Raw genomic sequence first — 286,907 nt, 5'->3', positions numbered from 1 at the left:
AACTGACACACTTTTTCCATTGAACTAATGGAAAAAGCAGAGCCCAATGTCCACTTTCTTTGTGGACATGGGGCTTTGCTTCTAGACAGACCACAATCCCACTGAAAAAATAATTACAGAAATAGTTACAATCTCTGCATTTTTTAATAAACGATCCTTAAGTAGGACAAAAGCAGCCCCCTTTAACCTTAATGACAATGATGGCAAGAATTCCCAAAAAAAGTGATCTTCAAACCACTTGAATTATTGTGCAATAGCATTTACTGGAGTTAGAGAGAGGGATGACACCAAAACTATGAAAAGACCATATATGCTCGAACCAAACAGACACATCTCTTCCACATTAGAGAACTGGGAGGTACAAGGGTTCAAACATTTCTTTTCTCCTTCAGCCTTTCTAATTTGCCCATCCTGAAGCTACAACTAACAGTATCTGTTTCCAAGGAAGGTATATCACAAGGCAGCATGCATGCAGACCTGCCCTATCCTTCCACAGATAACTTTGCAGGGAACTCTGCAAAGTTATGAAGTGCCAGAATATCTCTCAAATGGCGAGCTTTACTGCAGTTCATTGTTGTGGGTGCTTGCCCAGCTTGCAGATCCTGCCACTTCATGACACAGTTGCTCTCCCTAGACTGCACAGAGTGGCTCCAGGAGTTCTCTCCATCAGCAAATTGTGGTTTTGGGGCTACACAGAAGGAAACACAGAGAAGCAATGGAGGACATCGGAGTGGAACCTAAATGACATCCATAATGATACATGGCCATATTAAAGTTCAACCTATACCTCAGAAGAGCCTGAGAACTATGAGAAATGACCACACTATTCAAAGACCCACTGGCCTGGATACTAGCCACAACAGTCACCATAAGCACATGCACAAAAAAGAAAAAGAGGAGGACAAATATAAATAGTATTTCCCCAATTACACTCTCACTCAAATACTACATTCTGCTCAGGGAAATTCACAAGTTAGTTACGGTTTGTCTCCTTAGTAATCCACAGTGGAGCCCTCTTTCAAGAGTTGCACCCTCTTCCTGGGAATTTATGGAAACCTCTTATATGCCCAGAATCCTTTGTCAAGAAACTTCACAAGTCTCCTACCTACTGGATGTCCTTTGTGCCATGATTTTTATATCTGAACTTGGTTCATAGTGTTTGAGTGATTGACCCCAGCCCCTAGTTGTATAGAACAGGTTGTGAATAGAGTGAAGTGTTTCCAGGTGCCTAGTCGGGTCTTAAGCAAATGTTATTCCATACTTTCTATAATGTGCCATAAATACTGCTGGACTCTTTATCAAAGCCAAAATTGTTAATGTGACCATTTTGTATGTTATGCCCAGCTGTAGAAGTTAACTTTAATCCTGTTCAACATAGCATGCAAGAGCCATTGGTATTCCTATTGCTTAACTTCCTTGATGTTAATCTATAGGCATAAAACAACAATAGTCAAGATATTAGTCTCTGCCAAACGAGACAATGCCAAAACAATAATTTATTCTACTTGCCTTTTGAACTCTAATGTCATGCATCCTTTAAATGTCATAAACCAGGACTCTTGCCACATGAACTGCCTGACCCATGCAGCACCTTTGGACTTTTTAAGCACATATCTCAAACACTCCCTCTTTCACATCAACAGAGGCATGTCATCAACTGGACTGGAGAACTGATGCTGTTAAAATTCTGCCTCTTTTTGGATAAGTATGCCATGATTCTTATGTAGTTGTCCCAGCCTATGGGCCAGCCCACAGGGGTGGTATGGGATACTGCAAGTTGATGCACATTGTGAAAAAAAAAACCTACGGCCTTTCAAATATTTTTCTTTCCCCCCATCCTTCTACCAGATGGTAGTTGCAATATTTCACTATCATGATGACTAGAAAAATTACAATTGTTCGTATCTTACTTAGATCACTGATAAATTAATATATGTACATAACATGGATATGCTGACATACCAGCTAAATAGTCAGGGCAAATGCTCAAAATGGAATTCATGGTCAGAAGTTAATAAATGCATGATTCTGTTAAAATTTTCACAATTAGATAGAAATGTGGCCAAAATGCTGTATTTCATACTTGCAGCTTACAGAGCAATTCAGACTAGCAGATATCATAAACTTCCAAAGGCTGCAGAATAAAAATGGGGAGATAAACAGATACAGTACAAACCTTAGACTCATTCCATTTTAGAACATGATATTGTGATTCAATAAATCCTATTTTCCTAAAAGTTATGACTTTTAACTATTTATTACAAATATCAATTTTCAAGGATGAGTAAGAGATAGGTCCTAAAAATAGAAAGTTGGTGAAGCAACTACAAAGAGAAAAACTATTTAGAATAGGAGAGTTTTCAGATTTAGGAATTTTGTCCTTAAGCCCTCCTTTACTTTACAATGTTCATATTGTTCATATAATTTTTACTTTAGTCAGCCCTGCCATGAATGAATGTCACATGTTTATCTGTTCAACTAAACTAAAATCTTGGCACAGAGACCTTCTATGAAGCTCTCAGAATTAATTTCTATTTTGTTTTTTGCAAATATCATTTGGAATCTAAAGATTCTCTGATTAGACAGATCCCAGTATTAGCAAGTGCTTAATTGGTGTGCACAGGATTTCATTGTTGCCATTAAAAGGATGCTGATTCTTGGCATTCATTCACAACTGAGAATGGCATTACTGCTTGGGCACATGCAAAGTTCAAGGAACCATCAACAATTCTCAGAGTTCATCAATCGCTACAGCTGTCCCAGGACTTATCTACACTGTGATAATTACATAACATCAACACAACTGAGTTAATCAAAACCAACATGTGCAGAATGCACTGGCGAAATCACAGCTCACATTCTATTGGCTGTTCACTTCAGCAGTAAAGTACTACCTGCCTTTTATTGACTATGGCTGAGATTAAAGCAAGTTTACAGTTTTAACTTGGTGTAGATTTCATGAGACTCTTCTGAGGAAGACTTCTTCTTTTCACACAACTCCTCCTCAGCCCATCCCTACTCCACATATTCTTTCCTTCACACTTTCTCCTCTGCAGATTTGCTGTGAATTTACTTAAATGTTGCACAGATCTTGTGTGCTCTGGCAAGAAGATAAAGGGATCTTAAGAAGGAAAAAAAAAACATATCACAAAGTCATCAGTCATAAATCACTGCTGTTCCCCTTGATTTGTGAATTCCTTTTCCATAGGCATCCCCTGCAGCTGAGCTAGAAGGAGTCAAAAATCCTGAGTTCTGAGAACTGTGATGTGAGGAGTAGTAAGTGGGGTAGCAGAACAGTACTCAAAAGTATGTATACTTTTAGCAAACTGAGAAACATTAAAGGGCTGGTGGAAGTATATGCGTGAGGTACTGCTCTTTGAAGGTGACCAAGTGTGTGGTTCAATGTCACTCTCTTTGTGCTCTTTATCTCAGACTCAAAAAGCAATTATTCCCAGCGTTCACCAAATTTTGTGGTTTGTGATTGGCATTTTTCCACACCTGTGGTCTAGCTCTTCAAAATGGGTACAAATCCTATGGGGTTTCTCAGAGGTCTACTGCTACTCTGAAATCTAGCTGGTGGTGGTCTTCCTTGGTGCCCCACCTCATGCTTCTACTGCTGAGGTCCTGGACTTTCATTTGATTTGGAAAACTGTTGTCTGTGTGGTGGGGAAGTAAGAATGCAGGGGACTTGAACAAACTTCTCTCCCAAAAGGTAAAAACATGATGATCTCAGCAAGTTTCCTTCTTGTTGCCTGACTCATGATTGCTCAGTAATGTTGAGCATGACCTAAGGATCTGAAGTCTTCCTAGGCAGAATCAGGTTAGACAGGGTCTAGATAGCATTTTAGTAGCTTTTTTTTTTTCTGAACAGAGGTACACCACTGTGAAACCACTGAAGGTGACTCACAAAGTAGAACACTATATCAAATCTTACTGTATTCAGATTCCAAACAAAAGTAAGACCACTGAGGTCAGTGCAATAAAGGACTGGGATTTTATTCTGCTAGAAACATTGTAGAATCACTAACAGCTGCGCTGGAGGCATTAGTTCTGTGCTCAAGGCATCACTTGATTCCCCTGTCAGGATGAACTAGACATACCTACATCATTCCTGTTTGTCTAAACTTTAAAAGTGACAGTGATGGAGGTCCTACAGATTCTCTGGAAAATAAGTGCTCAATAAAACTGGTGCTGATTGTTAAAACATTTTTCTCAATATCTAGCTTTGCCAGCACTTCAACCTATTCAGTGAACATGGAAAACATGCCACAGCCTTGAACATACTTTAAGTATGTCATCAGGCCTCTCCACAATCTTCTTTAGACTAAAAAAGTCTTTAGAATACAAACATTCTTCAGGTTGTTCCAGTTGTTTATGTATTCTCTGGACTTCGTCGGTTTTCTTTCGGGAAGATTTGGATGGAGTAAAGAATATCCAACAAATAATACATTGGTGCTCAATGGAGCAGTAAACAAATTACATAGAAGTATGTTACAGACAATAACCTTCGTTGATGCAAGACAACACTGTGGGCACACAGTATGCTTGTGATTCACTATGTAATGATTCAGATTACCAGAAGAGGAATTGTTATTTTATACACTCCGCGCTATATTCCTTCCAGTGTAGAGGTACAAACTACACATGTATTGTAATAAACCCATACTGAAAACAAATTTCAAATCCCTTCAAGACAATTTTACAAACTCAGTCTAAACTAGTGGCTGTGCTGATGAGTTGTGAGCAATCTGCGCATCCCTTTCTCTGCATTCTATCCATGCAGACAGAGTTCTTCCCCAGTTTTCAGCAGCAGCAGAATAAGAAGTCAGTACTAGCTAAATAGTGGTATTTCAAATATATCTATACATGTAAGTAGAGGTGCAAGTACAAGATCATCTGTGTTTTCATGAGCACACTCCATCGAGAGCACCATAGAAAGACTGAATATGACGTCATAACTAAATCCATTTCAAAATGCATACACACAGGAATTCTGAATTAAGATTGAACAAAAGCCCAAACTGGAGCATCTCCTAGCTTTCAATTTCTTGATTTTAATACATTAACATGCTTTTTTCATGTAGCTGCAGGCACACTTGAAGACAGATGTACCACAGGTTAAACAACTGGCAACACAAGTACAGAAGCACTGCTTAATGTTCTACTTAGACCAAACTGTTTTGTTAAATTCACAAGTCCTCTATCACTGCAAGGTCATGGTGAACAGGAGTCACTCCTGTATTTCTATGCCAGCATGAAGCCTGGTTTGGGCCATCTATGTTTCTACTACTCAGGCATTGGGAATACGTAACATTTTAACCTAGACCTTTAACCACATTTCTTTATCATGTCTCCAGCCCCACCCCTGGATCTTGCTTTTCAGAAAAGTGAAAATACACAAAGAGTTAAAAGCCAAACACAGAAACAAACACAGGACACTGCTGGCAGAAGGTCAGGAAAATTAGGATGATACCCAATAACCATTAAGAGACCACCTAAAACAACCAATAATACCTACATGTTTTGCCAGCACAGTGACCCCAAAACGCCATAAATTACTGTGCCACTCACACTGGCACCTCACGGAGTAACAACTTAATAACACATCAGCACAATAGGCTTATAAAAAATGTATTTTCCATGGCCAGAATTTTAAAAATCTGCAAGAATCTTGGGATAGATGGGTAAGGGAGGGAATGGAACAGATTTCCTAAATACAGAGTGAAATGAAGTGGATCCTTGCTACCAGAGAAACAGAAAAAAACCCAGCTGCTGCCCATAGTCTCTCTTGTTTCCTCACCTGTTGGGGTCCCTCCCCCGCTGTGCAGCCCTGGGAGAGGGGCCCTGAGGGCACAGACACGGGGCTTCCTGCCCCTGCTCAGCCTCGTTCCCATTGGTTGGTTTGTGTTCCCTGCGCGGGCAGAAGGACCCTTGGTCCCGTGACTGGAACAGTTCCTGGGCAGAGCTCCGGCCATGCGGCTGGAGAAATAAACATCTCTGAAACAGCTATCAAGAATCTGTCTGTCCATATATATATTTCCTTTCCACGGGACTCCTGGTTTGATATATGCGTGTTGCAGGATCCCCACTGCAACAAATGGTGGAGATTTGTGAGCAGAACGATCCCCGATCCCTAAGCGACTGATTTGTGTGAGTAAACCCTGGAAACTTTGGATTCCTCTTCTTGGTTTTGCTTTGCTATTCCATATCTGAACTATGGAGGAACCGTGGGAAGACTCTTGGCTCTCAGAGCCGCATATGGACATTTATCTTAAACTTAAAATGATTCTTGAACAACGATTTGTAAATTTTAGCTTGATTCAAGCTCAAAAAGAACTGAAACACTTCCTGGCATGGTTGTTTAAGAACTTTTTCTATGTTTCTTGGGATTTAATTCTTACCAAGGGCTTTTGGAAAACCGTTTGGACACAGTTAATATTGGAGTCAAAATATATGCCGATGGAAGAATATTTTCGTGAATATTATTTAGTTACTGAGACTGTTGAGCAATGTCAGCTGTGTCCTGGCGAAGGGAAGCGTGGCGCAGGGACCGTGCGGCCCAGGCCACGTGCACCGAGCGCTCTGAGAGCAGCAGCGAGGCAGTTCCCGCGTGCGGGCGGAGCCACGCGAGCCGCAGTGTCGGTGGCGGAGCGGAGAGCGGCGGGACCCGGCGGTGCCCGAATGGTCCCGTGCAGCGCGTGGTGGAGCGAGCCCCGTGAACGCCCGGCCGAGAGGGGCGGCGCGCGGGCGGCGGCTGGCGGCGATGGCGGTGGAGCGGAGCCACGCCCAGCCGAGACGCGCGCTGGAGCAGGGCGCGGGGGAGTCATCGCTCGGGGGCCCGGCCGAGACGTGGGTGCAGCGCCCGGCAGCGGCAGCGAAGCTGCGACCAGAGGAGGCGACGCACGGAGAACTGAGTGGCACGGCCCGACCCGGCCCGCGCGGCCCCGAACGCGACCCCGGGAAGAGCGCGCAGGCACGAGCAGCTCCGACAATTCCAACACGGGAGCGACCGAAGGAGAGAGCAAAGACGCAGCGAGACAGAAAACAGCAGCCACTCGGAAAAAGGAAAAGATCATAGCAACTAAGACCTTAGGGATAGTAAAATGGTATAATGTTAAGCAAAATTATGGTTTTATAACAAGGTGTGACAACCAGCAAGACATATTCGTGCATAGAACTGCTATTAAAAAGAATAACCCTGAAAAATGCATCCCAAGCTTGGGAGATGGAGAGGTGGTGGAATTTAATATTGTACTAGGGAGAAAAGGGTTACAAGCATCGCAGGTCACTGGGCCTGATGGTGTTCCTGTAAAAGGCAGTATATATGCAAAAAATCGTAGTCATGTTAGACAGTATCTCCATTGTAAGCCCCCCCTACAGTCTCTCTTTCCTAATCCCACCTTTCCCTTTTACCCTATGTCCTATTACCCCCAGTGTATTCCCAATCCGTTTTTTCATCCATGGTTTCCCTCACAAAACCATGCTTTTGCCAATTGTTTCCCCAAAAACCCCTTTCCAATGCCAAGTGGGGGATGAAAAGGGGGAGGGAAGAAGTTAAACCCTCTCCTGCCTCAGTTTCCCCACAAAGCATGCTCAGAGAATTCTGTCTCCCTTCTGTCAGCCCTAAGATGTTCCAGAGAATCTGTTTGGACATTTAAAGGCTCAGGAGGGTGGCTTGTTTTGTTTTGAAACTGTTCTTGTTATGTTTATCCAGTTGTTTTCATTCTCCTTTTATTAAAATAAAACGGGTGAGGTGTTGGGGTCCCTCCCCCGCCGTGTAGCCCTGGGAGAGGGGCCCTGAGGGCACAGACACGGGGCTTCCTGCCCCTGCTCAGCCTCGTTCCCATTGGTTGGTTTGTGTTCCCTGCGCGGGCAGAAGGACCCTTGGTCCCGTGACTGGAACAGTTCCTGGGCAGAGCTCCGGCCATGCGGCTGGAGAAATAAACATCTCTGAAACAGCTATCAAGAATCTGTCTGTCCATATATATATTTCCTTTCCACGGGACTCCTGGTTTGATATATGCGTGTTGCAGGATCCCCACTGCAACACTCACCTCCTTGCTGGACACACATAGAGCAAGGACCTTAGTGACAACCCTTAGGCAGTACCTGACAAGTCTGCCAGCAAGGCCAACCGACTGAGCAGGGAATAGAGAGACCTGTTTGAAGGCTCAGGAAAATAAGCAAGAGAGACCACTTAAGATGGCACAGAGGATTTTACAAACAAGATACAGAAGGAGGAACTATAAAGGGCTTCATCACATTGAAATGAGTCATCGAAAATGCTTATTATATCCAGTCCTGATCTTGCACTACTAAAGCAGAGCCTTGCTGTAACTTAGTACCCTGCTACTCCCCTAGTTTCCAAGAAGAAAGGTGGCTAGCCTGAGGGCAGGCAAAAGCACTGAGAGATAATGCATCAGCTCTTCTGAATCAAAAATTAAATTAGTTTTTAAATTAAATTCTTCACATTGTTTCATTTGACCCAAACTTCACCCTCCTTCCCAGAATACTTGCACTAGCAGCATTCTTTGAAGCATATTTTAAGTGTTGTGCCATCCCTGCAAGACATATTCATTTTTAAAGTTAGGGTATTTTTCTTTCTTCTCCTTTCCAAAACCAAGTTCTTCTTTCTCCTTTAAAAAAAACCCCCATATATTTGTGTCAGACATATGGCACAACCAACCATCCCTTGCCTTCTCTCCCAACAGACATGCCATATAATTAAAATAAGCTGCATACTAGAAACATATTTGCCATCTGAATTCAGAAACTCCCATGGAGAAAAAAAGTACACAAAACAAACTCTACATAATAAAAATGTTCCCACCCATTTATTCTAGCACAAACTTCACAAGTACTGACAAGTGCCTTGCAATGAATCCACATTCATTTCTTAATTAGTAAAGGGGTAACAAGTATCTTTGACAGTCACACATCTTCATGATTACATGACACCACCATGCTCTTAAAATGACTCAAGACCCAAGGAGTATATGCCAGAAGGTCCCCTTTGGAGCCCCTGCGCTAAACTGCATTAAAACCACACTCACCAGCTACTCAAAGTGCAAGGGAGGGTACACTTCCAGTGATGGCCTTTGTCCCAAGGTGCACGAGACTCTCATGACAACACGCTCCAAACAAACATTGATAAAACAGGGAATTATGAGCTGTTGTTTACTTACCTGTCATCAGTTTTGGGTATGCTTTGATAAGCCATGATGTGCAAGGTCAAAGCTCCCTTCAAGCTACTGTATTAAAGACAATTCTTCCCTACTCATTATAAGATAACATAGGAGTGTATATATATATATATTTTATATATATGCATATGTATGTATTACATATATATGTACACTGACATATATATACATATTTGTAATGGAAAAAAAAAATGTATAGCAGAAAACCCAAGAAATTATCAATTTGTAATTGAGAATCAAGGTTTCATAAGCCTCTACAGTCACGTACTTACTCTTCCTGTGGGAGTTATATTTATCTCAATTATTATCCAATGAAAAACAAGTGTGAACAAGAACACAGTTGCTTTGTGTTCATGTAAAAATTGCTAATTTTCTTTCCAAACTGTTTGACAAATGACAAGCTCAAACTGCAAATAAGTTTGACAAATCAGATGTCTTCAATAAAAGCATCTAAAATCAGCAAGTTTTGATGCTGCACTTCTGAGAAGTCCTAGTGATTTGAACAGGGGTAAGACCATTTCTAGCTTCTATTAAACATATCTTAAGTCATAAGGAAGAACTAATTTATAGATTAGAAGCGGGGAATCTTCCTAACAAATACTATCCCTTCTGAAAGTGTAAACTAGGAACTCCAATATCGCAATAAATTAAATAGAACAAAATCAGAACAAAAGCCTGTCTGGCACAGATGAAGCACCAGGAACTGCTTTCAAGTGCCAAAGACCATTGGTTTGCTATACAATCATAGAGTAATTTGTGTTGGAAGAGACCTTTAATAATCATCTAGTACAATTCCATTCCATGGGCAGGGACACCTTTTATAAGACCAGGTTGCTCAAAGCCCCATTCAACCTGGCCTTGAACTCTTCCAGAAATGTCCCATCCACATCCGTCTCTTGGAAACCTATTCTGCCATCCCACCACTTTCACAGTAAAGAATCTCTTTCCTTATCTCTTATCTAAATCTACCTTCTTTTTATCTAAAAACATTAGCCCTTGTCCTATCACTACAGGTAAAATGTTTCTCCCCACATTTCTCAAAAGCCCCCTCTACATAAGGGAGCAATAACGTCTCTCTTATAAGATAGGTTGATAGAGTTCTCTGATGTTAAAATCACCTGGCATTCCCTCTTACAAGCTCCATTTTTAATTGGAAATCTAATGATTTTATATTAATGTAAGATTTTTAAGGGAGATTATCTTCACATCACTTACATGTTTCTGACACTTCTATGAGAAACTAGACAAATTACAAATCTATGTTGGCATAGTTTCCTTACACTCACCTGGAGCAAAGTCCAGAGCTGCATTTCCAGAAGAGGCACTTGCAGTGACACGTGCCTCTATACACCAGCACAGATTCTCCAGTTGCAGCTCTGGTCTGTCATGGGACAGCCTGGAGCTGATTTTGCTTAGCAACAGTAATGAATACTTTTCCCATGTGTTCTCAACCCCTTCCACTGTTGCTGGATCCAGGCAAAAGAAAGAAGGAGTTGTCTGCTTTGAATGTAAAGGGGACAAAAAGATGGACTGGATGGAATAAATCAAGAGAGAACCAAGAAGGAAAACTATGACTGGGCACTGGCAGGAGAGCACCGGCTACAGCAGAATTGGATGAGAGAAAGACTGACAACTCCTTAATAATAGAGATCTGAGAGGAAAAACTCTGGAGACTAGCGAAGGGAGGTTAAATAAAAAGCCAAATGAAAAGACTACAGATCACTGGACAAAGTGATTAAAAGCAGGATATTAAATACCTATGAAGCAGTTTATAATGGTAAAGTAAATAAAACAGCACTGAAAGTGAGACAGAGAGGGAGGGAGTCTGGAGGGATGGGCTATGACTTTCCTAGTGTTTAGCAAGAAGGCTGCGACTTAGATGACAAATCTGTAAACTGACTTGTGTGGATGACAAACAGGAACTGTGCTTTAAGTATGCAGTAACTATAAAAAAGACGCAAAAACAGGAGGCCCTTGATGTCAACTCAGATGCCCAAAACTTCCTAGTGCATTTATCATCTCTCTGTACTCCCAGACATCTACTCCTATCTGTATTTCATGACCATCACAGAAAGCCCTCAAAAAAAAAAAAAAAAAAAGGCAATTTTTATCTTTCAGAAAAATGTAAAACAGTATATTCATATCATGCTCATTCAAAAAAAGGAAAAGAAAAAAAGCAATTCTATCACTATTTGAACACTGAGCTTTTTGCAGACTAAGGCAGAGAGAGCATTACTGTCTGGAGGTGTGAACCAAGGTTGAAAACGTGGTTTTTATTTTGGAATCTGGTAAGCAGTGTGCTTGATTTGATGATACTGAAATCCTTCTACATTTGTATTTGTGTGCATAAATAGAAAACACTTATAACATTGTGTTCTGCTTAATTTTTTTCTTGAAATCCCTACTTGCAAAACCAAAGGGAAGTTGGTGTAGTCTAAGCTTAAGTGAGGCTGCCAAGTGAAAACATCCCTTACTGACCCTTTCTTACTTGGTCATGCCAGTACAGTACCATAAATGTGTCTGGGTTAAGCAGCAATTACACATTTTCCTGCCCATCTGTCATATGAGAAATGTAACCTATATATGACCTATCTGGGCCCAGTGCTGTTTGACTTGCTCATCCATGACTTGGATGAAGGGCCAGATGCCTCCTCAGAGAGTTTGCTGACAACATAAAGCTGGGAAGTGTGGCCGATTGTGCAGCCCTTCAGGACCTTGACAGACTGGACCCCATCAATGTCTTTAAGTATCTGAAGGGAGGATGTCAAGAAGAGGGACCAGGCTCCTCTCAGTCGCACCAAGCAATAGGGTAACAGGGAGAAACTGATGCACAGGAAGTTCCACCTGAACATGAGCAAGAACTTCTCTTCTGTGAGGGTGACAGAGCACTGAACAGATTGACCAGAGAAGATGTGGAATCTTCTTCTCCAGAGGTATTCAAAAGCACGAGACAGGACAAAAATCCTGACTAATGCACTCCAGAGGACCCTGCTTGGGCAGGCAGATTGGACCAGATGACCTTCTGTGGCCTCTCCCGACCTGACCTGTTCTAATATTCCACGATTCTGACACAGAAGAGTTAGAAACCTGGAACGCACAACGCAGTATGTTACAAGGCAGCTGATGTAACAGACCCCCACTAAACGCTCCTGGGCCCTGCCGGTGTGATCCAGAACAATTTTGCTGAGCTGCAGCAGCAGCTCGGGACGGACCGTGGCTACTGCAGCGGTGGCCGCTCCAGCCGCGCAGCTCGGCTGTACTGGGCAGCCCGGGGCCGTTAACAGCGCAGCAGCCGCGGGCAGGGCTCGGGGACGGGCGGCCGTGGGCGCAGCGTGAGCGGGGTAAGAGCCGGGACCCCCGGGAGCCGCTCCGCCCCTCACCGGCCGAGCGGTCGCCAGGCGCGGCCTGAGGCCGACCAGCAGCCCGCGGGGTCTGCGGCTGACCTGCCATTTTGCGCCGAGCAGAACGGACCCCGTGCCGCCCAACCCCAGCCATTCCGGGGACACCGCCACCGCCCTGTTCCGTGAGGGAGGGGCGCGGCCTGGGCCCGCCCGCCACGGGGCTGGTGCTGGGCCCGGCCGCGCCCTTCGCCCCGCCCCGCTCAGGTATCAGGTGAAACTTGTCGAGAGTGCGGGCGGAGTGGTGGCGGCTGGAGCGCGGTGAGAGGATGGCTGTGCGTCGTGGGTTGTGCCTGCTGCTGCTGTTCTGTGCGCTGCTGGGAGCTGCCGCCGCTGGAGGTGAGCGGAGCGGCGTGAGCGGGCAGCTCGGCTGGGGTCAGCGGGGCGGCCAGCGCGGCACCCCCGGCGGGCTCGTCCGCTCCTCAGCCGCGGGCAGGGGCACGACGGGGCCCTCGGCGGGGCAGGTGTCTGGCCTGGCTGCGATGCGGGGAGCCCGGAGCGGACGGGGCGGGGTTCCGCGGATTCGAACGGGTCGGATAACTCGTGCGGGTGGCAGAGTGGCTGCCGGGATCCGCTGGCAGGGATCCCCGGCGGGGAGGGAAAGCGCTCCACGGGCGAGCAGCCGGGCGGGGCGAGCAGCTCCCTCAGGGCTTGTGAGGCGCGCGGGGCTTTTTGGCTTCACCCGCCTTGTAGAGAACCGTGGAATGGTGTGGCTTGGAAGGGACCGTGAAGCCCATCTAGTTCCAACACCCTCTGCCACGGGCAGGGACAACTTCCACTAGACCAGGTTGCTCAGAGACCCGTCTAGCCTGGCCTTGAGCACTGCCAGGGATGGGGCATGCACAGCTTCTCTGGGCAACCTTTTCCAGTGCCTTACCACTCTCACATGAAGAGTTTCTTCCTACTCTCTAATCTAAATCTGCTCTCTTTTCATTCAAAACCATTCTCTCTAGTCCTGTCACTTAGTGGCCTTGTAAAAAGCCCTTCTCCAACCTTCTTGTAGTCCCCTCCCCGCCCCCTTATGACAAACATGAAAAAACTTTAAAGACCATGTTCTTGGTTTTTTTTCTGTGCTCTAAAAAGCTAGGATTCTTTTAAAATTGTTATTCTATATTATTGCTTGTTGAACTAAAGTGCTGTTTGAGGAAAAAGAATCTAAGCAGTCATTCATATTAATATTTCACTGCATGATGTTAATTTTTGGCCGCATTTTATAATAAACCCCACTGCCATATCTGCGTACCTTTGCGCTGTGTCCTTCTATATTTTATCCTGGGCTTATTTACCTAATAAAATCATATGCGTAAAGATTGTGTAAATATTGAAGCCAAGCATAGGATATACGTTTTGAAGCCAAGTATACGTCATATTTTCTCAAGGGATAGATATAGGTACCTGCAAATTGTGTTATTCAGAGCAGAGTTCCTGAAATTATACTGCCACTTAATAGCCTAACTGTCTGACCTGGACGAAGTGAGGAATTTGGAATTCTCGGGGACGAGGGAGAGAGGGAAAAGTAATGTGCACAAAAGTTTTAGCGGGGTGCTTGATATCCTGGAGTAGGGAGCTGAACTGAGCTGAAAATGTGATCCCATCCCAACCACAGGAGATTCACTAAGCCGGAGGTTTATTGTGACAGATTTCAGACAGGCTGATGCCATTATGGCGTTGTGTCGAATCTGGGTTGCAGATCCAAAAACCAGGATAATCTTAAATTTAGCCCTGTGGGGGTATTACTACCATGAGTAAACTAGTTAATTTTTGGATACTCCGTGGTGCTGTCGCTTTTGTGCCTGCAGGGTAGGCATAATCCTGTGTTTGTTATGTAGTGGGTTATATCTTCTGGACAAATGGCAAAGGTATTGAAACAGTCCTTTGTGGGCGGAGAATACGCTTTTCCCGTGGGCAGATTAGCAAGTCAACCGCATTCTCTGTATGTGAGTCAAGCAGAGTGAAACTCGTCTTGGAAAAGAGCTCGATTGTTATGGAAAACGGGAAGTGGTGGAAGAGTAAGAAAAGGATGTAGAAAATGCACATACCTAACAAAGGATTGGTTACTCGGTGAGGGAGTGTTAACTGCAGGGAAACAGGACACTGTCTCCCTATATTTATAGGGTGCTAGTTGGACTGAAAAAAGCTGCCCAGTATCTGTAGTCAGAACTTTTGAGGCTCGAATTAAAGTTACATAAAAACAAGACTTGGACTCTGCAATCACTGTGTGTTACAAAGTAGAATACAACAAACCTTTGTCTCTGTTCTGCCACTCTTGCAATACGAAGTCTTGTCTGTGATTCAGGTACTGTCCATTCACTTTAGTGTACCTCTTGCTGTAATGTCACACACTAACAGTTTAGGACTTTTTGGTGAGGTTTTTGTTTTTTCTGCCTACCCTCTGAACTTCAATTACAAAGCATTGTTTTATATGTGATCACAAAACATTAGTAAGAACAAAGTGGTAGTATTTCCTCTTCTAGTTCTCTATATTTTAAGTCTTTGGAATGGAATAAAAATAGTATGACTGCAATTTGATAATATCAACTACTTTCTGATGGACAGGTGCTTAACATAGCACTGTACGGTGCATTTTCTTACTGTATCCTTAGGACTCCTACCAACTTAGAATATAGGGTCTGCTTCCAAGTATCTCCAGAAACTTTCTCAGCTAAGCTGTAGCCTGAGAAAATCAGCATTGCTTACCTAATTATCGCTTCAGTATCTGGTATCTATAAGCTATGTCCTTCAGGCTGGTTTTATGGCTTCTCCTATTCACAGCTCAGGTTAGGGAACCAGGATTGCTGCATTATAATTAAACTTTGCAGTCCTTAACAGTATTGCTGATGTAATCATGGGGCTTGAATGTCTGAAAGGAGAATTTGTATAATTCTGCCTTGTTGTAATTACACCACATATAGACCAAAATGACTATTTGGCATTTGAATTAATTTTCTTTAGAATGGTTGTTTTGTTAGGATAATTTAAGCTTCTGTCTTCAGTCTACTGTTTGCAGTCTACTCCAAAGATTTGTCCATATTGTTGTACCAGCAAAAAGTTTTCTTACACCTCAGTTTTCCAGTGAAGGGGGCCTGGGCCTGGAGATTTTTAAGTGCTGAAGTGGATCTAGGATAACTTAATTCAAAACTCTAAAAAGCATTAATATATATGTATTTCTGTATACCTCTTCAGAAGGTTGCAGAGTCTAGACAGGAGTCCAATGTTGTACATCAGACTTTTGCAGTTATAATTTGAAAGGAACAGCTATCTGAAGTGGGCTACTTTGGGGAATCTATACTGGGAAAACACTCATACTTGTGTCTTTACATATTTCTTACGTAAGAATTCTTTAAAATGTAAGGTGTATGCATTTTTTCATTCTGGAACTGTATCAATTATTTATTAACAAACAGGTCATGCTTCAACACTGTTCATGGCTATTCACTGTTCAGGTACTCAAAAAGATTCATTTTATATTCCAGCTGGGGGGGGGGGGGGGGTGGCTAAACAAGTCCACAAATATTGATAGAAACTGAGTTTAGAAATAATTCTCCCAAAACCAGTCAACTTACATGTCCGTACAGTTCAGCTGTATGGACTTGGATGTCTGTAGGTGACTGACTTTTTGGAATGGTGTACATTCAAGGACATTGTCTGCCTGTGCAGTTTAGCCTGTCAGCAGAGGAGGACTGTGTTGTGCATGCAGGGGTTCCGAACTGGGCTGAAGTCTGTCCTACAGGACTCAGCAGTCAGGAGTGCCTGGCTCTCCCATTTGGTTTGTAAGCTCCCATAGCATTTGAAGAGGCAGAGCAAAGCTTGTTGTGGCAGCTGATTGTGTATGAGGCAGCCTTAGCTGTCAGCTCTACCAACCAACACTTTGCGTAGAAACCACAGAGAGCGTCTCTCCTGAAGGAGATTCCAGACAATGGACCCTATTGCATCTTTGTGCACAGAGCTAGTATCTTCAAGTTTCTGTTCAGATACACTGTAATGTGTCATGCCCTAGGGATCACTTCTGCATGGCCTTGGACATGGCATTCTGACTTTCAGTTTTAGCTAGTCTGAAGGTAATATCTGCTCTTTATACTGCATCCCTGATTCTGAGCCATCTAAACTGGCAAAGCTTCTACTGCAGTTACATTAGCCTGCTGTGAAGTTCTGTAAGTCCCAGCACTCAGGTAATCTGGCACTGCTGTGTGAAAAGCTAATGGTGCCCTGGGGTACTTCAAGCAGTTTCTACTGTAACTGTTCAGGTGGTAGGAGAGCCTGTCAGCCCATTTTAACAAGGCATTTTTATTATCACTGATGACATGGAAAAGTGTTTTGGTTGCTGGTAGAATCCTTGAATAGGGATAAAGATTGTCTTTTGGATAATAGATTTAAAACAAATAAAAGAGAAATTGTCAAGTGTTTGAACATCAGTCTTAATTTTTCTGTTGATAAGGCTGTTCGCAAATGTTCAGAGTAAATTGATGTATCTAATTTATTTTTTAAAAGGGCAAAAAGTCTGTACTTCAACAACAACAACAACTTTTTTTTGTTTTTTTGGTTTTTTAATTTTAGCGAATAATAGATCCCGCAAACAAGGAGGAAGAAGTTTCATTGGCCAGAAAGTTCCAAATACAAATAATTCTGAAGAGTTATACAAGGTGGATGAATTTGCAGCAGAAGTCCTCACAGGAAAGCTGACTACGGTTTTCCTTCCCATTGTTTATATCTTTGTGTTTATAATTGGTTTGCCAAGTAATGCCATGGCCCTCTGGGTCTTTTTTTTCCGAACAAAGAAGAAACATCCAGCTGTGATTTATATGGTTAACTTGGCATTGGCAGATCTTCTTTTTGTTGTCTGGTTCCCACTGAAGATTTCATACCATCTAAATGGTAATAACTGGCTATTTGGTGAAGGTGTCTGCAAAGTACTTGTTGGATTTTTCTATGGAAATATGTACTGTTCCATCCTCTTTATGACATGTCTCAGTGTACAACGGTATTGGGTTGTAGTGAACCCCATAGTGCATTCCAAAAAGAAATCAGAAATTGCTTTGGGCATCTCCATTGCTATCTGGATACTGATTTTGTTGGGCACCATTCCATTGTATCTTGTTAATCAGACAACATATATTTCAAATCTTAACATCACAACCTGCCATGATGTGTTGCCTGAAAATGTTTTGGCTCATGATATGTTCAATTATTTCCTCTCACTTGCAATTGGACTCTTTTTAATCCCAGCTATCATCACTGCTGTCGCATACATACTAATGATTAAGACCCTGAGTGCTTCCATCGTAGATGTAAGCACTGGGAAGAAAAGAAAAAGAGCAATCAAACTCATTGTTGTTGTCCTGTCCATGTATCTCATCTGTTTTACACCTAGCAATGTGCTGATTATTGTGCACTATTTGCTCCTCAAAGCCTACAGCCAGAGTCATCTGTATGTGTGGTACATAACAGCGCTCTGTCTTTCCACTTTGAATAGTTGTATTGATCCATTCATCTATTATTATATTTCAAAAGACTTCAGAGACAACCTGAAATATGCTCTTCTTTGCCGAAGTGTGCGAACTACACGGAGGATGCAAGTGTCTCTCTCATCAAGCAGATACCCCAAGAAATCAAATTCTTATTCTTCAAACTCAAGTAGGACCACTAAATCAACCTACTGAGAAAAGTGAACTTTTATTATTATTGATGAAAGGATGTGAGTGACAATAGACTTACTTTGTACAAGAGAGTCTGAAGAAACATCTCTGCATTTTAATTACATTAAAGCCTGGAATTTGGAACTGACAGCTGCTTATTTTGTGTAGAAATCATAAGCAGATAAATATTCCTACTAGACTGGGGGGAAAATAAAGACATTTCAGATGCTGTGCAAAAATGTTGCTGACCTAAAAGTGAGTTGTGGCTGAAGACATTCTTGTTGAATGTAAAAGTTGCTAAAAAGCAACTCTCTGGAATATTGTCTCTGGAATATTGTCTGGTGTTGTTAGTATATTTAATTAACAGATAAATCTGTTCTATTTAACTGTAACTGTAATGTATTAAGCATCTGAACAGATTGTGTGTAGGACCTTGCTCTGTGTACCTGCTTACACTGAACATCATTTGAAGCTATAGAGAGAAGAAGAGAATCCATTTCACCGTCTTGGATTAGACTGCTTACTATCTTTGGTATAGTATGATTTATGTATTGTTTTCCAAGGTACTGTGCTGTAAATACTAACATGACAAAAGCATATAATGTTATCCTATTTGAGTTGACAAGCTGATCTTGTATCAGCTAGCACTGGGATAAAATGTTAGTTGAGATTATCCACTGTTACCTAACACTTGCCAGTACATGATCTTATATGGGGATATACAACAAAGTTTCGATGGATAGCTATTTGATTTTATATAATATGCCTTGTATTTTTTAAGACATCTAAATAAGATTTTTTTTTTTAATAACACATTTGAGTTGGGTGCTTTCTTTTATTCTTTTACATGCACTTCAAAAGTAATTCAACTTGACTAGTTCAGCTTGCCTGGCTTCATGTACAAAAGATATTATTCCTAACTGTTAATTATAAGCGTGACAACTGTAGCTGTAATGTCTAAATGGATAAAGTAAAATTTACCTAATGACATGTTTCTTTAGAGAGCAATGAAAGTAGGATGTTTTGTGATAGTATTTCAGAGGACCAAGCTAAATTAGCAATGTTTATTAACATATGTCTCATTAAGGAGCAGAGTTTACAGCTGTAGATGGCATGGAATACAAATGCTTCTTGGACATAAAGTTCTCTCTTCCTGTTTCCTGAAAAATGCAGGGAAATAATTGCATATTTATTACTGAACTGAAAGTGTTAGCATGCTTACTGGAAAACAGCTGTACATAAGATGCCATGGTTCACTGGAACTATTTGGGATGAGGAGAGTTACACTATCTTCACAAAAGGCTGTCTGAACTCCTCCCTTAGTCTGTGTGTCCTTTATCTTGCTAAGCAGCCCAGTATGCTTCTTGGTCCATACACAGTAGTGAGTAATATGAAGAGAGGGCATCCAGTTCATGTACTTACAGACCTACCTGGGCTCTTTCAGGAGTCCAAGGGTTACAGGTTGTGTGTGGTAAAGATGATAAATTGCCTGTGTGTCTGTATAATACCACAAAGATATTGCTCATGATTCACAGATGACTGTTAAATGTCTAAAACATGACATGCTTAATATAGCTGGTCTTTTGGGGGTCATTATTTAATAAGAAGTGCACCAAGCACAGTTTGTATATCTATACTCTCTTTGTTGTTTCTTTCCTGTCATTCCTGTCAAACAATCAGACAACTCTGTTGCAGCTCATGTGAAGGAAAATGCTGATCCTCTTGACCATTTCTCCCCTCTAGCTTTCATCTGCAGGCAAAGCAGGCTGCAGTGAAGGATCTTTCTTACCTGCAGCAACAGTGGAGGTCTGCCAATGACATGAGTAAGAATTAGATGGTACCGCAGTATGTGGAAAGGTTTTTGAGAAAGAAATTTTAATAAATAGAATGATTTCTTTTAAAATTAGGCTGTATGATGTGTGACAGATTTTGGAGAATAACATTCAAGGAGCCCACAGTCATTTAAATGAAGGTTTCTGCCTGTGAAGCTGCATTGCAAATCCTTATCCTGAATTTAGCATGAATTAGTTTGCTCCAATTCACAGAGCAGGCAGACTAGGCTAGTTGTTCAGTCAATTTGAATCAGTTCCTTGAACTGACAATTGCTTGCCTGTGCAGCCATGTAGTAATGGGGTAAGAATATGTAGCCTAGTAGTGTGGAGCCGGTTACTTAAACCCTTTTTTTGGGAGGTGGAGAGGAGGAGGCTGGGTCGGCTGGTGTAAAGCTGATTGTCTTCAGTTTATAATAAATATATTCCTGGTCAGTGCCAGCTCTGCAATTCAAGCACTAAGGGAAACAAAAAACTCTCCCTACCTATTGCTGATTAAAAGTTTAGATGTGAAAAAAATAATCAGTGCAACATTCAGGAAAGCATCGAGCAGTTGAAAATCAGTGTATTTTATGTGCAAGATGTCAAGCTTTCACAAGCAGCTCAAGCTTATGCTGCAGCTGAGAAGTAGATTAGTCTTTCCCCTAACCCAGTTGCGTGATCATGCTGTTTCCTCATACTGTCACAAGCAAGTGTGACCTTGGGGTGGATTGGATCAGTTCTGGGTTAAAGTTAAACCAGGAGGATGGGGGAAAGTTTACTTTTGACTTGGAACAGCATTTGCTTGTTTTGCTGGATGAGCTCTTGGTTCAGCACAAGGGAGAGGCTCAGATTGTCTCACCACCAACAGGCATCTGCTGTGCAACTGCAAAGCAAGTTGAAGCACAGTAGCTGCAAAGCTTCTGCCTAACCTCCCAAGCAGCAGGGAGCAAGCCTCCACCCATGACCATAGGAATGGCTCTGCTCACTCAGGCTCAGGGTTGATCCAGCTCTGCCAGAGTAATCTCACCTGTGCCTCTGGAGGTCAACAAGACAGCAGGGCATCAAGAGACATGTCAAGAAAACAGCAGGACTGCTGCACAAGGCACCTGGCTGTCATACCAGATGCACTGAAGATGTGGCCAGCACCACTTGAGTGCTGCACTATGGAGCATAGTTGAAACGTGCTCTGAAGCTCAGAAAACAAAAGAGACAAAGGCTGGGGGAGCTAAGCTCCTTGCCAGCTGTGAGGAAAGCTGCTGCCAAGAAGGACTATCTGTGACTAAGAACATGTGTAACAGCAACAGAAAGGAGTTAGAGGCAGATACCCAGGTAGGAGTAAAACCAGCACAGCCAAGTATCACATCCCCCATCTTACTGTCTCAACATCCTGCTACTTTCAGCATGAGAATTTCCTTAAGTCTAATTTGGCTGGCCTAATTTGAGTGTCATGTTGTCAACCTCACTTTATTCACCTTGAATCATGACCCACAGTCTTCATTGGGTGGCCCCTCGTTCCTAAAGGAGAAGAAAATATGAATGAGTCCCTAACTGTCTTGTCCATCCACTTGAAGTTTTGTAGGCCAGTATCATATTCTCTTTTAGGTACTTTACATATTGAGGTGGTGTAGCCAATTCCTTCCAGGTCAGCCACTCTCAGCAATAGCTTGTTTCCTTTCTCTGAGACCTTCCCATTTCCATGCACAGTCTCCAAACAATACATAGTATTGGAGCTGTGGATGGTACAGTGATGACTTCTGTTTTGCTCTGTGTTGCTTCCCCAATAGCCCCTAATATTCAGTGTTTGCTTTATTTTTTTCTCCTGCTCCTTAGCACTGAGCCAATGTTTTCATGCAAGCTGCCTGTAACTACAGCTCTCTCCTGATTGGTTACAGTCATTTTACAAGCCATAGTTCTGTATGCCAAGTTAGAATGTTACCAGCGAACTTTTGTTCCTCAGTGTTCTATCTTCTTCAGACCGTTTATAAATGTGCAGAACAGTACGGGTCTGGCACCACACTGGTGAGTTACTGGCTTAGTGAAGACAGACTGTTACTCTGCTACCATGTGTTTCTTTCCTTGTAATCAGTTATTCTTAAACAACCCTCCCTCTTATTCCACAGCTGCCTAGTTTATTTGAAAGTCTTTGACCAGAAATTTTGCCAAAAATCTTTTGGAAATCCATGTAGACTGGATCACCTTTATCTCCATTTGTGTTTGGCCTCTTCCAAGAACTCCACAAAGTTTTTGAGTCCAAAATTCTCATTACAAAAACACTGGTGACTTTTATCAGAAAGGTCAAGAAGTTCCACAGTGTCCCTTCTTAGACTCTTCACTAACTGCTCAGTACACATTTTGAGCTTATGGAACGATGTTTCCCTCGACATGTCAGAACCTTTTATTGATTACAGCATTAGCTCCCAGTATTCAGGTATAATTTTGGCAAGAGATGACACACTTCTGTTAATAATTCACCTATTTTGTCTTAGTTTTTTCATAACTCCTCAATGAATATCAGCTGGGCCTGTTGGGGAAGATGAAACAGGAAAGCCTTATAAATATGATTGCCTGACAAAAGATTTTAGGAATATGAAAACTATAAGCGACATCGAAATGAAAGCCACCTTTGAATTACCAAGTCTTAGTTACTGAACAACTGGAAAACAATGGTATGGCCGACTGAAGGTAATCCCCTCTTGATTGAACAATACCCTCTGCTTGCAGGCAGGTCCAAGGGTCAGAGCAGACCCTACTAGCTCAGCAGAAGGGGTCCAAAGAGTAGTTTTTAGAAGTTAAGATGTAACACTCTATGGTAATATAAGAACTCTTATAGGCTGTATGTAAATGCTATAGGATTTGTATCTTGTATTAGATTGGTTAGTGACAATTAGAATATTCAGTGCAGAAGATGATTTATTGTATTGTAACCAGGACTTCAGACACTCTTACTACACTCTCTCTCACTACTACTTCTTCATTCTCATTCCTCTCTCGTTCTCTCTCTCTCTTTACTTACCCGCTTACTCTCTTGCTCTCCTGGGCCTGCTCCGAGCTGAGTCTGGCAGCTCTAAGCAGTGCCCCTGCACCCACGCCCTTTGCAATAAACCGCATGTTCCAAGATCTGACTTCAGAGATCCCTCGTCTCCGTCCGTCCCGACCGTCCGACCCACCCCAAAGCTCCCACCAGTCTGGCGCCCAACGTGATTGCCGAACCACACCAAAGCACCTGCAGTCTGGCGCCCAACGCGATTCAAGGCTCGGTTCAGCTTTTTCCATCTGTGGGAGACTTCTCCATGGACGGTAACTAAAAGACCAGTTATAGCCACCTAGAACGTGTCGTGAGCACGGCATACCGTTGCTGCGCATCGTAAAAGCCGGAGCTCTATAATTCTGCCGAGGCAGCCCTCGAGCACGGGGATTACCTGGAGCTCTTGGAGGGAATTGCCTGGCAGTCCTCGAGCACAGGCGGCCACTGCTGCGCAGCGGCTACCTGGAGCTCTTTGAGGAAGTTTGCCGTGGCACCCCTCGAGCACGGACACGCTGCTAAGCAGTGCCGACCGGAGCTCTACGGAGGGACCCTGCCGTGCGCCCCGAGCACGGGCGAGTAGTGCTCAGCACCGCCCGCATTGGAGCTCAGTGTGGACCCACCTGTGAGGTCCTGAGCACAGAAAGCTGTTGCCAAGCGACGCCTAAAACCAGAGCTCTGAGAAAGGACCCAAAAGCAGCGTCCTGAGTGCCAAGTGGAGTGCCTGGCCAGCCCCCCACGACGGACCTCTGACTAAGGACACCGCTCCTGCGACATCATCTAAGTGAGTATCATACTGGTCTAATAATGGGACAAACTCACTCTGCCCATGACAGAGATCTCTATAAGCAACTTAAGCATTTACTAAGCTCTGGTTCAAGACAATTACCTAAACAGGAGCTAAAAAACCTCTTAGAATGGACTCTGATTAATTTCCCAAATGCTGACCGTTCAGCAGTCTACACCAGAGACTTTTGGGACTCAGTGGGAATCAAATTATTTAATGCCATATCACGCTGGGACAAGAGTACCGCAGAACTCATCCCGGCTTGTGCAGCGTTAATGGAACTATTCACCGCGCCCCCCCCACCGCTGCGCAGCTCCGCCCCGCCCCCTCGCCCGCCGCTGCCTCAATCGGCCGTGCCTGCGTCACGAAGCGAGTCCCCCGCGGCCCCACCGCCTCCTCGCCCACCGCCGCCTCAATCGGCTGTGCTGGAGTCACGGAGCCAGTCCCCCGCGGCCCCACCGCCTCCTCGCCTGCTACCACCGAGATCGGCTGCGCCACTCCCGAGCTCTGCCGTGCCATCACCGCCCCCGCCGGGCCCCATCCCCGCGCCGCAGCCGCCCCCGCCGGGGTCCCCCGACACCGACACCCTCCACCACCCCGCCGTATCCCTCCGTGCAGCGCAGCCTCGCCTCACAAGCCGCGAGCAGGGAGGGAACGGGGAGCAATGATGCAGCTCCAGTGGCAGGGGAGACGGAGAGCCCCTCTGCCGGCGCTGATGCTTTAAATCTAACACAAGTAAACCCTGAAAAGCAGCCAGATTTGTTTGCAATGAGCCCCAGAGTCCCGCCAGCGAGCGATGGGGATCTTGCAGCCCAGAAAGAGAAAACGAGTTCCAAGAGTTTGTCAGCGCTACCTTCTGAATCAAAAAATCCTCCAAAGTGCTCAGATTATTCTCAATTAACAGATTGGCATGAAATAAGACTCCAAATCTATAAAGATGAAAGTCTTAGTCTATTAGCTAAGCCTGTGATAGCTAGCCAACAGCCTGACAGTCCTAAAACGTGGGCTCCCATCCCCACTCTCGAAATTAAAGAACTAAAAAGGGCTGTAAGATACAGTGGCATTTGCTCACCGTATCTTAAACAACTGCTAAAAAGTACCCTAAAAGGAACACATCAAACTTTAAAACGCATTTTAAGTCAACAGAAAGGGGGAAAAGCCCAGGCTACACCTCAAAGAAGGTTGAATAAAGCCTTGTATGTTTATAATTTCTTGAACAGCTCTGCAGAAGAGCCTGATCCCCTCATTTTCAGACATTTCTTAAACAACAAAAAAGCAAAACTGAAAGAGCACCCCCCAGTTTTAATTAAGAATCTAGAATCAGGAAAAATAGAAAGACCATATGATCTTATAATGTGGGGAAAGGGATTTGCATGTCTCTCCACAGGTGAAGGAACCAAGTGGATTCCAGCAAAGAACGTGAAGCTGTACCACACATCAAAGCCCGCTGTCGGTTCCACTCCAGCCAGTGACCCCGCGAGTGGAAGCTGAGAAGCCGTCACCCAAACGTGAACTAGGCAGAACCACTGAGAGAAGATTGTCTGCCAGAAATGGCTCAAGAAAAGAATGGAGTTTTAGTATTATTTGTGTAGATGCATGTTGCTTTTATTCTTATGTTTTAGTTTTTGTAGTGAAGCTTTACCTGTAAATCAACCAAAGACAAATGTCTGAGTTGCTTTTAGCCAAGTCTGCAGGCTCTGACACCATCTGTTTATCCAACAAAAGCCCTGACAAACCTTTCTCAACTTATTGAGTGCCTTTCCCAGAAGGTTTTGGTAATGTTACTTTTAATAAATATTGGCCATATGATAATCATCACATTTCTCCAACTCCCAGCCATAGACACCAAACTTACATTGATTATCTTTTATTAGCACATGGGCATGGCTGTGAAGATTTTGAAGGATTATGCTGTATGAACTTATCCGATCATTCTGTTTCTATTCACAAACAGTTACAAAACCTAAGGGACCTAGCTAACCAAATTACAACAGATGACCCGTCTTGGCTAGACAGTTTGATAGTTGGAGCTTTGCACCCTGGCTAAGGGAACTCTGTAAAATAGGCTTGATTATTCTAGTAGTAATAATTATAGTTTTAGTAGCAGTACCTTGTATACTTCAGTGTGCAAAAAATAACGAGTAGGACTGTGTCTAATATCTTAGTTGTTCATCAGAACGGGGGAAACTGTTGGGGAAGATGAAACAGGAAAGCCTTATAAATATGATTGCCTGACAAAAGATTTTAGGAATATGAAAACTATAAGCGACATCGAAATGAAAGCCACCTTTGAATTACCAAGTCTTAGTTACTGAACAACTGGAAAACAATGGTATGGCCGACTGAAGGTAATCCCCTCTTGATTGAACAATACCCTCTGCTTGCAGGCAGGTCCAAGGGTCAGAGCAGACCCTACTAGCTCAGCAGAAGGGGTCCAAAGAGTAGTTTTTAGAAGTTAAGATGTAACACTCTATGGTAATATAAGAACTCTTATAGGCTGTATGTAAATGCTATAGGATTTGTATCTTGTATTAGATTGGTTAGTGACAATTAGAATATTCAGTGCAGAAGATGATTTATTGTATTGTAACCAGGACTTCAGACACTCTTACTACACTCTCTCTCACTACTACTTCTTCATTCTCATTCCTCTCTCGTTCTCTCTCTCTCTTTACTTACCCGCTTACTCTCTTGCTCTCCTGGGCCTGCTCCGAGCTGAGTCTGGCAGCTCTAAGCAGTGCCCCTGTACCCACGCCCTTTGCAATAAACCGCATGTTCCAAGATCTGACTTCAGAGATCTCTCGTCTACGCCCGGTCCAGACTGAACCCCAGAGCCCCCGCATGGGCCCATCAAGTTTAACATTTTATCTGACTGTGGTATGATGACTGAAGATATTTGGCACATTTTGTTGATGTGTAGCTGCCCTGGGAATGAAGCATCATAATGCCTACCTACAATAACTGCCATTTGGGACCCAAGTTTTGTTACAGATGCATTTGATCTGACATAGGCTCTTGGAACAGGGTTAATAAATAGCATCACTCTTAAATACAGCATAAACACAGTAGTCATAGTCATTTTGATTCAACAACAGCCAGGAGAGTATGTATTACCTGCATGTTTTGTCTCAGGAGTGATAACCTTCTTTAGGTTTGCAGGTAAACATTCTCCAGGCACTGTTTGCTAGCAGGACCAGTACAACAGGCTGACTACATAGTCAGCTCTCTGTCATCCAGGACAAAGGAGGTGGAGATGCTTCAGATAATGAAAAAAGACTAGTGATTGTAAGGGATGCATGGAATGCTGTGCAGAGATACTGCACAGATGTGACAACTCCCATGAATCCATAAAGACTCACCAATCCAGTGCTAGCTTTTGTGACTTAGACTTTTCAGTCATTGAAGGGTGTCCGCAACCAGCTCCCTGGTGGTCTGGCCAGCTCTTTGGAGGCCAGGAAAAGAGAGAAATGCCTATTTGCATGAACATGGAGATAGGTAGGTTCATAGCTGCACTGGAGTTTATAAACTACCTGGGACTGACAGAGTTAGCGCAGTGGTACCAAGGTCTACCTGGTGTTATCTGTGACTAAATACTGTCAGAGCCAAGCTCCAGTGTTTATGCCTCAATATAGATGCAGCATTCCAAATGAAGAGATAGCTTGTGTGTCCACTCCCATCTCTCTGGGTACCCTGCTTTCCTGTCATATAGCTGTTGAATGCTACATGCAACTTGCGTCAGTGTGGTGCTCACCTACTATGTAGTACTCACGTAGTGCTAAAACCAGAGCTTAAGAGTGTCCACAGGAGAGAACCAGTGCAATCTCTGATCGCTAGAGCCCTAATGTAACTGTAACCTGAGACTGCACCTTTGCTTGTAGTACTTGCTACACATGGTATCCATGGGATTATTATGCGTGTTGTAAAGCAGAGTCCTGCTGCTAAGATTAGGTCTGCATTTGGAGGTCTGCTTGTCAACAACATGGTCTGCAGTTAGCACACATGGAATAAGCCTCAATCCTTTGTTTCAAAAATGTTAATAATGTGCAGTAAAGAGCATTAATGAGCACTTGTATAATGAAGCAAGGCAACGAAATGTGGGAGGAGAAGAAAAGCCTAAATTTGACCAGTCTACGTATGGAACTTGAGAGAAATGCCCTGGTAACAACTCTCAGCTCTATCAGTAGGTCACCTCCAGGTATTACAGCTCCCATGACTTGACAGTTAGTGCAGAGAGCTCTGTGGAAAAAATGGGCAGGAAGGATGTCTGTATTTTATGGCAGTTCTAAAAGTCAATGTATAGTAATTCTTAAGGCTGGCGTGATTTTAATTGCCAAGCATGCATCAAGTGGCAAGTGCTCTATCTGAGAACAAGCATGAGTGGCATGAGTGGATATCTCCATTGCAGTTATCACCTACGTTTCATTCAGCAACTGCACTCCAGCTTTGTGCCTCACCTTCAGGAAGCAAACTGCTGGGAGCTGAGAGTTCAGTATGTTTGAGACTGAAGTGCTGTTTATTGATAATACCCTTTTCCCTCCCTCCCCCAGTTTATAGCACTTACCAGCTCTCAGCTGCTGGGAGGAAGTAATGTGTAACAGTGTAGCAGTGCAGAACACCATCAGTATTCATGCTTTCTCCAGAGAGTCTGAGTTCAGGATGGTATGTACTCATGGTGTTATGATTTAGCAGCTGCGTCCATGCTTCCCCAGCTGAATGACTGCAATAGGGACTGCTCTATCACATAATCCTGTGGACTGCAGCAAGTGGAGAGGTAGAGCTCATTTGCATGGAGCCTGTGTCTGTATATCTAAGCACTTGGGAAAGAGGAGTAATTTAAGTTGGTAAAACAAAGGATACACTGCTTCTTTGGAGAGGCTAACCCATTGAATAAGAGGAAGTGAATGAAATAATTAACTTGAAGAACATGAATTAAAAGATAAGGTATGATGGGTAGAAGGAGTTTCCTTAATGTCCTGAATAGTGTCCTGTGTCATGCATTTACAAAAGCAAGGGGGATATAAAGAAAACACAAGAAGCAGTCCATCAGTTGACTGTGTCAGCTCGGGAGGAACACCACATTGTGGTGTTCCCTGGATTTAGGTGGAAGTGACTCAGGACTAGCACATACTTTCAGATTGACGCAACATGACCCCTTGACATTTCATCTTCAAATCCCAGTCTGGCAAACCTGTCTGGCTTTCTGTGAGTGGATGAACTGAACAACATGGTTCAGAGTGTAACAGTATCTAGGACAACCCCTTAGCACTAATTCTAAGTGCTAAGGACATGTTGGAGGCAAGGGGTGCCGTATCCCATTCAAATGAAGTTGCCTGCTTTTGTTTGAAGTCACTAATGTGTCTCCATTAATTTCAGGAGCACAGCTGGAAATGCTGGGGGTGGCTTGTATTGTGGTGATATTTGGGAGCTGAGGTAAAGTGTGCTATTGCTGTGAAGAGTGATTTGATGGTGAAATGAAATGCTGAAAGGAAGTTATGGAGCTGCTCTGTTACAATTTATGAAGACTGTGTTGTGTGTATTAGGCTGGTTGCCTGGAAGCTCCCTGTGTCACTATGGTTAAATAGGCAGAGTCATGAATACTACAACAATAGCCAGTAAGATGATACTCAGTAAATGTCTGAGTGGCTACCAGACCCTAGGTGAGCAGACAAGACTGAGGACCCTTGCTACACTCCCAGCAAGCATGGCATTTTCGTTAGCAGGGTCAGCAATGGAGATGACAAAGGAACTCTCTAAAGGTGATGGCTAGTGCACTGCTTGTCCAGGGTCTGTATGGTCTGATGTCTCTGAAGAATGCAGGTGGCTTAGTCCGGGTTTGCTCCTGAAGGATATAGAGTTTGCTCCAGCATCAGCAAAAGTCAGCCCACAGTGAACTGTGTGTAATCAAATTCTGCAGCAGGAACCAAGAAGGTGCTGAGGAAGAGATGGCAAGAGAGAGGGGAGAGAGAGAGTCCACCCCAGCTACCTTCACTTTGGTAACTCTGCTATAGCAGGGCATGGGCAGGTGGATAGAGAAGGTTCTGTCTCTAGGATACGGGGTAGCACAGAGTGGAGATAACTCTTCCAGGCATGGGGAAATGGCAGTGCCTGACTTTGCTGCTAAGGTCGTGGCTTCCACTGCTTACACCTCAAATCAAGATAGCAGGTCTTTAGAAAGGAGAGATGTCAGCAGCCCTGTTGTTTCAAGAGCCTTTTATCTTTCATGTGTGGTTTAAGTTTAAACAATAGTATGAACACCAACCCTAGAGTCACTGCTGGTTGTAGCACCCAAAGACACTGAACCAAACCTGTCAGATGTGATGGGGAAGAGCCGGGCTCTGCAGGGCATTGTGGCTTGAGGACCATCTGCGTTCTTGTTCAGGTAACGGTGTCACTCTAGTGTGCATGTGGCACACATCCTATGCCAGCTGATGCACAGTTTCTCTCAGCATGAGCTCATGGTACCTTTTTGCTGGGACATTCATTTCTTCTTCAAAGTGAGAGCTCCTCACAGTTTGTAATTGAGAGTGGACTCAAGACACACAACTCTGTTTCGCTATCTAAGCATCCTACATGAGTATGCAGACACATGCAGAAGGTAGTTCATCATGCCTAGCAGCCTTCTTCCTTCCTCCCAGAGCACCCACTTCACCATGAGGAGCTGAAGCTGCTGCACTTGAAGTCAGAGATGCAAGCTCCTTGGTTCTCGGTGTTTCCGTGGAGTAGAGGGCCCACCTTGAAATCACGCCCACACCATTGCATATCAGCCTCCTAGCTTCAGGAGACTTGCAGGGTTGGGAAACGGTGCCCGGACAAGGCACACGGCATGGTGCAGGACCATGGCTTCTCAGCGAAGGGGGAGAGGTACATGTCACAAGCCAACCAAGCTGTCAACCCAAGCCCAGGGAGGTCGGTGGTATTCAAGAACTAGATGAGAGCTCTGATCATCAGCTGGGGAAAGAATTTTACATACAGCATCATCTGAATCATTCTGAATATCTGCAAAAAGAGCTGATTCTGCGATTAAAGGCTCCCTCTTCTGCTTCTAACTGCTACTGCACATTCTCTTTAACAAACACTCAAGCGTGAAAGAATCCTGTTTCTTTGTGTTGCACTTTATTTTGTAATTCCCCATTTCAAAACACACATACATATCTGTTGTAAGAGAAGAAGAAGGACTTAACAGGTGATATTAAATATCCTTGCTAGGTTTGGGATGAGGGGAGAAGATTTCTGGGGAGATATGGGGCTCCTGGAGTGTAACTTTTGAAGCAGAATATTCTCACAATACCTTTCAGTCTCCTTTGGTCTTTTCTTGGATTTAAACCACTGGTGAAAGCAAATCTTCAAAGCATAAGCATATCTGAGCAAGAAGAGGTTGTGCTGTCTAGGTCTTGTAATCCCTAGATTTCTGGAATTTTATGACATGCAGAAATTTGTCAGTGATAGCTGATTTTTGTCTTTATTTGCAGAGCATCTGAGCCCATGTGAAGCTTTCTATTGTGGAAATGTTGCTTCACCTGCAACTTCTACCTGTAACTTAATGCATATTTACCATGGCCACTGTAGTTACAAATAACTTTGTGCTGCTGAGGGTGGTGGCTGAGGCTGCTTCACAAAAGTGAACTCCAGAAAAAAATGTACTTCTTTAGTAAGGAGTCAATCTTTGAGCAAAAGCAGAGCCATATATGTACTGGTTTTTACCAGCCTTTCATCTTCCTCAGTGAGGAATTGTAATACTCTTGCAAGATGCTGCAAGTCCTCTTCTCTCTGATACCATAGGCAGAACTTAGGCTGGGATGCATTTCTTGAGCTGCAACCCATGATGTCAGGTGAGTCAGGAACAACTGAGAGTGTTGGACCTGTCCCATTAGTGGGATTGCATCATTAGATGAAATGAGAGCATCTGTCTTTCATTTTACTTCAGACTTCTCTTGACCATGACCTGATGCATGAAGAGTGGGGAATGCCTGGACTCAGTTACCTGAAAAAAAAAAATCTACATACTTCTTTATATCATTTAGGAACTTTCCACAGATCAGCAACATCTGTAATTTTGGTTGTTGGAAAATTCTGTGAGTGGCATAATTTTACATAGATAACCCGTAGAATAAAAGACTGTTACTCTTTCTTCAATGACCACTGGAAGATATAATGTGTGTAATTAATAAAGGTACCATAATTAGAGGGCTGTACAGTTAAGGCAGAAGTCAGTACTGATATACTACTAGTTTCTGCCTCACTTCTGCCAGAGTATGACTCCAAGGAGTCTTAACAGCCTCAAGTATTTGAGATTGCTTCTTTCTTTCTGAAAATAAGGATACTTTCACTTTTGTTCCAAAATGAACGTATTTAAATATCCAACTCAACACAATGGAAAGAAGATAGTAGCATGAACTTGCTCCTGCAAACTCACCAGCCTCTTATATCTGCCAATTACCCCAAGAAACCAGACTATTCTAGAAAAAGAGAACAAGTAGGGATGGTGATATCATCAAGCTTTTTAATTCAGGGATGGTAGTGCTTTGTATCATCAAAAGTATATCTAAAACCTCATTTAACACCAGTCTCTGCGTATGTGTCAGAGCATTGTCTTGCTTCCACTGGAAATAACAGAGTGACAATGAACTTCAAAACAACCTTTAAACTATGGCAAAAGAGTTAGTTTGGAAAAGGCTTTCCATACAGGTAAAATCTAACATCACTCTAAAATCACTGCAAAAAAGGCAAAAAAAAATACTTGCAAGGGAAGTAAAAGCAAAAATTAAAAATGTTGCACATTATATCAGTCACAGACATTCTCCTTTTCACAGATCAGGGACTTTGGTATTTTCAAATATCTGAAAAACTAACAGAAATTCATATGATTCTGGTTATGAAGGAATTTCTTTTCACAGTGATGTATGCCTCTTAGAAGGTACAATATAATGTTATTAAACTCTCAGGGATAACAGATGTGGAGAGCTTACTGCAATCACAGAGTTTGAATGCAACCTGTACGATGTCCTGTGGTTAAGAAAGAGTTTAAACACTGTTACGTCACTCTTTGAAGTAAAGAGAAGACACATTGATAAAAGGTGCAATACTTTTCAGCATGGCAGGAAGGAGATGAGGAGGAGGCTGTGAATGTAACTCGAGGTTTTTCAAGGCTTTGTTATAGAGGTACTTGGGAAGTGGAGCAAGACCAATAAAACATCCTTTCAGATGGCAACAGAGCAGTGGATTTGTGGATGATTGTTCTGTTTTCTACAGCAGACATGATGGCTATTTATAGTGGGACATAGTGTACATTTCAGTGTAATTGCTTTTAGGCTTTCTATCCTTCAAAACTTTTACTCACCCATTTTAACTCACTTTGGTGATTTTATTTCAGTTTATTTCCAAATTTTGATGACATATTTTAACCATGATGTGTATTGGTTGAGTAATAGTTCTGCAATCACCTGTGTTTGTTTCGTCTCTTCCAACATCTGTGTCTTTGGTTTTATGCACTGAAGGTGTTTGCTGAAACCAGTTCCGTTTACACTAATTTTGTGTATTTAATGTAGTAGATTTGAAAATGTGCTAACTAATCACCCACAAAAAACAGGCTTCCTGTAGCAGGATGATGGGAAACGATACACAACCTTGTAAGGGAAACTCATGCTGCAGAGTGAGATGTGATGAGGGCTGCTAGACCCGGGGGAGAACCGTTACAAATGCAGGGGCTGAAAGGCTTCAAGTGTTATTCATGGGAGATGCAGAAGCAAGGATAAAAGCAGCAAGGAGAAGTGAAACACAGGGATCAGAACAGCAGTACCCAGCAAGTGCTGGCAAAGGCTGGAGAATGTGTTTGTGCTATTTGCAGGGACACACAACTGCAAGTGCATTCTCTGTCACCATGCTGGGCTTCTACCAACCTCTCAGCACCAGACGTGCCAGCTGACACAGGACTGTGGTATGAGATTTGCAGTGTGTGACCAGGGTGTGAGCCAAGAGACCAACAGGAAGCCCAGGGGCCATCACATTGTTTGACATGAAGGAACTCCCTGACTGGCCAGGTATGGCTTGCATGAGGTACGGCTTGCATGAGGTACCTGCCAGGGCTTTGTGAGCCGGAGCTCCTGCTACTGCCCTGCAAAGGGAGGGATGGAGGCACAACAGAACGGGTGGTGCATCTTGCTGATACACTTGAGTATATCTACACAGAACAGTGCATTATCAATTTTTCCTCCAAATGGAGAGAAAACATGCAGCCCTACATTCTAAGGAGCAAAGAGGAAATGATGCCTGTTGACTTTCTCTGTTACTTCCACCATCTCAGCTGTTCTTGATTTGCACATGCATGCACTGTATTTCTGGGCCATTTATGGTGTTCATTAAACCAGGAACAACCAACAAATTTCCTTTTCTTTTAAAGACAATTACATCAATTGGACCTTAACAACATCTGTCTCTGACTCTTAATTCACATCAGCCTCTAACGCTGAAGCTGGTTCCCGCTGAGACGTGCATTGCTCCTGTAGGGTCGGCCCAGTTTCTTTCCTAGTACCATCAGAAATTCACTTTTCTAAAGCAGATCCCTCAGAGCAACTGCAGTTTTAATAGCTGTAAGAACATACAGGGAGTACTGTAAGCACCAAGAATAATTACTTCTTACCTTCTCTGTGCCACTGTTGAGTATACATAATTCTTCAACATTCCTGGTTACATACTTCTGCAGGCTGAAATGTCTTGAGTATTTAGCTGTTTCTAGCAAAGAAGTTGTTTCTTTGCTGCTCTTTTAATTCTGCTGTGCTGAGTGTAAGATGAAGGCAGGAAGACCACCAGGTCTTCCTACAGGGGGAAGGAAGGGTTGAATAAATGGGCTTCCCTTTAACTTAGTGGCATAAAAACAACCCTGGTTTGTTGTTTTCCATTTCTTTCCTAGTCCTATTTGTTCTCAGATTCCTACTGGACCACCAATTTCACTTGCAGTAGCTCCAAGATCTCTCTCATGAATTCTCATAGAAAACTCAGAGCTTATAATGTGCCCATGACACTTTGTGTTTATTCTATGTTGAATTTATCTGACACAGTATCTCTTAATTTCATGAGGTCCTTCTGCATCCTTCACTGCGGAACTTTAACTTCTGTCTCTGTATAACTTGCATCAACAACAAAAAAAGTATCCATCTATTCCCCTTTCCTTTCCAAAATCACCAATGACTATGATGAGTAGCACTGGCTCGAACATATGCCTGTGAGACCCCACTGAATGTTCTGTTCACTTGTAAAACCCAATAATTTATTCTTTATTACCTTCCTTTCAGTTAGACGTTTTCTTTTCATTGTATCCCATGGCAGCCTAATTTCCTTAAGAGTGAGGAGTGCCTTCTGGGAACAAGGTAGGCAGTAACCAGGGAGGTCACTCATCATGTACTCCTTCAGGGAGTGCCAGCAGATTAGCATTATGACTCTTCTTTACTTTTCCTCAGTGTACTGTGTTTAGTCATGTTCCCATCCTTCTGGTTTTCAGGTGGGTCTCTACCTCTTTATCCAACATGGCAGCAGACCTAATGTTCATCAGCTCTCTAGATAGCACTTAGCATTGTACCAGCCAGTTTTCTTTGCTGTGGTCCTGAGCCAGAGGCTCTGATTTTTCATCCACTTCAAGTTGCCCTAGAGCTCACAGATGGATTCCATCCCATCCTGGCTTGTTACATATTGTTTTGAGGATCTGTCCTACAACATCTTCTACCTTCACTTCAGACTGAGACAGAGCCTTCAACATATCTCTTTTTCCATCCTCTGGGAACCTCTCCAAGCTCCACCATAGTGAAAACACATGCAAAATACTTAGGCTTCCTGCTATGGCCTTACCCTTTTTTTAAGCCTTCCTGCTACACCTTCACCATCTACTGGCTCTCGATGCCCTCTTGAGGTTTCTTAATCCCATTGCACTTGGACAAGAATTCGTGGTTATTCGCAGAATGCTCCCGTAACAGTTCTGGAGAACATTACATTACTCTAGTCTTTTCTTACATTTACTCTCCAAACAGCAGCATTGACCTTAAGTGCTTCTGAACTTTCTTTTTCCCCTCTGTGAGTGATAAGTTTGGGATGAGTTGTTAAGGGCCATTAGTGGAATATAAAGCCTGACTTCAGCAAATCATGTGCCTAAACCCCATTATTTTAACTCTGACCTGTATTAAGTACTTAAATTCTCTGCAGTTTTTACCTCTAGCTAACAAGGCTGTGTGCAATGGTTATTTCTTTCCTTTGTAATTTTTAATGATAATGGTTCTTGTTTGGTGTGCTGTTGACAATGCTGGCCACTGCACAGAGCTTAATGTAGTAATGCAGTAGTGAAACATCCACGTGTGCCTTGGAGCAGACAGGTGGGAATTTATCTCCCTTGGTTCCCGCAGCTTTGGCAGTTGTTGCTAGCTTGAGATCTGGAAGCAGCAGTTCCTCAGCAGGACACTAAGGGGCAGCCCCAGACCAAAAGACTATTCCTCCTTTCTTATGTACACACAGACTAAGAGAACACTATATTTGCTTCATTTTTCTATATTGATTTAACATCAGTAGTGCCCAGAAATACTGAATCAAGTTCATCTGTAATGTTTTTTTAAATTTTGTTGCATCTTTTAATATTTATTTTGGCACTGGTGATGAAGAAGGTGTGAGTTTATTTGCCAGTCATCTGCAAAGGAGCCCACCTGGAGGTGGGTCATCTGCAAATGATCTCACAGGAAGGGTAGAGAAGATGGAAACGATGTGGTGAGCTCTGCATCTGGAGCTGTGGTGGGCACCCCACACACCATGGCATAGCCAAGCACAGGTACCAATGCCAGGGGCCCTCACTGCTCAGAGATGCTCCTTGGCAGCAGAGTCACACAAGGCCCTGGAGTCCCATTCCCAAAGTAACAGCTGCTGTATGAGTAGTTGGAAACCAGGAAAGAGGAACTGAGGCAGGAATAACTCAACAACCCACCTAGGGTCATGGAAAATCTGTGTACAATTTTCTAACCACTACAACTTGGTAGGTGACTTGCTCACCATCCTGGGACACACGACCACCCCCTGCAAAGAGAGGTCCAGTAATTATGAAACGTAAGCTGAACCTAGCTGCAAAAACCTTGTGGAAGGAACTGGTCATCAGAGAGAATTAGGATGACGGCTGCTGCATGTTGATATGAGTTGGAATTAGAAAAAACATGAGCCAGTCAGAACCAGCGTATGCCCAAGGTGTGGGTTTTCCCTACTGATCAGTGGATCTGATGCAAGGGGAATGAGTGTCCTGGCTTTCTTCAGATGGTGATGTATTGCCAAGTACCAGCAGTAATGTGAGCTGCCACTGCCAGCTGGGGCTGGGTGCATGGTCTCTTGTTACCAGGCTGCTCTGTAACGGGACCCTCTGCCACTACCTGGGCCACAGCTGGCTCAGACTCTCCATCTACTCTGGGATATATTACACAGTATTGGCCTCCTTCCTGGGCATAGATAGACAACATTCAAGTCATACATATCTGGGCTGATACACAGATGGATAGATGCGTCTACTTCAGAGCTATAAGAGGAAGAAAGAACTGTAGTCAGAAATACTCCTAAACTCCAGTTTAGAGTTAATGAAAGTTTTCTACACTATTTTACAGATAACAGTACATTCATATACAACTTGATGTTGCCTTCACAGGCTAGTAGTGAATGGTTACTCACTGAGGTAGGAAATGGTGAGCAATTTTCTATGAGGAGGAGAAGAAAGCAATAGGTGGTAACTGAAGTCAGTACCTCAATTACAGACAATGCTCCAATTTGTGTCCTAAGTGTATATCACAAGAGAAATGACCACTATCTGAACAAGCAGGGTTCAATGATCTGGACACTTCAGTGAAAAAGTCATTTATGTATTTGGAAAAGAGGTGTGTGTCTTGTTCAAAACAGGACTCAACAGAGAATATAAGCACACACTTCAGTTGAGCAGCCCTTGAAGTGTAACCCACTAAAAAAGATACCTAGAGAGTAAACCACGAAAAATTGCTGCTAAAAGCACCTAGCAAGACATTTATTTAACTGTTCTTTGCTATTCTGCTGCCCCTGGGATCACAGCAGTTAAAACAGTTTTGAAGGTGTGATCTGGAGCCTGTAGGGGAGGAAGACATTCCTGATGTAAATAAATATATCAATCAGCCACCCAGATATGGAAACAAACCACCTATGAAAATGCTAACAATCCTAAAGTGAGAAAATGCTCATTACAATTTAACAAGAACTTCTGATTCAAATGTAAGTCTCATAAATTCCTTGATCTATTTAATACACTCTCCAGTATAATCCAGGCTCTAATCCAATATAGGATTTTTATAGTGTAGTATAAATGTCCATATGAGCCTTGCAGTGTTGCTTCCCATCTCACCTTTTCCCACTTTGGGGTTACAACACTAATTCAAAATATGTGCATACCAAGAGCTGTAAGAGTTTGGGAAAAATAAATAATGACAAGATGTGGGTGGGAGGCTGACTTGCTTTCCCAGCACAATAATTACTTTTGAGAAAATGTTCCCCACATGCATTCTGGCAAATGTTGAAAGCCAGATGCCCAAAGTACAAGATTCTCACACTTAAGCTGAGTAGTATTTTACTGTGGCTTAGAATGGCACTTTATAAAATGCTCTGGCTTAAAGGCAGCTTGTGTCATGTTGTCTCAAGAAGAGATCAAGGAAAAATCCTGGTGAATAAGTCGAAGCTCCTTCCTAGCTGTGGAAGAAGACTGCTGACCTACGTCAAAGACTGACTGCTTTCAAACAAGTCTGAGTTCAAGACCTCTGCTCATTTGTTTGAGGAGCCGAGACTTGTGATAAGGTTTTCTGCCTATGGTCTGACTGCCCCATGTCCAAGTAGGAGGGGAGGAGCAGTGCCATAGAGCCTCCCAGCTGGCTGCATGTTTACACTACCCTAACTAAAATAAAAGGAAACAGTGCTGCTTGTTGGGTCCGTTCTCAGATTTACAGGGCAAGGAACAACCTCCACTTCTCTCAACAACCTCCAGTGAAATCACAGAATCACAGACCAGTTTGGTTTGGAAGGGGTCTTAAAGATCACCTAGTTCCAACTCATCTGCTATGGCCAGGAACACCTTTCACTGGACCGTGTTGCCCAGAGCTCCATCCAACCTGGCCTTGAACACTGCCAGGGATGGGGCATTCACACCTTCTCTGGGCAACCTGTGCCAGTGCCTCATCACCCTCTCAGAAAAGAATTCCTTCCTTATATTGACTGTAAACCAACCCTCTGTCAGTTTGCAGCCATTACTGTCCTGTCACTACATTCTCTTGTACAAGTCCATCTCCAGCCTTCTTATCAGCTGTGGAAGGCCACAATTAAATCACCTTGGAGTTTCTCTTCTCCAGGCTGAGCAACCCCAAGTCTCTCAGCTTGTCCTCACAGGAGAGGTGCTCCAGCCCTCTGATCATCTTCTGAGAGAGGTGCTCCAGCCCTCTGACCATCTTCTGGAAGTCACGGTGACTGAGTCATTGCATAAGCCTAGCTAGCCTATAACTTGCTTGAGAAAAGATGGCAGAATTCAGCCTTAGAGAGATTTTGTGCCGGGCCCCGTGAAAACTCTGCCCTTCCCCTTCTGACAGCCATTGCTTCCACAGTGCACATTTTAATGTTGAAATACTCATCGGAAAGGTGTAGTTGGGACAGTGTATAAGGGTCAAGGACATAACATGAAGGGGACAGTAAAACGTAGAAATGGATTGGATGAGTCAAGGGTTATAGTGCTTTCAGGTTTAGTTTTGAGTTTGAGTGAGGAGTCAAGACTATTTGAAGGAAATTTGTAAAGTCAAAGTATTTGTGGTAGTGGTAGGTGGTGCAAAAAGGGCCAATGCTCTCAACTGTATCTTGGGATGCTCAGATTGAATATTAGGGCAGCCACCTTCCCCAGAGAGGTAGTGCAACACCTGAGCAGATTACCCAAGAACTTGTGAAATCTCTGTCCTTGGAGGTAGTTAGTATTTACCTAAACAAAACTGTGTCTGTCTAGTCTGATGCTGGAGATTATGCAGCTTTGAGCACGCAGTGGGACTAGGCATCTCCAGAGGTTCTTTCCCACCAACACTGCTGTGATTTGGCAGGCTGTGATGGACAAAGTTTGGTAACGAACGAGGAAGGCACCATCCTTCACCATGTCTATAGGCATGCTGCAGTCCTGCATCCTCTGTCAACCACGTCTGGTGCTGCTCCTGTGCTTAACCTACTGGAAACCAGAGTGCAGGGTGAGGATCAATGGGAGAATGGTGGTTGCTAACACAGAGTCGGGTCTTGGCCTGATACTGAACTGCTTTGCATTCTGTGCTGATTTTAGTTACCTTCAGTGCCAACTAGATATTATACTAAATCAGATTGTGCTGGAGTGTTGGATGAGGAAGCATGTAACAGTTGATTGATAATCATTAATTTTGAGTAGACACTCCTGGCACCTGCCTTCACAGAAGTTATGAGACAGCTGCTGTCACTGGAGCCACTGGCAGGATTTCGCTAGCCAGGGGGGAAAGAACTGGACACAGCAAATTGCATGGACCCCTTGACAAACAAGCTCAGTGCAGCTGCTCCCTGTGTACGTCACACACTAGTGTAGAAAAGAAGGTTTCTTACACAATTAGCTGGCCTGAAAGTAGCTATAGAGAGAGTCTGCACATATTATATCGCTGTATAAGTTATTGAGCTGATGTTCTGGAGATAATAGAGGAAACCCTGCTTTATTCTGTCCTGAGGATGGCAGCTCTGAAAGTTTACACCTGCTTCCTGGAAGTTGTACCTCCTGTAGACTCTGCTTAGATAATTATTTTGCAATATTCATTAGCCAGAAGATCAGTGTAATAATATATAGACAAACAGAAGGATTTCATGCTTACGTTACGACTCAGCTGTGGGTTTTTTCTGGTTGTGGGTGAAGCTGCTGTTGAATAAATGGCAAAAACCCACATAAACCCAACAACGAAAAACAACCAAGTATTTTGATGTTTATCTGGATAATATTTCTGAGCAATAGTTACAATTATTAGTGAATCACAGGCAAGACAGAACCCTGTGGCTGTAGCTACGTAAGGGGCTCCATGCTTTCTCTTCTCCTCTGCAGACACACAGGATTCCCAGAACTGAGTGGGAGAGACGTGCTATGCCTGATTTCACTCATGTTCTTCTCTCATATGCTCTATATGATCCAGCTAGATCCCAGTGCTTACAGGAGCACAGGGACAACTCCTGTACAAAATCAGGCACCCATGAGCTTTCCGAAACACAGAAGAGGTACAGAGGGCAGCTCTCCTCCCCAGCTCTCCTCTGACTCCAGGTGAGATTATGCTCCTCTTGTTCCTCTGGTTTCCACCTTAACTTTTTATAAAAAGTCCCTGAGCACTGGCTTGCCCCTTCCCTGGTGAGGACTCCTGGCCACAGGGATGGCTATTGGAGGTGATGTCCTGCACACAGCACTATGCATGCCCCTAGGGACCTCTAGCCAGAACAGCCTGCCTATTTTGGAAATGACACTTTACACATGGTCACTTCTCTTACCACTGGGATCCAGTATTTTTAGTGTTCCACCCCCTCCTTCCCTCCTTTTTGTCCCAGAGGCCCACACAAGACCCTTCAGGTTGTGCAGACTTGTCACAACAGCACATGCAGAAGAAACATGTCTGAAGGCACAGGAGGCAGGGAGGGGTGTGGGCCGAGATATATGTTGGTACTCAAAATTAGGAGTGCTTGGAGAATTTCAGAGCTAAAAACAATGCCCACCTCATTCTCTTTCCCTCTGGCTGAATGAAACAAGAAGCTGCAGCTCTGTCCCCTGTTCATCTGCACAGTTGTGCTCACTGGACATGTGTGTGCAGCTTTATTGAGGGAAAGCAAACCCTCAAGCAAACTCACAAGCAGTTTTTCATTTCATGTGTCTGTCATTTGTTATTTTGGTTGGTAAGTAGGCCCTACCACAATGAAGCTGCTGTTTCCTGCATCCCTCAGCAATCACTTCCAGCATCAGCGAGTTGCTGGGGTTGGGGCAGAGGTCATTTATTGCCTTTCTGGGGCAAGGTCATTTATTCAGAGAGAGATGCTGGGCTACAGTTGTTGTGCAGGGCTATAAAAATGAAGCCAAGTCTGTTGTTCAGTGTACACTGTAATTCCAGGCACACCTTCCACTGAAACTTGTTCCCTGATTTCCTCGTGAGGACACAAGTACTACAGTAAGAATTTCATTTGGCAAGAGACAGTGTTTTAGGTGTATGGAGATACCTGACAATTCAAGTAGATGTCCCAAGGGATATGTGGCAAACTCACCTACATGCCTACCCCCAGGTACCCAGGTACCTTTGAACTCTGGCTGCCAGCACTGAGGCACTTAGATTCTAGAAATGCTGAAAGACAGATTAGAAAGTGTTCTTTTGAAAAAGGTGGAAAGTTGTTTCATATCGATTTGGTGATTGCTAGCATTTTCTAATTTTGACCTTCAAGACCCTGAATGGGCATATTTGTAAAAGGTCAAATGATAAAAAGTATCCCACGTGTTCCAAATGCAGCCCTTTACTCTGCCTGGTGAATATTTTAGTGACCCAGTTACAGCAAGAGGCTTTTATTGAACAGAGTAGGCAAATGCAGAGGGAAACAGAAGACCTGTCATCTCTGTGACGGTTATACGTCTGTCTCTATGTGTGTAATCCACCCTCTCAACCTGATAAACAAGAGCCTGTGCAGGGGTTTGAAAGGAGGGTGACCATCACCTTCTGTGATCTGGGTATTTTCTTGTGTGCACCTCCGCTAGCCTGTAAAACAGGTAAGTCTTAACCTTTGCATGATGATATTGCTAAGGACTCCAGTCCTACCCTCAAGCGCATTCTGGCTTTTTAATCTTTCTCCACAGCTTATTCATCATAATTTTTCACTTACACCTGATTTCTCCTTTAAGTTACTTTTTGGGTCCACTACTTTGCATATAATTGTATTTCCATCCGTTTTCTTGGTGTTGCTTCCCTGTGTACCTTCTTATTGTACGCTCAAGTGAGGCAAACCTTGGGGGTGTCCAGCTCACATCCATTTACTGCAGACAATTTATAGGAAAAAGGCTCAGCCCAAGCAAACAAGAGCAAATAAATTGAAAGATGATACTTGTCCTTATTACTGGTGATCCTCCTCTGATCATCTTTAAACCGGTGTGGATCTTTCTGTATAAAAGCACATTCTCTTTTGCAGATGGAATTTGTCAAACTCATTTTCTTGGGAAAATTTTTAAATTAGCAGGTAAGAATGGCTTCATTTTTCCTGTATTTTCTGCTATGAGTATAAAAGATTTCCTTTTGAAGTAGCTTTATAAAATGGATACACAGTAGATCATTTTCTTAAATAAAAATCCTTCCTTTCCATTTACCTTTTTGAAGCAATTGCGTGTGAGTTCAGGACAATGGGTTTTTTATATAGTGCATCCTTGCTCACACACAGCCAACAGGATGGATCAGCTGAAAGTCCAACTTTTCAGTACTGGTAACAATTTCTGTCTCCATCTGGCCCTCCTTTCCTTCCCAGAGACTGGCTTTTGGTTTGACTCCTGTGCAATGTCAGTGACGGTATCTTTGCCCCACAGCACTACTATGACCACACAACTGGAGGATGCAATGGACACCTTGATCAAGATTTTCCATCACTACTCTGGCAAAGAAGGAGACAGATATAAGCTCAGTAAAGGAGAACTCAAGGAGCTTCTCACCAGTGAGCTCACTGACTTCCTTTCAGTAAGATGCAGCTTCTGAACCTCCTGAGTGACTGTTTCATGGGTGGGTTAAGCAGCTATCCAAGTGCTTGGATAGGAATAGCATCTCCTTGTGCAAGGCCCGTCCTGTCACAGTCTCTCAGCTGACAGTTCTTCGTGGAGCTGTACAGAAGAACGTGATGTCAAATGTCCCATTTCAGAAATGTGTTTTCAGAGGGTGGTTGAGCCTCAGTGCCCTCCCATGTACTACTGGCAGCTGAGATGGGTACTGGAGCTCTGTATACTCCATGGTGCTTTTGAGCAGGAGGGCTAGGCCAGCCTAGAAGCAGTAGCAAAATCAATACCAAATACAGTCCAGTTAGTTTTTTGTTTGTGTGTTTTTCATAATAGGGCATAGATAAGCCCATCAAAGAATTAAATGCAGCAACCAGTTCTCATGAGACAGGAAAGTAGCTTGTGCACACGGGCCACACAGTACTGCTGCTTGTGTGCCCTGCAGAGAGGTGCTAAGAAAATCCTTTCAATGATAAGCTGCTCATCTGAATATCTCTTTGCATGTTTGTTATGTTCTGCATTGCACAGAATGGATGCTTTTATGGAATCATAAGCATTAATAATAATGTTTTTATGTATCCTCTTAGTCGTAAAAATTATTGTGGACCCTATGACCACCGGATTTTTTTGACATTGTATCCATTTCCTTGAATTGGATTTTCTTTTAATCTTGGCTATTGATTTATTATTATGAGATTCAATACTCTTGCAGCCACTGAATAGGATGTGTTGTTTGCCAACCAGAGATCTTTGAATGTGATGAATGGATATATAATATGATCATTTATGAGTAGCCTGTTGGAAATCTAAGTATTTTTTGTTGAGGGATGATACAGAGAAATGCACTTCACAGATCCATCTTGTCAAAAGGGATCTGTGCTCAGCATCTCCTAAAATCTGTTTGATTTATTTCAGTGCCTATTTAGTACCTGTATTCCTTCTAAGGGTTGCACTGCCTTTAGTTTCTGATGCTGTAGTGACTAGAGATATAATTATTGTTCAGGTGCATATTTGATGCAGCCTTTTATTTATTAACACCAGTCTCATAACATAGCAGTGGTGCCAGGTGTGTCAGAATTGTACATTCAAGATCTGTACAGCTAAGTCACTTTTCTTTCTCTCTAGGGCCAAAAGGACCCCCTCCTGGTTGAAAAAATTATGAATGACCAGGATTCCAATAAGGACAATGAAGTGGATTTTAATGAATTTGTAATTCTGGTTGCTACTTTGACTGTGGCATGTAATAGTTTCTTTGAAGAACAGCTAAAGAAAGAGGGATTTTAAAAATCCTCGATGTAATCAATCTCCTGGCCACAAACGCAAGCAAAGCATGCCTAGTTAGGTAGCCCTCACTGGTGTTTAGTGAATGCAAACCATCATTCCTCCAGCTGTTACTGCTGTAAGACATTTATGGAGCTGATCAGCAGCTGATGTAAGCTGGACCACAGCCAGCTTACATTACATGAGGTCTGGCTTTTGATATTTCCAGTCTTTGCACTCCCTGCATCTGTAACATGCCTTTATCAGTTGCCCAGGTCAAGGGCTTGGGGTGACAGATCATTTGGCAGGAGTTGAGACTTCTATTTCTTAAATGTCAGTGGAAAGCAAAAGGCATGGGAATGTTACTTATATACTTCCTGAATGGAAAAAATTTGGAATGAGACGTAAAACTTGCAATTTATTTTTCAGTCATTTTATAGTGATCTCATTTTGCAGCTCAAAACCAGCCGATTCTTTTTAGCTCAGCTCTGCTTATTCTAAAACATTTTTTAGATGCTGCTCCCCACACTCATATTTCAGATGTGGTCACAGCTGTCTCTTGCTGCCTGAGCATACAATACCGCTTGCCATTGTTACAGGTTCATTTCCTCCATGTCTCCAGCTTCAATTTTGTTTTGTTGGCATTACTGCATCCCAGTAGTCAATTTCTTCACTCGGCATAAATTAATTTATTCATATGATAAATTATTCAAATACATAGAAGATTTAGTCAGCAAATTGCTCAGAGGGCTGATGGAAGGACTGGGTCTTTGGGGGGAATGTGGAAATGCCTTCTGCTTTCACTCCTCTGGCATGGTTAAAAGGAGGTCTTTTAGAGGACCACTTGTGGAGGATTTAATTAGATGGAATTCCAGGGTACAACTTTGTAATGTGAGTCATCTCATGGAAAAATGAGATTTCATCTTACACTGATCCACCCCATGGAAGCAGGGGTTCCCTGGACCCCATGGCTAGGCAAAGAGAGAGTAGGACAACCCCTTCCAGTGTTAGCTTGCTCTTGGGTTGAATTAAGAGTACTTACACACTCCTGTTTGATTTAAGTGTACTTCTGAAGCCCTGAAAATCCGTAGTGGCAGGATATTGTGGTTTTTTCTTGCATGGAGAGCTCTCTTATTTCCTTGTTATTTTGTTTGTAACTCAAACTATAATAAAGGGCATCTGAATTAAAAGAAGACTTTCTGTTTGTGTAAGAGGTTATTAAAAAACCACTCCCCAATGAAGATGTGCCCTGCTAGGCAACATTTGAGGAATGTGGTTCACTTATCTCTCCTTCTCAGACCTCCAAATATCATTCAGTAAAGTGTACAATTGTATGAAATTATTTATGATTAAGAATATGTAATCAATTATAAGCAGGGGATTCTACAGGGTGTAATAAATATAACAAGGGGCAGACATCCTCCTAAGAAAGGAGCCACCACCAAATGGTGTTATTCCAGAAAAAAAAGAAAACTTTGCAATGGTGACAGAGCCACAGCATGCTTTAACCCTTCAGTGGCAAAATTATACAGGATTCGCAAAATATCTTCTAGACCAACACGGCAGAAATTATGAAAGTAAAACTGGTAACAACCGGACAACTTTTTGTCCCCTTTAATGTCATGCACCTCAATATCATTGCAAGAGTTGGACTGGGATGGCAAAAGTATCAGCCAGAAAAAATGTCACTGTTTTTATGGTTTCTCATGGGTCCCAGACTGTTGCTAGCCTCTAAGCCTTTCACTGTCCTCCAAGGGGAAGTGAAAGAGCAGTCTAAAGCTTCAACTCCAAGCTAAAGGAATAAGATTATGCCAGTAAAAACCAGTTTCTTTTTTACAACATTTGAGCAAGAAGCTTTTTGGAAAAAAGCTCCAGAAAGTTCATTAACCCTCTGCCCATCCCTGATGAACGCTTGGACATGTAGCAGCCCATGTGCATAGCAGATTATGCTAGGTCACAGCTGGCAGCAACAATGTGCCCTGGAATCAGGCAGCAGGAGTCACTGCTGTGACAGAGAGGGCTAGTGGAGCCATCTCATCTGAATTTACTAGGGATTGTATACATCCTAATTCCTCTGTGAAAGGGGCTTACTTGCACATGAGCTGTGGGTGAATCAGAGGAGAATGACTCAAATAATCTCTTTTCCAACGAAGTTTTATAAAACCCTGTAAATCACTGGTTTGGGCTTGTCTTATTAGGTGTTGTTTGTTTCTGTTTTAACTGCAAGGACAAATGTTAAACTCTGTCAGTTTTAAAGAAGAATCCTTTTTGTACAAAGACTGGAAACCGAGCAGAAATGTAAGAAAATGCACAAAACACATTCAAAAGCTGAAACCCACAAAGCCTTTGCACAATGTGGGGCCCTGGGGTAAGACTCGCCGTCCTATTCTTGGGCTAACTGTGGGCTGACCCGCTGGACCAGCGGCCCTCTCTGACTCCTCTCCTGCAGAAGCCAACTAAAGTTCCAGTAGTAGACATCACTGCTAAGAAAGATACATGAAGATCACCCGAAAATTTTGAATTGCTTCTGAACCAGAAAAAACTGTGAGCAATCCTCTGTTCCATAAGCACTCCTCAGGAAGGAAAACAGCACTGAAGCCACTTATACTGGCTGTGCATGATGGTTCATGCAAGGCCAGCCTCACTATGAACATTATGTCCTGAAGATGTGAACATTTTGGGTTTTCCTTCTCTCAGAAGGGAAAAATGTCTCCTTCAAATCTGAAGGCAGGATGTTTTTCTCATTGTTTACTGATATTTTCCTGCTGACTTCAACTCTTTCTGCAGTTCATGAATCTAGGAAGCACTATGAAGTTTTACAATGCAAATCAAGCTTGTTGTGTGGCGTTCTCCAGAGTCCCTCAACTTTAGTAATGATGTCTAATTACAGACATTTTTTCCATTTGTTTTATCAGGCTGTCTGAAAAATCTATAGAAAATTGAACACCACAGTATGGCCTAATATTTTTAAGTTACATCAAAGACCAATAAAAATACAACAATGCCAGACAAGATCTTCTCAATATATTGTGAAATTCCTTGGTTTGACATCTAAAGAGCAAATGTGCAGAAGATAAGTTCCATTATCTTGAAAGCCTCAGCCTCTGCCATTTGCTTTTATTTCGGTTCAAAAGAGACTTGAAGTGCCAGTGCAACTGGCTACACAAAGCTTGATGCATTACCTGTTAGTAAATTTATAACTTCTACAGTTTCGTTATCCAACTACCAATCCCAGAGTGTATGACACCACCATGAAGACAAGGGGTTTGTAATGGAGCTGTGCCTCCAAGCTGTGACTTACCAGCTAGGTCCAGTAGGAAGGCACCACCTTTCCCACTCTTCAATGGAAGGTGTGGAAGTGCAATGGGATAATAATCCCAAGCAGTGTGGAAGGTATCAAATGCAACGGGATAATAATCTTCTACAACATTTTTTTCTCCCTGTGAAGGTGAGAGATGAAGTTGCCTGGGGTTGTGGAAAGGGAAAGAGAAGTGACCCCAGAAGACCCCAGCAGAACAGGTGACATTTCCAGTAGCCAACAATGTCATTAATTGGTGTCCACCAATTGTAGTAATGCAGGTCCACCCCACATCCCTCAGCCACCCAAGGTGACCCTTTTTCAGGCTCCATGCTACAGCACAAAACAGAGTATGGCCAGGAGAAAAACTCTCAGGGACAGCCCAGAGTCCATCATACCAGCTCAGCAGCACACATTAAAGATCCAGCTTCTCTCTGATCACAGCCTTGAAAAAGTTGGGTGAAAGGTCACATACAAAACTTGTATCTGAAATCAGATTAATCTATATAAAGATTTTTGACTGGCAGGAAGATTTAGATTTAGATTAAGATTTAGACTGTGATGTGACATCATGTGCATGTCTAATAAGGGCTTTGATTGGCAGGCCAACAATTATTACTTGTGTTTTTAGGGATAATTAAGTCTATTGAATAGTACTGTATTATTTGAAGAAAAAAAGGGGTCATATTTTCAATTTTATATTTCTTCTCCCACATGATATGGCATGAGAGAGAATGTTTAAATTATTATCTGGAAATTCATTTTTAAGCGGGTTCTGTCCACATCCTTTCCTCTGAGTTGGAGTATGCTGGGCTACAGGTCCTGGACAGCCATCAAAGAGAGCAAATGAATGAACTTCAGCAGAAATATTTTCAAAAAAAGAAACACCAAAAAACTTGTCCTTTTTAAATACCAACTCTCAGCCACCTGCAACCAGTTGTGTATAAGGGGCAAATCCCAAGGAAGAGAACTGCAGCTGCATCCACTTATTTTGCCCTTGCAAGTAGATTCTCAGCTGATGTAAAATGACAGAGCCTATTGCACTTAGTGGCATAATTTTGCAGCAGCTGAGAACATGTGCTTGAGACTCTAAATTAGCCTTCAATGGAAAGCTGTGTTTCTGTGAGCTCGTTGTCTAAATAAGGACATGTCTGTAAAACTGCAAATATTGCAACAAGACAGCTAAGAGGAAGACAGAAGGAGTAGTTACTCAGAGCCCAGGTCTTTGGGGGAAGATCAGTGGAAAATGTTCCTGTTGAACATTTGCTTTAAATTCTAAGCTGTCCTCTCAGGTCCTGTTTGACTGCATGGGTTGCAGAGCAATCATCACAGTATAGCTTTCAAATATCTGTCAGTGGGCTCTGCCCTAAAACTCTGTGTATTGCTTTGACTTTACATTCCCAGCAGTTGCATGAACTCAGAAAAGCACTACAGAATAAAGCAATGGCAGCAAAAAGATCTGTGGGTAAAACAAGTTATAAAGGGCAGAAAAGCAATTGTACCACCTGGAGCACTACTTAATGTTGTTTTCTGGGAGTTGAAAAATGGCAAGAAGTTGAGAATGCTACAGAAAGATGTGAAATCCTCATTTCTGTCTGGGGGCATCAAGCAGCAGTAGCAAACAGACCCCTGTGGCTGAGGAAAATGTCTGGATGAGACATGGGGCTGGAGAGTTCCATCTCATCAAACTATTGATGCCTTGGGTAGGTGAAAGCAAAACTGTTTTTGCTGTTGCACTAATGACATAATTCTGCAATTTTCATTTGGGGGAGAGGGGTGTTTTTGTCATTTTTGGTGCCCTACGAGTTGTATTGCAAGAAGGAGAACAGTTTATATTTGAAATTAAAAAGCCCATTACTGCACTTGAGGTAAAGATGCTCTGTGACATTTCTATCAAAGGTGGAGCTGCCTTTAGACATCAGGAGGTGGAAGAATGCTGACCAGGTGACCACAAGGTCCTTCAACTTACATGATTTTTACACTGACACAAGATATTCCTGTACTTTCACCTAAAAGCATTTGGAGCCTAACTGATCAAATTGGCACTGCGGGCTGCACAGTGCTGGGGACAACTGGTAAGGAATCACATACATGAAAAATAAAGGACTACATAGAGGGAGCAGTTGAAAAGATAAATATACCATTATGTTGGGTATGCTGACATCTCTTATCTGACTCATACTGACTGCTTGAATTGTGTAACAATTCACAGTGTTTCTGGGGTTGGGTCCATTACTGTGATGTCTAACACTACCAGAATTGTGTTGAATTACAGTTTTTTCCCAGATGAGAAAGATTCAGTCAAGGACGGTCACTTCAGCTAAGAAATACTTGTCCTTCTTGGATGAAAAAAAAAAAAAAAAATCTCAAAATATCACTTAGGAAAGTGGTGCTTTGTCAAAGATAAAGTTCATACTTCACAGATTAAACAAATTTTGGAACATGATACATGTAAATACAGAGATTGCCCAACACATCTGAAATTATATTCTGTGTAATAAACTGGCTCAGCATGGAAAAAAAAGTGGTGAATATTCTAGTAGCCACAAGCTGAACAGGAAATTTGGGAGAGGAGGAACAGGGGCTGGTGCTTTGGGAAGGGCTGCTGAGAGAAAGTTGCAGCTGTGGGAAAGGAGATCTAGAACAGGATGTAACCTGGGCCACGAGGGTTACACTTCCAAGCAAAGTCTAGATGCAGTAATTGTGCCATGTTTTGGAAAGGAGAATGTTCTTCTGCAAGGGCACTGGTACTGATCAGAGTAGCTGCTGCAGCTGGCAAAGGCAAGTATGATCAGATGGAAGAGGCTGCCTGGGAGCCATGCTGACACCTGTATGCATCTCTGGTGTTGAGACCTTCCTGCAGCAATCCTTGAGGTCTGAGCTTCTGTGTAGAGGATTCACAGAGGAGAAAGGTCTACGCTAAAATTGAACAGTTCAACAAACCTCTGGCACCTCTCCTAACACCAGAGCGATGGCATGTGCCTTTGCCAGTTGCCCATTCTCATATCTCTTTTCTCCTTCCTGGGAAAAAACTTTTCTCCCACTTCTTGGCCCTGACTGCTTTGTGTAGATGCTGGTTGAGTCACAGGCAGAGCTTGTAGTGATAACCGCCCTCAGGGTAATCTCAGTGTCTGAATATAATGTTTGCTTGATTATTTGTAACCCACTAAACTGCGAGTTTCAAAATCTTTGCTTTTAGACAATGCCATAAATAGAGTTAATGCAACACTTATCATCAAGCCTGCATGATGCTGATAGGCTTTCAGTTCATAAATCACATGTGTTTGTCATCCCTCTAAGCCGCTTAACATGACAAATCACACCATCTCTTGTGTCAAACTGCCCAGAGTTAACAAGCTACACTTACTTCACCTTATGGAAAGTTCAGCTCTATTTAAAGCAAATTTAGACACACACAGAGAAGTAATAGAAGTGGTGTTACAGAGAGATGTATGGTGAGGCTTGGAAGAGGCTTTTCATAGCCAGCACAAAGCTGAGGCAGACAGGTAGCAACAGAAGTCAGTGATGGAGGTGCCCACTGATTACAGACGGAGGAGTCCTGGGCTCAGGTTGGATCATGGACAGTTGGGACACCTGCCTGACCCTAAAACAAACACAAGAGTAAAGGATTGGAGCACAAAATGTGATCTCAGACTTTGTGTTTCTGCTGCTGGAAATGCTCTCCTTCAGCTGTCATTGCAATTCTGATTGGGTTTTTGCAAAAAGGACATATCAAACCATTGACAGGGCCAATTTACTTACTTTAGTCATGCTGAATTTGATCTTCCCTATTGTATGTCCATAGTCCAGGTGCTTAAATGGTGTTTCCAGTAGTTGACTGATGCATTTTGTAGAATAGGCAGTTATTCATTGCTAACTGCCACGGCATCAAACTCATTTCTCAAGCAGTCTCACGAACAGTTCCTAAATGTAGTTATGACCACGGGCTCTGTTAGCATCCTGAATGCAGTCACACTTTGGGCCCTCTAGACAACAAGGGCTTTGGAACTCTGAACTCCACATTTATTTTTCTAGGTCTGTGCTCTGGGCTGCTTCCTGGCTGGGTGTCAGGCAGGGCAGTGACCATTGCAATGGGATGTGTCAGTGAGTGGATGTGGATGTGCTGGGTATCTTGATAATTTGCCCTTATCGAGAATGGTAACATGAAGCGTGGTGTAACTTCTTAGTGTTGAGAAGACTGATGGATGCTATGGGATGTGGCTGCTAAGTTCCTCACAACTTTAGTGAAGTATTCAGTAATGATTTTGAGTACTAAGTATGGATGAAGTTATCCCAGTGTTTTCTGTGGTGACATAAGGTATGAGGGAACTGGGCCAGGAACAGGAGCTCCTTACATGTTTGTCTTTGTCTCAGAGAGAGTTTGAAGTGAAGTCTTGTGCACGTCTGTATCAAGGACATGATTTCCTAATTGCCTTCAGGACTGTGATTTGCTGTACAATCTTCCCCTTGCTTTCTTTTCTATGGTGTTATTTCAAAGCAGTGACTGATTGCGATTTAGCAAAGATGGGACAAAAAATTTAGCCTTCACTGTAGCATAAGTGACACTTTAGAGCCACTGGATTTCTTTCTCACCTTAATCTGGGCTAACCAATCCCATTGTTCAGAAAAAATATACTGAGGGATTCACAAACAGTTGAACATGTACAATAAACTACAAATGATGTGTAGTAATCTCTACTCTTCAAAGACACTGACATTGATATGAGACCTGCAGCCGCTTGATAAAAAGACAGGAATGACTAGTAGTACGTCTCCCAGACACCATGAAGGAAATGAAAAGCTGATCCCTGAATGAATTCTCAGTTACAGTGGGAAAGAGCATAAGGGAAATAAATGTAGCTCAGCACAATGTTTAGCAGCTGACACGATATGAAGTGTAAAGTCCAGTCAGATGTCTCACACTGTGCATGACCCCATATGGCATCTCTTCAGCCAGCTCTGAGCAGTAGTGAGAAATCAGCATGAACAGCTGAGGACAGAGTGCCTGAGGCAGGACTGCTCCCCTTCATTGCAACTGCACTGCAGTCTCGCTGCTGCTCCTCTCGGTTCAAGAAACCACCAGCCACAGACAAGCAGAGGAGCCTCCATGGGATATGCAGCAGCCAGGCTGAGCCCTGTGGTGTGGAGTCAGAGCTTGCTTGGGATTGTGTCTATACAGGAAATACTAACTCATGTTTAAGGTCCCAATGCTAGAGAGAGGTTTGCTCTACTCCAGCTGCTTGTTCCAGGAGTCAGGCTGCAGCTGAGGAGTAAGAAGAGCTGTATTAATGAGCTGGGGACCCAAGGGACCCTTTTGGAGAGCAGAAAGGGTTCATAACACCTGGCCCCTCTTTGCCACAGGGAGGGATCCCTAAGGAGTGTCTGTAGCTTAAGCACTTCTCGCTAAGAAATCTCACTACTGAGCACTTCATGCATATTCTTCCTGCAACAACTACTTTTACTTTTTAGGAGAAGAAACTGCATTTACCACCTGTATTATAGGACAGAGCATGATTTGATCACAATGGGGGAAGGTAAATGGTGTTTATTTCACTACCATCTTTATTCAGCTTTATTTTCTCCACTTCTTACCATAGCTGGGATCTCTTCTTTGCTATAATAGCTGACAAGACACCTACAAGCTTTGAGCACTAGTGGGGCAGGCAGGTACTCCAAAGCACGTTCCTGAAAAGCCCACCCATGAGCCCAGCTTTAACAGCCCAAGGCTCTGCAAAGGCTGGGGTGCCTAAACAATGCCATCCTGAGCTGCAGCAGAGCAGAGGGAGTGATGCCCTGCACTCAGCCCAGACTCTCACCAGCACCATGGCTTCCCATCATTTCTGCCAGGGAAAGGGGCTGCTCCCAGGGTAAGTTACGTGTGTTAGCAGATCAAGGTGACAGTCAACTGGATTATTTAGCCTGTGGCAGGGTGTCACTGGGGAATGCATTTGACTATGTTAAACAATTTGATATTAACAAAAAAATTTGTCCTTCAGGGTGTCATCATGACTCAACTCCGTGAAAGAAAAATGACACTCTCTTCATTCGCCAAGGGTTTGTATCACATTGAAGGCGCTTTTCTCTTCTGAAATGCTGCAGGGGTGTTTTGAACCCAGTTCAAAGTGATTTTTCTTTGCTTTGTTAGTCACATCCTCATCTCCTGAAAATCTCAGTTTCTGCAAGTGACTTTTAACAAAAGCAGTGCTGCAGCAGGCAAAGGGAGGGTAGAGGGGAAGTGTATTTGTGATACATTCTGAGGAGACAGGAGAGTTGAGTGAGAAGATGGCCTCCCATCCTCTCTCACCCTCTGACAGCTGGGAGGCAGGGCTAGGAGATGAACCCCTCTTTCCCCTTCAACTCGTCCCTTTTGGGGATCTACCTGCTTGAGCTCTACCTGAGGCAGCAGAGCCCCAGCCAGCAGCAGCAGCTGCAACTCTTTGTATGTGATTCCCTATCCCTTCCCAAATACTTGCCTTCCCCAAGCATTAGAGCTGCACAATGGAAAGCATATGACACTGGGGGCTGAGGACGGCCCTTTGTTTGAAGACACAGAGAGTTACCCCAGGCTCTGGGAGGCTTTGTGATGAGGCTGGTCAGGATGTCACCATGCTTCATCTGCTCTTGCTGAGCCCAGAGCTGAAAAGTGGAAAAAAAACCCCAACTTAACACCTCTGTTAAAATTAAGTTCCACATCAACAGCAAAGTTTCTTTTGCACCAATGTTACACAGAATATTTGTACACTCAAAACTCCTACAGGTGTTGCATGGGAATTTCAACATCACCATAGGCCCTGTTTGAGCAATAAATTACAACAGATGTGGAGGTGGCTCCTATCCTCCTTTCCACCACCTTGTTTATTGGAGAAGGACAGTGCCCTCACTTCATCTGCCAGGATGTCCTTCAGACTGTGGGGCTTCCTGCTTTTCTGGGCATCTCCACTGGTGAATGTTATGCTAAGCCCGGATCTCACCTCTTCACAGGCAAGTGTTTAAACTGTGCTGACATCACTGTCGGTATGTCTCATTCTGAGTAGATAACCTCACATCTGGTTTAATAGAGTCACAATAATTTAGCTGCAGTGCCATGTGTCCTTCACTCATTTTTGGAGTTGAATTCTGAAATCTGAAATTTTCAGTAACAAATTCACGCACAATTAAACACTCTCTCTCCTTCACTGAAGATCTTCAAGGACTCGCAGTAAGATAATGTCCCAGTCTGACCATTCAGGAGGCACTCAGGCAGTCACACTCCCACCATCAGAAACTTCGACTGCTGAGACCAAAGCCCCTTCACAGCAGGCAGCTTAACTGAGCCAATGGGTCCCCACTCAACTCCCTACACATCCCACACTCACACAGGCAGACCAGCTTCCCTCACTGGCTCAATCCCAGGTTTCCCACAGCAGAGCCTCAGACTTCTGTCTCCTTTAAGTAATTTTATAATGGTGCAGCAACAGAATGAAAACCTCGAGCTGGTGCCTCCAGAGAGGGACCCTGAACAAAGGAACGCCTGGGCTTTTATACCCTCACAGTCTATGTATATGATCATCTGTGATCTTCCAGCTGATTCCTCAACTCTTGCTGTATCTCTGAGTGTCTGGTCACATGGCTGGTGCCACAGGTCCCTGGGCCTTCTGGAATTCAAAGGGTCAGCAGTTCACAGTCTCTTGCCTTGGGCTCAGACTCCTGCCCCAAGGAGCTCAATTTGCAGCTCCCAGTGCAGCTGCACACCAAGCTCCCTGCACTGAATATTCCTCAACACTCAGCGTCTGAGGTCTAGGCCAGGGACTGGCAGGGCAAACTGGGACACTGCAGCCAGAATTTGAGACTGGATTCTGCAAAATGCCTCGGGGTGGGGGAGAGTGGAGGGGTCAAGCTATAATTTTAAGCTTATCAATCTCTTTAGATGGTGAGCAAAAGAATAGCGAGTAAGGCTGGGCTCCCCTGCAGCCCCTTCTGATCCTGATGGTCTCCAAGGCACCTCTCACCTCCCCGATTAACCTTCCATCCATCCTCTAATGCAAACTAGGGCTAAACCCTGCATTTTTTCCAGCAAAGCTTGTAATTCCCAAGGAACTTCAATGGATTTCAGATTACAAACTTCCTTGTATAATCTTCTGATAATCCTTGCCTAAAATGACAGTATTTAAACAATTCAAGGTAAGCACATGAAGAGAATCAATTCGGTCTCAGTTCATGCAGTGATTAATTATTCATTTCTACAAAGCAGTTTTACCAACTTTTGAATCCAACCTGATGCCAAAGTTCAAAAATAATGTTTTCCATTTCCTCAGTATTTTTTTTTCTCAAAAAATCACAGAAGTTCCATGCAGATATGGAACAGTATTATAGTTTACAATAAAGCAAACCGTAAGATAAGAATTGCATCATAATAAGGTCAGAGCCATAGGTGTGTAGACAGAATAATATTTATTTGTTTATTTTTCAACCAACAAATTGTGTGAAACAGCAAGCAAATGTCTCTGATGTTTATAAATCCTTGCAATGAAATCAGGAGCAACAAACTTTAAATTTTGCAAGTCTTGCTCATATTATTTCTAGGTTTTGTTGAACCAAAATGACCTTTGACATGAAAACATAGAGCAAAAGGATACATTAGCAAGAACCCTCAGGTGGGGAAAGGGTAGTCATCCTCTGTAGCGTATTGACGGTTCATCCTGGTCAGGGGAAAACAAGACTATACCCACATCTAATACCTCTGCTGAGTTCCTGATTTTTAGTACTCTGCAGAGTTATAAATTTTCACTCACAGGTTCAACTTTTAAAGATCTTCTCAGATTTCCCTTGAGGATCAAGGCTGAAGCTGTATCAGGAGTTCTGTGATGAATATGCCCCTGGAACCCCGAGTTTTCATAACTTCTGTATGATAGCTGTTCCTGGTGGGGAAAACTGTCTGGTTTTTCTTGTATACTTGCTGCAGAGCCCTGGAGGGATGCTGGCACAGGCTGCAAGCCTGCCTGGGATGCAGGGATGCCCACCCAGGCCCGGCCAGCAGGAAGCACCTGGCGTAGGCACTGCAGAGAGCTGCGTGTCACAGAGCAGCAGAAGGGAGGCAGGAAGCCCTGCAGGTCCGAAATACCCCGGGACTGCCCCGGGAGGAGGGAGGGATGCTCCTCGTTGCTCACTTCGAGGTAACTGGAAATGAAAACTGCATGAGTGCCCCATCTGCACGGGGATGGGCTCTCTTCTCCGAGGTTGTCAGCTTTTCAACCAGACAGATAAGTAGAAAAGACATCTGCCAGAGAGGGGAATTCAACCGTCTTGAAAATTCGTGGCTGCAATTTGGACCCTCGTCATGCCCACGTACTGTGTCACTGCGAGAGGAATTCAGTTACCATGGGTTACCCTATCAGTACGGGGACCAAGTGCCTCCCCTCCCAACAGCTCTATAAAAAGAGTCGCTCCAAGACACCCCAGCGGCTCCTGCATACCGGCACAGACCCGGAGAAACTTCGCCACAGAGAGAGGGACGGCCGCCAGAGGAGGTGTCAGCATGCCGTCTGCTTTCCAGTTTCAATGCCACCTCGTTCTCATCTTCCTGGCTGCCTCCAAGGGAGAAACCAGATACCTAGAGGTGAGCAATAGGGCTGATGATTAAACACCTCGCTGTGCTTTTAGCTGCTATCTTCTAACTTGTCTCTCAGCTTTCAAGCATTGTGCCTTATTCTCTCTCCCTTTCCTATTGCCACTTTTCCTGCATTGAACCTACACCTGGGTGATATTAATGCAACAGTCCCATGTATTCTGTACTACCCCTCCATTTATTCATCCTCAGCAATTTTACTGAGGATTTAAGAGACTCTCAGTGCACTTAGCTGCTGGGATCACCTCTTATGTACCAGGTTTATTTCCCCTCTACTGCAGGTTGGCATCTTTCTGCCTGAGCTCTTCCACAGCTGCACTGTTTCTGGAGAAGGGATGTAATGTGCTGTGCCTGTTCTTGAGAGATACAGGGAGAGGGCTGCATTTCACTTTGCCCCAGACTCTTTTTGCCCTCCATCTTTCACCAGGTGAGAGATGCTGGTGAAGATGACCCCTTCCTACTACTCAGTGAAGATCTGAAACGAGAGCTGTCTGCAGGACAGATCTACCGGCGGTCACTCCGTGAGTTTCTTTGGTGCTCTGGTAGGGACTACTGGCTGGTGGGAGAATCCTGGGAGTACCTCAGGGGGGGAAAAGGGGCTAATTGGGAATGACAGAGCTGCAGGAGCTTTTTGCAAGACTAGGGAGAAGAAGGACAAAACATTACAACCACAGAAACCTGTGGTTTGAGGCAGAGGGTTAGGGTTCATAGTTGATGCTCCAAATAACTGGAGCAGGATGGGGATTCTACACCTATGTACCTGGGCAGAGTCACATTGCCAAGGGGTGGGGCAGGTGTAGCAGCTGTGATTAGAGAGAAATCTGAAAGAATAGAGTGTTTGTGCACTTGTGCACATACGCACACAGAGTTTTCTGCTCAGAGATGCTTTGACACACCACCCCCCGCATCCCCCCGTAACATGCTTGTGCTCACACCTGCAAGTTACTGTTTATCCTCTGATGCTCAGCAGGCTCCTAATTGCTTCAGCTGGTTCTCCCTGTCCTCACAGCCAGCCGGATCCCGGTGCTGGGGGGGGTCTCTCCTATCCCGCCCCCTTTCCCTGCGCAGTGGGAGCTGTCACTGAGTCTCCCTCCAGAGAAGGCAGAGGCAGCAGCCCTTTGTCCCTGCTTCTCCAGGGTGCATTGACATGCTGAGTATAGAGGGGCAGTTCACCTTCACCGCAGACCAACCACAGCTGCACTGCGCAACCTTCTTCATTGGGGAGCCTGAGGAGCTGATCACAATAGACTACGACTTTGTGAACATCGACTGCCGAGGGGGTGACTTCCTGAAGGTAAGAAGCTGCACGTCTCTGCTCTCCTCTGACTTGTGAGGTGTTTGCTGTGCTTGCAAGGAGCAGGCGAGTGCACGTGGACATCTCTGTATGCATGTGTTTGTGTGTGCAAAACAGGCTTTCACAGAGCAACCATCTCTGGGATGGCTCTTTTTCCTCCCTGAGGCACTCTGAGTGTGTGTCCCCCCCCATCACAACTCCTCTAAAGCAAAGTCAGATGCAGGATGAGGATCCCTCTCCAAACTACAGCACTGGAAGCGCCTCTATGGAGTGTCCATACTTTTGGGAATGGCTGAAAATTTGGTTAGTAGGATTTTCTCATTGCACTGTGAATCATTGCACTATGAGCCCTGCAGATAATGATACAGCTCTCTGGGTGGTTGTTACTGCTCTGGGACCTCTGCTCACAGGTCACTCAGCATCAGATTAATAGTGAATGGATCATTGCAGGCTTTCTTTAAAATTTCCCTGCTAGAACTTTTCACGACACTGGCTCTGAACAGAGAGAGGCTCATGACTCAGAGCCATTGATATCCCAGTGTTAAAAAACTTTACCAGCATGTTTGTCTCGCAGGCAGGAACATTCACCAAGATCTGAACTGGGTCAAGGAGAGAAGGGGAGGCTCGGTGGTCCCTGGCTCTCCTCTCCCTGCATCTTGCCCTTTGGGCTGCCCTGGCCAGGCACAGCACAGACCACATCCCACCTAGTGGCCAGCTGAGGTCCAGGAACGGGGAGAATGAGGAAATCTGACTTTTAGGCCTTTCCTTGTCTCCTGCTCCCTTTACCCTGGAGAATTCTGTCCTTCCATTCCATACCTTGGCTGAGACCTCTCCCCATGTAGCTACAGGGAGGCTGATTTCAGTCTCTTGTGGGTCTAAGGCTTTTGTACCTGGACTTACGGTCACTCGTAGAGGCTAGAAAAATGCCAAGAGATCTTTTTGTTTTATTGAGCTTTCCTTTCTTTGGTAGCGGTGTCCCAAACTTCTGTGTTATATTGCTGTATATATACAGGCAGCTTTCCCCTCCTGTAATTTGAGCACCTGCATTTCATTACTTCAGGAATTTACAGTTCTGGCAAATCCAGAGACTGATCCTAATGGTTTTTTGCATCAGGAAGTCCCACATACTCACATCAGAATTATGGGCTGAAGCGATGGCTGAATCTGGTCCTTGAATTTTGGGAGTATTGACTGAAGTGTTTAAGGAATTACCATGTGAGAGCAGCTAGGAGGGAATTGAAACAGCAAGGCAGGCAACTGCATATCTATGCTAGAATTAATAGGTATTTCTACTTCTGATACATTTCTCTGAAGATGGTGAGGGAAAATTGTTACTTTTTTGTTATGAAGGAAAGATTTGATGCTTAAGGTGCAGGATTTGTTTTGCTTTCTAGTGGTTAGGATGAAGTGGAAGAGCCAGCACAAATGAGAGCAATACCTCTGCCAATAGTTCCTCCCCAAAGTTTTTTGTATTCCAATATCTCTGGAAGGCCACCGGGACAATTTCAATGACAAGCTGTAAAACATGGATGGTGGAAAATTACAGGCCAGATCAATTGTCATAATGCCCAGAGTTTGAAAAGGTTACTTATATTTCTTGTGGCTCCCAAATAAAATTGGTCAAAAACTTCTCATAGTAACAATGAAATTGCGAAAAAAAATAATATGATGATGCTGAAGCAAAAAGAGATACTTCACTCAAAAAAAAGATAACCAAAATTGTCACTTGAAGGAGGTAAAAACATTAAAAGTTATATGTATCCCTTTCCTAAACATCAGTTGAAGCATGAATAATTAGTTAAATGTTAGGAAATCAATAAATACAAAGAATTTTTGTTTTCAGTTTGTCTCTTTGAAGAGGTTATATGATGTCAAAATAAAAGAGTGTCTGTTATACTTCATGTTTCTGTTCTCTGCTAATAGAGCAATAAGCAAAACCCTTGTTTTAAATTATTGAACCTCTGTAGGTGTTTGATGGATGGATACTCAAGGGGGAGAAATTTCCCAGTTCCTTGGACCATCCCCTCACCACGTCTCAAAGATATGTAGACTTCTGTGAAAGTGGGAATATTCAGAGGAGCATCAGATCATCACAGAACGTGGCAATGATCTTCTTCAGGATTCAGCAACCGGGCAACGGATTTACTGTCACAGTCAAGAAAAACAGCAATCTCTTCCGTAAGTCTGCATTTCATACCACCAAAGGGACTTGAATTTGGGGTAGGAAGCAAAAAGAATGTGTTGCTTTTCACTGGATTCTCTCACTGTGGTTATCTGCACTGACATGGCTGCAGTAAGGCCAGCAGAGCCATGCGCACCTGCATACCTGCAGGCTTGACTCAGACTTGCTGTCTGTCCAAAGGAAAAAAAAGGAGCTTAAGAGATCACACAGGCTTCAATACACAAGACCATATGGCTCCTTCTTTCAAATAAGATCCCTCCCAATCCAATATTGTCATGTTCCAACACATTTAGCTAGAACAAACAGTATTAATTTAGCAGCTTCAATCTCAGCATTTTCTAGATCTGGGTGAACAAAGAGGAAAAAATATTTGAAATAGTTCAACAGTAAAATCAGCGTATTGAATAGTTATGTGGCAGTTATGAGAGATATATGATCACAAGAATATATTTGCAAGTTCTTTCCCTAAGCCTCTGAGCTGGCAAGACACAAATTATCACAGAATCATAGAACGGCTTGGGTTGAAAGAGATCATAAAGATCATCTTGTTTCGACCCCTCCACCATGGCCAGGAATGCCACACTCTAGACCAGGTTGTCCATGGCCCCATGCAGCCTAGTGTTGAACTCTTCCAGCAGTGGGGCTCCCAACTTGACTGTACAACCTGTTCCAGCGCCTCACTTGAATTGTTTTATCCAGAGAGGACAGGACATTTAACAATTGTTGTTCGGGCCAGTCTGATTTATCTGCCTAACCATGCAAAGTAATAAAAAAAAAAGAAAGGTGGCAGCATGCCTGCCCCATCCTTACTCCAAGTTATTCAGACTTGAGCCTGCAAGTCGGGTCCCCATTCTGGTGTGGCTTCATGCTCATGGATGTGATTATTGTATTCAACTGCTGGAGGTGGCTGGTGTCTTTCACCGTCCTGCTGAAGCAGCTGCAGGACCCCAGGTCTGTGTCAATGATCCCTCGGGCTGCTCACATAGATGGTAAGTTACTCCTTTAACTGAACTCCTAAGTTTGAACTTAAAATCATGCTCTCATTTCAATGAGATCTTTTGTAGGATAAGGAACTCCAGTTAAGAGGAGCAGAATAGGATTTAGGAGGTTGCTGGCAGTATAAGGCAAGAAACTGTCGAAACTAAACAAAATCCCTCCCTCCACCTGTGTTGAGTGTCCTTCAAACTGACAAACTCTATGAGCCCTTGACAGCACGAGTCCCTGACATATAGATTTGGGGTGTGAGCTCTCCTATTGACTGCTTCATCCTCAAGTTCTGCCAGACCTCATGCTATGTAGTAAACAATGGGGAGGGAATTTTTAAGGAACAAATGCTATGCAAGAACTTCAGAAAATGCCACACACATATTTTTTGACATTTGGTTGTAAGTCACAGTAATTAAATTATCTCTGCTTTTTTGGTACCGTACTTATGTAGTTTTGCTACGTGCAGTGATGACTGGACAAGTAACTCTAGTACCTTTTCCTGTGTCCCAGCTTGCAATGTCATCTCTCAGACTCCCTCAGGAAGGTTTACCATGGTCATTCCTCACCAGCACAGAAACTGCAGCTTCTCCATAATCTACCCAGTGGTGATAAAAATATCTGATCTTATCCTGGGACAATTAAATGGCCTCTTTTTAAAGGTGAGTTCTTTATTTGCTAAGAAAATATTAGCCTGTGCAATTTTCGTGGGCATGGAAGAGAGAAGGGGTGAAGCAGAGACAGCCTGTGACACTAGGTGCTAAGGCACGTGTGCTCCAGACCGCTTGTATGCATGCTGAGGGCTCTTGTTTTTCCTCAGAGAGGAGAGCCGTTGTCTCTGTAATGTTGCAATGGCAATCAAATTATGCAAAGTACCATTAATGCGTGTAATGATTGCTTGCCATAACAAAGGATAAGGATTTCATTATAAAGAAAGGAGCATTTTCCCTGAAAGCTGTCTGTCTCTATTTAAATTAATGAAAGCAGCAAATGCTCTGAAGAGAGAAAGGAGACGTTAGATAGCAAGGTATTATCACGGAGAAAATACAAACGTGCTCACAATTGATTGCCTGCATCACATGCTGAGCATCATCTGCTCCATCTGCTCTGATCTGGGGTGTTTGGTGCTTGGTGACAAACAGACAGAAGATGACAGGAGCTGTTGGCGATACCTGTGCCTGGCAGGTCTAAGAAGGTGTCAATGCCAAAATATCCAGAAGAATAGAGCAAGGAAATTTGTTTTCTCCTGCCAGTGAGTCTCGCAGTCTGAGTTCTTCAAGGAGATTGCCAGTGTCTGAGCAAGCCAGGCTTTGAGAGATGGGCAAGTGAATTAGTTGACTTATTCAATGGTGGGCAGAAAAGGGACAACAGCAAAGGAAGATAAAGAAACCAGGCACTTAAATAACAGCATAGGGGTGACAGCCCAAAGGTGCTCAAGGTGTCCATGCAAGATAATTTTGGCAAACAGCATTAATTTCAGGAAAATTGTGGGTCTAATATATAGTAAGCCATTGTTTTCAGACAAAACTATTCTTTTTGTTACTTTCTACTTTAATTGAACTTTCCCACAATGGTGCATTTTAGCATTTTTATTAGGAATAAGTATGGTATAGTGGAACTGAAGTTCCTGCCTGCCAGCTGAATGTAGGCATACATGAAGCCCATGCCTGCGTTAATTTGATATAAAGTCTAAGCATCCAGAACCAGATTGCTTATATGCAATAAAAGCAGTTGAATCAACACCTTATCTACATGTCAGTAATTTTCAGAGTCTACTTAGGTCTTTATTTGGAATCCCTTAAGAAAATTAACTTACTAATGTCACATCAAGGTAGTACTGCTGAGGATGAGAAACTGTTTTCACACAGCTTTGAGCACAGGGGATTTCTAAAACCCCTATTGTTGGCTGCAATCAAGTATGGAGAACTGCTACATTTTGTAGGTAAATGGTAAATAACTTTTAGCCTCTGCCTTTTTAAGAAACCGTCTGCAGGCTGTGCTGGAGTGGGAGATTTTGTAGAGCTTCTTGGAGGAGCTGGCTTAGACCCATCCAAGATGTTTCCTCTAGCTGACCTCTGCCACTCCTTTCATGGGTCTGGTAAGAACTCCTTCTTCCAATTACCTCCACATAATAAAATAATTAACCATAATAAGACATGCAGGGACCCCCCCACACACCTGGACTTCCTGCTAGACCGGTGAACTTCACATCTGGCAGAAAATGAGAGCTAAAGCTATTCAAGCCTGTGGTTTGGCTGTGTGTTACAGCACAGCCATGACTACCTTCATTTGCCCCTTCAGCAATCATTATGACAAGCCTAAATTATACATATTTTAAAAATTCTTGTCCTATGACAAAAATAAATATTAGAATGTCAGCACATTAAAAAGTCTGGAAATTCACAACAAACAAAGGCAGATTGTTACATTTTCGGTTAAGGAGCTTTTGTCTCATTTACTCAGTGTTTCCAAGGCCTTTTCTGCTGCAGCTGCAATACATACCCCAAAAGCCTCAGAGCTCCCATTCTCTACTTTGAACCCTGCTGGGGCTCTGAAATTGTTTCACTATCATGCTGGTGCAGTGACTTTTTTCCCCATGAAAATAAGAATTTCCAGTTTCCCTAATATTCAACAGCAGACTGCAAAGTGTGGCAGTGATATGACAAACTAACTCCTGTGGCACACCTGTCATATCTCAGGAGTATCAACAGGGCACTGGAGATTTCCACAGAGTTGGAGAGCGGGAACGTTCCAGGCCCTTGTGGTCTCCCTTGCCTGTCATCACACCATACCTTAGCAGTCCAGGCACTGTTCGAAGATTTAACTGGCAAGTGCTACTGTTGAATAAGAATGCTGAGCAGTGGAATGAGATTAAAATGTGTTTTCCTGGTGGTGTGAAGGAAATGAAAATCCATCTCAGCAGCTCCTGCTCTCCCAGTGACTTACCATTTTCTTCCCAAGTGAGGAAGGTGCTCCAAATTCCCCAAACAAAAAGGCTTTGCCAAGCCTCCACTCAAATGGCTTATCTAAAGCAGCAGTTAGTGGTACACTTGATTTCCCTCAGAGGGAGTCCATGTGCTGGGCACTTCCATTTGAGTTTGTCTCGATGGGGCTCTCACATGCCTTTGTTCCTGTGAAGAATGTCCTTACACACAAACCCACTCACCTCTCTAAAAGGAAACATTTCAATGTTGCTAGTTTTGACTATCTCCAGGAAAGAGTGCCCTTGCCCTTACCCATCACTCATGGTATCTAACAGTAGCACATAGATGTGGAGTGGCATTTGCATGAGGGAAGGACACTTGATTAAATACTCAAGCGTTGTAAAGCAAAAGTACCAAACACAGAGGTTGATCAGCAGTATCACCACCAGCAGGTCATTACTACATGCAAATTTGCTTTATTTCCAAAATTGCATGTATCGGTGCTTTATAATTCCCATCATTATATATCTCTTTTCCCTTACTCTCTTTCATATAAATGTATCTTTATATCTCCTTTATATCTCTTTTCCCTAATTAGCCCAAATGAAGATTGGCTGTGACAACACAGTGCTGCGAATGGTCTCCAGCGGCAAACATATCAACCGTGTGACATTTGAGTATCACCAACTTGATCTGCAGGAAACAGAAACAAGAAAGGAGAACAGCATTGAGGAATTCTGCTTTCCTAGCATCTGAGAAACCAGGACACACATCTTCACATAGCTAGTAAGGTTCTATAATAACGTATTTTTTCCTTTAACTAGCTGGTGGTGTTGAGCCTTTCTATAAGCATATTTTTTTTTCATATAAATCAGTCATTCCCATGAGCAAGCAGGAAAAAGCAACAAATGTATTCATCTTTGTTATTATCATTACATTCTTTCTGCAATGTTTTAGTTCATTTATCATATCCAAAATCAGTAGCAAGAATAGAAGGGTATGTTTCCTGTATAAATATTATTAGGAAAATAGACAAAAACACTAGTCTGGGGATATATGAAACCCACAATAAATATAAACTTCATGCAGCAGCTTTATCCTTTTATATCAAGTATAAACAAACAAACAAAAAAAGATGGTGAAATACGCTTCCAGTTTTGTAAGAGGAAGCAACATTAGTGTGCGTAAAAACTACTGGTTTATTTATGACTATAAATGTACTATTTATTTCTAATGACATGTTTTTAATAAAAATTTATAGCATGAGACTTCCTTACACAAATCCAAACATAAATAAACACATTCAAACAGTTGGCAAACAGTTCTTATGTTGTATTTTTTCTGAAGAAATCTTTTAACATACTGATTAAAATTCCTGAGTCTTGTTCAGTTCTCTGGAAATTAAAATTCTGAATACATGTTGCTGAAAAACCATGAACTATTATGAGCAAAAATTTGGCTTATCTAGGTTGCTTATACCTGCACACAGAATAAGTTTCAGCAGTACACTTACTGGTACCTTCCCTCCTTCAGATTTTTTGGTCAGGTGTCCTGCTGACCCATGAAGGCCAAGATACAAAAATATAGATTCATTTTTTCCAGGCCTGTGCTATCCCAGAAAAGGAGTGTCAGCCTTGAAGAGCTCTGGGAAGCACAAGCTCAGCAGAGGACCAGAGCTGTGTTTTAGCTCTGAGAGCAAGAGCTGATTGGTATGTTTTCTGGGAGTGATACCTGGCAGTAACAAGAGCAAACTGTTCTTCCTCCAGGGCTCAATTAATGGTGAAACCTAATTAATCCAGCTGCATTCCTGAAATCTTTCACTCTAAATTATGGCTCTTAATCTCACAGTCATTCACACAAAATCAAGTGTCTTGATTATTCAGCAGCTCTGCAGTTAATCTCCCTGACTGAAGTGGGTGAAAACCACAGGGTGCCTCAGACTCTCCCCGTTTTTGGTTTTGGAAGTCCTGTTTTTGTAACTGACTCATGAACAGATGGATGTGTTTAGCAGACTGGTCAGACCCAGGTGAGCGTATCCATCCTGTAGGGCTGTGTTTATGGAAAAAGTGGGGATTGTGGGAATGTTTCACTTTGTTCCAAAGAAAACAGACAAAAGTGCTGCTGGCTACTCCACAACATGAAGCAGCCCTGACTCAGGTCTCTGAGTGGGGGGTCCTTGGCCACTACATCCCTGCTCCAGCCTTATGCAAACCACTGTGGGCTTTCTGAGCCCTGCTGAAGTGCTAGCAGTGTTGGTGTCACCACCCAGTATCAGAAACATCAAGTCCTAGAATCTGAAAATCATAGAATGGCCTGAGTTGGAAGGGACCTTAAACCTCATCTAGTTCCAGCCCCCCTGCTGTGGGCAGGAACACATTTCACTGGACCAGGTTGCCCAGAGCTCTGTCCAGCCTGGCCTTGAATACTTCCAGGGATGGGATATCCACAACTTCCTTGGGCAACCTGTTCCAGTGTCTCACCACCCTCACAGTAAGGAATTCCTTCCTAATACCTAACCTAAACCTACTCCCTTTCAGTTTGAATCCACACCCCTTGTCCTGTCATTGCATGGTCTTGTAAAAAGTCTCTCTCCATCTTTCTTGTAGGCCCCTTCAGGTACTGGAAGGCCACAATTAGGTCATCCTTAAGCCTTCTGTTTTCCAGGCTGAAAAAATCAAATTCTCTCAGCCTGTCTTCATAGGAGAGATGCTCCATCTCTCTGATCCTCTTGTTGACCTCCTCTGGACTCGCTCCAACATCTCCATGTCCTTCCTGTGCTGGGACCCCAGAGCTGGATGCAGCACTGCAGGTGGGGTCCCAGCAGAGCAGAGCAGAGGGGCAGAATCCCCTCCCTGGCCCTGCTGGCCGCGCTGCTTTGGATGCAGCCCAGGACACGTTTGGCTCTCTGGGCTGTGAGTGCCCATGGCTGGGTCATGTCCAGCCTCTCAGCCACCAGCACCCCCAAGTCCTTCTGGGCAGGGCTGCTCTGATCTGTCCATCCCCCAGCCTGTGCTGATACCAGGGTTGCTCTGACCCAGGTGCAGCACCTTGCACTTGGCCTTGTTGAACCTCATAAGATTCCCATGGGCTCCCTCCTAGAGCTTGTTAAGTTCCCTCTGGATTTAATCCCATCCTTCTGCTGTGTCATCTGCAAATTTGCTGAGGGTGCACTTGATCCCTTTATCTGTGACATTAATTAAGATATTTAGTCACACTGGTCCCAGTACAGGCCCCTGAGGGACACCACTTATCACTGATGTACACTGGAACTCTGAGCCACTGACCACTACACTCTGCATGTGACTGTCAAGCCAATCCTCATCCACCTAACAATCCACCCATCAAATCCTTCTCTCCAATTTGGAGAATTTTGGGGGACTGTGTAAAAGACTTTATAGAAGGCCAGAAAAATAACCCCTATAACCTTTCCCTTGTCCACTGATGTAGTCACTCCATCATAGAAGGCCACTGATTTGGTCAATCAAGGAGAGAAAAATCAGGACTCAATGAAAAAGCTTTTTTTCTGAGAAAACTTGAAGTGACATAGCATCTTTGTCCCGTCCCCAGACATCTCACTCAGTTCATCCTTTCTGGGTGCCTGTCACTGTCAGGGTAGCCCTAAGTGCAAGCAGTCCCACTGATGCCATGATGATTTTTGGCCTTTTCTTTTATACCCGTTTTATACACCTTTTGTAGCTTTTGTATTCTTGGTGTTTTTTAGCCTACATTCTTGGACTTGTTTGTCAAGCTAGGAGACTAAATATCTTAGAAGCCTTGTAGTTAGGGATCAGAATGCCCCAGACCCCAAGGTCCTCTCCAGAACACATTCTGTAAACCAAGATAGAACCATCCAGGGGAAGGTTCCTCAGGGAGGGGGGCTCACTCGAGCCTCTCATTGGGGAATCATTGATAGATATGCTAATTAGTAAGACCTATAATGTTATACCCGAGCTATTGTGGGTGTGCACTGCGGTGTGCATTTCAGTGCATTACACCTGGACGTGGTGCACCTAAGGATCCTTAAAATAAATAGAGAGGCAAAATCCCTTTTTCCCTTCTAACCATGTTTGATTCTTGATTTTAAGACCAGGGAAAGGCACCACCACCAGCCATTCCTGAGCACCCTTCAGTGCAGTTTCTGGGTTGTGCCATTTGGGAATAAGATCTTGTGTCAAACTGTTCCCATTCATATGCCTGCCTTCAAACTGAGGAGATGTAGAGGTCTCTAAAACACTACACCTTGGTCACTAGGAAACAGCAGGGTTGAAGCTTCAGCAGCAGATTTCAGATCCAACAGCCGAGGACTAAGTCACCAGTGAAGGCAAACTCAGAGTCTTTTGCTTCATGCAGTTTCATTGTGGGATTTTCCACCTTTCGGCTTCATGTGGTACTTTTTTCAATGCTAACATGGATTAAATACCTCCAAAACACCAAGGCCTTGTAGAAAAGATTCTTAATGCTAAGAGATTTGATAAAACCCACAAAGTCATCAGGGAAAGGTGTGAGTGACAGACTTAGTGCAGACTCTGATATCTGAGAATAAACCACTTTTCCTCATCTTTTTTCCTTGTTATCACCGCTGATTTTTTCTTAGGGAAGTGATATAAAAGGTGTCATGATACCACAACAGCACATGGCACAAGAGCACTCTGCTAGAAAGAAAGAAAAAGAAAGAAAGAAAACCACAGACCTTGAACTGATAGGCTAGCCAGCACTCAAGCAGTGACTGAAAAACTCTTCAGCACCACAAAATCTACTAAAGATCCTACTGTTAAAAATTGTTGTTTGCAGGGAAAGAAAGTAATCAGCAATTCTTACTGCAAAAAAAAAAAACTCTTCAAAGACAGAGGGATACAGGACATGAATCAACTCCTGCATTGCTGGACTAATATTAAGCCCAGGGTGACTGCTCAGAAAAAATAATGTAGTGAGTTGCCCAAAGGGAGGCTGAATTTCGCACCTTAAAAATCTCAAATCCATTGAGATTTGACAATGAAAACTCTTCTACTTAAAGTCTTGCAATAGTTCTTCAGCTGAAATGTTGGGGTTTTTCTTTCCATCTATACCAGGTATAAATGCAATATGTGAATAATAATGCAGAGATTTAATAGAGGCTGTAAAGTCTTTGTTGTTAAAATTATTCAGAAGAGAAGGGAAATATTCTGGAGATACTGGGAAAAAAATCTGTCCCTAGAGAAGTGACTCCAGGCATTTGAAAGAAGCAGTCAACTGAAAAATGTTTGCCATGAGTTTTTTGGCAATGGAAAGGGGAACATTATTATGGAACCCACCAACACAGAGCACTCACAGACCACAGAATATTCTGAGTTGAAAGGGACCCTCAAGGATCACCAAGCCCAACTCTTCAGTGAATGGTCCATACTGGGATCAAACTGACAATCCTGGTGTTACTTGCACTGTGCTCTAACTAACTGAGATAATCTCAGCCAAGGGCCTTATAAAATAGGACTTGATACGGGAACAGATACAGACTTGTTCAAGCTGTTTGGGATTTTTAAGGAAAAAAACAACTCAGAAATTAAGGGTTATTTTCAATAAGTAAGGTGCATTAGAAATCTTTCATAGAAATTTGTCTGATGACACTAAACTGGGAGGAGCTGTTGACTCCCTCGAAGGCAGGGAGACCCCGTAGAGAGACCTCAACAAATCAGAGAGATGGACAATCACCAACTATGGGAGATTTAACAAGGGCGAGTGACAGATTCAGCACTGAGATGGGGCAACCCTGGATGTACAGACAGACTGGGGAATGAGAGGCTGGGAAGCAGTGGCATGGAAAGGACCTGGCGGATGGCAGGTTGAACATGAGTCAGCAGTGCCCTGGCAACCAGGAGGGCCTGGGGGGCATCAGGCACAGCATCACCAGCCGGGCAAGGGAGGGGATTGTCCTGCTCTGCTCTGCACTGGGGCAGCCTCACCTCCAGTGCTGGGGCAGCTTTGGGTGCCACAGGATAAGAGAGATATAAAGCTATTGGAGAGTGCCCAAAGGAGGGACACAAGGATCATGAAGGGCCTTGAGGGGAAGCCACAGCAGGAGTGGCTGTGGTCACTTGGTCTGCTCAGCCTGGAGGAGAGTGAGGACAGACCTCATTGCAGTCTACAGACTCCTTGTGAGGGGAAGACGAGGGGTAGGCGCTGATCTCTTCTCTGTGGTGACCAGTGACAGGACCCAAGGGAATGGCCTGAAGTTGTAACAGGGAAGGTTTAGGTTGGATGTCAGAAAAAGATTCTTTACCCAGAGGGTTGTTGGGCACTGGAACAGGTTCTCCAGAACCTGTCACCAGGTGGTCACAGCACCAAGCCCGACAGAGCTCAAGAAGAGTTTGGACAATGTTCTCAGGCACATGGTGTGATTTGCTGGGGTGTCCTGAGCAGGGCGAGGACATGGACTTTGATTCTTGTGGCTTCCTTCCAACTCAGGATATTTTACGATTCTTCGATTCTTTTGATTTCTGTCTTCGGAGGTAAAAACTCAGAAGAACAATTCTAACTTAGAAAGACTGACAATAGTGAGATATTAAAACGATTTATTGCTTTGTGAAGTGACCATCTGTTCCCAGAATTGGATTCTTTCTTCATAAAACAGTAACAAAAAATCATAGATTTATTGGCAGTAATATGCAACTCCCTGTAATAATACATAATAATTTTTTTAAGTTGAAGTTTTTCTGCTAAAATTATGTTGATTTTTATCTTTCACAACTGACAATAAAAATAAGCACACAGAGAAAGACAAGTCTGGTCTTTCTGAATGGCAGTCTAAGAAACTTCTAAAACGTCTTCTGATTATCTGCTCTGCTAACATTGAGTCTGTGCAATCATGCCCTGCTTTCTCTGTGGTGAAGTTTCGATCAATAGTTAGGGAGGAGTTGCACGAAACTGAAAAGTAAGGAAAGTAGATTTGCAGAACACATTAAGTGCTTGACTATACAACTTGCTTCCCACCTAATGTCTGCTCCTGCAAATTTCCAATATATCTCCAGTGCCATCACACTGCACTGGCTTCACATGCTAAGTAGATTTTATGTATCTGCAGGGACTACATTACTTTTTGTGGCTAGGGTACAGAAAGCTCTGAAAACCATTGTCCTTCACTGGAATATATTCAGTACCAATTATGTTACAGAGATCAAACTAATTTTTAATGACTCTCAGAAATTTCACTTGCCTTCATGAAATGCACACTTCTTAGGACCGCAAAGCTGTACTTACTCAGTTCTAAACACAGCTAAATTATACTTCAAGGAAGTGATTCATTATAGTCATTTTTATTCAGAGACTCATTACTTCTGGTATCTGAGTAACTTTCTTGTTGATAAATTGACACAGTTTTCAATTTTTTTCCCCCCACTTTGCTTCTTATCTTTAAAGATCAGCAACAACTAATCATAGCAGCTATGGATTTTGTACGCACATCATTTCCTATTAAAGGAAATGCAGTGTATTACACGTGAGTCACTACAAAATGAAAAGTTTTCATTATCTGTTCTTTTGAATAAAATTGATATTCATGGTACCGTGCTGCTGCAAATTACCATCAAACCATCAATTACAGTGTTGACTAATAGTTTTTTTTATAACTTTGCCCCTAACAGGAAAGCAAGCAGATTTATAACCAAAATTTGCCTTCCATCTATATACTGATGCTCAGTGTCCGTCATCAGGGCTCACACAGCATTTTGAAGACTCCCAAGCATGTCCTTCAGGTCAAGCACATGATGCTTGTTTCATGAAGGGCACATTGCTCATGGATGTCCCACCACTTGGCACCCACTGTGCCCTGGCAGCCAGGAGGGCCACCCGGGTCCTGGGGGGCATCAGGCACAGCATCACCAGCCGGGCAAGGGAGGGGATTGTCCTGCTCTGCTCTGCACTGGGGCAGCCTCACTTCTAGTGATGGGGGCAGCTTTGGGTGCCACAGTATAGGAGAGACACAAAGCTATTAGAGAGTGTCCAAAGGACGGCTATGATGAAGGGAAAGGGCCTAGAGGAGAAGCCATATGAGTGCCTCATTGCTTCTGCCAGGAGCTGACATTCCCCAAACCTGGAGGAGAAACATCTTCTGAACTTGAAGCTCACAGGCACAGCACCCCAGGTCTCCTCCTTTCCCCTGGTGCATCCCTGGCTCTGCCTTGCCCAGGCTCCTGGAGCCCCATGAGAGAGGACCACAGTATTACAGACTCTCTCTTTACAGTGTTCCTGAGAGTCTGAGCAAACTTGTCGAGTGAAGATAATCTTGGCTCTTCTCCTACAGGACTTCTCCTACCCTGGGATGCTTCCCACTGCTGGTGGTGAGGATGTGCTTGGGGAGGACTCTCTTTGGTGAAGGAGAGCAGCAGAAGCTGCTCTATCATTCAGTCTGACCATCATCAGGGCCCACTGACCACTGTGCCTACCTTGGACATGTGGAGCTAGAGGCAGGCCCTAGCACACATTTAAATAAAATATAAAGCTCAGTTATTAAAACAATGAGGCAATAGTACAGGGGATGACTGAGTACTTATCACACAACAAAAAACAAATTACAGAATTATCATAATGGCAGATGATAAAAAAATCATAATTATTTTTCTGAAGAACAATTGCTGTCTTTGGAAAACTCAGCTGGAATTAACTGACAGACACCAGCAGACATTTACAGCACAGTAAAATGGGCTGAACTCAAGTTGGATGGTGATGACTCCTTCTGTCAGCTTGTTCAGATGTCAGAAGTTCAATTATGCTGATGGGGGTACTTGCTGAGAGTCTCAGCTGATCCTATCCGGCTTACCCCAGTCCAAAACCCCTTCTAGTGGTGAAAAGTCACACGAGCTGCGTGGCTCAGCAGGAGCTGGACACATGCAGCTCCACGACCTATAGCTGTCACCTACCACAAGCCAAACAGGTCCCTCCTGATATCAGAACTATCTGCATGTGGATTTTGCAGATCCCAAAAATATGGAGTTGGGTGTGTAGGGACACAATCAAAACCTAACAACTCTGGAAAGATTTCACAACCTTTGAATTAGGAAATCTATATTTACAAGGGAAAAATACTCTCCTGATGAGTTCTTTGGGCCCAAGGACTACACCAAGCAGACAGGACAACAAGCAGGTTCAAAGCACTTTGTTGTCACTTCTGTGAGCATACAAGACATGACAAAATCAGCAATATCTCTAAATAGCTGTTGGTCTCAATCCTGCTCAAATTCAGGTATTGTAGTAAACTGAGCATTAAACTGGGCACCTTTTGAAGGAGGTCCAAACACAGACCCAAATTTCTGGTTTCTCTTAAAAATCTTTTGGTTTGGAAATCTGGCCAGTTTGCAAGGTGAGTGAGATTGATAAGGCATGTTTCTTACATTGCCATAATTGAACCTGGGTTATAGTAAATCCTCCTTCAGTCCTGGAAGCCAGAAATGAAGTGTCCCAAATGAGGTGATAACCAAACAGGGTCTCTGACTGTTTAATCAGTCAAGCTCCAGCCTCACCTTTGGGAATGTGTAGGCAGTTTCTTATTGTATTAAAAATCCTTTGTCTTTGTGCTGCTGCAAGCTCCTAGGTTGAGCTGAAGCTTTGGGAAGAAGCAATATTACTAGTATTACCAGTGAAAAAAGACTCCTGTTAAAGTACACTGGGTTCCTTTGAGTAGAGGAGATGATGAAAAATATGAAAGGAAGAACTGGATCCTCAAAATAAGAGGCAGAAAAGAAGTAAATCTGGGAAGCTTCACAGAGCCATCCCTGCCTAATAAAGTCCATTCTTAATGCACCTAACACCCAGATTTATTATCTCATTACATCCAAACATGTAGCTATTTTTGGAAGGGGATTGTTTTTGGCTGATGCATTTGTCACTACAGCTATATCAGCGCTACCTCTCCAAATACAGTATTTTTTGTGTTAGAAATAGATTCTTCACAAAATATAGAAATTGCTGTGTGTGTACTATCATAATCTGGTTAGATTGAACACAGATAATGGGGATTACAAAAATAAGAAATCTGCTCATTCTCAGCCCATCTGAGTTGTCAATCTCTACAGCCAGAGAATGGTACAATTTTGTGGGGAGGTGAGGATACAGTGGAAATGGTGTTTAGATGATCTAATAGAAAATGTAGAATGAACTAGACTGAATCCTGGGAGATTTGTCCCAGTGGTTGTGGCTTGCTGTCATCCAAAACCAGCTTAACTGAGGCACATGATCCATCAGAGTGTGTTCCCATCTATTGGCTGATTTGGACAGTTGTCCTTACTAGCCTTACTAAAGAAAAGTGGAGCAGGAGGGGAAAGTTCTGACAAGTGTGTATTTGCATACTTTACAGGACACATCAAAGTCAAGTAGGTCTTGGAGCCTGCATTGCATGAAATGCAAAAGGAAAATCATTTGGAAAAGAACAAGCTTTTGGTCACCCAGGGGTGTGATTAGGAGACCCCAGAATTGAAAAGCCATCAGTTCTGCTAGTGACTTTAAAACAACTGTCACAAAAACTGGAGCACAGCTTAATTCTCAATAATAAGATCACACAAATAGATCCCACCTATGCTCATATTTCTTGTAGAATTGATTAATTGCCATGCATAATTAGTTATTGATTACTAGTGGATTAACTACTAATTCCTGTACAATTTTTTATTACTACTAATTACAGCTGTTTTTCCTATTGGGATATGGTTTCTTTGATGTTTTCTAATTTACAGAGGGGTAGTATAGCATGCAGTAAGCTTGAAAAACTGAAAACTGGAGCAAAACCGAGTGTGTTCAAATGCCAGTGAGCTGCGTGCTCACTGTGGGCTGCAGCCCCTCAGAGCTGTTCTGTCTTGGAGACCACTCAGCAGATCATCTGGGCACTTGCTCATAGTTGCACCCAGTTGCTCAGGGCCCTAGCCAGCGAAGGATGGAGTTCTCCACAGAAAGGGAAGCCACAACCTGGCTACTCAGCATTATATGTCCCTCCAGTTGTTTCTTAGGTCTAAAACACCCTCTCCATCACAAGGGAATTGGAGGAGCAGTGAATAAGGTAGGCACCTTGTCCAGCACCATGGATCCTACTAAACAGCTGCTGTTCTGTCATCAGCCTACCATCACAGACTCTCAAAGCAGGTGGGTAGGAATGGTGTCCTTAGAGAGGCAACTTGCCCAGCTTCACTGCAAAGGGAGATGCAGCCTGCCAGATGGGTTGGAGAGGGTTTTGGAACAAACCTAATGACCACTTCAGTGGTGTCTCAACATTGACATTCTGATGCAGGGTGGAAACTGGATGCAGAGAGCAACATGGTCACCCTGTGTGCTGAGCAGAGGCCGTGGGAAAAGGTTTCCCATCTGTAGTGATTACTGGAGTAATAATGGAGCTCAGAGTTGTGCTGTGAGCCAAGACTCTCTCAAGATCTGTCTTACTGAATAATTGGAGTCATCCACAGTGTCAGGGCCCTCTCACTGGTCAGGGGGGAGAAACAGAGCCTGGGAACAGCAGGTATCCAAAATGGATCCAGTGACTAGCACCAAAACCCTGTTTGTTTGGCTCTGCTGAGTAGGGGGCCCAGGATTGCCACCTGAGTTGCAGGTATCCCAGCTTCTCCATATGCTCTGGACATAATACTGGATTAAGTCATAGAGGTGCTTCAAATTCATGCAGCAGTTAATAAAGAAGTTTCTACACAGTCAGATACAAGGATTTATTCGTAATTTCTACTAAACAAACAGTAATTTTCACTGCTTTAGAAAAAACTATTGATTGAGATTTTTTAGAACATACTGTCTGGGTACCCTACATGTGAGTATTGAAATCTTCAAAAGAGGGAGGGGAAATGCTGCCCAACCTGTGACTGGTGTATCATCTACAGGAATGGAAGGTTCATACACTTTTCTGAAAAGAGAGTCTTAAAGAAAGGGCATTGCTCATATGTAGAACAAGAGAACTTACGTAAATTCAAAGTGATGTTCTATTTTTGCCACTGTTAATTAAATGTTATCTTGCATGCTTCATGCTTACAAATCACTCCAGCTATTGTCAGATCTCAAGTAGCTTCCCTTCATTTCTTCTTCTTCAATGAAACCAATTTGAAAGTCTCCTTCAACAATTTGCTTTTAATTGGAACACACTCCCAAATGCAAGACTGAACAATATGGTCACTGATGTGCATTGATACTGATAGAGCATTATTTGTCAAGCCTGTGTTTAGAAGTGAACATCCAGCTGGAATCTGTAGTGTGGTTTATTTTCACCCTTTTGTTTTTTCCCCCAAGACTGGATAAGCCTCAGGAGCAGTGAAGGTAAGTGAGCACCACAATGCTGCCAGGGCGCATACAGACCCCAAACTACCCAAGGGGAGTTGCTAGGAGCCTACACAGACACACCAGCAAATGAAGGCAGCAGGTAAGTTGTGTTCATAACATCATCATCATCCCTCCTGGTGGTGGAGACAGGGAGAAGGGAGGGTCTAAAGCTGTTTACTTGTCCTTTAAAAATAAAAGAAGCCAGGAAAAGAGTAGGTTTTGTCTGCTCTTCTGAGGTGTCAGAGGATGCTAGTGACTGAGGCTGGAGTCACACTGCTCATGTCCTCCTCTTCTCTCCTTCTGGCTTCTCCAGTGTGTCTGACCTTCCTCTGTGCCACTCACACGCAGAACCTGTCACATCTCTCCCTGCCAAGTCAGAGAGACAGTGCAGTTTAGCAAAGGAGCCACTGAAATTCAGGGCCAGGCATGAGTAACTGAGGCTGGGAGAGGGTGGAAACACAATCTCCCCTTTCTGGCAGTGACAGGTTGCTGGAACAGCCTGAGCCTTCCCAGTTTGTTGGGAACAACAGCTAACTAAGGATCTGATGGCACTTTGGAACACGCTTTTGCTTTCCAGGGACAACCTATTAGGCAGAAGATTGCAAATGGAATATTTTAAAGGAGATTATTTCCCTTTGCATCCTTCAGAGCACACTCGGGGGCCTAGCCACCCATCTGATTTGTTTTCTTCAGTATTTATACCTAGAAAAAAGACTCAGAATCAACATCCCTCTCATCCTCTATTTATGCAAGCTGCAAATACCGTAAGGCAAATGGCTCCCCTGAGAAATGATATACTAAACTCTATCCTGATGTTGCACACCTTTAACAAGAGCTATAAAGTGGCACAATCTTAGCTGAGCATTGGAAATACGTCTCTTGTTCTAGATAATGCTGCTCCTGGCTTAATAGCACTCTTGAACAGGTTATCTGACCTTCTAAAAGAAATATATAGAAATGATTCTTTTTTGGCTTTTTTGCAGGACTGTCATGGAGCATTTTTACCCCCAGTAATATATTGCTCAGTGGTAATCCTCATTACACAGATAGTAAAAAGCCACTGGGTCAGGTTTCACTAGAAATTCACGTAGCTCTTTCACTTGTCTTCTCCAAATTGTTCTGGTGCTCACATAGGTCCTACCTTGCCTGTAGTGACCACTGCCACAGGAGTAGAAACGCTCAGCTTCTCATGGATGCACTCAGCACCCAGTGAAACCTTGCTCTCTCTGACTCAGCTGTGATTACTCATTCCTCTCTGTTAGGGGATTAGTCTCACCTTTGGTTTACCACAGAGTTTCCCCACTGCCACTTACATAAACCATTTTTTATCCCACTGATATTTGTGTTTTCAACATTGTCTATTAAATAATGAAAAATAAATTGGTCTTTAACAGGGATCCTGGCAAGGGTCCAAAATCCCCAACCCTTCTTCCCTCCATGCTGGCTTAAAGAGAATGATTGCAGGGATACATAGTGAGATCATCTTTTAGCTGTAATGATACTAGGTTCTTCTGTCCATTTATTTTTACTGATACTCGAATAAAGTGGAAGGAGATAGTACTTTAATATGTGTGTAGGAACTGAAGCCTAGTGGTACAGGACTTTAATAACAAAGATGCCTCAAGTAGGTAATACAGAATTATTCTAAGCCACAACCTGAGTTTGCATGCCTCAAATAACCAAGTTGGGAAAACCTATGGGTCAAAACTGAAATACAATGGGTCAATGCTGAAATACAGTTGGTTTGGGGAGATCAAAACACAGAGAAGTAATTTCCCCTTTTTTTGGCAATTCACTTAAGTTTATAAAGCAGGAGGATATGTTAATGGAATAGCATAAATTTGTTATCCTGGGTGCTGACTCTTGAGATTCACTGAAAACATTTATATCATTTAACCAAAGGGTGCCAGCAACCAAAAAGGGCTGATGAAGCAAGTGTTGACCTGCTGCCAGCCTCTGTTGTGTACCAGATCTCTTCAGTACAAAACCTGGGCATGTTTCAGGGTTCCAGGCAGCATGGACCAGCTTGCATGTGACTAGCTTATTCTGCCATAAACCAGGCACCAGTAGGATTTGTAGCTTCAGTCATCTCTCAGACACAAGGGACAAGAGCTGTTAGACAACGTCATGATTGCAGGTCAAACTAACATTTCCAATAGCAAAATAGACAACAGACATGTGGTTGGAAGATGTCATCCAGCTGAGGTCAACAAGAGGTGCTACCTCCATGCTGTCCCACCTCTGCTGTTCCCTTCACACCAGCCTTGCTGAGAATGCTGCAGAAGCTGATGTCTGGGGCATATATGTCAAATGTGCTGGGGGGTACCAGGTATGCTCTGGAGAGGTCACTGAGCCCCAAAGCCTAGAGACTCAGATGGCCTAGGTGTTCCCAGACTGGCGTGGTCTCAGTGACCACATGAAACTATCCAGAACTGGCCACTGCGTTCAGCAAGATGCTGCCAGCTGCTGTAAAGACAGCTGTATCCTCAACAGGGTGGGAGATCTGAGTGTTCTCCCTCACCTCAGATCTTTTCTCTTTATCACATTAGTTGACTTTCATCTCCCTCTGAGCATGCCCTAGTCTGTATCTTTTGCCAGTGAGCTGAGCTTTTGACCTAAAAATCCATTAGATAGGTGACCTTAAAAGTTCCATATGACCTTGTGAGACCAAAGAAAGTCAGAAAAACAGGTTTAAGTGTTTTACACCCGAATTTTGCTTGTAATGAAGCTGAGAATAAGAGATGCTAGAAACGGAACTGGGATTTCTGTCTCTGCTGTTGTTTCCTCCCATGGTCTCTGCATGTGTGTCTTGTCTAAGGCTTCACAGTCAAAAGGATGCATCAGCTGCACCCCTCATCTTTCCTACAGAGACTTCTTCTTAACAAATCTCTCAACTGATGAATAAATATTAATGTTGATTACATGAACACCATTCTTGACTTTTCAGATGCCTTTTACTGCATTGGCAGAATAGGAATGGGAATGAAAAGCGGTTTGTGTGTTTTGTAAGAAAGCTCTTCACTAACAGCAATTGTTTTCAAATTACAAAGCTGGTAAATGTCTCTATCCAGCCCCTAAATCTTATTTAACTTCCAAAGGAGGAGATCAGGCTTACTGAAAGATTTGATGATGTCTTGTCCATTACGTGGCAAAGACTGGAGTACAAGAACAGAAAGAGCCAAGAGCAGCACCAACATTTTGAGCTCCTGAATGCAATTACTACTCATCCTTTATGACTAGAGCTATGACCAAAGTGGTTTTTTACTAGCTGTGAATATGTTTTTACTTCAAGGACCAAGAAAATCTCAGATCTCTAGAAAATCTCTAAACTCTCCATGTGTTTTTCTGAGTGCTTGTGAGTCATGGAAATAACTGTTGTTTGTTTTCTTATTTGGGGTGAATGAGCTCCAAGACTGTACAATGAGCAGGATAAACAATTAAGAACATTTAAAACTCATGTTTACTTCTAACCACCCCTCAGTACATTTCTTAACAAATGTGGTTGAAAGGCACATTCATGACATTTTGATGTTTAAAAGAAACAAATACTTTTTGTGCTGGGGAGAAGGAAGGGGGTTGGTATTTAGAGCATCTGAACTGTTACTTTGAATTTCTGAAAGATATGTCACATTCAATTAGCTTTAATTTTTTTCAATTTAAAATACTTTACTTCAAAACTGACTGTTTATAATATTTCAGTGCCCATTTAATGTATTAATTATTTGAGTCAGAGGTGAAGTTAAAATGTCAACACAATTCAGGTTTCAATTAAAACATTTTCAATTAGTTATTAGTATAACATCACTGTAAAAGTCCCATTTTAAAGCCACTGAGTCACTAACAAAGTAACAGAAATCACCATTATAATAGTTCTAGAGCAGTCAGAGAAAAGAAACTGAAGACAAATAAGCCGTACTCCTGGAAAAGGGAATGTTAGCCATGACCTTGACATTAGTGATGGGAAAACAGCCATTTTATCCTCTTTCTGACCTACACCTCACCTTCCTGGGTTGCAAACCAAACTTTCCACATAGTAAGAAACCCATGGTGATGGAGAGGCTTTTCGTTTCCAGAACCATGCTTCCCCAGGTAAGGCAACTTCTGCACAGGAAACAGATCTTAGTATTAGTTACACTTCAAGGCTAAATTAAAAGGGCTTAATGGACAGACAGTCAAGGCTGAAGAAATTAGGGATGGTATTTGGTACATTGCACTTCCCAGCTTCTTCCTAGCCTCCCCAGGTCCACAGGAGTTTTCTGGCTACCCTTGGCAAGTGAGGCAGGCCCCTGGCTCCAGTCCCATTACAACCGCAAGGTCCACCAAGCTGAGAGCCACTGCACCTGCCCCTGCCTTCTACTTGCCTATGAAAGTAAACGCAAATCCCCTCTTGGGGGGCAGAGGCATAAGCTGGGACTTCTTGCAACCCTTGGCTCTGGTAACTGGTCCAGCCACTTACGTAAGCTCCTGGCTGGCTGCATCACAGCAGAAGCAGCCGTTACAGAAAAACATTTTGAAATCCATCTTTCCTGCTGAGGAAGGGCTTGACAGAGTTCATCACTTGGGATGGGGTACTGGAGATCTCGCCTGGTTACTTCCCAGCACCAGTGACACAGAGGCAACACTGTACGGCAGAACAGGAAAATGAGGCAGGATAAAAGCAACCTTTTTTTTTTCTAGCTATTGCCAGAAAATGTTGACAGACTCAAACAAGAGGTTCACAGTGTTATGGTAATATGTGGCTGCAATGCAGAAGGTGGAAATGCTTGTTGGCATTGCAGAAGCAGTGTCTTTGGAGGTTATGACTCAACCAGAAAGTCCTTCCAAATTTCAAATTAATGTATGACAAAGCCCTCAGATCCCAGCTGATGTCTTTGGATTCTCTGAAGAATCAAGAACAGATGAGGACTGAAATGAAATAAAATCCTGCAAATATAATATGTTTCCAATGTGTCTCTTGAATGCACTCAAATGTTCATGAGACTAACTGTTTATGAGTTCATAGTGTTTGGGCTTTTATATATCTGCTTTTTTTCTCAGGTATTAAGAAAAAAAACCCCTAAATCAGACCTGTATTTACTGATATTCAGGCATTACCAGTCATCAAGGTATCCCTGAAATTGGTCTATTCAGTTTTAGTTCCCTAAAGAGCCAAACACAAGCAGTTGTGTAGAGGCAGCACATGCAGCAGTGAACATTTCCCAGGAGAAATCATGGGAAGTGTTTTGGTAAGATGTATGTAAGTCTCCCTTGAAAAGATGATTCAAAAGGAAAATGCATATTCCAAAAAATCATTATTCTCGTGATGAATATTTTCTGAAGCTTTTTATTATTAAGCCACTAAAGAAAAAACAAACATTCTCAGTTCCATGAAAAAATTCAGAGGAAAGGCTTTTAAAATTGTATTTTTGTCAACTAATTAGCTAAGGCTGTAACTTCACATAATTAAATATACCACATTAGTTATACAGCAGAAGACATAATTTATTTATTTATTGCCTTGTGAATGCCTTGGGTTTAACAATTTGTACTTTAGGGAGAAAGATCATGTAGAAAGTATGAAACATGATCAGTCAAAATCCATATAAAAAGTCCCAGAGCTAACAACTGGAATGCCGAGCTTTTCTCTCATTTCCCTTTTTTGGCCCTCACACCAGCTTCTCCCAAGAGCTACCAAATACGTCTTTCATTTTTGCTGTTTTATGCCAGAGTCTTACCATTCCACAGAACAAACTGGAAAACTGCTACATATGTTCACCAGCTAGTCTAGAAATCAAGCCTGTTTTTTGCAGGTTTAGATAGAATCTTGCAGAGAAACTTTTAACTTCCACATTTTAGAAAAATATCCTGTATTTCTTCCGATGTAGCTGTCACTTCCATATGAATGTCCTGAAAGAAAAATATTTTTATATAGTATAATTACATTTTTTCATAGTACCTGCTTCCCAATTCCTTGCACATATTTTCTGCAGTGCTACCTGCTCTGCTTGCTCGGTGATAGTTTTGTGATTGCATTGGTGAAGCAGATAAGGGGAGGAGGGGGAAATGTGTCTCTACAATTTACGGGTTTTAAAAATGATTAGTTATGTTTCTCTTATCATACGTTTTATGTATGGGGCTTCTTCTGGAAACAACTATCTGAGTCACCGGAAAGAAATTTCAGCGTGAACTCTCTGTGATTTATGTTTCTTTTTTTAGACCACTGTATGGAATAATACAGATTGTTTTCACTTTGAATAGTTATTTAGAACCATAGCATCATAGAATTGTTTAGGTTGAAAAAGACCCTTAAGATCATGAAATTCAACCATCAGCCCAGCACTTCCAAGTCCACCATTAAACCACACACCAAGCACCACATCTATGTGTCTTTTAAATACTTTCCAGAGATGTGACTCCACCACTTCCCTGGAAAGCCTGTTTCAATATTTCACAACTCCTTCCAAGAAAAATTTTTTCTAATATCCAGTTAAGCTTCCCTTGGTGCAACTTGAGGCCATTTTCTCTCATCCTGATGCCTGTTACTTGGGAGAAAAAGCCAACTCCCACCTGGCTACAACCTTCTTTCAGGTAGTTGAAGAGAGTGATAAAGTGTCCCCTGAGCCTCCTTTTCTCCAGGCTGAACAACCCTTCATATTTCTATATTTAGAAGTTGGATTTTATGTAAGGGTTTCTATTATGACTACTTGCTCTCTCAGATATTCATAAAAAATGTATATTATTTGATTTATCACTAACAATTAAAGACAAAAGCCTCCTCTTTAACTCCTGTTAGAGAAAAACTATCCCTCCATTACTCTGTTTTTGAATGCAATTCCACTAGATTAATTGTTTCAGCCATTGTTCCGTTTTTCCTGGACGCTGTTTCCATATTTCCTGCCTTTAGGCAATGATGATAAACACAGTCTTCTTTTGCACAGTGACAAACCTACAGCACTTCTCCATACCAGCCAGCACCACGATGCAGCAAAGTTATGCAAAAGCCACTAATGCAGCTCAGCTCAGCCTTGGTTGTCCAAAATGGATTTTTGGGGTCCGTAGATATATATTAAAAGCAGTGGGACTATTTAAAGACATCCCTCATAAGCACTGAGACAAAAGGATTGCATGTTAAAGTTACTGTGCAAAAGGATGGCAAAAAGCCAGTTCAGAATGTTTGTGGCCTGAAGGGGGCTAATTGTTTCACAGAAGTTGCCTTGCTATCACTTTTTCTTCCTATGCTAAGTTATTCAACATACATCTTGGTCTTGTCCAGACCATATTTTAATTAGTCCTGAGCAGATGGATAAGAACTGGAGTTCTGTCTCTGAAAAACTTTGAGAGCTCCCTGACATCTGGTGGAGTATAATGATTAAGACTCATGAGCTTCTTGAAATACTTTCTCACATCAGTCTGAGTCATACTTTCAGCCCAAGATGAGAGCTTGTTTGGTAAATAGAATCTGAAGAATAGGCAAAAGAAGTTGTGTGACTGCTTTCTCCTAACTTCCAGCACTGGTAACTTCTGGCATTACTATTTGCAGGCATCTGGGAGCCATGTCTTTGCAGGCATCTTTGAAGCAGGAGGGGAGGGTACCCAGGCTGCTTCAGTGTGGAGTTCATTCTCCTTTTTGGTCAAAGATTGACTCCTGCACAGACAGGAAGAAGTGGTGATGATTTGGAAATGTTTCTTCTGGTATTTCATTAAAGATATACCATTCATGGATTAATAAATGGAAGTATCTCTCCAAAGTGCCTAAAAGAGTAAGATCATCTATTTAAGATCTTTCCAAGGAAAAATAATGATGTACTGAAATAGGGTAGCAAATTCATACAATCTTGTAATCAACTGACAAGCTATAGTATCAACAACAGACATCTTTGATTATACACACAAAAAAAGAAAGTCTGTATTTGAGAACATAAAAAAGACATATGTGGAAGAGCTGGCAAGCCAGTTGATACAGACCTGTGACTAGTGTTCAACTCAGAAATATAATTCTGCTGTATATAAAAAAATAATTTTTGAGACATTATATTACAGTGACAGCTATGTGGCAAAAATTGGCACATTTTTGTAAATATTTTTTAATGCAGAAGTAGAGCCCAGCTCTGTGAGATCCTGTTTTCTGGCTGAGGAAAGGTGGTGAGGCAAGAATCAAAACTAAGGATGAAATGAACCTACTTAATTAGGTATGAATGAGCACAGAGGCACTTCAGGTTCTGTTTCCCAGTATTTTGCTAATATATTGTAGCACGACTTCCTCTCTACCCCAGAAGAGCTTATCTTTTCTGTCTATCAGGTCGTGCAATAATTCAGGGCATTTTCCCCCTCACATGAATCTGCTAATTGGTGAGATAACCCAAGCCGGATATCTGTCCAGTAGTGAGTTATCTCTGGTGCCATGGAGGTAGCATTCCCAGCTGACAATAAACCTCTCCCCTTGAGAGCAGATTGAAGAAAGATAAGCCTTGAATTTCAGACTGGCAGACACTTTACAAATTATAAAAGCTACACAAAACTTCCACAAAGCAGAAGTCTTCCACACATTCCCTGGAAATGTATGGGGACCTCTCTTCAAAACAAGGTTGCCTGTCTTCAGCTACTTTCCCAGGAACTGAGTGAAAGGAAAGTCAAGTGCTCCATCATCAATTCGGTGGTAAATTATATTGATTTCCTAAATCTATACTATTTCTTCACTAGCTGTAATACAGATACCTTTATCATGCACTGTTTAGGTATCTACTAGTAGTTCTTTTGTTTATCCTGGGTAGTAAGTAGTTTATTAAAATCTTTTGTCTGTTAATCTTGTGTCTACTCAAAAAAGAATTCATTTTATAATAGACCTAATTGGCCATCTTCAAGAACTTGCAAGTGAGAGCAATTTGGGGTGCAGGTCACCTCAAATAAAGCCACTGCCATAAATCTAAGCCTAAGGCAGGACTTGTCTAAGCTCTCACTGCATTTGCAACATACATATATACATTAAACATATATTAATATTACTTAGCGCAAACTTGGGAGACTGTCATAGAATCATAGAATCGTTATGGTTGTAAAAGACCTCCAAGATCATCGGGTCCAACCATCTTGCTGTGTGTGATCCTCAGATTGTGCAGGAGGAAAGAAGGTGAGGGCAAGGATCAAAACTCTTGCGGAGACTGATGGACATTGAAGTAACATGACAAATCCTGTAAAATCTGGTTTGACCTCATTGCTGACTCTGTTCTGGGCAGGAGTTTGCTCTAATGACCTCTGAAGGTCCCTTATGACTTGACTTTTCCTTCAATCCCATAATCAGACACAGACTGTAAGGATATTGTTGCTGAAAAGTGGAGATCTACACATTTTTCTGAAATCAGTCACCACAACTGACTTCATTCAATTCACAAAATTCACTTTATTTATAATTTTGATCGCTATATTTAGTGTGTGTAACTACACTTCTGAATAAGAGGGATGACTCCAGAAATGGCTATCTCAAGAGACAGCATCTTTTAAGTGTTAAAGTTGGAGTCAGATTAGCATTCAAGTACTGCATAGCCCATTGGTATCTGCCATGGCTTGACAGAAAAGTTTTACCACATCATAGAGCTTTAGGCATGTGACTGCTCTTTAAGGATTATTTTAAGAAAGCAAGACACCTGCGTCTGGAACCCTCTTTGTACAATATCCTAATTTAAACTTTGCAATTAAAGTATGCAGATGGGGATTTAACTGGAGTCATTATAAGCTACAGTGGTGGCCTACCTGTCACCCACAGCCTTGAATTCACTTGTGATGGGAAGAAACTCTCCTGATCTTTGATTCAAATAGACACAGCACAAATAATTTCCTTTGGTCTTCCTAAGAGAAGGCAGTTCCCAGCCTGAGCAGCTGGGGTTGGCTTTAAGCCCAAAAACGGCTGAATGGATGGATTTAGGTACAGAGTCATAAAATGACTAATCGAAACAGCAGTGCCTAACCCTCTCAATAGTCACATGCTGTGCTGACATTTTCAGTCAGGTCAGCTCCAGGTGGCCCAGTTACTCAGTGGCATTCAAATCAAACCTTACAATGTGGCCCTATTAGGTCCAATCATTAATACCCATTTTTGCCAGTGCTAAAACACTTAGACGAGGCTCCAGGGGACTCTGCAAGCTCTTGAGATGAGAACCTGTAATGAATGTATAACCTGCTGAGTAATGAGGCCATTTCTAGGTAGAGATGAATGTTTACTTGGGAGCAATCTTATGGTTCACTTCACCTGAAAACCTTCTCAGAAAAATGTGAATGTTGCCTTAATGGATTCCAAGGGGAAACATCACCTAAAGAACCCTCCAAGGCTCTAAATTTTAAAAATTTTTATTGTAAAGGATTTCATTGAACAAACACTGGGGGGAAAGACATTTACTTGATCAGATTTTCCAGGATGAAGCATTTTATTAGCAAAGTTAATTTTTGGCTATAGGGAAGAATGTGTAACTTGTGGAACACTACCATGACCCACTACCATGGTGGGTGAAAACATGAGTTACAGGCGCTGATAGCATCTGCATGGAGAACTGAACATTAAAGATTTGAAAATTCTTATAGCTAAAATGGATTTGAAGATGCCCTGCATTTTTATTTGGAAAAAAAAACCAGTCTGGAGCTGGAATCTTACATAATGGAAACAAATGTTTTCAGTAAACTTAGTACATACAGAGCAGTTTGCACTGGATCGTGTGGGCTTGTATGATATGTGCAGTGACTGCTCATGCCCTACATGTGTAGAGTATGCCTTCTCTCAGCTAGAGGCACCTTCACTCAGCCCTGATGTGTTCTTCCACGTATTGTTCTGTTGGGTTTCTGCCAATCTTCTGCATCTGTCGGACTGTAGGTTTTGTGGGCGGGTTCGGTCGGGACGGGGACGGAGAGATCTCTATAGGCAGGTCTTGGGACACAGTCGGTTTATTGTAAAAGGCTTGGGTATTGGGGCACTGCTCAGAGCTGCCAGACTCAGCTCTGAGCAGGCCCAAGAGAGCAAGAGAGTAAACGGGTGAGAGAGAGAGAGAGAGAGAGTGTAAGAGCAAGAGTGGAAGTAAGAGCAGGAGTGGAAGTGAGAGCAGGAGTGGAAGAAGTAGTAAGGAATGTCTGAAGTCCTGGTTACAATACAATAAATCATCTTCTGCACTGAATATTCTAATTGTCACTAACCAATCTAATACAAGATACAAATCCTATACCATTTACATACAGCCTATAAGAGTTCTTATATTACCATAGAGTGTTACATCTTAACTTCTAAAAACTACTCTTTGGACCCCTTCTGCTGAGCTAGTAGGGTCTGCTCTGACCCTTAGACCTGCTTGCAAGCAGAGGGTATTGTTCCATCAAGAGGGGATTATCTTCAGTTGGCCATACCATTGTTTTCTAGTTGTTCAGTAACTAAGACTTGGTATTTCAAAAGTGGCTTTCATTTCGATGTTGCCTGTAGTTTTCATATTCCCAAAATCTTTTGTCAGGCAATCATATTTATAAGGCTTTCCTGTTTCATCTTCCCCAACATCGGACATTTCAGGGAAACTGTTCCTTCTCATTTCTTGTGACCTGGAAGATCCTTGTGCACCAAAGGCCACTGATTATAGAAACAGGAACTTCCTTTTCCCTCCAAATCCTGCCCCACCCTTCTCTTCTCCTCTTTCAATCAGTGACTGGCATATTTTCTGGCTATGATAGAAAATTCAAGCCTGACTATCAAATGACTCACCCTGTTGTGACCCCATTAGAACTGCTGCAGTTCCATTTGTGCTCACAGGCCACAGGCTGGGGCTCACCCAGAGGGGTGAAATAAGCTCATATCACCTTGGAAAACCATGCTGCCAGCAGCATGTGCTTGCACTGCAGTCTACCAGCACCTCACAGGACCAAAAGGTTTTTCTGAACAGACCAGAACAATTTTTCATATTTTCAACCACTGTAGTCAGGTATCTCTGAAGTATCTTAAGAATCACCATATACTTACATACTAAGAAGTTTCTATTTTATTCACAGGACAACTCTGAATGACAATCCTTTGTGAATATCACCACCTTTACATACCAATTCTGTGTAGAGATAAAGAAATAAGATCCATATATGTGACTCCATACTTCATCTGCTGTTTGAAGGGAAATACACAAAACTTTTCACAATGTGCTTAAACTACTAGGTAAAGGCAGAAGACAGACTCACAGTCTGTCACATGCCTTCAATACTTCAGCATGGGCCTTCTAATCTGGTTAGGGAGCAACTGAAAGGATATCGCAGCTGCTCCCTGTGTGTGCTGGATGCTTTATAAGATCCGCCTCTGAAGCTTTATCTGTGCCGTACAGTGTGCCTTGCATTAGCGATTTATAGAGTGGTTGCTAGCAAGCAGGTTTATTTACAAAGCACAGTGCTAGCCCTGGTGGTGTCTGTTACCAGTTCTAAGAGTGGTTCAGCTGTGGTACTGTGATACCTGCCCAAGTTAAATTACATTTCCGTGCATGGACCAGATCCAAGTACATCAAAGGCAGCAGCAAGAGCTAGCTCTACCTTAAATCTATCCCAGCTAAAAGTAATTTATTGGTTTTCCTTGAGTGAAGAACTGGAATGTATGCATACAAGAATATGCTAATTATTTAAAGCAAGTTAGTCCCTGGTTGGTCTGCAATGTTTTGAGGTTAAAAAGCTAGGGAGAACTACAGTTCTTTACATAAAACCCAGGGTTAGTCACAGATGATGGATGAAGACAGATATTTCCTGAGTCCAAAGACAAAACCGTGCTGTGCTCTGGTCTGAGCTGCAATTCTTCATGGCCACCAGATCTTGGACATCATCCTAATGACAAGATCTTTTCTCTGAGAAACAGAGCATCTCAGCAGCCCACATGAGTACTCAAATACTCCCCCCCTGCAAATTCCGTTAAAAATCCCTGAAAGAAATCTCATTGATCTCAAAATTTTACCACAACATCTCAAGAAAACTGGTCTCAAGAAGGGAAAGGCACAAGAGCCTTGAAGAGTCCTCTCACACACATTCAGTATTCACATACAGCTATGCGAGAGCAGGGAAGGGTAGGCTTGCTTGGGTAACTCCAGAAGCTGAGGAGAAGCTGGCAGGGGGCTGAATAGTGATACAGTACAGCTGCAGTGACACTAATAAAATTCAAGCACACATGGGGACACTCCTGAGCACAATTCCCCAGGACAGCACACTTGTACATCATGCTGGCTGTACCTGGGGCCTTGCCGCACAGGAAGGAAGGGCCCTACTGGCCACCCTTGTCCTAGGGTGGTGGGCAGCTGGCAGAGGAGCCAGTGCCTCTTGGCTCTGACTATGCCAAGGTGAGAGCATGAGGGGCACAGAACCACCAAGGACCTGCTTTTCCCTTCCCCATTCAATTTCTGCATACGCCAGAGGCACTCAAAAAACTGTGCAGAGGCTGAGGACTGGGGCCATGTAGGATGTAGCTGCAGCTGTGGTCTTTACCTGCTCTGTCAGTTCTCCACTCCTGTGAGAGGGTCTGACTTTCCTTGCAGTTTTTGTTCACCAAATCCAGGCTTGAGGGCCCAGATTTCCAACTGCTGATGATGGCTTTTGAACAAGCTAGCCTGGCCTCAGGTATCAGCCCTGACCGTTTCAGAGAAGATCTTTTCCAGTAGCTGTAACCACCTGTAGTCAGGCCTGGCAATCCAGCTCCCAGCTCCTTCACATAACCTCGAAGGGTATCAGAAAGACCCGCGAGAGAGAAAGGATCAAAGTGGCCAGGGGAAACTTCACCACGCTGTGGAACAAAGTGGTCCAAGATGCTTGATTATAAGCAAGAATTTTTGTGTTGTGAAATTTTCCACTTTTCTCTGAAGAGCTATTAGACAAGGATGTGTGCAACAGTGTCACAGACCTTTGCCAGTGGCAGCCATCCAGCCCCTCTGAAAGTTTTAATGGCTTGAGAATATATTTATTTCTCAGTACATTATAGCTGTTTAATAAGTTCCTAATTCTTGCCCAGTTTTACATCAAAGTCATCCAGTATTTTTATCTCTCTGTCCCTCCTGGCTACTTTGGCAAAAGATAAATTGTTTGCTGTTAAAATGTCTTGAAAAATCTAGCTAGCACAGGGCAGATTTTTTTCCCCTCTCATCTGAAAAGCTATTTGTATGTTCCTCACGGTAGAGGTGATTAGTTTATACCGGCAACATAGTAATAAAATTTTCTCCTTAACCCTCTCATTATGCACAGGAAAAATACAGATGTTTTCACCAGAATTATGATGCTGGGGCTGATTACTGACCAAGAAGTCATTTGAACAGAGGCATGACAGTGAGTAGCATTACACTTTCATACTACAGTATTTCTGACATGAGTAGCTGGGTTCTGAACATCATTGTGGGTATGAATAGCAACTTCTAGAAGTGTTTGTGCCCCATCTGCAGTGCAAAACAGGACTGCTGAATGACTTGGCACAGGCAACACTAGCAGCAAGGAAGAGGGAAGAAAGACAAAGAAAAAAGCTAGCAGCCTCATATATAATTTAGGCTTTCATTCAGTTTTGCTACTCTTTCAAAGTTGGTTTTCATCACTAATTCAGTAGCTAGATCAGATATCAAAAACTGCAGTAACAGTGATAAGTTTGGCTTTCTGTTGGTCTCACTTGTAGCCAGTCTCATACTCCTCGAAAACTGGGCAGGCAAACTGGCACTCTGGACTGAGAATAAGAAGTCCAAATAGTGAGTTTTAGTGTGGTTAATAGTGAGGCAGCTGTCATGCTCTGCAGCTGATGGGGATCTAGACAGAAATTTTGTAGTGACTTGTTTATTTGCACATGTAAATCTCAACAGAAATTTAAGGGAAAAATATAATGGCAAACAAACAGTATAGGCTAGTCAATTTCAAGATAATTCTAGCAAAGGAACTTGGTGTATTTGTGTTAGCAAAGAGAGAAAAGTAGCCATTACCACCTCGGGAACAACCTTCTCCTACATGTTTCTTTACATACTCACCCTGAGATGCCAATTAAAAAGAAGAGTCTGGTAAACCCAACGGTTTCAAAGCAGCTGATTTGTAAGAAGAATCTCCATGTGGAAAGAAAACACTGTAATAGCTTCTGGGGAAGACAAAAAGCCGTATGAACTGAGGACTGCTTTGAGACCATGGTCTTGGTGGAATTTTCACTGCTAGCCTTCCTGTTTTCAAAACACAGATGTATTCCTGCTTACTCGCTGCACTTTTCTAACACACAGCAAGAAAAGAACTTTTTCAGAGCTCTGCTCATATAAAGAAACACTGAATTTTGTGATTTATTGATGTTTGGAAGCCAACTAAGCAGAGTGCTGGAACAAGAAAGACCACAAGTTTCACCACCATGCAGAGCAAACCCTCTGAAACACCTGCTACATCTCCCTACTCTGGCTTGTCAGCAGCGTGTTTGGAGTTGAGCTCAACCTCAGCTATTGACCCAAAGTACAGCATGTCCCTTTGAGTGGACAAAGTTCCTAGCCATGCATTGTGTCTTCTTTGCAGTAAATAATATAAATATTTCTGATGAAGATTATGTGAAGGGAATAAATAGAGCCCCTTTAAACAGAGTGACTCAAAAACCCCTGCATTTGTCATGATAAAAGCCCTAAATCCTCTTCAATTCACATGTGTGTGTGTGACATGAAAATACAAGTTAAATGCAGATACAAATTCTGACAGTATATTTACAGTTTTAAAGTTTATACTGAAAGACCTGTTTTACATGGCAGACTGAAAATACTACAGCCTGAATGTTCTCTTCCAGGACTAATGGGCCCCCAGAAGGAGAAACCACAGGAAAATCATAGGGGTATAATTGGGAACAGGATATCATGTTGAACATTGCTTATCTGACACAACTTTTGTTCCATTCCAAAGGGATGGAAGCTGTTCTGGATGTGAGGAATGAATCAGACTCAAGAGGCTGCCGAGAATGAAAAAAGCTAGAACTCCACAATCGTAAATGTTACTTTATCACAGAATAGAAAAGATGGTAATTTTTGCAGAAAAAACCTATGCACTAGATAAATCAGATGTATTGCCTATGTCAACCCAAAGAAATGTAAAAATTAAAAATTTGGCTTAGTATCAAAACTACTGATAGCCTGGACGTTGAGTTGCATTTGGTTCACATTTAATGATATAATAATTATATTAAAATTTGACTTTTTTTTTGTTTTAACTAGATTTAATTCCATTTGGCGCCAATTCAGATAATAAAGCTATGAGATAATTTTAACTCATCAGGCTTCCAGCAGAATTTCAGGTAATTCATATGGCATATGAATTATTATGGCATATTAAAACAGGTCACCCCTGATTTGTCCTTAATGAGAGCCTCAACTTAATAATGTTGCAATATGAATAGTTCCATGCATCTGTCTATGGCTATAAATGACTACAGCAGTTTTGGGATCACTACTCCATCTACTTTTTAACAGATTATACACCTATAGAATTTCTGAAGAAATATGAGTCAGGAAGAAACCTGCCAGTTTAATTAACCCAGTGATGAGTTTGCTTACTTTGCTTCCTATTTTCCCTCACAAAACTATGCCTTTTTCTTGTTTTCCCCCCACAATGACCCAGATGGAAAATTACTGCATTTGCAAGAAAAATTCCTTCAAGGAGAGCTTTTTAATTGCCAGCATTTGTTTAAGTGTTTCAGATTCACACCTTCACATCATCCAGTATTTTTTGCTCCTTTTGATTCTTTACTAAAACCAGAACTTAAAAATTATGCAACCTGTAGCATGATGAGAGGAAGTGAGAATACTGCAACTTCCACAAATACGTGTAATAAATAATACTACAAGTATTATAGTGTTATTACTAGCAATTACTAATATTTAAGCATTGCTGATCAAACAGGTGTAAAACCCTGTTTGATGTTCTTACTGTGTGATCGGCCATGGAGAGATGGGCACATTTTCTGCCCTGCTATCATGTGATAAAAAAACCCACACAGGCAGTTTTCTTGGTTTTAGCCATCTGCTTTTTATTGACTTGTGTGACTGCTGTGTGACTGTTTCTCTTCCTGCAACAAGCACTGTCATCTTTGTTTCTGGGGCATGCTACAGGCACAGAAAGGCCCTGTAGGCAGTGTGCAGGCAAACCACATACTTCTATGTTGTTGCCTGGCCATTGATAGCCTAAGGTTTGCCAGAGGCCAGGGTGAAGAGCAGGAGACATGTCAGCAAGGCTGGTGCAGAAGTGTGGATGGAGAGGATGAAGTGGGTTTGCATACAGGTACTTGGAAAGAGCAGAGTGGGAAGGCATGCTCCTTGGGTGCAAGCACATGACAGGCATTGGACACCACAACACCACACCCCAAGAAAAGAAAGAACTATCTCTCCTGCTGCTGCCCTGACAAAGGGGCATGCATGACACAAGCTAACAAATCCACCATGATTGTCATGCCAGTGGGATCCTTCTGGGATGGGGATGTAGCATTGCAGAGAGGGTTAGCTGCAACTATTTTGGCATCATTAGCATGATGATGATGATGTTTTTTCTGGGATCTTCAGCCTGAGCCCCAGATACTGAACTCCGCTGTCTTCAGAGACCAGTCCTCATTTACTACTTTTGACTCTTACCTGCATTAATCTATTTTTGCCTTTGCAGCTGAGCAAAGTTGTCAAAGTTTATTTGCAAACACTAAGCAAAGATGTCAGATGTTTAGAAGCTTTATGCCACTGAAAAAAAATGTGTTGAATAGCCTTTATAAAACATGTAAGCAAAGTTAGCATCTAAGCGAAAGAGTTTAGGTTGATGCTGTTCCCATGACCTGTCCCTGCTGGCAGGTGGATGGTGACTCACACGTGCTCTGAATGTGCATGTGCTGTTTGAGACAAGCTGTTCAGGGGGCAATGACAAAATGCAGGCAATGTTATCTCTTGTACAGCAAGAAAGGCGCATCCATATTTATTCCTCTGCATCAATAGCAAGTTCAGAAAAGAACATTGTGACATTGGACCTTTGGATTAAGGTATCTGTTCACTCTACAGCACTAAGGATAGATATATCTCCCAGCAGCAGATATTCCTCAGGAGAAGGGTGGAAAAAAGCTGTCCCTCAGATGCAGGTGATTCACTCTCTCTAGGGTACCAACTCCTACAGACACAGCAGGTAAGTCCTGTTCCTTTACTCTGCTGGCAGCCCTTAGATCATCTCAAGGAATAGCCAAAAGCCAATTTCAGTGACTCTCTCCAACAGCTGGAGGGAGAGAGGAAACTAGGTTAGCAATCCATTTTGCCTAGTTAGGCAATTTTCAATACTGTGTTTCAGGGTATTAAAAAAATAAAACCGAAAACAAACAAACAAAAAAAAGAAACAAAACACACACAAAAAAGAAAAGAAAAACAAATACAAAGCAAAAACACACCAACGAAACCACAACCACCACCAAACACAATCCTTAAATGCCACCTAGTGGTAAAAGCTATTTTCTTTTAACATCCCTGCCTTACAGGGAAACGCAAGAGGAAAAGGACCACTGCACGAAGTCATGGTTAGACAAGTTCGGATTTTCTGAGTTCACTTCACATTCTTATCCTTGAATGTCTCAAGGTTAGAAGTTCTAGGAATACTGGAAATATGTTCACAGGGCTCAAGCTCTGCAGTGCTGTGTGCTGTGATGTCTCACTTTCAAATGCCTCAACATGGGACCATTATCCCCAGCTGCAAACTGAGGAGCCTGTCCTTGCAGTAGGACAATGGGTAGGTCTACTACATGCAGTTGGCGTCTGTGTGAACCCAGAAGCCTTAAGATGCTGTGAAGGGAGACAGCCACCCATGGTGCAGGCACAAAAGGAATCTCACATGCAGAAAATTTAAAGCCTTATTAATACTGGTATCTTAAAACCAGTTCAAAGTTGCTGCAGTAAGATTGTAGCAAGTAGTTCACTGATTCTATCTGAAATCTCTGTGCTCTCAACAGTGGCTGAAACGGTCTGCACAGCACGAATTCCAGCTAAAATTACTGACCTTTTGCTGGTACCTGCAGCCTCTCACAAACACATACTGATCCCGCTTGAGAAAACCCTCGTGCCACAATATCATCAGTACTTATCAGAACACAGGTCACCGACCAGTTGTCTTCTGTTTGGATACAGTGTTCTGGGGCTACTTTTCTGCAGAAATACTCCTCACGTCTCTGAGAGGATGCTGCTGGGACCTCTGATCAGCTGGGACCCCCAGACCAGAGCAAAGCTGATCTGCCCAAGCTCTGAGGAACTGCATGAAGATCTCTGGCATGACACATTCTGCTTTCCTGTCGTTTTAACTCCACATTACAGCAAAGGAGCTTTTAATCTACCCACAGGCAATTTGCCTTCTTCAAAGCAGCACCATGGCAAGAGGTAGACAATGTGACTCCAGTGGATGTACTAAAGAATTTGTTCTCTGATAAGTGCCATTCTAGACAATGTTCCCACCTTAAAAAAGCTTAGGACCACACTAGAGAGCATAGATCAAGTTTGGAAGCATCTATTTTTCAAGTAATGTACATCCATATGAAAAGGAGGGTGCTGACAAGGAAGAAAATCTCTGGATTCCCTGCTGAAAAGCTCTGCAGCTTGATCTACTTCAACTGGTTTTCTCTTTCATTTCCCAGTAGCTGACTTCTCTTTAAGATATATGTGTATGTTGTGATGTGTGCAGTAGTGCTACTATTACTTAAAATAGGTTTTTAGGGCACTGAACTTGGCATTTGTCACTGCCTCATCAAATGTGGTATGATAAAAGAACCATTAAGTTCCAGGAATATTTTTGAGGATTTCCCTGTGAAAATACATAGCTCAAGATATGCTATCACCATCTGAAGAATTTTCTCGAGAATCTCCATGTCATTGCAAGGCTAGAAACAAGTGTCTGACAGGCTCATGATCACCACTTTCTAAGAAACCTCAAACCAGAAAAGTGCAGCCAGAGATTTACCCCAAAACCTGAAGTGCAGTGGGGTTGGCACCCACGTGGAGAAAGAGAAGACAAGAAACAAAGATACACGACTACAAGCATCAAGCTTACAAATCTCAAGGAATTTGGAATCACTACGTTTAAGCTCATTTTTACAATAGAGAACACACGTAATCATACTCATAGCAGCCTTTACCATTTCAGAGGTGGGACAATGCCTTGAAGATGCGATGGCAAGAATAGCTTCAAGCACACCTCTGTGCACTGCCCCTCAGAAGGAGGAACCTGCAAAAAGCAATAGATGAGGACCACATCCTCCCCTGGGGTAGGGGAATGAGGGAACAGAGAGAGCAGTCCTGGAGCCATGCATGCTGGGCTGGCACATGTTCCTGAAACTCTTGGTTGTTCCTGCATAGCATCAGTATAGGGAAAGAATAGACAGTAACAGAGCTCTGTGTCTTCACCCTTCCTACACCTCCAGGCCCTCTCTGACAGCTTTGGGCTCCTGAATTTTGCTTGTGCAGGCAACATGCACTGTGGCATTCTCTTTCAAAGAGATCTGGGCTTGTGACGGCTGTTTGGTGAGGAGAGCTCCCCTGGAAATAATGCCCTTGCCAGATGTAGGTTATGGGGGTTCAGGGGTCCAGTCGGGACGGCCGGACGTAGACGGTGACGGATGGAGACGAGAGATCTCTATAGGCAGGTCTTGGGACACAGCCAGTTTATTGTAAAGGGCGTGGGTATTGGGGCACTGCTCAGAGCTGGTAGACTCAGCTCTGAGCAGGCCCAAGAGAGCAAGAGAGTGAACGGGTGAGAGAGAGAGAGAGAGAGAAGGAGCAAGAGTAGAAGTGGAAGAGAGGAATGAATAGAAGAGAGAATGAATAGAAGTGAGAATGAGAATGAGAATGAGAATGTCTGAAGTCCTGGTTACAATACAATAAATCATCTTCTGCACTGAATATTCTAATTGTCACTAACCAATCTAATACAAGATACAAATCCTATAGCATTTACATACAGCCTATAAGAGTTCTTATATTACCATAGAGTGTTACATCTTAACTTCTAAAAACTACTCTTTGGACCCCTTCTGCTGAGCTAGTAGGGTCTGCTCTGACCCTTGGACCTGTTTGCAAGCAGAGGGTATTGTTCAATCAAGAGGGGATTACCTTCAGTCGGCCATACCATTGTTTTCTAGTTGTTCAGTAACTAAGACCTGGTATTTCAAAAGTGGCTTTCATTTCGATGTTGCCTGTAGTTTTCATATTCCCAAAATCTTTTGTCAGGCAATCATATTTCCAAGGCTTTCCTGTTTCATCTTCCCCAACATCTCCCCCTTTTCGATGGACAATTAAGATATTAGACATAGTCTTACTCGTCATTTTTTGCACACACTGAAGTATACAAGGTACTGCTACTAAAACTATAATTATTACTACTAGAATAATCAAGCCTATTTTACAGAGTTCCCTTAGCCAGGGTGCAAAGCTCCAACCATCAAACAAACTGTCTAGCCAAGACGAGTTATCTGTTGTAATTTGGTTAGCTAGGTCCCTTAGGTTTTGTAACTGTTTGTGAATGGAAACAGAATGATCGGATAAGTTCATACAGCATAATCCTTCAAAATCTTCACAGCCATGCCCATGTGCTAATAAAAGATAATCAATGGCAGCTCTATTTTGTAAAGTGGCATGTCTGACTGCCTCTTCATCAGTTAACAAATCACTGATCATAGTAGAGGTGGCATTTACCTCCTTGCTGAGCCAACATCCCAACTTGTTTAACTGTTTTAGTGCAATTGAGGAACTTAACTGAGGAAGAAAAATGCTCGCAACAATTGATTTTTCAGAGTTCCAAGGATGAAAGTCACTATCACAGTCGCTCTCATACTGATGTCCCCAGGAAGATCTAATTTTTCTGTTTTTCTTTTTGATTACTTCTTTGACACTGGGAGCAATAATTGTAAGTTGTCCCAGAGCACAAGGGCCACCATCTATTTTTGAAGGTATACCTTGCCAGGCTCTGTCTCCACAGATGAGCCAAATTCCTCTAGGGAATCGAATAGGAAGTTTGTTAAAACGATCTGCATGAGGTTCATCATATATAAGAAGCTTAGCTTGGTTGCACCAAGAAGTTACATTGCTATAAGCTGGGTGATATGGGGTAACATTTAAATGAGGACCGTTTTCTCCTAGAAAGTGAAAGAAATAGCAGGTATCCATAGTTAATGAGCCTAGGATTTCTAGCTCTTGAAGGTCAGATTTATCAATTTTAGAGTTATCAATATAAGTTTGGTGTTTATGGCTGGTAGTTGGAGAAATGTGATCATCGTATGGCCAGTACTTATCAAGAGTAACATTATCAAAACCTTCTGGTAAAGGTATTCCAACTAAACAGGTTGAAAAAGGTTTGTCAGGGCTTGTGTCAGATAGACAGATGGTATCGGAGCCTGCAGATTTGGCTAAAGCAACCCAGACATTTGTCTTTGGTTGATTTACAGGTAAAGCTTCGCTACAAAAACTAAAACATAAGAATAAAAGCAACATGCACGCGCGCAGATGAGAAAGCTCCATTATTTTCTTGAGCTGTTTTTGGCAGATCGCTTTCTTCTGGTGATTCTGCGTACTTCAGGTTTGGGTGCTTGCTTCCTGGCTTCCACTTGCAGGGTCACTGGCTGGTGTGGAGGCGTCAGCAGGCTTTGATGTGTGGTATGGCTTCACGTTTTTTGCTGGAACCCACTTGAGCTCTCCACCTGTGGAAACACATGCAAACCCCTTCCCCCATGTTATAAGATTGTATGGTCCTTCTATTTTTCCTGATTCTAGATTCTTGATTAAAACTAGGGGGTGCTCTTTCAGTTTTGCTTTTTTGTTGTTTAAGAAATGTCTGAAGATGGGGGGATCAGGCTCTTCTGCAGAGCTATTCAAAAAATTATAAACATACAAAGCCTTATTCAACCTCCTTTGAGGTGTATCCTGGGCTTCTCCCCCTTTCTGTTGATCTAAAATGCGTTTTAGAGTTTGATGTGTTCTTTCTATTATTCCTTGACTCGTGGGGGAGTAGGGAATGCCAAATGTATGGCGGACACCCCAGTCATTTAAGAATGCAGCTAATTCTTGTGAAACATACGAAGGACCGTTATCAGTTTTAATTTCTTGTGGGATACCCAAATAGGAAAAAGCTTGTGAAAAATGATGGCAAACATGCTTAGCTGTCTCTCCTGTATGCACAGAAGCGAAGACTGCATTTGAGAATGTATCGACAGAGACATGGATATTTTTAAGTTTTCCAAAAGAGGGGTACTTAGTGACATCTGTTTGCCATTTCTGTAAGCTCTCCAACCCCCGTGGGTTGGTGGCTCCTGAGGAGGGGATAGGTTGAACAAGCTGGCAGTTTGGGCATGCTCGTACAATATTTTGAGCTTGCTCTAGGGTAATATGAAAATCTCGTTTGATTGCCTGTGCATTTTGGTGAAAGAACGCATGACTTAATTTGGCTTGTTCAATAGTGTTAGGCAAGGTAGTTGTAGCAAACACCGAGGTAGGATTTTCGATGTCTGCTGCAACTTCTCCATCAGATGCTGCTGATGCCAATGCATCAGCTCGTGCGTTTCCTTCTGCCATAAATCCTGGAAGACCAGAATGAGCTCTAATGTGGCAAACGAAATAAGGGTTAGTTCTGTGTGATAAAATTTGGTAGAGACAGGTGAGCCAAAGACATAATTTGTCGTTGTTCACATCCTTTAAAACTGATCCTTCAATCCTCTTAATAATACCAGCAACATATGCTGAGTCAGTGATTAGGTTGAAAGGTTCTGGAAAGAGCTGAAAAGCTCTTACAACAGCTGCCAATTCAACAATTTGAGGAGAACCTTCAACTTTTTGAACATCTTGCTTCCAGACTTTAGTATCTTTATTTTGCCATGTGACCACAGAGTTGTGTGTTCGCCCTGACCCATCAGTGAAGATAGTGACCGCATTTAGAGGCTCTTCACTGATTAGGGGTTTTTCTTTGTAGCACAATTTAGCTTTGATTAATCCGTGTGCTGGGTAATGAATAGAGCAAACGCCTGGAAAATCGAGCAAGGCATACATCAAGTCTTCTGATTTTTGCATTGCCCAATCGAAATAAGATTTAATCATGGGCAAATAAATAATTGCAAATTCGCAACCTGCTATTGAAAGAAGCCTTGCTCTGCCTTTGATGATGATTTGAGACATCATTTCTAAAGGTGTGAGGATTGTCTTTGGCGACCTGTAAGGGAGAAAAACCCATTCAATTATCAACAGCGGTTCTATTTGAGAGGAATCCCATTGAAAAATGAGGCCGTACAGTCTCAACTTTTCTCCTAAAACTGCAAGGAAAAAGGGTTTGTTAGGAATACAGCGATGTGCCTGCCTGTTTTGCAGAGCGTCAGTAATTTTTTCCAGGGCCTTGCAAGCTTCAGGAGTGAGAGATTTAGGGGATTTAATGTCACTGTCTCCTCTCAATAAATCAAAGAGTGGAGCAAGTTCATCATTAGTGATTCCTAGCACAGGCCTGACCCAATTGATTTCTCCTAAGAGCCGATGCAAGTCCTGCAAGGTATGAACATCAGTTCGAATTTGTATTTTTTGAGGTGTAATAGACTGTTCTGTTAGTTTCCATCCTAGATATTTCCAGGGAGCAGTCTCTTGTATTTTTGATTCGGAGATCACCAGTCCAGCCTTTCTGATTTCAGCAACAACACTGTTACGAGTTTCTTCCATTTGTTTTTGTGTTGACGCTGCGATGAGCAAATCATCCATGTAGTGGAGAATAACTGATTGCGGGAATTGCTCACGGACTGGGGACAAAGCACGGGCTACAAAATGTTGGCAAATAGTCGGTGAGTTCTTCATGCCTTGAGGCAAGACTAGCCAATGATACCTTTGAAGCGGCTCTTGCAGGTTTGTACTTGGAACGGAAAAGGCAAAACGAGGAGCATCGTCTGGATGCAGTGGGATGTTGAAGAAACAGTCTTTTAGATCGATAATTACAAGCGGCCAATTTCTTGGGATCATGGAAAGGCTGGGCAGGCCAGGTTGGAGAGGGTCCATGTCTTCAATTACTGCATTGATTTTTCTGAGATCATGTAACAATCGCCACGTGTCAGAAGTTTTCTTATGGATTACAAACACAGGTGAGTTCCAGGGACTGTTAGTGGGTTTAATGTGGCCTTTTTGCAGTTGTTCAGCCACTAGTTTTTTGAGGGCACTCAGCTTATGATCTGGCAGGGACCACTGGTCGACCCAGAGAGGGGTGTCAGTTTTCCAGGTCAGTTTTAAAGTACTGAGTGCTTTAGTGGCCCCTATGAAAAATCCAGTTCAATTTTGGCTCCCCATTCAGAGAGCAAATCTCTTCCCCACACTGTGATGGGTTTCTGCACTACATAGGGACGGATCAATGCCTTTTTCCCTTGTGGTCCTGTAATACTGATGACAGATTCGCTCCGCAGGCATGGAGTGACACCTCCAATGCCTGTGAGAGCGCCTGGGGGGGTTATTAATTTCCAATCTGTCGGCCAATGATAATAAGAGACAACAGAAACATCTGCCCCCGTATCAATCATCCCCTTGATGTTAACTTGAATCCCACCATTTGACAATTCACAAGTTAGCATTGGTCGTTGTTGACTTATGTGTTGAACCCATAGAACCTCAGGACTTTCAGGAGCAACTTAGAAACGGCGCGGTGGTATTTGTTCCGCAGTTCCCATGGGCAGTGCTATGGCAATAGCTATAGGGGTTCTAGGTGGGATATACAATGGGGGATGGCAGGCATTTGCTAGCACTAGCAGTTCTTCATTGCAGCTAGCAGATATTACGCAAGGCAAAACTAGCAGTCCCAGGATGCTATTTCTCTCTTTACCAACAACCAAAAAGTCTTGTCTAGTTTGTGAAGCACCTGTAATTCTTGTTGAAATATAGTCATAACCATTATCCTTTAAAAAGGCTGTTGGCTTGGAGGTTGCCAAGGTGCACTGGGACCCTGGGGGTAGCAGGCCTGGGTCATTACTTGGAGTTGCGCTGATGGTGAAGCGAAGTGGTTCTGAGTTGGGGTATTCATAAATTTTACCTTGGGTGTTTGGGGTGCCACTACTTGTTTCGTCACGCGATGGCATTGCGCGCTCGTATTGGAGTTTTTTGGACTGTGTTTTCCATTTGTATCTTGTCTGGATCGACACTGCCAGGCAAAATGCTTTCCCTTCTTGCAGATAGGGCAGCGATCTGGTGCTTGTGTACCCTTTTTGAGTTCTGGGCAGTTCTTCATGATATGGCCGGGTTTTTTACAGAAATAGCAAGGTCTTGAAGTTACAGCAGCTTGCATAACAGTCACGGTGTTGCTTTGTTGCTGGAGGTTTAGATGCAAGGCAGCCAGGATTTCAGTAAGTTTTTGGTCTCGTGCTTCTGCTTGTGCTGCCTGTGCAGCTGTTTGTACTGTTTGAGCTGTCAGAGCCCTCTCAATTTTTTCTCCTAGAGCTTTTCCAAGTTCATTTGCTTGTATAGTTGCCACCTGCTGTGGACCTCCTATTTTGTTACAGGCATCAATCATCTCAGGCACTGTGGGTCTTTCTTTTCCCAAAGTTTTGATAACTTTTTTACATTCCGCATTGGCATTATTTTCAATAATGTCTCGTATCATTATTGGGCGAGCTATGTTGTCGCTGCATTGCCATTCTGCTGCTTGGATGACCCGGTCCACAAATGTGGTGAATGGTTCAGACAACTCTTGGCTAATGAGATTATAGGCTTTCTCAAAACTTCCTGCAGGCTGAATTTGCAAGAAGGCTTTGCGAGCCATCTTTTTGATGTCATCTAATGCTGTTTTGGGTAAGTTTATTTGATTGTCATTTTGATCATCAGGATGGTCACCAGTCAGCTTAGATATGACAAGGGTACGAAGGTCTGCGTCAGTACTTTGTTTATAAGTGGCTAGTACCCCTGCAAGCAGTCTCTTCCATTTGAGTTCCCATAGCATATATTGTGAGTCTGTGAGAATTATACTAGCAAGATTTTTACAGTCATTTGGTATAAGTGTATGTCCTTCTAGGGTACTTTTCAGCAGTTGCTTAAAGTATGGAGAGCAGATACCGCTGTCCTTTATTGCTTTCTGCAATTCTTTAATCTCATGGTGTGGGATAGCTTGCCATGTTCTGGGACCACCAGCTTGCTGGCTGAATAGTACAGGCATAGCTAAAGGATTTAGATTTTCCTCTTTGCAAATTTGGCGTCTGATTTCATGCCAGTCTGTAAATTGAAAATTATTGAAACATTTTTGGGGGTTGTCTACTTTTGGGATTAATGCAGGCGAATCTTCAGGGTTTAGTGTCTCTTTCTGAGTTGAGAAGTCTGTCCCAAACACTGGGGGGACACCAGAGCTGTTTGGGTTGGTTCCGGGAAGCGGCGGCGGAGTCAGGGAGGCAGGCGGCGGAGGCAGGGAGGCAGGCGGCGGAGTCGCGGGAAGATGCGCGGATGGTTCCGGGAGCGGTGCTGAGGTTGGAGAAGTCTGAGCGGACTGATACCACTGGTCCGGGAGTTGCAGCAATTGCGCATGCGCGTGTTGCGTCATCAGGTCCGCGCGGTAGGCTGTAAGGGCAGCAGTCCGTGTGGCGGGCGGTTCGGGCAGAGCGGGAGATGGCAGGACTGCAGAACCAGGGGCTGGGGCTGCGGTCGCGGGAGGCAGGAGGGCTGGTGGCTGGATCGCGGCGTGCTGCTGCTGGAAGCTTGTAGACTGGGCTGGGGTGGGTGGTGGCGGGGCGGCGGTGCCGGGAGGCGGGGCTGGAGCAGCGGCAGGAACGGAGGAGACTGCAGACCTCCGTGCAGGCAGCGCGGCACCGGCATCAAGTGGCTCGCGGAGCTGGGGCGCTCCCAGCACAAGCGATGGTGTGCGGGGATTGGGGAACCGCACAGAAACGGCAGGAGGAGCGGAAGTAGACACAGGCGGCTGCTGTGCCGCCACAGGGCCGGGGGACCGCTCGGGGCGTGCTGTGTGCGCTTGAACGGCAGGGTGGGGGGGGTAGGGTTCCTGCGGTAACGTGCACAGGGGGTGCCAGAGACAGCAGGACAGCCGTGGCCGGCGCTCTGGGCACCAGTGTTTCGGGAGCGGCAGGGGACTGTGAAGACGCAGCAGCGATGGACGCAGATGGAACAATGGCTATCATCGGCACCGTGTGGGGGGGGGGGGACCTGGGGGGCTGGAAGAAGGGTCGCCGCTTGGCTTTGGGGGGGGCCGGCTATAATGGCAGCCATGGCCATAACCGGCGCGGCTGGGGGAGGGGTAACACCCGTAGGTAGCAGGGGGGTAGGCGCTGGCCCCGCCGGGGTACCGCCGGGGGGCGGGGCCACCATGATGTCAGCAGCGGGGGGTGGGGTAGCAATGACGGCAGCGGGGGGGGTGGAGCCGCGGTGACGGAACCGGGGGGGGGGCACGGAGGGGCAGGGGCAAGGGGCGGGGCTGCGGAGACGCTGGCACTGAAGGCGGGGGCCGCGGGGGATGGGGCAGCGGGGGCCGCGGGGGATGGGGCAGCGGGGAGGAACGGGATGGCGGGAGGGGCGGGAGGGGCCGTAGGGTCCGGTGGGGTGGCTGGGGCCGGGGGTAACGGGCGTGGGGGCCGCGAGCGCAGGGGGCGGGGCGGCGCGCGTCAGCCGGACCGCGGGTATCGGAGCCACGGGGTCCGGCAGAGGGGCGGGGGCTGTGCTCCGCTGCGGGCTCGCAACGGCGAGGGGCGGACTAGCAGCCGGAGCTGGGCTCGGCGGGGTGACTGCTGCAGGCGGCGCCACCGCAGCAAACAGCTCTACCAGCGCTCTGCAAGCTGGGAGCAGCTGTGCGGCTGCCATATCCCGGTAGGAGATATTATTAAAGAGCTTAATTCCAACTGTGTCCCAAAAGTCTCTTGTAAAGACGGCTGAACGGTCAGCATTTGGGAAATTAAGTCGGGTCCATTCTAAAAGATTTTTTAGCTCGTGTTTAGGCAACTGACTTGGACCAGAGCTTATAAGTAAATGCTTAAGTTGCTTATAGAGATCTCTGTCATGGGCAGAGTGGGTTTGTCCCATTTTTTTAGACCAGTATGATACTCACTTAGGTGATGTCGCAGGAGCAGCGTCCTTACTCAGATGTCTGTCGTGGGGGGCTGGCCAGGCACTCCACTCAGCACTCAGGACGCCGCTTTTCGGTCCTTTCCCAGAGCTCCGGTTTCAGGCGTCGCTTGGCAACGGCTTTCCGTGCTCAGGACCTCACGGGTGGGTCCGCACTGAGCTGCAGTGCGGGCGGTGCTCAGCACTACTCGCCCGTGCTCGGGGCGTGCGGCAGATTTCCCTCCGCAGAGCTCCGGTCAGCACTGCTTAGCAGCGTGTCCGTGCTCGAGGGGTGATACGGCAGACCTCCTCAAAGAGCTCCAGGGGGCCGCTGCGCAGCAGTGGCGGCCCGTGCTCGAGGACTGCCAGGCAATTCCCTCCAAGAGCTCCAGGTAATCCCCGTGCTCGAAGGCTGCCTCGGCAGAATTATAGAGCTCCAGCTACTACGATGCGCAGCATCGGTATGCCGTGCTCACGACACGTTCTAGGTGGCTATAACTGGTCTTTTAGTTACCGTCCATGGAGAAAAGTCCTACAGATGGAGAAAGCTGAACCGGGCGTTCAATCACGTTGTGCGCCAGGCTGCAGGTGCTGGGTGTGGGCTCGGCAATCACGGTGGGCGCCAGACTGTAGGTTATAGGGGTTCTGGGGTCCAGTCGGGACGGCCGGACGTAGACGGTGACGGATGGAGACGAGAGATCTCTATAGGCAGGTCTTGGGACACAGCCGGTTTATTGTAAAGGGCGTGGGTATTGGGGCACTGCTCAGAGCTGGTAGACTCAGCTCTGAGCAGGCCCAAGAGAGCAAGAGAGTGAACGGGTGAGAGAGAGAGAGAGAGAGAGAGAAGGAGCAAGAGTAGAAGTGGAAGAGAGGAATGAATAGAAGAGAGAATGAATAGAAGTGAGAATGAGAATGAGAATGAGAATGAGAATGAGAATGTCTGAAGTCCTGGTTACAATACAATAAATCATCTTCTGCACTGAATATTCTAATTGTCACTAACCAATCTAATACAAGATACAAATCCTACAGCATTTACATACAGCCTATAAGAGTTCTTATATTACCATAGAGTGTTACATCTTAACTTCTAAAAACTACTCTTTGGACCCCTTCTGCTGAGCTAGTAGGGTCTGCTCTGACCCTTAGACCTGTTTGCAAGCAGAGGGTATTGTTCCATCAAGAGGGGATTACTTCGGTCGGCCATACCATTGTTTTCTAGTTGTTCAGTAACTAAGACCTGGTATTTCAAAAGTGGCTTTCATTTCGATGTTGCCTGTAGTTTTCATATTCCCAAAATCTTTTGTCAGGCAATCATATTTCCAAGGCTTTCCTGTTTCATCTTCCCCAACAGCCAGACAGCCTATATTTCAGCAGCCCTGTTGTCCCCACTTCCTACAACCACTTCATCTTTATTCCACAGTACTCTGTCCTTTGGTGGCAAATGCCCCTGCGATTGAAATCCTCACCTCCTTTTAATCAGAAGGTGCAGGAGCTAGGCATCTGTTTTCTGTCTAGCTGGATTGGGATGCCACCTGCACTTCCAAGTGCAACTACCCCATCCCAAAGAATCAAGGAGGAGTACGGACAGGATGGTTGCAACAGCAGTCCATCAGTCTATGTCAAGGGCGCACTAAGAACATGGGTAGGAAAGTGGCATATTCAGAGGCACTGACAGCTTGGTGGCAGGGATGCACATCACCACCCTCTCCATTATCATCTGATGCAAACTTTTAGGAACAGGCACTGTTTGAAGTGCCAGCTTCAGTTTTCATCTTCTTTTCACTGCTTGAATTGCAACATCCATTACTTTTACAATTGAATATTTAACTTGCAAATCAAAGGCCAGTCTTTTAAAAAGAAGATAGTGCTATTCCCTAAACTTAATGCAATTTAACACAGGGCAGTGAATGAAATCTGTTCTTTCAGGAAGTATCTCCCTCCAGCTCAGGTCCTTTTTTACTTATACACATTAAGCAAAACCATCCTGATACAAATAAAAGCATTACCCAAAATAAAACACTTTTTTGATAGAGACACTAATTCTCAACTGATGAGATATACCTTTCCAATGAGAAATTTCAGAAGAGCAAAACTGACATCTGAAAACTCTGTTAGTTATTTTAGTATCTCTTAGGATCTCCAGGCCATGCTAGAGCTTTACTTCCTTTTACAAAATGCTTTAGAGAGGACAAAATACATGTATTTTTTTCCCATTTCCTTTGAGTTAGGATATGGACGGATGTAGATTTGCTTCTTGCCTGCTCATGTAGCCCGCCTTACAGAAGTCAGGCATTTGATTCTGGCGGTTTCCAGTCAGAACAGCACATGACTCCATGTCTTTGCACTGAACAGTAGCATTCTTCTTAAGTTAGCACTGCCAGGTACTGTGGTTTTTGAACTCAGGGTGTATTTGGACTTACTACTTTTTGGAAATGTAATATATTAAAAATATATGCATGTAAATGAAATGGAATACATTACTTGAAGAAACCTGATGAAACCCAAAGTCTAAAGGTGACGCATCATTCAGGACATACCTGAAGGCAGATGTAGATGTCCATGTATGCAATACATTTAATATTGCCAGATCTAAAGCTATTAGGCTATGACCCACTACAATATACTTCTCATTTCTGCAGCAAGACACAAAAGCAACAGAGCGTATCAGAGAGTTTATTAACAACTGAGAAGCATTGCAATCAGCAGAGAAAGCACACTTCAAATAAGAAGTTTGCGAGGCTAAGTTTGAAAAATTATGGTATTTGAGATGGGGCTCTGGGGGAAAACCCAAGAACCTTCTGCAGCTGCTTCGAGAAATACCAGGAACAGAAGTTTATGCAGGGCTGCAGTACTGCAACTCTCAGCACTGACTGTGAATGCTGTTTAAATGGCTCCAACTGCAATAACCTCCAGACACGGCAATTTTCTAGCCAGGATATGGCGTGGTTTGCCACACTGTTGAAAGAGAAGTCTCAAGAAGCTTCCCCCTCACCATTCCAAAACAAACAACAAACAAGCACAAAAAAAAAAAAACGAACAAAAATATGCCATACTTTTGTATGAAAGTACACGCTAGAATTACTTTTCATTCTGCTATATGATGCAGCTGGAACCCTGAGGCCCACTACCAGCAGCCAACTCTGCCGGGCACGAGTAAGCGCAGGTGACGGCGGAGGTCCGGAAGAGATTCGAGCACATCCGGCCCCGAGACCGCCCCGCCTTTGGGGGCTGCTGCTCATCCTTTCAGCTTCCCCCCGCCGCTGCCGCTGGACCGCGAGCAGCCCCGCAGCCCCCGCTCCCGGTGTGGGCCGTCCCCACGAGGCCCCGCGCTCCGCCCGTCCCGCGGCAGCCGAGCCCTCTCCCGGGCGCACGCGCACTGCCGCGCGCGCCGCTTCCGGCTGCTCCCGCCGCCTTTCCGGGCCGCGCGCCGCGCTCCCGCCCCGCGGGGGACAGCTCTCGGTGCGGCGGCGGCGCGTGCCCCGCGCAGCTTCCTGCCCTCGCGCCCGGCGGGCGCCATGGCCGTGATCGGGGCCGGCGGGAGGGGCCGCGGCAGCGCCGCGGGGCGGGCGGAGGGCGGGTGCTGAGCAGCGGCGGCGGCGCAGGGGCGCGCGGGCGGCCATGGCTTCGCCGCCGGGCGCCGAGAACCGGGCAGACCCGGGCGAGCGGGAGGCAGCGGCGGCGGCGGCGGCGGCGTTGTTGCAGGCGGAGCTAGGCGCGTGCCGCGCGCAGCTGGAGCGGGCGCGGCGGCGGCTGCGGCGCACCCAACGCCTGTACCGCCGGGAGCGGGAGGGCGGCGAGGCGCTCAGGAGGCAGGTAGGGCCCCCCGCCCCGGTTACCGCGGCCTCGGGCCCTTCCACCCCCTCCGGCCCGGGCGGCACGGAACCCCCGCGGCCGCCAGCCCTCGACCGGGTGCTGCACGGACCGCGCTCCGCTTGTCCCGTCCACTCGACGTGCCCGTTCCACCCGGTCCCTCGGCTCCCGGAGCCAGCCGAGCTCTCCTGGCCTGCGGGCGGCCAGAGCCGGTCTGAGGGCTCGAGTCAGACCTTGGTGGTGAGAATGGTAACGCCTTCTCTGCCGCAGGGTTAGATTTGGAGTCAGAAGGAAAGATTACATGTAGCAGAGGAAAAGAAGTCTGTTAAACGAAGTGTGATGTAAAGGAAGAGTGGAAGGACTACCCTGTAAATGCTTCTGACAAAACAGGGAAGTTTATGGGAGCCCTCATCGCAGTGTACAGCTTCCTTGTGAGGGGAGGCAGGCGGACAGCACTGATCTCTCTGGCAGAGCCCGAGGGAACGGCCTGAAGTTGTGTCAGGGGAGTTTTAGATTGGATATTAGAAAAAGGTTCTTGACACTGGGGATGCTTGGGCAAAACAAGAGGTTCCCCAGTGAAGTGGTCACAGCACCAAGCCTGACAGCTCAGGAAGCGTTTGGACAATGCTCTCAGGCACATGGTGTGATTCTTGGGGATGTCCCATGCAGGGCCAAGAGTTGGACTTGATCCTTGTGGATCCCTTCTAGTTCAGAACATTCTGGGGTTTGTAAATGCCACAGATGTCACCACGGAACAGTGGTCATTGCTTGAAATGCAGCTTTACAGGGTGGGCATTTAGGAATAACCTCAGTTAAGTTTCTCTGATCCTTTGTGAGCAGAAATTATGTGTTTCTTTATGCCAGCCGTTCAAGTACAAAATTATCTCCTGCCAAACAAAATCACTTCAAACACCTGTGGTGCCATTATGTTTTGTTTGAATTATGAAATGCAAAATAGGCTGACTCTCTTTTCTGAGATGCAGACCACTAAAATACAGTATTGTGTTCTTAACATGCAATTATTTTTTCAGGTAGAAGAACTCACTAAAGAAATCCATAATAGAAAGGAGAAAGATACGTCTAGTGTAGAAGTACAGACAGAGGACTGTGCTGCATGGTCACAAGCAGGTAGAGAGGGTGGTGATTGTTTAAAAGGGCATCTAGAACAATATCTTAGTTTGAAAATTTTGTAATATAGAATACATTTCAAGTCTATATCCTTTGCTGAATTAAACTCAGTAACTTGACATTATCTTTCAGATTATTTCCTACTTATTCAAGCCATTAATTCAGGATAAAATGTGGCATGGACTAGCAGAATTCATGCCATTGTACTTTATTACGTAGTAATCTCATGTTGCAAGCATGCATGCTTTACCAATCTTTGAAGTATATTACAATAAGACATAATTTGTTCAGTAAGAGTAGAGTAAATTCAAAGTAGAGGCACTACCTAATATTTGATTTTTGTTAGACTACTTGCATAAATTTCCAGTTTAAGATTTGGCATCCTTAAACTGCATTAGTAAAATACTGCATTGCTAATTTATGCAACTTCAACTTTTCTTTCTCTTCCCCCCTCCCCCCTGCAGATTATTACTACTATGAAAATTATTACAATCACACTGATACTCAAGATTGTGCATCTGAACTACCAGTGCAGCACAGTCACGGGACTGAAGGCACTGAGCATAATTCCACAGAAGAATCGGAGACAGGTGCTAATATTCCGCTAAGGAAGGATAGCATCGAAGTTATTGAAGATGGGGAAGAGGAAAGTTTCGTCCAGAATTCACAGGTTTCTTTCTGGACTGTCTGGGGTTTTACTGGTTTTGAAATCAGTACTCTGTTAATATTCCATCTAAAAGATGTGCTTGTGATCCTGACATCTTTGTACAAAATGACTTTTTGTGATAGTCTGGTGCTGATAATATCCTTGTACATCAAAACTAGTTCTCTTTTTAGTATGTAGTAAGTGTATCATCCTCTTAGATTTGTGTTCTGGAGTTTGAGTTTTTGTAGAAAGGCACATATATCCCACATAGCCTGGAAGCAGGACCTTTTTTATCAGCAGAGTGTGTCCAGTATGTCCATCCTGATTTTCTTAAATAGTACTTTGTATTTTTTCTTCCATTGACATGAGGAAGCAACATATAAGGAGAACAGCGTTGTTGGTGGGGTTTGTTTATTTTGTGGTGGGTTTTCTTCCCTGCTCTCCAGCCTTCTCTTAGGTCACTCGCTTAACTGAGTTTGTGCCTTAGCATCTAGCAGCTGAAATGGAACAGAGAGCAGAGATCTGTCTTAGGAATGCTCTGAAAGATGTTTTCTGTGTGTATTTTTGATGTGAATCACTTTTGAGTAAAGCCAGGATAAAATGAAAGACACAGGCTGAGGTCTTGGTCCTGTTGAAATCAGTAGGAGTTTATCAGTAAATTACAGCCAGATTTTTGCCTTCTGAAACAGTCCACGTTCACAGAGCCCTTACCTTTCTTACTTTCTGTTATCAGGAGACAGAAGAAACTTCAGTACCAGAGGGTTCTTTGGCAGAGAGCTTGAGAGCTGCTGCAGAGGCCGCTGTTTCACAAACCGGATTTATTTATGATGAAAATACAGGATTGTATTATGACCATAGCACTGGATTCTACTACAATTCAGTAAGGATCATTTCCAAAATGCTTGGCATTTTTCTCTATTGCAAAGGTTTTGTTAGTAGAAGTTGATATGAGCAAAGAACTAAGATCCAAGCTGATCTTACGTTTTGAAAAACAGGTTACTGAAGATAAATAGCGTTAAAAGTTTGTTAATTAATTTTTTAATTATTTCAGTCAAATTAAAGATAGCAGGCTAAGATACAAATTTAGATTTTAATTCAGTTCTTTTTGATGTCTCCTAGATCTTTAAGTTACTTGGCATTGTAGAAATTTTGTGCTGTAAAACTGATCTGTAACTCTTTCAAACGTAAGAGCTTGAGCTTAAAGATGTCTTGTTTAGAAAAAGACGTATTTCTGAAGTCAGTTATTTCTCCACAGGGAAAAACATGTTGAGAGAAAATACACAAAATGTTTGTGCTTTTACTTGAGTACTGTTACCAACTAGTTTGATGCTACAGGAAAGAAAACACTTCTTTAGAAAAACAGATTAGATGATGGATCATAACTTCTTAATGGTTACTTTTTGTTACACATTTTTATATGGCTTTTGACAAGGTTTTCTTTTTCTCCTATGAGGTGTGTATATGTATACAGATATATGGATAGATACGTATACAGTACTGTGCTGAAAACAGAATTTGTTTGCAGTATTATATTCAACTCAACTTTAAAAAATGCGTGAGGTACACAACTGTTTATTTTCGGGATGCTTCTGGACTTCATTTTTAAGGTCTTAAAAGGATAGCATTGCTTTTGACATAGTTTGTGGATTTAGTTATACCTAAATGTTTGGGGCTAGAGATTACAGTTTATGGTACAATTATCCAAAATAGTATCTTTTCTTGGTCAGTAAGTGTTCTGAATTACAGGAAATGTTCTTGTAGTGTGTTTACTGGCAAAGTTTTGATGATGGGGCCAGGGACTGCAGAGGTCGCCTCTGTGGGAGGAGGCCAGGGGCTACCTGGGCATGGCTGATTCCACTGCAGGGCACAGCACAGCAATTAGAGAAGCTGGTGGTGCCTCTCTGAAAGCAGCGTGAGAAAGGGTATAACTGTGCACACTGCAGTGTGTATGTGGGGGTGAGTGTGAAAAATAACCCTGTGAACACCAGGGCCAAAGAGGAAGGAACAGGAGGAGGTTCTCCAAGTACTAGACCAGGCCATTTCCTGCAGTCTGTAGAGCGGACCACACTGAAGCTACTCACAGTACAGTCCATGGAGGATCCCACACAGAAGCAGCTCCTTAGGGAACTGACCTGTGGAGAGCCCAGGCCAGAGCCCAGAGTAGGTCTTCCTGGTAGGAGCTGTGGGCTCCTGTGACCTGTGGAGGACCCATGCTTGAATCAGTTCTTGAAGGTCCCAAGCTGAGCAGGGGAGAAATATTTGCAGCAGAGATCTCAGCCCCTCTACTCCTCATTTCCCTGCAGCACTCAGGTGGGGGAAGACCGGTTGAGAAGCTGGGGATGAAGTGGTACAGCTGAACTTGTGAAAAAAAAGAGACTGGGAGACATGTTTTTAATTTGGGCCTTATCTTCCAGCTCTATTTTAAATATTTCCAAGTTGAATCTGGCTTGCCCATGATAGTGACCTCTCTGTCTTGACCTATGAGATTTTCATCTTATTTTCTTCCCCAGTCTTGTTGAGGAGGGGAATTGGCAAAGTGGTTGGATGGGCATCTGGTAGCCATCCAGGATCAAGCCACCACAGTTCATTCATTTTATCAAACTTCAAATGTGGTTCTTTATTAATCAGATGTTTCTTTGATCAGTGTATTTACTGAAGTGATGATAATATTGTTCTTCATTTCTTATAAAGGAAAACCAACTGTATTATGACCCAGCAACTGGAATTTATTACTACTGTGATGTGGAAAGCGGCCGATACCAGTTTCATTCACGAGTGGATCTGCAGTCTTACCAGTCCTCTGGTACTAAGCACACCAAGGATAAAAAGGGGAAAAAGAAGAGAAAAGAACCAGAGTGGATTGCTGCAGATGAGTATAAGGTAACTTCAGAAATGACAGAGAGAAAATACAAAATCTGTTGGGTTTTTGTCCATGATGCAACTTACAGGTTGTGGGGCTTGGTTTTATGCAGAGAATGTATGCTTATTTTTTGAACTATTTAAACATATGTAAACTATATACAGGAGGTTGCTAACATGTAGTTACTTTCAAATAACTTTCCCATTGAATGATTAAGGGTGAAACTTTTAACTTGGATCCCCTTGCTTTTTCAATATTATTTTATTACTACCCAACTGTAAAGGAGTCTAAAACTGAGTATCAGTGAAGTTTCTTGATTAGCAGGCACACGAGAATGAATTCAGTGTTGTGTGGGTTGGATTTATGTCAGAAATCAAGTGTTAGTGGCAACGTCTTCGGTTTGGGATTTTGGCTTGTGATTTTTTGTTGGTTTTTTGTTCAGTTGGGTTTTTTTCAGATTCACATTAGGAATCAAAAAAGTGTAGATTTTGAAAATACACTTATGCACAATCCTTTCTCTGTGACTGCATTCCAGAGCTTAGTCCACTGGCATTTTACTGTATCTCTGCTATCATTTGGGATTGGTGTCTTGGAGTTCTATTTCTTTGCATATTCTGCTCTCCTATTGATACTTTACTTGGTCAATGTATTTTCATAGTTGTTAGTGTGTGGATAAGCTGTACATCTTAATAAATGCTCATTGTAATTAATTTGTATTTTAAGTTACAAAATTTTTCTGAGTGCTAAGAAAGCATACCATGTGGTGTATAGTGTCTGCCTTGAAAAACATTACTCACTCTAAAACACCAAGAAGTTCTAACACAGCTATTAAACCTCAGGAAGCGCTTCCTTCATGAACAGTCTTATTAATGTTGAGTCCTGTTCTGCCAAGTTGTTCTATTATGTTGAGATAAAATTGAATATATTGATTTCTTGGTTTGCATTCTTCAAAGCTATTGCTTTAACCATTACATAGTTTCGTTATGTAGCCCTCAGACAAGCAGATTGGTTGAAATCTGAAATAATTATGTTACTGTACAGGTACCTGTACATAATAGTCACATAGCATCAGTGCACAGTTAAAAACTTTTAATCAGGATTGAGGTCATCTGAAAGATTTGAAAATAGAAACTATTTACATTAAGGAAAAGTGCAATTAGGTTAAATGGATAGTGGTTGTTGGCTGGTAACACATTTTATAAGCAAATCGTGGCTAATGCAGGAATTCTTACTCCTTGAGGAAACTTCACATGAACCTTCCATTTGGAAAACTTGATCTGGATACTTAGCAACACTAAGTATAATGATTCTTTAGACTTAAGAGACGAGAGCTAATGCAATGGAAGTGCCGTTTTAGCAGCACCCAGGTTCTGGGCCTGCTCTGGGCAAATACTAAATTAGCATTCTGCCACTCTCAAAAGACATTGGTCAATACAGAACTTTATCCATCATGTGTCAGGAAAGAAACATGAAAAACTGGTAGGAGTACCTTTATCATAAACTGATTAATAAGTCTCTTAAATTTAGTTCTGTAATGAACTGTTACCTAAACCAACAAGAGTGTTTATAAAAGTTCTTAGACATGTATAGCTCTGACCTAGCTAATAATGTTCACTACGTTTTTGAATGCCATCACAGTCTGCTTCTGTAATCTGATTAAACTAGAAATAGAGGTTTGTCTTTAACTTACTTTATACTGATATTTTTATTTAAATAGTCTTGTTAACAAATCCTTTCTGTGAGACTTCACAGTCGCAAGGTAGGAGGTGAACATCCGTTTTTTCTCATGTGTTTTATTGATGGTGAACTGAGTACTTTGCTTTATTTGTAAATTCATTTGTTTGACCAACACGGTAACAGGGAAAGCATTTAAGTATACTCTAGTGCACAGATCTTTCCTTCTGTGAACAGGGAGTGAAGGTCAATGTTAAAGAAGTAATCATGGCCTTTTATAATTTTTAAACAAAACCAGGGAGAATATGAAGTGGAACATAAAACACTCTCCATTTTCAACTTCAAAATAAAAGAATGCCTTTTTGTCAGCGCTCTTCTTTGTAAATGCAGTGCTGGCATTAGAAGAAAAAAGTACCTTGCTGACATTGTTTACATAGCTAAGACATTTTATTCTTGTACTGTGGTTATTAATCACTTAAAAAATCTATGTTACATTAATATAAAAGATTCAGATTTGCTAAAATAAAAGATTATATTTTTCTGTTATAAAACTGAAAATTTAGTTTATAAACTGCACAGTCAAGTGCATAGATGCATGGTATTTTTTGGGAGTATAATTGTTGTCCAGTTTAGTCTGGTATTATCAAAGGCACTAATTAGTTCATAATAGAATAAAACTAAAAACCTCTGGTTTTAAGTAGGACTTTGTAGTAGAAGCATTGTCTATTGAAATGCTTTTCTCCAAACTTACTGCCCAGCCTTCTGCCCTTTCTTTCCCTGAACACTGTTTAATTTATTAGAGTTATGACAATGCTTTTGAAGACTAGTACCTCATTACTGCTTTTCCCAATCAATTATTAAATTGTGCTGCTAGCCTGAAAAATGGTCCCAACATTGCCTCCTTTTTCTACAGGTGGTACAGGTAGGAGAAAGTTCTGGTTAAATGCCTGGGCTGTGGACCACTAGTGTTAAGAAACCAGGGTGTACTTTTGGAAACAATGTACACCCCCTGAACGTTATAATTCTTGGGGAAGCTGAGGTGGTTTATAAGATTATCCATGTGAAGCAGGGGAAGACAGCTGTAGTTAAATTAGCTGTAGAATCTTAAATTTTTTTTCTCTCTTTTTCAGTTAAAGGAATAAATGTAAAAAAATATTGATAGATATTTAGTATTACTTAAAAATTGCCAAATACAAGAAATAAGGAAATTTAGCAGCTATGCGTGTAGATTATCAAGCATATGTTTCTATGTAGATGGTTTTGGTAGCTATGGTTTTGGTAGCTATGGCTATACCAAAATATTGTTGCATTTTCAACAAGCTGAATTACCAAACAAGAAAATACTCATAAGTGTCTGCTAAAATGAATGTACTTCAAATTGTAAAAAAACAGTAGTGGGGGGAACCATGGACTTGCTGTCACCTGGGGAATGTTCCTAATTTATACAAGAACTTTCATTAAAGAAATCCTTTCTTTTCAGTCACTAAACTGAATATATGACAAATAGTTTTCTTTTGACTTATGAAACAAAGTATACCATCTCTACTTACTTGCTTGTAATAGACAATCAGGATTTTTTTTTTTGCCAGGATGAAGTATTAGCCCCTGTGCAGGTCACATAAAAAGATTAGTGGGATACCTTGAAACTTTTAGGCATATAGTTTAGTTCAGGTATCTTTTTGTAGGGGTAGGTTAGAAAAAAGGTGGGACAAGAAACATGGTATTTTCTCTTGTACAAAAAACCCCCTTAAATAAGTAAATTTGGAAAAGTTTAAAAAGCAAAAAAGGTGGCATAAATAATAATGGGATCCCTGGCCCAATGTGAAGATCCAGGGCTTCCGTACAGTTTGGAGAATAGACTGTGCAGTAGTGATCCTGCAGTTCTAATTGCTCCACTGGCACCATTAGAAATACACAGCAAAATTTAGAAGGAAGGTCTGACACATGCCATTTTTTCCCATAAATTGTTTTTAAATTTAATTTTTTTTTATTTTCAAAGTACCACCTAGTAAATTCTATTTCAGATTGGTATTCAAAATTAACTTCTAACATATTCTTTCCATTATAGACACATTGTAGCTACTTCTGTAGGAGAGACAAGGCAGTTTCAGTAGTATTTCCCATAGAACTCTTGAAGCAGTGATTTTTACTTTTTTCATCACATGTAGTTTACTTTTTGCTGATATTCATCCCATCTTTAGGTACGTCAGTTGACAGAAACCATGGCTAATCTGAGGATTTCTTCTTTTGGATTGGCAGCTTCTGGTAAAGGTAGAGTTGAGACAACAAACACATTGGTCCACGGATGTTTACCTTTAACCTTGATATTTTTATTAAAGGAAAAATAATATCTAGTAATTGATGTTTAGATACATTTTTTCCTAAAGGAATTAATATTTTTTTTAAGCTATTTGATCAAAATCCATTCACCTGAAAAGTAGCTTTGAAATATATTTTAAATATTGTGTAAGTAACATCTGAAGAAAACTTTGATGGCATTCTGGAATATTTGGGAAGAGAAGTATTTAGCATCCCTGTGTAATATAAAGGCTCTGGACTAAAGAAACTACTCATTCTTTAGGTAAGGTAAATTACTGTTCTCCATATTTCAGAGCTGTCCACCAGTGTATAAAATGGCTCCTGTATGATGTAGGAAGAGCTTTTTTTTCTGGCATTTAATTAGATTTTTTGCACTGGAAAATTGAGTATTGTGTAGGGTGGATGAGAGTAACTGAAGTACTTGTGAAATGGTTTTAGCACATGAAAGCTTAGTCATTTGAGTGAAAGAGCTATTTTTAAGTGTTTGAAAATACTTTTTCAGTAAAATACTGAATTGCAGATTAGTATTTCAAATTGAGAGAGTCAGTGCTAAAGATGTACTATTCAGTCCTGTAGAAGAGTTTTGAGAACCCATGGTTCTGTTAAATCACCTACTGAACTTCTAGCAAACCAAGAAAGAACAGGCTACACATTTGAGAAGTTGTATTTGTCTATATTTCTATGTTTTGTATAAAATAAATTTAGAAAAAAATAGTTTAAACAGTGCAGTTCTTAGAATTGAGCTAACTATGTTCACAATAATAAGTTCTGATTTTTAGGCATGCTGAAGAATTGCATGAACATGGATGTTGATCAGCCATAATACAGAAAAATTGAAGTTTTGAAAGACAAAATATCTTGCTCTGTAACAGTAAAGCAAAAAGTATATTTAAATGCTTAAAATATTTTGAATTTTTCAGAAAAACAGTTCAATGACAATGATAATATATATTTTCTAAGTAGAACAATCTGCATTTCAAAAGGTCATTGTAATCAGTAGTTTGTGGCCTATTCTTTATGTAAAACCATCAATTCCACTCACATAAGCATGATTTGTTATTCTTATAAGATCAGTTCTGATGGGATACATAAAAATCCTGATTTCAAAGCACTTTTGCCTGACTTGGTCAGGGATGCAGAAATGTGAACCAACTCAACTCTATTAAAAAATAGTTTATTATTGATCAGATTGATCACACCTCTCAGCTTAGTGAGAAAAATCCCAGAGATAGTGTGGTAATACCCAGTGATAGAAAGTTTTTCAGACCTGGGTCACATGGAGTCAGTCCATGTCTAACTCATGACTGTTGGTGTCAGTCTACTATTTAGATGTATTGGGCAAAGCAACACTGAAAAAATGTATGTGCCTAATATCATGGTGTAAAAAATGGCTATAATGAGCATGTACTTGCATACTTTGTGTCTCGTAGCACAAGTTTGGGATGAAGAGTTAGTCACTCATTGAGAAATCAAGTGCATTGCTAGAATTTATTGCATTGTTCAGGGTAATATTTACCAAATGTTGTGCTCACTGCCAGTTCCTGGTTTTTAAGCAATGACTATGTGGAGGCAAGGCATTAGGTGGTGTTTGCATAGTTACGCTTTAATACGTGCTACACGTGTACTGTGTTAGTACTGGTAGTCGGCCATGCTTTAACCCCAGCCAGCAGCTGAGCCCCAGGCAGCTGCTCACTCACTCCACCTTCAGCAGGATTGGAGAGAGAATTGGAAGGATAGGAGTAAGAGGACTTGTGGGTTGAGATACAGCCACATGCGCAGAAGCAAAAGAAAGCAAGAAACTGATTCACTGCTTCCCTGGCTGGGCCGGCAGGTGCTCAGCCATCCCCAGGAAAGCAGGGCTCCAGCACAGGTAATGGTAACTGGGGAAGACAAAGGCCAAACTCTCAACATCCCTCCTGCTTCCTTGTCCCATCCCTAGGGTTAATTGCTAAGCATGATGCTATGTGGTATGGGATACCCTGTGGACAGTTGAGATTAGCTGGATGGGTCGTGTCTTGTTTCCAACTCCTTGTGCACTCCCAGCCTCCTCACTGGTGGAGTGGTGCAAGAAGCAGAAGAGGCCTTGGTTTGTGTAAGCCCTGCTTAGTAATAAATAAAACATCTCTGTATTATCAACCATGTGTTCAACACGAATCCAAAACACAGCCATACACTAGGCACTGTGAATAAAATTAGCTTTACCCCAGCCAAAACCAGTACATTTTATACATAATGGAAAAGGATTTCTTCACCACAAGATCCTTTCAAATGCTTTAAGGTTCATTCAGTATCCTCATGCTTAATGTTTATACACTTTGTCAAGATCCATATTCAATTTTAAAATCCTTATTTCATACAAAGTTTTCTAAATGTGAAGACTGCATTTTTATCAAACTTGACTATTTAGTTTGCTTTCTTAACAGCTGAATGTAGCAAAGTGAAAAAATACAGAAGCTGCTGAGAAGAGGCTTAATGGTCATATTGACAAAATTGTAGAATGAATGTATGAATGGAATCCTTAGTCTGCTCATAAGAGTGTTCTAAAAATTCCTGTTTTCAACACAGAACCAAGTGTGTGTCTTTAGTAGCCAGGCTTTGAAACAGCACCTTTTTACTTTCTAGTTTAAAATACCTGAAATGATGCCAAAAATCCTGGGATATCACGGGATTCACTGTGGAGAAGGAGTTGAGTTGAGTGGTTGGACCATTGTACTTGGGCATTAGTGCATCACAGTCAAGTGTTGTTTCACCTTGCTTCTGATTTGAGCAGATAGTGTAGTTTCTTTGTTTTCAGATTAGATTAGATTAGAACACCCTGAGCTACTTTGTTAGTTTACAGTATTATAGAAGCAATATGTTTTAGATTGCAGAACACCTTGGTATGTTTGGTATCAATCTAGTACCCGTACCAAACATAAATATAGACAAAGACAAATACACTGAAAAAACAACTCATAAAAGGGAAAATAAGATTTTCCAAAAATATTTCTAATGGAAGTAATGTGTTTGACATGTCTAAACTGTGTAGGCTTACTTTTGGCAGGATTACTATGCTTTTTGTTTAAAATAAATGACATTACACAGGGACCTTGCAATCCTGTTCCTTTCTGCTCAAGGATTTAGAGGATTCAGGGAGGAGGGCTAGTGCATTATAGAGAAACCCTGAACAAACCAACAGTCTTTCACTTAAAGCATGAAAACCTTTTTAAAAATCACTGGTTTTACCTGAGAACCTGCTGTCTTACTGAAAGTGTTTCAAAAGTACGCTGGCCTATCCAACAGCTGAGAAGAATTCTTGTGTTTGTCTTAGTCTGTGCCACTGATGCATTTTTACAATTCTGAAAGTGGTTTAATTTCCATGATGCTAACATTCATGTTATTTCACGTATCTTGAAATAGAAACACACGGAAGGAAGTCGAGGAGGTATTTTTTACCTGCTGTATTGCAATATTTGGTACAATTCAAGGCAATTGAATGCATTCACTCTAAACTTAAAATGACACATAATTTAATCTGAGATTTTATCTTTTAAAGGCACTTCTGTTCATTTTTCTCTTTTTTCCTCCTTTTTTTCCTTTTTATTTTTTTCTAAGATAGTTGTCAAGCTACTAGATTGAGAATTACATTTTCAAGGTACTCTAGCAAAAATTAATATGAAATTTTAGATTTCTCAGTTAAAAAAATGTTGGGGTTTTTTTTCTTTCTGATGCTGAAGTAAGTGGAAGTGGAAGAACCTGTAATAATCCAATCTGTCTGATATTCAGTAGAGAAATTGAGAAGTTTCTTGAAGTAGAAAATGGATTTTTAGTAGAACTGTTTCACATACCAGAAGTTAAGCTTATACCCTCTATGCTATCTTGATTAAAGACTCTCTTAAAGATGTACTTTTGAAAGGAGGAAGAACAGGTCTATAGGTGAAGCATGAGTGGGCATTCCAGATATTCTAGACCGTGGTAATAAAAAAGAAGACAAAAACAGGAGGAAGATACAATGAAGATAAATTAAAGACCTTCTAAGCAAGTTGCAAGAATTGAATAAGAGAGGGACAGAAGTGAGTGTCATAAAAGCAAAATAGGAAAATATTTGAAGTGATGTTGTACGCATTTGAAAATGAGGACAAGATTCTAAAGTTTCTAAACATTTCTAAAGTGTGAGAAAAGAGTGAAGTTTAGAAGAGGAATAAGTGAAGTTTAGAAGAGGAGGGCAGTCACACGTTCACAAATAGAAGATGGTCTCAGTCACATAAGATATGGAAATATTTTTACTGAAATGTAAAAGTTCTGCCTACTGCATGTGTAAAACTTTCTGGAAATTTAACTATTTCTTAATAGTTCTAAAAATAATTCTTCCTAAGTGAAGAATTTACTTCCAGGCTAACAGCATTCTTTAGCAAAACTCAGTGTGTAAAGACTGTAACATTGTATAACTCCCCTCCAGGATTTGGACACAGAAGAGCAGAAGTCATCTAACAGTCTGAGTTGCTTTTCCACCACTGAGCAAGTAAGTTCTACTGAAGAAGATGAGTCTCCAAATGTAAGAAAAAAGACTAAAATGGACACAAAACCACGAAACAGTCTATCAGCCAAAGAATCAATTTCTACAGACAGTATAAATTCACATTCCTATAAAAGTACACCAGATGCTGCAGCATATACAGATCACAGTAGAACAGCAGACACAGAGAGTGAACCAGAAGAAGGTGAAATTACAGATTCTGAGGGTGAAGCCTACAGTGAGGAGGAATTAACGAGTGAAGAAACTGGTGATTCAGAAAACTCAGAAAATGAAGGTGAATTATTGTGGATTATATACGATATTACTGTATTTTTCCAGGAGCCTGTTAAAAAAATTACAGTTTGGATAATTGAAAGAAAATATATAAAAGCATTTGACTTGAGATACTTTGAATTAAAAAGTGCTGTATGTTACCAGCATTTCTTTCCCTTTCTTCACTTGCACAAAAGTAAGTAGTAGTGTTTTTATGAAAGCTGTTTCTTGAGTATAACATCTGTGCTTGTGTGGAAACCTCTGGGATTGCAAAAATGTGGTTTGATTAGGAAAGTGAAAGGAGAAAAGAACCTCTGCTGCTAAAACAGGGGTTCTAGACCAGTAATTCACAGTAATTCTATGTATTAACTCTCTTAAATTAATATACAGTATTTCTGATACTGTTTGTAAACCATCACGTACAGTTGAATGCAAGATGGATCTACTGTGGTGAAAAGCAACATGGAGTATTAGTTGAAATCATATTTTGTTTATATTCCAATGGCAACTTGTAAGAAATGGATATAGACAGGAAACCTGTATGCTGTTTTATACCTAAGTGTTCTGCTAGGTCCTTAAAAAAAAAATTGAAGGTTACCTGTGAAAAGCTTGATGCAGCCAGTCAGAGCAAAGGATAAGCCAAATCACAGAATGAAATATAACCTATAGAAAACTGTATTGTATTGTCAGTTTGTTTCTTATGTTTTCATTACTTTACTTAACTACTCAGATTCTAAGTGATTAATGCTAACCAAAATGTGCTTGCTACCATCAGGCTTTCAGACTAAATTGTCTTTTCTTAATATCCAATGCTGCAGTAATGCTGAAGTAACAAAAACTGGAGCATTTCTCTTCCCCCAGTACCTTTAAAGGTTTTGTCTTCTCATCTATCTATTCCTAGCTGAGATCATTGGAGACTGTTTCTACAAATGTACATCCAAGTACAAAATTCATACAGCTGTTAGAATATAGTATTTTAATGGATAATGATGCAAAAAAGCATATGCATCTGTAGGGTCTGTCTATTATTTTTTCTAATCCATGTTGATGAATAGTGCTCCTAAGAGAAAAAACTGGTAAAAATACACTTGACATAGAAATTGTCATATATAAAGTTTGATATGCAGGAGGTCTGTGATGTGGTGAACAGAAAGGTGCTGCCTTTTCTCAAAGTAAAATTGTTTTCTAATCTGTTACAATTAATGATCCATAAATTACAATATACTAGTAAATTTTGTGAATGTATATATATTTTACTGCTGTAACTAAAGACTTGTCCATATATAAATAACTAGAATTAGGAAAACATTTGTAATACTTTGATGTGCAGTCAGAAAGCCTTTGAAACAATAATCTCATCAAAGTTTTCTCTCAGATGTGGTTACACATTTCTTTTTATGAAAGTTGCATATTATTCTGCTAGGTAATGCCGGAATGTTTTTCAGTTTTTTAAAAACTATGGACGATAAAGTTAAAACTGTAATTTGTTGGTACTAATGGTGGTGGGGTTTTTTTTCTATACAATTATAGATGAAGAAAAGATCTGGCCTCCTTGTATCAGAGTAATTGTAATAAGATCACCAGTTCTACAGACTGGGTCACTTTATATTATCACTGCTGTGAAGTCTGCTACAATTGGAAGGTAAAACAGAATGAAACTTTTTATATATATATATATTTTTCTATCTGAAACAACCTCACTTTGACAGCTGTGGAAAGCACTTAACACTACTCTTCATGCTTGTGTTCCTAGGCTGCAGCAGTTGTGAGGTTCTCTTGAGTTTGGTTAGTCCACAGTAAGAAATTCAAGTCAGGTCACATAACAGCATGTTGTCGTGATAACATAACAGTATACACAGTTAGTACAGCTCAGCAGACCTGAAAATTTGTTAGTGGCAACTCGATCTTGTGAGCAAGCCCCAGTGGCAGCACAGCTGCAAGTCCTTCTTTGAAAACTTGTTTCCTAGAAAGTAAGTAAATTTTGTTCCAGGCCACTAAAGTACTTTTTTCAAAAATGGAAAAACGCCCTTCAGAAATTCAGGATCACAAGGAAGAATATCCTGGACTTCCTCACACATTCAGATTTCAGTAGGGTTTGTTCATGGGCTTTAGAAAAGTAAGTTGGTTTGTGCTAGACTGTATTCTTACAGTTCTAAATCTGATCTGTTCATTGTGGATGATGAATTTAATGATGATGTAAAGCTTTTTCCATGCTTACTAAAAACCTCACCCTGGAAAAGCTGTTTCTATCTAATGCTGATAGATGTGTTTTGATTTGCTCTTAAAGGTGAACTCCATGTATGTGAAGATGAACAGACAACTCTACTTTGAATTTGCATATAGGGCTTTTACTAGCTGCATTGCTTCTTAATCCCTTAGTATAAGAATGTAATACACAATAATAATAATAATACAGTATAATAATACAATAATAATAATACACAAATCCCTTCTTCCTGCTACAGTGTTTTAATAACAAAAAATGTAGACCAACCAAAACCCACCCTGTACAGATTACTCTTTCTTTACTTGTATTGCCTGCCTAATGCGACCAAGAATTTAACTTCACTGTTGAGGATTGATGCCAAGATACACTGAAGAGCCTGAAGGATGCAGAGTTCAGACTGTTACTTACAGGCACTGCATGACAGTTCAGATAGAAATGTCAGGTTTATAGATAAGAATTTAATGGTACCATTTGATCACTTACTAATCACCTGCTTGGTATAGTTTATACAAATGGCAGAAGGGACCTGAAGCAAGTCTTTACATTGTGTATATAGCAATACAATGTTTTGTATCTGTAAAAATTCCTAATAGCTTAGAAGAGAAATACTATATTACGGTTCAACGGAAATACACCTTTTATAAGCCACACAAGACGTATTTCTACTTTGTTGTGATTTGTATATCAACTTGCCTTTCCAGAGAAAAAGATGTTGGACACACACTTCAGATTCCTGAAGTTGGAGTCAGTAAGGTAATTCTTGTTCATGTCTGCTGAAAGGTAGATCAAAAGACATAAATGTATGAATTAAGCTTTAGATTTTATGGCTTTAAATTTGGAAAATCATGTTAATTTTTTGAAAGAACTTTCAGAATGAGATATGGGTTTAGCCAGACTTGAATTTAGAAAAAAAGAAAACACACACTATTTTACTGAATGGGAGCTTAACACAAACAACAGCATGTTTTCAAAGTCTAGAAAAGCCAAATACTCTTCTAAAATTGGAGTTCTGCTAATCTACTAGTGTAATGCACAGTAAAAAAGTTATATTTTGAATCTTGAATTTTATAGTTATTGAACTTGAGGAAAAACCCTGTTAAGTACTAATGGTATATAAAATTTTGATGTCAGATAGTAAGAATTTTGTTACCAAGTAAAGCAGTCCTTGCAGTATGCTCAGAGCAAAATAGTTTACTTTCTTTTTCTTTAAGCAACTGTGGAAATGATGTAGAGGGAGTTTGAAAAATTAACAGAATTCCTTTCAGTGGTAGATTGAATGGAAATTCTTGTTCTGTTACAAATTCTGTGCTCTGTTTTGCTAAATACTTCAACACAGACCCTAAATATAGCACTCATAATAAAAGAAAACTATAGATTGACGTTGTGTCATCCAAACAAAAAATTAAAAACATCTGTAAATGCAAGTATCTCATGAAACACACTTTGCTGTGTCTATTTTAAATGATAGTTCTCAGTAATCAGCTGCTGTATATCATACTGAATAATTTCCAGAGCAAATATTTCCCTGCTATTAATAACTTTCTCAGGCGTGTGTTTGAAACTGGGCAAATAAAAACCCAAAAGGCTTTTACTTTTCTGTAATGTTACCAGTTTAGTACTTCGCAGGTACTGACAGTTTATATAAGAAGTCATTTCACTTTTCAGAGAAGGAGTCAAAGGTGAAAAGATAAATTATATATCTGTGGAAACAAAAAGTTACATATTAGTTTGTTTTCTATAGTATTCTTACTTTTTAGCTGTGGACAACTTTGATGTTTGCTTTTCTTGAGTGGAAAGTGAGATTTTAAAAAATGCTACACCCTGCAGATTTAGCCTCTTTAGAAGAAGTTTTAGTTCTATTCAGTAAAACAGAAGTAGAAAATAAAATATGTATTGAATGAACTAGTCAGTCTCCATCATTATGGGAATATTCCATTTAGTAAGAAATGCTAGCTAACCTTCAAAATATATATATTTTTTTTTTTTTTAATTGAAAGCAGCAACTTCAATTACCTGAAATTGTCAAATTTGAAACACTTTTCTAGACTTACTGCTTTTATTGGAAGTTCTAGTAGGCTGGAGAAGTTGGTACTTTGGTTTGTTCAGTGGCCTTTTCTGGAGGTTGTGCACCTCTTTATTAATTTGGCCAGGAGTTGTGCTTTCTCTGGTCTGTGTGGGCTTGGGAGCAATACCTATATAGAACTGCAACAAGACAAAAAAAATAGATTGTTAGTCTCAATATCAGAAAGGAGATGAAAGAAACGGCAAAAGATTGGTACTGATTCTGTCCTAGGTATTAAGATGCAGGAGGGGGTGAATTATGTGAAAGTTACAAAAGCATGGCATTAAGGGAGTTATTTCAGATACGAAAGACCAAGTAAATGGAAGCAGAACGAGATCTTTTTTTAAATGACAATGCTATAACATACCGTAAAAGCAAAAAGCCTGTTATTGACAAGAGCAGTTTAAAAGGCTATTATTACTGAATCTTGCAGTTCTTTAAGTAAATCACACTTGCCACATTGGAAGAATATAGTTGTCCAGTCCTGAATCATCGTATGAACAAAACAGTTACATTATTAACTGTATATGTTAGCTCATGCTATTGTGGCTTGTTCATTTACATTGCACAAGAATGAAACCATAAGATGTGAAATACTCTATTAAACCAGAGCTGCTCATTTTTAAGGTCTCAAAATACATTCTGAAATCTTACCTTAAAATAAGATTTAAATTGTGAAGTACTCGCTTGACAAGAACATTTAACTTAGGCTTCTATTTGTCAGTTTCATGCAGAAGTATATTTTGACCACGATTTGCAAAATTATGTTCTTGTGGATCAAGGCAGTCAGAATGGAACAGTGGTTAATGGAAATCAGATTCTCCAGGTGAGTACCTATTGTTTTAGTGCTCTATACAATGCAGAAAACTAATCTTGTGGCCATTTAAAACATGTTATGGCAAATCACTTACAATGCCATTGTATGTCTTCTTTCATACATGAAGGCCTGCCTTGGTTTCTTTCTGATTTTAGGGCCACATACAGTGCTTAATGTTTGGTTATACTAGGAAAAATTCACTATGGTTGCAGTTGCTAGAGTGAAATACCCACTGTAGTTAAAATACTTGCCTACATTTGTGAGGCCATACTGAATTACTGAGTTGTAAGCAGTGTGCATAAAATAGAGTTCATGTCTTTCATGAGTAGTTGAGTAACTTGGCTGCCAAAACTTTTCTTTTACTGTAGCCTAAAACAAAATGTGATCCCTACGTCCTGGAGCATGGAGATGAAGTGAAGATTGGCGAAACTGTGCTTTCTTTTCATATTCACCCCGGCAGTGATACTTGTGATGGATGTGAACCAGGACAAGTTAGAGCACACCTTCGCCTGGACAAGAAAAAGGAGCCTTCTGGTTAGTCATATTATCACTGGGTATATTTTTTGTTATGGCTATTTACTTTATAAACATAATAACTAGTTCCATTTTCATATAATTTTCTCGTCAACTGGGAATAGTTATATATAATGATGTATTTTCTTCATGGTATATGTATCTTATGTATAATTATGTTGGAACAAAAATTTTCACATTTGTTGTTTGTTTCAAAACATTGTTACATTAGTAATTAGAAATCGAATCCTGTGTTCTTCCTCTTAGTTTGTCCAGCACTTAGCAAAGAAGAGAGAGAGTTAGTCAGAAGAAAAGCATTAAAACAAATACGGGTAAAATACGGTTTACAGGTGAGTTTACAGTAGAAGTTGATTAAGTTTTTGTGGTTCTTACCACTTTTTTTTTTTTTTTTAATTACTTCGTGATTCCTATTTTAAGCTATAGACTTCGTTAAATAAACCAAGTTTTCAAATGCCCTTAAACCTAGCCTGGTTTGTCTTTTGTACACTAAGTTATTATTCTTTACAAACCTGTACAGAGAAAGATGATGGTAAGAGGGCATGAAAGTTCCATTGAAAATTAGAAGGAAGATCCTTTCAAAGGATCAACAAGATTCCTAGTCCTTTTGAAATTAAGATTTTGCAAGACACTTCTATTTTTATTTCTGCAGAGTAAGTTGAATCACAGTCCTATCTTTTATTTGGAAAGGAAACACAATAAGCAACTGAAAAAATTACGGAAGGAAGAAGGAATTTTTTCAGGTTTTTAAGTCCATAGAAGAATATCAACAGGAACATACAGGCAATATAATATATATGTATTCAAATTACTTCTGGTGTAGAGATAATTTTAACTATGTGGTTGCTTCCAGCATTTGTACTAAGTATTAATGTAGAAAACAGAATGCCATAATTTCTATCAAATTCTTCAGGTACCAAAATAATACTGATACAGAATCTGTAAACATGCTTAATTCTGTCATTTATTCTGAAAAAAAGTAGTTGCTGAGGAACAGGATAAATGTTTATATAAAAAGCCAGTGGCATGTCCACATGGTTTTCTGCTTAATATTGAGAGATTTACTCTTTATACCAAGAGAAGATTCAAGAGAATCTGTTATTTTATTTACAGTTTCTGAGAAATTACTGGATTTGACAATATTACATGATGATGGCAATAATGCGATTTACAAGGTATGCCTGCAGGCTAAGAAAATACTAAGTGAGGACTACAGATTTTGTTATAAGATTTAGAATTAATGAAATAGGCTGAAGCTGCTATACTTCTGGAGGGAAAAAGGGAAATTACCAAAAATAAAGAATTTAAACCCCACCCTCTTTGTCATGATGCAATTTAATCTGCTTGGAAAGAACACAGAGTATGAAGACAACAAGGCAGTGAAGAATCCAAAGTACAAAGACAGAGCAGGAAAACGCAGAGAGACCATTGGAAGTGAAGGAACCTTCCAGAGAGATGATGGTTCAGCTTCTGTTCATATGTAAGTTGGGCATGGGAAAGGTATCCCCCATGTCTTTCTCTTGTGAATCTTAAAAAAAATGATAATAAAATAAGTATCAATTTGTTACTAGCATACAGCTTGTTAGATTACAAATTACCTGTATATATTGTGTTAGGAGAGATAGAAAATTTTAACCTTTCACACTTCCCATTTCACATGGTCTTATTTATTAACTCCTCACCTTCCATACAGAAATTAGCTTGGCCATAAAGATGCTTAGATAGATCACTTCCTTACCAACTCGAAAATTTAAAGAACTCCCCAGCTGCACTACTGACATCTTCAGTAGTGTCTGTTTTTCAAGTGGCTCAATTTTCATTTTTGTGTTCAGTCCCAGTAATATGTATATATAAATGCAGACTTTTTCACCTGCAGCTTCTCTCACTGTCAGTATCCAGCCACTCATAGGACATGTATTTATTTGATGTTCCTTCTGTTGTTATTTTGCCTCTGTAGCTGTAGTTGGGGTTTTTTTTTAAGAAACATGAACTTGTAGGTGCCTGTAAATTAAAAAAAGGAGGTGTGAGATGATGAAATAGGTGTATTAAGATGATTTGGCAGCGCTACTGCATTTATCTTAGTGTAATCATGCTACCCATGATGTATCTTTTAACTCCTAAAGCAAGCGAGTAGTTCTGGAGTTTTAAGAAAGCTGATATTGACCAGAGGCTTGTTAACCAAAGATATTCTTGCAGGAACTTGCAAAAGGTAGCAAGGATCTTCTGGATAGCTCTTGATGGATTAATTACTGGTTTCTAGAGCAGCATATGTATGCACATTTCTGTTGTTGAGTAGTTGAAAACATACTCTATACTCTCTAACTCTTGCTTATCAGTTATCTTAAACTTTCTTTGCAGTGAAATCAGCAACAGCAACAAAGGACACAAAATGTTGGAGAAGATGGGATGGAAGAAGGGGGAAGGCCTGGGAAAGGATGGTGGTGGCATGAAGGATCCAGTAGGTCTTTCTGGTTTTCACTTGAAACTAAAATAATGGAAATGTATTTGTAGTGAAAAGTATCTAATTGTATGCCACTATTCACTATGCCATGTTTCAAAACCCCGGTTAGGAAGAAATCATCTCAGTAGGATTAATCTCAAATTATATTTTCCTTGACTAATGAGGTATTTTGAAATTTTTCAGTAGTGTTGTCCCTTCACTAGACTGTGTCCGTTAGAAAACTAAGCAAAGGAAGACAGACAGCTTCTAGCCATTGAATTAGTAATCTCATGTTTGAATACAAAGTCTGGAGGAAAACTGGAATAATATAAGTGATGTGAATTAAGATTGGTTTAGGGTGGAATTCTTCACTTTCTCGGAGGCTGATGTAGCACAAAAATCAAGCTAGGTGATGGGCCATTAGAGAGGAAAAGCCAGCTGAAGTCACTGTAGCCACCAAGTTGTGGGTCTCTGTGGCAGCCACGTTAGTCCCATTTTTGTCACCAGAGATGTGTTGTCTTTTGGCAGTAATGCTGCTCAGAGCCACTCCATGCCCTGTGTTGTCAAACTAGCCAGCATAGGAATCATATGCTGCTCACTCAGTGAGGTGTATTTCACAGTAGTGTTAGTGGCAGGGGACATAATTCAGCACTCTAGATCATAGTTCCAAAGGTGGTGATTTGACACGTCATTTTCATGGTATTGTTTATATATGATCTAGGTGTATTAGAACATGAAAGAGAGCTGCCTGGGGACAGGGGGTGAAATGTGTATTAGAAAAACAGAATTTGTAGTATTTAGAATACCTAACTTGCAATTACAACAATATTTAATGTATTTGACAGATCCAACTTGAGTTACATCAGAAGCATGCAGGTTTGGGTACTAGGAGACCAGCCTCAATTGAAGATGTTCAGCTTGTCCAGAGCAAGAATAAAAAGAACTGGGATAAAGCAAGAGAGAGGTTTGCTGAAAACTTCCAAGACCCTAAATCACAAAGGGATACACCTAAGAGTACACCTTGGGTTAGAGGGACTGTAGACTGAAGTATCTAGTCCCACAGCAAGGTAATTCTTGAGTATAAATAGTTGGGAGAGAATTTTTTATTCCTTTTGCTTTTGCTAAAGCAGGAGTTTGGTTATATGTAAAATACAGTGGTGGAAAAACTTATTCAAGATTAACTCTGTTATGTTAATTGGTTTTCTGTAGTCTTCATGCTTTTATACACATTTTTAATAAGAAATGAATGGAGTTTAGAGGGATATTCAAATTGAAGTACTTGAAAATTATTCTCGTCACAAGCAGGAATCTCCCATTGTGTTTTTACATTTACAGAAAATTACACAAAACATCTGTTACATTTAGTTATGATACCTTTAACATTTGAACAGTGATTAAAAATCAAGATTAAAAAAAAAAAATCCCCCAGATCCCTAGTACCATAGTGCTGTTTCTTCATGTTTGCCATTAAATGCTCGACAAGAGGCACACCACTCTTAAATTCGTACAGTTCAGTACTAGCTACATGTCTCAGCATACCTGTGGCAAAGGAAAAGGGGGAAAAAGCTTGGTTTTAAATGATTCAACATTACTGTTCATAAATACTGTACTCCATGAAATAAACTACCAGCATTAGTGAAGAAAACAATGTTCAGAGACAGCTTGTAGCAAAATTTTCTTCTGTGAAGAACTTGTTTGAGATTTGTTTAGTAAATCTGTATCATGCCTTTAAAAGAGGAGGTATGTTTAGAAAACTGCTGTCTGTTTGTATTTATTAACCTCTTTTTCTGATACATCCATTGCTGGCAATGGAGTTTATGCCAGAAAAAAAAACCAACACAAACAACTGATTTTCGATGGGGAAGGATTCCCAAACTAAGCTAAAAGACTGGTATTTATTGAATGTTCCTAAACACAATAAATCATTGTCAATTTAAGCAGCGTGCTTCTTCATACTGTCTTGTCCGTATGTTGAATAGGAGTGCTCTTCTAAAATGAGTAAAATTTAATCCCACTTTGTTCAAGTTTAAGTTCTGATACTTGTCCAAGGAAACATGGTATTCTCACCATCCTACCAGATCTTGCAGGCACTGTGGAGTAAAACCAGAACAAGTTACCAGCCATTTGTCTTAATCTAGATGCATACACTATAAAGCAAAAGGTCCAATCTATTATTTAAATCCTGAAATGCACCCTAGTTTACAACCTGAAGCACACCTTACTTCTGCAGACAGAGGTGAAGGTACAGTTATCCGCACTCAATGCCTGGAGCAGCATAACTAAAATTAGTTTACTGTTTGCCTTTGTAAGCAGTTAGTTGTCTACTGATTTAGTGACAGACATGTATTATTGCTCTTGCAATAATATACAGGTATTGCTCTATTATGTACTTTGCTGTTGCATTCCTTTTTATTGGCAACTTCACATTTTCAGAGGCTATCCTTTTCTAGCTGTGAAAAAATGTTGTTCTGTAAGTCCTTTTCTGTACTCATTAAGTTTTAGTTCACCGTTGATCTAAAAAGCTATTCCTGCTAGTAAGAGGAAAAAATCACTGTATACTAAAAGAACATTTTGGCTCTTTTTTTTCTTTTTTTACTTCTGCAGTCTTCAGAGTAAATCAAATTATAAGTTTTAATTTGATGTGAGTAAGAACCGTAACTTTCCCTCTCCCCAATTATTCATGTATAACAGCTCTAAGAAAAGTGAACCACCGAGTTTGCATTTCATGAAATTTTTGAAGTAAGACATCATTTGCCTTCTGTGAGAGGCATGGACTCATGCAGTCAAAACTGACTGCTTTCAGTACTGCATCTTCCTCTTTCAGCAGTTCCATATAAAGGGCTGAAGCTTAGTCTTGGTTCAGTGTCGGTGTGACAAATATTCTCTCTTGATGCTGCCTAGGGAAGTGGAAAAAGCAGTTCCATTAATACACAGATTGTTAACAAAACAACTGGAAGTAAGGTCTGAGTAATCCTCATCAAGCAGTTGTGTGCCTTTATTGAGTAGGAAGACTTGTACTGAGCTAAATATGACTTCATCCTTTACCTCAGTGACCTCTTGCAAAGTTTTAAGTACAAATGAATGAGGTGAAAACCACCAATGGTGTGCAACCCTTATGTGCAAATGCAGTACTGCTTTCCCTCATGTCAGGAGGGGAACAGGAGTTGCCATTGCACTATTATAATTTTGGAGGCTATAACCAGTAAGATACAGCATAAAGTTTAACTGTCTTACCTTCTCAGTCCTCCAACCATCCCACTGTCTTCCCCAACTTAGGATACTTAGACTTGTGTTTTTATACAGCCAAAGTCAAGTTTTAGCAGTTTGCTTTACATATAAATACTGCTAGTGAGTAAGTATAATCCTAAAGTTCTTAAGGATAAAATCAATCTGTTTATATAAACAAACTATTTTCTGTAGTCCTAACAGTGAATTTTGCCAACTTAGCAAGCGTATTTCTGAAATTTAAAATAAACAAAGAATAGTAGGTACATTCTTAAGTGCTGAACAATCCAGCTGACACATAAAGACACGGAGTGCAACCAGTGTTGTGCAAAAGACACTGAACAAAACACCTATGCCAGCAGAGGCCCTGAACTATCTGCGTATGAACCGTTTTTACAAAACATACCATAGGATGAAACTGAAATGTTTGTTCGAGCAAAGCTGCTGCAGCTGGTTGTGTGAAGGGTACCTGACTGGGGCTTTATGCCAGCAGGTAACAAATCCTTCACAGCAGCAGGAAGAGAGGTCAAAACCAGCATCCTGGTTACCAACAAGACGTACTGAAAGGTGCATTCCAACGGATTTTTTTCTGTGTAGTCTTTTTCCAAGTACTGTGAGCTTTCAGTGTGGGATTTTTTTTTTTCTCTGCGAGTTCTGATTTCTAAACTGAGGGTTTCATCTGCACCTTATTTTAATCCAGGAGTGTCTCTCTGTTGATGAACATACCTGCGTACGGGTTTCAGCAGCAGTGATCCTGGTTCAGCCCTTCAGCGCACCACCCGCTGTCCTCCGTCCGTGCCCAAGTGTCCCGGTGTCATTTCAGCGCTGCAAGCAGTACACACGCTGCCTCTCCTGCCGCTCCTGCAGCTCCTCGTTTAGTAGTGCATGGGAAGAAATGTGGGTCACGGTCTAGCTCCCTGCGCTGTGCCGAGGAGGCCGCGCAGCGAGCCGGGCCCGGCAACAGCTCCCGCCGCAGGCACCGGCCGCGAGCCTCCGCCCCGCCCGGACCCGGCGGCCCTGAGCTGCCGCCATCTTGTGTGGTCTCACGGCGCAGGGGGAAGAGCGGAGCGGGACCCGCCCAGCCCGGCACGGCCGCGGCCGGCACCGCCCCGCCCGGGGCTGCCCCGCCGGGCTCGCCAAGGGAAGGGCGCTGGGATGTACGCTTGAGGTTGCGGCTGATGTGCTGCTCTGCAGCTGAGGAAGAGGGAAGGGAGCAGGGAATCCGTCACCTTACCAGAGGACAATCAGACAAGTGAAGACGGCAGCCGTAGATAGTAGTTTAAAAATACACCTACATGACTTTTTTTAACATTTTGACTTACAAATGCTCCTAGGAATGAATGAGAGGCGTCTCAGGAGTGATCTTGATAAAGACATGCCAGGAAGGGCCAGCGCGGCCCACCAAGGGAGCCAGCACTGCAGTAGTCTCAGAGTACCTTATTCACATCAAGCTGACTTAAAATTTGCCATGCCCTGCCCCGTCTGTTGTAAAAGGTCTTACAGTCCCTGCTCCTTAAGCTCCCTGGGCCCTGTCTTCGTCTTCCTTCCCTTTTCTGTCCAAGGACAATGGTAGATTGGTGTTGTCTTGGTAGTCTTCAGTCAAGCCTGGTTGCTACTGCAGATGGTGTGCTTTGGTCAAACCTCAACTGCCGGACTTCATGGGACTAAAAAGTTCACAGTTTGTCAAGCTAGAATTTGTAGCACCCTGAGTCTTGCACAAAAACCTGCTTACCTCCAACATTTTCCTCCTTCAGTGCTTTCTTTGTTTCTTCCTTTGTTGTTTCCCCTGGCTAATTTTTTTCTTTTAGATCATCAGATTTCTTCATTTAGCTACTTTCTACACATCAAAAAACAGTGTGCTGATTAAGTAAAACTGTGATACTTAAGTTACCACCATCAGATTCCTCACTGGACTTGTTTATTCATCCTTTTATCCTCTTTACTCAGCCTGTACCACCTCCAGGCAGGAATAGTTTAAAGTGCCCAGTGATGTTGAGTAAGGTTTATTGTGAATCAGAATTATAGTTTCAGTTCCGTAACTTCCTTGGCAAATCCTTAATCTTTTGGTTTGATTGTTTAGCTACACACTGGAAATAATACTATTTTTCCCCCTCTTTAGAGGTATTCAAAAAGCAACCACTTCTATGTAGCCCTTCTTGAGCAGGAAAGTTGGACAAGATGACCACCAGTTCATCCCAACCTCAGCTGCTTTGCAACTCGGTGATTACCACAGTGAAGAACTGATTGGTATTTAGATATTGCAGGGGTGGAGGCCCAGACATATTAGGCAGACAGAAAGAAGTCTTGAACTCACAATAGCAAGAAAACCAACAAAAAGCCCAAGGAGAGTGGGCAGTAGAAGATTTGCCAGCAAGGAAAAATCTGCTGTCCACTTTACCTTTCACCAGCTATCCTTGAAGCTGGGATTCATGATCCAACAGAGGTTAAGTTGCAAGAACAATAAGCATGTGATGAGTCTGAATGGTAAATATTGAACCAGTTTTGAAAACTGCTTGGCAGGCTGGCAAGTCCAGCATTCCTCTACTGAGCATAACAAACAATAGGTTAAAAAAAAAAGTGGTACAGTCAGTAAGTGTGACAGGAGCCAGAGAGCGAGAAAAGCTGATAGCTGCTCAGGTCTTCTAGCCTTGGTGCCACGAAAGCTGTGGGACAGATAAAAACTCAAGGCAAGAACAAGAAGCACAGACAAAACAAAGCCCAAACCAAGAACAAGAGGCAAACATGGGACGAACAGGATGACATGACCTGAGCCTCTGGCACAAAAGGATGGTTAGCCAGGACACCACAAGAGGGAATCTGCAAGGACTCGATAGTGTTGCTATGGGAGTAGGGGCAGGGGGTTTTGAGTCTATGGATTTGCCCAGGACTAGTAAACTATAAAACGCTGGTAACTTGTACAATAAGTTGTCTTTGCTTCCTAACACCCAGCAGAGTCCGTGCCTCTTCAATCTCCGCAGCAGTGGACCATTTTGGCTTTTTAAAATGTTGTCACATGCTTTTTAAAGAGGCATTCTCTGTTGTGTAATGTTGTGCAAAGTCCTGGTGTTCCCAAACTTTTGCTCAGAGGCATGTCTGCATGCAACTATCTATTAGACTATCTATTAATGAATGGTTGCTCAGTGTAATGTAGCTCCACTCATCCTCCACAAAGACAGTGGCAGGAAAAACCCCACTGAGCCATATCTGGGGTGTGTTTTCTGTTTGGAGGTCTTTCTGAGAGACTTTCTGACCTGTGTTGAGCAAGAGGTTTGGGTTTTTTGGTTGCGATCGACGTGGGAGAGCAGAGCTTCTGTCTGGGTGTGTTATTTGACCATGAGCAGTTGTTATCTACCACAAAGTCAGTGTGATGGGAACATGATAACCAGGGGCACTAGAAAGTTGGCTTCTTCTGTTTGTTCAGGTTGACCACAAGATAATTGGGTGGACAATTATCCATCAGTTTAGAGCTGTTTAAAGCACTTGATGAGAAGGAGAGTATAACTGGGATGTTCTTGTAAGGAATGATTTTTTTTAATGCAGTAGTTCCATTTTTCGTTTTGCCATATAAATGCTTTGTTTGAGACTTTTATCTTTTTACAATAAAGACTCAACTTGGAAATTGTTCACAGTACACAAGTTCCTTAAAATAGCTTTATCCACTATATGTCTTAAGTGTATTTAAAGAAGGATGTATTTTCTGATGAATTTGCAATATGTGGGACTTTTCTACAAACTGAGGTACTCTTTGTATGCATTGACTTGATGGAGAAATACATGGGAAGGATGACTGTGACCTTCTACTTTATCTGTTTTCCCATGTCTGTATGTGTGGCACCCTACAGACACCGTGCCTTTAAGATGACAGTTGAAATCTGCACCTTGCTTGCTGAAATGCCCATTTACATTGAATTTTGCCGCAGCCAGAGTTTAGTGAAAACTGAATGTGGTTTTTAAGCTTGTAACCTTCCACACTTTGGAAGTATGAACAAGCTGCTACATTCCTTCTTCCTCAGGCCTTTTGCAAAAACCAAGGTTAGCTGATTCTTCCAAGTCTGTTTATTTGTAGTTATTTGAATGATGGTGGAACATTGCAAAAATGTTTAAACAACTGTCTACGACATGTGGCATGATCCTCACCTCTTTCCTCACTGTCCTGTGACTTGCATTCAGTGAAGTATTTTCATTCCCCTAGACACTGCTCACACCTGGCTATGGTAATATGCCAATTCCCAGTATCCACCATTAAAACTAATGAACTGTTGAAGCCTAGATAAATCATTTTAGTCATTACAAATAAATATTAAGAAGGCTTAACTGAGTGTAAGGCTCATTTTTAAAGTGCTGCGGTAGATGCGTTATCAGGAGATCTTTAAGTTGAGATCTCAGGATACTTCAAAGGCCTCCTGTAACAGCTGGCAGGATTATTAATAACTGCCACTACTGATTTAGGTAAAGAGTGTGTTTTCTTGGGGGATTTTAACTAATGAGTCATGTCATTTTCTTCACCATAGTTTTTATTTGTTTTGCTTTGAAAGAAACAAGTTTCTGTTCTCCAGACATGGATATAGACAGTGTGCCTGGGTTTGACAGCTCAAAAGAGCAACCTACAAATTCTGGAATGTAAGGGTAGGAGCCTCAACTGGGATTTCACCATGACTTCAGTGAGTGCACACTGACTGCCATCATCTAATGGCCTGGCTGCTGAAGCTCATAGGTCAATGTTATTAAATAGATAATGGCTTGGGTGTTGGTACAGAACTCTACACACATATACACGTGCCCTAGTTCTTCAAGCTGGAGGAGAAATCAAAATGGTTGTGTCAGATTTTGCAGGAACAAAGTAGTGATTTGATGCTAGCTGGATGCCAGGCACCCACAGTGGACGGGAGAGAGAAAATATAACAAAGGGTCATGGACTGAGATAAGGAACTGGACAAGTTGCTCACCAAATACCATCACAGGCATGACAGACTGAACTTGGGGATATTAACTGAATTTATTACTAACAAAATCAGAGCAGGATAATGAAAAGTAAGATAAAATCTTAAAAACTCCTTCCCCACACCCCTGCCTCTTTTCCAAGCTCTACTTCCTACCTGTGCATGGAGACAGGGAATAGGGCTTAGGTTCAGTTCATCATAAGTTGCTCCTGCCTCTGCTCAGGGAGGGGAGTCCTTCCCCTGCTCCAGTGTGATGTCCCTCCCACAGGAGACAGTCCTCCACAAAATTCTCCAGTGTGAGTCCATCCTACGGGCAGCAGTTCTCCATTAACTGCTCCAGCATGGGTCCCTTTGCACTGGGTGCAGTCCTTCAGGCACAGCCTGCTCCAGTGTGGGTCCCCCTCAGGGTCACAAGTCCTACCGGGAAACCTGCTCCAGTGTGGGCTCCTCTCTTCATGAGCTCACAGGTCCCTGCCAGGACCCTGCTCCAGCAAAGGCCTCCCACAGGTTCGCAGCCTCCTTTCAGGCATCCACTTGCTCTGATGTGGGACTCCTCCAGGAGCTGCAGCTGGATCTCTGCCCCACCGTGGATCTCCATGGGCGCACCTGCTTCACCTGTTCTGCACCACGGGCTGCAGGGGAATCCTGAGTCTTGTGCCTGGATCATCTTGTCCCCATCCTTCTCCACTGACCTTGATGTGTGCACAGCTGTTCCTCTCCCACATTCTCACTCTGCTACATCTGCACAATAACTTTTTTCCTTTTTAAATCTGTTATCAGAGACACCTTACTGCCAGTTCTGATTGGCCCAACCTTGGCCAGCAGTAGGTCCATCTCTGAGCCGGCTGACTTTGGCTTTGTCAGACATGGGGGAAGCTTGTGGCAGTTTCTAACAGAAGCCACCCCTGTAGCCCCCCTACTACCGAAATCTGTCCATGCAAACTCAATACAGTGTTGGTATAGAAGTCTACACACACATAAACATGCCCTAACTCTTCAAGCTGGAGGAGAAATTTCACAGAATTGCAGAATACTCTGAGTTGGAAGGGACTATCAAGACCCAACTATCAAGTTGGAAGGATTATCAAGACCAGCTCTTAAGTGGATGGTCCATATGGGGATCAAACCCACAACTCCGGCATTATTAGCACCATGCTCTAACGAACTGAGCTAATCTCATTTTGTGACTTAAAATAGTTACATCAGGCTTTGCAGGAACAGCATGATCCCAAACTGAGTTCTACTTTTGCAGCACCATCCTCCTGCCAAACTATGTATGTTGCACTACTGCAATTAGCCAAGGAAGGTCTTTCTATTGTCATTGATTTAGATCCCCCATGTTTGCTCACCTAAACAAAGCATTTGTATTCAGTTGTTTGTATTCAGCATTTGGGTGACAGATGCACTAATACTTGGTGTTATCATAGTGCTGGCCAAATTGCAGCAGTGTTACATGTGTCAGGATACTTGCTTATTTTCAAAACACTGCACTTTTCAGATTGTGTATCTTTCTTTTGAATAACTACATGTTTTATATTCTTCTACATACTGTTAAAAACAGCCTAGAGCCTTGAAATACCTAACTCTTGTCAGCTGCAGTGGCATTATTTTTCTACTGGCTTCAGTTGGAGTCACTCAATTGACAATTAGCAATGTTTTTAGAAAGTGTATTTTGGAATCCATAAGACTCATTTAGAGTAAAAAATCCTTTTATGCAAAAGGATAACAGTCTTCACTTTAGGCTTTCAGAATGGTATTTTTTGCCAGCTACTTGCCACTTGTAAGTTTCTGTTGATTATGTAAGAATAGGATATTTTTTCATTGATGGTTGCATCTGTTTGTTTGTTGGGATTTTTTTATGATGACGCCTCTTTGAGTTCAACACAGTTACTTGGAATTTATGCTAGCATTAATAAGAAGAGAAATACGTTCCTAGCCCTAGATCCTCAGAATGTGAGGTAGTAACCAAAACCAAAACATGGCTGAGCACATTGATACATCACAATGAAAATCAACATAAAGAATACATTGTTATCCTTGCAGTAAGGCCTTCAAGTGTTGCAGAAATGCAAGAACCATAGTTTCCAGTTGTTGACTGCTTTAACTGCATGGTGCTAACACTGTCATCTCAATGAAGGTTTTTTTGCTTCATGATTTAATGTATAGTTATATTCTCATGCTCTCTTTACTCCCAGAGTCCCTAGCTTTTACTGTGCAGGACCAATGTATTTAGCAAGCAAGCAACTGGATCAGATTTTTTGCCTTCAGTTTCCCTCTCCCCAGTCATGTCTCCTATTCTCATCTTCTGGCCTACAGCAAAAATCTCATGCTGTTCCTTGGATGAACATGTTTCATCACTGGGATTCCCATGCTATCTGCTCTGCACTCTACATCAATACAGCTACAACCAGTGCATGAACATGAGGCTGAAGAAGCTGCAGTAAGTGGTGGCAACAATTGAATTAATGACTCTTTTATGATTTTAAATAGAAGCACATCAGCTACCTACTGTTTTCATGTAATAGAATCATAGGTTCATAAATAGTTTGAGTTGAAAAGGACCTTAAAGATCACCTAGTTTCACACCCTGCCATGGACAAGGAAACCTTCCACTAGACCAGGTTGCTCAAAGCCCCATCCAACCTGGCCTTGAACACTTCCAGGGATGGGGCATCCACAGCTTCCCTGAGTACCGTCTTCCAGTGCCTCAATGCCCTCACAGTAAAGAATTCTTCCTGATACCTGTTATAAACCTACCCTCTTTCAGTTCAAAGTCATTCCCCCTTGTCCTATAATTAAACTCCCTGATAATTACACTCCCTCCCGTCTTTCCTGGAGGTTACTACTTAGGTAGTGGGAGGTTTCCCCATGACCTTCTCTTCTCCAAACTGAACAACCCCACCTCTCTCATCCTTTCCACATATGAGAAGTGCTACAGCTCTCTGGTCAGTCCTGTGGCCCTTCTCTGGACCTGCTCCAGCAGGTTCATGTCTTATGCTGGAGGCCCCACCAGCGTGTGCAAAGATCTTCTTTGGGCTGTTAAAGTCTCCATAAGGTTTTCAGCACATATGGAAGAATTTGACCAAATTTCAGCCTTGAGAACTGCAACTCCCATTGGATAAATTTCCTGTGCTGAATTTTCTCTATGCTGTTCCTTGTTGTTTCATGTCAAAAGTGATCATGCTGTAGCTTTGCACTGGCATACAATTGCCTTGTTTCTGCAGGGTACTGACATTATCACCAGGAGTGCAAAAGGTGGAGACCACTTTATTTCTAACATGGCCACATAAGTAGAGATTATGATCAGAGTGATGTCACAGAGGAGCACACCCACACAACATCTCCCAGGAGCAGAAAATATTTCTGCACTGGCCTGACATGGCCTATTACAGGTTGCTGAGGTAGAGGCAGACTGAAAGTATGCAGAGAGTCTGTTATTACCAATCTGGTGGTTTCAACACTTTATAATTGCAGGCACAATTGAAAATTCAGTTGCCTGTTTGGCTGATGGTCAGAGGGACGTGAGACCTGGGTTTTCTCAGATTGGAAGAGTGACTTACACATCTCTGCCTTCATGCTTCTGCAGAATGAAAGCCCTTCTTCTGCATGTAGGAGGAGTGCTAGAAATTTTGGAAAGACTGATTTCACCAAGAGAATGGCAATGGGTTTTCTCATTATCTACAGCTTCATCTAAATGCACCTCATGCTATTATTAGTACATCTCTCAAATTCAGGCATTTGCAAAAGCAACAGAAATCTTTACTTTTCTGAATATGTTTTTCTGAACTCGTTTTTCTGAACTCATTTTTCTGAGCTCTTTTTCAGAGTTAAATGAATTCACACGATGCCACTAACCTGCATACTGTGCAACCTTTACATCTTGATGGAGTTGGACTCCGTGTTTTGCATTTCATTTCAGTGTGTTCTGTGAGACTAAGTGGTACTTACAAGGAAATTGATTTTTTTCTAAATTATTTTTTTAATTTATGTCTCTTGGTCATGTTTTCCATTTCATCTCTGATTTCATAGATCTCTGTGTTCTTGGTCTCAGTTTTTCCTGCTGAGAAGTGCTGACTGCTGTGTGGCATACATTTTTCTTGTAGAAGCACAGCTATAATAGTAAAAAAAAAGAAAAAAGAAAAAGACTGTCTTCATATTAATCAGGAAAGAACGTGTCCCTAGCAGTTTCTGTTCAATCTGAGCCCAACATGGAGGCTGATATAACAACTTGCAGTACTGATTGAAGTGCCACGTCTGCTACTGAGAAATAAAAACCTGATGAGTGAGCTTTTGTCAGGACCTATTTACACATCTAAAAACTCAAAGGCATTTTTAGTGTGTAGATGTAGATTTAGATGTAAATCAGCTTTGACCCAGCTATGCAGTTTTACACTACCTATTGTGTTTTGCACCAAACACTGTCCTTCATATTGGCAATCTTGCCTCCAGCTATTTAGGACTATAATTTGTGGATCTGTGGATTGGCACGTGTGAGCATGGCTAAGCAATCCTCAGCAGGTCAAAAGCTCTAGAGCATGGTTTTCTTTAAGGTTGGCCTCGTTCTCCAGATCTGTATTTTTCAGTTTGGATGATCTAGCCTCCCAAGATCATTCAGTGTGAACAAATTGAACAAATATAGCTTCTAATAAAGCTGGCAGGGCTTCTGTTGCTGAGGTCCTCCAAGAACCTAATGCCTCTTCAGCTGCTTTCAGAAAATTTGGAGGAAGTGAATTCCAAGCAGGGGATTTGCAGCTATGGTAGCCTGATGTGTGTTACACCTACAAGTCCTGGGAGTATGTCCTGTCTTCGCATAATTGAGGTGGGGTAATTAGAGTACTGTAAGCCTAGATGCAGACTTTGCTTTGGCCGAATGGTTTATTTCAGCATAAGCCTGTGCTTCTCTGACCCAAACCTGATGAAATGCTGGGTTTAAACTAAGGGAGGACTGATTTTTGCTGGCTTTTGCACTGAAAAAACTACATCAAGGTTTAAATCACTTCTTTGAAAGAAGACACCACAACTCTGCGTGCAGACAAGCCTTTTTAGCTTCAATTTGTTTGTGTGATACACAGACCAGAGAATACAAAGGCCATCCTTATTCTCCCACCAGCTCTGATCCACACATCTCTCTCTTCACTTGTTGTTCTCTGCTGGACCCATGAGGTCATCTCAGTTTGACTGTTCATTTGTGACTGCAATAATAATTTTTTAGAAGATGACGCATGTGGTGAGAATACCTGTCCTAATACTGTTAATGGCATGGTGAAAGGCAGGCTGAGCACCTGTCCAGGGCTGAAAGTAGACTCTAGAAGTGCTATTTTCCTTACCTGGGACTGATTTCAGTTTCAAGTCTATTTGCCAGTGTAACATGCCAACATTCCATCAGATTTCCAAAATACTCAGAGGAAGGATTTGCACTTACAGCTGCACACTGATGAGTGCCCCTTCTGATTCCCCTCCCCCAGCTCATTAACATGCATGTCTTCCCTTATTAGTGTTCGTCATTATGTGAACAGCTGGTAACTGTTCTGTTTTTCTTCTCATCAAAAAGAGGGCTTCACAGCCATGAGGAAAATTAGTATTAGGGACAAGCAATTTTTAATACTGACTCCAGGTCCATTAATTTTTTCATTATCGTTCTCATCATCATCATGGCAAGGATGGGCAGGTAGGCTGCGGACCTGATTCTCATCTCACTGGGAGATTATAAAGGGAGAGAAAGTCTTTCAAAGGAGCAGACTTACACCAATGCAAACTGGGGTAGGTGCAGATCAGGGTATGGCTCTCATTACATTTTTCATGGCTGCCTTTAAAATATGAGTCGTTTCTCTTCCAAATCCATTTTAACTGTAATTAACTGTAATGAAGATTTTTTTTCTCTGCTTGTATTTCTGAAATACATGCTCCACCAAAGATTTTACATTATCCCTCTGCTACATATCTTCTAATCAAGGTATAAATTATTTCTGTCACGTATTTAAGGAGAAGATGAAAAACTAAGAGATAATTGGTAACTAGGCACATTATCTGGGGTTCTCACTTTGATTTTTCTCTCAGTAGATGACTGGTTAAGAAGGAATATGCTTTTTTAGTGGACCATTGTGGCTGTGTTCAGGACTCTGAGCAAGGACAGGTCAAAAGATTTTGTGAGTCATCTGAAATACTCCAGCATTTAGATCTCCGCCTTCCAGGCTGTTGACCATTTTGGAGTGATATTTTGCCTTGGATTTTTAAATTACTTGGGATGGTTATTGTCTTCCATGCTTTTCATCCAGCACGTATTTTCCATTTTCTCTTCTCCATCCATAAGCTCAAGAACATAGTAATTTTCCATAGGAACCCAAGAAGTATACACATGAAAAAATTTTTTCCTGGTGTGGGAAACTTAGGTAAGCTGTAGTAGAGGTAAGAGAATATAAGAGCTGGACTTCTGTCTGACAGCACTAGTTCAACTCTTTCTAACTGCATGTGCTTTTACTATGCAAAGTCTCCAGAAATTATGTCTGGTGGATCTAGAAGTGTTGTAAATATGTGAGATTTCCATAGGAAAAAGATGTCTCATGCTATGTTGGGTGAATTTTATTTTTCTTTTAATAGTGTTTTTAAGTGCAGCTCCTCCCTCAAGGCCCCCTCTCTTCCTCTCCCACCCTGGTGGAATGAGGAGAGAATTGAAATAAAACTTGTATGTTGAGATAAGAATAGTTTATTAATTGAAAATAAAGTAAAATACAATAATAATGGTAAATAATAATAATAATGGTAATAAAAAGGAAAAAAATATGAAATAAAGATAATAATAAAAATGGAAAAGTGCTGCACTCTGCAATTGCTCAACACCCAATGAGCAATGCCAGACCACCCTTCTCAAACCCAGACTGGCCCCCCTTCCAAATAACTCCCCTCAGTTTGTATACTGGGCATGATGTTCTGTGATGTGGAGTAACCCTTTGGTCAGTTTGGGTTGCCTGTCCCAGATAAGCTCCCTCACAGTTGTTTTTTTTTTTTTTTACCTCTTCACTGGCAAAGCACGAGACAAGGGAAAAAAAGAATCTTTGGTTTAGAATAAACAGGACTTAGTAAAAAGCCAAAACATCAGTGTGTTATCAACACCGTTCTCATTCAGAATCCAAAACACAGCACTGTCACAGCTACTGAGAAGAAATTAACTCTACCCTAGCTGAAACCAGGACAAACAGTAAACTGTTTTTACACTTCTTGAACGTTGAACCCAACTGATAACAGACTGTAAGTCAAATAATTGTGGAAAAGAGCAAACACGAAACATATTCTGTACACATGTAAAAACATCTACATATATAAAATTAAGTTCTAATTTTTCCAGAAAAATATGGAACTATAAAGCTGTGATGTATGAACACAACAGATTAGATCACTCTCCACTCTTTTTCCAGGTTAAATACAAGCTCAAAATAGTGAATAGCCTTGCATTCAAACCAAACAAATTCAGTATGTTCTGCAATTAAGTTAAAATACACTTTGATGCCACAGATATATTTGAAATCAGTTCAAAATTGATTTCTGTTCCCTCCATGTCTCCCTCTGTATTGTTATACTGTCTTAGGATTTTTCATTTTTTTCTAATCTCACATTTCAAAGAAAATTAGTTTAAAACAAATTGGGAGAATAGTTTTAAATGAACAGAAGTCTTTAACCAGTCAGATGACATGAAAATTAAGGAAATGCTGAGAACACAAAGCAGAAAGATAAATAATTAAATTTCTTTTGAACGTTGAGTTGTTACCCTGTCTTCCAAATGAAAACGTACATACAGTCGTCAGTTGTCCGACCAAAGTCAATGAGACACTGCATTCTTCTGTGTTCGTCCACTTGCGGGATCACGTTTTCGTCTCTGGACCTGTTTATTCTCGGCCACTAGAGGGTGCTCAGATAGCAGTATTACTGGGAGTTTATAAATCGGTTCAGGGATTTGGGGCTTTTATGCAGCTAGCCATGCATTTAATTCTCACGTTCCTACTTGTTTTGGCTGGTTTATTTATTTGCTTGTTTATTTTCAGTCTGTCTCTTTATTTAGAGCTTCTGCAAGGTGAGGGGTTCTTGCTGAATGAGTTAGTTCTTCGTCATCTTGGTGTTAACTCTAATGATCAGCACAGCACAAATAGCCTTACCGTGTCGCTCCTCATATGGCCAAACATGCCTTACTACTCTGCAAATGTGAAATCAGCGTTAAAAAACAGCTTCCAAGTGATTAAAATAGATGTGATAGAATCCAGGAATTCAGGACTACTGCCGGGTAAGCAATGGTACATGGCTCACTCCCTTCTCTCTCTCCTTCTGAGAAATTCACATATATGTCTTCTCCAAACATACCAACTTCCATTTCCCATGCAAGGAGACATTCCATGTCGTAAAACTATTCACTCTGTCACTGGTATTAAAAGCCTAAGCAAATGCACAGGTCTTGCATAAGCTTCATGCATGATGAGTGTTGCCACTCTTCTGTAAGTATATTTCACTGCGCTGTGTAGTGTCACCCTGTGTTAAAAATCTCAGCCACGTGGGAGCCTTTGTGGTGACTTCAAAAACTTTGTGTGTAAACTCTTCTATATTCTCCAGGGACAAAGATAGGAAATTTTACATAATCGGGACGTCTGAACAGCTAGCAACCAGCCTCAGATTAACTAGGCTTTAGCAGTAATTGAATAATCTGTGGAACACCACATACCTAGACAGTGCCGACAAAACCCAAACAACATTATTGTTATCCCCCATTTCTGCTTCAGTCTACAACATAGGCCAAGAAACTGTAAAGAACCATTATTTAATTAAAGATAGGTTTGAGAGATTATAGGTCAAAAAAACCCAAACCAAAATGAAGCCCACCTTTTAGGGGATTCCAGGAATGAATGGATTGGAAGGAAAGAGAGCACCCAAAGGACAAGAAGAAAAGTGTGTGTGACTGTAGGCTATTGGCAATTTTCAAAGATGGGTGAGGAAAAGGAGATAAAGTCTCTATAAAGAAAGAGTTCTGGAAAAGTGCCTGACCACCTGTGCTTACAGAATTGAGTGCCTTTGCTGTATACAGTTCTGCAGGCATATTGTGTATGAAATTGTTCCAGAGTAAGCCAGAGCTTTTAGTTAGTTGGGTTAGAACGTAATTTTTCAGGGACAAAGACAAGGAGTTTTCTTAGAGTTTCAATGAATTAACTCCCTTTGAGAATACATAGTACCTGTGATTCTTTTCTTCACTGTCCTGTGCAGAACTGAGTATCACCATTTCTTCAGGGAGGTTTTGTTGACGTTTTTGCTGAAGCAAATGTATCTGGGTAATTGTGGTCCTATTAAGTACTAGCTGATGCTAAACTACTCCTTGTACAAAGGAAGATGAGAAAGTCATCCATTTGCCTTCAGTATTATTGATCAGTATTATTTCAGAGTCGTGAGTGAAAGAGCAGCAGTAGCTATAGATGATGATCTTGCAATGAATGGGCAGAAGTATCATGTGTGTGCAGTTGGATTAGTTAAATTTTGATCATCCAGCTACTCTTGGTCATAAGAGGATGAACATGTGATGATGGTCACAGATAGGAGAAGGCAGAACTGCATTGGGATAATTTTTCTCTTGGTTTTATTTGATCATATCTTTTTTCCAATCTTTTTTGTATTAGAATTGTACTTCTGGTTATGGTCAATCAACTAGAAATTGTGATTGCCCTGTGAGTGAATGGTTACTATCACTACTAGATCTTCCAGCAATGTGGAGGGCTCAGATAGATGGGAATATCATCAGCCTTTAAAAGAACTGTTTGATGGAATAGAGAAAGCAGAAAGCTGATTTAAGGGGTCACCATTTAATTACAGGAAAATTAGGTAGAGAAAGCAAACAGCATAATCCAAAATATTGGAGATGAGAAAAAGATGGCGTGAGAAGGCAGTAGCTTTACAAACTATTATTGCTGAGTAAAAGGTTTTTTGGAATAGAAACCCAAGGTGTGGCCCTGTAGACAGGTGGGGCAAAAGGGCAAAAACTGTAAGGGAGAAAATGCTCACGGAGGTGGAAGAAGACACAGGGAAGGGAGAAGCGATGGGATGAATTTGGAAGTCTGAAGGGAAACTGAGGCAGGGTAGTCTCCACAAAGGCACATTTTAATAAAAATTAATGGGTACTGTCATAAGTCTAAGGCAGCATGGTTTTTTTACTGGGGTTTGTTTCCTTCTTTAGCTGAAGTTGTGGTATTTGTTAGTATCTGGTATAATCCACTATGGAAAAACAACCCCGCTCATACAATGCACTGAGAAACCCATTATGTCATTTTAAAGGTCAGATTTTAAAATGGATTTGAACTTGTTTTGTAGATATGAGCCTGTAAACATTGCACATGGTGATTTGCAACTGCAAATAAAGAATATTTTACCTACCTGACTTGTGGACAAAAATGGTCTGGGTCAGCAAACAAGTTGCAAAGGGTTGTATATTGTTGCCAATGGTCTTACTTCCCTAGGTTTTTCTAGGAGGCGTTTTCCAGAAGTAGGTAGGACTGCCCCCTGACCTGAGATCTCATGTGTTTATTCTGTTACTAGAAATAAGTTGGGGAAGAATGGTAGCTTTGATAACTTTTGTCCTTGCGCAAGAAGTTGTCACTCAACTGAGTAGTACCTTTGCCTTTGTCTGTGAGTTCTGTGAGGAGTGCTTTTCTTCTGGAGATCTCACAGTCTAAGTGGTGGGATTTTCCAGCCTAAGGGACCTGTGAGAAATCAGCCAGTCTCCTAAAGGGGAGCACATTCAGCTGCTGTAATCACAAAAGTCACTACACAGCCATGCAGAGCACATACAGCAACCCAGCACAATGGCAAAGAAGGTGGCAAGACAGTAGGACGTGGTTACCACCCCTCCAGCAAGCCATCCATACCCCTGTGGAGTCTACAGGGATGAGCTGCAGACAGCAACCAGACTGGGAGTTCTTGGCTTGGCAGATATCATGTTGCCACTTTGTGAGTAAAAGTACTGGTATGCAGCACGCAATTCAGTGACTCTACCCCCAAGTTTATGAAATTTCAGGCTGCCTTCAGGACTGAGGCACCAAGGGGTAACTGCACCTCTTTGTTGCTGCTCTTAGAGCATTATGCCTTGAACACACCACAGCTTTTTGTACTCTCATTTGCCATGTGCAAAGGACTTCTGTGCCTTTTGTGCAGATATGTTTTTAACACACCTACTACCACAGCTGGGAAGAAAGTAGTGAAGACGCTGCTTGGATGCTTCTTGGGGGGCAACACAAGTCATCTTCATTGCTTGTGGAAATAAGCAGATTGCAGCAGTTGTACTAAAGACAGGACTGTGCAGCTCAGAGAGAAATGTATAGTTCTGCCACCAGATCCTTTACAAATTGGTATGGTTTATTATGGTCTTTACGGTTTGTTTGTTTGGGTTTTTTTAATGTTGCTGTTTTTAAATTCCTGCTCTGGAAATCGTTTTTCTCCAAGCCTGACATAACTACAACTAATTTGTAGATACGCTGAGACTAATGTATGCAAAGGATATACAGTTTTAATGTTTCATGAAGTAGAATGGTTTGGTGACTTTTTTTCTGCCAGCTGCTGGACCTAGCGAACCTTCACTGTATTTCTAAAATTACATTATTTTAGTCATTCCTAGAGTAACTCGTTCTTGTATGTGCTACACTAATTCATCCATATGTACAATAGAAAGCAAAAATTCCAAAAAGAAGGTTAAACTTTCTAAACTGAGTCTGTTTGTAGAAAGCCATGACTTGCACATCTGTGTACACCATTTTTTGGTGCAATGGCTCTGCGTTAAACATTATAATATGGAACAGAAAGGATTCTTTCTGCTGTGTCTGTCTCATTAGTTGTTCAGGACCGATTGTGTTTGTGCAAGTTCGCTGCATTATTGCAAAGAGATGAAAAACTTAGATTATTTCTGTACAATGAGCTGGGTAGTATTTTCTTAAGCAAAAACATTGGAGAGTTTTCAAATGCACCTGTTAAAATATTTGTATTCTAGCAGGTGCAGAAGTGTTCCTTTGTAAACATCATATTAACACACGTTTTGCACAGGTACATTATCTTTTGCCCCAGAACTGATGAGTTTTTAAAATGTCACGTGAAGTCGTTTTTAAAATGACTCATGTGAAGTTTGTATTCATCATAGTTACCTTGGCATGAGCCCTGTGCCTGCCTATCCATGCATGGGTGTCACACAAGTACACAGTCTGTGATGTAATAATCATCTGTGACAAAGGATTGCTTACAACAGGGTCCTGCTGTGGAGTGCTCTAAAATAGTGAATTCATGTTTGTGTGTTTGAAGCGTTACCCTGAGAGATTACAGGCACAGAATGATTCATGCCGCTTCCTTCTTCTGTGCCCCAGCCAAGTAACAGGATTCTGCCAAGTATTTGTAGCTCTTGAAAGCTGTGTTCATGTCTTTCCAGGATGGAAGATATCCTCAGTAAGTACACAGCCTGCCAAAATGAGAAGAAGAATTCCCCTACAATGGCTTAGATGAATATTCCTAGTACTATTTTATAGCAAAATTTATGTCAGTGAATACTCAACAACAAATTCCCAAAGCTATTAGTTACTGTTTGTTTGTGGGAGACAGCAAAAAGTGCAGAGAGCTTTGCTTGAGCTAGAGAAGATTTTTATTTTACACTACTTTTAATATGAGTTTGGTCTGCAATTCCTTATTTTTTGAAGAACACAGTACAAATGAGGAATTGCTGAGTTCTTTTAAACTGTTTTTCAATTAGAAAATGTCTCCTTCCTCTGATTCTATAAGTGGCATGGCTTACTACAGAAACAGGAGTGGACCATATGATCCACCAATGATGCATAATGATCGAACAAAACAAAGTCTTCATGCTGACAAAAGGACCTGTCCTTAGGTGTCCTAAATATACTTGAGAGTGAGAAAATCTCATCTGAAATATGTGGTGAAATGTATGTTCCCTATTCTAGACAAAAATGTCTTACAGTGCTTAATTCTGCTAGTCTGGCTCCTTGAATTGGGCATTTCAGTATCTGTAGTTCTTCTTCAGTGTTGTGTAGTGTTCTCTTCTGGTTTGCAATAAATCTAGAGAGAAATAATATCCCTCATGAGTATTTGCCTTGTGTGATGTTTGTGGCTTTCTAGTTTATATTTTACAAGTTTTGCTGTGCTATTTTTATACTATTTTTATATTTAATTACTTTTTTTACCTCATAAGAACATAAAATAATTCCATCAGACCACGTCTGTAACAATAAATGGATTGTCTGCCAACCAATGAACCACTCCAAGGCAAGACAAGACGCTACTGTATATATCAACTAATACAATTTATAACATCAGCTGATATGTACTTAAAACATTATGGCATTGGTTGCATATAAAGATTACACTGTGAAAGATTAACTGTGGCAAATTAAATGATTGATACATTCTGAAACCTATAGATAAGAGGATTAGTGAAGTATTCTGCAGCTTTTCACTCATATTAGCAGTCCCATCAAAGTCAAATGGTGTCAGGACTGTCTGAAGCCTGCTGGAAACTCTTTGAACTGACACCCCTCACTCCCAATCCAGTGATACCATTTCATCCCCCGTGGTTCTGAAAACCAGGCTCAAGAAGTGGGACTGAGAGTGCCCAAGAACCAGGCACCTAAAAAGCAGCATAAAGCCCACAGCTTTGTCACCTTTATCTTTTATATAAAATGGCAGCGAATTGTCCAGGAATGTAAATCTATAGCTATTGTTACTATTGTTATTATTAGTAGTAGTAGTAGTAATAGTAGTAGTACTGTTACTGATTGACACTTCCTCTCTGAAAATGGTTCCTTCTTAGCCACAAGCAATACTTTTCTGAGTACGCATCACATGATAAATCTCTGTCAGGCAGTGTCCTGTTCATCCAGCTGTGCTCTACTAGAGAGTTTTGTTAGGTATCTGTTTACCTCAGCTTCTAACATCAAACCTTAATGATTTTTTTTCTGTTTGTTCTTGCAGTGATCTGAAAACTTGAGGAGAGATTAAATTCAAGCTGGTATATAAGAACTGCATTAAAAAATAGTGAAGGAGAAATGCAGGGAAAGGACTGTGAGGAAACTGCAAAAAGTCTATGTTGCTGTATCCAAAACTTAGTGCTGGGGACACTTTTGAGCCTGTGTGTCCAGATGAGCACCCTGCCCTGATTGTGATGCAGTGTCTAGGTAAGATACTTCTTTTGGGTTTTTGTTGCAAACAGAACATGGCTGCATAGAATGGCAAGAGTAATTAATTAGTCCCTAATTTGTCCACCTAGGGAAGCAGGCTCCCAGGCAGACTGTGATGCTTTCTTCTCTGACAATTATTGGAAATAACTGGGCAAAGCTGATTCTGAAATTTCTGGTTGACTGGTTGATACCTGGCACTTTTGCAGAAGAACAAGAATGGTTATACCTCCTCTGAGACTGTATCAGGGCTGCAGTCCCAGGTATCCAAGAATATGACTGCATGCAGCTGAGGCTGTAGGAAACCTCCTACCCACCTCATCCATGCAGGACCAGGACCTTTGAGAGAGTGTCAAGGACATTAGCTCCCAGACAACAGCTCTTGCAGATGTATGGCCACAAAAAGGGGGATGTTCTGACCTGCTTTTGAGGGCATTTCAATATGCGCACTGTCTAGGGTTTCTGGGGAGCTCAGGGATTGTATTTGCTGACTATGTGTCTTTTTCCCCTAGAAATAGGGCAGATCTTCACAGTCCCTAGCCTCAATCTGACATAACTTGCTGATCCATGCTTGTACTGCTTCTCCTGTCTAGAACAAATTTTCTGCACAGGTTCAGTGTGCTGGGTTTATTTTGTGTAGTGGTTGGTGGGGTGTTTGGTGGTTTTGGCTAGACAGTTGCTGTAACTTGACCACTACTTGTCCCAAAGCTCCCAATCATCTTTAATATTGCTCTGCTTTTGTGACATTCACATGCTCTCCACTGCCTTGTGTGCAACCCCTTGACTTTTTTGGGTAGGGATTGTTTTCCATGGTGTTGTCTGAGTATCTTACAGAGTTCCCTCATTGAGGCCTTGTGTACCTCTACAAAGCATTGACAATATTAATGAACTTTGCAGAAATAGCAAAAATCCAAAAGGAAAAACAGACATTAACTGTTTTTAAGGCAAGAGGGGAAGAGTAAGAAAATGAGAGAGTCAAGTCAAGCCCAAAGATGTCATACCCAAGATGATGCTTTCCACCTGCCTCGTACTTGCTGTATACTAGAATACCTCAAAGACGAAAATAGGCTGTTTGAAGTATGTTTCCAATCCTGCCTCTGGCAGTTGAGATTTGCTCCAGATCATGGTTATGCTGCTCTCAACTGCAGGCAATTTGTGTCCCTTCTCCTCCTGGGTTTTTCTGGAGGATCCTGAAAAGCACCAGCACCAGCTATCAGCTCTGTGTGTGGATTTACCACTCTCTCTCAAAGGCATAACTTTTAGCTATGTGAATCATGCCAGGCTCAGAGCACCTGGTTTGCTGTATTTCCCCCGGGTGCTTTACCCCATTACCAGATGTTCCCGTCGGGGCAAACAATGATCAGTACAGCGCAGGGGCAAGAGGGTGGCCCGTGTGGGCAGGTTAACTCGGGGAAGCCGTTTTGCGCTCCTTCCCTACGGGAGGCTCAGAGGCGAAACTCATCTTTCTGGAGCGCTTCCAGCAGAGCGGGGCCGGGCGCGGGGCGGTGGCGGGAGCTCCGGGGGCGGGCCAGCCCTGGGGAAGGTGGTGGTGGCCGCCGTGCCCGCCCTGCTCACCTGAACAGAGGCGCCAGCGCTCCGGCGCCGCTCCCTTCCGCTCCTTGGAGGATGAACGGGCCGGGGAGGAAGGTAAGGGAAAGCCGGGCGGGTCAGGGGGTGGCGGGGCAACCCCAGAGGTGCCCGAAGCCGGGACACGACGGCGTCGGGTGCTGACACTTTCCGAGCGTTCTCCTGCTCCGGCCGGCGGGGCTGGAGGAGAAGTGTCCCACCGCCGGTGCCGCCGCGGCGTCTGCCCGGCCCCGCTCAGGGCAGCTCGGCTTCACCGGGAGTTGTACTCAGCAGTGCCCGGAGCCCCAAAGCCAAGGAGTCAATCTTACCGGTGGTGCCGTGACCACCCGAGAGGGATTTGCTGTGCAGATATTCCCGGAGAGGAATAAATCAAGGGAGAATAGTTCTGTTGTTGAAGTAATAACGAGCAAAGAACAAGCTGCTTGTGACGAAACGACCGCTTAAGTGCTGCTGGGGGGACTGTTCAGTGCTGACAGGAGAGCTGCTGTTGCATTTCTTAACTTTTGAGTGCGGTGGAGTATTTGATTCCAGCCAACCCAAAAGGTAAACCAAAGAGTTTGCTCGAGAGCACCAGCCTAAACCTTTTACATGTGGTGTGATCACTGTTGTTCTAGATAATTTGCTCATAACTAGAAGTATTTGGCCACCGTCCTGCCAAAAGTTAAGCTCCTCGGGTAAATGCTACCACCTATTGCTACTGCTAGTGGCTGAAGACTGTTGTTGCTATGTGTTTCTATATGTTACTCTTCGTCTTCAAAGCAGTGTAGTAAAGGTTTGCTGTGTCTCTCAAAATAAAGCTGATAGCAAGGACAGTACCAATTTGGCCCATTCTAGGGAAAATGGCTGCAGAAGTCCATCCCCAGGAGGGAATCTGCATCCCTGGGGCAGCTCATCATCTCTCACCAGTGAGGAGCAAAATCCCAGAACTGCATCTTCTCCTACCCCTAGGGAGGGAGAAACAACTGCACGACAGAGTAGGGCAGGAACCAATGCACTTCCTTGCTCGCTCACAAAGCGGTGGAGAAGGTAGAGAGTGAAGGAAGGCCCCCTGCCCCTCTCTGCGCTCTCAGAACAATTTGTGCCTGGTACACTTATACAGTGGCAAGGGCTGCTAGTGGAAAGGAAACCAGACTGAGTTTCCTCTTCATCTTTGCTGCCTTGAAACAGGCTTCTTTCCCCACTTGCAAAACATCCATAATGTAAAGTATTTTATGAACTTCTGGGCAAAACTGAACTAAGTGGTGTCCAAGCCAGTCAAAATCTGACTGTTAAAGGAAGATCGAAGTCAAGTTCTATGGTGAGATTAGCAAGCAATTCCAGCAACCTCATTCTATTGAATGATACCTACTGGAGGCTATCTTTTTTGTAGGATTTTGCAACAACTATCAATTTTGTAGGATTAACTGGGAGACTGTTATTCACAGTATGGTAAATTAAAACACAGTTTTGCTGCAATGAGTGATTTTTCAAAGTTATGAAATTAAAGGAATTTGGTGCAAGAATTTAAAAAAGAATATTTTGCGTTTAGGTTGAGTTTGAGAGACGTCATTGGTGCTAGTGATGTTCCTCTTTATTTTTTTGTTGAGTGAGTAATTGGATTTGTGGACTGAAAACCACACTTTGCTCTTTCTCAAGCAAAAGTAACCTTCACCTCTTGTATTAAATAATCTTTTTGATTTCCAAGTGCCATAATTTCTTGTGTTGTTGATGAGTAAAAGCATGAAGTTAGCATTTTATAATATATTATTCATTATCAAAGTACCATAAAGATGGGGGGTTTTAAAATTCAACAGAAGTGTACAAAGAAAAGTTCTATTCTAGCTCTCATGATTATTTTTCTCGTATCTAGTTTAAGTTAGAAACAGTGCACATAGTCTGGATAATTTAAATAATTTTTAGGTATTGACTTTGCTGTAATCTGGGTGTACAGGATGTTAGATTTTACTGTAGTTAAGAAATTTGTTGGACCAATATGAAAGGAGTGAGAAACTGTTGAGCCTCCTAAGAGCCTAGTAAATTTTTTTTTGTACAGGCTTATTTATACATTCTTAAACTGGTTTTACAGTAAATGAACCATGAATAGAGGTAACTGTCTTCAATAGTGGGTTGTCAAGTACCAGATTTTCAAGTCTCTGTAAAATACGACCTCTGAAGTAGTATATTCTTACTGCAATGAACTGGGATTTACAGATGATACTTCCAATAATGCCGACATTATCTTAGCAATCTACTCGTAGCATAACGCCTTAATATTGAGGTCAAAGGGAAGCCTATGAGTGGCTTTGGAAGGGATATCAAGTTTTGAGGAGTATATTTTCTTCGTTCTGGAGGGATTTGCAGGTGTAAACACCATAGAGAATGTATATCCACTACTTTCTACTCGAAAAAAACCCCAAAAATACAAGATGCTTCAGGGTCCCACTGCTGGCTTCCAGAATCACTCATATGTTTAAATTCATCATGCTGAAATTAGTCTGATGTAAAAAATTGGTTTCCTGTGAGCATAAAATTAGTTAAGATTTATAAAGTTGCAGTTAAAGCCAGCAAAGGCTCTTTAGTAGTGGAAAAACTGATACGTGAATATTTTCCTGTAGCTGGATGCACTGACTTCATTCTGGGGCCATACTAAATATGCGTTTCTGAGGGCAGATTCTACTTCAGTATATCTGTCCCTTCTGTAGGTCTTGGCTGGCACATGCTACTTGCAGTAAAGCCTTCTGCTTTAGTGCTCATCAGTCAGGGCATACTGCAGCAAGATGACTTCAGAGGCATGACTGGAGCGTGCTATAAGAGGTGGTGCAAGTGTACATGCGTGTGTTTTAAATAGTCCTTCTTTCTCCTTGTTCAGTAAATCCATGGTTGTCTTCTCACAGGCAAGATGCAGGAAGAGCACTGATGGTAGGAAAAGGAGTCTTTAACTTTCCTTCAGTTCCTACTTCAGTGACAGACATACTTCCCCTCTGCAGCCATTCACACAACTCCACTCCAACTTCTGCTCACATTGATCATCACTTTCTTGTTCTGTCCCTCTAAGTTCCTCCTGAGCACCATGCTTCTGAGGAGAGGCTGAGAGTTGAGATTGTTGAGCCTGGAGAAGAGCAGGCTCAGGGCGTATCTCATCAATGTATAACTGGAGGGAGGATGCAAGGAGGACAGACTCCTTTTCAGTGGTGCCCAGTGACAGGTCCAGAGGCAATGGATGTGGAACAAACTGTAGAATGGGGAATTCTCTCTGAACATCAGCAGGGAACTGTAAGGGTGGCTGAGCACTGGAATGAATAGGAAGTCTAGAGGTGTGGTCTTCATACTTGGAGATACAAAAAAATACATCCAGATATGCCCATCCCAAGCAGCCAGCTGTAGGTGGCCCTTCTTGGGTGTGTGGGGGATTTGACCAGATGCTGCTTTCGAACTCAACCATCCTTTGGTTCTATGATTTTGTGATGCTGCTGTCAGGCAAAGCATTGTTACTCTTCCCACTTTTCTGTTGCTTTTCAGCAGTCACATCGTTCCCCATCCTGCAGCCTTCACTCCTCTCAAGCACTCTGGCACTTTGCACAGAGAGGCTCATTCTCTTTAATCGTGCTCCTTCACCATTAACCTAAAGTAAAGAGCATGGGGGTTGCTGCTTGAGGGCTGCATTTAGCAACCCTTCTCCAGAATTGTGACTTCTTATTACTACAACTTAATTTCTGGCATCAACTCAAATGTATACCTAAGCAAGGGAAGTCCATGTGAGAATGGGCAGATTCCTGAAATGCTGTCTGAAATCAATAGCAAAGTTGTCACAGGATTCAATAGGAACAGGGCAGAAACCGGAATACTAGGATGTTAAGGAAACTTGAGTATTGACTGACTAACAAAATAACTTATCTGATAATTGATATCAATTCAGAAAAAGGGACTGTGAATAGCTAGCAACAGTTTAGGGTATGACATAGTATTTTCGCCAAGCTCATCCTGCAAAGTCAAGATATGGTTTATGTTCATATCCTTTATTAAAATTCTAAGTGCCGTTGATACCTGGGGTGGATAAAATTCCATGAAGAAAAGTATCAAACTAGATACTCAGCAAATCTTAGAGGTCTTTTGGGTAACATTGCTTACCCAGAAGCGATGGGTTTTGGGTGTACCCCACAAGTGTATGGGTTCTGAATGGCATTCCTGTGCTCCTGGCTCTCTTCCAAATCTCAGTTGTGATGTAGGGCAGGCAGCTCAAATCCCCAACTTAAATTTCCCAACCATTAATAGAAAGGAAGAGAGACTTGAGAGTATTGCAAGGAATGCATAAAATTGACTGCTCCTCTTATTAGCTGAGGTTTTAGGACACGTTCATCTGCAACTAAGTGCATCATGCTCTGGGAGGCAGCGAGGTCTCATCCAGAACTGCAGTCTAAGCAGCAAGAAAGGCTACATGGTTGAGTGATGAAACACAGTCTGCTTCATTTTAGTTATACTGAGCCTATCTTCAAGGTTGTCCTCAAAGATAGCCACCAGCAGAGCACTTTGGCAATGGGCAAGCATGCAAATATGTAGCATATGCAGGATGTAAGCCACAAGTTTATTTGTGAACAGTGACAACTAGTGGGGAAAACAATTAACTAGAAAAATGTGATCACCAGGGCCAACACGAGTTCACTGTGGCAACTGGAAATCTGAAAATACTTGGTCAAACAGATTGATGATCTCAGTCCAGTTTCCTGATGGACATCCTGATGGATATATTGCCATAATTGCAATGACTCATGAACTGGATCAAGAGAGACAGAGGCTAAAGGCTTGAAGTCTCTCTAAACTGAGGCATTTTAGCTGTGAACTCATCACTTATGAATAAACTGATATCTAATTCATGAAAGTGCTTCAAAAGCATTAAGAACCAAAATAACATATTCAGACCATTTTGTCATTCAACATCATAATCCTTGCACCAACCACGCTTCACATTTCTGGTATTTTTATACCACTCACTAAAACTAGGTGGAGAAATAGCGGTCAAACATCAGGTAATATTCCAAGAGGAAGAAAATGTGTATACACAAGCGTTCCTTGGTGACTTGGTATCAGATAAATGCTTTATTAGGCAGGAAGCATACTGCTTGGATGACATTACCAATTCTTGAAGGATTTATTATGTGCCATTGAAAACAGAGAGATTTAAACTAAAATCTTGCAAAGACTTAAAACCTCCATGTTTAGCTTTACACCTCCTACATAGTTTCACTGAGGTCAATGAAACTATTCACTGTGGAAAGCTAAGAAGGTGTGTAAATCTCTGTAGCATTAAACATTTTTCTTGATTATCTCCCCAGGGACTGGAAGCATGGATTGGCAGCTATCAGACACCTAGGGTAAAATGGCAACTTGTGTCATTGAATGCTGGCTTAATTGAAAAACAGCATTAAGAATTGTGAAACAATTCTGGCCTTTTTTCCTTAACTTGCAGTGAGTGCTATGTGGCTCTAAACTGCTCCCTTCAGTACCTCCAAACAGCTTGAGATCTGCTCACCCATGGCTAGGGCACATTTTGACTGTCAAAATAAGTGTTTGTAACTTCTTTTTTTTAAAGTATTTAGCATAACTGAGGTTGCAGGGGAGGTGTGTGTGTGTGTAATGTTGTCCATACGGGAGGCTTGAAAGCAGACCCTCTGCCTAGGTCGCGAGGTGGCTGCACCACCGGTGATGATCCTTCTCAACCTTCTTCTCATCCTTGTCCTCATCCTCCTCCCCCCACCCCAGGTGGACACAGCCCGGTGGTCGCAGGCGCTTCGTAAGACGCTGCTGAGGAGGGGAAGGGGCTTGGCGGGTCTGGGGACCCCGGAGGCAGCGCGGGGAGCGGGCGGGGGTGACGGGGAGGCGCCGCAGGGGCGGGAGTGGCCGGGGCAGTGCCAGCGGCGGGGGGAGGCGCCGGTGCCGGCGGCGTGGGGTGCGCGGCGCAGGGGCGGCGGCCCCGCAGCCCGGGCGGGCGGGCGGCAGGTGGGAGCGGAGCCGAGCCGAGCCGAGCCGAGCGGCGGTGCAGCGGGGCGGGGTGGGGTGGCTGGGAAGGGAAGGGATGGGCTGCGCACCCAGCATCCACGTCTCGCATAGCGGTGTGATATACTGCCGGGACTCGGAGGAGTCCAACTCCCCCCACCAGACCACCACGATCTCGCAGGGCACCACCACCCTGCACGGCCTCTTCGTTAAGACAGACGCGGCCGACTCCATCCCCTCCGTCCTCGCCTACCAGAGCCGGCAGCCGCCGCCCTCCGCCGGCCCCCGCCGCAAGGAGCGCAGGGAGTCCGGCGGCGCCTCCACCCGGTCCAGGACGCCCCACTGCTGCAGCGTTGAGGCGGAGACCCAGACCAGCAGCTCCAGCCCCAAGGTAAGCGTCGCCGCTCCGGAGGGGTCTCCGGCGGTGCTGATGCTGGTCCCTGCCGGCCGCGGCAGAAGGAGGACGGTGCACGGAGCCAGCGCCTCCCCCGCCGGAGGATGCTCGGCGGGCGGGATGCAGCTGGCAGGAGCGGTGCCCTAGTGCCCACTGACTCACCGCAGCTGCGGCGGCCGGGCCGGGCCGGGCTGGCACTGCTGCGGGGGGGCCGCCTCGCCTGGAGCTCGCCGCGGGGGGAGCAGAAGCCGCCGGGCCCCTCGGGCTCTCTCCGCCTCTCTCCGCCCGGAGCCCACAGCCTTGGTGCTGCTCCGGGGCGCCCTGTGCTGGGATCGATCACGTACGCCCAGCGAGCGGGGAAGGGGTTTGTTTCGAGCTCTGTGACTGATGGCAGAGAGTGGGCGCCTCTGGGAGAGGCGGAATACGATCTTCCCCCCGAGTAATTCTCAACTGCAACAAGCCCCGTACTTAGTGCTGGCTTTACTTCATCCCTTTTTCTTCCCGCCGTATCTGGTTAAAATGAACTGTTGCTACTAGGCGTTGGTGTTCGGCTGAGAACCGAACCACTGTGACCAGCACACGTATGCAGATGCACCTCGCTGGTGTAGGGCTGTGGAGATGTTCCTGGAGGGGCGGGCGGGGACTGTGTCTGTAGGGTATCTTGAAGGCTTGGGTCCCCCTCTCAGTGCTTAAGGCAGGCACTGCCGCAACCCGTCTGTCAACCTCTTCACTTAAGTTTAGCACTTGAAAAGAGATGATTGAGCTGAATTTTTTTTCCATGGTGTTTGTTGGGGTTTTTTTTAATACCAGGGTAGGTTTTTCATTAACTTCCCTGAAAGCCTTTTAGGAATTAAATTATGCTTTGTTGCCCTCTTCTAAAATTTATTAATATAAAAAGAAAAAAAGGTGTCATGATCCTAGCTGCAACTTAGGTTACTTTTCTGTTGTACTCATAAAGCAGGATATCATGTCACAAAGTAATCCTAGTATTTTGTTAGAATATCAGTAAGAAATTCCAAAGTTATAAAATATTCCCTAATAATTTAAAAATTCAGAAGTCATCTTAAGGAAAACATAAGTGGAAGAAATCACAGAAAAAACCCCAAAAGCCGCCACAAGCCATTGTCAGTTTGTTAGTTCAAATGCTGAGAAACTTGTAGACTTGTCTGCAGTCACATTGACTGTTTTACTCATTCAGATGAAGAACCTGCATCATCAATGACTGGGACAAAATTCAAGCATGACTGGAGTAAAACATTTCTTATATTTTTTGGGTTTGTGGATTTTTTTTTTTTTTTTTTTTTTTTTTTTACATTTCAGAGTGCAATATTTAAGACAAAATATGATTTCTTTTTTAATGTAGAGGAGAGCAAAATGAAAACATTTTCACAGTTGTTTTGAGAGTAGAAAAAAATCAAAAGAATTGAAAAAAATTTTAGAGTGGTAACTCAGTTCTCAATAGTTGTTTATTATACATTATTACATTATGTGCTGTTACAAACAAATACATTTCCCAACTTCCTAGTTATTAAAACTGAATGTATTTCAGATGTTTTTGAACTTTCTGATTTGTATTGTAATATTACTTGTTCAACAAGGCCAAGTGCTGGGTCCTGCCCTTGGGTTACAACAACCACAGGCTGGGGCAGAGTGGCTGCAAAGCTGCCCACCGGAAAAGGACCTGGGGGTGCTGGTGACAGCGACTGAACGTGAGCCAGGGTGTGCCCAGGTGGCCAAGAAGGCCAATGGCATCCTGCCCTGGATCAGCAATGGTGTGGCCAGGAGGACCAGGGATTGTCCTCCTTGTTTGGCACTGGTGAGGTCACACCTTGAATCCTGTGTCCAGTTCTGGACCCCTCACTACAAGAAGGACACTGAGGTGCTGGAGCATGTCCAGAGAAGGGCAAGAGAGCTGGTGAAGGGTCTGGAGCACAAGTGAGGAGCAGCTGAGGGAGCTGGGGGTGTTAGCCCGGAGAAGAGGAGGCTCAGGGATGGCCTCACACTCTACAACTGCCTGAAAGGAGGCTATAGCCAGGTGGGGGTCGGCCTCTTCTCCCGGGCAACAAGTGGCAGGATGAGAGGAAACGGCCTCAAACTGCTCCATGGGAGGTTCAGGTGGGACATCAGGCAGAATTTCTTCACATAAAGGATTGTCAAGCATTGGAAGGTACTGCTCAAGAAAGTGATAAAGTCACTATTGCTGGAGTTGTTCAAGAAATGACTGGATGTGGCACTTAGTGCCATGGTCTAATTGACAAGGTGATGTTAGGTCATAGGCTGGACTTGATCATCTCAAAAGTCTTTTCCAACCTAGTTAACTCTATGATTCTGTGAAAAGATGTCCAAGATTGAATCCAATCTTTGATCAATCACCTCTGTATCAATGAGACCATGGCACAAAGTGCCACATCCAGTCTTGTCCAACCTAAATGATTCTGTGGTTCAGTGATTATTTTTGATAGCTTCACTTCTTTTCACAAATTATGAGAGTCTGGGATTTTTAAAGTTATTTATCAACTATTTCAATTATGTAGAGAAATATTTCCATTCTTATAAGAATTAAGATCTGTAAAATTTTTTAGATTTTTTTTTTAAGTTGAGGTAGAGCTGCCATTCTTACTGCCAGTCCTGTCATAATTTTGTACATCACCCTAAAGTATTGACTAAAACAGGGTTAGATTATTACAGAACTATCATAAAGGCAAAAGAGTATACTACACTTGACAGAGTATAAGAAGTGGTAAAGTGTGGACACATGCTTTTCCAGTAGTACATGATAACAATATTTATTTCTACAAAAGTGAGGAAAAGCATTATTTATTTTGATACAGAAAGAGTGTCTAGCAATTCCACATGGTTTTAGCTGCTGTAGTGCTTAGTTGCATGTATTAGCTGTATTGGATATTCCGTACCATATGGCATCACACGCGGGGAAAGAAGGAGAAGGGGGGGACATTTGGAGTGATGGTGTTTGTCTTCCCAAGTAGCCACTGCACATGATGGGACCCTGCTCTCCTGGGGATGGCTTTACACCTGCCTGCCCATGGGAAGTGGTGACTTAATTCCTTGTTTTGCTTTGCTCATGTGTGCACCTTTTACTTTAGCTACTGAAGTGACAAAATTAATGAGTTGTTTCACTTCTACTCTTCAGATTCTCTCCCCATCCTGCGGGTGATGGAGTGAGTGAGCAGCTGCCTGGGGCTTAGTTGCCATCTGGGGTTAAACCACCACAAAAATCTCATCTAAGTGTATTAGGGGACAAAACCAATATACTGGTCAAATGGCTGTTAGCACTATTATATATTAAAATAATCTTCCAGTTGTGTAACTGCTCAACCTGCTTAAACCATGTTTCTTGATGTGTCTTCATTTTGTGTTCTAAACTGTTCTTTAGCTGTTTACACAATCAAATATTGCACTATTTACATTTGACCCTGCCTTTTTACAATGTTTTAAACATCCACACCATGGTATGAAACTAGCACTAAAAGTAATCAACCTGTAATAATTTCAACCCTATTCAGTTCAAATAAATAATAAAAACCAACCAAACAAAAAATTATCCCATGTCACTTAAAACATATGGCTCATCTAAACCTTACTTTCAAAATCAATTTGATCTGTATTCATTTGGCTTGAGGTCAGTGTTACAATTTTTTTTTGTTCTCTTTTCTTCTCCTTTCCTTAATGAAAAGTTCTGAACTGTCCAGAGCATTGAGATGTGTTGGTCCCATCCCACTCACACTGTTTATGAGTAACCATTCAGCAGTTTTGGTGGGTGTATGTGTGTTTATTTCAATCTTGAAAGCTTGGTAACGAGTACTGGCAGGTTGCCTGACAAAGATCTCAAGTGGACTTGTTAAGTGTTAGAAGATGCCTCTGCACCCTGATTTGGAAAAGGACCCACAATTCCTGGTGCCCAGCCATACGCTGTGCTATTAAGGTACTTGGGCAGAAGCACTCAATTGAAAAAACAGACACTCCTTCCCTTGTACCCTCCTTAACAAAGCCAAGCAGTATCATGAAAAGAAAGAGTAGTAATATCTCAAACCCTCCATCAGCTTTGTATAAAGATACAAGGCATTTAGCTTCCATCACTGAAGCATAACAATGAGATGAGAAGGTGCTGATTGTATAATGGCTGCTTGACCCATTGCTCGGTTATTGCTGGTTCTGAAGTGCAACAGTACCAGCTGTTTAGCAAGAAGTAAACAGTTTTTTGGACACTTCCTTGGGGATTTGAAAAGGTAATAAAATGCTTACCTTATCTACTTTTACATCTTTTAATTATGGCCAAATCTTAAGCAGAAGTTGTGAATAGTTCTGCTTTTCTTGAATATCTTGAGACTTTAGCATTAACGAAACCTTACAACAACAGACAAGTTTCAAAGCTCATGTTGCTAAAATATTAGCTAGATGGAAAAAAGCCTCCAAACAATTTGCAGTCTTCCATTGATTGCTTTATTATATTTTTCTTCTTGAAATTACAAGAACAGCAGGTGTAATCATTTGGTTCTTCTTATGCTGTGTTCTTTGTGGAAGAGAAAGACCTGTTTATGAACCTCTCTTGATCAGTCACGATAGGAATAGGTTTTGACAGTTTTCAGGCTTTTATGTAGCAAAATAATTATTAGAAGCAAAGCTCAGAAATAAGAAAAAATATGGTGGGACAGTATGTCTTACCAGCATTGGTCTGTGTTATGTTCCAAGGTGGAAGTATTGGGACAGATCCTCCAAAATGTCAAGGACCTAGCTTTTAGAATTTGGGGGGGGGGGGGGGGGTGGGTTGTTTGGGTGGGGTTTGGTTTGTTAGGTTTGGGGGGGGTTTTTGTTTGTTTTTTGGGGGTTTTTTTTTGGTTTAGTTTTTTTTTTATCTGGGGGAATATGTGAAAAGAATGCAGCTGCCAAATACAAAGTGGAGAACACTGAGAAATCCAGTCATGAGTGAGAAATCCAGTCATGAGAGAGTTGCATCCGGTCCACAGGTCCTGGAGAAATGCAGTCATAAGTATTGCCTTGATTTCCAATGCAGTTGCCTTTCAAGCAGTACCATGTGTAAGAAAACTCCATGTACTTCTTGCACTTCTTGTTTTGTTTGAAGTGTGCTATGGTTTAACTGGCTGCTAGTAAGTTCTCTGGCATGTGGAATATACCAGATGTAGTGTAAACTTGGAAAATAAACCTCCCAACTCTGCAACTTGGTGTGATGAAGGTGCATTTCACAACTCAGTAGGACACCTGAGATATAAGACACCTCTTGAACATAGCTGAGGTCTGCAGAGTTGGCATAAAAAAATTGAGCAGGCCAAAAAGTTTTGAAATATGTTACTGTGCAGGACCTTGTTAATTTAGGCTAGCTGTTCTCTGAGAGATGCTGGCCTGAATAGCTCTTACCGTAAAGAAAATTGCTGCTATAGAAGTGTTCTTCTCTGACTAAGCCCAGACATCTTAAATGAATACACTAAAAGGACTTTTACTGCTCTTTATCTGACCTTACCATTCCTCCTTCAAATGATGCAGGTAAACTTCAGCAAGCACTGTAGTTATGCTCTTAAGCAATGCTACACAGAAGAACTGTTATAGAACAGATAAAACTATTTCTTCAGAAAATACTAAACCACCTGGCAAAGAGAAGCCTAGTGAATGACTTTGCATTGAGTCACACAACGTTCTGGACTGCAAAAACTGCTCTGGATGATATGCATTTAAATCGTTAAATATAAAATGAGCACATGTGTGTTCACACACACATATATAGGAAAAGTGAATTGCTGAAAGATTGTAAGAGAACCATGAGCCTCAGTTGTTTCATCATTAGAAGTCAACAGGTCCAGGAGCCTTCTAAGTCCTTAAGTAAAAATTTATTTTGGAACATTGGTTTTCAGTACCCAAAATACCAAGCAGTTTTAAGTAAACTGACCACTAGTAGCATCTGTTTTCCACCACTTACTTTTGCTATGCACAAAATGAGACTGAGGTTTTATCTTCTGAGGAGCTTGGAGTGAATCTCTCAACACTGTCTTTAGTGTACATGTGTAACTTTTCTAAAAGTGCCTTTAGTGAACACTGTGTGTTCACTATATACCTGTGTGGCTGCTAGAAAATAACATGTGAAGTGCTTTATGATGTAGCAGAGTTTACCTCTTTTTGGTGAGTCTTGTCAAACCCAGGATCATAGCTTAAGGCAATCAACAATCACATTTACTCATGTAAAGACAAAAGTACAGAGCATTGTGAAAAGCAGCCTGTATGTTTGAAGTGATTGAGGGCACGAGCTTACCATAACAACTTCCACCCGATGATCTCTTGTGTAGTACTGTCTCCCTCTGGCACAGATCATTAGGTGCATTTCTGGCCCAGTAAGTCACCAGCCTTGCAGGGCAGCAACACAACACCTGGCTGTCCCCTTGCTTCTCTGAGGGCATCTTCTCTGGGGCAATCTCATAGGCCATAAAGTAGAATGAGCTCATTCTGCAGGAGCTTCCACAACTCCCCCAAAACACCGGTGCTTTTGGCTTGTGAAGCTTGAGTCACCTTTGCTTCTATGTGAGGAAGAAGTGCTGTCTAAGGATACATTATTAATTTTGAGTTACGGTGACATTCTGTACAGCTTTTTGGAGGTGGTGTCTACTGCAGGTAACTTTCTTCACTTTAGAGGACCATTAGTCCATTTGCTGGTGAACTTTATTTTTCCCTTTCACTTCAGCCATTTGTGTCAACCACAGCCCCATCCTTCAGCATCCAATTATTTATAAATGTCTTTCTCACCCATGTTGTCAGCTATAAAAGAACAAAATGCATTAGGGACATGCTGTTCCTTTGTATTACCTCTGACTCTTTGAATAGAGAGGTACTCTGGAGAATAGTTTAAAAAAATCCCTGTATATCTCTACCCACTGACTTGGCTATCCAGTGCCAAATATTTCGCATCTTGGATATAGAAAGGGTAGAGTGTAGATTTATGCTGAGAAACCCCTCAGCTAAATGGTGCTACTTCAGAAACTGTCTCAATATTAAACTCTTAATAATGTGAGTTATTCCCTTTGAAAATGCAGATCTAATTTTGATGTAGATTTACAATTCATTGACCTTTTGCCCTGGATTCAGACTGCATCCGAAGAGGCAGCTTTAGTTCGAAAAGTATGGGAAAACTGGACCAACACAGTTGGTTTCATAGCATGAAAGAGTGGAGCAGGAATTGCAAAGATCTGGGCCACCTGGACTCCAGCACGCAGAATTCACAGACAATGCAGCCAAGTGTGAACATGCATATAGACATTATTAAACCACATTTAAATAAGAATTCCGATGGAACAACGGCTAATTGAGAGACTCTGCATCAGTAGGGTCAGTAATGTCCACTGCTGAAATGGGCAAAATGGAGTTTTGAAGCAATACAGGTATTAAAAATCAAGCTATTCAACGTCTGTTTGTAAGCCTAGGAGAAACTGCTCACAGCCAGTTTGCATATAGAACTATAGCCTGTTAGATTTAATTCAAATCCGTATGTTTATATTTGGAGGAGTGAGGTCTGATTCCTATCTTGTTATATGCTTGTTTTCATCAGATAGTGATATAGTTATATATCTTGCCATGGCCTTGTTCCAGGCTGCTTCATTTTACCTCAAATTGCAATGTGAGGGAGACCAGGATAGCAAGACAAAAAAGTTAAGATTTCTTTCATTCTCATGGACATGGTGTGCTGGTCTGCAGCTGCTGGACAGCACTCCCTCCACATGGAGCTCTGGATGGCAGCCACAGTGTGCTGGTGGAAACCTGGGAAATCTTTGGCTACCTTTATTCTAAAGGTTTGTGCAGACATCAAAAAGGTCAGCTGGAGTACTATGACAGTGTGGTGGCTGGTTAGAGAAGAGATGGATGAAGTGAAGATCTGAGATGGGCTAAGCAGGTGAGGCATCATTGTTCAAGTGGGAAAAAAAGTGATCAATCTAGCCTAAGCTGGGGTGGTTGTGGATGGGTCATCTGTTATGGGCTGGGGGAGGTCAGGGCAGAGACATGCCAAAGGGAGTGGGGCTTAAGGGGCATATGGGTGGAGAGATGTTTTGGCAGGAAATAAAAGGTCTTGTCTTGGTGGCACAAGATGTCTTTGACACTTGGGAGTCTTGAGGAGATGCGATTCCCAGTCTAGTGATTTCTGTCCAAGTCTTAGAGCTGTACATCAAAAAAGTCTCTTACCGCTCAGTACTGCTGCAGCAGGAATTGCCTTGATGGTGTTCTGTGTACAAAGTTTTAGTAATGTATCCACTACTGCCTAAAGTCACTTGATAGTCTGTGCTTGTCTCTGTTTTATTAACGCGCCCATCACAATAGCAGAGGACTCCTTCTACATCTTATAATTGAACATTTGAAAGCAAGAGAAAAGTACCTAATATTTGTCTAGACAAATTGAAGATTGTTACAGTGGGGAAACTGTAATACGTGTATCAGATAACAAGGCCCATGGAAAAGAAATATGTATGGACCAATTTTTGATAGATGTTTCAGAGATGTTTATTTCTCCAGCCGCATGGCCGGAGCTCTGCTGAGGAACTGCTCAATCACAGGACCCGAGGATCCTTGACCACGCAGGGGAACACAAAACAACCAGCGGGGAACGAGGCTGACCAGGGGCTCGGGAAACCCAGTGTCTCCCCTCCACGGTCCCTCTCCCAGGACCACATGGTGGGGGGAAAGGGACCCCGACATTTCACCCGTTTATTTTTAACAAAAAGAGATTTAAGACTTAACATTGAAAACAACTGGATAAACATGAGAGAACAAGAACAGTTTCAAAACAAAACAAGCCACCCTCCTCAGTCTTTAAATGTCCAAACAGATTCTTTGGAACATCTTAAGGCTGACAGAAGGGAGACAGGATTCTCCGGGCATGCTTTGTGGGGAAACTGAGGCAGGAGAGGGTTTATTCCATTCGTACCTGTTGGAACTCTAAACAACAATAGTTAATTTCTTCCTTCCCCCTCTTCATCCCCCACTCAGCAGTGGAAAGGGATTTTTGGGGAAACAATTGGCAAAGGCATGGTTTTGTGAGGGAAACCATGGGTGAAAAAATGGATTGGGAATACATTGGGGGTAATAGGATATAGGATGAAAGGGAAAGGTGGGATTAGGAAAGGGAGACTGTAGGGGGGGGCATAATGGATATATTGTCTAACATGACTACAATTTTTAGCATACATACTGCCTTTCACAGAAACTCCATAAGTCCCAGTGACCTCTGCCCCTTGTAACCCTTTTCTACCTTGCACAATTTTGAACTCTACTATTTCTCTATCTCCTAAACTTGGGATGTATTTTTCAAGGTTATTCTTTTTAATTGCAGTTCTAGGAACGAATATGTCTTCTTGGTTGTCACATCTTGTTATAAAACCATAATTTTGTTTAACATTATACCATTTTACTATTCCTAAAACCTTAGCTACGATGATCTTTTCCTTTTTCCAACTGGCTGCTGTTTTCTGTCTCACTGTGTTTTTGCTTTCTCTTTCGCTTTTGCTCGCTCCTGTGTTGGAACTGCCAGGGTTGTCAGTGCTGCTGGGGCCATGGGGGTTGCTCGTGCCTGCGCGCTCTTCCCGGGGTCGCATTCGGGGCCACGCGGGCTGGGCCAGGCTGCACCGCTCAGCTCCCCGTGTGCCACTGCCTCTGCTCTCAGCTGCGCTGCCACTGCCTGGCACTGCACCCATGTCTCAGCCAGGCCCCAGAGCAACGACCCCCCTGTGCCCTGTTCCAGCATGTATTTTGGCTAGGTGCAGCTCCGCTCCACCGCCACCGCCACCCAAGCGCTGCTCCTCTCACGGGGCTCGCTCCACCACGCGCTGCACGGGGCCGGGCGGGCACCACTGGGTCGCGCCGCTCCCGCCATGCCCTGCTCTGCTGCCGACACTGCAGCTCACATCGCTCTGCCCGCGCGCGGGAACTGCCTCGCTGCTGCTTGGAGAGTGCTCGGTGCATGTGGCCTGGGTCTCACAGGCTCTGAGGCACGCTTCCCTCCACCAAGACACAGCTGACATTGCTCAACAGTCTCGGTAATTAAATAATATTCACAAAAGTATTCTTCCATCGGCATATATTTTGACTCAGAAATTTACTGTGTCCAAACAGTCTTCCAAAAGTCTTCAATAAGACTTAAATCCCAAGAAACGTAGAAAAAGTTCTTAAACAACCATGAAAGAAAATGTTTCAGTTCCTTTTGAGCTTGAATTAAGCTAAAATTTACAAATCATTGTTCAAGAATCTTCTCAAGTTTAAGATAAATGTCCATATGCGGCTCGGAGAGCCAAGAGTCCTTCCACGGTTCCTCCATAGTTTAGAGATGGAACAGCAAAACAAGAACAAGAAGAGAAATCCAGAGTTTACTCACAAATCAGTCGCTGTAGGGATTGGGGATCGTTCTGCTCGCAATTCTCCACCATTTGTTACAGTGGGGAAACTGCAACGTGATATATCAGGTAACGAGGCCTGTGGAAAAGAAATATGTATGGACCGATTTTTGATAGATGTTTCAGAGATGTTTATTTCTCCAGCCGCATGGCCGGGGCTCTGCCGAGGAACTGAGGCAATCACGGGACCCGGGGGTCCTTGCCCGCGCAGGGGAACACAAAACAACCCATGGGGAACGAGGCTGCCCAGGGGCAGGGAAACCCCGTGCCTCCCCTCCAGGGCCCCTCTCCCAGGGCTACATGGCAGGGGGAGGGCCCCAACAGAAGATCACTAACCACCTGTTTTCTGGAGAAAGCTTTGACAAAAGAGAGGCAGAGGTATTCTCCCCAAAACCAAAATTACAACAAAATAACACCAAAGCAAAAAAAGTAACCACTAAGAATTCAAATTGTTCTAATATGGAGATATTACTAGTATAACTGGTTTTGGTACAACTTCTGTGATAACTTTGTTGAATGGCAGCATGCACTCCTGCATTGCCATCCCAATTAGAATATTGCCAGGAGAGGACCCATATGGTATGTTAGCTCTGTGAGTCTGGTGCATGGGCATCGTTTATGTTAATGGTAGTTTTTTCTTTCAAATGCAACTTCATATAAATGTTGTCATTTTATTTGGTGCAACAGTTTCTTTGATACATTCTGGCATTTTTTTCATTTCAGTGTGACAGAGCTTTTACTACTCTAGTCCTTCAGGTGAACTTGGACTGAGCAACAGAACTGGGGTTTTTTTTCTTACACCATTAGTCGGTTAAAAACTATGTGTTTGATAGATATTATTTAAGGCTCACATTCAAGACAAGAGTTGTGCAAGTCTTAAAGATAATATATTTAAAATGTCATAATTTTAAGTTAGATTCTGTGCTTCCTGGTCTTAGAGATATCAGTCTTTTTCTTTCAGGTTTATGAAAGTGGAATATAAAATTATCAATAACAGAAAAACTAGTGGGACTGATGAGTACTACACTCAACCAGAATGACTGTTTGCAGATACACATTAAATAGAACAGCTGATGCACATACAGATCTCTTCTGCCCCTCTGGCATTTTAGTGGCTTAGAGACTATAACCATACAGTTCAAAGAGTTCAGTAATGAACTATCTTCAAAGAAGGGAATCTTTTTCATGGGTTCCACTGCATTTATACAAGGGGCTATTTTTAGATGAAGGATTTTTTTGCCCCTTTGCAGCTATAAGACATCTGTGACCTCACCTTTAAATCTGCTGTGCTGGAAGTAACTCCTTTAAGGCCATCCTTTCATGTTTGCTTTATTGTTATTTTTCATTTGGTTGCAAATATTTCCAGATCTGTAGACAGTTTAAAACTGAAAAGGACTCTGTATTTTTTTAGCTCACATGTAAAGTCTTGTCAGAGAATGCTGTTTTCCTGTATGGTTGATGCAGATGGTTGCCCATCAAAGGATGACCCTTAATCACCTGAATTTTCTGTGTATCAGTTCCTATCATTGAAGAAATAGAAGCATTTTATTTCAAAATCTAATGAACAATCTTAAAATGCAAAACAGTGTTTAATGATACAACAATAAAAACTTGGTATGATTTTGCACTTCTGGCCCCAGTGCAGAAATGGGAAATGCATACATGTAGCCCAGTAGTCCAAATTCAGCAGTCACCACTCCATATGTTAGAATGCAAATCTTGCATCTGGAAGGACTCCACTGACATCAGTGAGATGAAGACCTGACTTTTTTTAGATAGGCAATGGCAAAAGGCTATTCAAATTTTCTGAAAATTTTCCCATGTTTTATTTTTAATTCAATAGAAATAAGTGACTGGGCCTTGATACATTCTCTTGTCGTTAGGGGGCTAAAAGGGATCAAAACAACCCCTGCACAGCCCTTGACTATTTTAGCTGTACTTGGGCTGGGCAGTGCTGCTCTTCCAAATGGCTTGTTCCTAACTGTCCCTGATAACTGTTCAACATTTCTTGATTGCTGAAGGAGGTAGTGGAAGGGCATCAGTGCAACATACAAGATTTGCATCACTTGGAGATGTCAGCAGTGCTTCTTGCCACCACACCCTTTGGTTCATCTGCCACCCATCCTGTCCCAGGATTTTTATTTTTCACCTGTTCTTTCAGCATAGGATCACTGAGGAAGTGATCACATAGGAAGAGGATAGTCTGCCTTCTGTGAAAAATGGGAGATTCTTTTGTATGTTTGTACATGTACTTGCTGTATTCTTATCTGCAGGTTGGGCGAGCCATCTGCTGGCATCTTTCCTCCAGTTTTGGTTGGTTTTATTGCCAAAATAAATTTTATTTATTTTATTCCCCCTCTCCTTGCCCTTTTGAACAGTTGCAGAGGTATTTCCTTTACTGAAAATGGAATAAAAACAGGATATATTTGAATGTGTGGATTTCTTGGTACTTTTGGGTCACAGTTCACAGCCTGCTTCTACCAGCTGCTAAATATCTTCAATCATTCTTCCTCACTCTGAAGTAGAGCTGTTCTTTGTCTATTCCAAGTATTATCTAAACTGATTAGTATCTGACAATGTACATATATCTTCTTTTCTACTACCAGCATGCATGCCATGGACAGGAAAAATAATGGCATAAATGTGGAACACAAAAAGTACCTTCATGCTGCCTATCACAGGATTAAGCTTAAAACAGGGAAGAGTCTTCTGCGCATCTTCTCTAACCTCCTTCCAAACTTCTCCTGCTTGCCTGCTCAAAAATTCACTTGGCAACTGAGTTGTATGCTAATGGGAAGTCAGTGAGAACTGGATTTTCTGTTTATTTGAAAATTTCACTTCAACAAGGGAAATATTTCAAGGACAAAATTCTGGAAAAATGTTTCACATAAATCAGAAGTCAATATAATCAATTTGAGATTGTGGTTATCTTTTGATAAAAATCACCTGATTTACTGCTTCTTCAAAAGGCTTTATTTCTAATACATTAATATCTTCTATTAGCTGGGAGGATCCAGCTGAAAAATTTTTCACTGTCTGGTATTGCTAACTTCACTTCATGCTGCAGTGCGGAGGTCCAAAGGCATGTTACCATAGAGATACCCACAGTAGTTTTAAACCAACTTTAGGTTACTGAAGCTTGAGTGCTAATGATTACTGCAACATCAGCTGTGGAATGCATGCTGTCGGGCTGGATATATGCTTCAGCAGCTGATTGCATTGACTAGCCCTAACTACAGCCCAACAGTACTCCTTTCTGAAGTTGGAAGCATAGGACTGAGACCTTACAGCTCTTCTGGGACACAGCCACTCTCATACTAGGGGACCTGACCAGGTGCATAAGCACCTCAGTTGTGCCACTATCATTAGGGAGAAGTAGGTGGCCTTTAACGACTAGATCAGATCTACAGAGGCCCAGTGTCTCCCCAGGTGGAATTGCAGTGCTTGCTGCTTTTCCTCATTTGGTAACTGACATGTTTTTTTACTTTTTGTGATGATGTATTTCACATTTTGGGCAGAGGTTGCACTGTTGGATCAATATTCAGGGTGAAAAATAAAATGAGTGATTATTTACTCATCTCACCATCAGCCATAACATCTTCCATGTAGTTACAGATTTGCTCCACTGTGTTTAATGCTTTCAGATGTGTTCAGTGAGCACGTATGGAAATGGAAGTTTAATCCCTTTTGAAGAAAAAGATGAAGTGGAGCACTAAGGTGAAGAACTTAGCAAAAAATCTTTAAATAAATATGGTTTCTGATTTGGTTTCCTTCTGATCCCAAATCAGTCAACAGAAACTAGGCAAGGTGGATGAGTAGGCTGTTGCTGGTTCTGTTGTCATTATGTTTCTTTTTGTGGAGAACCTAGTCATATGAGGAAGCACATGAATGAAATGAAATGCTTTCCTGATACTGCTGGCAGCAATAGAAAGGTCAAATGTATGACAGTGGGTCGTGTATGTTCTGCTGTGCATACAAATTCATGAAGACTACTGTGCTGCTTCATGCTGTACACATTTCAGTGAGAAGTAATAATCTCAGGCAGAAACACCTGCAAGTCTACCTGTCAGGAGCAACATAGACAATCATTAAACCAAGCCACCTTAAATAAGATGGGCACTCTTGAAGCTGTTTAATTTTCTCAGAATGTCTGTAAAGTAGTAGTAAAGCATGCTTATAAATCCTTTCAAAGTAGAGTGTATATATTCTTCACTAATCTTCCAAGGATAATAGAGTAATTTGTGGTGGGTACCAGTGAAATTACTGTGTTCATAGTATAATCTAGTTACTTGAACCTGTGTAAACACTGTGCAAACCTGTGTCTAAACCTGTGTAAAGTGCTTTACTACTACTTTACAGACTGATTTTGAGGCCTCCCCAGAAAACACTGGCTGCAGAGACAGTTTTTGCTTTGGGATGAGGATTCCTGCAACACTGCAGAGGTTGTCTCAGTGTGACCAAATGGGAGCAAACTCCCTTGGCTGGAAGGCTAGTTTCCAACACACTCCCAAGAAAAATGGGAACTGTGCCTATGCTTGCTTTTAGTTTGCCTTTGTAAACTTCCAATTATGTATTTCTTAGCTTACTCACGGTAAATGTTTTGAGGCAGTCATATTGTGAGTGCGGTAAGAGTGACTGAATAATTTAAAAATACCTCTGCATACATCATGATTGAAATTAAAATACAAAATTAGAGAGTGACTTCTTTTAATTTTTTATTTTTAATGGCAAAGTGTATTTTTGGGGGCTGTTTTAATGAAGTGAAATGTAAAAAACCAACCAGTTAATGCACATGTATTTCATTGAAGCTTTTATGGGACAAACTGTATCTGCAAATATATGTGTGACTCTACTGTAAGCTGCAAGAGGAATTGAAACTCAAGAAACTTCTAAAACATGAAATATTAAGCATAAGCCAGCACTTCAGACTTTTATGGGGAAATGGCATTTTCTCAGCATTTTGTTTGTATTCAGTATATTTTTTTTAAAAAATTGATGCTGAAATGGGTCAGCAGTGCATGCTTCTATAAAATCCCAATAATTGTCATCACTAGCAAAATGACTTCTCACCTTCTTTCTCATCTTACTGCTGACTTTTATGGAGGCTTTTTTCCTGAGACTTCCACTTGTCTTTTAGAGTACACAAGGCAAACCCCAATCTCAGAACAGATCTCTCTGCCTGGTAAGTCCACCATGCTGACTGTAAAATTGCCTTTAAGTCTATCAGAGCTGTTGTCTTTGACCTACTGCAGATTCATACCTACTGCAGTGGTGTGTCAATGCCGCTTGTTTTTCAGAGTACACAAGGCAAATTCCCATTTCAGAACAGATCTCTCTGCATGGTAAGTCCACCATGCTGACTGTAAAATTGCCTTTAAGACTATCAGAGCTGTTGTCTCAGACCTACTGTGGATTCAGGGTATGTTGATTCATACCAGCTTTGAAAATATGACTGTATCTACCTAGAGAACTTAAAAATGGCTTTGCTTTATTTTTAATGAAAGTTTTCTGAATAATCTGTATCTTTTACATGGCAGTCTCTATGAAAAACAAAATGACTGCAAATTACAGAATGTGTCAGACTGTGCCATGCTTCTCAGCTATATATAAAAAAGGAGGTAGTGTTCCGTGGTGCACATAGCATGAGCTCCCAGCAAGAGTACAAAAATAAGTAAAAGAGTGATTTTGAGAGGATTAATAAGTTAAAAATTACTTCTGTGTATTTTGGAAATGTCTAAGGCCTTCAGTAGGGAATGGATGTGGCAGGTGTCACATGTGCTTACACTTGGTCTGGTACATATTATCTTGTGTCGACCCTTCTCAGAGATACGATGTTAGTTTGGTGGCTTGATATGACCCTGTGCAGCTGTTATGTCTTTGCAATCCTGACCTTCATTGAAGCCTGACTTAGCAAAATATTTAAGGGCACAAGTAGAACCATCCAGCTTGACTGGAAAAACCAGAGCACCGGTTTGACTTAATATTTTTGCAGGGTCATCGCACTCAGAAGAAGTCTAAAACAGCCTTGGGGTGGTTATGACCTGTGTCTGGCGGCAAAATATGGAGCAGTTGGTTTGTTCCATGCTATCGAGGTCTAAAACAGAAAAGTGGGATTTCTCGAAGAAGTGCATATGTGAAAATTCATTGTTTTATTAATTTTACGTGGATCTGAAGACTTGAGGTATAAAATCTGTAAGGAGTAGTAGTAATATATTTGCAGTGCCATAACTGAAGGGCTATGGGGTGCTCTTGTGTTAGTCATTGTGAGGATCCAGCAATCTGCATTACCACTTCATCGCAGGATTTCTGCAGTTGGGACCAGTGAGCAGATCAGAGTGTTCTATGTGTGCCCAGAAATGAACTCTTTATGTTTCTTGACTATAACAATTACAGACATTTTATTACAGAGGAGGAGGCCTCCCAGCCCAACATTTCTTATTTGCTTTTGGGAAAGCATTTTATCTTCAACAGTAACTTGCTGTGTGAAGTAAAATGTAATTTCTGGACTCTAGGGTCAGAGAGCTGGCCCTTGCAATTGTCGGAAGCCACCTCCTGTATCTCCTTTGGTTTCATCAAAGCCTTCAAAAAGTTTACTTCTGATCTTCTCTGATTTTCTGATGGGACTCCTAAGCTGCCATCTCTGCTTTTTCTGTTGCATTCAGCTAAAAAGCTTCTAACCAATAGCAACATATCTCTTTGTATTGTTTGAATTTCACCTCATTACTATGACTCCTGCAGTCAAGGTTCTCTGCTACCCTACCTACATTGCAGTTGTTCTTTTTCCTCCAGTTTTTTTAATAGCTTTGCCTGTGGCATTCCAGCAAGCCCTTTTCAGCAGTCTTGAACAGGGCAGGTTTATTAAATTTCCTTTCTCTCGAAAATCACATTTATGATTTTATATGTTTTTGTATTTTGATATACTTTTATAAATATGGTTTTATCTGCGCTCATTTTAGAGTGACCCCATACATTTTATGAAATGATATTGAATTGCATTTTCTGTTCAATGTAACTCAATGTTTTTGTTCTTCCATAGAACTCTGTCACAGAGTGACACATGAGCACCGCATGAGCAGCCTGAATGCCCAGATCACTTTACCTGCTCTCTTGGCAGCTCATTTCACCCAGTTTATGCCAATCAAATATTCTTAACTTCTTTGAAAACTGAATGGTACCCAATAAGAAACTTACAGAAGTTACTGTTTCCTGTCTTGTGACATGCACTTGTAATAAGTACAATATTAACAGGAAATACAACGTATTTCCCTGCAGACTCCATCCAAACACAGCTGTAAAATAAAGAGATATGTGAGAGAGATATATAACAGAAAACTCAGCAATATACTTTACTGTTGTAATCTCATGGACTGTAGTCTAACAGTGTGAATAATTTACACATAAGCAGTTATTCATTAGAGTTGTACATGATACAGGGTCTAATCCACTGAAGACATCATGTCTTATAAAATCTGTGTTGGTGAAAATGTTTGTCTATGAAATGAAACTAAAATATTTTATGGCTTTCAGAGATTGGATTTCTTAATAAGGGTGGTTGGGAAGTGTCAGGCTTTTAGTGCCCATGTGATCTCTTGGAGAGGAATTTAATACTCTTCCACAATTCATGATATGTATACAGTTCCTGTTGCTTAATAAGGGCTTAATTCAGTGAAATCCTGAACATTTGGGCTATGCTGCCTTTAACTGTAGAAAAAGCCCTTTTTGTCTCCAGAAATATTGCTCATAAAATAGAATAAAACAATTGCTGAGCGGAGTTCACCTTCTGCAATATAAGGTGCATTGAAACTAGTCAATTGCAACTCTTCTTTGGGGAGAGAGTTTGGCAGTTAACACTGCACACAGCAGGCAGAACTTCTGCTTTTAATTCTTAAGGGTGGAAGTTCATGCTGTGCATGTGCAGAAGCCATGGGAGAAGATTGATTGCCAAGACATTTGCAAGAGGGTTGTGCTTCACTGTCTGTGGAGAATATAACAGTGCAATTTTTTTATCTTCTCACTAATGTGTTGGTAGGAAGTTGCATAATTACAGCCTAATGATGGGCAATTCCAATGGTGGACAAAAATTACTATATTGTGTTCAAAGAGATGTCAGTACATAAAAACTGGAGTAGCAGTAAGAGGTCTCTGTAGAACATTTGCGTGACTTTTGTAATGCTGGGTCTGAACTGTGGCACTTAATTTGATGGTGCTTCTCCTTGGTAAGGCTGGAACAAAATGTCCAAAAAAAACCTTTTTCCAGAAAGCTTTTAATTTCAAACACACACACTGTGTAAGTAGATGAGTAATACCAAAACTGTTATTGCTTATTGCATAAGTAATAATTCGCACTGATGCAGCAGACCAGGTGAAGGTCTATGGTATGCCTTCTCTCCATGCTTTCGCAGAGCTTATTTGGATTGCAACTGTATGTGAAAGTTAAATCCTAAAATCAGATGCTGATCCTACCTGCATTTACATGAATGGAATAATGGCAGTGAAATTTTCATGATTGCATTCAAGTTTGTAAGACTGAGTAACTAAGTTTCATCAGAGCATTTCTTGCTTCTGCAAGGTATGGATTCCTCAGGTACATCTAATACCTGCTGCTCTGTTCCTCTGAGTCAGCGCTTCCCCTTTCTCCCCACTTCATGTATGTAATTTATACCTACCTTGTATAAATACTCCTTCTACTCTTCCTCACTCTTCATGTCTATTTGGGTAGGGCTTATAGGATCAGTCAGCCCATGTGCCCTATTATAAAAGTGAGAGGTGATCTTTGTCTTTGAGAACTGTAAAATAAGTCAGACAAGCTTTGTAAACACTTTAGTCTTGAATGACAGAACACAGAGGGTGGAAATGCTGGGTTTGGGTAATGTCTATGTGGCTTAGTTTGATGAGTCACAAGTGGGCAAGGCACTGTGCATATCCCAGAAGGTGATATGTGGATATCAGTCTTGGAGTATTTGAGATATGACCGCTGCTCTCTGGATTAGCTGCAATGGCTTTGTCTAAACTAAAATAGAAACTTGAGCTGAATTAAATGTAATCATGAATTATTCAGTCAGCATGAGAGCCTTGAAACTGTTTATTTTGATGAGAATTTGGCTTTGATTTTCATTGTCTGGACAATTTTTAGTGTGAGACATGGCACAGACTTTCATGTTGATAATTTGTAGTTTCACAATCACAGACTGTTAAGCTGGAGGCTTTATTACAGGAGACAGCATCACTTGTGATACTTGAGATGGTAGGGTCTGGTCTGGGAATAATTCTATTTATGCATTTCTACCTAAAGGATCAATGGCAAAATAGTTAATTTTGACACATATTTAAATGCTATTTTTGGATTTTAAGATCAATGTTAGACTGTAATGGGAAAAGTGTCCATAAGTGTCTGTTATCCTGAAAACTTGGGAAGATTTAATTTTTGTTTTATTGGTGTTTGTACTGTGTATTTGAAGTTTGGACTGTTGTTGGGTTTTGTATTTTGGGGTTTGGGGATTTTTTCAATAGAGTTCCTAGGCATAATTCTAAGACATATCTTGTGGATGCTTAAGTTTTAATGAAAAGACAAACTAGTTGTTTTCAGTTGCCTTTTCCCAAACTCAACAGTCAAGACAGAAGTGCTGCAAAACAAACACTGTTTGACAAAGTGAAGGAGCAGGGAGGAGAGAACATCATGTTTTCAAAGGATGTATACCTGTCCTTTATGTAAAATATCATGTTCTTTACTGGAGTTTATTTTGGTATTTTTGTAAAATGTAGATCAAAGTTCAATGCTGAGGTTTTTTTCTAACTGCAAGACAATTCAGAAAACTTCAGTAAATGACTCACTCTCATCAGAACATGCTGGTTCTGGGTTTTGTTGGGGTTTTTTTGTCTTTTTTTTTCTTTGTTACAGCAAGAGGAATATATTGTTTTATAGAGGTTATAGTCTGAGATAGTATGTAGGTGGCTTTCAGGAGCTGGCAAAAGAAGATAGGAACAGACCTCTTTGAACGAGGAAAAAAATCCTTCCAGCAATGCCCACCAAGAGAAGAAGTAAGAGGAGGTAATACAAAGCCAAAGCTCTAATGGTGACGTCCATCATGCATCTCTGGAAAAGCAGCCTGGTAACCACTGCAGCCTGGGGTTGATGTTGAAAGCTAGCAGTATCTACAGTGGGTAGTGATGGAGAAGTGGTAGAACAAAGCCACAGGTGTTGGTTTTGTACAGCCTGGTTTTTGGTAGCAGGGGGCCACCGAGGTGGCTTCTGTGAGAAGCTGCTGAAGTTTCCACTGTGTCCAGCAGAGCCAATCCCTGATGGCTCTGAAGATGGACATGCTGCTGGCCAAGGCTGGGCCAATTAGAGATATTGGTAACACCTCTGTGATAACATATTTAAGAAGAAATAAAAACCAAAGTGGGACACAGTTTTTCCTAGCCAGAGAAGAGGAGGAGTTGAGAACATGTGAGGGAAACAACATGGAGCCACCAAGGTCAGTGGAGAAGGAGGGGGGGAGGTGCTCCAGGCAGCAGAGCCAAGGTGCCTCTGCAGGCCGTGGTGCAGACCATGGTGCAGCAGCTGTGCCCCTGCAGCCCATGGGGATCCACAGGGGATGCAGAGATCCACCTGCAGCCCATGGGCGAGGTGCTCCTGCCAGAGTGGGTGGATGTCTGGAGGAGGCTGTGATCCAGTGGGAGACCCAGTGGAGAGAGGGGGCCCTTGCTTCCAGGCCAGAGCAGCCTGTCCTTGGAGAACTGCACCCCGTGGAAGAGTGACCCATGCCACAGCAGTTTTGGGAGGACTGTTTGCCCATGGGAGGAACTCCCGTTGCAGTAGTTCTGGCAGGACTGCTGCTCGTGAGATTGGAACCACGTGGAGAGGTTCACAGAGAACTGTCTCCTGTGGGAGGGACCCCATGGGGTAGCAGGGGAAGGACTCCTCTCCCTGAGCAGTGGAAGAAAACCTCAGGTGATGAACTGACCAAAACCCTATCCTGTCTCCTTGTGCTGTTGGTCGAAAGGAGGGGGAGGGGTTGGGGAAAAAAGGTGTTCTTTAAGGGCTTATTTTTACTTCTCATAATTCTTCCCTGATTTTCTTGGTCATAAACTCACTTTGCATTTCTAAGATGAGTCTGTTTTGCCCTTGGAGTGTTTTCTCCCTGTCCTTATCTTGACTCATGAACCCTTTTTCTCTCCTCTGTCCAGCTGTGGCAGGGGAGGGTGAGTGAATGGCTTTTGTGGGTGCCTGGCGCTTGGCCAGTGTCAAACCATGGTGCCACAGCACATACCTTGGGTCAAATTTTTTTTTCCCTTTTAACCTTTGTAGTAGAGTCCATAGTTACCTACATGTGCACTTGCACACCAGGATTTCAGGTCCTGATTCTGACTGCTCTCAGGCTGTTGAGGGGCATAATCTTAGTGCTTTTGTGTACTTTCAGTAAAACGCTATGTAGTTTATGCTAAACAGTGGAAGCCAAGACAACTACATTTTTCAGGTTATCTACTACTGGAAGAGTAACGTTAAATTAATTGAGTATGCAGATAACTCAGGTGGGTGCAGGTAACTTCTGGATGCTTTTTCTTAATCAGTGTTTGGAAGGCAAAGTAAATTTTGCATTTTAAAATGATTGTTTGATTGCAGACTAGCAGTATGCTTCACAAGTTATGGGTATTTACCTAGGCCAAGAGGTGATGGAAGACTATCATGACTATTTAGCTAATATATTCCTGTAATATTATGTTCTAGCTGTTTCTGTTCATATTTCTATGATCATCTTACCCGAAATTTCCAGTATTGAAACTCACTTATTGGGGTTTTTGAATCAATTTTAATAGCCATGCCCAAGAATTGATCTACTGCATTGTAAATCTGTCTGCCTGTTATCTTGTCTTGGGCAAGTGTAAGGAGCCTTAGACAACAGAGAGAAAAGAGGGCAGATGGAGAGGGATCACTCCCCAGGCTTCTTTTATCTTATAACTGAAGGGCTTGTGAGTTGAGGTTATGTTCCTACTGATGTGTTCTGCAGCAACACAGGGGCCTACCTTTGGTAAGTTTTGTTCAACTGCTTTTTTAACAGTGCAACTTCCAGTGGCCTGCTCTAAGTGCAAGCATTGTATTTCTTGTATTGGGAATACTCTTGGTGCATCATTCTTCATTCTGCTCTACACTACTCCTGATTTTAGAGATGCCTATTCAGTTCCTTAGGTAGCTCTCTTCGTGGAAGAAGCAGCCTAGTCTTTTTAGTTATCCAAAGATATCTTGAAATTTCCCGATTATTCTTTTTGCTTTCTCTTTAATTTTTCTAGTTTTCATTAATTCATCTCAAGGAAAACAAAAGATTGTGTACAACACTGAAAGTGTTTGTTCACTATAAATTTACGTGGTAGTATAAAGTTGTTTTGTTTGAATCTTTGTTCCTATCCCACGTTGGTTGCTTTTTTGACTACCTCAACATACAAACATGAAAACAAGATTAATTTTTATATCTTTCTTTATCTATTGTCTTGGGTCTTGCTCTCTCCCAGACACAGTGCACAGTGCATTTTTGAAACAGCTCAGTCTCAGTTGGTGTGTTTTTCCCTAAGGTTGATGTAAAGAGATTTGATTGGGTTCCACAGTAATGTATGTGACTCATGCTCCTGCAAAGTTGAGAATGGACAGTAATGACAGATGGATTTACAGAAAGAAGTCTCACCATGACGATCCATAAGTCTGGACATATTCTGTTCAGTCTGACAGATGTTAGGAAAAGTTTGTTTTCCCCTCACCTCTTCACACTGCAAGGACATTAACATAACTTACCTGCCATGCATATTTAGTGAACTGAAATTTGTGTGCTAACAAAATAAATATACTTTCAGAGAAACTGCTGTTGATAAAGTCAAAAGTATTCAAAATAAACTTGATGCATTCTGTCATTGATTTTCCTTCCAAAAATCTAAGAACACAGTAGTTTGGAAATTAAAGCACTTGTCCAGTAAATGGATTTTAATTCCTCTCTTGTCAGTACAGGCTGGAATGTGGTTGCTGAGCAGCAGCCATGCTGACAAGGGATAGGGAAAGCTGTGGCTGACCTGATCAAGCATTGCAATAGCACCACTTGGAGGGACTAGATGGCCTTCAGGGGTCCCTTCAAGCCAAAAATTTTGTGATTTTTTATTCATTGGTGTTTCACTGAACATCTCAAGCCATTAGCCTGGCCCTTCCTCTTATTCAGGTTCTTAATATCTGGGGAAAGGGGAGGAAGTTTCCCAGTGCTGTGAGTTTTGAGACACTGTACGTGGTCAGTGAAGAAATGGATGATCTTCATTTAAATGCCCTACTGCTTTGCGAGCAGAAAAGCATAAGCTGAGATGAGCTATAAATGTCAAAGTTAGGGGCTGTAAGGGACCATGTCACTCTGTGCTTGCCCTGGTTTTGCCTTTTCCAGTTTTCCATCTGCTTTTGGCCACTTCTGAAGACAGGATATTGGGCCAAGACTGGTTGGTCTGGCCGATTTTTTGATTGTTCCTCACAGGATTTTTAAAAATGTGAATGTGTTTAGAAATCTCCCTAGAGATTTTTTGGTGTTTTTTTTAAGGAGCATCTTAATCAAATGTGTTCAGACAACTGTATCTTGGACACCAAATTTGCTCTGTGCTGACATCAAGAAGCAGAATTTTGGTAGTGGTCCTAGTGGTAGATTGTGATGCTTGAATCCACGTAAGAAAAATCTGTGTGGTGAGAAACTGTGTGTACAAATTGCAGGACAGCTTCTAGATGCTGTTGAAAGCCCTAATGTGCAAATTATAGGAATAAAAGGGATGTGGACTACCTTCTAGGGATTGAGAGTTTCTGAGCCTTTTGTAGCCTTGAAAGGTCTCAAAGTAGCTGCTGCTGTGCACAGAATTGAGGACTGCTCAAAAATGGTAGTTTGTATGCCAAGTGTAGCACCATAATGGCTGAACCAGTGTCTTTTCTGCTTGTTTGTTCTATTGTCCTATTATGATAATGTATTCATAAGGAAGCTGCTACCAAACTGTGAGCAGAATATAAAAAGTCCTAAAATAATATTCTTTCGTCAGTTACATGTTTATTATACTAGAGCTCATAGGATTATTTTACAAGTGTCAGCTTCCTTGTTCAAAAAGTCATCTAAAATCTCTATCAACTTGACACGGGTATTTCTTTCTCAATTTTTGTTCTCCTTAGGATGATCCATTAATTATGACCTGTTGGTGCTAACTGCTTCTTGTTTCCCTCTCTCTTCCCCATGTCTTTCAGAGGTTTACCTGCATTCCCCTGTTTGCTTTTCTTCCCTTACCACTGATTTTAAATTGAAACAGCAAGATTATATGATCATTACTGACTTTAGTTGCTTAAAAACAGATTATTTATGTTCTGGGCTGGAGAAAAGGAGTGAGAAATAGAGAAGAAACAGATCTGTGGTTTTGACTACTCATTTCTCTAATTTCTTGTTTGAAACACAAGTCAGGAAACCATATAGAGAGGAATGGGAATGAATGAAGAAAGAAATCTTAACATCTGTTGCTGAAGCTGACTCTGAGACAGATCTTTAGCTTTGCACAAAAACAGTTGTAGAAGCGGACTCTGAGAACCAAACACAAAAAACCCCAAACAAATTAAACATTTAATATGTTAACAACTGTGTAATTCCCACAAATTCAACTTTAGGCATTTTATCCTTACTTTGAAGTTTTTATGAAGACTTATTCTTGTCTCCAGAACTCCTGACCATCTTATCTCTACTAGGATATGAAGTCTTGGCACATGGCTCACAGTGAAGAACGTGTGGAGTTCACAGTCAGAGGCATCTCTGTGGCAGGTCCTCTGAGGAACCCAGTCAGGCTGCTATTCAGAGCATGGGAGAAATGCAGGGACTGCAGTGGGCTGGTGGATCTGATATATGGTGTTCTATGCCTAGCCATGCTTGGTTTGAAATGCTTGATGTGTGTTTGATGATTGTTTTCAGAAAAAAAATAGCATGACCTTGCATTAACTTCAGAGTTGAGCTATCCAACCGTCTGATGCTCCTCTGGACTCCTTGGATAAGTGTCAGCCAGCTAGCAAGAGGGGAGCAGCTTGTGGAGCAGAGTGAGTTGGCAGCCCTCTAGTGGGGGCAAGGAAAATGAAGGGCGCGAGCATCTCAGGAAGCAGATGTAAAAGTCATCTGGGAAGCATAGCAAGGAGAATTTGACGGGGAAAAAAATAACAACTACAAAACCCATCAGAATTTGACAACAGAGGTGGCAGAGAGCAGTGCTTCCTGAAAGAGAGTTGTGACAGTAGCTGTACTGGTGGGTGGAGAGGATAAAGAGGCAGTCAGTCAAATGAGTGAGGTAGGGAAAGATGGTTTCTGAAAAGGCCAGGGAGGAAGGTCAGGCCAAAATCCATCTAGCTCAGGACCAAGTCTCCAGCAGTATGAGTATGTACTGTAGGAGTGATTCATCCTACCTAGTCTCCCCCTTTTCCAGCTTATCATTTCGGGGCTTTTTGACTCAGAGTTGAAAAGAGCTCTTCGGTTTTCTCCTGTAAATCTGCCCTTTCTTTATAAACACAAATTGCTAAACAGGTCAAGTGATATTCTGTGTAACAGTTGAAGCTGGCAAAGAAATATAAGGAGACTCCAAACAGAGAAAGAGTGGCCAAATGTTAAAAACTATACCAAAATGCCAGTGGATTGGAGTTGAATGGACCAGCAGTGATAAAAAAGAGGAGAAAGATTGTGATATAGTTCTACTAAGGAAGACAAGACAAAGAAAAAAAGGGGAAGAACAGAGAAGTGTAGATTTGCTGTCGTGTGCTCTAGCAGGTGGAGGAACAGGACACCAGCTCCAGGCCAAGGGTGTTGGAGAACAGCTCTTGGCCCTGTGTCTCATAAGGGAATTCATGCAAGACTAAGGCCAGTGTTGAAGTCACACGTTTGTGGACTGCTGTTTGACCAGGCGAAAAAAAAAGCAAAGGGCCTTGAGGTTCAAAATCAAATCTAGAAATGGTAATAGCCAAGAGAGAGGCTGAGGTGCCAATCTTCACCATCAGTGTGGATAGAGGAAACTGAGCTGGAGAGAAAGAACAAAAGAGCCCTGGCAAAGATGGGGAGATGTGGCCAGGCAAACACAAGGCTGTGGTGAAAGCTCGGTCAAAAAGAGATTCCTGTTAACCTGCTTGAAAAACCGAAGGGGAAGGCATCTGAAAACACTACAGAGCTGAACAAAGGGATGCACCAGGGAAAGGGAATAGGGCAAGGAGCCCTCAGGGCAAAAGGGCATCCAAAGGGACCTTGGCATCTGTGTGTTGCTTCTCAACTGGCACATCCATCCTGAGCCTTTTTAAGAGACTGAGCTCACCAACACCTTTGCTTCACTGCTTGGTTGGCTATAGCTGCTTTTGTTGCTCCGAAGCAGCACAGAATTATGCAAGAAGATGTTGCTGTACTAATTAGTCAACACTAATTACAATGGCGTGTTGGTAATTATTGATGATTCATAAACTGCAAGGGCTGTAAGTCTGCAGCCATAATGAGGTGAAGACTTTTGTTCTGGGGATTTAGAAAGGTGAAAATTCGATGAAGTAGTAAGTGCATTTTGCTTAATGGCCCTGCTACGATAGTAAGATAATTGATGATCACCGATTTACACAAAAGCATAAGAGCTAAGAAAGTGCCATTGACTTTGTCTAATTATTTGTTTCATAGCTGATTCCTTTGGAGGTTGCTTAGGAGATTATAATGATACTGAAAATAGTATTCAAAAGTTAAAGCTGTTAAACCTTTTTTTTTTTTACTGTTTTTAAGCTTTTATTATTTCTAGGTGGTTATTTCTTTGCTTTCAACAGAGTGTCTGTTCCTCTGCTCACTGAAATTGGGGATTTTCTCACTGGCCTCTTTGGAATCAGGCTTGTCTCTGCATGTTTTACCAGAAAAGTCTGTTATGAGCTACTACACTAATTGATTTAGGTTGCAGATCTATTAGCAGTCCTTCCTGGCAGCCAGTCAAATAATGAGAGCTTTATTTAAATTGGAAATCATCAGCAATGTGATATCCACTTAAGTGAGGAAATGAACAGAGGTATGGTCATGGTATCACTAATACGGAATGTCCACATGATCAAATTCTTCTGGGAGTTCAGAAGATGCGGAATTATTCCCTCCAGGCCAGTGAGAGATCCATAGGAGATTTGTGAAGGCCAGGAACACATGTCATTATTTTTGCTGCCTCCTTTAGCTGAGTCTTGAAAGAGAAAAGTGAGTCAGTCACTTATACCTGCAGCAATTTGGGCATATAAATCTGAGGGTCTGATTCAGGTTGTAAAACAAGACTCAGAACTTAAAGACCAGAAAGGAGGATGTCAGCCATAGTTTTTGCTGTATCTAATGAGAAGGTTTATTTATCCTTCCCAAACTCAGGTCCATTACCTGTCTTGATTTGACAGTCCCATCTGTTTCCATCCATTGTATAAGTAATGAACTTGAGCATTTTAGGGACTTAAAGGCTATACATAGCAATCTTTCAGACATAAGAGCACCTATTCTGCATCCCTGTGTGGTTCTGACCCCATCATGTCTGCACTTAGCAGGACAGGGACAAGTTCACCTACATCAAGGCTCTCAGATTTTCTAATTTTTACCTAGCTTTCCTGCTGTTAGCAAAGACAGGAGCACCCTGAAACTGGAAGGAAGAGAGATAGAGAGAGAAAGACCCTGATTTTTTTGTCCTTCTATTCAAGTGCTTTCTATTCATGAGGCTGACACAGAAAGAGCCAGGAGAAAAACTCTGAGTCAGAGTTTGAGTGAGTGGATTATTTTGTTGCTGTTTTAAAATAAACAGGATAAGAAAAGTGGCTAATCTATAAAGTAATCTCGGTAAAGGATTTGATAGACTTGCCTGCATTGATCTGTGTCTTGGACATAGTTATTCCAGTTTTGACAATACAGAATGACTAACACTGGATGTCCTCTGAAGTGGTAGAAAGTGGAAAGCATTCATATACAATGTGAGTTCCCTAATATTTCTCTGGCATTAATAAATGGATAATAAAATAAATATCTGTGTCTGAACATACATGGATGTGTCTGTATTCCTTTGTTGAAGAATCTCAGGCTCCTGATCCACAGATTCTGAGACAGTTTGAGCTATGTATTGTCAAAAAATAAGCTTTTGCTCTGAGACTGACTGAAGTCTGTTGTGTAATCTTACAGATTTGTCTAATAAGATTACTGCAAAACATTTTTTAAATCAAAGCATATAATGATAAAAGATTTATTTAAGAGCTTTGTACTTCGTACCATTGGAGTGTGAATGTGCAGGGTTTGGGGTTTTTTGGTTGGGGGAAGAGGGGTTTTGAGCTTTCAGAGGACTGTTTCTTTAACTTACTCTTAACTCATGGCTGATGATGGGTGCTAACTTCCATTTCTGTTCAGATAGTCTTACTGGCACTAAGCTACGTTCTGCTACAGCAGGAGCTCAAGTGGGAAGTGAAGCTTTTCTGTGAGAAAAGGAGAGGTTAACTACACTTATATTGGGGGCAGTTTTTGCTTTGGAAAACAGTGGCAGGCTTTGTAGTTTAATCTTTTGGAGTGCTGCCCGTTACCACCTTCTGACGTACGTTGTTGGGCTGAGAAGAATCGATGTGCAGTGGTGCATGAAAGTCCAACGTGTCAGTTGTAGCTATACATAATTCCACTGTCTCACATGCAGGCGAGGCTGTTAATGCTTAACATGGTATTGTATTCTCTAAAGAAAAGAATGGAATACTGGGAACTTCATCTGCTCTAAATGTTTATACACATTCCTTTGAAAAATACATTTTTTAAGGATTAAGTGTTGCCTGTATCAAAGGCTCAAACTTATGAGTACCACAGAGCAAAATACCACAGAAATAAGGCTCCAGGATTCCTGTGTGTCAGGGAATGGCCTTGGGAATCTGCCTGCAATTAGGGGTTTGGTCAGATTACGTCTTGCAGGGTGATTGCTTTAACTCACCTACACCTGGGGCACCTGGGCTAACTGGTAACCAGGAAACCAAAGAATCTGACTTTTTGGAGATTGGTGACTTGCAACTAATTCTCCATATACATGAACATTTTAAGGGTTTAAAGACTCTTCTCGTTAAGTGTATGCACCTGTGTGAGGACATATGTATTGCTGAGTTGCTTAACAACCTTCTGTAGCTAATGATCTGAAGTGAAACAACCCAGTAGTGTACAGGAGAAGTGTACTGAAATGTATCAAGACACAAAAATACAAAAAGTATTAGTGTAGTCCAGCTCCTAAGAAGTAAAACAAACAAAGCAGCCACAGCCCACATCTACTGGCTTTCTTGCAGTAGGTTTAAATTATGATGTGCTCTCATGTCTTCTGAAAATGTCACAGCTCACATGGTAGTGATATTTTTACCTGAAAATTAAAGACTCTGGTTCTGGGAAACAACTTTAAATCTGCAACCCAAACAAGTTCCCTTTTCTGAAAAGTCACTTCTTTCCTAATCAATCTCATTAAAACATTATCATTTAGGATATGTCACAAGACCTTAATAAAAATTCTGTATTACATTCAAATGAATAACTTTTGGCCAGAGATAAATAGCTTTCTGTAGTCTTCAGCAAAAACAATCCTTCTATGTAACCAAGGCTGGGGAAGGAGGGAAAAGGAAATGTGTGTTTCTTGCTTCCTTATTTAAAACCCTACAATTTTTAACTTACAGGCAAGTAAAACAAATATACAAATTTGGTAAATATGACCATGTAAGATACACTTCAAAACAACCAAGTTAGGCTGCTAGTCATATGCCACTGTGCCTTTTAGCATCCTTTGTGGTTCTGTTTGATCTTTAATTCTTGTGTGTAAAATGCTATCTCATTAAGAACCAGACTAAAAAAAATCTGTATTACTCTTCTTTAGCAGGCTTCAACTACAGAAGTACAAGTTGGGCCCATGAGACTGACACAACACCCAATTCAGGTAAGATCCTCCTTCAGTTTCTGATAGAGCCAATTCAGTGTTAACAGGTGAAGAAATTAAGGTTCAACCTCTATAGTTAAGTATAATATTTTAATTTCACTTATACAAGGACTGTGAGATGGGTAATGTACATTTTGCGTATCTGATTGCTTGAGAAGAGATCTACAAGTAAATTGACTCGGTAAACAAGACATTTAGATTTCCATTAACATCCCCTAATTCCTTTTATCTGTCCTGCCAGTAGGAGTGTGTGTATGTGCATTAACTGGGGAAAGAGCTGCCCCTATGGATATTAAAAAATGTTCTGTTTTCATATACCAAAGCAGAGAGCTTCATGAAGCTTACATACGTGTTCAGTTTTGCTGGATTTTGCACAACTAGGACAGAGAACTGTAACAGGACAGAGAACTATGTTCTACAGACCACCAGTCCAAGAAATCACACGAGCTCCAGCAAGACAGGTTGAACTTCAGCTTAAGGAGCAACAGCTCTTATCCATACCTGCTTCTTTTTCTGTCGATTTTGTTCCTGTGACAGTACAGATCCCAAGTGGGTTTTTTTTTAGCTTATAATGGATGTTGAAACTCTCAGATTATAGGAAATGAAATAATTTTAGCCTTTAACATTGTTTTAGTGATACGTAATGAATCTGAATTAATTTATGGGTCACTTAATTCTGTAAATTACAGAGACATTTAGTCACCAGTCACCCTCTGTGTGAAAAACCTATGTGTGGAAGAAATGCATCATAAGGCTTTACATTTTTATGTCATTACATTCAGTCTTAATGATGACTCAATCTGATGAAATTACTTGTTGATACTGCAATAAGACTGTGGGGCAGTGGCTTCAGCAGTAGAACAGTCTTTGGTTTTTCAGGGAATTTCAACACATAATTGTGGAACTCTTCACAGAAAAATGTTTTTAAATCATGTTCATCTTCAGAAAGATTATCAAGCAGATATTTAACAACTACAAATACTCTCAGTGCTTTGGTCAGGATATTACTTTCTAGAAATTGGATTTGCCCAAGGGAAAGTTGGATTTTTGTTGTTTTTAAAAACTGACATTCTTCTTGGTATCTTTTCAGATGGGGATGTTATTTTGGCCTTACATTGCACAAATGAGAATCTGTGTACGAAAAGAATCTGTCTTAAGCAGAAATTATTAAGGAAAATCATTAACTGAAGAATTTTCCTTCAAGATGTTGCCATAAATTAACTTACTTACAGTAAAGTAAAACACTTTATGTAAACCCACCTCATTTGTTTGTGGAACAAGCCACATTACCTCAGATAATTTGGCAAGTATTGCACACATCCACGCATTTAAAAAATGGTGTGCTAATCTTTTATTCCATCTTGACAATACAATTATGTGTTTCTCTGTGCAGTGCAAACAGCTACTGAATATCACATTTTAAATGTCTATTTGTGGATGATTAATCATGTTTACAATTGTCTGAGAGAAAGTTCAGTTTGTTAAAACAATTGCTACTGGGGCTTTTCTTAGTGAAGTCCATTTTATTGCTGGTGTGTTTTAGGCTGTTATGGGACACCTGTGCCAACCTCAAAATGGCACACATTTTTTGTCTGAGAAGTGACCTTTCTTGTGCCTGTGACCTGCCATAAACCATTTAATAGATTCCCCATTGGACTTTATGACCATATATGTCAGAGGAAAAATCTAGTTCATTTTGTACAGAATTGTGACCCAGGTGCTCCTGGCCTTAAGAGGCAAAGGGAAGAGTCCAAAGCAAACCAGCCTACTCCAACTCTCCAAACATCCCATATACAGCTTGCACAGTTGCCTAAATTTTGTGCCAAGTCTTGCAAATAGGAATGGTTTGATTTCAAGACCTCAGAAATGACCGTGCTGAAAGTACGTGAAAATGTGGTTCCTCCAGGGGACACAGGAGATCGGTGGTTTTTATAAACAATTAGTGCACATAAAAAAGGTGTTGGATCCTCTTGCAGAAATGTTTGCTCATAAATGTTTGGGTGTGTTCCTATTCAAATGCTGCATTTTCTCACCTTTTAGGACATTTATCTGCCATCATCTCTTCCACAGTGTTGACACTGTGATTTTCCCCGATGAGCTGCAAATGAAGCACGATGATGCACAGCATTTCACTGTTCCTTCATACCAATATAACAGCAGCCCCTCTGTAAATTTATTCAGAGATACTATGTCTTTTCCACCTTGAAAGTCTCTTGCTGGGATATGATGATTTGAAAATAATAAGTAACTTCTTAAGCTGCTGTAATTTTCTTTTTCCATTTGATAGCCTGTGTGTCCTCAGCTGGTATTTCTTCTTGTTTTTCAAACTCTTTAAAGCAAATTTCTGTCCATTTTCTGTATTTGTATAATGAACTGGGAACAAGACGTGCAATGGTTGTGTGAAGCAAATACTTAGAAAGAGGGTAAAAATTTCAGTACATCACCAAAATTGTAAAGGCCTCTACAGAGAAAGTCCATGGTGTTCTCAGACTAGGGCAACATTGAGTAAAATTATCTTTTTACAGTAACATCGGTATACTATGCAGCAAAAGACCAACTACATTTGGCAGTTTTTTGCCAAGGAACACATATTGAATTTAAGCATTTCCTTGATCATGTTGTTTATACGGATTGTTATATTTTTATCTTGACTTCGACAGCATTCTTCAAATGTACTTGTAGTTACGTTATGTTTTGATGATTTATAGTAAGCTTCATACAAATGTTAATGAGAAAGCATAGTATTAATACTTTAAAACAACTTTCAAAGTTAATATTCTCAGAAGGATTTGCACACTGATAATTAGCTACTAGTGAGAGATTGGATGGTTTAATTAATCTCTGTTATTTCACAGCTGGTAAAGGATTGCATTTTGCCATCCTTTATTTCCAAACTGGGAGTGCTGAGAGAAGGAAGAGATCAAAAAATGAGCCGCCCCCAACCTCCTCAAATTTTCTTTCCCCACAATGTTGCAAACTAAGAACAAAATAAAACTAATGGCAGTTGGAACCAAACAGAAAATTGTATCAGAGCAGGGACTTGAATCAGGAATCAGCAAAATCTGCAGCTTGGCCACATCACTGCTTTCCAACACACTGATGGCTGGGAAAAAAATCAGCGATTAGGAGGAGTGACAACAGTTATCTTGGGTGTTAAGTGCCAGTAAACCAAATCTCCTTATTGATAATGGCAATCAAAAACCTTCCAATAAATTGAAACTTTTACATTCTTAATATTTACAGAAATTCTGAGTGTATCATTTTCTTCCATTGTTTAATAAAACTCTGGTTGTCCTGTCACAGTAACAATGATTGATTTTTTTATTGCTTAGAAGTCAACAATACAGACAACTAAAGACAAGAGGAAGGCTACTGTCACCTTTTCTAGCTTCTAGACTGATGGTGTTGAAATTCATGTGCTGACACTCCAGCTGCATAAAGCAAGACAGATAAAGGTTATTGACCTTTCCTACAGGCATTTGGAGCAAATTTTGCATATTTTTCTTAAACAGATTGCTTCAGTAAAGTCAGGGGATGACTTTTATTTGTGAAATGAACAGGATTTTGCTTTATACATAACTAGTCTCTGGGTGCTGACTTTTTGTGCAATTTTAATAGCTGTGGATAAACTTTTGACTTTTTGATGCCTTCTTTTTCACAGCATATTGGCAATAAATGAGCCCTTTTCTATATCTGACACACAGGGTAGCATGGTTAGTTGTCAGTAGCCATGGTAAATATGTGCATTTGTAATGGGAAATGTCTGCACGACTGGTATGAATAAATTGGACACTGATAATGTGTGCACTGTAGGGCTAGGAAGAAAAATTTATTCTCTCTGAAAAACACTTTGTTTTACATGAGAAGCACAGAAATACAGCTGTTTTCAGCCTCTCTTCTCTATGCCAGCTTGCAAACAGGCTTCCTACAGCATCTCCTTGATCTTTAGAGTAGTGCCTCAGTACACTTCCTACCTTGTGTGAGCAGTTCCTTAAGTGTTCAGTTGAAATTGTCTAAACTACTTCATATGCTTAGGGACAATTTGGGACAATTTATTGGGTAAAAAATTCTCGTATTTGAATATTTTTCCTCCATACTCCATCCTGTACATACCTGCTTGTGTGTTGCTCGTTTTGGCTTTGAAGTAATATTGGTTAATGCCATATTTTTTGCATTAAAGGAGAAAGAACAAATAAAACTGTGTTAATTGCTTGCCCATGTCTTCAGGGATGATAAGGGATAACTAAGGCAGTTGCATTTCAGACAGTTCATTACAATCAAAAGTGTGTGCGGCTCGGATGGCCTGATGAGAGTGGCAATGATGTTTGAGAGTGGCAATGATATTTGAACACTCCAGCTGGTTGCTGATTGAATTGGAACAGGAGGGAGGAAAAAATCATCACGTGGCAAGTTGGTTTTGTCCTAAATACCAGTCCTTGTTTAAAACAGGTAACTATTGATTATCTATTGATGACCAGTTTATCCATTAAGAAAGAGGTACTACCGCATTGGCTGTTTTACAACCTGTGGTTCAAGCTTCCCACTTCAAAGCAGACTCAATCTTCTACAGGGCAGAAGTGTTTGTTAAGACTTGCACCATGCAGAGGACTACTTTATGTGTTTAATGTGGTGCTGCTGTTTTCCATCCCCTGCAGGTTTTGCTGGTCTTTGCAAAAGAAGACAACCAAAGCAATGGCTTCTGGTGGGCTTGTGACAGAGCGGGATACAGGTGCCACGTTGCCTGGACTCCAGAGTCAGCGCTTGAATGTTTCCTGGATAAGCATCAGGAAATAATTGTTATAGATCACAGGAACTCCAAATATTTTGATGCAGAAGATATCTGCAGGTAACCTAAAGGACCTTATGCTTCTCTTAAGCTGCAGAATACATTGTACAAAACCAAACCTCCTAATTTTAAAAGAAAAAATAGGGGGGAAAAGAAGATAAAAACAACAAACAAAAAATGAACACCTAAAATTGTAGTAAAATGGAAGTTTGGGGACTGAGGCCAGGAGGTTTGCATACATCTGTAAGAGAATAACGATATGAAAACTAAACTATGCCAAAGTTGAATTGTAGAATTGTCTCTAGGTCATAGGGGCTTCTATCAGAGCATAAGCCAAAGCTGTTGTGAAATTATTCCTTGCTGTCTGTGCTGCATCTTTCCTGGCTTACTGCTGCAGCAAAATCTGAAGCTGCAGACTTCAAAGGAATGTGTTTGTCCACAAGGTCAGGCACTGCCAGTTCTTCGCAAAGGTTTTCATCACTCTTCCAGTCCACATGGTTGTGTCTAAGGTGCATTAAGATTATGAGTGCATAGTATTGGAATTCTTTGCTAAAATACACTGTTTCAGCTGCAGCATGTATTTTGCACCATACTGTGCTTCTAGTCTGCCATGAGCTGAAATTCGCCGCGTTTATGACAAGGGGCATTTAGTGCTCAAATACTTGTGCTGATGTATGTTCTTCTGCCATACTTCTAAAGACCAACAGATGAACATAAAGATTGTTTATTCGGGACAGTGTGATATGAGTCCAAAAACCTATGATTAGACAGTAAAACACAAATGGGGTGTTCTTCTGATAGCTGGTAATATCTTTTTCGGTTTCTCAATAATATGCAGGGTGGTGAAATTTTGCTTATTCTGTATATAATAAACTATAGTCTTTCGTAATTTGTTATGCCCACTTTTCTTACTTGCATGCCTTGAAAGCACTTCCCACCCTGTAAACAAAATTTTGTGATGTCTAGAAGGACAGTGGTAAATATTAGAGGGGGCAGAGATTCTTGTTTAAATTAGTCAAGGGCATTGAAAATGCTTTGCATGGACTGACCTTTCTCAACTCTTGAATTCAGGGCAGTCTGCCCCAGATAAGCTGAGTACACAGGGGAAACCTTCACTAGGTCATGAGAGTGGGTTTGAAAAGCTGATGTTTGTACTCTGTGGTTTTGGAGCTTTTGCCTTCTTACCTGCTTAGAGCAAAATGAGAAATCTGGTGGCAAAATGAAAATGGTTTGTCTAAGTGGGGATAGGCAGGTTTGGCAGTGCACTATCGTATTTTCTAGCCTCAATGGTGTCTTTCAGTCCTGACTTTCATTTATATTTTCAGTGAAGGTACTCAGAACAATATTGAGAAAGCATTCAGTGTAACTGACAAATTTTTGTTTCCTCAGGTCTATTCGTGCCACAGAGCCATCAGAGCATACTGTAATACTTGCTGTGGTTCCACGCACGTAAGTATTACTGGTTTGTGAAAGGTTTTTATTTTACTTTGTAAGAACAGTAATTTAACATAGAACAGTTATATCTTACTAGCAAGTCTTACAGAGTAAATGCAGTATTTTTCACCCAAAATGCGCTAGTGATGTTTTATGTTTTATTTGAGTGTTTTATAACTTTCCTTTAGTGCAGATTGGTATTATCACTGTCACCTTCAGAACGGGTTGTATAGTAAGAAAATCAAACAGGTATGTGTTTTTTCTAAGAGAAAAAGAAAATCCAAACCAAAACCAGAAAGCTGTGTATTACTTTCTAAAGGAAATTACTAGATAAGTAACACGTTGTTTATTGAACTGGGTTCTGGGGAAAACTTCAATCCTGTTGATGCTAAATTCACCAGAATGTTGTCCTGAAACCCTTATTCACTAATTCATACCCCATGCATTTAAGAAGAATTCTTACTGATTTAAATATATATTTATCAAATACCTTCAAATACCCTTGTTATAACTCCTACACACTACTGAATCCATTGTCATTTTATTAATTTCCTAGATCAATTAAAATATTAGGAAATAGAGTGGCAGGAGAACTATTACTGGCAAGATTTGAAAATCAACTAGATTTGCTGCTGAACAAGATTTTGCAACTTAACTTTATCTTAATAACATTTTTTTAAGATTGTTTCTCATAGGATATCACAGAACGTCTTTTATCTTTTTCATACTTTCTTTTTGCAATCGCCTTCTGTGTATGTAAAGAGATACAGGACTTCTCTGGACGACCTGTCAGGTTTGCTGTAGGAATAACTATCAAGCTGTATAAAAGCTGCAAATACCTATAATAGAAGGCTATAGCACCAACTTCTGTAACAGTATGATTTTACGTATGTATTTTAGGAAAAACTCTTCTCACTGAGTTCATTATAGTCAGAGAACTATGTCAAATTCATACCATCTAATCCTCAAGTGTTCTGTGCCCATACAATATACCAGCCCTGCTTAATATCTGTTTCAATGTCCTGGACAATGGGATTGAGTGCACCCTCGGTCAGTTTACAGGTGACACCAAGCTGGGTGAGAGTGCTGATCTGCTGGAGGGCAGGAAGGCTCTGCAGAGGGATCTGGACAGGCTGGATCATGGGCTGAGGCCGATGGTGTGAGGTTCAACAAGGCCCAGTGCCAGGTCCTGCTCTTGGGTCACAACAACCCCAGGCAGTGCCACAGGCTGGGGCAGAGTGGCTGCAAAGCTGCCCACAGGAAAAGGACCTGGGGGTGCTGGTGACAGCGACTGAACGTGAGCCAGGGTGTGCCCAGGTGGCCAAGAAGGCCAATGGCATCCTGGCCTGGATCAGCAGTGGTGTGGCCAGCAGGACCAGGGCAGGGATTGTCCCCTCATACTCGGCACTGGTGAAGCCACACTTCAAATCTTGTGTCCAGCTCTGGGCCCTCATGACAAAAAGGACATTGAGATGATGTCCAGAGAAGGGCAACAGAGCTGGTGAAGGGTCTGGAGCACAAGTCCTATGAGGAGTGGCTGAGGAAGCTGAGGGTGTTTAGCTTGGAGGAAAGGAGGCTCAGGGATGACCTTGTTTCGCTCTACAACTACCTGAAAGGAGGCTATACCCAGGTGGGGGTCAGTCTTTTCTCCCAAGTAGCAAGGGACCTGACAAGATGAAATGGCCTTAATTTGTGCTAAGAGAGGTTTAGACAGGGCATTAGGAAAAATTTCTTCCCTGAAAGGATTGCAAGTGTTGGAACAGGCTGCTCAGGAGCGTGGAATCATCATCCCTGGAAGTATTTAAAAGATGTGTAGATGTGGCACTTTGGAAATGGTTCTGGTGGGCTTAGCAGTTCTGGGTTAAAGGTTTAACTAGATGATCTTAACAGTCTTTTCCAACCTGAATAATTCTGTGGTTCTGTGATTTTGTTTTGTAGATCTGCTGACCAAGAAGAGACTTCTGTTCTTCCCCTTCTTGATGCAGGCTTTGATAGGGTATGTATAAATTGCCTATGTAATATAGAAAACATAGTAACTTCATCAATTACAGACACTTCCACTTCCTCAAATTGAAAATTATATATCCTTTTCTGTCAGAAATTTATTGTTAAGAAAGCAGTGGCAGTTAATTTACTTTTCTTTTCAACAGTGTGTTCCAGAAGCATATGAAATGAGAAGCTCTGTGACGTAGCTAGTCCTTTCAGAATGGCAGGAGTACTGAGATTACTTCCATGTGGTCTGGCTGGGTAGTGGGTGGGTTTTGTTGATGACTGCACTAAAAAACAATGTTGGGAGACTCTGATTAAAATATTGCAACATGCTGGCTCATCACCCAGACCCCCCTGTGTGTCTGAGGCTGCTGGGATTTCTCTTCTAAAGGGACTACAAACCTGTCCAGCTCGTGGTGTGAAGAAGAATTTTTTTTCCCATTATGTCTGTTATGTTGGTTTGCACAGTTCTTCTCAGTACAGAGTTAGAGACACTCCTGTACAAGCAGCAGAAGGGAAGGTAACTGTTGACACTGTTTCTCAAAGGGTTTTGAAGGAGAGAGCCAAAAGGCAGGAGTTCTCAGCTCTGAAAATCTAGGTTGCTTACCCTCTCCTAATCTTCATGTGAGTGGCTTTGGATGGATATTACTGTTACATTACTCTAAAATAAACCAGCTGCATTTTTTGAGTTAGCCATTCATAAGGAAGGATGTGTACTTAAGCAAAAGAAGCACATCTGGAGTTAGAATTAACTGTATTTACTTTCTTAAATATATATATATATAGTTAGGAAAATTAACTATAGTAGGTAAAATCAGGGAAGAGATGGAATTAACCCAGGCAAAATCTCATTTTCCTATGCTCATACTGAGTCCAGTGTCTGAGCTAACTCACATTCAGCCCAAGTTTGTTTACACAGCAGAACATGAACCAGAATTACCATTTTCAGATCATCTCCCAAAAAAAGAGGTATCTTGCCTCTACTGCAAGGGTATTGTGGGGCCAAAGCATTTCTAAAGCACTTAGATGCTCTAAAAATTGGAAAAGGTGAATCTAAGAGAAAGGTCAACCCAAGAAGGCCAGTGCTCTATTAGTGTAGTTTCTCTCTCTCCCTCTCTCTCTCTCTCTCTCTGGCTTTAATATTTTTCAAAGAAAACTTTATTACTTCTCAGGTCTAGGGTTTCATTCGAACACAATGCAGGGCAATATGTTTTGTGAGCTAGATTGTAACTCTAGGTGTAGCACTGGGTAAAGTCAGAGGAGACTGTGCAGCTGTGAGACACGGCTCAGTGGTGCTCTCTGCCTTGGAAAGAAAAATCTTTTTGCACCTGACAGCTGCAGTAACTACTCTCTCTTGCTGTCCCAAATTTATCAGAGAGCTTGCATAATGTAATAATTCCCTATTGGAATTATTTTCAAGACTTTAAAACGCATCTGATGTCAAGATTTCTACTTTTGCTGTGGGGTGCACATAGGAATCATTTTTGCTTGGATGGGGATCAGTAGGGACTAAATCCATTACCACACAAAGATTTTAAAAGACCCTTCTTCAAACAGAAAGGTGTATTTGTGGGGAGTCTCTTCCTCAGCAGCAAAAATGAAATTTATTTTTGGAAAATCATACCTGCTGAAATCATAAGTTTTTCTTTATGCTGACTTATTTCTGTTTTTTCTTCCTTCTTCTCAAGAACATACTTTATTACATCTTCTGATTTTCCCCCTATATCATTAACAGCTTTTGTGTTTGTGTATTAATGCTGTTGCTAATCCAGTACATTAATTATGCTGATTTTTTTTTCCTCTCAGCCTCATAAATCTGATAGTGGTGGCCTACTTAGGGTGGGCTAATTTGAACAAGCAATTTAGCTTCCTGACTGATTTTTAGCTATGATTTAAATCAGCAAACAGGGGATCTTAACATTTGCAGTTACTGAATTACAAACTTGTATTGTATTTTGAACTTTTTTCCTAAACAAATGTTGATTCTCATTGACCAGATACTATTAAAACTTTCTGGATTGGAATAAAAGAAGTCTTTAATATTAAACCTAATTTTTATTGCTAAGCAAGAAGAATTATGCATCCCTGTTGGCTTATAACTCTTGTGGCTTGTACTAAGTTCCATAAAGAACAACAGCAGAATCCCATTATAATGAAGTAAAAAATAATTTAAGAGTACGTATTACTTAAATCACAATCTACTATATACATACGAAACTTTCTGTAAAGAAAATGTTTTGTCTGCCTTCTAATATCTGAGAGTTCAGAGATCTTCTTATTCTTGTGTCACATTAGAAGCACAGATTACAAAAGGAAATGTCTCCTGCTATTTTCATGTCCCAGTCAATTTCTCAGCTTTGAGTCAGCCAGCAAATGACCAGCATCAACACTGTGAACTTAGGGAAAGTGATTCTGTACATCTGCAGAAGATTATACAACAGTTAAGAGCACAGTTAGAACTTTGATAAGCTGCAATTCTTGATTCTTAGCAAAAGATTTGTGCCAAGAGTTTTGTAGGTGAACAGCAGTGGTTAAATTTTTTCAGTAAAACACACTACTGTAAAATTTAGTTTATAAAGAGCCTTAGTATATTCTAGTAAGTCTATTTCATAAAATAGGTTGCCATCATTGATAAGTTTTATATTATTGATAGATTTGTTCTTAATTGTTTTAAATTTAGCACAAATGTATTTGATTATTTAAAAGAGCACCCTAAAACTGAAAATCTAAATCTACACTGCTGTAGAAGAGAAGTTTGTTTGCAGGCAGTTTGATATACAAAAACAAAACTTTGTTTGCTCCTTTGCTTCTGCCAGCTTGATATTGTACCTTTTGTTTTCCCATGCATTCTGTAGTGTATGAAGTGAAAGTTACAGCAATATTTTAAGATCTTAACATTAAGGAGTGAAACAGACCCATGCCAACAGTTGTTTTTAATTTTACCTTTTTTATGTTTTGCTCACAACTTGGAATTAAGCCACTGGTCTCCAAAACAGAGTTTTTCATCCAGGGCAGAAGCATAGATTTCTTGAAGGCTCTGCTTTGGACATTTGCATGCTGCTCTGGACTGTGTGTGCAGCTGTGCTGTGAGAACTAGTGACAACACAGGGCATTTCCTGTGATAACTAAAGTCAGTGCACGTGTAATGTAAACTTTAACTGAAGTCAGAGAATCTACTTCTTTTGTAGCAACATAAAATTTCTGATTTCAGCAGGACCAAGCACAAGCACTTTCAAACCTAACAGAGAGAACATTCTCTCCTGTCTAGAGTAAAAGTTTTTTCACTGTGGCCAGCATGCTTCTACTTTATATACTTTTCTGCACTTCTGAATTCACAGTGACAGCTCAGTGAGATTACTTGTGAAGCAAACTTACTTCCTTTTCTGAGCTTTAGCCGCAATATTTGCTTGGAAACAAATGCCAAATATAATTCTTTATCTTTTTCTTTTTTGCATGAATGTTTTTATGTCTCTAAGGTTTTCCATTTCCCTTGTGAATGAAGGATAGGTGTTCAAAATAAAACATCAAGGCAATACTGGTTTTGTGTGAGACTGTGTTTGGGGTTCTTTTAAGAGTATGCGTTGGATTGCTAAAACCAAATGGGAAAATTGAGTTAAGGATTTAGCATATTTTTATGCTTGCTTTGTATTTAGATATTTGTGTTGTCTTAAAAAACAGAAACTCATTCCTGAGGAAAAGATGATTATTCACAACACAAAAGGTACAACCAGAGCTTATTTCTACAGAAAAGGAAAGTATGGTTGAGGTTGGGAGGGACCTCTAGGGGTCATCTTGCCCAACCTCCCTGCTCAAGTACAGCCACCTAAAACAAGTTGTCCAGGACCATGCCACACAGCTTTTGAACATTTCCAGGCATGGAGACTCTGCAACATCTCTGGGCAACCTGTGCCTAGGTCACTCTCACAGTAAAAAAAAAAAAAACAAAAAAAAAAAAACAAAAAAAAACCACCAAAAAAACCCCACCCTGTTGCCTGATGTTCAGGTTCCCTGAACCTCCTGTGCTTCTGTTTGTGCCCATTGCCTCTGGTCCTGTCACTGGGTACCACTAGAAAGAAGCTGGCTATGTCTTCTTATAGTCTTCCTTCAGATATTTATATACTTTGATAAGTTCTCCACTTCAGCCTTCTCCTTTTTGGGCTGAGACAGCTCCCTTGGCCTGTCTCATGGTAGAGGTGCTTAATCACCCTTGTGACCTTCACTGGCCTCGTGCCAGCTCTCTTTAAAAAGTTTAAGTTTTAGAAGCAGGAACAGAAATAACAGCCTATTTAATACACTCTTGATTTGTCTTCCAGCAATTCATGGAGAACAGCAGTGTCACTGCTTGTTACAATGAACTGGTTCAAATAGAATACGGGGAAGTGCGATCTCAGTTCAAATTACGGTATGTAGAAGTGTGAGAAACTGCAAACAACAACGTCCTGGTCTAAATAATTGTATCGTGTTGCTTTCTGCTTCTTTCCAGCTCTGCATATGTGTGTCTTGCATCTGTATGTATGTGTAAGTATGTATGTAATACACTACATTTTATATTTTCTCCTCCTGTTATTTTGTAAAGGACGAACTGAAGTGCCTTAGTAACTGGTACCCAGAGAAAGCTCGGTCAATGTAGGTATGGACTGCGAATTTACATGATGGTAAAATTTCACAGAGTCATTCTTGATCTTGCGTGTCTGAGATTTCATATTCAAAGGCTTGATCTGAATACGATCTTGATTCAGCTCTGAGTTTTTATTTTCTTGCTTGGCCGAGACTTGGCAGGCCAGGAGCACAGTTGTATATGATAGTGAGAAGTTAAATTATGTTTATTCCCACATGCACTTTTTCCTTAATGTGACTAATTCTATATTTAATATAGGTGCTTTTGCATGCATGTAGATATTTGTGCAATGTAACCATATGAAATGATAGGAAAGAAATGCAGAGAAAGGGCTGTTCTCTCTGTGGCATAAATTAATTCCAGTTCCATCTACAGAAAATACTATCACTTTTCTACAGGTTTCAGTGTGTCTATTTAAGAAGGTGATTTTTCTAAGATTTTCTTTGCAAACCGATACCAAAGTGACTTCACATTTCACATGATTGCATGTTCATACATGCAAACTGCAATTACAGTAAAATTTCAGGGAAAAAAAAATTGAATTTTGGTTTACACAATTTTAAAAGTTGTCTTCCATAACTCAGCAGGAATTCCCCCTACCTCTGTCTTATTAGGCAGATGCCATTAAAAACTAATCAGAACCGATACTGGTTATAGCATTCAGGTACAATTCTTTTTTTCATTTGTGTGGTTTAATTAAGTGGGGAAAAAGGTGCTGCACTTCATGTCAGTGCCACTTGCCAGTGATCTGCAAGTCTTCTACACAGCTTTGTAAAAGTGAAAGGGAAGAGAATGCAGAAAGTTTGTTGATAGAATTAAACCCAGGATATGTCACATGTTCAGACACAAGAGAAATGTGATGAAAAACTAGCACCAGCCCCAGAGAGCAGTATATGAGGTCACATCAGCGGTCAGAAGTGTCTTTCTGTTCCTAGCATGGACTGCACTTTTCCACATAGCTGGTTCTGGTTTGAAACTTGGTTGGACATCTGTGTGCTAATTAAAGGGGATATGGGCCATTTTAACTTGTAATTTTGCTGGCTTGCTTGCCAGATCAAAAGAAAATACTAAGGCTTGAATAGTGCAAATATATGTGTGTTTTCTTACAGAAACTCTATGTAATTACATTTGTTAGCAGCTGATGTACCAGACAGGCATCTATCACTGAGACAAATTAGTTCCTTCACACAGCACAAAATCACACTCGGGAACCAGCTTGAACTGCTAGAAAATCACATATAAAATTATACTCCGAGCTCCTTTTACTCTATGAGCAGAAACACTTCTGTCATCTTCCATATAAAACACTTATTTCCTACAAATCTTCATCCACATAACTGTGTGTCTGTGTTTCTGTGTATATCTCTTCATGTATCCTATTTGGTTTTGAGTTACTTCTGTAATAAGGAGAAGTAGCAATGTTCTGTATTTCTTAATTCTCTAGTCACTGGTATTAATTCAAACTCTGCTATGCAGCCTGGAAGCAAGATGTTCCTTTTAGGTAAATACTGTATACAGGAATGTTTATGCACAATGCGGTTTTGCTCCCGCAATGAGACTTATTTAGAATATAATTAGTTTGTCTTTAGTGCAAATCAAAGATGAAGTACTGATACCTATCAAAAGAAGTATGCCTGGGTTGTTTCTTCTAGTATGTACTCTTCCTGGCCATGGTAGGGTGTTGGAACTACATGGTCTTCATGTCCCTTCCAACCCAAATCATCCTATGATTCTATGAGATATACATTTTTCCCTAGTATTAGGAGCCTATATTAATGTCATCCTGTATAAATCATAATTTAAGCAATTTGAATTCTGTAGCAAGAAGATAAGGCTTCTGTTTTCTGGCATTAGTTGAAGGATAGCCCTGGAAAAAAAATGGGGATCAAAGATCATCTGGGTTCTTAAAGATCAGGATGTATGGAAGTCCAGTCACTGCATTATTACTTGGAAGCAAGAAAATTGGTATTTTTTGAACTAGAACTTTGACATGGTTCTATTGCTTCCTTTAACTGTGTTGTATTACAGTTTCTTTTACAGTGCCAACCTACTTGCTGTATTGAAAAATTTGTATATACCTGCTGTCGTGATTTTTGTGTTCCAAATTTTTAATGATCACAAAACATTTTGATGTAATAGTATGTGTTATTTTTACTGCTCACTGTTAGTTCCTGCTGTCCAAAGCATGTATGTAGGTACAAGTATACTATTAAGATGCTGCAGTATCTATGAGCACTTTTATAATGTAATCTGCAGAAAAAGCACGTTAACAACAGGGATGTCTGAGGCTGGATGTTTTGAAAAAGTCATAATAAAGATAGTGACATGGTCTAGTCAAAACAACTGCTACTTTGTGGTTCATCTACTGATAAGTACAATTTAATCATGGATTTATAGTGAACAAAATGTTCTAACAAAAAAACTAATGTGCTAATCATTTGCTAATTTCAGGGCTTGTAATGCAGTGTTTACAGCATTAGACCATTGTCAGGAAGCTGTAGAAATAACCAGTGAAGATCATGTCATTCAGGTAGGGGGGAAAATGTTAACTATCTTACAGAATTTGAAAAGAGGAAACCCAAAGTAGTCCCTGTTCTACTTCAGTATTTTAGCTTTGTTGCCCATTAGAAAGCCTTGTAAAATGAACTGCCTAATTTCTGGTTGCTGCACACTGATGCCTGCTGAATTTTTACGGATTTTCCTTCTGTAACTTCATTTAGATGGTAGTTTTCAGTAATGTTTTTTCTCTGCATTCACTGTCTTTCTGTGCTTTCTGATAGATTACATATCACCTTCTCCGTTCAGCCTCTTACTTGAATAAAATGTTTCACCATTACGTAGTATTTTATATGAGAAACACTGAGTTGTAGGGATGAGTGGTTGTGCCTTTAGCCATATAACTTGTCACACTTCGATACTTATATAAGTTATTATCCTTGAAATAAATTCTTTTTGATATTGTCCTAATGTACCTTTGTTTTGGCAGTATGTTAATCCAGCCTTTGAACGGATGATGGGGTACTGCAAGGGAGAGCTTATTGGCAAGGAGCTCACTGAACTACCTAAAAGTGATAAAAATTCTACAGACCTTTTGGACAACATAAACACATTTATTAAAAAAGGAAAGGTAAGCAAATAAAACAAACTCCTTTGAAACTGCTACAGAGTTCTATTCTGCTTTGGTTTTTATTGCTGTAGGTTTAAGAACACAAGATGTGTTTTTCATGAATATACATGTAAGACCAGAATTCTGCTTCTCAGATGTCTAAGCACAACAGCTCATATCACAGACAAGTGACTACAGATCTCATTAGCTTTGCTTTTAGGATCTGACTGAACTCCTGCTGATTTGTTGGCTTAAGATCAGTATCAGAATGTTTTCTGTGTTTCTGTTTTGCTTAGAGCCCATGGAGCTTTTGTTAGTTGGAATGTAACAGTTTGTCCCTCAGTCAGTCTCTCAGGTGGCTGAATCATCCAAACAAAATGTGTAACTGTTCTGTCAAACAGCAGAGCCTTCACTAACTGCATACTTAAAGCACCAAAATGTATTGGCACCCAGTGGGGTTTGCTTTCCTAATAACTGTAGTTAGAATATCTGCAGTGCACTGTGAACTCCTGTCGTTGGGGTGATGAGCCTGGCAATACATTCTCCTAACACATGCAACAGTCTCCTATCCCATCTCCCCTGGGCTGCAGAAATACCTGTTGCCCTTCCCTCTCTCATGTTCTGCTTCAAGAACTTTGGGGAGTTCTTGAACCTTTGAGTCACATCCAGCAATGATCTGAGCTTTGTGAGTCACTGTCTGGAGTTGTTTGCAGGTTCACCTTGGTTCATTAGCAGTACCCACAGGCCACTCCTGCTGTGCTCCTCCTCATTTATATGGGCTGCCCAGGAGCTAGTACTGCCTGCTCAAAGGTATCTTTTACCCATTTTCCGACTTCATCCTACTCTGCTGCCAGGTAGTTCCCTCCTTAAAATTATTCCTCTTTGAGATTAGTTGAAGGACATCTTTAGATCAAAGACTTCTGAAATTTAGCATATATATTGCATGACAACCAACAACTTCAAAGCTGAATGGTGCTTGGCACAGGGCTCGCTTCTGCTGGTCCCAAGGGATATCCTTTTGTTGCAGCCACTGCTTCTTATGGTGGCACCTAGCAAGAATGTTTGTCACCTCTTTAAGTAGATGATACCTAAAGTTCCTTGTAAAAATTGTAGAGTTCCTTGTAAAAAATACTTTCTCCCAAGAGAAACATAATTATACTGTCCTTACATCAGTTAAAGGTGCTGCTCTCCACTGGGTGAGTAGTTGCTGCTCTCTCTCTGTTATACTTAATAGTATATTAATTTTATACTATTTTTAAGAAGACAACCATGAAATAAAAATAATAATTTAGTACATAAGGACTATGCAATAATAAATGAATATTTGACTGTAAGCTATGTGTGCTCAGATGCTGTCACTGTTGTGTGTGTTTCCTTAGGAATGGCAAGGAGTTTACTACGCAAGAAAAAAATCAGGAGACAGTATCCAGCAGCACGTGAAGATAACACCTGTGGTCGGTCAAGGAGGGTAACTAACTTGTCCGGAACATAATTGATTTCTGGGTTTTAGGGCCTTCTCTCTGCTTTCTGCATCTGTAAGTTTGACATGAACCTCCATGTATTTAGCAACTGGACAACCCCATGTTCGTGTGTGTGCTTGTACATGTTCCCACCTTCGCAGTTTAGAATGGACACATTGCCAAATTCAGCTCCCAGATGTGCAGGAGAATTCCTGGAGCAACAGAAGGATCAGGTGTCCTGGGATAAAAACCTCAATGTTATGCTTCATGAAGGAGTGAGTGCTAGTCACCCAGTTGTCTTGCTGGTTTTGGGCTTGGTATCTGATATCAGGACGGCTTGGAGATCTCTCCTGTAGAAAATATGTGTATCACTTCACTTCTCTCTTTACAATTTGATACAGTAACAAGTGATTATTTCTGTTGCTAGGCAAATAAGACACTTTGTGTCCCTCAAAAGGCTGCATTGTACCAATGAAAACAACAAACAGGTATTGTATTTCTTTCATGTGATAATTTTCATAGCTTTTAGTAAACTGATATTTTTTGGCTTAAAATTTTTTCAAGAAGATGTGATCTATATTGTCAATGAGATTCTCATTGATTGTTGGGTCAAGCAAGAAAACTTCAACATTTGCCTGCACTATTCTCCTTTTGCAAGACTCCTGAGTAGAGGAACAACATACTTAATTTTCTGGAGCATGGATATGACAGTTGAGTCCATGATGCTGTGGAGCAACACAGACCACAGTTCAAAGGGAGTTCAGGGCTTTTTTTGTAGAGCTGTTCTTGCCAGCCTGATCTGGTGTACTTATGCCAACTAATGACCTATGCTCAGTGGTCCCAAGATTTGGCAATGTGTGGTACTTATATGAAGTGCAGCCTTCATGCAGGCCCTGAGACTTCATACATCTGCCAGAACAGGTGCTGTGAAAGGGTGTAACTCAAGCCATAACCCGAGTAACGTGGCAGTAGTGGCTGAGCTGGGTCTCTGCAGTCCAGACACAAATCCACACCAGCTGCTCCTGCAACAAACTTGGTGGTGCGGAGAGCTGTTTGCTGTCATCTTCTCCTGGTTTCCTCCCTCTGACAGTGTCTGAGGCAGATGACCACATCACATACTTTGCCCCAAAAATACTCTACTAAGTGCCTTGTAGCGTAAAGTCTGGACTTTTGTGAGCAAAGGAGTGAAGCCTGTCTTTGGCATATGGTCTGTGGGGGGTGAGATAGAAAGTGGGAAGCATAAGAAGTGGCTGGAAACACTTTAGACCAAGCATGTGCTTGGGAAATAGGATATGTTTCCATGTTGTTTAGGGAAGGGGTTCTGTATCTTGTTTTATTTAGAATTTTATGTGCTTTTATCCATGATGTGGGAAAAGACACACAGGAAAAGTATTTAGAAAATCTCTAGTATGTCTAGTTGCCCTTTCTTGAGTAGAACAATACTGAATATTAACACATTATTGGAAAACCACTACTGCTAGAGGAATTTCATTGGTGGTAACATTTGACCACTGAAACCATCCTTGTTTAACAAGTTTTTGTGGAGGTAGGTAGTAAAAAATCAAGGAGAAATCTGCATAATTCCCAGAAGAACTTTGCATGTCTATCACTGAAAAATAAGACTCATAGTATTTTAAACTTATGAGGCTCTTTGAACTAAAACGTGTATTTTAGTATTAGCAAAGTGTCATTTACAGTCACAGGATGTTTTAAAATGCTCAGCTAGAGTGCAACAGAGTTTTATAATAAAAGCAGTGATAAAGTTACATGTATTTCTTTTTAATTCATTGCTTAAACCTCAAAATGTTGTTTCATTTATAGGTGCTTCGATGTTGATTTGAAAGTAAGACATAATCTGATGGCTTTTTCTATATTATACACACAACTGAAAGACTGGTACAGGGAGGTGTATATATGATATTCTTAATGCAAGATAATGGGTTCAAAATAATTACAAACTTGTATCCATATGTAAAAACAGCAGTAGGAATATAGGAAAAAAGTCCTTTTCTTTTGTTTTTCTTTGCCCTGTAGATTGGACTGCTTAAACCAGTAAGAATCATAGAATCATAGAATCATAGATTGATATGGAAAGGGACCTTAAAGATCACCTAGTTTCAACCTCCTTGTCACAGGCAGGATCACCTCCCACTATACCAGGTTGCTCAAAGCCCCATCCAACCTGAACTTCCAGGGATAGGGCATCCACCACTCCCCTGGGGAACCTGTTCCAGTGTCTCACCACCCTCACAGTAAAGAATTTCTTCCTGATACCTAATCTAAACCTATCCTCTTTCAGCTTAAAACCATTCCCCCTTGTCCTATCACTACACACCCTTGTAAAACTTCCTCTCATTTTCTTGTGGGGCCTTTACATACTGGAAGGTGCTACAAAACATCCCAGACTTTTCTTCTCCAAACTGAACAACCCCAACTCTCACATCCTTTCCACATAAAAGAGATGTTACAGCTCTCTGGTCAGTTCTGTGGCCCTTCTCTGGACCTGCCCCAGGAGGTTCATGTCTTATGCTGGAGGCCTCCAGCATGTTATGGCCCCTCAAGCAGTCGTGACACCACAAAGCTTGGTGTCATTAGCCAACCTGCTGCTGGTGCACCTGATCCCACTGTCTGTCTCCCTGACAAAGATACTGGCCCTAGTGCAGACCCCCGAGGAGCACCACTCATCACTCCTCTCCACCCGGACTCCTGGTCATTGGCCACAACTCTTTAAGCAGGACCATTCAGTCAATTCTTTATCTATTGAGTGGTCGACCTGTCAAATCCAGGTCTCTCCACTGTAGTCAAGGGTGTGCCTGGAAGCATCAAATGCTCTGCACAAGTCCAGTTAGATGACATTCCCTTATCCGCCCATCGTAGGAGGCCACCAAATATGTCAGGTATGATTTGCCCTTAGTAAAGCTGTGCTTGTTGTCTCCAGTTATCTCCTTATTTTCCATGTGTCTTAGCGTAGCTTCCAGGAGGATCTGCTCCATGAATTGCAGAGCACAGAGATGAGACTGACTGGCCTGTCGTTCCCTGGGTTTTCCTTTTTCTTTTTTAATCTTTAGAAATGACAGTTCTAAGTTTCCCCATTTCCAGTCACTGGAAACTTCACTGGACTGCCATGACTTCTGAAATATGATGGATAGCAGCTTAGCCATTTCCTCCACCAACTCCCTCAGGACTCACAAATGATGATCAGGTCCTGTGATCCTGTGCACCTTCAGGTTCCTTGGATGTTCCCAAACCTGATCTTCTCCTGCAGTGGGTGGGTTTTCATTTTCCCAGTCCCTGCCTTTACCTCCTGTGACTCGGACAGTGTATGTAGCTGGAGCACTTGCTGGTGAAGACCAAGGCAAAATATTCATAGAGTACTTCAGCCTTCTATGTGTCCTGGGTAACCACACCTCCCGTTTCCTTCCAGAGAGGGACAACATTTTCCCTAATCTTTCTTTAATTCACCACAGTACCTATAGAAACTTTTCTTCTTGTCCTTTATGCTGCTGGCCAGATTTAATTTGATCAGGGCTTTAGCTTTCCTAACATGATCCCTGGCTCTTCAGACATTCTCTCTGTATTACTCCCAGGCCACCAGCTCTTGTTTCCACTCTCTGTAGTCTTCCTTCTTTTGTTTGTCAACAAGCTCTTTGCTCATCCACACAGGCCTCCTGGCATTTCTGCCTGACTTCTCTTTGTTGGGATGCATCACTCCTAAGCTTGGAAGACGTGATCTTTGAATATTAGCCAGTTCTCTTGGGCCCCTCTTCTCTCCAGGGCTTTATTCCATGGCACTCTACCAAGCAGGTTCCTGAAGAGGCCCAAGTCTACTCTCCTGAGGTCCAGGGTAGTGAGCTTGCTGTGTGCCTTCCTCACTGGCCTGAGGATCTTGTACTCCTCTTATTTCATGATTACTGCAGCCCAGGCTGCCCTTGAACTTCATGTGCCCCATCAGCCTCTCCTTGTTGGTGAGAACAAGGGAAGTTAAGAAACAAATTTTATTTAAGGACTTGTGTCCAAGGTGACATTCATATCCTCCTGTACTGCTGGAAAGTACAATCCACTCTTGTCTTTTTAGTAGTTTCATGAGAAGCTACTGGTAAATTCAGCACTTATTTGATGATCTATAGGCCTGGGGAGCTTTACACATTTGGTGATCCCAGGGAATATGGCCTTGAAAAGGTTCTCCACAGGTACAGAGGTCTGCCACAAAGGTTAAGGACCACAGCCTAAGAGAAAATATGCTCTGTGGAGATTTAAGGTCCCTTAAAAAACAAGGTGTATCTGACAGAGAATGTAATTGTTCTGTTTCACTTCTGTCATGGAAATACCTCGTACCTGTAGGAGATCCTGGACAATGCAGTTTTCCTTATGTCCATTCCTGAATACTTGCAGCAGTAGAACTTTTCCTTACACTAAAAAAATTAGGTTCCCTTTCAAGCCACAGATAAATCTTTATGGAAGGACAAAAGGAAATCAAATGAAACATTTACTTAAGTTACAGAGCAGTAAAAGCTGTCATAATTCAAATATTCATGCAAATGTAATATTTCACTGCATCAACATAATTTTAAACAGCTTGATTTCAGCATTCAGACAGTGTGTGCTGACGTCAAAACATCCTTACATTATTATGCATTGTTTCACCTTAAAAAATGTATCTGTTTTTTGCCATTTGTGACAGCCTCTGTAAGGGATATCAGAGACTACTGGAACCTTCATGTATTTCCATGCCAGATTTATCACACAGAAAAACCTAGCATGTTAAATTTATGCATGGAAAAAAAAAATATCTAAAAGAGCATTAAGCATTCTTACAGTGAAGATTTATGAATGGGGATTGACTTTCATGTGACTATTCCTGTGTGCTGAGCCTAGGTAATTATTAATGCTGCCATTGTCAACTTGAGACCTGGCAGGATAGAGTCCAGTGTTTTCACATTCATAAATTTACAAGAGAGGTGTTGTTTCTTTCAAGAACATATTGACCCAAGATTAACTGTATAACTGCCCTCATAACTTCCCTTACATGGCTCTTTCAGGACATGCCTGCAGAAGGGGAAGAGGAGTATTCAGAACAGAAATGTGGTTTATTTTTTTAGTAGAGCACTTGGAGAACTGCACCAAGGTTTCTGCCAGTTGTGCAGTAGACAGAGATATATCCATTGGCTTTGAGAGAAGCTCCAGGCTGGGGCCAGAACAAGCACTTCAGATGCCTTGTGTCTCTGTACAATACTTGATGAGATTTCCTTAACCTTACTCTGTTTGGATGAGATTATTTCTCTGAGAGTTTCTTGGATACAAGAAAGGTGTTCAAGCTTTTAAAATTTTTTTGGATGAAGAGTCACTTCTTACACTCCCCTGAACAAGATTTATATGGAACATGAGCCCAGGGTTTCCCTTTCTTCTTTTTTTTTTTCATTACAAAAAGCCATGCCTGAATTTTTTGGGGTTTTATTCCTTCCCATTTTCTTCTCTTTTCCTTTCACCCTCTTTACCTACCTCCCCCCACAGCAGACAGGAAAAAAAAAAAGATGTGCAAGAATGACAGAAAGAGAATTTTTATCATTCCTTTCCTTTCTTTCCTGAATAATCCTCATGAGGACCCTACAGCATGCACTGTCACAAACTGATACAGACACTAAGAGCATACAAGTGCAACCCTGTCATACTGTCCTTTAACCTGACAGGTTGCAACCATGGATTTCATGCTTCCATGCAATCTAGTGCTTCGCTACAGGCAGGTGATTGATTTGGTCAGAGGAACCAGTCACCATATGACAGTAATGGACTCCTAAATATTATGTGTACTGAATAATGTGTAATTACAGTGTCAAGCACTGACAATTATTCATCTGAAGTAAGAGGGTACGTGCATCATCTCTAGTGACTGCAGTAAAAAAAGTAATGTGTTATTTCTAATCTTTCTCTGTGTCTCTGTTAGCTATGCTTAAATACATCATGTGCCAATTTTCAAGGGAAGACTTGAGAAACTGCCATTTCTGGTCAGTTTTCCTACAAACAGCAAAATACTTTCTTCTAACCACATAACAAAGGAAAGGGGTGAGGTGATTAGCAGGTATTACACTGTTGTGAACTGGCCAGTACTTTTGTTTCTGAGAAGAATGAAAAAGCAGAGGAACATTTAATCTGTGTTATTGCAGATCAAGCAATAGATGTAAATATTAAGATATGGAAATATCTTATCTAAATTCTAAGAAAGCTTGAAATACCTACTGTTGGAGCTACCCAAGATGTTTCAGAAGGACAAAGAATTAAGATGCTGTGTTTAATTTTTCATTCTTGAGAATGATTAAAAACTACATAGAAATTAAGGTCTGATGAACAACACCTACCTCTACCCCTTATTTCCTGGAGAGTTATTTTTATAACTGAGTTTTTTTAAGTCCAGTTTATCAGTGACCCATGAAAGGATGCATTCAAAATTTGCTTCAATAGTTCTAAGAAAAAAAATTTTTTTTTTCATTTTATTCTTTTAGGTTCATATGCAAGTTGCACTTAAAACACTACCTAAAATGAGTATCAGTTCTCTTGTAAACACAGGCATTAAACAGGAATTTAGTACATAAAAGCACTTGTATCTGTGATCTTCTGCATGACACATCTGTTTGCTTTCGTATTATTTCTCTACATCTAATTACACCTGAAGAAGAGTCTTTGCCAAACACTTTTTTTAGAACAGCTGAATGGAAAATGCTGGATATGGACAGTGTTGAATGCAGCCTGTTTAAAGATTTTTTGTATTCTTTTTCCTTACATATATATTTTACTCTTATCTCCAGCTCTACAAGAGTCACCGTGAGGATAAGTACACAGGAGACAATTCCCAGTCAGGTTAGAATACTATAATTTACCTCTACATTCTGCCGTGCTGGAAGTTGTGCTGGGGGTTCTCTGCTGGTATGAATTGTCTCTTCCTTCTGTCCAGCTAGTGGTCAGAGCTGATGGCCAATGACAGATGCCAGCTGCTTCTGATGTAACACCATGAATTGGACTTAAAATCATCAATAACTGAGTCTCCTGTGCAGACCTCTTGCTGTGCATTTGAAGTTAAGAGGCATTGTTCTTTGTTGTATTAAAACACTGTGTTTGATCCCATGGCTGGTGTACCTTGGCACCTCTTTGTGTTTGAAATGTGGAATGTGCTGATTTGTGCCAGCACACCTGCCACAGTGTTTCCAAGTTTAGGACCTGTCAGCAGGCCGTTGGTTTGGCCCCAGCACAGGCTAAGACAGTTGTCTGAGGTGTCCAGGCCCGAGCAACTCAGTTCCAGTCAGCGCTGAGTTGCTGCAGCATGTCTGCAACCCTTGTCTTGTGTCTCAGGTGGGTTTGCTTACCCACAGACAGCACACTCCAGCCCTCTTTGAGTTCTGCAGAGAGCTTTTGACTAGAAGTGTGGCGCATAAAGGAATAATCCTTTCCTCCAGTGCTGTGTAGTGTTTGGAATAACACTTTTCCCTAAGGAAGGAGGCACTTAAGGCCAATTTTAAGCTTCTGAATCTAGTGGTCTCAGCCAGACTGATGTCTTATTATGAGTGAAAAGGTTCTCATGCCTTGTTACCTTCTGGCACCTGAGGCCTCTCCTGCTATGAAAGGTGAGACAATGTTGCTGTGCAACTTCAAGCAGCTTCTGGTTTTCACATGGGAGGAAGATATAACATACTAAGAGCATGCAATGTGACTGCTTGACATCCCCTGCTGTTTCAAGTAGCCTAAGAATACCTACAAACATCTGAGAGCTTTGTGATGCCAAATAACAGTGGGCAGGGGGAAGAAGAGACCATATGCAATTGGCTGCCCTCATTCTCTTTGCTGCCACCAGAACTGATACACAGTTTGCTCCTGTAGAGCAGAACATCACAGAACCATTTGCTCCTGTAACCCTGTAATAAAACCAGACTTTCTTCTCACTGTTTATTTCCTGAAAACAGGAAGGTGAAGAAGCCCATAAATTAAGCAGGACACTTGTTACTAATTAACACATTGACATTAGCTTACTAATGTTTTACATTTGTTCATTGTTGTGACAGATTTCAGCAACACTGGGAAGCCTCATACTAGGCACCACATTGATGAGTACAGTGCAGTAAAGTAGGCAACCTCAGAGCATGTCATGTAGGTTACCCTTCCCTGCAGTCCATGGCTGTGATCCAAGAATAAATTTCCCGAGCCATGGGCATATACCAATGTGATGAGCACAGAAAAGTAATCCATGTGTATCATGCTGTTTAAGGTGGTGTGATTTGTAACAAATCTGGATGATTAGATTTGATGCTCACCAGGCAAAGAAAAAATTTTTACCTAGGCATTTAAATATTTACAAATGAAACTGTAGTATGGCACAGAGTAGCTTTTATGCACCTGTGACTCTCTGGGGGGCATAGGCAAAGTTTCTGACTTGCTAGGTGGTATTTAACACAAGGAGAGTTGTTTGTCAGCTACAGCCACTCACAGCTCTGTCTACGTATAAATGCTTGGTCCCACTCAAGTGCCTTACGATAAACTCATCCAAATGCAACAATGGGGTTTGTAAGAGGAGTACTATAAAATAAATAAATAAATAAAATCATTTAACATGCATTAGTTATGCCTTGCTCTTAGGCGTCAACAGAGGAAAATGCTTCCAGTTTTTCCAGTTCAGACTACAACACAGAAGACCCAAGCTGTCCTATAAATCTGTGGTAGAAAAAGGGAATTAAGACAGAAACTACAGAAACTATTTCAGTAACTTTTAAGATGGATGAACTTTTAATTCTAGAGAATTGTATATATAAAGGCACAAAGTTAATTTCTGGGCATAGAGCAGCGACAGGGGATACACATCATAAAGTCACCCCAGGACAACATTTTATTTTGCTAAAGACAGGCTGCATACATCCTGTCTTGTGGTATAATCATGAAAATTGGTCTTTATGTTAAGAATATCGCAGTTATGATACTTCTGATTCTTCAAATGGTTTTATCTGCTTTTGATCCTTGCTAGGGTCTCTGATCCTTGGGTGGCATTTTAGATACTCTGGGAATAGGTACGATAGAGACTCTTGAAAAGAGGTAAACAGATGCATGGTTGCTGTTTTTAAACATAAGGGAGAGTGCAGAATTTAATATACTGGAGAAAAATGAAATTTTACCTGATTTTTTTTTTTTTTAGGCTCTTTCCTGGCATTTCATCCAGCTTTTGAATTGGACTGCATGTGATTAATTTCTCTTGCTTTAGCAAACAGCAGTTTCAAGAATAACAGCTTGTTGCATGGCTAATTTTCACAAGAAATAAATTGATTTTTTTATCATTCTCAGCAGGTTGGATTTTCCTTAAACACAGGGTACAAATAATTATTGCAAATAAAAGCAAAAGCTGTCTGAGTCTGAATTATGCTTTGGCTTGAAGTGTGTAGACTGAGATGAGATTTTTCTCATTTGGCTGAGGTTTTAGCCAGTTAAACTCAGCCTTGTTCAGTGGTCAGAGGAGAGCAAAAAGAACTCACACAAGGGGTTCAGCCCACCTGCCTGAGACATCTCTCCTGAAGCAGGATATCTGATAACCTTAGATGATGACAGCCTGCAAGACTGCTGCTTTTAGGGAGCTAAAGTTAGGTGAAGCAAGCCTCTGTTACATAAGGCATCTTGACTTGCAAAACACCTTTCCAGGTGACTTCAGACAAGTTGCTTTAAAATGATAGGCACTGAGTTCCTTGTGCTAGTGTGCAGAAATTACAATATTTCCCCCATGTATGTGATATTGTTAAGATCACTTAATTAAATTTTCATCATTTTAGATGAAGGAGATTTTGTAGAGGTTTTTCTTGATGCATTTTTAAAGCTTTTGTTTTGTACTTACAGAATCCGGTTCTTACAAGTGCAAGAACAGAAGGAAAGACTCAGTTGATGTTAAGTCAATAACATCGCAAAGTAGTGATGGTAAGAAAGCAAGCTGCAAGAAATATTGTATTATATGTATGTGCAATACTATACATGAATATATATTTATAAATAAATAAAGAACAAACTTTGCTTGGGCAATGAAACTGCAGACCAAAAGAATAACCAGACAGATTCACAGCTGATTAAACAGAGATTACTCCATTTTTTTATAGCTGCTGTAAAATTTCTTCTTTTTGATTTGAAAAGCAGTGCCCCAGCATGAGTAGCAGCATTGCTATACAATGCATGGCAATGCTAACTGCCTCCATAGGGAGGAGCAGTGACTGTGCCAAGGGATGGGAGCAGCTTGCTAGAAGTGTGTGGTGAAGTGTTAGTGCCACCTCTCTTAGAAAGCTGCAGCTTATGCTCCTGAACACGAACTTTTGGTTTTTTAATGTTTAACACGAAGGAATATATTGCTGCTAGCTACTGGAGAGCAGTACTTCTACTAATCCCACTTGTGACTGCTTACAAGTGAGACAGTGGTGGCAGAGATTTCTTTCTGCCCCTATATGTTGTGAGAGAAGCACTGCTTAGGGGGAGCAAAATGGTTTTCATTAGAGCAGCTGTACCATCAAGATGAGGGACACACACAGACTTACAGGAGGAGCCATGTCTGACACAGATCTATTGCAATCAAAGGGCATGAAGTGTAAGTACAGCTCCATTCTGAAGTGAAGGATGGATGGATAGATAATCTGACATCAAAAGTGAAGGGTGGCTGCCAAAGAGGCAGACAACAGTGCAAGAAATGAAACAATGAAGTAAGAACTTGCAGGAGGAGAGATACAGGAGAAATGGGATACAAGACTCTTATTTCATTGTGCTGTTCCCCGGCCTTCCACACTCTCCAAATGCTGTCATCTGATTTACACTCTGTGGCTCTCTTTAATGGCAGCTCCAAGTTTACAGACCCGACGGTACTCTTCAATGGCACGGATTCACTCTATGACAATAGAAGCTCCTATCACAAAGGTGAGTCCTGAGCAGACTTTTCCACAAACTCCAGTCTGGAGTTGCACTCATATGTCATTTCTGAACAGAGAAGCAGAGGTTTCCTGTACTTTGTATTTAACAGAATAATATAAGTAATTTTTTTTTTTAATACCACTTTCTATATCTCATCATGGCATTCCAAATGCTAGTCATAACAAAGAATATTAAGGAGGGGAGAAGGGTGCCCTTGCTAGATGCATGGCTTCTGGCAGGAAGGGGACACTGCTCTGTTGGGTCATGTATGAGTAGGAGAATGTTCTTCCAGTCTCACCTTTGCTCTCACTATTGATATTTATAAGATACCAGACAGAGGAGGGAGCACCTGCACCATCTTCTGTCTTTCCCACTTTCTGCAGTCTTTTCTTCACTATCTGTTTTATACAAACTCTGCTGTCACAAACCAGCTGCACAGTCACTTGTAACACATGAGGGTGTCCGGTATCTTCCACTTTCAAACCATTTTTTCCTTTCTCCCCATTTTTTCTTCTATCATCAAGCTCTTATTTCCCAGAACCTCTGTGACTCTTAAGAGCAACTGGGTCTTTTCCTTATCCTCGGTTGTACCCACAAGGGAGGCTTGTAGTGGCTGTGTAGCTTCATCTGGCTCCTGGAGAAGACAGCAATGGAACTTTCTCCCTGTCAGTTTTGGCAGAGCCAGGAGCAGTCACTGCTGCATTCCCAGATCGTCACTGAGGCACAGTGTGGGTTTCAAACAGCCATCCTCTTCTCCCACAGCCCAGCTCTTTCTGCTCTCTGCCCTTCATTTCTACATGGAGAAAACTAAGGCTTTACATCCAATATCAGGATATCTGAGTCACATCCAAGAGTTGTTTGTTTGGGTTTTCCTCTAGGGATTGAATAATTGCTTCAGAGCAGACCTGGACATGCTGAAGGACTGGGACATTGCTAGTTTTTGGTCCACCCACCTGCAACAATTTCAGATACTTCATACCGTTCTGCTTTCACTTCTCAGGAGTTTGCCAGCTAAAAATAGCAGATGGATACCAGGAAATCCGAGCACAAATTTACATTTTCAGAGTTGTACTTCAAGGGTTGTAGGGAACTACACTGCATTTCCTAAATGAGAATTAGCATAATCAAGCCAAGAATAAAAATTTTGTAATAAGAAAAAAAGTGCCATTCACTTTTCTTTGCCTGCCTCCTTAATCTGCTTTCAGGTTATTAACATAATTAATGCTGCCCAAGAAAACAGCCCTATCACAGTAGCAGAGGCCTTGGACAGAGTTCTGGAAATCCTGCGGACAACAGAACTTTATTCCCCTCAGCTAGGTACCAAAGATGAAGATCCTCACACAAGTGATCTTGTTGGAGGTCTGATGAATGTGAGTAAAATTAGTAAAGACGAAATTGCTGCTACCAGTGTCCTACATCACAGTTCAGTGCTCTGCTGTGCTAAAATTTCCCAAGCAATGGGAAGGGGACTCATAATTCATCACCATTTCAGTTAAGTATTTTGGCCTCTTTGCTAGCAGTAGGCACTAGGATGTAGACGGCCACATCTCAGTCTACTGGGTGCATTCCTCTTCACATACAAGTGAATGAGGTTGCCATTAGAAACTACATCCAGTCTCTGGATTTGTCTCAGAAGATACTGAAGGAGATACTTTTTAGAAACTCTAGAAGCTTATATGGGATTAGAGGCTTGCTCTATAGGTGGTCCATTGTATCAGTGAAGTTGCTTTAATCAGGTTCTGATTTTGGTCCTGTAACAGCAGCAAGATAGAGACTATCTAAATTTTGTCATGAATTTACTCATTTTTTAATAGACACTGAGCTAATCCCTGCCAAATAATATAAAGAAAATTTAAAATAAATTATAGTGGCCAATTTGAATGATGAAATCCTGCAGGTGCCAATGAGAGGATCAAGGAGGGCAATATACTGTGTATTTAATATCTTTTCTGGAGATCCCATACCAGTGTTCCCGGGATCCTCACATATTTATTCTGAAAGACCCTAAAACAAGGATTATGCTATACTGCTGCAATAAGAGCAGTGCTTTTAGTACCTGGGAATAGTGGCTGAAGTGCATGTAGTGTTCTTGCAACTAGTGATACAAAAAACGTAAGATAAACTTGCTTTCTTTTTCAGGATGGCTTGAGAAGACTGTCAGGAAATGAGTATGTGTTTTCTAAGAGTAAGCCACCATTTTAAACTTCCCTTTGCACGTGTGACTTCTTTTGTCGATACTGCTAACATACAGCTTCAGGCTTATTTGCAGTGGGATATATGTCTCTGGAAATGGTTGTCTAAATGACTGCAGCACAAGTGCTAGACTGCCTCCATTTTGGTGTTGAAGCAGGCTCAAATAATTAAATTAATGTATTTCAAAATGTTAGCAAAAAACCAAACTGTCACTCAAAGAAATGTTCACTGATCTTTTTGGTTTACGTTCGAATGCTCTGTAATAAACCTTTATATTATAGGCATTTACAGACTTTTTCATGTCAGGAAAAAGAGTTGTTTTTCTCAAAGAGAGTTGTTTTCTAAACGGAATTCTGAAGAGGGGCTGTGGTAGTGTAGGGGGAATAACCTGGAAATGTGTTAATTCCCAAATTCCATTTCAACAGATATGAACCTGAGCCATACTCACCTTCCAGTGCCAAACACCATCAATGATGTTCCACCCTGTATTGCACAGCTCCTAGATAATGAGGAAAGCTGGGACTTCAATATTTTTGAGTTGGAGGCTGTTACAAATAAAAGGTACTGGACTCCTTTCCCTGGGTGCCCAGACAAAGTTTGTTGAGGAGCTGTAGCTCTGGAAAAACTGAAGCACGACACAGCAAATCTGTGAGAGCCGTCTTGCTTGACTCACATCCACTCTGTCCAGCTGACACTGTTCAACATAGTCTGATGTTGCTATGTGCTGGATGCCCTCCAGATGGCCCTTTCTCCTGCTCATGTGCAAATGGTCATGCTGGAAAAAGCAAACCTCTCCCCTTCCTCACCTAAATCATCCTACAGTTTGGGAAGATCTAAAGCAACTATGGCTTTTGATTATAGGGATAAAAAAATGGGATGGAGGATAAACCAGTGATAGGATCAAAAGACTGGGATTTTAAAGTTTATAATGAAAACAGACATCAGTAGCCTTGAGGTCATGCAGACCGCAAAAATAAGCACATCATCCAGAGAGAAAAGTGGTTTTCATTCCAAGATGCAAAGAATCAAACAAGCTACCCGTTCTTTTGTACTCTCTTAGCACAAAATGGCCACTTTCGAAATTTGCATTTGTCCGGTTTTAATCTGCAGATGTTGGGGTTTGGTTATGCCCTCCTCAGCTCAGAGGCTTTGTAGGTCATCTTGCAGGAGTGAAAAATGTGACTGATGGACCCTCTCATAGGCAACACAGAGTAAAAGACAACCCAGAGTGGATTTGGATACAAGAATCAAAAAGATTAGAGGCTTTACTCTGTTTACTGTTTCACACATGGGCTTCCCAGCATTGTGCAAACACACAGACACAGCACTTGACAATTGACATTTGACCTTTTTTTTGCTTAGGGCTTTTTAGCCTTTGGGATGTGCCCATGTCATGTTCAAAGTCTGCTTTTTCTCCTCAGGAAAAAGATAAATGAAATTTTGTTTATTTGACAGATACTAAACACAAAAAATTGGGCTTTTAAGATTTTTTTTCTGAAGCCACACGAATTGTTGAAACTCTAATGGAACTGCATTATTTCTACAAAACGTATTAAAATAATGTCTGAAAGGATGGTAGATGCAATAATTTGTAACCTTGGCCAGACTTTTTAGAGATTATAGATATGCACTTTAAAAATGTTTAGCATTCCCCCTTTTTAAGGTCTTGGTTTCTTTTTGAATATATCGCTTTTAGAACATCACAAGTTCCTATTTTACAGCACTGCTTTTTTCTTCTATTGTTTTTCAGGCCATTAGTGTATTTGGGCTTAAAAGTTTTTGCCCGGTTTGGGGTCTCAGAGTTTTTAAACTGTTCAGAAGCAACACTACGGGCATGGCTGCAGGTCATTGAAGCCAACTACCATTCCTCCAACTCATACCACAACTCCACACATGCGGCAGATGTCCTGCATGCTACCGCCTTCTTTCTTGGGAAGGAGAGAGTTAAGGTAGAACCATCACCTAGGAGTTCTCTGGGCTAGGATTTCAACGTGTTTGCCATTTTATGTGTGTCATTCAGAAGTCAGATGTTTAAATAATGGTCCTGGCTTCATAAACTCTCTCTGTCTTTGAAGTCTTCCTGTGATGAAAGCAAGCTCACACTGTTTCTCTAAAGTCTGTTTATAAAAATTTACATTTTTAAGTAGCAATGATGGGGGTGGGGAGGGAACCTGGTTCTTTTCTGTCTCTTGGTAACTGGCTGTATGTAACAGTTCTTAATAACGCTTCACAAAAGCTTTGGAGAGGGAGATGTGAGCTATTCTCCCTGGTACTCAGCAACAGGGCATGTGGGAAAGGTTCAAAGCTGTGCCAGGGGAGGTTCAGACTGAACATTAGGAAACATTTCTTTACTGAGTGGTTAAATACTGGAACAGTAATTCCCAGAGAGGTGGTTGATGCCCCAAGCCTGTCAGTGTTTAAGGAGCATTTGGACAATGCCCATAATAAAACATAGAGGGTGTGTAGCAGCAGAGTCCATACAGATGCGTTCAGGCAAGCATATAAAGTGCAAGGAAACCATTAGGTGATCTATCCATTAAAGAATGCTATGCAAAGATATTGCTTGGGTGACAGCAATGTAAAAAGCTTCATTAATGAAAGCATATTTGGGTAAGGGTAAGAGTGGGAGTTTTGTGGTAGGTAATCTGTGGGCACAGGGAATGGAAAATGATTGCAAGGAGGTAGAATCCCTGCTTAAGTTTACATTTGTGTAATTGTGGGTACCTGGAAGTAATCAGAAAATATTTACTGTAATTTTTGTGCCACATTCTAATTTTTCTCTCTTCCTGTAGGGAAGTCTGGACCATTTAGATGAGGTAGCTGCATTAATAGCTGCCACCATTCATGATGTAGACCATCCTGGACGGACCAACTCTTTCCTGTGCAATGCAGGCAGTGAACTAGCTGTCCTTTACAATGATACAGCTGTATTAGAGAGCCATCACACAGCACTGGCGTTTCAGCTTACAACAAAAGACAGCAAATACAACATTTTCAAGAACATTGATAGGTGTGTCTGCTGGAGAAGGGGAGTGTGCTTGTGTGGATTGCTTGTTTGGAAATTTTAGTTTGGGGCAAATTGAGAGCCTATCTTCTAAACAAGAATACACAGTTTAAATACACATATTAATATTTAACCTCTTGCAGAATCCTATGTTCCATGATTTATAAAAAGGCTTTCATTTCCCCCTTACCCTCCCTGTCTTCCAACTTGTAATTATTGGAAGCTTAGATAGATGTTTAATAATCTTTTATGGATTACATTAGGATTTCAGGAGTACTTTGCACAGGTACGTATATTTTTATGATTTAACTATTGTATTATGTCCAGAAGCACACACTGGCTGATCTGCTGTTCCACACAGGGTCTGCCTGCTGTCACCACGGAGTCCAGTTTTGGTCCCATTAACAGCCCCAAGGCGGCATCTTGGCCCACTGCCTTTTCATTGAAGGAGCCTGGGCATTACTTTTCTGGGGTGTGTTTTCCACCCCAGCAGCTAGATGCTGCATGTTATGTCTGCACAAGGTCCTATGCATCCCAGCACTACTGCATTCACATGGAATGGAAAGGGTGATGGCAGAGGACATAAAGCTCTGGGAGAGCTGGAAGCTCCCTGTGGTTGGCTGGGCATGCAAGTAGCCCAGGAGTTCCCACTGCATGACCCTTACTTTCGTAGGGACAAGGTGAGAGAGAAAGAGGTCTGAAAGGGAAAGGGCCTGACCCCAAAGAGGTAACTGATTTGTTTACTTCCCACAACACTGCTGTTTTTGAAAAACCTGAGATGTGCACTCCAAGCTAACATACTAACATACAGTGCAATGGACGCATTGGTGCCATTCCTGGAGAAGTTATCTTAGTCTTAAAGCATTATGAAACTGAGTTGTTTTTGTTGACCTCACAGGATTGATTTTCATTAGCTAAAAATAACAGAGCAGGGGGAACTCAGAGAGGCATCTTGTCCATTCCTCCATCCCCAGACTGTTCCTAACTCTGAAGGTGCCAGCTTGTGGCTGAGCCCCGGAGCAGTGTTTTGCAGCGCTGTCTGGGCAGGGATGAGGAAAGGGCAGAGCTCTGTCTGGCAAGCTTGTGAGCAAGAACTATTTTTCTTTCCTAGAAATCGCTACCGGACATTGCGACAGGCTATTATTGACATGGTTTTGGCAACAGAGATGACGAAGCACTTTGAGCACGTGAACAAATTTGTGAACAGTATCAACAAGCCTGTGGCATCTGAGGAGACCAGCCCACATGTAAGTGCTTGCTTCACGCCTTGACACATTTCAGTGAAGTTCTTCCAAGACAACCTTAAGTATCATTTTCATTCACCTTGCATAAATTTGCATTGTGGTAATGCCACAATTACACAAATGGATTTGTGGCCTCACATATCAAAGTGTGAAAAAATACTCTTCTTTTCTTTTCTGCTCTTAGTTCATTTAAACACTTCATTTTATAAGCCTTGTGTTCAAAACCATCTTGTATTCAGGAAATGTACGGGTGAATGTTGTTTTACATGGAAAATTCTGTGCACGGAGCCAGGTTGGCAGCTGTGCCTATGGTCCTGTCTTCAAACAGTGGGATTTGTCTGAGCCTAGGACTGTAATTGAGGAACCTCCTTGACAGTTTTTTGTCTGTGTAATCTGGAGCCTTCAAGTCCTGAGGAATAACTTCCTGAGAGCTTTCCACTCCTGACTGTATTAAGAGATGTCCAAGCCTTTTTGTGTAACAGTTATACACCCTAATGTTCCACCACCAGCCAAGGTTTATTTATAAGCTGCCTCTGAGTTTCCCATCCCCTCTTACCTGCTCTTGCCACCTCTTGAGGCTGAGCACTCAGGGCCTGACCAGGTTCTTCAGGGCAGTGTTACCTGAGGAAAGACTATCTTAACCCACCTTAGTGAAAATAATGCTTTGTTGGAAACATGCAAAAAAAAAAAATCAGACAAAATTGAAGGTCAGCAATACTAAACCCAAATAGAAGTAGCTTCTGTTACCTATCCATAACTGGACTTTGTACTGTAGACTGTCATGGGTGCCGTTTACAACTTTAAAGACAACATTCTGTCAGCTGAAATTACCTGCTTCTAGGGACTGCTGAGCTCCACTCTTCCAACAGTCTGAGCTGGAAATCACAAACACTGCTGAACTCATGTCACAATAAAAATCGAGGACAGAACCACTTGCACTACAGACTTCTTGTTTTCCTTCAGTATTAGGTTGTTCGGTTCTTTACTGTTAGCAGTGGCTCTTTCTGGTTTGGATCTTGAACAGCACTTAAGGTACAGGGTTAATTAGAAAGCTCTTTGATGGGCTACCCATGCTGAAAAAGGATTAACTGCTAAACATAAAGTTAGAAGATTAATGCCTGAATTGGCAAAAGTCACTGCAAAGTATTTCCCCATAAACCACAAAGACATTAATTTAGCTGTGGTGGCGAAAAGTACTTATGTTCAGTTTTTGACTCAAGAGTTGAATTTAGCAGTGAAGGGAGGCCAAAATCACACAATATATTATTTTGAGAATAGCATTAATGCCATATTAGCAGAGGTGGAGGCCTTTCATTACTCCATAATACACCTGTGCCTTTCTGAACTGTTCAAGACCCAGAATATGATGCCACAGCAGGCCCAGAACAACTACCTTGTCACCTCCACCTGGTCTCCAGAGCAGTCAGTAAGAAGTTTGGTTTTTTACTGTCTAGGAAGCCAAGAATGTCTGTAGCCGGTCTGTCGCTCCTGTGATTTCCTACTGTTAATCTCATAGATTATGTAAAATTTCACCCTCACTGGGAACTAAAGTCAAAGATTATTCCAGGCTGAGGGTTCAAAATCTGGCACAAAGAAAGCAGTTCTACTCAAAACCATGCTGGAACTGAATGTCAGCGACCGGCTTTTCAGTGTGTAAAAGAAACTGTTGTGCAAGTCAGTTTAGCCCCCTGTGCCTGTCTCAGTTTTTTCATTTAGGAATAAAAATCTAACTCCGGAAATTCCCCTAAGTGAAGTAGTCGCCTACCATCACCATCCCTGCATTTAAACATTTAGAAGTGAGGAGTGTTTATGAGCTTGAAGTCAGTGAATGCATCCCGTCATGGCCTCTTCCAAGCGGGCAAGGCTGGGATGCAGAGAAGGTAACATCTTACCTGATGAAGAGCCTGTGGCTCTTTATTTCACTAACTTTGATATTAATTTTGAGAATCTTCACAATTATAATATGTATTTGGGTTATCATTAGTTACTTAGCAAAGCTCCAGCTCTCAGACATCACTTTCTTCTCCAAGGTCCTGGTGTTCTGCATGAAACTGTAAGGCAGCAGACTGGGTGCCTGCTTAGTGCCTAAGTGCAGTAGAGCTGATAATGACGCCCTCACTCCTGCTAGCAGGGGATGCTGCCACTGGCCCCTGTAACCAACTCTCCTTTACAGAGCGAAGGCAGCGACAGTGAAGGTACAGCCAACATAAAGAATTTTCCAGACAACCAGACACTGATCAAGCGCATGATGATTAAATGTGCAGATGTAGCAAATCCATGTCGCCCCCTAGAGCTATGTATCGAATGGGCAGGCAGGATTTCAGAGGAGTACTTTGCACAGGTACGTGTATCTTTATGATTTAACCATTGTATTATATCCAGAAGTGCACACTGGCTGATCTTCTTTTCCACACAGGATCTGCCTGGTGTCACCACAGAGTCCAGACATATGTTTTTTGTTCACAGTCAGAACTGGCCCCTCAATTTCATGCAGAAAAATTCACTCCAAGCAGTTAGCTAGTTTGCTTACCGTGAAGCTCATTGTACAGAATGGTGGAAAGGAGGTTTTACACTTTCTTCATCTGACCAAAATTATTTCATTAGTCCTACTCAATTTAACTGGCTGAAATTCAAGACAGTCAGCACTCTAGCTTCTTGTCCCAGTACCTTCCCTGAAGATTCATGCCTCAGCTGAACTATTAGGATGGCCCTTTCTCTTCTAAGATGGCATGTGAACTACTATCATTGTAGGCAGAAGTAGTGCAGGCATGTGGGCAATTTAAATACTTATCACACATGGGATGTCTCCAGACAGAACTGGAAGCTCGGCTTTCTTTCTCCAGATTCAGTTTTTCTGACAGAAGTGCAACCAGCTTCCTGAAACACTCTTTTAGCTCTTCAATTAACAACTGACAAAATCATAGCTTTTATTTGCCAGTAATGGTGCGGAAGCAAAAGCTATGAGTGGAGAGAAAGAAGTGGGCATGCCTACCCTTCAAATTCAGATCACACATGTGATAGTTACTACTGAAAGAAAATTGTAGCTACTACCTGAGACATGTCTGAATTTCATTTTCATCACAGTAAATAAATTCTGTCATGTCCTAAAAAAGATCAAGAATTGCTTATGTCGTATCTCCCTAGCAGTCAAGGTATCACAAACTAGTTTTAAATTGCCCAAATTAAGCACTAGCCTACTTGCAGCAATGTGAGGTGCAGAGAACTGTTCTGCTGTTCATTCACCTCTGCTAATTTTGGAGACTGCTCTGTTGCCAATTCATGTATTAAGTACTGCCTGTACTACTTAAAAGGGGATGTTATTTGGAATTATATTCTAAGAAATTGCTGAGGTGATCTGATCCTCCACCATACCGAGTACAACAAAACCAGGCCTTTTCCAGTTGGGGACACAGAGTTAAAGGGCATACTTTTACTTCCATTAATCTTATAACCTGATACAAGCAGAGGCAGCAGCACCAGCAACAACCTCTTCTTACTTAAAAGAGAAATGGTTTGAAACACCCACTACAGATGTGGAAAAATGAGAGATCAAACCTGTTCTCTGCTGAAGGACTCTGCAACCCCATTTTCCATCTTTTTAGCTGGTGTACCCTAATCACTAGATCATAGCATTCTGTCTTGTTGGAGCTAAGTGCAAGTACTTACTTTTTACTGCAGTAAAAAAGAGTACTTGTGAAAGGGAAGAGATGCTGATTTCAGTCCCTGTTCCAGACAAAATAACATGCATGAAACTAAGGCAGTTCACCTCAGAGGTTCTAAGGCTTGTCTCAAATCTCCTATTGCAATTCATCTAATGCCCTGACCTCTGCTACTCCAGCATGAAAGTCAGCAAAGCTCTAGTTGCTAACTGGAGTTTTATCTTCTTAGACTGATGAAGAGAAGAGACAGGGTCTGCCTGTTGTAATGCCAGTATTTGACAGAAACACCTGCAGCATCCCCAAGTCTCAGATTTCCTTCATTGATTATTTTATAACAGATATGTTCGATGCATGGGATGGTAAGTACAGTTTTTTTCTTCCTTGCTCTGAAACAGAGATTCCTACAGACCAAAATGACCAATCTCAAGCTGCCCTTGTGTCCACTTTTTTCAGAGGCAGTATCCACATATAAGCAGCACAGCACAGGACACTGTGCAATCATGACACTGAAGCCTGTTTCACTGCCTGCTATGAAGTTGAGCACTTACCAGGCAATCTATGTAGAGAAGGAGTAATGGCTTAAAACAAAGAGCTTTTTTCATCTATGTATTTTTTTTCCTTTAGCAGTGTATTTCTTCTGAGCAGCAGAAACTAAGACCACCGTGGCTGCATGTTAGCATAATTTAATGAAGTCACCATGCATTTGGAAAGGGATTTTCTTGAAAGAGAAACACACCAAAAAGAATCTTTCCCCTTCTAGTATTACTTTAAGGAGTTGGAAGACAAAAGAGAGTAGAATGCCAATTTCAGATTAGGCTGGGCTGTTCTTCTGCCCATTCTATATACATGGTAAAACTCTCTTTCCTGTTCTTTCAGCATTTGCACATCTGCCTGTTTTGATGCAACATTTGGCTAATAACTACAAACACTGGAAAACACTGGATGATTTGAAGTGCAAGAGTCTCAGGCTCCCACCAGAAAACAACAACTAACACTAAGTCAAGAAAACCAGACCTCCTGCTCTACCAGTTTCACTGTGAATCATTTACAGAGACTCTTGGCTACAAAGGGGATTAATGTTGCCTTTCCAGTGAAATTAAGACTGCGTGACAAGAAGGAAATATTTTACTCATTTTTACACTTCTATGAATTCTACAGAAAAATGTTTTTAGAGGCTGTATAAACCACAGATGACTAAGTGCTCTTTGGAAATAATATTTTGTGGCAGAAAATGTACTTCTGAAACTAGTTTCTAATACTGAATATACACTTGTTGAATCTTGTAGTTGATACAACTGTATTCACTAACACTTCACACAACTGTTTCTCAGAGAGAGGGGTAATCTAGTCACCAGTAGAGTACGAATAGCCTGACAAATAAGCATAGAAACATCCCACGTATTTATCATAAATTTGTTCCAATTCTATCAATGTTCTTCAGCTCTCTGAACCATACTTCTAAAGAGAACATGCACAGCAAAACAAGTAAGCCTCAAACTGGATACATAAAAAACCCAAACACGACAGCTTTTAAAACAACCTTCTTACTACAGAGACTCTCTCAGAGCACCACCTGCTCTTTCTTTTCCATATAAAATCTTGGTAGGAGTCAATGTTCTCTAAAATTGATCATATAAAAAAAGAAAATAAGCATGTTCTGTATAGTTAGTGCCATCCACATGGTTCTCTGCCATCTTCCAGATGTTATCACACACATTTTCATCAAATTTTACACAAAAAACTATTGTGGCACTTGATCACCACCCTTTTTTATAAAAATGGTGTTTGTACACATGGTCATCAGTTTTATTACACTGATCTAAATTTTATGGTAAGTTCATTTATTGTGCAACTTCTAGGATGAACCTATCACTTTTTAAAAAAAAGTTTCCAGGCTATAATTTATAAAAGCATTATAATTTGTACTGCTTTATCCTCCTAATAAAATGCTGGTTGGTTTTGTGATGTAGAAAGTACTTCAAAATATGTAAATCAGTTGGAAATCAAACATAGTTCTTCATTAGTTCTAAGATACGAAATTTATGCTAAGGCTTTCAAAGTACAAATGCATATTTTTGTACATCTCATTTTAATCACATGCAGAACATGAGTTTAAATTTTAGATTATTCTCAGAGTATTCAGTAAATAAATACTAGCAGAACTGCTGATTTTTAACACTGTGCACTCTAGGCTGCAAGCAAGACTCTCAAAGCTGTGGCTGCAGTTAAAGAAGCAGTCCACCTACCCTGTGCTGTATCAAAAATCAAACTGGGTAAAGGAAAAGGGGGAAAAAAATAAAGCAAACAGCATAGATGCTACGGAAGAATAGTGACAATGCTGTTTACTGCAGGTAGCTTACATATGTGCCAACCTTTTTTGTATGTTTTGTACCAAGTTCTGAAACAAAAGGCAACATTCATAAAATGTATGTGCAGAAAAATGTATAGAAGCTATATTTTTGTTAGAATTTTAACAGATCCTTACTTTTGTCATAGCCAAGGCAGGTTGCTGTGTATTAAAATGCCGCATTGTGTATATTTGAAGAATGGTGTTTCTGGTGAAGCATGGTTATTCATTCTTTCCTATTATCTATGGCAACATTTTTCAGTGGATTTTTATTCAGAGATCTTGAACCTCTGCTTTTTAATACTGTATACTGTTTGCTTTTACTATTTCTTTATTTAGAACTAGTGCTCTTGGTGGTTGTACCTTAACTATTCTGATAACTGAACACTCACTGCAGCTTGCATTAGAGAAAAGAATTTCCCAAGATTTAAGCTTTGTTAATTTAATTTGTTAGATACAGCAACATTGTAAGACCACATCCATGTAAAACAATTCATAATTTCTGTCACACTTCTGTCACACAGAACAAAATGTCAACAGTGGAAGGCATCAAAAAAATAAAGTTCAACTTGTGAACCAGAACTGAGGCCAAGGCATTAATACAGAATCAACATATTTGTTGCAAGATCTTGTGATTCCTCCTAGAGTCAGACAAAGAAAAAAAAAAAAAAAGTAGTGTGGAATAGGTCCTCTTTAACAGCAAAATAAATCAGCACAGATTAATTATCATCTGCCACTTGTGTCAGATCTCCTAGACCAGTCCAGTTTACTAAGAGCTGCTTGTTTCATGCTGTTGTCAGTGCGCAGATGTAAAACAGCCACCTCAGAGTTGTAAAAGTATTAAGAGTAGGTCTGATAAAGATATTTACTTCCACGGTGTGAACATACGAAATTCAGTGTTGCGGTAAGGTGGAAAAAAATTTAGAAGGACACCAGTTAGATGTAAAAAGTCTCATCTGGTTACCATAATTCTGCTCTCTGCATCTCCCAACAGCAAGTAACAAACTCTTATTTAACAAAGGAGTGGGATATATACCTATGTTCTGTGTTACACTCAAAGTTCATTTGTAAAACAAAGAACTCAGTATTTTCAAGTCAACCATCTTTAAAGATGAGACCCTTGGGAGATTGGAGTGTATCTGAGAACAGTGGTACTTCTGTTAAGTAGAAATATTTATACATGCATGTAGGACTATTTAAAGCTGAATTACATCCCTGTAAAATGCACAGCGAGTTTTGTGACTAGAACTGTTCAGTTAAATAGGTCTGTTTCTCTACCAGGTATTCACTTAAAAGCAGTCACATAAAAAGGAAATAGTTGTTCTCACACTATAAGAGAAGAGATAATAAAAATATGATCTTCCTTCTCTCTAGTTATGACTGATTATAGCAGTAGGCTCTCCAAAAAACCTAAGTTTTATAAGCTTTCACTGTAAAGGTTTCATAACAATGTGTAAACACAAGCATTATATACAACCAAGAAAAAAAGATCCAAAGAGAGGTTTTATCTCCCCAGCTCCTCCTGGGTAAGCCAAAAATGCAACATCTGCTGATGAAGGCAAGCTGAAGCAACATAGACTTAACATGCTTTCCTCTCTCAAGTTTAATACCATATACCCAAAGGCATGTTATCCTCAGCTGTAATCCAAATGCCTTTCCTACACTGGTCAACAGAATAGCCAGCCTTGGCAAAGAAAATGCAGCTCAAGCTTTAACACTGATTTAACCTTCCTGAATTGAAAGGAGAGGGTAATTTAACAATTCCTCCATCTGTTTTGTGGTTTTGAAATATGTTATTTTGAGCTCTATACTCAAGTAAGATTAGCTGTACAACTCGGCTAAGGTAGGGAAAAAATACAATTCAAAATCTTACTGTCCCTCTGCTCTGCTTTCCAGAGAAGATTACAGTCTCATAATAAGATCCAAGAGGCAAAGGTTGGTTTCTGGATGGTTGGAGAAAGGCAAGTGCCCACTGCTGCTGGGGGAAGCAAGTCTAAAAGGTTCTTTGGTTTCTTCTAGGAAGCTAGGAGCTTTCTCCTTTTGCTTCTGCTCTTGCGATAATCTGCTTAGCCCTTTCTTTTAATTGCACTTACTGCAACCACTGTATCTGAAGTCTGGAATTACAGCCATGTATTTCCTGTACTGAAAACAATTCTCACTGATTCAAAGGGAAGAGATGGCACTAAAAAGTTGCACAAGACTTGTTCCTACACCATTTAAGTGCTGTATCTTCTGAACAGACCTGAGGACAGTAGCATCCTCTTCTACATAGTTTTATGACCACTAAGTTTCCAAACTTTCCCTTTTCCCTAGCTCTTCCCTGTTCAAATGGTAATGTACCACTCATCATCTTGTCCTCCCTCACACTTTCTTTGTATCAGTTCTGGGTTTAACTTGGCTTCATTTTTTGGTTTGTTGTGTTGTGCGGGGTTGCTTCCTTGTTTGTTTGTAGATTAGGTTTTTGCTGTTGTGTTTTTGTTTGAGCTTTATGTTTTAGTTTGCATTTCTTTCCCTTCTCCTGTTTAGCTGCTGCTATCTCAGACTGTTAGTACATGTGTAGTTAGGTGCTTATTTTTTAACTTTGAAATACTATTTACCCTTACAAACTTGGTGCACATTTCTCTGAAGTCAGACTTCAGCTGAGAATTTAGTATTTGTATGGCAAAACACAGTTTCACTACTATTGAACATATCAAGTACTACCGCTTATGAAAGCGTTCTACATTCTGAAAATTCATGGTAATGCAAATGCTTTTTATTAAAGACAAATTAATTTAATGAATGCACTATGGAAAGACCAAGCTAAACTAATCACACTGCATGCTAGATTTGGTAATGGTGCTGTATAAACTCCAGTAATGTAGGCTAATCCAAGTAAAACTGCAGCTACTACTAGCAAGAAGTATCTATGTACCTCAGTTTGCCAAAAATTAAAACCAGACAAACTGGCATTGCCTACCACTTTTTCTTTTTCTTGCCACTGGTGCAGGATAGTAACTTCAAATGCAAAAATTCTGTTTGAGAACACTTTCTTTTGGGGTTACTGTATACACACAAATCTGAGCCACCACTGAGGAAAGTTTAGCTTCTAGAAATAAATTAGATAAAGCAGAAAGCTACAGATTTTTTCCCATGCCTTCTTCCTGCACATAGCACTGTGGATGCTCTCAACTGCTTTAATTATGATCCATTTAAGGTATTTCACAGTTCTTAATTTTGACATTCACCCACGATAATTTTAAACGTTAGGAATAATACTAGAAACTATTTAATGAGTCATCATTACCTTTGGTCTTTCAAGAGAACACCACTTCTGCTTACAGAGTATACCAACACGCAAAGTTCTCCTTTGAGAAGAGTAGCAACTAGTATAAGTTCGAACACAACACATGACATTAAGTGTAAGCCTTACTGGTAGTCAAATTCCCAGTAGCTCAGACGTACCTTTACACTCAGGTTTAACACATATCCAGTTCATATATATGCAGCCTATATTAAAATAATTTAAAGTTTGAGCTGCAAATCACCATTTTGTGCCAATTTTTTAAATAGTGCTAAACTGCGGAGGCTAGATTCTCGTTCACCATCCTTCCACAAAATAATGAGGTGGTCAGCAGAGCATGTAGCCAATCCCAGTTCACCAAAGTACAGGAACATCTGCAATGAAACAACTATTATTACCATGATGCTTGCATGAGATAGTCAACTTGCTTCATTATTTAGTGCATAGACGGACTAAACACATACATAGATCTGAAATGGCTCTGCTTATAGATAGGAATACAAAATTACATACTGTCTGTATGTTTGAGATGCCATAAAATTGCTACACAAAAACAACTCCCTAAAATTGCTACACAAAAACAAACTCTTTAAGCACTTCATACTGAAATATCTCCATCTAAACAAAGCAGGAAAGCCTTACAGATAGGGAAGCTGAAGGAGAGAATCCTGAAGAAACTTGTTTCAAGTCAGCAGTAGAAAAGTGAATGACTTGCATGAACTCTGATCTGGTTTTTTGGGAACAGAAGCCACTGTTCTGTTCACTAGGTACACTGTCCCCTCTCCCCTCTACAACAAAACAGGGTACTAGCAGCAGGCCTGGAAAGATCAAAGAATGAAAAACTGTGACAGACATCAGCAATCAGCACATGCCTAGTCACACAGGGGAAGTCAAACAAGCAAGAAACACAACACTGGAGGGAAGTACAGCACCAGTGGAAGGATTTTGCAAACCCAATGGAGCTGACAAATCATGAGTTAACCCCTGACTTCTGAGATCTTCACAAGACTGCCTCAAATTAACCAGTAACTGCAGTTCGATATGACAGCAAATGGAACCAATGATGTCACTATGACATACTCACAGTGCCCTGACTCTTCATTTTGTTAAATGGATCTGCTGGGAGAAGCATTCAGGCCAAAGCCTACGTGCCCTGGAATTGGTCACTTACAGCTACAAGGTTCCAGTAGAATCAGTCTGCCAAGCCCTCATCTTGGCCATCATATTTCATCATTACTCAACATTTTCTTCCGCAACAGCTCCTGTCTGCCCAGAGTTTAAAAAAACCCAAAATTTTCCCTATGTAGAATATTGCAGGAAACCACATCCACCATCATCTCCATTACTCCTTTGCTCTGCATCACAGCCAAGACCCAACATATGCCTCTCACCTTCTTTGTGCCTCTTGCTGAATTGCACACTGTGTCCTCTTTCTTAGATAGCAACTTTCCAATTGGACAACAAGACCCTTTTCAACAGTTTTTCGAGAGAAAGATGGCAGAAAGGAACAGAGAGCCTTGCAGAAATCCCTCTAGCAAAAGAGTTCACCTTAGCAAATAAGAAAAGCTTTCAAGTTTTAGCAGCGGCAGTTCTGAAATCCAGTCTGTCTCACAAATACTTGTGAGTAAAGCTACTCCAGAACCACACCATCCCCTTCTATCTGCCCTTCCCCCTGCTCCTGCCAAGAATGTGTGTAAAAGTCCACTGTAATGAAGTGCTTTGCTACTCCAATATGTCCTTCACAAAAGAGTGCAGAGGGAAAATGCCATTTAAAACAAAAACATACTGTATTAGGCAGATAGAAGCATAGAATAGTACTAGTAGGACTGCTAAAATTAAAAGACCTCCTTAATGCTCGCAGCACAGAGGGGTAAGAAATTACTCAAAGTGTATTCGTTTTGGGGTTTTTTGTAGGAGCCCTTGCTTAGATTGTGAACTTAAGATGAAATGTGGGTCATGTACATGGCTCCCAGCTGTATTGGCTGCAGTCTATGAACAAAACCAAACGCTCTGTCAGATTATCTCTAGCATATATTTGCACATGCAATCCTCAGGCGTCAGTGAGAGAGCTGTCATTAGAATATTAAGTCAGTATGTATTACTGTTTTCACACTGCACTAAAGATACCCCACAAACAATGTACTCCTAGCCTCCAGAGCCAGACAGTCAAAAGTTACAGCTGTTTAAAAAATGCTGTCAAATTTATGTTACTTACTAACATTCACTTTTTCTCATTCTTACTAAAGCTGGCTTACCTGCACAGCTGATGAATGACCAATCAAATCACCAACCAGCTCCAAGAAATACATAGGTGTATTCTCCTGCATCTTCTTAGCAGCTTGGTTTGCCTGCTTGTTTGACCTTCCAAATCCCCACATGTTGAAAAACCCTGAGAGGGAAAAAAGTCTCTTGTTTTGGCAAAAATCACAAATACACTTTATTTCCTCTAGCTAAAGAGAGAACTACAAAAGCCACATAAAATCTAAAAGCAGGACACTCTGTATGGCAAAAGGACAGAAGCATTGTACTGTGCAGCACTTTAACATCTGGATTATTCATCTGGAGGGAAAAGGAAACACAGCTACTTAAATTACTTAAGGTAATTTAGAAAACAGGCTGAAGTACCTGGACGAGACAATACACAGATTTAGAACAAACACAAAGACTTCTAAAAGAACAAACTGAACAGCAAAGGTAGATGCAGGACAACGGATGTTTATCTTTGCTCTGCCCTTCTGAACTGTTACTTGTGGAAAGAGCACAAAAATGAGGTGTCAATCTCTCCCCTGTATGTTCTGCACTACAGCATTTAAGTGCTGGCTCATTGCCTCCTTCCTTCAGGTTTAAAAAGATCGGCCAGTGGGAGTGTAAAGACAGTACTCCACATGTTCCATTTAGATAGCACAAAAGTACACAGCCACAGCCCCCAGAACTGTGCAATAGTACTGACACAAGTAAGAAGGTTGGCTTCTGTTGACAATGCAGTTCAGACTTTATTCCCAATCCTTCCCTCAGCCCTATCAGCACATAAAACTAGAATTGTGCTAAACCACTGCCCTGGTGCAAGGGAGATAACTGGTGAGATGAACAACTTCTCAGGGGATCCCTAGAATAAAAATAGTGCAAATCAACAGCAAAATCTCCCTATGGTTTTTTCAAACATCTTGATTCATAGAAGTTAAAAATTTCTAATGTGAAACCAAGTACCACCTGTCACTGTGTAGATCAGCCTGTCACCAGCAATGCTGAAGACAGAACATTCCTGAAAAAGTATTTCTAAATCCACCGAGGCAGCAAAAATGTATTTTCAAAAGTTACCGAGAGATGAACAGCCAGGTAGACAAGATACATCAAGAAAATTATTCACACCTTGAATAAAAAATTCCTTTAGAAGAGCAACAGTCTATTGCTGTTCCCAGTCCTTGATACTAATTATACTGTCCAGAGCACCAGTCGAAGACCACAAGTGCCAGTGTGCAGGGGGGCATGGTCAAAGAGTAGCAAGTACTTCAAAGGAACTGTCATTACTTAAGCATAAGCAGGAAATACACAGGAGATGGAAGTACGGTCAGGCCACTTGGAATGAATATAGAGAGGCTGTCAAGAGTAAATAAAAAATAGACAAGGAAGGCCAAGATGAATCTGGAATTAAAACTGCCCAAGGATGTCAAAGACAGCAAGAAGGGCTTCTTCAAATATATCAATAACAAAAGGAAAACTAAGGATAATGTGGGCCTGTTACTAAATGGAGGGAGGGACCATGGTAAAACAGAATGCAGACAAGTCAGATCCTGAACTGTGCTTTGGTCTTCAGCGACAAGACCAGCCCTCAGTATTCTCTGACCCAGAAGACCAGGGTAAAGAAATGTTTGAAGGAAGGCTTTCTCTTGGTCGAGGATTAGGTTAGAAGCCGTCTAGGCAAAACTGACATCCACAAGTCCATGGGCCCTGAGTGGATGCATCCATGAGTGCTGAGAGACCTGGTGGACACCACTGCAAGGCCGCTCAAGATCATCTTTAAAAGGTCATGGAGATCAGGAGAGGTGCTGTGGATTGGAAGAAAGCAAATGCCACCCAGGTCTTCAAAAGGGGCAAGAAGAAGGAACCAAGGAAACTACCAGCCAGTGGGTCTCACCTCGATCCCTGGGAAACTGATGGTGCACCTCATTCTGGAGACCATCTCTATCCACACGGGTGACAAGATGATGAGGAATAGTCAGCATGGGTTCAATAAAGGTAAGTCATGCTTGACCAACCTGATTGCCTTCTACAATGAAACAACTGCTTGGATGGATGAGGGGAAAGCAGTGGATATTGTCTACTTGACTTCAGCAAGGATTTCAACACTGTCTCTCACAACATCCTCATAGACAAACTCAGGGATGTGGGCTGGATGAGTGGACAGTGAGGTGGGTCAAGAAATGGCTGAACAACAGATCCCAGATGGTCAAAATCAGTGGTACAGTTGGAGGCCTGTCACTGGTGGTGTCCTCCAAGGTTCAATACTGGGCCCAGAACTGTTTAACTTGTTCATCCTTGACTTGTAAAAAGGGGAACGTGCCTCCTCAGCAAATTCACTGACAACACAAAGCTGGGAGGAATGGCCAACACACCCAGGCATGCTCTGCAGCCCTTCAGAAGGACCTTGACAGGATGGAGAGATGGGCAGAGAAGAACCATCTGAAATTCAGCAAAGGCAAATGCCAGGTCCTGCACCTGGGGAGGAACAAGCCCAGGCACCAGCACAGGCTGGGGCTGACCTGCTGGGGGGCAGCTCTGCAGACCTGCAGGTCCTGGTGGACACCAAGCTGTCCATGAGCCAGCAGAGTGTCCTGGTGGCCAAGGAGGCCAATGGTATCCTGGGGGGCATTAGGAATGGCATTGCCAGCAGGTCATGGAAGGCGATTCTGCCCCTGTACTCAGCCCTAGAGAGGTCACCCCAGGAGTGCTGTGTCCAGTTCTGGACTCCTCAGGACAAGCAAGCGGGTCAAGCAGAGGGCTGCAAAGATAATGAGGGGACTGGAGCAGCTGGACAGGCTGAGGGAACTGGGCCTTGAGAGGGGACCTCATCAACGTCTATAGGTATCTGAAGGGGGGGGTATCAAGACAATGAACCAGGCTCTTCTCAGGGATGTCACGCAATAGGACAATATGCAATGGGCAGAAACTGATGCACATGAAATTCCACCTGAATATGAGGAAGAACTTCTTTACTGTGTGGGTGACTGAGCACTGGAACCACCTGGACACAATCCCATGCAATGTGCTCCAGGATGATCCTGTTTGAGCAGGGAGGTTGGACCACGTGACCCACCGTGGTACCTTCCAGCTTTATCCATTCTGTGATTCTATGAATGTCTGTACTTGGGGGAAATGCTTCCTGTAACACTACCACCTAGCTCTGAGGACTCTGTGTGCCCAGTGAGTTTGGATACAGCTTCAAAGTAAGTCCCAATATCATTCCCAGTTCAAAGAGGAGATGTGGAATACACTTTTTTTTGGTAGCAGCTGCTTATCTGCAAGCCTTCTTCACAAGGTCCTGCAACTATTTACTCTTGTATGGTATAGAATTCAGCACTACTCAGTACAAGGAGGAAAAAATCAAGGTTTGTCAGGTCATTTTTTTTTTAACCGGCTCATACAACTGTAAACTCTAAGCAAGCTTTATGGCACAGAATTGCTTCAGCTGGACCTTCTACCATCCTGTATCAGATCCTGGAGGACTTGTACACCCATGCTCTCTTCAGTTTCCCTCCCACACCTGTAATCAATTGGTTAAACACAAGACATCATCTCTCTTTACAAAGCCTGAAAGCCTCTCTGATCCTATATGGTGAATACTGGGTTTTTTAATGTTTTTTTCACTTCCCACTACTAGCAAACCTGTCGGAACTGGTTCAGCTGGCAGCTGCTGCTTTTCTCTGAGTTCCCAAATGCGTACACTGCCATCTTCTGAACAGGAGATCAGCTGCCTGTAAAAACAGTTGAGAAGCAACACTAGCATGGATAGCTCTGCAAATCACCTTGTGATGCTTCTATGAAGGAGACAGTAAATGCCTTAGCTTCCACACAAGTTTACTAGAACTCTTAAATGTAGCAAGGTGTGCAGATGTTCCACAGAAAACAAAATTCCTTAGTAGCAAACAAACTATAATAGACTTGTAGAATAAGTGAAAAAAAATAAACCTTTTCAACCCCATACTAAAAGCATACCACTATATAAACCAAAACATAACCAATCAGACTCTGCAAACACAGTTCCACTAATTGGTTTCCATAAGTTTACTGTCATTAAGCAAAACCCTATATTTTTCTTATGGAAAAATAACTAAAGGAAAGGTACTCTGTTTCATTACACATTTAAAACACCTTAGCACATGCATTTACAAGACCAAGGCCTCAGTTTTTATCTTCTGACAGACTCTGCCCTATTGAACATAGGATCTAGCACCACTATTAGCATATACATATAAATGCAGCAACTTGTCCAAGCTGGCTGTCAAAACAAGTTCCAGCTGGAAATTCTGCACTAACAAGCAAAAGCTGCAAGTTATTACTTTTTCTTAAAACATTTCAAGTGTTACAAAATATTTAGTGAAAAATATATTCTGAATATGCCATATGCCTTTGCTTTCTAGAAGTAAAATGCCATTAAGCTATATTTCACAATACAGACATAAAGGCTTCATCAAATCTGATTTTGAAAATAGCTGAGATATTTTCAGCCTGTGTACCTGTCATACTGGAATACAGGTTTTCCCACTGAATTACAATGACAAATTTTCCTAAATCAGATCAACAAGCTCTACCTAATAAAAGCAGTTCAAACTGATGATCAAGTCCGTGCCCTAGAAATCCAGTGTAGCTTTGCAGTCTGTCTCTAGTCACCCTTCCAAGTTTTGCTTTCCTTTATTGCATTAACAAAATGTACTATGTTCTGTACCTGTTTGGAAGCTTCTCAATGTGCAGCACAGAGGAGTCGTGAGCAGTTCTCTGGCAGGCAATCACACGCTTCATTTGAAGATTATATACGTATATGCCTTTCCCAACAGCAGCAAACACACACTGGAAAAAAAATTCAATAGAACAACTTACAGAAACATACTGAGAAATCACCTTGCATGTAATGAATTTCCAGCGATACTATAACCCAGCTTGTTTCTGTCCTCATGTTACTGCTTTATCCCAAACATATGAAATAAGCAACGTATAAAAAGAGATAGATTTTTTAAAAGTAAATGTGGGATATGATCCTATATTACTCTAAGCAGTAATTTAATGTCTGTATTTTTCTTCTGTACCTCACAGTCTAAGCAGAAACTAAGGATAACAACAAATCAACACACTTCTGCAATTAAATGCTTATGTTTTTCCAGTAAAATAATGCTCCATGTTTTGAAAAACTCTTGGTGTATCAAGAAAGACTGAGAATACAGGAAACTGTTCTGCATTTTTGACTTTTTTTGAATTTAACTGAAGACAGAGATAGATAAAGAGGCCTTGCTCAAGTATTTGGGCTCTACTGAATACAGAAAAGGAACTCTCACAAGAAAGTATTACAAAATAATCCATTTTGCATTCAATGCTCTTCTTCAGAAGAGTGCAGGCATTCCATCTCATAACCATCATGACCCTATGTCCTAGGTGTGCTAGTTTGAAAACAAACTAGTGGGAGACACCAAGTCAGAATAACAATTTAATAGGGAAATAAAAAGAGGGGGAAAGAAAAAAAAAAAAAATAAAAGCAGATAACACTGGGTTAAACTGACATAGTTAGGATACAACCTGGCACCCTGTTAGTCAGGGTGGTGGTGGCAGTCTGGTAGAATGGTGGCTGCAGTCCTCCCGAAGTGGTGATCCTGTAGAAACAAAGGGTCTGCTCCTCCTCAGAAGGTCCAGTGGTAGCTGTGTAGCTCCTGTCCTCTGGAAATCCAGTGGAAAGGCGCTGCCTCTGGTGGTCAGAGTCCCAGATTATATCCACGATGGGATGCCTGGTTCCTCCCTCTGGGTGGAGCATCTCACAATGGGGTAATGAGTCATGAGGCAAAGTGTTGATTAGGCTCATTAACAGAAGATAGTCCGGAGGGAGTTATCTCTGAGTCAGGCGGCAGGACAATGATGGGCCATTAACAGAAAGATAGTCTGGGGGGAGGAGGCAAGGAAACACTGCCCCACCTGATTTCAACGGCTGATGGGGATGGTAATAGAATACACTGCAACCCAGGACACTAGGTTACAATGTAAGATGTAACCAAAAGTATGTATTCTATTATCATCTTCACAAGATGTTAAAGCAGATGGGGCAGTGCTCGTTATCTCCTACCATGACTCATCCCTGATAACTCCCTCTGGAAACTATCTCTGTTTAATGGGCTATCAAGGACCCACTGCATGACTCATAAAATGACATCATTCCATTGTGAGATGCTCCACCCAGGGGGAGGAACCAAGCATTCCTACCTGGATATAATCTGAGGTTTGGAACAGCACAAGCAGCCCTTACCTACTGGGTGCCCAGAGGACAAGAGCTACATAGCCACCACTGGACCTTCAGAGGAAGGACCCGACCCTTCTACAGGACCACAGCTTCAACAGAACCACTTCAAAGAGGACTGCAGACACCACTTAATCAGACTGCTACCACCACTCTGCCCAGCAGGGTGTCAGGTCGTATCCTGACTCTCTCAGGTTGTGTCAGTATTTCTGCATTACTGCCTTGTTATATACACTAGTAAAGAACTGTTATTCCTATTTCTCATATAATTGCCCAAAAGCCCCTTAATTTCAAAATTACAGTAATTTGGAGGGAAGTGGCTTACATTTTCCATTCCAAGGGAGGCTCCTGCCTTCCTTAGCAGACATCTGTCTTTCAAACCAAGACACCCTAAGAAGCCAGAAACAGTTTACAGATCTTTGGACCTGGACCGCTTCATGACTTGTGATGAACTTAAAGAGGACAAGTGTATAATTGTATGTATGTACACATGATTAATATTCAGTACCAGAGGAGTGCAAGGTGTTTCCATTCAGTACATATTTGCAGTTCTGAACACACCTTGTTTAGGTGACAGTGTGCTAGAACATTTCCCTGAACAGCCTGCTTCCATTTACACAACCCAAACATTAACATCTCATATGCAATTCACACTACATGCTGTCAACACTTTGTACAACTTGTAACCTAGGGTCTTTGACTAAAATTTTCTATATATGTTCAACAATGTTTTGACATTGTTCAAAACTCTTTGTCCAGGTTTTTAATCTTTCTTTTTTTTCTTACGTGTATCTGTTGTGGGAGAACGGAAACTAAACAGATAGCACCATTGCCAAATCAAGACAAAAACAAACCACTGAGCCCATTATCCTAGTTTTGCATAAGGTTCAAATTCAATGGCCTTTCACATAACTCTTCCACTTTGAGCCCTAGTCTTAAAGTTTTGCAAAAGATGCTCTTCATGGAGCACTCTTTTTTTTCCACAAGCCTTGGCAAAATCCTCGTCATCTCAAAATCCAAGAACATAAAAGATGAAAAGCATAAACTGTACACCTCTCTTAACAGGCAAGCTGAACACACACGTACCAGGAGAGCGGATGCACTCCTTAGCACTGTTTCCTAGTATTGCCAAACCTTTACCATCCCATTTGTTTCTGAACCATGTTTTGCCTACAAGCTCAGTGTCATACTAGACAAGTGTATCTTCTCCAACTACCTAACTACCAGGTCTAGAAAACAGAGAAAACATACATTTTACACTATTTTTTTTAACATGAAGAACAGTGTTCTGCTTTGAGGAAGCAGGTAACAAAGTAATACATTATATAAATACATTTTTGCACCACCTTTTAAGTAGGAACTTTACAATACAGACAGCTCTACCTTAAAAGCACCTTCTATTTTGATATGTAACACTAGAACCACCTTTATTCCCACCATTCAAAACTCTCACAATAAAAAAAAAATTCACAGCAATTTATTTAGTTCAGGTACATGAATGGAAGAAAGACTTCAGCTTTCTTTTAAACCCTCAGATTCCACACTGCATGTTTTAACAACTTCTGACCTTCCCCACATTCTTTTCTACTTCCCTAAAATACATCATATGTAGCTTTCAAGCATGGAATGAAAGTGTTTTGAAGCCAAATTATAGAACTTATCGTAAACAAAATTCGCTTTTGGCTCATTGTAGAAATAAGCACTGACAACAAAATCACTGAAATCCCACCTCTAAAGACAACCACATCTTTTTTAGCCCCCACATCCCACAATAATTCTCTCTCCAGGGTTTTACAAAAGTTCTATTCAGAAAAATGCAAATGCATCAGGTGACTACTTGGTCCTTACCCTATATTCAGGCTTTTCCACAGCTTTTATTTTGTTATAGCTTATATATCTGAATTCATTTCCAAGAATCCCTTTCTTAATCATTCCCAATAACTGTGTAACTCCCTACATACCCCAAAACAAAATCTCACTGTACCTCAACAACGAAACATCTTTTACTTTGCCACTAACAGCTGGTAACATTTCACAAAATTAAACATCAACCTCAGTATTTTTAGTGTTTGCTGAACAGTAACTGGATTCTGACTGAGTATTCTGACCAAGAACTTATCTCTAAAATAGGAATATAGTAGACTGGATCTTGGAAACGTATTTGAGCATACAACTGCATACAGCCCATCTGAACAGAAAGAGCAATACTCATTTACTATAAAGCATAGACATATTCCTACTCTTAAATAGTACCCTCATAGTATTCTCACAGTACCCTCAGCTATAACTGCTCAAAGAGGTGCATTATTGGGAAAACTGCATTTCCAGAAGCTGGAACACGAAAGATGCATGCCATCAAAACACACACCCTCATATGTGTATTTCTCTAGTGGTATTGTTAACAAGTAACGAATCTTTGTTAGTCAAAAACAAATGCTGTTGTGACAGTTTGTTATGTTAGTTTCCATACCATCAACGTATTTTAACTTTCATACAGGTCAACAGCCAATACTTTATATAACAAAATGTGGACCATATAAAATAGCTGTGCACATTTAAAAGAAGCCTCTCATACTAAAACAAAGAAACTGAAAATAGAAACCACTCAGTCTTCCGTGGTAAGATCATCCTAGTTTACTTAAAGTAATTCACTCTGAAGCTTTTTACCTCCTCATCAGATGTTAAGTGTTGAACTGAAGTTTCATTAGGGCTTTGGGATAACTTTATTTCTGGCTGTACATCTGGATGGACAGAGGAGTCCCAGAAGCTGCACTCAGCTGCCTGCTTTGTCCAGTCAAGTGCATCCCAAACTATTAACTCACCTATGTGAGAACCCGTCACAAAAGTCAGATCTGGAGGGGGAAAAAAACCACACATAGAAACCACATTATATTAAAAAAAATAAATTTCACACAAAGTTACAGCCCTAGAAAGGGAAGACAGCCCATTTATGCAGAAAGCTATGTAGAGTGTGCAATACATAACTGACTGGACAAAAACCTCTCTCTTTGAGTAAATACTCACCTAATTACCTAGCATAGCTCAGATGAGCTCTCTTGTAAAATTAGAACTAGGAAGGAGAACATTCACTGGCCACAGTGCACAGTACAGAGTTGCAAAGGCAAGAACACCACCAGAAGTGTGTACAAGTATTTGAACTTCATTTCTGCATCTAAAGCCCTTCTATTCCTTGGAGAAGCAGGTGTACAGACACAACAAAGTATGTCTTTGCCATAAATAGAAATACTGATCACAAGTTAAATGATTGAGTTAATGGCAATATGGAAGTAGCTGCTCATGAATTTGTTTATCACACATGGAAAGGAACTTCTACAACAATATTTAATGCAGGTAGCATCCTGTGTTTGTAAGCCAAACACTGCTTGCCTCTCATAATCAAAAAGGAGAAAATAATGGCAGCAGTTAAGCTGAGAAACAAGTACCATAGAATCCAAGTTTTCTCTTTTCCAGCCACTTGCTCCCTCTGTAACATAGCCCCTTTGTGCCAACGAGGCAGACACAGATACACCCAAGGACAAATATACACTCTCTATCCCACCAGTAATACCTTTTCCTGGGATCTGGGGGTGCTCCATTAAAAAAAAAAGATAGGGAAGAACAGCATAGAAGGAGATGATACTTGCAGCAGAGTAGACAGAATTTCAAGTATTAGTTCAGTATTACCCTAATGAGCAGCATAGATCACATCATCTTCCAGACCCTCTCTATAATGGATCTATATGCAGGCTCACACCTGCACACACAGAACCTTCAGTTACCTCAGGACTACAACTGCAAGGGACATGGCACTGCACATCCCATTTTAAGAATAAGAAGAAACAAGAAAAAAAAAAGTATCATTTTTAGTTTCCCAACAGAAAGACCAAGAGTTCCATTTCCATCAATGACATTGACTCTTCTACAGTGCAACTTGCTTGGTTTCATTTCATTGTTAATCCATAAACACAGGAATTACATTTTGTCATATCACTACCTTTGCAGCTACACAAAAAGGTACATCCACTAGTTAGTAAGTTTCACTCCAGTTAAAACTTTGGTTCCAATAAAAACTCAATAGGTGAAATATCCCACCAGTAACTAAGAAAATCAGTAGCATTATAAAATCACTCTTACCATTGACACTGACTAATGATGAAATGTTATCCTGATGGTCAACAAGGCGCTTTACTTCAAGGACATTCCAACCTTCAGACCCATTCTTAGAAGCACTCAACCTAAAAATTACTTCAAAGATAGAAAAATTGTCTAAATAAGCTTTTTCATTTGGATTAAGATGGAGCTATGCATAAATAAAACATCATTTTCAGAGACACAAACTAAAACATTTTAAGTGAGACCACACAAGAGCCACTTATGATCACTCATAACATCAAAAAACAGGAAGGAATTATTTCAGCATTACCACTAAAGCCTCTTACCACAGCAAATACAGGATAAAACACGTCAGCCTAGTAACTCTGAAATTCAAAGAACTGGTCAACACCAGAAGTGCAAAGTATCAAACACCTTTATGGATAAGCAACTAAAACTGAAACATGTTTCTTGAGGACTCATCTCACTGAAAAATTAATATTCAAAAACAATGCAATATCCTCTAGTAAGGCAATCAATATTGTCAGAAATTAAGAATTTTAACGAGTCTTGGAATTTCTTTTGTATCTTAAGGATACTACAAAAGAAGTATGGGATGTTCAGATGAAAGTCTATATTGTATACCAGTGTCTAAACACAAGAGGACTATTTTTAATTTGTTCCTGCTTCTTCAATCAGAGTATCAGGTTGCTCTTTTTCAACTAGGTGTTTAACCACCTCATTGTTTTGCTGATATAGTGCTCTACTTTTTCTCTTGGATTTTATTCCCTATTTTGAAATCTCAGCTATTTTACACAACACTTATCAAAAAGCTTCTTCACCAACAGCTAGCCAATGACTTACAGTTGGCATACACAGAAAACTCTGTCTCCAACTAAGCAAGAGAAATCATCATATTGTCTCTATAGCTTTGAATAGTAAGAAATCAGCAATATCTCATACTTCCAATCCTGGGATAAGGAGGTTCTAGAGAAGCCAAGTATCTGACAGCTCAAGTAAGCAGCTCCAGACCTCCAGAAGAAAAAATGCCAATTGCTACAATCAGATCTGGACAGAGTGGCACTAACGCTGAGGGGGCTGGCAGAGGAGCTAACCATTTATCATCAGTCCTCATTAACCAGGGAGGTCCCAGTCAACTAGCGATTGACCAATGTGATGCCCATCTGCACAACTGATTGAAAGAAGGATCCAGGGAACTACAGGCCTGTCAGCATAACCCCAGTGCCAGGTAAAGTGATGGAACAAATTATCTTGAGTGTGATCACACAGCACATACCGGACAACCAGGGAATCAGGCCCAGACAGCAGGGGTTTAAGAAACACAGGTCCTGCTTGACCAACACGAGCCAGGGCATGCCCAGGTGGCCAGGAAGTCCAGTGGCATCTTGGTCTGCATCAGCAGTAGTGTGGCCAGCAGGACCAGGGCAGTGATTGTCCCCCAGTACTTGGCTCTGTAGCCACAACCGCCACTTGAGGTCACACCTCAGGTTCTGTGTTCTGTTCTGGGTCCCTCATGACAGGTAATATACTGAGGTGCTGCAGTGTGTCCAAAGAACAGCAATGGAGATGGTAAAGGGTCTGGGACACAAGTCTTATGAGGAGAGAGCTTGGGTTGTTTAGCCTGGAGAAAAGGAGCCTAAGGGAGACCTCATCACTTCTTAAAACTACCTGAGAGAAGGTTGTGGCAAAGTGGGCACTGGCCTCTTCTCCCGGGCCACAAGTGACAGGACAAAAGGAAGTGGCCTCAAGCTGTGCAAGGGGAGGTTCAGGTTGAACATTAGGAAGAATTTCTTCACTGAAGGGGTAGTCAGGCATTGGAATGGGTTGCCCAGGGATATGGAAGGAGTCAGTATCCCTGAAGGTGTTCAAGAAATTACTGGACATGATACTCAGTGGTATGGTTTAGTCGGCATGGTGATGATTGGTTAAAGCTTGGACTCAAAGATCTTGGAGACCTTTTCCAATCTTAATGATTCTGTGATTCTAAATATAGAAAAGTTTGGTCTTTGTATGTCATGCAGCTCTCTAAAACATTCTTGAGTAAGATTAGTATTGCCTCCTCTTTGTCAAATAATGGTAAAAGAAAAAATACTGCTGACGACACCCTAATACCATTTTCTTTTCCTATGCAAATCCAGCAGCATGCTCTTCATATGTATCTCTGATAAACAGCCATTATGGAGGAACATGAACACTGGAAAATGCAAGATACTCACTTAGCTCCTTGCCAACTGCTGCTGCAACACAATTTTTGGGCAATTCAACCAAAGCACTGATGCCTTTAAAAAAAAAGGGAGGGATAAGGGAGAAAAGGATATTAACTGGTCACACAAAAACACAACAAACTGTTAATTCCTTATTAACAAAGTTCTTAACAATCTTCTTTCCGCTTATCAAAACAGAAGTATATTGCCTGAAGTGAAAGCTAAATGGCATCAGAAATGAACAGATTATCTCAAACAGAGGTACGGTCAAGAGTCCTGCTCCTGAATCCAGCAGAATTCTGAACATCAAACTTGTGGTGAGGCTGAAAGTAAATTATCTTTTTATTTTAAACACTATTAAGATATTTACATCCTAATGCTGGACAGTATTTAAAAAAACATGGAAATTATTGTGACTCTAAATACAGGCAGTACCAAATTAGATACTGATGCTACCTCAGTATACACAATTCTAAAATACTACGCAGAGCAAGATGAAGAAGAATCAAGCATATGATAAAATACCCAGCTTGCTGTTCAGAATTTCCACAGTCTGTGCCAAAGCACTGTTAGAGGAAAATTCCCCAAGGAATAAGTAATCTCTTTCCCAACAAAGGAAGTCAGAGATTAGGACAGAAGAGAAGGCCCATGCCACACATTCCATTGACTCCTTGTACCAAAGTTTCAACAGCACTCCATGCTAAGCACCACAGCATGATGACCAACTGGTATTTACCATGAGATTTCATACTGAACCAAAACAAGTATTAATATCCTCAAGGATTCAGAAGGCTTTGCCTACCACTACTCTATTCTATGACAAAAATAAGGCCATATTGGTTCCACCTTTGAATGTGATTCACAGCTTTGTAAGCATTTTGGTAAAATACAGCAATAACATGCAACAATTTTCTTCACATGGACAGATAATACAAAAGTTTATTAATAGAAAAGCATGATTAACATTGATTTCTGATTAGGTTTATTACATTCCTATCAAAACGTGCATTTTCTACATCAAAAGTACTGATTCTTAACAGTAAAAAGTCATCTTTACTGCTCTACTATTACAAACCTTCACTTAGGAATATAATAAAACTCCCACTCAATCACACAAAAAGCCAGTCAAAGGATCTGGTACACGTTATGGCAAACACATAAATCAGCATCTGAGCTCTAGCCCTCTAAGTCCAAGATAATGTACAGTTACTGGTATCTGAAATATTCTGAAATTCACACAGCACAGAACATTAAAAGCAGTCTTAGTTTGGAATCCTATTAAATCTGACATTAAAAAAATAGAGTTGCTCTAATACATAATGTTATCTTTAGAATTAAAATGAATTTGCCGAGTTGGTTTTGCATCATTATAGAGATCCATTTTACTTGGACTTTAACAGCTATAATGAGTCATTTTCATTTTTACCTGCATCAGTAAGATGACTGGTCTTACACAAGAGATCTAATTTTCGGTTCCAAACACATAGATCACTCCCTCCAGACAACCATACATTCAGTCTTTGAAGAACTGTCAAACACTGCAGAACAAAAATCAGATATATGTCTCCTGCAAAAGTTCTACAGGGAATGTCTGTATTTCTCAGTGAAATGATCATGAGCCTTAGCTAGATAAATCTTTAAATACTTTGAAATACAATATCAAGGTCTCTGAGAAATACATATTTAATTACATACTAATACGTTAAATTTTTCATCAACAATGCAAAAACTTTAAATGTTGCAGGTCGCCTTTTTCAACACAGTAACAAAACCGAGTCACAGCATTACCTTTGTTCTACGTCCTTTCAAAAAGAAAACCGAGGTACTAAGACTTCCAAAAACAAATTAAGAATTGTGCCCACTTCTCAGCCACTCATTATGTACCTATTATTAAACAAAATGCCATTCATTCTAACACACCTGCCCGCATGACCCATGAGTCAGACATAATAGCTTAATGTATACAACAAAACAACAGACATTCATAGGGTTTCCTCAGCATACCTTTACGGTAGAATGGAAACATGACACTTTCTGAACCTGTCTGCCACTAGTGCAGTCCCAAATCTGTCTTTATTCATTAAGGAAACTGAAAGGTTTCTATGTGTTATAAATGTAAGTGCTGTGTTGGTAACTAAATGACAGGTTAGGAAAGAGCTATGCAGAGACTCAGTCTCCTAAATCTGATAGTCTTTTCAATATTCAGCCTAAATGACATATTCATAAAGGCCTGCTACAGATTCATTTTTGTAGCAAGGATTGTATCTACATGTCAGCAATAACAAGTGAAACCCCTGTGTAACCCAATTACACCCAGTGGATATTAACAGCCATTAAGTTTTGAAATGGGCTACAGCTTGTGTCAGTGTTACCTTTAAAAGTAAAAACCACAAAAAGCCCATAGAAATTTAAATTCTCTCCAGACCAAAGGATACAATAACTGTTCTATCAGCTGATGCTGTTATAATCATATCAGTTTTTTCTTCAGTACCATCTGATGAGGAAAATGGTGCTATAGCTGTAATTTTGTGCGTGTGCCCATGAAGTTCATAAAGTTTTTCTCCAGTCTGAAAAACAAAAAACATGGAAAACTAAGGGTAAAATATGAAAATGCCTCCTGTAGCATCAAATAGAGGTATTAAATGACTTTTGAAAGCAAGAATTTCTAAAGAGTCTAAAATTTCCCTTCCTAAAGTAATTTAAGGATTTGCTAGTTACTACCTTCAGTGCTGTTCAAGATCTTAAATTAAATAACATATTACGTGTAAGTTTAAAGATGTGGTACATAATGCAAATTACTCTCTGAGTAAAAAACCTCTAAAAGCCCTTAAGAACAAAATTCTGTATTAAACTAATTTAATTTTAAGGCAAATACTGGCCATTCACCCCTCTTAATGACTACTACAGCAATTCAGATTTGTTGACAATCCCTCACTTTAAAATGTATTTATTTTCAATTTTAATTATTGGAAACGTCTGACCTATATTTATGGCAAACTTCCTGCCAGATTTGTTTAGTATGCACATTATCTATAGATTCAAGCTGGTGCTTTAGACAACTACAGCAACTTCTACTAACATTTTTAGTTAAATGGCAAAACACTACAAACAAACATGCAGAAGCATAGTGGCATTTTAAACATGCAGCTAAAATGCAGGGTAATTTAAACTGCAAACTTCTTTACAGATGTGGATTAATGTTTTAAATTAAAACTACAAAGATTTGCTTTAACAAATACAACAAAAATCCTACAAAAGTAGAAGATGGAACTCAGTTCATAAGCTCGATATCCAAATGAGTTTTACATTCACAAACTGCTCAGAACACTGGGCATATATATTCACATACATGGGGTTTAATATTCAAATCCCTTTATTTTTCCAAATTATAGAATTATAAAATTATAAAAGGCCATCAAAACCAGCAAAGCACTAATGGAAACTGCTTAAAAGAGAAGTTTCAAGTCTCTCCTTTTGTATTTTAAAATTACACCATCATGAATGTCACATAAAATTTTCAGAAGATTTTAAAGAAAATTTAAAGTCTGAAATTTTTTCTTCCTCAGTTCAATGTTACTGTAGACAGTACAGTATGCCTCCTCTTCAAGCTTCTTATTAAACAATGTAACTCATTGTTATACTAGAGATGTAACTCATATACTAGACTTCCTTAACAAAGGTCTAATATTCATCAGTTCTCTACAATTTTGTCAACAAAACAGAGTAGAAGAGCAGAACGGAAGGTGTCACACTTACAGAGCACAATTTGTATGATAAAACTAATGTCTTAGTAAGGTTTTAAAAAGTTATGAGAAGATTTTTATTACAGCAAGCAATTAAGGGCCTGTTCCTGCAAGGCATGCAATGTTTAATTTCTACTGACTTTGTTATCTTTCCAATATAATTTTGTGATAGCTCTCTATTAATCAGTCATACTACAAAGAAGTATTATTAATAGAGCCATTGAAATGCATCTAAATCTTAAGTGTAAGGCAGGTTTGGGATCTTGCTACATATTTGTTGAGTTACAAGTCAGCATTTCAGCATTTACACAAACACAGAATAAACTTTCAAAGAGTAATTAAAACCACAATTTCATAAACACTTCTGCTTTTAACAACATGATTTAATCTGAAATTTCTCTAAAATCACTGTTGTCCCAAAACATTCTAACTTTGAAAACTTACACTTCTCTTGGGTTCACCCATCTTCTACTTCCCTAACTTACCTTTGTAAACTAAGATTCAACACTCCTTCCACTTTTACATTTTCAAACAGTAGCTCTGCAGCAATTCTTATTCATTCTGCTTTTTTGCTCCTAGACATTTCTACCTCTTCTTTACAACTTCTACCCTCTCCACAGCACACAAGCCATCCCTATAAAAGATGCCTAACCTGAGCATTCCAAAGAAATACGATCCCGTCATCTCCTGCAGATGCAAACCTGGGAAAAAAAAACAAAACAAAACAAAACAAAAACCACAACAAACTGAAAACTTCATTATAGCATAATGTAATGGAAAAACAGTAAATACTTACAGAAGAAAAAATACTTACAAGATGTATCAGACTCTAAATAATAGGCATGTATTTGTAAATTACAGTTTCTAATCTGAAGTCAGTATATTTAAATAGGTGGTTATCAACATATACTTAATATAAGAACAAGACTTAAGAATTCCAATACTATTATAAAAAGAATGTTCTCATGGATCACCTCAGTCTTTTCCAGTCATGATCATCACCATCTATAACCTTGTCTGTTTCCTGAAGAAGCAAGGAATGGTCAAATGATCAACAAAAAAGCCTATTTTTAAAATGTGTTATGAACACTGTTTAATTTAATGTGTCAATGTAGAGTATTACTTGCAATTTTATCTCAGTCCAGTTTTTGGAAGACTCTTGCTGAGACTTAGCCTTCTTTAGTGATCTTCCAATCAATATGAGCCTTACTTCATGTTCAAAAAGTACAAGAGCAAAGAAGAAAAAAAACCAAAAAAACCAACCAGCTTTCTGTTACATTCATAGAGGATTTATTTAGTATCTTCAAAAACCAATCTGAGAAAATTTTCCACTCACTGGTTTTAGCTGAGCCACTGAGAAAACAAGAAAATCCTTCTGTAAAATTCTCACTAAGATGATATTATCTAAAGACTTGAAGCGTGAAACTTGGCTTACAATAGCTGACAAAAAGCACACAACAGAATAGCTGCAGAAACTAAATAAAAACATTTCAGAAGCCGAGTAACAATACTAATCTTACTGAAAAGAATCAAGTGAAAAATATTATGTGTTTAACAATATAGAAAATACCATATTCTTGATAAATAAAAATTTAGAATTACTGTCCAGCAAAACAACTCCATTAAACTCCTCAAACTCTCAGAATATGTGTTGGGTTGACCCTGAGTTGATGGACAGTCTTTAAGACCAATTACGCTTCTCACAATTTACATATTTAAACCGCACGGAAAGGCGGGACTTCTCCTTTTGGTCGGAGCTCGCCTGCTGGAAGGTGGGGGGGCTCCGAGCCTCCCGGCCCCGCCGGGCCGGAGCCACTGCCCCTTTCCCCCTTTCTCATCGCTGCGGCACGGACCCTGGGTCACTGAGGGGGACTGTCCCAGAGCCGCAGGCAGCTAAAACCAGCCATGGACTGCTCACAGCTAAACCCATCCAGCGCGGCTTCTGGGGACAGGCGGGTCCCTCTCCTCTCCATGCGGAGCCGGCGGAGCCAGCGGGAGCCGGCAGAGCCTCCTGTCTGCAGCCAGCACACTTCGTGCTGAACTGAAGAGGACACCACGCAGCCAGCAGCACAGAGGGAGCGAGGCTTTCCCCACCGTAAAGCCTGAACAAGAACACTCTTCAACATGGCGGCTTCAGAGTCAGAGAGAAAGAGAAGTGAGTCCCGTGGGACGGAGCTGAGCATGGCGACAGGAGAAAAGAGGGCGGTGCCGCGATTCTGGCGCGCAGCTTAAAAGAAACCTTCTTGCATGCCGTGGTAAGAAACTGTAATACCACAAACTGTTTGTCTCTTTAATCCATTTGAAGAACATGGGGGGGGGGGGGGGGGGGGGGGTGGAGAATCAACGTGTGCCTATAAAGTTTGTGAAGAGTGCCTATGCCAGGCTATATAGAAGCAGTGAGAGGCTGTTAGAGACTTGTGGCGAAGAAAAGCCTCTGTGTGCAGGCCAAAATAACTTATCCTTAAAAAGATGAATAACCCCATGTGATGGCCCATGTTCTGTAGTGTGAAAGAACTGTGAAATTCTTCATGGGAGAGATGTTCTACACATAGCAGACTGTTTGTTTCCGGGCGGGTCTGCTATTGGTGGCAGTTTGGGAACCACGTGCAACTGAAGGAAAACCCTTTTTTCCTTAAGCATAAGAGAGAGACTTTTCAAGAACTGCAACACTGACTAACATCCCATGTTCTGTTATCCCTTGTGTGAGCTGGATAAAAGGAGAGAAGTGCTGGAAAGGGGGGGGGGGGGGGGGGGATTTAATTTAATTTTGTTTTGTTGTTTTCTCTTTACTTTTAATTCTGTTAGTAATAAAGCTCTTTCATTGTACTGCAACTGTTTAAGGTTTGTGCCTGCTTTGCTTTTCTCCTAATTCTTATCTCACAGAAGGAAAATAAGTAAATAATGAATATTTTGAATCAAAACCACTACATTTAATTGGTGTTTCCGCCCGGTTTCAAACTCAACCCGCTACAGAATACTAACCAGCTATACAATTTACTCCTTATTCATATGCTATTTGATAACCTATCTTAAATGTAGCCACTCAGACTTAGTTTTACAATGATTATCATTATTTTAGCTTTAGTAATTTACCTGCTACCAAATAACAAAGTGCAAAACGGTAAAAGACTTCTTTGTAACAGACAGTGTATGCAAGCTAAGAATACTGTGGTGTTTCTACAAAGATGAATTACACCGATTCAGTATGCATTTTGAGAAAAACATACTTTGATAAAGGGTTATTTTAATAACTTGTCTGGGAAAAAAAGGACTGAAGAAACCACACGAGATTCTTCCATTTTAATATGAATCTTCTGGTGGACTACTACAATGTAAAAATAACTTTCATGATAATGCATGTAACTTTTCTGACATACATATATTTACGACATTAAAAATAAAAACTGGCAAGCCAAAAATCCTCCATGAAGTCTTCCGTAAAATTTTTATTTGTATGTGTGTGTGTGTGTATATATATATGCACACACATATATATAAAATATATTAGAAAATAAGATTCTGTGAGCATTTCTGAACTGGAAGAGACCACTGGCATGGTCTCTTCCAGTCAATGTGCATGGGGAGGGAGAGAACCTTTCTTCACAAAACACCTGCTGTATGCTGCAAGGATATAAAACAAACTCTTGCCCACGTTAACTTCATGTAGTGAATTGATGAATATATTAGAATTTCCCTTCTCTGTCTAATCCATAAAAGATATAAATTACTACAGCTCCTTAACAGAGCTACTCTCACCTATTACTTATGTTCTTAGTCATTAAACATTTTCTATTTAATTCTCCGCATCAGCCAAGAGTCACTACATTTTATGACTGACTAAAGACTTCACAACCTTACTTTTAAGGCAGAAAATTATTTCTTCTCTTGTAGAATTAAGTTAAATTAAAGAACATGCAAGGCTAATCTAGAGAAAACTAGAATAGAAACTAGGTTGTAATGTACAACTATCATAATTCATTCTCTCAGTCACACTTCCTAAGTGACATAGGTAAATATAAGTACTTCATCTTAACCAGTTTTCCAGTTTTTAGATAACTCTGTCCTCAGAAGATAGATAACCCAGTCTTCAGAAGTTACTGATAAAGACTGTCAGGAAATATAAAGAAAGGTGCATACAGCTGAAACCTGAAGGAGAGAAACAGAGGAATTGTCAGGTTTCAAAGAGGTATAGCAAGTTGAATCAGATCAATCTGGAAGAGAAATGTAATGCAGAGGTTAGGCACATGGTGACTTTTGCTAAGTAGTCATTCTGAATAAAGTAGCTGAAAATTTTAAAACTTGAAAAGTTAAAAAAAAATTCCATCAACCAAAGGTCAAGTGAATTTAGCACCCTAGCACCAACAGAAAGTGCAACAAAAAATCGGAAAGAGAGAAAAAGCAACACTCGGTATTGTTGATGTCATGTCCAGTTGCTACAGCATATCTGTAGGAGTCTATTACATTCTTTCATAGAACCAGAAGGTAAAAGTAACAGCTATCCTCAATTCAGAAACACACAACACATGCATCCTGTCAGAACAGCAGCAGACAGTACTGCATATTGTTCTGTGAGAATCTATGCATGTACAAAGGGCAACACTCAGACCAGGAACAGACTGAAAAAGAACAGCTGAATCAGCTAAAGGCAATTCTTACAAACAAATGAATTTGTACTGAGAAACATAAACAAAACAATTGCTTTGTTTATGTTTCTCAGTACAAAAAATTATCACCATTATTTTCTCATTAAACTATAACTTAAAAGAGAAACCAAAAGACATAGTAACATAGCAAGAAAAGGGAGTATTCATCCCTTGCCTTTTTTAACACCAGTTTTTCCTGCCCTCCCCCATCAAAAGTAAAAAGAATTAAAAATGTTACCACATTTTTACAAAAGTATTGCTAAGAACATTGTGAAACAATTTGAAATGGCATTTCATACCTGCAATCATCTATTTGCACTAGAAATCGTACTATATCTTGATGGCCTTTCAACACAAGGAGCTCTGTGTAAGGATTCTGTATTTGTTCTTCACCAATTGTCTGTACAGAGGATTTCTAAAATTCATAAAAAAGGAAGTAAATTTATTTTGTACTAACATAATTATTTTCATCATGTCTTTGTAATGTCTAACAATCTACGTAGAGACACGTGTGAAGTTTCTGAAATACCATTCTGACTTAATGAAAATCATTATAAAATACAGTTTTCTGTTTTTTCAAGTAAATAAAAGCTTTCTATAGCATGTATTTTAAATTATGATATACCATTTTCTGTCTAACAAAAACATTTTGTACCGATTTAATCACTGATACAGTGAGATGAAACCCCAGCTTAGTTATGAGCTGTCATGAGGAGCCAGTTTCATGACTCAATTCACGATATATTCAGATTTTCATTAAATTACACCTCTTACGAGATGGCTGTGAACCTCTCATATCTTTCATCTACTGTTCAATTTTAAAATCCTATATTAAGACAACATATTTAAAACAAATGAGAACAAATGCTGTTTTGTTCCATAATATATAAATCACCCATTGGTACTCTACTCACAAAATACCAAAGCAAACCGCTTAAAAAACCATAGAGAATGATTAATCATTTTATAGAACAGCATCTGCAATTACCCCCAACTAGACTATTAAAAGAACAATCAATCACTTGGAGAAAGCTGATCACTAGGCAGGGTCAATAAAATACTGCATAGAATTGCATTTTCAAGGCAGAGGAGTTTTGCCAATCTCAATCATAATTTTATTTCAAGACAACTTTTTTGTAATTAAGGTCTTAAACATTCTGTAACAACTTGTTGTCAGATACTATTTTTTAAAAAAACCATCTAAACAGTTCGGTAGTTACTCAGTGACAGCACCCTCTTCCCTCTGGATTTATTTTACACAACAGTCAACATCACACTATTTCCAAGACTGTCCTTTCTTTGAGGACTTCAACACAATGTACATTGTAAAACAGCAACTACAGAACACTGTACAACATCCAGCACACATGACAGGTAATACCACATGAAAGAGAAACATGTTATCCTCAGAAACTTGAACTTTTTCTTGTAAGATTAATAAATTATTTTCTATTACTTTGATATTGGTACTATGGTAATATTCTTCAGAAACTAAGAATGACATAGTTAATAAATATGGATGGAAAGAAACCTTTATTTGGCCTGCGGATGGAAAGAAACCTCCATTTGAAGAGTTCTCAATTTTTAAATGAAGCTCTTGTGATTTTATCTTGGTTTTGTGCTATCTGGGGCATTTCATGAAGCAACTGTTCCTCATTTTATGCAATCACATGAGAATAGCAGTTCCCATTTATAATACAACAAGTAGAATCTGCATGGCTATAATAAATATAAAAACTTAGAATTCAGCCATCCAAAGCTAATCAAAACATTCCTTAAAAAAAAATGACAGTTCTAAAAATCCTAAGTAAATCTCAGTACATTAGCAATACTGCATTTAGAAAACATTCAGCAAGCAATTTTAACACCATTCAGAGAAACTCAGAATTTGTATCATTAATATTCCAATTCTACAGTCTGTTGTTGCTTCCTATTCAGTACAAGATGGTGCTATTTCTTCTGAACAATATGTCTAATCTTAATTCTAACAATGCCTGTGAATATTGGAAGATACAGTGCTGATGAGGTACCTATAGATGAGAACAAAATAACATCTTTTCCCCCAGAAATCTCATACAACAAGTTATGCTCTCTTCAGATCTTCATTCATATTTATTCAAGTGTTGGGTTAGATGAGCGTTCTTTCTCTGAAGAAATCTATATACAAACTATTAACTGGTCTCTCTTCCAGCAACACCAAGATTTTTGGCGATAAAAGCTGGATGCTGATGTTAATGGAATCTATTCCCAACTTGCATGTTTTTATGCATGACCTGTAAGCAACAATAATCAGAAAAAAACAAACAAACAAACAAAATGTTCATCTCAACCTCAAAATTTCCTATAACCTCCATGATGTGAAGCACTTAAAAAGTGGGAGTTTCAAAAGCAATTCATGAAAACCACGTATACAAGACTACACAGGAATACTGATTTATGGATCACGGAGCATGACAAAACAGCTCCTATGGACCATAATGCTCCTGCACTTAAGCGCTCCAACTACCAGAGCCACCCTGCCTAAAGCATGGCTGGCCATCAACTGAAGAGATTCAGGAGCTTAAGTCTAAACGACTTCCAGTTCTACAGTAAAATAAAAAAAGAAATGGGTAAGGAGAAATTTCCATTTCACAAACTTAGGACAGCTTTGCCAGAGGCTTCCTCTATTCACCCAGTGCAATGCCACTCTAACACATCTGTCTGAAGTCACAGCGCAAGAAACAAACACCGTTAAGTCCATAGCCCACACACTGCTGTGGGCTTTCTTACCTATTGAAGAACTAATGGTTATGAAGATTATTAGATGAAACAATATTGCATCGTACTAAGGGTCTAACCCTTAGCAATACTTGTTCTTCAAATTTTCCACAGAGAAGCAAAATTATTACTATCATTCCACAAAATGTGATGACAATGAGAACAAAAGTCCTGTGGATTTAACCAAGGCATGAACGGCAGAATGGAAGAACCGGGCCACACCTTGATTCATGCTCATGCTTTATTAAATCACAGTATATAAACCAGAGCCAGAGTTTAAACTTTGGAAAGGGACACACAACAACATGGTTTTCTAGCACATCTTAGAAAACTGCATCATATTTCCCATCCTCCTTCTAAAAACAACTGCACACAAACCTGCAAGTATGGCTGCGATCCAACTGCCATTTCGACTGACAACAAAAGTCACAGGTAATCCCACACATCGTCCTTCCAAACTGGTGCAGACCCAAATTTCCACCAAATTAAGTATTGACCTTTGAAGTCAACCACGATATTGGCATAACTTGCTCATGAACAGCAGCTGGAAAATAATTATTTCCTCATACTTGTCTAGATTATAAAAGCACTAAGTATATGGAGCGCAGCAATACTTTTAATTAACTCTTGTTAAATCTGCAATGAGAACTTCAGCAGACTCTTACGGACATGAAAATTCCAATAATCTCTCCCTCTAATTCAGTAACATTACTCAATCTGAGTAGCAGGAAGGATGTCAGCGTACTACATAACAAAGCATATTTCGTAGATGAGGAACCAAGAAGAAATGCTGGAAGGCTACTACAAACTGCTGTGACACATAAATAAAAACTCACTGCCTATAATTTACATTATCGACCTCAGAGTCCTGAAGGCAGAACTTGCAAGAACTGCACGTAAGCTACACACCATAACCCCACCGAGCGGGAGGGGCCGGGATGCTCCCGATAGCTCCCGGGCGAGCTCTGCTCGGTCGTTCTGCTGTTCACAGAATCAGCTACGTTGCAAAGGACCTCTGAGATCAAGCCCAACCCATAACAAACACCACCATGTCAACTAGACCACGGCACTGAGTGCCACGTCCAGTCCTTAATACCTCGAGAGATGGTGATTCCACTACCACCCTGAGCAGTCCATTCCAATACCTTTCTGTGAAGAAATTCTTCCTTATGTCTAACCTGGACCTCCCCTAGTGCAGCTTGAGACTATGTCCTCTTGTCCTGTCGCTGGCTGCCTGGGAGAAGAGACCAGCCCCCACGGCTACAGCCTACTTTCAGGTAGTTGGAAAGAGTGACAAGATATCCCCTGAGCCTCCGTTTCCCCAGGATAAAACACCCAAGCTCCGTCAGCCGCTCCGCACAGGACTTGTGCTCCAAACCCTGCACCACTTCCGCCGCCCTTTTCTCGACACGCTCCAGCTCCATGTCCGCCTTGAACTGAAGTGCCCACACCTGGACACAGTCCTTGAGGTTCGCCTCTGTGCCTTCCCACCTCCCCTGGTTCCCTTCGAGGACTCCCGCAAGCCGTTCTATCAGTCCGACCGTCTCGAAGGCCGAGAGCCGGCCCGGAGCACGGCCCATCACGGGGCCCCGACCCACCCAGCGGGAAAGGCCACGGCCCAGCGCATCCCGACCTCATGGCACCACTCGCCCCAAGCCTAAGGCTCCGCAGGGAGCCGCCTCACCTCCGCCAAGCCCTGCGGCTCCCGGCCGCCGCCGATCAGCCACCGCAGCATCGGGAGCGAGCCCGAGACCGCTTCCGGGCCCCGCAGCGGCAGCGCTGAGGGACAGGCTGCTCAATCGAGCTTCGCGGGAGACCCGCCCGCCGGTGGGCGGGGCCGGGCGCGGCCGGAGCAGTCGATCGCCGAGCGGGTGTGCCGTGCGGGGCGGCGGGTGGTGTGCCCGTCCCGAGCGTGTTTGCACGGCTTCGTAAGGCGGACAAGTGAAATATTTATTGGCGTTTTATCTCGCTGTCTTCCGACGTCAGAGAAGATTTATGCTATTACCAGATTGATGCTATTATTTTACATATTACCATATTGCATAGTCCCACATCACAATTACGTTATTGCCATTTTATTGTGACTGTCTTCAACTGTTTTGTGAAGTGGAATGAGCACCAAAATGTTTTCTAACTAACAGATTTCCCTTGGCTATGGCTATTTCCATCCTCCCTGGGGTCTTTGATGGTCCCATCAGGATGGAGCAACATATACGAGTAAACTCACCTGATTCACTGTCCTGCTCCTCTGCTGCCCTTCACGGAATCACGGAACCCCAGGATGGGTCAGGTTAGGTGGGACCACAGTGGGTCATCTGGTCCAACCTCCCTGCTCAAGCAAGGTCATCCTAGAGCACCTGGTACAGCACTGTGCCCGGGAAGTTCTTGAATATCTCCAGTGAGGGAGACTCCAGAACCTCTGTGGTCAGTCTGTTTCAGTGCACGGTCACCCACACAGTAAAGAAGTTCTTCCTTATGTTCAGGTGGAATTTCCTGTGCATCAGTTTCTGCCCATTGCCTCTTGTCCCATTGCTTGGCACCACAGAGAAGAGCCTGGATCTCCTTCACACTCTTTAGACAACTACAGACATTGATGATGCGGTGCATTAATCTTGGAAGCCTTTTGAGTTTTAGGTGAATGTGGGGCAAGATCGCAAAACCTATCCCGAAAGACCACACAAACACCGTTCTTGAGCAGACACAACTGGCAGAGGAGGTGTTCAGACACATCCAGCAGGCACTGCTCTGAGCATCTGAATATACACAGATCACTTGCCCTGATGGTTTTTTGCCCACATTTTTTCAGATAACACCGCACAATGCCTGAGATTTCTCACAGGGCAGGAGATTATGGTGCTTCTCTAAATCACAGAACCACTGAATTGTTTGGGTTGGAAGGGACCTTACAGATCATCTAGTTCCAACTCCTCTACCATGGGCCCGGCCACCTTCCACTAGACCAGATTGTTCAAATCCCCATCCAGCCTGGCCTTGAACACTGCCAGGGATGGGGCATCCAGAACTTCTCTGGGCAACCTGTTCCTGTGCCTCACCACCCTCACAGTAAAGAATTCCTTCCTAATACCCAATCTAAATCTACCCTCTTTCAGTTCAAAGCCATTCCCTCTTGTCCTGTCACTTCATGCCCTTGTCAAAGGACCCTCTCCATCTTTCTTAGGTCCCTTCAGGAGCTGCAAGGCCACAAAAGGGTTAACTCAGAGCCTTCTGTTCTCCAGGCTCAACAATCTCAATATTCTTAGCCTTTCTTCACAGGAGAGGTGTTCCACCTCTCCTGAATGTCAGTTAATGAGCAGCCTCTGTGTATAAAGCATGGGATGCATCTCAGATCTAGGATGAAATGACACTGTAGTAACCTACGTTCAACAAATATTTGTGATGTGTCACCTGAGTTTTACCATTTGTTAACTGCTGTGAATTCCTTGCAGCTTTGTAACAAACTGAGGTTGATAACAGTCATAAACCAGTTTTAAAGCAGCTGTTTACCTATTTTAGCAAACTTCTGCTTTTTCATTTCAGTGCAATCACACTGATTTCCATCTTAGAGGTGCAATTCCTGCAGACTAAAGGCACAGCCAGTGAATTACTTGGTGCATGCAGATACACCCACAAAGGTTTCCATGGTAATGTTTTGTCATCACCAGTCTGGTCCTCGGCAGTGTCCCTAAATAATTTGGTATATTCTCCAAACTGGCAAGTGTTGAGTCATTTTGTTACATTTTATTTATTGGAAGGAAGGACTGCACAGCGTAATGCTACTTACAGCTGTATGACCTGTATGAGCACGTGAGTTGAACCAACCACAACCTCCTTCCACCATCCCCCTGCACATCTGAAGGAGGAAGAGAATTTGTGAGTAAAGTTGAGCCCAGAAAGAAGGAAGAAGTGGAGGGAAGATGTAAGATGTTTTTTCCCTTATCTCTCATTATCTTACTTACTCTGATTTGATTGGCAATAAATTAAATTAAATTTTTCCCACGTGTAGTGTGTTTCCCCTTGATGGTAATTGGTGACTGGTGTCTCCCTGTCCTTATCTTGACCCATGAGATTTTTGTTGTACTTTCTCTCCCCTGTCCAGCTGAGAAGGGGAGTGATAAAGCAGCTCAGTGGGTACCTGGCATCCAACCAGGGTCAACAGACCACAGATGGACTTCAGGAGAGTGCTTTTTGTCTCCTTAATTAGAACTGACTTCAGAATTCTGCTTCTGAGCATCTTTTAATTCCTTTAAAAATGCTGTCTGCTTCCAGAATTTTTACTCCATTTTCCATTTCTCTGCCTTTGTAGGTTGTATGAATTTCTGTACATTTCTTCTTTGAATGCTTCTTGCATTCTTAAAAAACCAGTTCTGTTGTTACTATTTCAAACATCTAGTGTACTGTACACTTCCAGGAAGCAGAAGCAACTTCTCTGTTTCCCAGTGTGGTTGGTACAGGTGCTGCGTTTGTCGGGATTCCTGCGTAAAGAGTGCAGTCGATCACACCATTGCATTTGCTAGGCCAAGATGCAGTGTCTTCTGCAATTTATGGCTTGTTGCTGTCAACCATTGGCAGAGGATTGTGTTCAGGCTCTTAAACTATGTGAAAGTGATGGAGTGTTAGAGGATAACACTCACTGCAGTAAATTTGCAGCACATGTTGTGATTACACATGCACACTTTTCCACAAATGTGACATTTCTTGTCCCCAGGCTTTTGTATCTGAATGGAGGAATACTTTTTCTTCCTGCTTTCTAGCACAATGGCTTCCCCTTCAACTTGCCCCAGTGAGATCCTGGCCTCTTCTGTAGGGACTAGGCATAGAAACTGTCACTAGGTCACCTCATGCTCTCTTAACTAACATTTCCAGTATGTCACATTAATTGTATATCTCTTATAAGTTGTAAGAGATATATAAGTTATAAGTTATATAAGTTATAAGTTTATAAGTTATATAAACTTATATATATATATGTTTATATAACTTATATAGTTAAGTTATAACTTATAAATTGCTTATAAGTTGCTGAAGCCTATTAACAGTTTCCTCAAGTTACACAGTTCAAATTTTTCTATAGATTTTATTCATTGAATGGAGTCCCTAGGAACAAGTGAAAAATTTACAATCAGTCTTATTGTAAGAATTACTTGGAGAGATTTTTACCAAGGAACTACTAGAAAGCATTCTTTTTAAAGTGACTTCTCTAAATCAGACCATATACCTTTGAGATATAATTGTGATTCAGTTTCAAAATGCCTAACTCAGATAGTATTTTCCTTTATAGCAGCTGAAAAGTGCCTGCAAGGATTTCACACTCTGCCAAGATCAAATACACTTTACATATTAAAGAAACAGAGTTAGAGTAGTCCAGACAACAGATGATATATCAATGGACAGCATATGCTACAGTCCTCCACAACCATCATATAAGTCTTAAAAATCCATGCTGCTCTTCCTTGTGTTCAATGGTGGTTAAATCCGCCCCCTCAGGAAATGGCTAACTTTGCATTCCCAGTTCAGGTGAGTGATACAGAAGCTCAGATATCTATTATTCCTACAGAGAAATTATCCCTTTCAATCCGTACGCCCTCTTAGAAGTGCAATGTGTCGGTGATTGAACACGTACTTCGATGGGTGCGTGCAAAGCCGAATTTTATTGTACAAGGCACGTCTTTACATAGTGTTACAAACTAACAGTTCAGCAGCTACAAAACTTCAGTTTCTAAGGTCACATGTTTTACATCTCCAACGACCACAGATTACAATCTCCTTGTCCAATCTCCCATTAACTATCCTACTCTTTTTTTCGCCTGCTCCTTGTCTCGCCTCTGCCAAATGCGGCCCGCCCGTCTCTCCCAAGGCCCTATGCCAGACAGAGCCATTCTCCTTGGCGACACTCTGAGCTCCCACACAAGGTGGTCTGGGTGATGGGGGCTAACATAGCTGAGTGTCACTTGCATCTTTCTGGTGCTTGAGGCCATGCTGTCTAACCAGTTCACTTTGTGACTGAAGGTGATAAAAAGTGCTGAGAAAAAATGGACTCAGTGTCTCCTGCCAGTTCAAGGGTGCTCTTGTAGACCTGCAGTGTCCCACCAGGGCACCCTCGTGGCATTCCTTAGAGGATTCAATTTATTTTGTCACATGACCACCTATCTCCCAACTAACCACCAGCATCTAGAGGTTTAGGAAAAGAGTAGATCGTCCAGCAATACCACTTGAGCACAATGAGTTTCCCTTCTTGGCCTGAATCCTGGTTGCACTAGACCTGGGATATTGGCTGGATTTAGGTGAGCCTGAATCTAAAGTCTAGGAACTTGTGAGGGAATGGAAGTTCAACCATGGGTGGTAATTAACTCAACCCTACATATCCTAAGGTGATGTCTGCAGCTCCAGACGTGGCATTGTATCTGAGAGAAATGTTTCCCTATGTGAAAAACGAGGTTCACTCTCCTGTGAGAATTTAAAGAGTTTAATATAAAGACAATAAGAGACACATAAAATAAAGCAAAGAGGTAATGGCCGGGTGCCTTGGCGCTCTGCCAAGAGCATACCTGATGCTCGAGGTGAGTCCTTTTTATACCATTTTTACTGTCTGTTCTTTATGCATATTCAAACTTTTCCAGGAGTTGTTCTGCATGGCCACTCCTTGGTTCCGCCTTTTTAGAGCACGCATATTCTTCTGCCTTGCAATTTTATTTATTTTGATTCTTGGGCTTGGGCTCACTAGGTAAGAGTCGATAGTAGAGTGGACCTCTCAATTCTCCAGACAGTCAGGGCTGATTGCAGCTTTGGGCCTCTTTGCCCCCCGGGCAGAGCGGTGATAGCGGCTCTGGGCCCCCCTGGCCCCCCCATTCTCCGGGCGGAGCAGCCTTTGGGCCCTTTTCTTCCCTGGACAAAGTGTTGATTAGCAGCTTCTCGGGCCTCATCCTCTGTTCGCTTGGAGGTTATCTTACTTGCTCACACTTGCTAACATTCTTGCTAAAAAGAGAGAAAACTACATCCACACAGCAAAAAAGCATTTCTAACATTATATAATATCTACCTTTATACTTGTGAGAAGCCAATATTACAATATATGTTTATAACACCTACCTTCATGGAAGGTTCAGCTGCTTTCATCATGAAATTCTGGAGTTGCTCACAGGCCAAAGAAATGTATGGGTTCAGATTCGTAGATGAAAATAAATAAATTTGTATTTTTTTCTAGATTTTTGTGGCTGCAAGAAAAGGCTCTGTCACCCCTACCAGTCAATGGCTTCAGCTACCCTTGAAGCCACAGTAGAAATTCACATTGCCCAATTATATGAGGTCACCTTTGCATTCTGTCTTTTTTCTGTGTCAGTCAAATGACCAGTGATGTGAGAAAACACAAAATAGCTCTGCCCCTAGAGACAGACATCCTTCATGGTCCACAAGGACACCCAAGTTCCCAGATCCTTGGTCCCAGAGCAGCTCACTCGATGGAAGGACCCATGAGTAGGTACTTGAGTCCTTCAGCTCTTAGGACCGTGATGCAGCTCATCATACAAGCTGAGATGGAGCCAAGCAGTGCAGTGCTCCTATCCACCCCTTCACGGAGAATTTCAGCAGACTGGAGAGAAGTGGAGAAGGGTATCACACTGCTCCTGGCCAAGGAAAAACTAAATGGTGCCTTGATTAAATTCTCAAGAAAATCTCCTCTCTCCCCTTGGCCTTAGATTTAACATCTAAGTGTGCAAAACATATATTAATTTCTCCTGCCTGTTCAGATTCAGAAAAGTTCACCAGAAGTGCAGACGAATACTAGTAGTGTGGAGATGCTACTCACATACTAACAGCCTTCATTTCTATTAAGTTGTAATTTCTGGGAAAGACTCATATGAGTTCTCACTTTTGTCATACTGGGTTCACAAGCCCTGAAAATAAAGTTGAGGAAACTCTTACTTTTAACACTAGTTTAATGGATTAGAGTTATTTGCTGTATATTTCCATTTTTAATGCTTTGATGTTGCAGTTTATCTGTGCCTTAACAATCACTTTTCTGCTTCTGCAAACTGTGGCCTTCTCTGTCTGATGTAATCTAGTCTTTTCTATGTGTTGTCAATAAATAAGCTTATTTTTGTGTTTCTTGTGTTTGGTTTATATTTATCTGTGAAAAACAGAGTACCTCACGCAGTGTGTAATGCTGTGTTTCTCTTCACAAAGCAAATTGGTTTGCTTCTTCACTGCCTATTTCTTGTATTACGTTCTTGCTGAAGGTTTAAGGAAACAAGTGCCATAAAATGGAATAACACCTGCATGAATTCCTCAAAGTCTGACTGTACTTTGTGAAGAAAATGGAGGGAACAATTTTTTTATCTGACAGTACAAATTGCATGCTGCTCTGATCTAAAGTGGAGTGTGATGGCAATATAAGCCCCCAGGTGGCATTCTAACCTTGTTTTTCTAAATCGCTTGTTTTCATAAGGAATGGATCTGATTCTTTTGTTTACAAAGAAATTTTCTTCACCCTCATGGTAGATTTAAACAAAGAAATTAAAGCCATAAGCTGATCCTTTTTCTTTCTTGAGTTTTCCAATTTGTACATGTTTTGGTGATTCAAATGCAGTAGCCTAAAACCCAGCTTGAAATCTGATAGATGTTTGATGGAATGATGTAAATTACACTATATTCCAGATATTAAAGTCCATAACCGGATGATGTCGTGCAACAGCTATTCAATAAAAGATACCATTTTAATTTGGAAGATCACAGTTGCAGTAAAGTACTTTGCAACTAATTTATGAGAAAAGCGTAAATCCAGTTGTGGCTAATACCTTACAGCATACGGATATTAACTGATGCTGGGTTACAATGAAATCCAGGCAGAATTCAATATTATGACTACATGAAACCAGTGTGATTCTGGTTGGATTTCTGTTTGCTTCCAGGAGTACCAGGTAGGCCTTTGCAAAGAGCACAACTTGTACCTCCTAACATAGTCACTCTGTTTATGTACGGAGGGTGCTTATGGCTCATCTTCAGGTCCCTCATTCACCAGAGGAGGGATGGCTCCCACAGAGATTTACTCAGACTACCCCACGTAGCTCCTCAGCTGAGTTGCTCCCTGCTGAAGCATTTCTTTCGCCATCAGCTTCATGGTTCAAAGCTGGGGTCTAATGTCACTTTTGCAGTGTTTATTCCCTTTCAGCTCTCTCATACCCAGATGTCACTTTGCTAGTGAATACCTAAGTGCTTTCTTCCACACTGTCTGGTACTGTCTGGTGGGAAGAGTGCCCACAAAAAAACTTCATGTTCGCCCCTCAAATCCTTTCTTCCAAGTTTTCTCTGCAACAAAACCCACAACTCCCTTAGAAACCATTGGGCTGATGTGCTGCAAGTTGTCCTTACAGCTCTGACCAAAATTGTCACCTAATCATGTGCACCAGGGGCTGCCCCACCTGCAACTCTTTGCAACCTCTGCTTTTATTTGGATTTTAACCTCTTTGAAAGGCAGACCATTTTAGTTTGTATTTGTGCAACACTCAGACAAATGGAATCTTTGTCCCTCTTTAGGATTCCAGTGGGATACAGAGCACAAACACACAGTAATCATATTTAATAAAGCAAATGGAGCTAATTTAAATTACTGCTAAAATATATCAGTATGTAATAGGTCATAAATAAAAATCGACCTACACGCTGCCCTGGATATCTTTAAGAGTGTACTTTAGGAGGAGTCACTAAATCAGAGTATTATCTATTACAGTTCCTAAAGCAACAAAACCCAAATTGCTGCCACACTGTAAGACTGTGAGTAGCCAGAAGGCACAGAGGGAATGTTTGAAATTCAAGCTTCATCTGTCTTTGTTGTGTTTCAGCCCTAAAGCTCTCAATGGTCTTTCTGAAAAGTCATTCCAGTATATTTTTCAGTATAAGGACCAAGCCTTGGTTTATACAAGACTCTTGCCGGTGGTGGGCTGGACAAATGAAAAACTTCTTGAATTTAAATGGATTTTGAAACAAAGCCATGTATATTTGTTCACAAAGGTTTATGAGTTACCCTTTGGGCTGTCTTGCACATTACACATTTCTGTTCAGTTGTTTTCGTATTTGTCAAACACATTTTTTCATCCTAAGTTTTCTAGCAATATTTAGTTAAGGATATGTTTAAATCTATGGATAGACTTAAAATTTTAACACCCTGTCCCCTTCATAGAAAGTCCAGAAATTATCACAAGGTATTCTCTTCTTCCCTAATTCAGAAAAGCTTGAGAGAATCCCTTGCCCTTACAAAAAAGAAAATTCATCTTGACAGGTAAAATATAGCCTGACAGCTGATCACAGTAAAGTTTCATACGTGTAGCAAAGAGGTCCAAAATGGAAAAAGCCTCACTGTCCCAGCTGTAGTGAATACTCTGGCAGCTACAGCAAAATACCTTCAATACCTACAGCACATTAAGTAATCACAATGAAAGGACAGGTCACTTCTTACCTTGCCAAAGAAGAAGTTATTGAATGTCCTCGAATGTTAATTTTTTAATTCCCTTGGGGTGACACTCAGTTCTTGCCCATATGAGTGCACTGGCAGTGTGATGCAAATGTGCAGCTAATCTCTGCAGCTACAATGGTGAGGTACTTATTTATAGAGACCAGCATACAGCATGCTAGGCAAGACCTGATGCACCATGTCATCTGCAAGTCTGGCTCTCCACTAAGTCACACCCATGCATGAGTGTGGAGCAGTCACCTTAACCCCAAGGCTCATCATATCATGTGACACCAGAAATTCAGCTCAACCAAACACAGGTGAAAAGGGGACAACAGCGCTGCCTTGTGTATCATGGAGACACTAGAAGGAGGCTGGTAATTGGGAAGGTTTTTTATCAAAAGCAAGGTTTTGGTCACAGAAGCTCTTAAGGGGCTGCATAATGGCACACAGAGGTGGTGGTTATCCTGGAAAATCCCTTTGATGCTCCTGTCATCGTGCACCAGTCTGGCAGAAGGCCACTAAGTAATGAGCAGGGACATACAATTAGATAGATATGAAAGATGCGTATACCTATGTCTTATCTCTGAACTGAGCAAGGTGGTGATGGGGAAATTTCAGCATTTGTTTTATAAGATCCAATATAGCAAAGTATTTCCATCACATGTGCTATGTGCAGTGCCTGAATTGTGTCACCAAAATATTAAAAGGCATTCTGTGTGTAAGAATGCTGCCTGAACACTATGTGGGCCACATGCTGATAACTGGGTTTCATGCCCTTTCTGTTATTCAAGAGAAATCTTCCTGCTCAGGTTAAAAGAATAAAGCCAAATCCTTGAGCATATTATTTATTAATTTATTCCAAGTAACTTACTTGGAATTAGTCAACTAATTCTAAATATCTGAAGGAGTAAAGGCTCAGTCATAAAATACAAGATATGGTGTGACTGTGAAGTCCAGCCTCCAGTTAAGAAATACACCAAAGTACAGGTTACATGAGCACCAGATATTGAGGTTTTTTTCTTTCACATTTCAGTCTGCAGAGTTTGAAATAAAATGTCATTCAACTTTACATAGTAAGTTCAAACAAAAATTATAATTGATGAGCAATAATGATTTATAAGATTAGCTAGGGAAAAGTTCCTTTCTATGCATACCATGGTTAAAAAATATTACTGTGTTAATTCATACTGTGTCAATAAGTACAATGATTTTCTAATTCTGACTCCCTTCTCTGTGTGAAACTACTGAAATGCCACAAGAAGACCAGTGGTATTAGGCCTTATCCTTTGCTGCCTTTTCATACAAATTCCCCCTTGAAGTAATTTGTAAGGTTAAGTCAGGAGAGGTCCCCATTTTCTTTGGCCTTGATCTCTTAAATCCTTAGAGAATGTACAGTTGGAAGCTTAGAAATGTTGTTCTCAAGGCCAATTTTGGGGCAGAAGAGTCTGGATGATACAGCACTCAGTGTCTGACTGTTACCTAACCAGCTGTGTCATTTGTTCTGTTGCTGTGTGGCTTTCCTTGCCTCCTTCCAGTTGAAACTTGCTGTGGTTGTTTTCCAGAGCAAGTACAAGCAAATGCTGCACCTGGACTACAAGACAATTTGGGTGAGACCTGCAATCTTCCATTAAGTGTGTAAATGATTCAAAATAACTTGTTCCCTTATACCTTTCATGACAAAAAGGGTAAAAAAGGCTCACAAAAATTGTTAAAATGAATGACCAATGATAGTGGGAACCTTGGTCGACAGAACAACCTGGTGTAAAAGCAACATGTATTTCAGGAGAATCAGATTCCCTGGCTAAACAGGGATCCTCAAAATTACACTCCAACTCCTGTCTCCTCTTCCTCTTATAATAGGACAGGCTATGTTGATACCAACATTGGTCAAGGTTATCTCTTCTTTTTCAATACTGCTTTCTTGAGTAGTGCATTGTCTCCACAGTGTCCTGGCTTGAGGAGCATTTCAATAAGCTTTCAGACCTCTCTAAACATTTCCACTTCTTTTCTCCCAGGCATTCTTCCAAACAAGCCTATCACCTCAGAAATAAATTATAAGCCAGAAAGAGCTACTTACTGTGTTTGGTAACTCATATCTTCCATGTAACACAAACCAGAACACTTCACCCAACCATTTCTATAGCCAGCTTCCACACAAGCTGCAGTGAATCCTCATAAAGGCAGATGTTCTCCATGTAGGGATTTCATGTGACCGAGTCCAGCATGCACGTTTTCCAGCTACTTCAGGGCTTGATTCACCTCACTGTTTAAAAATGTTTAAAAACATCTTGAATTTTTTTCTGACTGTGACATCCAGTGACAAAGATCATGGTATGTATTCTTCTACCAGATTTCAATAGCTAATCTGTTCATTACCGGACAAGTCAGCAAAGTGAGAAACAAAGTATTCCTATGTACTTTTCTGTACTTCTGAACTGTTCTTTTTCCTTCTTTCCAAGATATAATTTTGCTCTCCACCTCAGCATCTGGGCTCTCCTTCCTGACCTCTATATTATACTAATGCTGGGAGGTTGCAAACCCATTCATACCTCCTCTTTGGTCCATAGACTTGTGAGACTGCAAACTCTGTAGCATAGTTTCACCTTGTCTCACTACTCATTTTTGATTAAATAAAGAATCAGAAGATGGTGTCTATCAGAGACCATGTGTAATTTTGTGAGAGGATTGTACTTGAGGGAACCTCCATAAGTAAAAACTGAAACTTCTGATATGACTGAAATGTAGACTTTGAGGACAGATGGTTTTAGCATTTTGTCATTCAGCATGCAGCTGAAGAGACAAAAAGCCCAGTTATTGCTTTTTGCAGGCAAGAGCTGCTTTTTACAAGGAGCCACCATACAGGCAGCCTCAGCCTGTCTGAAAAAATTAGAGGACAAAAAAGATATGTTCCTGCTCTGGGGCTAGCCACAGCTGCTGCCTCATGTGAGGGAATGGGGAAACACCAGGCCCATTGCTCCTCTCCTTCCTCTGACAGCCTTTAAAAATGATGGTGTTCTGAACAGATAAAAATGATGTGGTGCTGTGATTCAGCAGCTTTGACCATGTTCAGCACCCTTGCAGGCTCAAGGATAACCTCCTGGGTATGAGCGGGGAAGGATGGAGGTGAGACAGAATTTGCAGGGACTCAGTCGGTCACAAGTTGAAAAACGGACATCTTTGGTCTATTGCTCTTCTCTTCTTGAGACATGTTAAACATGTTTCCCATCAAGAACTCCCAAGGGTCTAAGTGCCAGTGAACCTTTGAAGAACAAAGCTCAGTAGCTTCCACCTTGAATGACCACATTTTGGGGTGTTTTGGTGTGGGGTGGCAGGCTTAAGGTGCTTTTTCAGAAGTGCTGAGTGCTGTTCACCAAAGAAAGGCTGCCCGCAGCTGTCAGTGCTCACTGCCTCAGGGAAACACAACTTAAGGGGTTCTAAACAGCCAAAAATCAGGAACAGCTTTTGGAATGTGTAGACTTACAAAGCAACTGAAGCAGCTGTGCCACTAACCAGGCAGATTGCTACACTGCCATTCAGGTCTGGTCCAGCACCAGCTTTTAAAAAGAGATTGTTGAATAGCATGGCCATTTCTGCCAGTGCTTCTTTGTGAATATGGCCTTGGAACCACCATCTCCTTTTTTTTTTGTAGCTGTGGTTATATCCAAATGGTACCTTTGCTGCATCAGTTCTGGATCCAAGTGAGAATTCAAGAGAAGCAAAGGAAAAGGATGAGGTTGTTAAAGGAGAAGCCACAGCCCAAGAATTCTCTCACCATTCAAGGAGTGTCACACACACCACCCAGGCTTTCCCTGCTGGGACTGGAGTCTGTTCTCAGCGGGGCTGATGGGCTCCCTTTCAAATCCTTGCACAAACGCTCACTCTCAGGTGTACTTCCTCCTTTAGGAACCCTTTATTTATCCTGGGTTTTCCACAGCAGAGTCTCAGGTGTCAGATTCATAAAAAGAAATAATTTAATAGAGTGGTACAGCACCCGACCAGCTTATACTGACCCAGAAGAAAAAAATCTCCAGGCAATTAGACCTCAGGATTTATGCACCTGCCCTCATGCTCTCTTCACATGATTTCAAGTCCAGTGGTGATTTTTGGGCTGGGGTCTTCTAACACCTTATTGGATTCTTTCTCTGTCTCCCCTCAGCCCGGCTGTTAACTGCTCTTATCTTGTCGAGCTGTAGCTTCTGCTGATGGCTGCAGCCTCCTTGTCTTCTGGTTTGTGTTTCTTGTGCACTAAATCAGTCAGGACATAGTAATGAAAAAAGGCCTAGACTTGGGATAAAAATCACTTAGCAACAACTAAACATCACTGTGTTATTAATATTCTTCCCAAACTAAAGAAAAAACACAACACTGTACCAGCTAGTAAGCAAATCCACTCTGTTCCAACATATCTGGGTGAAAGTTCCCAGCTTGAGGCCCAGGGCTCCAGCAAATCCAGCTGCTTGTGCTGAGCAAGTAGAGCCAAGCAAAGAGCAGATTAAGTCACACACTATTATAATTTTGAGCAACCCATTCTGTTTAAAACTTCCTTATTTAAGCTAAACAAAAAGTATCTCTTAACAGAGAAGATTTTTTTTTCTTCATAGCTAAAGAACAGTCAGAGCCCCTTGCCTGCACTTTCTAGATAGCCATCTGGAATTCCATGCATATCCACCTGTGTATGGATCTGGATATCCACGTTAGCATTATATGAAGGTAATGACATGGTTTTCCCTTTTTTTATTTTAGTGGGGCTAGAACTTCACTCAGATTCTTCAGAGAGCCAAGGAAAATTGTGTATACATCCTTGGAGACAGAGCTTTGCTTTCTTGTGCAAGGTAGTAGAACTCCTAACAGTCAGCGTGTGTAGAAAAGTCTGGTTCCTAGGCATGGTCCTTGTCAACACCAACTCTGCCTTCAGACCACATCAATGAGTTGCTGCAGTTGATACCAACACTGCCACCACCTGCACTGCGCTCTCCATGTCAGCCCATGAGTGAGATGTGGACTCAGGGTACAGTGGATACCTTTTCGCTTTCTCAGGTCTGGAGTAGAGGCAACTTTTGTGATTAAAACAGATGTGAAACAAAACAGAGTTACTGGACCTGTGATTTAAGCTCCACGTTGTGTCATACTCTGTGATAGTGACTTAGGCTGCTTCTGCTTTCTCCCCATAGCTGCAGGTGAGGGGAAGTGTTTCCCTGGACAGAGGCAGCCAAGAGATACCAACAACTGAGTGAACACAAAATGACAAATACATAAAGCTTATAGGCAGTCATTCCCATCTTTGCCAGGCGCCTGAGTTCCTCTTGTCATCTCCTATGTTAGACAAAGAGCCTGTCAAAGCCAAACAGATTGGTAGATTACAAAAGCCCCTCTGACCCACTCTCTTCTCCCAAGAGGATTCTCTTCCTTTCAGCTTTCACATCATTAGCACTCCCACGGCAGGCAGGGGGTCATTTCTAATTTGTGAATGCCCTTGGACCACAAGCTGGGATTTTAATTTGTTTACCTTGCATATTAAGCAGTACTTTCAAAGGTACTGTCAATAAATCCTCTATGAATCAGGATCTTCACTCCAGACCTTTTTGTTACTTTCACTTTTTTGATTTGACTAGACAAGATTAAAAAAATTCTGTAAGGGCAGTCTCAGTCACCAAACACAGTGTCATCCCCAAAATCCCCAGGGCAAACCTCTAGGGCTTTGTGACATGAGGGAAGAGCAAGACTTTGCAAAGGAAAGTCAAACCAAGCTGCTACATCGTATCTACAAGTGGGGACTCAGCTCCTAGGGTTGTGGCACTGAAAAATGCCTCTTGGGAGAAACTCACGCAGGGCCTCTGTCTATTAAGAGGGATAAAGGGTGCTGTATCACCTTGCCCAGGGTACCCTTGGGAGTACCTAGACATAAGCACCAACAGCGAAATCTCAATTAGTTCATCAGCGTAGCATTCCCTCAGAGTCCACGCCATGAAGGAAAGTATAGTACTCAACACAGCTGTTACAGCCTTACATCTTCTTAAAACCTTGCTTGTAACCTTGTCCCTCTTATCTCTTCTCCAAGGGTAAAGGAGGAAGTTTTATTTACTTTTCATGTTTTGAATTCACAAAATAGTTCTATTAAGTTTATAGGGCAAAAAGGGAAATGCTTGCATGTATTTGAACGTAAATGCTTGACAGTAGATCACTAGTGCTCACGCTTTCTCCCCATCTCTGGCTGATAGGTGGTGTTGCAGGGCTATTGAAATGTGGCACTGTTCACATATAGAGCCACATGAAACTCAGCAGTTTCGGTTCACAGGGCTTCTGCTAACCTTGCTTCCACTTTTAGCTCCTGGGAGGTTTGCTCACACATATAGACCAGGTCTGAGTCTCAGAACACCTAAAACTTTGGAGTAAAACTTAGCTCAGCTTCTCATGGAAACTGTGGCAAAGCCATCACATTTAATAATATGTAATCAAATGGTCATTGGAAAGAGGCACAGTCAAAACTGTCCTATATTTGGTCCTTTTTATTCTAAAATTAATTCAAAATTTTGTCCCATTTCCCAAAGGTGTGGAAATTAGAGCAAATATGTAAGGACCCAAGAGATCCCCATTGAGCACAGATGAGTTTAATGATAGATTGGTTTCCTGGTCCTTCTACTCTGGTACATCCCAGTAAATTTCACTGGATGCTTCATAGGAAGCTGCAACAGGGGAAAGAGATAAAAAAATAATATGAAAGAAAAGCAAACCACAAACTACCTCTCAAGCAGTTAAGACTTCACCTTCTCCAGGGTAAAGGGTAAACTATCTTTCAAATAATTATGTTTAGAGCTTACCTTATATCCTGAAATGTCAAGGATATTCTATAACACAGCATGGGAAAAGAAAATAATATTCTCAAACTAAACATACACTTGAGCAAACACTGTCAGCCAAGGGACACTTACTATCTCAAAAGATACTTTACATTTTCATTACCTCCTGGCCTTCCCCTCTGCTTCATCATGAGCAACTGCTGCAGTGGTCACAGCTTCCTCTTCTACCCATCCTTGTCTGTGGTACCTGGGTCTTCCAGGTAGGGCTGCTCCATCATGGCTAAGAGTTGGTTACATCAAGCACTCTCTCCAGAGGGTAGCAGGAGTGTGAACAGAAAAACAAAGCAAAGAAGAGGCAGAGAGGAAGTGGGCAACCTTTGGCTGAGACCACAAAGAGCCACCTCTGCAGAATGTCTCAGCATTTATCTTCCTAGCTGGATCTTCCCTCCAACACTCCTCACCAGCATTCTCTTTCCTGTGCTCAGTGCCGTGAGTCTGGGCTCAGGGATTGTGTCCTGCCTATAGTCTTTTTGCAGATGCACTTCCACTGCCCCATGGAAAGTCAACCAGTGCAAATGACCATCTGTGTCTAACACAGCTGCACAAGAAATGCCGTAGAGCCTCTGTGAACAGGGGTGTGGAGCCACACTGGTGATGGGAGCAGCACCACGAGGGCCCTGCATAGGACCCTCCTGCAAAGTGGTGCACTGGAGTGGAGAGACTGTGGCCACACCAAGAGGGACAGCCAGCTTCATAGACTGAGGCCCCTGGAAAGGAGAATGAGAGGCCAGAAGAGCCCCTTAGACAATGAATTATCTAAATCAGGCAGTAAGATGTAACGCTGATTGAAAAGCTTGTTCAAATTGCTTTCACTGTGATTCATAAACTCTTCATGTAAATTCATATGTTAGGATGAGCACAAAAAATTAGAAAGCTGGAATAAGATTGCTTTAATTTAAATAAGAGACATGGTTGTGAATATTAGGCCTTTACACTGTTAGCAGTAACCCATCAGATGTTAACAAAATCTGATATGCAACAGTTTTACATATCCCCTTGTGGGAGAAAGATCAACTTGCAAACCGCTTTATAAATCAGCCACACTGTTAGAGTTAGGCTACTGTATCTAAATGGCTTTTAGATATGCTTCCTGTTTTCAGCTACCATATTTACAAATGAAAGCTTTTTCAAACCACGTCTTTTAATATAATTTGCATATTTAGTAATACATTGATTAACATTAAACACGGATTATTGCAATTTATTTCAGAAACAGATGGGATGCATTAAGTGAAAAGCCAGAGCGTTTAAACAGAGTACACTCCCAGGCTGACTTCCGATGATTGATGAATACAAAAACTTTATTAACTATCAAGAAAAAGAAAAAGGAAAAAGGAGAGGACACTTCATGCTGACTTCTTTTCAGGCAGCTCCCTCGCTCAAGAGTATACAAAACTGCCATTATGGGGAGTTTAAATAAAATAATGTCATTCAGATGTGTGCATGGCTTTATGGAAGGCACAAGGAAGACAAAATTCTGACCCTAGGTTCCAGCTAAAAGGAGGAAAATCCTGCCCCCAGGAGCCGGGGACTGGTCCCCCGCCGCGGACTCGTCCCCGGTGCCAGTAGGTGGCAGCCGCCCACAACGCACATTTCCAAGGCACGTTTGGGTTGGTTGGGTTTTTTTTTCAGTGTTCGCGGGAAACTTCTCGGGCTGGGGGAAAGCTCCGTTAGGTTTCCTTCTCTTCGCAGTGGCCTCACACCACCTGGCTGTCAAGTACGCTGCCTTCAGTTGGTACCTGATAGTAGGAAAACCCTGAGATATGTTGTGGTACTCTTGTGTGTGCGTGTGTGCTAGTATATAGGTGTAATTTTGACACAAAACCAAGATGCACATAAACTGTATAGAATGATCTATGAATCAGTCACATGTACAAGGATGTGCATGGTTTTTTAATAGCAAAATGAGCATTTAGAGCAGCAATGCAATGTAAATAAGGCCTTCATGTTTACAAATATTCTCCTCGAAGGGAAACCTTCATTTCCCAAAAACAAGGTGGCAAGTCTTTAATCTTTATTTAGGAATATACATTGCAATAGTCAAGAAAGGAATAGGCAGCGTCTTTGAAAGGTAGGTCCATTGGTGGTTTTAAAACATGACAATTCATGAGCCATGGAAGTGTGATACAGGAGGGATTACTTCTGTATATGCCCTGCTTCTTACACTCTTTTAAGAGAATGTATCCACTGCTGGGCACTGATTAACCCACAGCCTGACCCGGTGCATTGGTTTGTATCTTATTTAAATTAGCTTTCTGTATAATTAATGATGCAGCCAATTAGTCTGACAGAGCCTGGATACCATAGCTAAAATAAGCTTTGACACTTCAATAGATCACTTCAAGTAGATTACATAAATGTTATTTCTATACTACCCATTCAGAGTCTTTCCTTTTGTCTCACATTTCTAGCAGGAATGGTCCTTCCCAAAGCAGGAGGTGATCTCCAAAAGTAAGCAGTTTTACCTTCCCCCTTCAGGTCATTTTATTTCCAAGTGGGCCCTATTTTCCTCTCATGCAGTTGCACGTGAGCTTTGCAATTTAGTATAGTGAAGGAAGGGAAAACATTCTGTCCTCCACACAAATACAGACTCACATGCAGCATAATTGTATTCTTTTCTTTCTGCATGCAGAATATATGTTACTGTAGAGCTAGGAAAATAAGACTCTGTCCGTCAGAGCATACAGTTGGTCTTGGGGGAGTAAGAACGACCCCCCTTGAGCAAAGTATGAGCGAAGAGACCTGGGAAAGGGAAGGCAATTTTATCTAGGGTTCACCTGGGGGGTCTACTCCAAAATTTGTCCAAAGAGAAGGAGCAAAATCAGCTGGGACTGATTGTACTGATGCTGGGACTTAACTCCCAAATTCCCAAATTTTCCCGAGTTCTCTGTGAACCCAGGGGAAACTAGCAGAGGGAACCTGTGTGCTCAGTCCTCAGTAAGTCAGCCCACCACCCCTGCAGTCAGGTGTCTGTAAGATGAGAGGACACTCCAAACTCCAGGCCCAGGGCTGAGCAGGGAGATCAGCCACTGGTGAATACAGGGGAAGAAACTCTTTCTTTTTTTATCCTTCACCCCTGTTCCTCCTTCTCTGTCCTCTTGATCCTAAGGCCTCTTTAGTGGGAAATGATTTTCAACACCTCTACTTTCTGTGAAGGGAAGAAGGAGAGCTGTGTATGACACAGGCACCTCCTGCCCGGACCCCAGCAGGAAGATCAGCTTGTACATATCCACACCAGTTTGGGTGATCATATGCAGCACGGCCAGACATACAGCCTGGCTGAGACATGACACATGGCTTGGCCAGTTCATACCCTACTCTTCAAACTCTCCTCATCTCCTTTCAAATTTGGCAGTAGACCTTTCTTGACTGCCTTATTTAAACCCCTTAATCAACAATCCCTCTATTTTCTGTTCGTTTATCTTTGCCTGCTGTTACAGTATGCAAATCTGGACATTCCTTTAGGTCACAATTTTAGGAAAGATGCTCTGCACAAACGTATCTTCACTTAAATCTCTTTCAGATTAATCCACTGTTTAAGGTTACTTGAGTAAGTTTCTTTGCATTTATTAGAGCAGGGAGTATTTAGGGAAAAAATAATAGAGAGTACTAATTCATGAGCTTGCTAATACATACGAGCTCTCCCAGCTCTGGGAAAGAAATTCTTTGTTAATATTTTGGGTTGCTCTGGCACAGAGCCAATGTTTCAGTTACACTACAAAAAGCACCCAAAAATTACCAATACCTCTTTTCCCTGTTTTCAAACTTTTATTAAATACTCAAAAGTATTTAAAAGGTCAGTTACCCATTTTGCTGCTATCAGGAGATTACTCTAACATGATGTGTTTGTCTCCTATTGTGAGTAGTGAAAATCCCCCTGTATCCAGTGTGTTTTGTTTGGATTGAGATGGCATGCAGCTGATGGCTGTGACCTTCATGGTGGCTTAGATCCCTGGCTGGCACTGATTTTTGATTTAGTGCCGATCTGCTGCGCTTGTCACAGGCTGCAAGGTGCTTTCCATGCACTAATGGAACAGCTCAAGGGCAGAGGGGCCCTGTAAATGTCTATCTTTCACCAACACTGTGCTAAATAGAGAGCTGAGTTTTCTACATGTGAATGACAGAACCTGAGATTATATACAGGAGTGAACTGGGAGTTCTTTCTCCTGGGCTGATGTTCAGCAGTAAATAAATGTCACTGTAAAATGAGAAGTTTTTATTATTCTGAGTGGTAATGAATATAAGTGTACAATATTAAACAGGATACTTAATATTGCCTATATATTCACATCTGAAGACAGGAACTAGCTCTATACAGGCCATGTCCTCATAAGCAGTTATTTCCTTTGAATACCAGAGGATTTGTACCAGAGTTCAGTTTGACTCTGTCTGCATTAATAAGTCATTAATAAATCCTGTTCCTTAATGACATATTCAACTGAAAATGAATTCACCCTGAGCTCTCCCTCGCAGGAAACCAGCACACTGGATTGCAAATGGCAAAGGATTCCAGGTTAACTCTTTGCTTATTCACTAAAGTTAGGAATGGATGAAGGGCCAAGACTACACAGGAAAAAACTCCTACTAGGCTTGATGGAGGTCTCTTTGACTATGAGTGCTTGCCTCAGCCTCCCTCTTATAGGGAGTAAAGCAGTGTATTCTAGCTTCATATTAATTTTATAGTTTCTTTTTAACAAAACAGGTTTTAACAGGATAAACGTATTTCTTGCACTCAAGACCTCCTGGGGAACTCCATTTTAATTTCCATATATTAGATACAAGCTGGAATATTCAGATAACATAAACAAATGGGATAATAAATACATGCCCTCTAAAGTATAGTGAACCAGGTCATACCATCAGTTTCTGCAAAGGAATCCTGAGTGAAATCAAACTTAAGAACTATGCATGGGCTTGAAGTGGAACGAGGGATTCTGCTTACAAGCCAGAACTGCCTCTTTCTCTCAGTTGATCACCTCTCTCCTCATAATTGGAAAATTATCTAGGTTTTAAATACTTAACTGCTTTTTTGAGTTGTTGGTTTAATCAGTAAGGTTTCCATCACTAATTTCTAAGGTGGGAGATGAAAGGAAAGAGGCCGCTGCTTCCTTGTTCTGCCTCTTGACAGCTAAGTCCATTCTCAAGACTACAGAAAACAGCATTTTGCTGCCCATTGCCACATGGAGAAGCAAGGGGTAATTGTAAACTGGGAGCACTTTGGCTGTGGAGTCATGCTCAGGACCAGCTTTGCTGACTTCGGTCCATGTCCTGGGTGAAACCACTAAACCACTTCTCTAACCAAAGGGGTACAAAAAAGGCATAGCAAAAGAAAATTATTCAAGTTATTTTTCAAACCAGTTTTCTTGCTTATGGAAAACAAACAAAACTATGACATTGAATGAATGCATTATGAGTATATAAATTATTAAATCAACGAAGGAATTTTTATGGGGAAGGTAGAGGGAGTAACATCCACTATAGAATTTTGTAATACAGGGATTTAGTGTAATCTTCTCCAAGCCCTCTTTATTCTAGCAGTAATGAGTACTCTGTGAGTTTTATCTGTAGGAAAAGACCTATAGGAGAGGACCCATAGCCCTCTCATTTGGCCCATGAATGTCCTTTCACTGGTTTTGACAGTCAGAGGCCAAGCAGGATCAGGCTATAGGCTACGGAGCCTCAGTTTCCTCATCTGCGGCAGAGAAGTGCTTTTCCTAAGGGTCTTGTTGGGCTAATTAATTGCCTTTATCAGACTGCAACAAATCTTACCTGGACAAGAGTGAGAAGCTATCAGTCCCACCTAGGGCTGAGCTCTCTATTGGGCTTCGGCCTGAGCCTTGGCTCAGAGGAAGATGATTTGGGAGATGAGGGTGACATGGTACAGTTTCAGGCTGTAGAGGACTGGGCTTTCTCTGCAGCACCTGCTGCTGCCTGGGGTTCATTTGAGTACTGTGGTGGTTTGGAAGACCTTGAGAGGGACACCTGGAGCTGTCAAATCACACACTGCCCAAAGCTGCCAGGCTGGCCTCCTGCCTACGTCCAGATTGCAGCTGGGCACAAAGCTATCTCTGCCACCCGTAAGGGAGCCAGCATCTGGCAACCCCATACCACTGCATTCCTCCTCCCTGCATAAAATCAGACACTGCAAGAAGTTCAATATCTTACAGTCTTTTCTGCCACAAGCAGAGGGCTTAGTGTTTTTTGGATGCTGTTCAAGTACGCTGAAGTGCACTGTGTTGTGACAAAGCCTGGACCTCACTTGTGAGGAAACAAGTGCCACCTCCTCTGCACCTTGCCCTGGGGCTGTCCCCATCGTCCCAAGACCCCGATACCTGAACTTCTGGACACGTCTGTTTAAACAGTGCTGGGACAAGGCTTGTCCTGGTGGTAAAATCGGGATCTTGGAAAAGCTGCTGCAAGAAAGGCCTGGACATCACTAGTCAAGACCTGGTGTGGAATATCACAGGTGTTGACAGGGTGATGGGAGACTACAGACAGGCATGTGTATTGGTGGCCATACTTAAAAGACAATATGCCTTTTGCTTTGGTGTGCATGTGATGGTTTAACACAAATTAGCATCCCTGGATACTCATATATTCCTTAGCATGGAACTAACTTTAGGGGGGAACAATAAAATTACTCAGTTCACCTCTTCATTGTTCTTATTTTATAAGAAACAAACAGATCTAGGAAGTAAATGGTTTTTGCCCCAGCCACAATAAAACTATCATCGGAAATTCAAGACCTATATGGACAGCATGTGAGAGCATGGATTTACCTAACCTGTAAATGACGTTATTTGAGAATGCTTCACCTTCACATTAACTTTTTCCTATAAAGCTGCCAAGGTCAGCAAGACCTTGGTTCATCTGCTGCATAAGTGCCAGTTGTTTAAAGCAGAGTTTCTGTGGAACAGGACTCTTGAAATATTCCTACTTTCCAAATTTGTGAATTTGTGGAGAATCTCAAATATGTGTTTCAGAGCCTTTACCAGCTCTCCTTATCCCCTACTGCCGTTTAGGGTTTCTAATGCAGCATATTTCTATGTATTCCTCTGAACACCCCTGAGCTCTGCTATTTTGAGAAAATCAGGTATTATCTGAAAACTTGCTTTGCAAAACTTACAAGAAGTATTCAACATGCTCTTTCTTGTTCAACTTAACAGTGACACGTACAGTACATAATGCATGTGAACAATAGATCCCTATGGCTGATCCACTCTGCAGAGCTATCAATAGATGGATGACG

At 41.5% G+C, this 286,907-nt stretch overlaps 6 protein-coding genes, 1 long non-coding RNA gene and 1 other non-coding gene across 12 annotated transcripts; 5 read left to right on the top strand and 3 right to left on the bottom strand.

Annotated features, from left to right (window-relative positions):
* The first annotated feature begins 12,762 nt into the window (after positions 1–12,762).
* F2RL1 (F2R like trypsin receptor 1) lies at positions 12,763–19,047 on the top strand. Its single transcript, XM_048292827.1, has 2 exons — positions 12,763–12,940; positions 17,156–19,047. Exons 1-2 carry the CDS (start codon positions 12,871–12,873, stop codon positions 18,256–18,258), a joined length of 1,173 nt encoding a protein of 390 aa, XP_048148784.1. The 5' UTR covers positions 12,763–12,870; the 3' UTR covers positions 18,259–19,047.
* Positions 19,048–43,458: 24,411 nt separating this feature from the next.
* Positions 43,459–44,915, top strand: S100Z (S100 calcium binding protein Z). The gene is made up of 2 exons (XM_048292872.1): positions 43,459–43,599; positions 44,757–44,915. Exons 1-2 carry the CDS (start codon positions 43,459–43,461, stop codon positions 44,913–44,915), a joined length of 300 nt encoding a protein of 99 aa, XP_048148829.1.
* A 12,688-nt stretch (positions 44,916–57,603) lies between these two features.
* On the top strand, positions 57,604–66,496 carry LOC125320485 (corticotropin releasing hormone binding protein). Of its 2 annotated transcripts, none has more exons than XM_048292859.1 (7): positions 57,604–57,784; positions 58,221–58,314; positions 58,930–59,087; positions 61,055–61,265; positions 62,767–62,915; positions 64,234–64,351; positions 65,776–66,496. In XM_048292859.1, the coding sequence occupies exons 1-7, from the start codon at positions 57,704–57,706 to the stop codon at positions 65,931–65,933; spliced, it is 969 nt and encodes a 322-aa protein (XP_048148816.1). In that variant the 5' UTR covers positions 57,604–57,703; the 3' UTR covers positions 65,934–66,496. The 2 variants fall into 2 exon arrangements, with proteins under 2 accessions (XP_048148816.1, XP_048148817.1); XM_048292860.1 differs by having other exon boundaries at positions 57,621–57,784; positions 58,075–58,314.
* Positions 66,497–110,044: 43,548 nt separating this feature from the next.
* AGGF1 (angiogenic factor with G-patch and FHA domains 1) lies at positions 110,045–133,666 on the top strand. Of its 3 annotated transcripts, none has more exons than XM_048290974.1 (14): positions 110,045–110,260; positions 111,289–111,385; positions 111,850–112,031; positions 112,765–112,911; positions 114,723–114,911; positions 123,323–123,674; positions 125,183–125,294; positions 126,581–126,632; positions 128,666–128,767; positions 129,127–129,292; positions 129,539–129,621; positions 130,642–130,769; positions 131,648–131,747; positions 132,575–133,666. In XM_048290974.1, exons 1-14 carry the CDS (start codon positions 110,066–110,068, stop codon positions 132,773–132,775), a joined length of 2,106 nt encoding a protein of 701 aa, XP_048146931.1. In that variant the 5' UTR covers positions 110,045–110,065; the 3' UTR covers positions 132,776–133,666. The 3 variants fall into 3 exon arrangements, with proteins under 3 accessions (XP_048146931.1, XP_048146930.1, XP_048146932.1); XM_048290973.1 differs by having other exon boundaries at positions 111,850–112,055; XM_048290975.1 differs by lacking the exon at positions 110,045–110,260 and adding an exon at positions 110,542–110,647 and having other exon boundaries at positions 111,850–112,055.
* LOC125319626 lies at positions 133,577–136,072 on the bottom strand. The gene is made up of 2 exons (XR_007200832.1): positions 135,681–136,072; positions 133,577–134,626 (listed from the first exon to the last, which is right to left on the bottom strand). It is a non-coding gene; the product is annotated as an uncharacterized LOC125319626 (long non-coding RNA).
* On the bottom strand, positions 134,850–134,978 carry LOC125320592. Its single transcript, XR_007201211.1, has one exon. It is a non-coding gene; the product is annotated as a small nucleolar RNA SNORA47 (small nucleolar RNA).
* Positions 136,073–161,656: 25,584 nt separating the features above from the next.
* On the top strand, positions 161,657–233,702 carry PDE8B (phosphodiesterase 8B). 2 transcript variants are annotated; one of them, XM_048291950.1, is made up of 22 exons: positions 161,657–162,031; positions 192,316–192,372; positions 197,028–197,218; positions 198,548–198,607; positions 200,531–200,588; positions 204,895–204,983; positions 207,651–207,729; positions 208,186–208,326; positions 209,685–209,773; positions 210,193–210,253; positions 216,566–216,617; positions 219,624–219,701; positions 220,603–220,679; positions 221,879–222,043; positions 222,813–222,858; positions 223,292–223,427; positions 224,617–224,815; positions 225,659–225,876; positions 226,982–227,117; positions 229,288–229,455; positions 231,003–231,132; positions 231,650–233,702. In XM_048291950.1, the coding sequence occupies exons 1-22, from the start codon at positions 161,720–161,722 to the stop codon at positions 231,763–231,765; spliced, it is 2,658 nt and encodes an 885-aa protein (XP_048147907.1). In that variant the 5' UTR covers positions 161,657–161,719; the 3' UTR covers positions 231,766–233,702. The 2 variants fall into 2 exon arrangements, with proteins under 2 accessions (XP_048147907.1, XP_048147906.1); XM_048291949.1 differs by having other exon boundaries at positions 161,658–162,031; positions 192,313–192,372.
* Positions 233,547–264,182, bottom strand: WDR41 (WD repeat domain 41). Its single transcript, XM_048291951.1, has 13 exons — positions 264,042–264,182; positions 259,900–260,015; positions 255,610–255,658; positions 253,650–253,781; positions 253,219–253,281; positions 252,641–252,752; positions 251,227–251,289; positions 249,032–249,142; positions 247,565–247,749; positions 243,347–243,468; positions 242,287–242,375; positions 238,659–238,792; positions 233,547–236,777 (listed from the first exon to the last, which is right to left on the bottom strand). Exons 1-13 carry the CDS (start codon positions 264,090–264,092, stop codon positions 236,625–236,627), a joined length of 1,380 nt encoding a protein of 459 aa, XP_048147908.1. The 5' UTR covers positions 264,093–264,182; the 3' UTR covers positions 233,547–236,624.
* Positions 264,183–286,907: the final 22,725 nt, after the last annotated feature.

The sequence above is a fragment of the Corvus hawaiiensis genome, chromosome Z (assembly GCF_020740725.1).
Source record: "Corvus hawaiiensis isolate bCorHaw1 chromosome Z, bCorHaw1.pri.cur, whole genome shotgun sequence".
In the NCBI taxonomy this organism is placed as follows: Eukaryota; Metazoa; Chordata; class Aves; order Passeriformes; family Corvidae; genus Corvus; species Corvus hawaiiensis.
Note: the sequence above shows the minus strand (reverse complement) of the source record. Positions and strands in the feature narration are given on the sequence as shown.

What these genes read in the sequence shown, in the direction of transcription:
- F2RL1 (XM_048292827.1), top strand. Translation starts at nt 12,871, where the DNA reads ATGGCTGTGCGTCGTGGGTTGTGCCTGCTGCTGCTGTTCTGTGCGCTG. An exon ending in GGGAGCTGCCGCCGCTGGAG is followed by an intron (nt 12,941 to 17,155) that starts GTGAGCGGAGCG and finishes TTTTAATTTTAG; the next exon opens with CGAATAATAGATCCCGCAAA.
- LOC125320485 (XM_048292859.1), top strand. Translation starts at nt 57,704, where the DNA reads ATGCCGTCTGCTTTCCAGTTTCAATGCCACCTCGTTCTCATCTTCCTG. An exon ending in GAGAAACCAGATACCTAGAG is followed by an intron (nt 57,785 to 58,220) that starts GTGAGCAATAGG and finishes ATCTTTCACCAG; the next exon opens with GTGAGAGATGCTGGTGAAGA. An exon ending in GAGGGGGTGACTTCCTGAAG is followed by an intron (nt 59,088 to 61,054) that starts GTAAGAAGCTGC and finishes GAACCTCTGTAG; the next exon opens with GTGTTTGATGGATGGATACT.
- S100Z (XM_048292872.1), top strand. Translation starts at nt 43,459, where the DNA reads ATGACCACACAACTGGAGGATGCAATGGACACCTTGATCAAGATTTTC. An exon ending in AGCTCACTGACTTCCTTTCA is followed by an intron (nt 43,600 to 44,756) that starts GTAAGATGCAGC and finishes CTTTCTCTCTAG; the next exon opens with GGCCAAAAGGACCCCCTCCT.
- AGGF1 (XM_048290973.1), top strand. Translation starts at nt 110,066, where the DNA reads ATGGCTTCGCCGCCGGGCGCCGAGAACCGGGCAGACCCGGGCGAGCGG. An exon ending in TGCTGCATGGTCACAAGCAG is followed by an intron (nt 111,386 to 111,849) that starts GTAGAGAGGGTG and finishes TCCCCCCTGCAG; the next exon opens with ATTATTACTACTATGAAAAT. An exon ending in ATGGAAATCAGATTCTCCAG is followed by an intron (nt 128,768 to 129,126) that starts GTGAGTACCTAT and finishes CTTTTACTGTAG; the next exon opens with CCTAAAACAAAATGTGATCC.
- WDR41 (XM_048291951.1), bottom strand. Translation starts at nt 264,092, where the DNA reads ATGCTGCGGTGGCTGATCGGCGGCGGCCGGGAGCCGCAGGGCTTGGCG. An exon ending in TATTTCTTTGGAATGCTCAG is followed by an intron (nt 253,782 to 255,609) that starts GTTAGGCATCTT and finishes TTTGTTTTTCAG; the next exon opens with ACTGGAGAAAAACTTTATGA. An exon ending in AGCTGAACCAGTTCCGACAG is followed by an intron (nt 238,793 to 242,286) that starts GTTTGCTAGTAG and finishes TTTCCCTCTCAG; the next exon opens with GGTTTTTCAACATGTGGGGA.
- PDE8B (XM_048291949.1), top strand. Translation starts at nt 161,720, where the DNA reads ATGGGCTGCGCACCCAGCATCCACGTCTCGCATAGCGGTGTGATATAC. An exon ending in CCAGCAGCTCCAGCCCCAAG is followed by an intron (nt 162,032 to 192,312) that starts GTAAGCGTCGCC and finishes ACTCTTCTTTAG; the next exon opens with CAGGCTTCAACTACAGAAGT. An exon ending in CTGAGGAGACCAGCCCACAT is followed by an intron (nt 227,118 to 229,287) that starts GTAAGTGCTTGC and finishes TCTCCTTTACAG; the next exon opens with AGCGAAGGCAGCGACAGTGA.